The sequence below is a fragment of the Canis lupus genome, chromosome 14, assembly GCF_011100685.1.
Source record: "Canis lupus familiaris isolate Mischka breed German Shepherd chromosome 14, alternate assembly UU_Cfam_GSD_1.0, whole genome shotgun sequence".
Classification (NCBI taxonomy): Eukaryota; Metazoa; Chordata; class Mammalia; order Carnivora; family Canidae; genus Canis; species Canis lupus.
The window spans coordinates 47,394,463-47,682,820 of NC_049235.1; the positions used below are offsets into that span (position 1 = coordinate 47,394,463).

Below are 288,358 nucleotides of genomic sequence, written 5' to 3' on the forward strand. Positions count from 1 at the left end.
CTAGCAATCTTGGGGTGGAGACTTTTGGGTTTTCTATGTAGAGTATCATGTCATCGGCGAAGAGGGAGAGTTTGACTTCTTTGCCAATTTGAATGCCTTTTATTTCTTTTTGTTGTCTGATTGCTGAGGCTAGGACTTCCAGTACTATGTTGAATAGCAGTGGTGAGAGTGGACATCCCTGTCTTGTTCCTGATCTTAGGGGAAAGGCTCCCAGTGCTTCCCCATTGAGAATGATATTTGCTGTGAGCTTTTCGTAGATGGCTTTTAAGATGTTGAGGAATGTTCCCTCTATCCAGAGTGCAGGATTTTTATCTCCCTGAAGGAATTTATGTTTCACAACTTTGATGTTGCCCAGTGCAAAATGCTCAGTTGTGGTGCAAGAGTTTGTAACTAAAATCATTTATGACAATAAAGCAACTTAACATTAGCAGAGTGCCTATTATGAATGTGGAGTGTGGTAGGGGCTTCTGTTTAGTGATCTCTTTGAATCACCTCAGGATAAACCCTGAGACCCCATTTTCAGACTTGCCCCATTCTCAGATGCTTTCTCTGTGCTTCATGTGACATCTACTATCACATTTACCATGTGATGGTTATCTCTTGATAAGTGTGTCTCTTTCCCTAGACTATGAGCTCCCTGAAGCTAGATAGATACTATGCTATAACCATTTTTTATCACTGTTGCTCAGCACAGTCCCTATTGTGTAATAACAATAAATATTATCAACTAAAATGATAACACTCATTTTACAGAGAAGGGAGAAGCACTGTAGAGAAGCTGAGTAATTTGCCCAAAGTCACCCAGTTAGTAATTGATAGAGCCGTTGCTACAAAAGTCCATTAATTTTATGGCATTTACTATTTGTTCCTATTTATTTTTTTTAAGATTTTATTTATTTATTAGAGACACACAAAGAGAGAGGCAGAGACACAGGCAGAGGGAGAAGCAGGCCCCATGCTGGGAGCCCGACGTGGGACCTGGTCCTTGGACTCCAGGATCAGGCCCTGGGCTGAAGGCAGCACTAAACCGCTGAGTGACAGGGTTTGTTCCTATTTAATACCACTTCTAGATTCTGATTCTGTAGGATTTTTGTGTAACTATCCATGTGCTCTTTCATATGTGCAACAATAGACAGTGGAGGGCAGCCCGGGTGGCCCAGCGGTTTGGAGCCGCCTTCAGCCAGGGTGTGATCCTGGAGACCAGGGATCGAGTCCCACGTAGGGCTCCCTGCATGGAGCCTGCTTCTCCCTCTGCCTGTGTCTCGGCCTCTCTCGCACGCTCTCTTTCATGAATAAATAAATAAAATCTTTTAAAAAAATAATAGACAGTGGAGTGTCTGGTAGAAGGATAGATATCTGGGCCAGTAAAGAGATCTACCATGAGATTAGCAAAAAGACTACAGAATTGTCACAAAGCTCCGAAGTGATGGGCAGACATGACTCTTCATACATCTGCTGAGAATCTGAAGTACTAAAAGCAGCATCCCTGATTAACTATAAACTTGCTGTCTACCCAGAGAAAACAACTACAGAAATTTCAGCATTATACCTAATTCTTCTCTCTTACACATTTCCTTCTGTGATTTAATGATTGGCCAAACCACAAGCATTTTTCCGCTAACTCCCCTGCCAAACTCAATATTTTAATCTATTATTTGTCATTTTACATGTAACTGGAATCTCCTATAATTATTATATACTCGTAGGCTTTTTCTTTTGTGTCTACGAAAGTCATTCTTTGGTTAATGCAACCATCTTCAATTCACTCTTACTCCAAAGTACGGCTTATAGAGTAACACTTCAGGAAGGGAAAAGTTTGAAGCACTTTCTATAAATCACCCGCATTTATGAGGAAGCCAAGGAACCAATGAAAATAAATCAGCTTAAAGAAGGAAAAGACCATTCTGCATAATTTGGTACTTTTTCTCAGATTGATGTGAGACATGATCTTTGCTCCCCACCAGTCATGTATTGGTTCTCTAGTTTTTTCAAAATTCCTTTAGAAACTTCCATTTGTATACATGGTTCCATTTTGACTTAACAGAAATCATTTTTAAATTGCTATTTCATAGAAATACAGAAAAAAAACTTCAGCTATGATTTTCTTGTATTTAAAACTTATGTTTTTTTAATTTATAAGAAATTTTAGCCTGATTTTTTATAATCTCACTATGTTAGCAACTATCATTTTTTATGTCTTCCAATTTTCACTATGTATATATACATATTTATAATGAATTTGTGCATATGTATAGTTTTAGAAGGCTGAAATAACAGTATACATACACCATTTTAGAAATGCCTTTTTTCACTTAAAAGTGTTTTTGTAGATTCTTTTTAGCTCTATTTGATTACTTTTTTATTTTACAAAATCGTATTTATTAGTGCTGGAGTTTCAAAATATAATATTTTAACATGCCATAATTTTACTCAGTTGCTTCTTTCAAGTGATAGGTGATTTCATAATAGTTCATTATTAAAAATAATGCTCCTATAAATATCTTGGTATGCTTTGCTCTTATTCTTGAAACATATTCCTAAGAGAACGATTGCTAAGTCAAAGGAACTGAACATTTTGTCACTCTTGATATTCACTGGCCATTATATTTTAAAATCAATTGAAATAAAATTTGAAATGAAAATAAGAATTCATTATTTTATTTTTAACTTGCTTTAGCTCAGCTATATATATAAAATGTGTAGTCATCAACATTTTGAAATTTTCTGAAAATATGCCACTTTGTCTATTTTGTTGCAAGTGATACTAACTAACTATCAAAAAGGCATGTCTGGATTCAATTCTCTCTTCCATTTTTTGCTTACCCAATAATGTATTGGTATCATTCCTTCTTGGGCTTTCTCTCACAGGAGATCTGAAGCCTACATCTTTAAGACTTAATAACTTCCATATATCAAATCTCATTGAAAGATTCTGATTATCCTTGCTTGGCTCTGATACCTACCCTAGATCAATCATTATGAAGATGTAGCACTCTTATTGGCCCAACATAATCACATGTTCATGGGCGGCACACCTCAAAACACTGTAAATGACAGCCCTCCTAGTACCTGTGGATTTGGAGAGGTGATTTTCTTAGAGGGGCTGTTGGTAGACAAAAACAATACATCCATTATATGCATGACCTATATTGTCTTTACACTTCTTTCAATCTATAAATGTAAATGTAGACTTGACTGTGAAGTAAGTTTTACTTTCTCTCATATCTCCCCTTTACTGCATCCTTCTTTCTCCTTTCTGTCAGACCTACCCACCACTGTCCAGTGACCTAATGTCCTTTCTAACCTGTTTCCTATCAAAACCTACTTTCAGTTACCAGGAGTTGAAAACAAAAATCAAATTAAGACCTGGGATTCAAATTCCCATCTTCCTTAAAGTTGGTTTGTTTTCAATTGAGGACAATCAGAAAGGAGTAAGAAAGGCAGAATTTTCAGGACAGTGGGGACATCGGAACACCTTCAAATACTCTCCTTCTACTAGGAATTCATTTTTCCCCCTTTACATTACTAGTCTATCTTTGGTGAAAAGGATGTAAGAGCTACCTGGGACCCAGGATCTCAAACCCTTGAATCCTGTCCATTGAACTAGTCGCCAGAGAAAATACACATGTAGAAGGCAAGGCTAGCCAATATGTGCTCTCTGTTGCTCTGACACTCTGTGCAACAAGGTAGGAGTAGTGAAGAGCTTAAGCTCTACAGTTAGATCAACCTGTGCTCAAATGTGGCTCTATCATTTATTACCTGTATGATCTTGGGCAAGTGAGTTAACCTCTGGGAGTAATAGTACCTTTGAATATAAAATAAGGATAGTAATTTCTACCTCATGAGTGCTGTGAGGGTTAAAAGAGATAAGGCATGCAGACTGCTGCCACATTTTAAGCCCTCAATGAGAATTGCTGCTGCTGCTGCTGATGATGATGATGATGATGAAGGAAGAGGAGGAGGAGGAGGAGAAGGAGGAGAAGAAGAAGAAGAAAGACGAGAAGAGGGAGGCGGAGAAAGACAAGAAAAAGAGGAGAAGGAAAAGAAAGGGGAAGGGAAGGGAAAAGAGGAAGGAAAGAGAAAGAAGGAGAAGGAAGAGGGTATCATTTTCTGACCTGAAAGGCCAAATTATCTAGAAACCTTTTCACTTGGCTACAGGTGAGCTTTAGGACCTTAAAATAGTAATCTTCAAAAATTTCTGTTCTTACCACTCCAAAATCATTTTTTAACTATAAAACCCTTCGTGAATTTTTTAATTGACATCTTAAGTTTTTAACCATGAGTTTAAATAGTTACAGAAAGAGATCATTCCTGGCATTTTATAGTTTTATTTCCAAATAAAACTATTACGTCACTTTTAGCTACTCAGTTGTTAGAGTCATTCACTTACTGTAATTACAGGGTAATCACCAAAGACATCAAGTCTCTATACCAAGACATCAATAATTAATTATACCCATTTTTCTTTCTCTTGAAAATAACTTGTTTAATCCACTAGATTCAGAAAGGGAAATTAAAAATGTGTTAACTTCAATATTTTGTCACTACCATATGTTTAAAATACATTTTCATAAAAAGATTTCACTCATTTATCTCATGGCACTATTTGTTATTATACTTTAATTACCAAAGCCAGCCCAAACAGGTATCAGACTATTCTTTTCTATAGGAAAAGATTAACTTCCTATTTGATTGATATATCCGGGTTGACCAAAGGGAAGTAAATTCTAAGCATATGGGGTATATATGTATGTATACATACACACATAAACCCCATACATCTACATACATTCATATACATATAGTTGGGAGATCCAGGCCCCATACCAATAAAAGTAGGCTGTGCTGTTTTCCTCTAATGAGCCCTTCTCATCTTAAAGCCTCTTCAGCATCCAGCGCTATATTAGTCTGACATCAAGAACTTACCAACCCAAGGGAAAGGACACGTAAAATGAGAAAATATTTTGAACTACAGCCCATGCCTATATCCAAACGATGTTGCACTTGTAGTAGACTCCTACTTAGGTGGGTGGGGCTTCCCTCATAGGTCAGTAAAGGCCCAAGATGTGTGTATGAAATATCACAGTAGAAGAGAGCTGAAATTCAAAACTGAGTTACATTTCCAAATACTGTATAGGTATCAAACATACAGTGTTTTTTTTTTAACCTTTAAAGTCTTCTATTTAGTGCAAATTTAAAATTCCATAATATACAGTAAATACAATTTTACTTTAAATTACAAATGCAAACCATTTTTCTTTTGACATGCTGGTAGTATTAATTTTTACAATGCAAAAAGGACTTTACAATTTCTGAGTCACAGAATATTTTACAACTCTAGGCAAACATATTTCAAAAAGCAAATACTACATGTTTTGACACACCCTACAAAAATAAAAATAAGTAATTTTGACTATAACATTTTTATAAACATTAGCTACATTAAGAGTTCACAGCTAATTGTTACGGAAACCTAAAACTCATTTAAGATCACATAATCTCCCTATTAGACAACCTGTATTTTAAAACACAAGTCAGTTTGATTTTTGCTGAACATAACAAAGCACTGAAAATTATCACCATCTACTGGAGAGATCCCTAGGAGCTGCCAGGTATTCAGTGTTTAAGCCACTAAGTTTAAGGAATTAGGAATGTACTAGGACAGTAAAGGATGAGAGAAATCTAAAAACAGACATGGAGATATGCTTTACTTCATGTATTTCTTCCTGAGAATGTAGAATTTGCTATTATGTTTAAGTTAAGACGCTTTAAAATGAACAGGAAAATGTCATGGCCAATGTGACATGTGATGTCATTCCCATCTGAGTTTTTACTATTGGGTTCATAGACCAACAAATTGCAGTTACTTCATGATTGTTCTCTCAGGTGGACACCTGATGTCCTGCTAGCAGGAGCGTAAATGAATTCCATATTTCTGGGGGTGCAATTTAATAATGGATATCAAAATTTTAAAAGAGGGCTGTAATCAGGAAAGGGTAGGGCCAGTAATGTTCTATTTCTTTACTTGGGTGGTAGATACACAGTTGTTTATTTTATAACTGTTAAAGTGTTTAAGTTGAATGCATTTTTATCTCTGTTATGTTCTATTTCACAATTTAAAAGCTGTTGCAGGGCAGCCCAGGTGGCTCAGTGGTTTAGCACCGCCTTCAGCCCAGGGCATGATCCTGGAGTCCTGGAATCGAGTCCTGAATCGGGCTCCCTGCATGGAGCCTGCTTTTCCTTCTGCCTGTGTCTCTGCCTCTCTCTCTCTGTGTCTCTCATGAATAAGTAAATAAAATATTTTTAAAAATAAAAATAAAAACTGTTGTAAAATATACCTACTTGGTTATTCACTTTAAATAATTCTTTCTTAGTTTAAAAAGGATGTAGGAATGATTCTAGATCATACTAAGGGTTTGGTTAAAGCATAGCATAACCATAAGCTGGAATACTATACAGCTTTTCTTTTTTCCTAGACAGCTTTCTAAATTTCATACAGGTAAATATATACTGAGATAGAAGTGGTCTGTGGCATAAGGTGAAAAACAAACTGCAAAAACAGTAAAATCTCTTTTCACTTAAAAATTATATAATCCAGGGACACCTGGGTGGCTTAGTGGTTGAGCTTCTACCTTTGGCTTAGGTCATGGTCCCAGGGTCCTCGGATTGAGTCCCACATGAGGCTCCCTGAGGAGCCTGCTTCTCTCTTTGCCTAAGTCTCTGCCTCTCTCTGAGTGTCCCTCTTGAATAAATTTTAAAAATTATATAATCCATATATGAAGACCAATTTCTGGAAATGCAGTAACCAAAATATTAACAGTGAAATTGTGGTGAAGATATTACTTCTTTATGCCTATTCATGTTTTCTAATTTTTCTAAATAAACTTGTTTTACTATTTTGATAAGAAAAAAAGTTATTTTTTAACGTAACTTTTGAAAGCTCACTTATCTTTTAGATTCAGCAGCAAGACTTGTTGGCATTATTCTCAATTTTGGCCTTTCCTATTTTTAAATAAAATTATACACTTTATAAGGACAAACAGTTCTTTTCAATAAGCCATTATATTTTAAAATATTAATGTATTTCGTTTATTGACAATTTGGGTGGTGTCAGACATTCTCAGGCTTTAAGTTAATTTCATGTTTTAACTTTTAATTTTGAATATTCTCGAAAATCAAAAGAGGTACTAAAAAAGGAACCTACTTTAGTGGTTTAAAAAACTACTTCTTTTAAGAAACGAGGTAACTTTTATTTTAAAAAGTTGCTTCCTTACGAATTCTTCAGTCTTTTATATGAAGACCTAATTTGAGGGTGATATTCAAGTTATGGATTTCATATTTACTATCACGTTATTAAATTTCTTCTTCGAGTCACTTAGTGTTATATTTTCATGAGGAAAATATATTCATTTGTAGAACAGGAAACAGAATGAACCATGAATGCACTATTGCTGCGGTTAACCACATTAGCCACTGGGTGGCTCTACTGTTTCACTGCATTCACTATCTCCAATGGTGGAAGTTTCCAAGAAAACCGAAGATGAAGAGTAAGGCTTTATTTACAGAATGCTTAATTAGGAACTGATGCAGCATTTACACTCTCGACATTTTATTTAGAAACAGTTTTGCTCGTGTATGCAGTATTTTCTTGTGTTCTTTGATAAATGGGCATTTGATTTGCCAAGGAAGGGAGGGGGGGAAGCTTTATTTTACTTTTTCATGTTTCATCATTTCCTATTCCAATTTTTTAAATCAGGACCAAAAATTCTTCATTTGTGACAACTTAGCTTTCATAGCTATTATTTTCAGAGTCCTATAATAAAATAATTCCAGTAAAAACAGGAAAAGTTACCACTAGACAGGAACTCGGTCTTCTTTTGGAAAGGGAGAAAACAACCTCTTTTGGAAAGGTAGCTTCTCCTGCTAAGAGATGTCACTGTGTTCTGGTAAAGACTCACGAATAGAAGACAGAAATAAACCACAGAGATGCAACATTAGCCTCTGAATAAGGAATCCTTAAAGATTCTTTGGAATCTCCCTGGAATCACAGATCTACATCTTGGATCTAATCAGAATTTAGAAACCTGACCTCGATTTTTATTTCTAGATGCCATTACATTTGCATTCCATGCATTTATGATAAGCTTCTTCTAAAAAAAAAAAAAAAAAAAAAAAAAAAAAAAATAAGCTTCTTCTCCTTCCTGCTTTCTTTTAGTCTATGTTTTTCAACCCCAAATCTATCACTTTCTTCTGTGTTCCTGGTTCCTTTTCAATCTCCTATCCCCATCTTTCTTTTTTTTTTGCTGTCCCTTTTCATTTGCTAGGTTGAACATATAACTTTTGAATGACAGTCATTGTTTTAAAAATTCTACTTTAGCCCTGAATCATTCCTTCAGAGGAAAGGAATTCTAGAAATCTAACATAAATTGTTCAGAGTTTCAGATGCCCCTAAATGTGAACATAATTACATGAATACTTGAGTTAATAATCAGTCATTTAATAAATTAGCTGTATAACAGATTTACTAATCTGCTTGGGGAAACTAATGAATGATGGAATCAGATTTAAAATAAAAGCATTTGAATTCCAACAGCAGTGAAATTAGAAAGAGAACATATTTTTTATTCTGCACGCTATAAATAGAGTAACTAAAAACAGAACTTGGTGTAGATGAGAAAACTCCAAGGGAGAAAGGAGAAATTAAACAGTAAGCTCACCTTAGCAGGAAAAAAATACAGTCATGACTTAGACAATACACGATTTTAAACATATGCAAATAGACAAGGAAGAAGTAATGCAGGATCTTGGACCCCAAGTTTGGGAATGATTTAATCTCACATAATTCAGAGTTCTCTGCAGAAGGGGAAAGGAGTAAGGAATCTGATTGCTGATCAGGGAAAGAGAGTGAATCACAGCTATCATCCTAGCCAAAGAAGATAAATGCACAAAAAACCCTAGAAGCCCATTCATGCCATTTATCCCAAGGGTGGGTCAAAATCCCGGTACTACCTCCTCAGTCAAAAACAAGCATATTTCCATAGTGTGGGAGCCAAATGGCAGCAACCACATCTACCCCAGACGCTTCAGTATTTCCCAAGTCTTCTGGGATTAGACTTCTATATTTTGTGAATAAAACTCTACAGTGGCTGGATCTCATGGGACACCAGTTTAGATCTGAATTACAACTCTTGAATGGGGCTAAATCTATAACATTCTTTATCTGTAAATAGACTTGTATCAACAAACTTTTAGATCGAAAATGTATGTTAATATTCCTAGATGTCTCACGTATTTGTGCAAATACTTAGTTTCCTCTTGCTGCAACTTGAGTCCATTGTTACTTCTTTCTTTTTATTTTAATACTGAGATGTTTCCAGGATACAGAAAATTATAAAGAATCATAGACTGAACTTCCAGGTGCCCATTATACAGCCAAGACAAATTTTTAACATTTTCCTTATTTGCCTGAGCATTTTCCTAAGAATTTTTTAAAACAACTAAAATATTTTATTTTTTTTTAAGATTTTATTTATTTATTCATGAGAGAGACAGAGAGAGAGGCAGAGACACAGGCAGATGGAGAAGCAGGCTCCATGCGGGTAGCCTGGTATGGAACTCGATCCCGGGACTCCAGGATCATGCCCTGGGCCAAAGGCAGGCACTAAACTGCTGAGCCACCCAGGGGTGCCCTAAAATATTTTAAATACAGAAGAAATCCCTGGTTACTGTCTCTCCCAGCCCCACTGCCCATCGTCTTTCCCTTCAAGTAAGCACTACCATGAATTTTGTGTTTATCATCCCATGCATGTTTTTATAGTTTGACAACATATGTATGTGTTCCTAAATAAATATAAATGAACATTTTAACCTTTTGGTAAAAATATCACCATATTGTATATAGCCTTCTGCAATTTGCTTTTTTTACTTCACATTGTATTTTTAAGATTTATCCATTTTGAAAATATTACTCAGCCATAAAAAATGAAATCTTGCCATTTGCAGCAGCCTGGATGGATTGAGATGTGGATAATGCTAAGTGAAATAGAGAAAGACAGATGCCATATGATTTCATTCATATGTGAAATTTAAGAAACCAAACAAGCAAATAAAAAAAAAAGACACAAACAAAAAGAACAAACTCTTAACTACAAAAAATAAACTGATGGTTACCATTGGGGAGGTTGGTGGGGAGATGGGTAAAATAGATGAAGAGAATTAAGGAACACTTACCGTGATGAGCACTGAGAAATGTGGAGAAGCGTCAAATCACTATATTGTATACTTGAAACTAATATAACACTCACTGTATGTTAATTATGCTAGAATTAAAAATAGATAAATGATATATCCATTTTTACTACATTTACCATAAATCTTCATTTGTTTTAATTTAGACCTGCACCTCAGTTCTCTCTGACTTTGCTTATTCATTAAATAGTTCGGCCTTACAGAAGTTTACCATTTAGTGGAGAGAATGAAGAATTGCAAACAATTTTGAAACAGCCATGATTTTAATCTTATCTGTTTACCATAAAGAAGTAGATGAAGAAAAACGGTCTGTTCTCAGACTTTTTCAAATAGTTTCTAAAGATGACCTGAGCTGTTCAAGTAATTAATACCCCAAAAAGTTTTTCTATGTGTTTTGAACACCAATAAATGCATCACTGAGCTGCTGGGCTGCAAGATAAAGTGGAGTCCGAGTCCTGCTCCTAGGAGTTAGTGGTCTTATAGTCTTGTCCTGACACTACTGTCTTCAGAGCTTTGTCTAACTCCCCTGGGGCCTCATTTTTCTGGCCTATAAAGTGAATCATTTGGACCAGATCCTGTTGGTGCTAATATCAGTGATCTATGAAATAATTAAATAAAAATCATAAAGGCTTAAATTGTAAGTCCTATACTTTAGAATTTCATCTTCTGTCTGAAATAAAATTTTATTATAGTACTTTGATAAGGAAACTGCATAATGTATGAATACCCATTTTTTAGGACAGAGTATATTTAACTATTTAAATTAGTATGTAGGTGTATAGTTACAATTTGGACTTCATGACACATGTTGTTTACATCTGTAATCTATTTAGTACTTCCGAGTCCTTGTTACTAGGCTCCCGCCACAATTATGCCCCTGTTCTTGGGGAAATAAGATCCACTTCCATGATCTGATCATGCAGGTTCAGGAGCACATGATAGGGACTCCTCATATATGTGTAGGCAAGGACTACAGATTATTTGGCGGTTTCAGTTACCCTTCCTGGACCGTTCAAATACAAGAGTAACGTCTTTTATTAAAGCCGAAACCTGCAGAATCCTCCTTCAATCTTTTATCAGAAAAAGAATAAGTCATTTAAGAGGATTTTTGCATTTCTAATAGCAGACATAAATATCAGTCTGGAAAATAGCTGAGTGTAATAAAAAATATAGTCTCTTATAACACTGAAAACTTTATAGTAACACAAAAATACCATTCCTCTACCTCATCCTCCCACTCTTAGCAACTCCTGTCCACAATTTCAAAAGTGACATTAGAAAATCCTTTTAGGGACACGTGGGTGGCTCAGCGGTTGGGCACCTGCCTTCAGCTCAGGGCATGATCCCAGGATCCAGGATCCAGTCCACTGTCAGGCTCCCTGCGAGGAGCCTGCTTCCCCCTCTGCCTGTGTCTCCGCCTCTCCCTCTCAGTCTGTGTTTCTCATGAATAAATAAATAAATCTTTAAAAAAAAAAAAATGAGGGGGGCAGCCCGGGTGGCTCAGCAGTTTAGCGCCTGCCTTCAGCCCAGGGCCTGATCATGGAGCCCCAGGATTGAGTCCCACATCTGGCTCCCTGCATGGAGCCTGCTTCTCCCTCTGCCTGTGTTTTTGCCTCTCTCTCTCTCTCTTTCTCTCTCTCCCCTTCTCTCTGTGTGTCTTTCACATGAATAAATAAATAAAATATTTTTTTAAAAAGAAAGAAAGAAAGAAAGTCCTTTTAAATCACCTTTTACCTTGAAGTCAATTTAAAAAGTGTGATCAGGAATAAAAACAACATAGGTGCTAAAAGTCTGAAAATAAATCTTGATGATTGCCAAGTATCTAATAACCTGTCCACCAATACTCTGTTTAAAAAATATAGATTTTCATGGTGACTGGGTGGCTCAGTTGGTTAAGCGTCTCCTTCAGCACAGGTCATGATCCCAGAATCCTGGGATAGAGGCCCCTGTTGGGCTCCATGCTCAGTGGGGAGTCGGCTTCCCCCTCTGCCCCTCCCCCTGCTCATGCTTTCGAGCACATGCTCAATCTTTCTCAAAATCTTTTTTAAAAACAAAAATAATAAAAAATATTCATATTTATGAATAATGGATTATAATGACTCACCTTTGTTTTATTTTAATTTTTTTAAAGATTTTATTTTTTATTTATTTAGAGAGAGAGAGAGAAAGAGAGAGAGAGAGATTGAGAGGCAGAATCACAGGCAGAGGGAGGAGCAGGCTCCATGCAGGGAGCCCGATGTGGGACTCGATCCCGGGTCTCTAGGATCACACCCCGGGCTGCAGGCGGCGCTAAACCACTGCGCCACCGGGGCTGCCCAATGACTCACCTTCGAACAGCCTGTTTCACACTCCTTTTTAGCTTTTAGAAGCACCCCAAACTTATTGCTACGGGGAATTGCCCTATTTGGCCTTGTTTCAGAAAGAAACCACCTACTTTTGTGGAAAACCATCCTCATCATGTAATGTTTCAGTCCATTTTTCCCCAAGATTTTTGCCCTCAAACAGCAATTATATCATCTCTTGGGAATATGATAAATTTATGTTAAAAACTCTTGTTAAGATTTCCTTTCCTGGGGGATTCCTGGGTGGCTCAGCGGTTTAGCATCTGCCTTTGGCCCAGGGCATGGTCCTGGAGTCCCAGGATCGAGTCCCACATTGGGCTCCCTGCATGGAGCCTGCTTCTCCCTCTGCCTGTGTCTCTGCCTCTCTCTCTGTCTCTCATGAATAAATAAACAAAATCTTAAAAATATATATATATTTCCTTTCCTGCTCTACATAACATCCTTACTGCCATAGAATTCACAAATTACATTTAAGGAATAAGGGACTTTCATTTCTTAATTTTACTCTCATTAAATCTTCTAGAACATTTATTAATTAAAGAGGATTGGTTTACTGAAGTGTGTCCATTAAGTGTGTAGGGCATGCTACTAGTCAATTGCCAGGGCTCTGAATCAGTAGGGTTTCATGGTCAAGTATAGGTCTCTTCAGACTCACAGTCTCCTTCTCATCTCCCCTCACTCCCACAGTGTTTCATCTCACTGCTATTCGTTCTTACTCCTACTAATAACTCCACTTAGATTCTCGCATCCCATCTCCTTCCCCATAACTCCTTCCGCACAGTAAGTTTCACTCTTCCCACCTACTTTAGTCGCATCTGCCTTGATCTGTAGGCATATTTTGCCTTAAACCCAAGGCAGGTGGACAGAGGCAACACTATCAGCCCGTCCAAGAAGCGCTGCCATCGTGGAGGGTGGATAAGCAGGTGGTAGCAAGAGCATCCAGGTGAATCTGGGCCAGGCCTGGGGACATGCTGGCCTGGCCCACTCACAGAAGGCAACATGAAGTGGGAGGCGTTACCATTACTGTAGCCAAGATTAGATCCAGTGCCCGTGCCATGTCCAGCAGTTGGGGGAAGGACCAAAGTCGGCGTGGTACAGCCAAAAGTCTACTTTGTGTGCGTTGGCTTTAACAGTACATGGGTGCATGTAAGTGCCAGCAGCTGAGCCGAGAGCTGCCAACACCAGCAGAAATCAAGAGCGTCAGAGAAAATGTGATGGCAGAGGAGCCCAGCCCAGGAGTTGCTGAGGCACAGGTTTAGAAAGCAGACAGCAAAACTGGCAGAGGCTGCTGGACTGATCAGGCCCCAGGAATGAGAGAGAGGCTGGCACAGGTGAATGGCAGCTGCGGGGCAGGACAAACCAGCTGGGCCAGTACCACAACTGAGGCTCTGATCAGGGAGGTTGAGGCAAGTCTGAGAAAGTAGAAGAGACCTAATAGAGTGGCCAGGAATGAACAGACACAGGGCAGGCCGGATGGCTGTTCTGATGTGTCCAATTTTCCAGCTGTGATCAAATAACCAAATTAAAATCTAAGTCAGTTTAGGCCAAGGTCAATTTGAATTCTGTGCTTTGCTGGAGATACAGGATCATTAACTGTATCGATAATGCCCTTGCTAAACCCATTCTGAAATGGGGGCAGTTGTATCCCTTATTATTGGTCTGGATGTGTTCAACAAAAAGGAAATGATGGAGGCAAAACCATGCAACTATTTTTTTTTTATCTTTAGAGAGAGAGCACACACATTCGCAAGCAGTGGGGGAGGGGCAGAGGGAGAGGCAGAGAGAAAATTTTAAGCAGGCTCCACGCCCCGCACAGAGCCAGAGGTCCAGCTCGATCTCACGACCCTGAGATCCTGACCCGAGCCAAAATCAAGAGTCAAGACACTCAACAGACTGAGCCACCCAGGCACGCCACCATGCAACTATTTTTAAAACTGATGCTCATTAATGAGGTCAAGGGAATCTTGAAGAGATTTAATTTGACAATGTTGAGATTCATATAAATTTATGTTGAGAATTCATGTTTCAGAAATTATTTATTTCAATGAGTCCCATTTTTATCTTACAATAAAGTATAATTTAGTGTAACTACCTACCATTTGAATACTAGCGTCATCTTTTTCTCTACACAAAAAATAGAAGAATGTTTATGCACGTGTACATGTATGCATCAAGACCAAAAATTAAATGTAGGTTAAAGTCTTTGGCTAAGAACAAAGGATTGGCAAATTCACAAACTAAAACTTATAATTGTGAAGTTAGCTAACTTGTTAGTATAATTAAGATCGTCAGCATATAAGAAAAGGTAATCCTGTCTCAGCTGTAGCTACAGATTGCAAATCTTGGGTCAGTTCAAATTTTTACCAACAGATGCCAATGACTTTGCTGAAGGCAGAAAATATTTAGAATAGAAATGGAAGCATAAACACAATCCTGGTTGATTAACATGTTCCTTGTATGTCCTTATTATGATACTAACAAATACCCAGCTTTTGAGTTGATCGGTGATGTATTCGGCATATCACAGGAGCATCATTTTTTATTTTTTTATTTTTTGGCAGAGGGAGCATAATTTTTAAACGATTTGTCCAAAGTTTCTATCAATCCATCCTAGCAACGGAGCCAAGTGTTAGAGTTACTGCCGCCTGAGTTACAACAGCTGCCCTGGGAATCTTGCCCAAACAGCAAGTTAACTGCTATTCACGGTACTATCTGGTCTTTCCCACCCCCAAACATACACAAAAGATTTTTGTCATTCTTGGCATTGGGCAATAGAAGTAGCGAGACATGCCAGCAGAACTCTAAAGGCAGAATGTCCTTCCACCTGTTTTATGCTGTAAGACAGACTTGCAAGTGCGAGGCGGTGTGGAGGGCTGTTTCCTTGAATGGCAGCTGAATGCACCAGCAGGATCCTTGGCAGCAATGCCCAGGCACCGAAGCTGGGCATTCAGGGGAGCTAAATGGAGAAGAGAAACTTGAGCAAACTGCTTCCTGGAACACTGAGAACCTAAATGGGAAATTAAGAAGCACCAGATTCTCTCTATCCTAACACCAGCCAAGGTCAGATTTCCAAGCCCCTATTTATTCCAATCTCCCCCCTCCACCCAAAAAAAAGTACTATGACAATTTATGAAGGTAATAAAAACTTTTTTTTTTCTTTGAGCAAATTGTGTTGCTCACTGCTTTATTATGCTCGCTCTTGAGAATTTTTCCCCCATCCTAAAGTAACAACTTTAGACCACAGAAGAGGTTCGTCTAGGAAGACAAGTCACTTATGCTACATCTCAAAGGGACAGCTCCTTAGGCAAAAGGATTTGGCTATTCTGGTTTACTGGTTGAACATTCTAGATGTATCACATTCACAGAAAGCCTGGGCGAAAGTCTGGCCTCTGCCTGCTTGGCAGACAAAAATCTCACCCACCCACCCACCCCCAGCAGGACACCTAGACAGAACTTGGGGCAGGAATAACTGCCTTGGTGGAGACCTCATTCCCAGTCTCGAGGACAAGCTGATAGCCAAAGGCCTACAAGTCACAGGCTTGTGTTAATTCTGTGCTCTCCCCCTGGTGCCATCCGGAAGGCTAGTGTCAAACCTAGAAGCTTAGCAGTTTCAGAAAGTAATAACCGCAGTCGGAGGGGCCTGGGTAAAATTCCTCCAGCTACTTTCAGTTTTTCAGGAAGCTTGAAAGTAATTGTTTACTCAAAGCCTCAAGGATGACTTTTAGTTAGGAAGAAAAAAAAAAAACTTGATTCCTTGATTTCCATTTGGAAAGATAAATTCATTGTTATTTAACAAATGTGTTTGTTTGCTTCTATTCAAGGCAGGGGTTCTGTGGGGGAAATCACATTAAAAGAGGTTTTCAGTGGGAAAGAGATTAGAATACATTGTCCTACAGAAAACTGTCTTAGAGATGTAAATGCTCAAATTGTTTTCAAAAATATTTCACAAACAGTGGCTTACTTCCCATTGTGCTGTGCATCTGATTCAATCAAAGTACTGAAGATTTACAAAGCTTGTTGGAGGAGTGGCTGTGGGAAATTCCAGAGCTGCTGCCGCCTGTGGAGACTTCCTTTACTGAGCGCCTCAGATCCCAGACACTCAGATCCAGATCCCACGGTCTTATTTGCCAGAACTGCAAGGAAATGATAGAAATTCAGTAGAAGTAGACCTTGCTGCAGCCAGGCGGCCTTCTCATAAAGTTAGGGATGCTTCAAAGAGGTTTTAACCAAAGCAGAGGCAGAGCATGCTTTTGGACTTTCACAGATTCAAGAAATGTTTCTTTCTTGTTTGCCCTGCTCTCATTTCATCAGCAAGAACAAAATTAGTTGTTTTCAACTGGCACAAAAGTGTATTTATTCATTAACCCATCAGGCGTTGCTCATGTAGCCATCATTTGCCAGGCTCTGAGTTAAGTGCTGGGGAAATAAAGATGGATAAGACTTTCGGTGCCACAAGCAGGATTGTCAAAAGCTGTCCTCATTCTGGGTTGCTTGGACAAGCCTGTTGGGACCTGGGCTCCTCACTTCCCACAGAAGGGATTGATTGCATCCAACCTTCCAACAGAACCAGTTTCTCCCTTCCATAGAACCAAGGTCCTCAGGTGCTGGGCAACTGGTTTTCCCAGACAACTGAGTATCTAACCTCAGACTTGGTGGTACCCAAGAAGTTAGATTATCCCCTCATCATCTAGGTCATTCTCACTCTTGCCCTATAAAGTGAGAAGCAAGGGAACAAGTTCCCTTCCTGGAAGGTCCACCCAGGGTGCGTCCAGCAGAGAATTGTGGCCCATCTCTTCTGTTTTCTTGTTCATTCTTGCTTTATAAATTTCCCCAGTAAAGCCTGTGAGATTTTGTGAAATTCATCAGAACCTTGTTCCATGACAGGTGATGAGCATGAAAGCATCCCTCTTACAGAACAATGCTTCTCACCTTCTGTAAAACTATGCAGCACAGTGCTGTAATCACCTGTTCCAGAATGAACCCTGTCCTTTGATACAAAGGATTTAATTTTCAGCTCTGGTGGGATCTGGCCAAAGGAGGGAGTTGGGATATACTGCAGGGGGTCAGCGCTAGCTTCTCAGTAGAGGAGTGAAGAGTTGGTGCCATGGAAGCCCAGGGTTCCTTCTCTAGCAGCTCAGCTCCTGTGGAGCCTGCCTGCATTAAGACTCCCACAAACATTGATCACATCCATGTTTGTTTCATGTGTTCATTGGTTTATTTTTTTAAATATTTATTTATTTATGAGAGAGAGAGAGAGAGAGGCAGAGACACAGGCAGAGGGAGAAGCAGGCCCCATGCCTGGAGCCCGATGCCGGACTCGATCCCGGGACTCCAGGATCGTGCCCTGGGCCAAAGGCAGGCGCCAAACCACTGAGCCACCCAGGGATCCCCTGTTCATTGGTTTAGTCACTTAATCAGAGCTGTTTTATTTTTTTTTTTTTAATTTTTTTTTTTTTAAAGATTTTATTTATTTATTCATGATAGTCACAGAGAGAGAGAGAGAGAGAGGCAGAGACACAGGCAGAGGGAGAAGCAGGCTCCATGCACCGGGAGCCCGATGTGGGATTCGATCCCGGGTCTCCAGGATCGCGCCCTGGGCCAAAGGCAGGCGCCAAACCGCTGCGCCACCCAGGGATCCCAATCAGAGCTGTTTTAATACTTAAGGACGATAACTGGAAAGGGCCTTGAAAAAGTGTAATGCTCTAAGTAAGATTATTTGGATATCAAAGGTATATTTACTATAGATTACCAGTGCCATTTTTTGTTGTTGTTTGTTTTTGAGCTAAGAACTTATTCGCCAGATGAAGGCTTATAATGAAGCTCAGAATATAAAATACATGTTCGTGGACTTGCTCCAACTAAAGTGAAGTAGAGGGGGTAGGACTTCAAGGCCTCCAACAAACACTGTTTGAAAAGCACTGTGAGAAACGCCAAAAGTGTTAAAGAGTTTAGAAGTTGCTTTAAAAAGTAAACCCCAGCTGTTCTACAGCTTGACTATGATGGCGAATACACAAGCCTACGCACGGGGTAAAATTGCATAGAACAAAATAGGCTCACCCATGAGCAAGTACATGCAAAACTGGTGAAATCTGAGTTAGGTCAGTGGATTGTATCAATGTCAATTTTCTGGTCGTGATATTGTATTATAGCTTTGTAAGATGTTGCAACTGGGGAAAACTGGCTGAAGGGTACACCAGGCCTCTCTGTATTAGTTTTTCCAACTGCATGTGGCTCTACCATTTATCTCAAAAAAATTTTATCTTAAATAAATAAATAAGTCCATGGCATGAATTCCTTATCCTGTCCTTTTCCTTCTTCTGAAATCAAAGAATGGTCAAACAAAAACTTACCTATGACCACCAGCTGAGATTCTTTGGTGTTCATACTAATGGACCTAAGCAAGTGAATCAGGAAGACTTCAGGTATAGGTAACAGATAATGCTGACCCAACTGACTTAAGCAATAAGGAAAATCTGGTATGCTATGTAATGAAAAGTCTCGAGTAGGGTGGTGCCATGATCACTTGGATTCAATAGCTCCAATCATCAATCAAGGACCCACGTTCTTTCCATCTTTCTACCCTACCACCTACAACATGCTAATTCTGTCCTTACCTAAGCTTCATTAGCAACTGGCTGCTATCACACCATACTATAGAATTATCTTAAGTTTCATTGTAAGTAAGAGTAAGGAAACATTTGTGGATCTTTCTACCACTTGCTTCACCCACTTATTTTTATTGACCAGGATCAAGTCACAAGCACTTCCCTACATGAATCACTGGGATTGTTTTACCATTATCCTTAGAAAGAGTCCCTGTGGTGGGAGATGATTACATCTGCAAAAAATCAGCACTCCACCAGTAAGAGCCAGGGGTCAATGGGCAATGGATAGGCAACCCATCCTAGCAGATCCCAGGCACTTTTCAATAGTACAGCTATTGAATCTCCTAGAAAATTTTGAGGCAGGTTCAAGTGATGAAGATGGAGCAGGCACCTTCCAGCACCCAGAAATACTGGAATTTTACAGCCAATTCCTGATCCCACACCAAGGAGAATGATGAGTCCTGCTTCCCATGTAAACCTGGGGAACTCAGAACTAGGAGGAGAGCAAGGTAAAGAGGCTGCCATAGCAGAAACCCGGAGAATGAACGTCGTCCCAGGAGTTGGCAGCGCTGTCCTTGTTGCTAACGAGCCTGTCCTGGTTTAAAAGTGAGCAATCTTTTTTTGCTTTCTTTTGTTTTGCTTGAGTGAGAGTTGAGTTAAAGTAAAATAATGTATAAAGGTTATTTTTTAAATAAAACTATTTTAAAAGTAAGGACATGCATCAGCTGCCTTTCAGATGATTGATTTCCTGGCCGTCAGAGATTTCCTTTTTATTTACCCCAAATTTCTGACCTATAAGCATGGCACCCAATGCAGTATTTGTCATTAACTCCTTGCTTAATTGTTGTGTAAGATAAAACTCCTTGGAACTGGGGTTAGGGTTTGAGGGATATGAAGACCAACCAGGGACAAGGAAAGCCTCTTCAGCTGGTGCCAGGAGAGTCCGGGAGGGAACAAGGAGTCAGAGTGTGTATTTGAAGATATGACCATATTTGGTGAGGTTGGAGGGGCACAAAATAGGGGCAAATGACACCATTTTACTGACTCCCCCACTGCAATGTCAACCTCAAGGAGGCAGAGCCTCAGACATCTTCCCCAGTACCTATCTGTATGCCCAATGCCTCTCACATAATACATGTAAATATTGACTTAATCAATCAGAATTTTCCTTCTGTACTTTCAAACTATAAAAGGCCTAGAAGGGTATATTCTTTGTGGGCCATAGTCTCAAGAAGAAGGGAAGAGAGCTGAAGATAGCTGTTCCAGTCATGCTCTCCAGTCATCTGTGGTCCTCTATCAGGACATACACTGCAGAAGCCCAGTCCTAGAGCAGGAAATGGTGGGCAAAATGGAATCGCCCAGTTGAGGAAGACCTTCTCCAACCATGCACTTGAGTAAGGAGTGGGGGTGGGGATTTATTACTTACAAGTCTAAATCTTAGCGCTGGAGTTAGACCTCCTGCTATGTCTGCAGACCTGGGGGGCCTATCAAAGGCTGTTCTGCCCAAGTTCTGGGCAATGGAAACTGTGTGAGCTGAATGGTAAGCTCATCTAAACGTTGAAAGGATGGGGAAGTCTTGTTCCTCCCCCTCTGAGGGAACTTTACAAATGACCTTGACAGCCCCTCAAAACCTACAGAACCAAATTTTTCACAACCCTCTTTATTTCTCCTTTTGTTTTCTTTCTTTTTCCTCCTTTTTCTTCCTTCTTCATGTCTTTTCTCCCTTTTGCTTCCTGTATTTATTCTTGTCATTCCCTCCTTCTCTCCTGTTTCCCCAACTCTTCTTCCTCTTCCCCAGGAAAGGTGATACTTTGGTTTAGTCACTTAATCAGAGCTGTTTTAAAACTTAAGAAAGATAATGAGGGGATCCCTGGGTAGCTCAGCAGTTAAGCGCCTGCCTTTGGCCCAGGGCGTGATTCTGGAGTCCCAGGATCGAGTCCCATGTCGGGCTCCCAGTATGGAGCCTGCTTCTCCCTCTGCCTGTGTCTTCACCTCTCTTTCTCTCTATGTATATCATGAATAAATAAATAAAATCTTTAAAAAGAAAAAAAAAGGAAAGATAATGAACTGGAAAGGGCCTTGAAAAAGTATACTTTAAACTTACACAATGCTATATGTCAATTATGACACTTTGCTCCATTTTTCCCCCCCACCCCTCTCATGTCCCATCCCTGGCAACCACCAATCTGTTCTAAGAGTTTTTCTAGACCCCACATGTAAGTGAGCTTGTACAGAATCTTTCTCTAGCTGACTTATTTCACTTAGTATAATGCCCTCAAACACTAAGTCTTTTAAAATTGTAAGTTTCTGTAGAGTATATTTTATACCTTAAAAAATGTTTCCAAAAAATCCCCAACAGGGGCACCTGGGTGGCTCAGTGGTTGAGCGTCTGCCTTCAGCTTGGGTCGTGCTCCCTGGGTCCTGGAATCGAGTCCCACATCGGGCTCCCCGCAGGGAACCTGCTTCTCCTTCTGCCTACGTCTCTGCCTCTCTCTGTGTCTCTCATGAATAAATAAATCTTAACAACAACAACAAAAAAATCCCCAACAGGAAGAGACATAGTGAGTGTTAAAAGGTGAGAACGATAAATGTCTTGAGAGGTCAATGTCCCACCCTGACCCATTCTCAGGAGTATTTGTTTCACCAGGAAACAGGGGAAGCTCTGGCTTGAAGTGAAACAGGGCCCCACATAGGCAAGAGCATTGCTAGACCACAGGTCTTGCTCTTAAACCACAACTCCACACCCCAGCCACACATGAGATTGGGGCGGAGCTCTTGCTTCATTCCTGTAATAAACAGGTTCTCACCTTTGCAGTTCTTATGAGCCTTTTTACATAAATATGCACATGTGTTCAGTCTTTCTTAGCGATGGCATTATGATATGAGTATCTCTCTCTTCAGAATCTATTTAAAACTAGGTATTTCAGCTGTTGGAGTGAATTAAAATTATTAAGTACTACATAAAATATATTTTGGTCAGCTGAGCCTAATTTTAGACCATGACCATAGACACTCATCAGCACAACCACTGCCCTCACAGCACTGCAGCATCTGCCTGCCTCTACTGATGTGATTGGCAACTTTTGTGACTTGGAGAGTAGATTCAAGTGTAGCTGCTTGGATAACCAGAACCCAAAAATCTATGAGGGATGATATGGATTCGCTTTCCACCTGGCGTTTTGGACTTGGTTTTAAGCATCAGTGGTTGGAAGTGAGGGCCAGGAAGTGGGGAAAATATTCAGAAGAAACCTTTACTTTTCTCATTCTCAAAGATTATTGCATCAGATCCCAGGTGTTAAGGTGTATAGCACAGACCTGAGAGGCAAGAAGCCTTATTCTCTGCTTGTTTGTGGAATGTCGCTCTGCTCAGACAACCCAAGGGCTGATGGCCTTGGCAGCACCGGGAAAGACTATGGACTTGGCACCAGCTCTCACCAGCATCGCTCTCATGATGGGCGGTTACAGCACTGGCTCTTTCCAAGTGACCCTGCGGGAAGCAGACCAGGAGGAGCCAGAGCAGGAGGGAAAGGACCAGGTGGGTCTGCGTGGTTGTGGCGGCTGGTGTGTAAGCACGAATGACACATCCTGTTGGGGACGCCCTGAAATAGCTGGAGGACACGGAGGTCAAGCTAAGATCCTGTTGTTACTTTTGTAATTTGGACATCAAAAGGAAACACGGCCTGATTTTACATCGTCTGGGAGAACTGGACGTGCTGTAACTAAACTATAATTGTAGTTAATGGGCTACTTTATAAGTAACCTAATTTCACAGAATAATTGGTGGCTTACAATAAAATGAGATTGGTGACTTACAATAAAATAAGGAGGTTATAGCCATTGCCAAAAATGTCTATGGATTGGAAAGATTAATACACAAGCAAAAAAATGTGAATTAAGTTCTGCAAAAAGAGAAAAATACAGAGCTTGGAAAGAATGAGACTTGCTTCATGGATAGCTTATTACCACGAGTTCTAGCATTTCTTTTTTCTTTTTTTTTTTTTCTAGCATTTCTTTTTAAGAAGACCCTTGGAGTGGAAATGTGGATGGAAGATGGATGGAGGACTGTCTTGGCATTGACATGTCACTCTACATTTTTTTTTTAGATACATTTTTCTTTTTTAAAATTTTTAAAACTAAATTCAATTTAGTTAACATATAGTATATTATTAGTTTCAGGGGTAGAATTTAATGATTTATCAGTTGTGTTTAATGCCCAGTACTCATTACATCAAGTGCCCTCCTTAATGCCCATCACCCAGTTACCCCATCCCCCCATCCACCTCCCCTCCAGCAACTCTCAGTTTGTTTCCTGTAGTTCAGAGTCTCTTATGGTTTGCTTCCCTCTCTGTTTTTATCTTATTTTATTTTTCCTTCCCTATGTTCATCTGTTTTATTTCTCAAATTCCACAGATGAGTGAAAATACATGGTATTTGTCTTTCTCTGACTGACTTATTTCACTTAGCAAAATATCCTCTAGCTCCACTCACATCATTGCAAATCGCCATATTTCATTCTTTTTGTTGGCTACGTAATATTCCATTATATATATATATATATATATATATATATATATATATATATATATATTATATTGTCATATCTTCTTTATCCATTTATCTGTCAATGGATGACTGGGCTTTTTCCATATTTTGGCTATTGTGGACATTGCATGCCACTCTACTTAAGACTGAGAAAACATCAGTGTTTTCATCAGAGGATGGGTGTCGATGGAGATGAGTGCCTTTGGTATCACTGCTGACCCCAGAGTATCCTTAGCTTTTGAGCCACTTCCAAACCAGCCTTGTCAACTACCACAGGACACGTGGCATTAGCTTCCTTTCCTCCCAATGAAAGCCACCTGGGGTGTAAGACAGTGGGTCCATACCCATTTGGGAGGCTTAGCCACGGCAGTAGGAGACACTCCTACATAATCTTTGTCCACTTCCAGTTGGCTGACATCCCACTGTGAATTCTAGTGAGAAACACCTTCTAGCAAACTCTATTGTTAGAGCAGTTTCCGTAAGAACAGGAAGCAGGGAAGCCCTCAGTGGTAGCCCAGCTTGCCACCCCATTCTGTCTGTTCATTTCCCTCCAGCAACGAAGCTTTCTCTACTCATCCTTCAGCTTTCAGTGGGTAAGTCACTTTCTCAAGGAAACCTCTCTTGGCGAGGTTAGTCCTTACATCACCCTGTTCACTTCTTCATAATTAACTAATACTGGCATGATTGTGTATTGAATTACAACAGACAATGTGGGCAAGGATCAGGCCCATATTGTTCACCGATGAACCCTCAGTGCCTGACACGTAGTAAATAAAATATATCTGTTGCATGAGTGAATGCTGGTGTCATCTGCAGAGCCCTCCCTACATGGCGTAAGGCTTCAGCTAAAGCACTGGGTGTTTTGCCTCCTGCTATGAATATTTTAAAATTATTTTTTAATATTATATAAGCAATACTTGGATACATGCTCATTGTAAAAAGATTCAAAGAACACATATACATATGAAAATCATGACCTGGGGGATCCCTGGGTGGCTCAGTGGTTTGGCGCCTGCCTTTGGCCCAGGGCGAGATGCTGGAGTCCCAGGATCAAGTCCCACATCAGGCTCCAGGCATGGAGCCTGCTTCTCCCTCTGCCTGAGTCTCTGTCTCTCTCAAATAACTAACTAACTAACTAACTAACTAACTAAATAAATAAATAAATCTTTAAAAAAAAAAAAAGAAAATCATGACCTTATATATATGAATTATGCCACCATAAAACTATTTTTAAAAAGCTACAGTTCTTCACAATTCCACACCATTCCAGTCCCATTCCTTTCCCCCATTGTAGAACCACTATTAACATGCAAATTTCCAGATCTTCTTCGGTATGTTTTCATACATATATGTATCTTCATACGCATATATAAATATTCACATGTTCGTGCATATATGTGGTATATACGTATGTTTGGAGTCCAGTCAAAAGGCAGAAGCTAGCTAGAAACTACAGAGTTGTTTATTTTTTATTTTTTACAAAGTTGTTTAACACAGGTGAGAGAAGAGTTAAGGGACCAAAGAACAGCAGGGAGCCACCTTCAAGCCTGGGGCTAGAGGGACAAGGGAGGAGGCAGTGTTATCTCAGTGCTGGAGCCACCTGGAATGATCTGGAGCCACTGTAGCACTTCCAGGCTAAGGCCAGAACCATGGAGAAAGGGTTGTACAGCAGGGCCTGGAGAATCAACAGGATGTTGCCAGACAGCATCTGAAGCAGAGAGAAGGGGACAAATAACCTGGCTTCTCCCTTCCTCTCATTCTCCAGAGTTCCACCGCCGGCTCTCTGTGGCTGGGTCTGTAAGGGAGCCTGGGGAAAACAGTTCCCAGGGATGTTAAGCCCAAGATAGAGGATGGTAGAGAATAGATCTGAGAGCAAGCAGACAAAAGACCAGCATATGTGGTTTAAAACAAAGTACATAAATAGCATCATGGTATATGCAGTGTTCTAAATTTGTCCTATCATTTTTGCAGGGATAAAATCTGCTTAAAATGGCCACTGAAAGCAGGCTTGATCCACAGAATCAAGGTTACAGCAGTAGAGCTCAAAGGAGAGCCGCAGAAGGCAGGGGTGTTACAGGAGAAAGGAACTCCCAGCAAAAAGGAAGACCCGTCACAAAGTGGCAGGTCAGAGGACTGGTAGGGGTCCAGGTCTGTTCTGAGGTAGCCGGGCCCACCTGCCCTGCAGAGAGGTGGGAAGAGAGCAGGGTTATGTGCTGATTATCACCCATGAGTAGGCTCAAAGCCTCAGAGGTTTTAGAACCAGAAGGGCACAGAAGTCTGTTTTTTAACTTATGGCTCTTAGAGAAGAAGGAACTGAAACCCAGAGAAGTGAAGGGATGGGCTCCCCAGCCAAAGGACCTCAAGCCTATTTTTTGGTCATTTTTTGTTTGGGGGAGGGCATGATGGGATGGGGAGATGTCAGGGGACAGCTTAGCACCAATGCCTCATCTTCCCACTGGCATTGTGACTCCTGCTGAGTCACTACTGAGCAGCCAAGGAGAGAGGTCTAAGGAGAAATGGGGGGCTCCACAGCACTGGTTCCAATATGACCTGTTTCGTAAACAATGCGAGGCACCTGGCATGTCTTGTGAAGGAATTCACCGGAGAAGATCTTTGCCTTAGAAACTCCTCTAGCCTCCAGAGTCTGGTTTTAATTGCTTTTGGCAAAATTTCAGAACCTTCAGCAAGCTCCAGGAGCTGAGCTGGATGCAAAGATGCACAAGATACAGTAGCCCTGTACCTCCAGGCGTCCTAACTCTCCCAGGGGCCAGAAGTGAAGCAAATTATTATGATACAACCAGGTAAATAGAATAACGTCCGTGGCACAGAGAGGGAGGGACTAATGGCAGGTGTGGGGGGCGGTGGTTGGTGGCAGGTGCTGGGGAGGTGGACTGAGAAAGCCTCCCGGGGCTGACATGACGGAGAGTGAAGAAGGAAGGATAGGAGCTCTTCAGACCTCCCAGTTCAGTTCCAAAATAACAGCATTAAGCCAAATTTCCCTGAAACACCACTGTTCTTCCTGGAGGATGTACCAAGCAACCGTTCTCGCTCCCTTCGCTTCTCCTTATGTAATGAAAAGCATGGTACATGGAACGTTCTTGAAAGTAAGTGATAGATAAAATGAGTCCACTGGCCCCATCGCAGGGATCAACAGGCCCAGGCTGACCTTCAGAGACCATGCACTGAAAGGTTAATGATGCTCTTCATGTATCATTTACTTTTTTTTTTTAAAGATTTTATTTATTCATGAGAAACACAGGAAAAGAGGCAGAGACACAGGCAGAAGGAGAAGCAGGCTCCATGCAGGGAGCCCTATGCGGGACTCAATCCCAGGACCCCAGGGTCAGGCTCTGAGCTGAAGGCAGGTGCTTAACCGCTGAGCCACCCAGGCATCCCCATGTGTCATTTACTATCGCAATGTTGCCATCCATCATATGCTTCTTTTTTTTTTTAAGATTTTATTTTTTTATTCATGAGAGACAAAGAGAGGCAGAGACACAGGCAGAGGGAGAAGCAGGCTCCATGTAGGCAGCCCCATGTGGGACTTGATCCTGGGACCCCGGGATCACACCCTGGGCCAAAGGCGGGTGCTTCACCGCTGAGCCACCCAGGGATCCCCATCACGTGCCTCTACGCAAGTCCTGCAACAGTCTGTCTTTTCCGACCATAACACCCTTTGAAGATTCTTGAAAATATCAGAGAGCCACTGTTACCCATATGATGCTCTTGTCATTATCGTTGTGCCCCTGCTTTGCTGGTGCCCCAAGCCCCTGTCCGGAGGAGGCGGCCCCTGTCCACCACCACCACCACCCCACTCAGTCAACCTCAACAAGGCCACGTTCCTATTCTTAACCAAATGGAGGCAAAGCTGTTCTTTCAGTTCCCACAGAGCCCCGAATGAGGATTTTATTCTTTACCCCTTTGTTCAATACCTCAGGACTCAGGAAAGCCACCTGAAAACCCTGTGGTCTGGTTAAGCCTAAAGAAAGGCTGATATGAGAAGCTATGTCCTCACACCGAGCTCAGCAGCTTGTAGGAAGGGGATGAAGACTGTGTCGCAGTGAAGCGTTTATGAGCACAGGCTTTGTTGTTTTTTGTTTTTAAATTTTATTTATTTAAAGAGAGACAGAGGGACAGAGAGAGAGGCAGAGACACAGGCAGAGGGAGGAGCAGGCTCCACAAGGAGAGCCCATGCAGGACTCGATCCCAGGACCCCGGGATCATGACCTGGGCCAAAGGCAGACCTCAGCCACTGAGCCACCCAGGCGCCAGGGCAAAGGCTTTTGAAGCAGACATGTCTGAGTTTAACACTTGCTCCTTCACTTCACCGTGTGATCTGGGCAAGTTGCTTTTCCCTGGTGAGCCCAAGTCTTACCTTCTACAAATGCACTTAATCAGAGCACCTGCCTCGGGAGGCCACTCTTTCAGCACACACCTCGAATGTTCCCACTGTGTGCCAGGCACCGTTCTTAAAGAAGGAGATACAACAGTGAACAAACAAAAATGCCTGCCCTCGAGCTTACATTCTTGTGGAAGAAGATAGACAGCAAAAATAAGTCGAATCCATGTCATGTTAGAAAGGGAAGGGCCTAGGAAGCCTTGGGAGAGATGCTGTTTTAGCTGGAAGGACCAGAAGGGCCAAGAGCAAGAGGACGTCGGAGGCCAGCCTTCCAGGCCGAGGGAACAGCCCGAGCAGAGGCCTGGAGGCAGAGGCAGGTCTAGTGTGTCTGGAGAAGAGTGAGTGAGTCTGGCTGAAACCTACGGAGGGTGCAAGCAGTGTGGAGGGAAATGAGGTCAGAACTTTCCAGAGCAGAGGTGTGGCAGGCTCCGACTTGCATTTGAATAGGATCAGTCCCTGAACCGGTTAGGAAGCCACCAGAGTGATCCAGGTGAGAGAGGAAGCACAGGGCGCCCTTCCCTTGGTACCTGGCCTGAGCCAGCCCTGGTAAGAGTGCCCACTGGCCTGACGCCACACACGTCATATCTGGAGAGAGAAGACCTCAGCCTTGTTCTCTTCTCTGCCTCTCCCTCAGCCATCCATCTACTGCCTGCATCATCCCTAATCACCCTGCTTGTCACCTTCTTCCCCTCGTCTTCTCCTTCTGCTTCCTGCTCACTCTGCTGTCTGCCTGCCTTTCTCTTACAGGTGGTCTGGTCTCCAGGGCACAGTTTCGGGCAGTGGTTTTGCGTCTTGGGGGGAGATCAGTGCACCTCTTGCCTGGCAGTTCCACAGGGCACATCAGGGACAGAAGGGTTCGGGGGGTGACAGGCACAGATGATGCTCAGAGAGAGAGCTGTACCATGCATCTGAGGCCACAGGCAGAACTTTGTGGCCTGGTCAGAGGTCAGCCATGAAAAGAGAAGTCCCTCTCTGTGTTTCAGGCAATTCCTAAAAGGCTGCCCATGCAGGGAGTTGGAAGCGGACACCACCACAGCTGGACCAGGAGAGCAAAGAGCAAAAAAGGCCATTCTCAGGAAATCAAGAAGTAAAGGGACTTTTGGGAAACCACCACGAATAACCCCAACGCCTTCAGCACCAAAAGGGGTGATTCACGGAAGGAACCTCACTGATACCAGCCAGCACTTTAGGGCCACAATAGCAGGTAGATTCAAACAGTAAGTGATAGGGGTATTCCCAGAAGTCACTCTAACGGTGGGACCACTGGCCGTGACACAACTAGACATATCTCCCTTTTGCTGATTTTACAAAGCATCTAGCCCTGTGCATATGCATGTTGCTAGGACCCCTACAAGAGCCCTCGAGAATGTGCTATGAGTGAAGGCTCTTGAAGCTTTGGCTCCTCGAGGAAAATCTGCCTCTACCTGGTGCAGAGGCAATTTACCCTCACTGGTCAGAGAGCTGATTTTCCACCATAGGAAGGGGCTTTGGGCCAGTGTGAAGTTTCCTTGGGAATTGTTTGCAGCAGTAATGTTTTACTCCGCTTGGAGATTGCTAATAACACTACTAGATGATTTATTAACTTAATACAAACTTGAATTAGTAGAAAAGGAGCCACTGTGTTTCTCAGACTTCTGAATCACTCCCATTTAAGTCAAGAGGACACAAACTTGTCTATTCAACAAAAATGTGTTGAGGACCTACTCCATGCAGGTACTGTGCTAAGCTCACAATGGGGAAGAAAGTAACCACGAACTCTGATCATAAGGGGCCTTCAGGGGACAGAGACAAATAGTCAAATCAAGGACTAGAGGGGTTCCACTGAGAGTGTGGACGAGTGATCCTCACCTACTGCTCTAAAAGGAAAGAGCAGAAGATGCATTCTTTCAATAATTCTGAGGGCCACCTACTCTTTGCCCACACAGTGCTAAGGGCCAGGATTAGGGTGAGCAAAAAGCTGCATCATCCCTGCCTTTCTAGAATCATCTCCTGGAGAAAACATTCTCACAGGACCGGACTGCATCCATCCATACTGACAACTGATGGCTTCCATGAAGGAGCGAGGCAGGTGTACCGGTGAGCATGTTTGAAGAAGGTTGGTGCAGCAGGACAGACTTCCAGGAGGGGCCACGGTGTGCTGAGAACCGCAGGCCGAATTAACAGATGAGTGAGTGGGTGGCAGGGCTTGTGGGAATATCCTAGGCAAGAGGAGCTACAGGAACAAAGGGCCCTGGGAGGGTGGAGGGGAGATGCAGGGGGGAGAAAAGGACAAAAAGAAGCCAGCATGCCTGGGGCAGCCCAGGTGGGGTGGGGGGCTCAGGAGAGAGTATGGATACATGAAGCTGGAAAAACAGGGATGGGCTGGCGTGCCTAAAACCAACAGGAGCCCCAGAAGTTTCTGAGGAGTGGAGAGACATTGGCATTAAACGGATTAAACGGGTGGCCCTGGCTGCAGCGAGAGTATTGGATTACGAGGGTTGCTTTGGCAGTAGCTGCATCCTAATTGCTTCCCCCTTTCTCACTTTCCTTTCCGGTAGCCACAGAAATTTAAATAAATGCACGCCAGACACTGTTCAAAGCACCCGACAATGAAGGGCTGTGTGGCTTGCAGAAGAGCACAGTGCCTTCAAGTCAGGCAGGCCCAGATTAGATCTCCCCTCCGCCTCCAGTCAACTGGTGGCTCCGGCCAGTCACTTGTCCTCTCTACAACCCACTTTCCACCCACTCCGTAACCTGGGGAGGACAATGCCTCCAGCACGGGGTTCATGAGCCATGGGCCCGGTGTGTGCAGATCCCCTGGCATTTGCCAGAACTGCGGACACGCCAGCTGCTACTGGAAGTGATTGCCACGGAGGCAAGCTAGTCACAGGAAGATTTCCAACCGAAAGGAATACTAGCAAAAGCACTGGGAACAGAGTGCAATCTCTCCAATTAAAAATATATATAAGTGTAGGCAATATTCTATATTTATGTAAATAGAACATTTTTATAGATAGCTAATGAAATCTTCCTAAACAGCAGTGTTGGGAAGCAAGTCTATTGTATCTATGCAATTAAGGTACATACACATATACAATAAAGTCTAAAAGTTTTCTCAATAATTTATATTTTGCAAGACTTACTTGCCTTATATCTGGCCTTTTCCTGTTTGCGGTTGACCTGTGGCAACGAATGAAAAGCCGAACTCATTTGTTAGCCAGCACATCCCCCAGACTGAACAACATGAGCTTCTCGAGAACGATGTTATTTATTTCTGGTTCTGCAGAGCCTGCTGGAGATCCTGGCACTCAGTAGTAGATGTGCAGTAAATACTTCTAGAACAGAAAAATAGGTAAAAAAAAAAAAAAAAGAAAAGAAAAGAAAAGAAAAAATTTAACTTAAGAGTCTGGCAACTGTATTTTAGGAACCAAAATCAAGACACATCGTCTCTTCCACAGAATATGAATGTCTTGGAGAGAACTGAGCAAGGAATTTTTTGACACCACATGGCCCTGGAAAATTCAGGATATACGATCTGCATATACTTCAAAAAGCTGAATCAGTTTGAAAAGAGCTATAGCACGTCCCACTGTGAGCTTGTGTTATACTTATTTTGCAGCATAAAAATTGCTCCAAGTCCTTTGTTCATAGTAGAGGGAACAGTCTAGAAGATGTAAAGGATTTCTGTTTGACTGTTGACAGAAGGACTCAGGATCGGCTTTTCTCTTATCTCACTCACTGTGTAATTAATTAGCTGCCCCGATGAGACCTCTACTGGCACAAAAAGAGCAAGTGAAACAGCCATACATTTTGTTTGTGAAGCACAGCTGAGCCTAGCTCAACAGAGTGTCGATTCAAAGGAGGGAAATAAAATATGCAGCGAAGTTGGGGACAGGGAACAAAGAATCCAGTATGACAATTGAAAGGAGGGCTAAACCAGCATTCAGAGTACCATCAGGAAGGTAAAAAGCCTCAAGAGTCTAGAAAAAAAAAAAAAAAAGATAAACTGGAGGGACAAGGCTGAGAAGAGCTGGAAGGACCAATTTAAAATCGATGAAGAAATTTAAGACTTTGTTTTAAAGCAATATTTTTATGAGTCGTGTTTATTGAAGTATAATTTACATACTGTAAGATTTACCTTCTTAGTATAAAGTTCTGGGAGTTTTAAACATCACATAGGCCATGTAGTTACCACCACAATCAAGATCTAGAATAGTTTCATCATCCCCAAATTCCCACTTGCCCCTTTGTAGTCAATCCCTCCCTCACCCCTAGTGCCTGGCAGCCACTGTTTTATTCTTCTGTCCCTCTAGTTCTGCCTGCTTTATAAGAATTTAGTAACAGGACTTAAAATGGGGGAGTAAAGGAACTGAGTTTTTTCCCCCTACCACCCACTCACTTCCTATACCCTTCAATAGCATCAGTTAGCAAACTTAGATTTATTGAGGCTCTATTATTTGCTGAAGATTTTAAGTACATCATCTTTCCGTTTTATAGCTTGTCCAGGAAGGAAGTTTGTTATCCCCATTTCCCAGATGGAAGATGACACTCAAAGAAGTGTCAAGCTGGGATCCCTGGGTGGCGCAGCGGTTTGGCGCCTGCCTTTGGCCCAGGGCGTGATCCTGGAGACCTGGGATCGAATCCCACATCGGGCTGCTGGTGCATGGAGCCTGCTTCTCCCTCTGCCTGTGTCTCTGCCTCTCTCTCTATCATAAATAAATAAATAAAAAAAAAAAAAAAAAAAAGAAGTGTCAAGCTGGTAAGAGAGTTCAAATCAGAGTTGACCAAAAATGTCACCATGATTGGGATGCCTGGGTGGCTCAGCGGTTGAGCGCATGACCCTGAGTCCTGGGATCAAGTCCCACATCAAGCTCCCATCGAGGAGCCTGCTTCTTCCCCTGCCTATTTCTCTGCCTCTTTCTTTGTGTCTCTCATGAATAAATTAAAAAAAAATCTTAAAAAAAAAGTCACCATGGTTTATCTCTAGGTGTTAGGTTAGAGCTGATTTGTCCTTTCTTATACATTGTTTGCATCATCAAAGTTTTTGACAATGAGCTTATGCTACTTTTATAACCAGAAAAAAATACTTTTTAAATAAATATATAAATATATACTATATACAAGGCCTGATTCCAAAGCGTATCCTCTTTGCTGAGCAAAGGAGGGAAGACAGGGAAAATGATTTAGAAGGAAAGAAAGGAAAGGTACCTTTAGGCCACAGGCACCTGTTCAGAACTGAGGAACCAGAATCAACTTTACCAAAAAGACCAGAGCACAGGTTTGCTCTGTCTCTACATTTCGCCACATTCGAACATCTTGACCTTCAAAAAGTTCCCTAGCACAAATGCCCTTCCAAAGTGGTGAATGTGAGCGCCAGAGGCCAATAAAAACCCATTGAGATCACTTCAGACCCAGCAGACAATCCTGTGCATCTCCAAAGACCAGGGAGAAACAAGCTAACCACCATGGGCAAGTGAGAGTACTGCAGCCCTTTTACCACTTTGAGAGAGACAGGAAAGTGAATAACAAGGCCAGAACTAGAGGGAGCACAGGCCATCTTTTATTGGAAGGATAGAGGATCATATTTAAGTATGACTATATTGGGAGAACATTACCCATCACAGTGCTGCAAGGGACTCATGAGGGCCTTCTCTGATCTTTAGGCAGAATCTATTTATTGCTTTTTCCAAAAAATATTTGATGGTCTTACAAAGATGTATATAATACAAAAATATATGTTAACTATACTGAAATTAAATTAAGTAAAAAAAAATGAAAAACAGGAAAAATAGTTTAGATACTGGAAATGGTAACCCAAACAGAAAGACAATGAACTTTGACTCCCATCTTACACTATACACAGTTAATTCAAGAGAGTTCACAGATCTAAATGTAAAAGTGAAAACTAAAACTTCTGGAAGAAAAAAGAGGAGAATATCTTCACCAGTAGGGATAAGCAAAGATTTCATAACAAGAAGCAAAAAGCAAGAACCATTTAAAAATTGATAAATCAGACTATACCAAAATTTTTTTCATATCAATTTTATATCAATTTTTATTTTTATTTATTTATTTTTTTAATTTTTATTTATTTATGATAGTCACAGAGAGAGAAAGAGAGGCAGAGACACAGGCAGAGAGAAGCAGGCTCCATGCACCGGGAGCCCGACGTGGGAATCGATCCTGGGTCTCCAGGATCGCGCCCTACGCCAAAGGCAGGCGCCAAACCGCTGCACAACCCAGGGATCCCTATATCAATTTTTAAATGGTAAATCAGACTATACCAAAATTTAAAACTTCTGCTCCTAAGCAGATAGTTCTAATTAACTATCAAAGCAATCCACAGACTGATATAAAATATTTGTAAAAACATATATCTGACAAAGAATTAGCACTGGAATATGTAAAGATCTCCTATACCTCAAAATAATAATAATAAAAAAAAAAAACCCCAAACAACTCATTTTGGGTTGACTTGAATAGACACTTCGCAAGGGAAGATATGTTAATGGCTCAAAAGCAGTTTAAAAGATTCTCAATATCATTATTCAGGGAAAATATAAAATAAAGACAGTAAAGAACTACTACTCACATGAATGGCTAAAATAAAAATGATTGGCAACACTAGACGTTGGGAGAACATAGAACAACCTGATCTCTCAAACGCTACTGGTGACACAACCACTTTGGGAAAAGATCTGACAGGTTTTTATGAAGCTAACCATGCATCTACCCAATGACCCAGCAATTGCACTCTTAGGTATATAGCCAAGAGTTATGAAAGCATTTCCACAAAAAGATTTCTACAAAAACATTCCTAGCAGCTGTCATTGCTAACCAAACTGAGATATATTCACACAATGGAATACTAACCAGTGATATAAAGAAACAAATTCTGATAGCATAATAGTGCGGATGAATCTTTAAAACCTTGTGCTGAGTGAAAGAAGGCTTATATAAGAGTACTTGCAGTGTGATTCCATTTATATGAATTTGTGAAACAGGGAAAAATCTCACAAGAGTAGTTGCCGCTGAGATTGTGGAGATGAAACAAGGGACTAAAGTGACCTTGCTGGCCTGATGGGAATAATCTATATCTATAGACTGTTACTCAAGTGGTTCATTTGTCAAAAATCATCGGATGGTATACTTGAGGTGAGTGCATTTTGTTGTATGCAAATTTTAATTTAATAGAAAACAAAGAAAACCCATAACTAAATATCGAGCTTTAGTTAATGATATGCATACTAAAATGTTTAGGGGTAAAGTGTATAGTTATTTGCAATTTACTTTGAAAAAAATAATTGAAAGAGGGATGGGTATACAGCAAACATGTGATAAAAAAAAGAACAACAAAAAGTTAATTATGGAATCCAGATGGTGGGAAAATGGATGTTAATTGTAAAATTCTGTCATCTTTTTCAGATATTTAAAATTTTTCATAATACAATTTTGGAAAAAATAAGTTAGGATTTAGGAGAAAGGAAAAATACAGGTCAGACAAAAAAGGATGAAACTGAAATTAGAACATCATAAAGACCTACAGACCTGTCTTTGAGCTTCCTAAGAGCCAAAGCAAAAGAAAGTGAAGGGAGAAGAGAAAGAAGAAGAGGGAGAAAAAGGGAGAGAAGAGAAAGAGAGAGCACAGGCTCAGTTACATGATTAGCAATTCCCATAAGATTGTGGTTTTTTTGAGTAGTGTCCATGCCCAGTGTGGAGCCCAACTTGGGACTTGAAATCATGACCCTGAGATCAAGACCTGAGCTGAGATCAAGAGTTGAAATCTTAACCAACTGAACCACCCAGGTGCTCTACTAGAATAATTTTTTAAAACTGTAGAGCACCACTTTTCCTGATACAAGTTTTCATCAGGAGGGCACTGGTAGGTTCTAGTAGGTAGTATAAGGATGTGGCTCAGAGACTTTATTTCTTAAACAAGCTAGAAATTCATTTCTCTCTCATATATAATAATCTATAGGTAGTGTTCTGGGACTAGTTGGGTGGCTCTGTTCAAGGGAAAACAGGTGCCTGGGGCCCCAACATTCTGTAGCTTAGGAAATAGCTGTGATGATTTTATCCAGGAAAAAAAAAATTGTATCCAAAAATGTAAAAATCCTTGAAAATATCTAGGAAATATTCTAACACTTGTCTCATTGATTTACTCCAATGCATCTTGCTGAATCCATTTCTCTCTGAACATGTACCATATGCTACATACCATAGGAATGATAATAATAGCTTCTTTGTGCCATATTTCAACAATTCTAAGATGCGTGATTTTCCCCCCACATTTCGGCACCTTTGAAACCAGGAAGGGTCTTACCATCAATGGCATGTTCACATATTTAATGGTGAGATTTTTTCTTTCTTAATGATACACAAATAATAGTGTTTCTTCATTCAGTGATGTATGTTAGATTTAACAAACACAACATCTACTGCTTCATGGTTCAAAATATTTTCATCTTATTTGAGTCTCACAGCATCATATTTTGGTGAGATGGTAGTTATTTCTATTCCAAATATGGAAATTGAGATTCAGAAAGTTTAAATGACCTTTCTTTCCAAGGTCTTCAGCTAGACTATGATGAAGCCATAACTCTAATGGGAACTCTCTAAGTTTGAAATACCCTGTTTTCTCCCAATATCACACAAAATGTTTAGGGAACAAAAGTCCATGGAAACAGGGAATTTGTTTTTTTCACTACTACTATACCATCAGAGTACAAAACATTGCTTGGCACATAGTAGGTATTTAATAAATTTTTATTGAATAAATTAATAATACAGAAGAGAATGAGTGGTCTACATGAGAGAATGTAGTGGACTGGGAAGTTTGTACGGAGAGTCACTATTCTGCTATCTTCCCTCCACTTTGGTGTAACTTCTCATTAATCACTCAAATAGTACCTATTTCATGATGCCTAAATCAGGTTAAGCTAAATACTTTGCTCCTGAATAACCTGAGAAGCATCTAGTATTGGGCAAAGTGTACTGATTTTTGCATGAGAAATTCTGGGTTTAAATAAATCCCTTCTGATTTTTAACCACCAATTAGCATAAAAGTTTGGGAGAAATTACTTAACTTTCCTGAGCTTCAGTTTTCTTATCTGCAAAATTGGGGATAATAGAACTTTCCAGATTGCCCTGCTGCGAGGCTTCAGTGAGACCAGATATGTGAATACAACTTACACATAACAGGGGCTCGATAATATTAATTCTCTTTCCTAAAATATGCTCCATTTGAACTGGGTAAGCACTTCCATTTTTGCACTTCACATGCCCTCCCCCAAGATTGAAGGTTTCTAAAAGAACTCTATTTGGTTTCATGCCCCCATTTTCAGAGCCCTGGAGGGTGACAGACACATACTAAATGCCCTTAGATAGATTCAGAGTTCCTTTGTTCACATATTTAATCTACAAATATTGATCGTGTGCCTGTTAGGTGCCTATTCTAGTTGCTGACGACACAACAATGAACAAAACTAACAAAAATCCCTGCCCCTGTGGCGGCAGATGGACAATACATGAATAAATAATGTGTGGTGGTAAGTGCTATTGAGAAAAATAAAGCAGGGAATGGGAATTGGAAGTTGGGGTGGGGGTAGGGGGGTGACTCGAAATATTAATCTGAGTCTAAAAGAAAAGCCTTCCTCACCATGACATTGGAACAGAGACTTCAAGGAAATGAGGGGGGAAATCATGCAGACCTCTGGTTTAAATTTGAAGAGCAATATAAATATCAGTAGGAAAAATAAATGAAAAGAAGTAGACAAAACATTCCAGATTGTGGGAAAATTTGACCAAAAACCTGATAGAATCAAATAGAAGGCTTCCTTGGGCAATATTAAGTGGATTGATCTAAATCAGGACCTAGACCATCAGGAAAAGAATTTATATTTTATGTTAGGGACAATGGTGAACCACCAAAGGCTTTTTTTTAGAAAAAAAAAAAAAGAAAGAAACATTTTATTTATTTATTCATGAGAGACACAGAGAGAGAGAGAGAGAGAGAGAGGCAGAGACACAGGCAGAGGGAGAAGCAGGCTCCATGCCGGGAGCCCGATGTGGGACTGGATCCCAGGACTCCAGGATCACGCCCTGAGCTGAAGGCAGAGAGAGGCTAAACCGCTGAGCCACCCAGGGATCCCCCCACCAAAGGCTTTTGAGCAAGTGGGTGTGAAAGGATCAAAATAGCACTGCAGGAAGCTTAATTGGGTAGAGGAACCCATGCAGGGAGGGTTAAAGGGAAGATAGTAGTTCCATCTCAGAGATCTTGAGTGTGACTTTACGGTGGGTTTTCAAAAAGATCATGCTTAGCGAGTGGTTGGAAATGTAGGCATGGAGTTGAAAGTGAGGTGAGGGCTAGAGATTTGAGGCGCAGAGCCGTCTAAATCCCGACAGCTGATTGTCATCATCTCCCAAGCGTCCCAGGCTCCATCTGGGAGCAACAAACAGATCTTGTTAGAATTTTACTTCTGGCCTGAAAATGAGTAGAACATTCCTCTTTGGCATTTTCCAAGCTTAGGCCAAGACTAGACAATCAGAGTCAGCAGTAATGAGAATGATATGCAGGACCTGACGGGGAGACATGCCAGCAAATTAAGTATTAAAAAAAAAAAAAAACAAAACTCCCAAAGGTGGGGCCCAACATGCCTTGGGAAGCTCAGACTCTCGAGAAATCTGGAAGAACATATATCATGCCAGATGCTTCGGCCGCATGGGAGGGCTTTTGTTTAAAGGCATGCTATACGAGGTGATTTAGACACCCTTCAAAAAAGCAACATGCCAATGATTCATCCTGTCTGAAAAAACATACAGCCCCTCATGTTGGACTTTTCAATTTAACACTGATTAGAAATAACAAAAGTGATCTCTTTGCTGCTTGGAATGACTTCTCATTCACCCACCACCGAGCAGGAAGGGACTCTGTAGAACCCAAGGAGTGGGGTTTGTAAACCACAGGGAGAAAAGTTGCAGGAAGCAGTTGCAGCTTTATATAAGATTCTGGAGTCCTACTGATGCGCTCATGGCTGTGTGACAGTGGAAATCTACCACTGAGAAAAAAAGGAAAGAAAACATTATCAAAATATGCTTGGTTCTCACTGAGAAAAGCTGAGGACTGCCATCTTGCCTGGAATCCTGCTTGGGTGAACCTTGTACCTATAATTAGCCACTGGCTTCTGGGAAGAAAAGAGACCAAAGAGATGCAAAAGAGAGGGCCGCCTTTCCTTGAAATGTATTATCTTAGCCCAGGAATCTGTAAACACATTGGTTACATAAGCCCAAAAAGAATTGTTTAAAACTGTGTGACTCCCTGCATATTTTCAGTTGTCATCTAAAATTTTTCATCCTAGGATGATGGTAGGTTGCAACTGAGAGAAATGTTTCATGACACTATTTGGCAAAATGGGTTTTAACTCCCCAATGAATGAAACACCCCAAATCTTTAAAAAATCGTATAAAAAAATAAAAAATCATATAAAGATTTTATAAACCAGTTTCATCCAATGTTTCTGGAAATCTGCTTGTCTTATAAGGGCATTTTACTTTAACTTCAGGAGAATCAGCATTGCTAATGTACACTGTTCAGCTGCTCCAAATCCAGAGCTGCCCCACAAAGGCCAATTATTCCGTTTCCAATGCCAAACTTCACTCCTAACAGAAATATGTATAAGATAGACAAAGAAGAGGAGCCCTGGGCATATAAGAAAACTTGATAAATAATAAATAAAGATGTCTTCGCCAAATCAAATCTTGTTTTTTTATTTCTATACACATCTACAAAACAGAAAACAAAACAAAAACATCTTCCTGCACCATTACCCCTAATGAAAGTGTTTGATCCACACTAAAATTTCTCACATGCCCCCCAAATGCCCTTTATGGCCGATTTATCCAACCCAAGATTCAATCCTGGGCCATGTATTCCATCTGGTTGTTATATCCCTTGTCTCTTCTAATAGAACATGCATTTGACCAGGGGTGATATTGTCCTTGTGGGAGTGAAAATTAATTCTTGGGGGATGAAGAAAATCTTACTCTTTTGTAAGGTATACATATAATATACAAGCATACACATATACACAGTATACCTGTGATTATAACATTTTCAAGGTGGAGGGGACAATTGGGGAAAAAAACGTCTAAAAAGTTGGGGAGGAGGGAGAGGAGATGAGCAATAGTAGAAAAAAAGGTTAAGAAATACTCATCTAGAGCATTCCCTATTTCATGGCTGGATGGATGAGGCCCCTAAACCAGTATTTCATTCCCTTGTTTGGTTCACAGGGGAGGTTTTCATAGCCGTGGGCAAGGCCCTAATGTAAGATTTGGGATGTATGATGTGGCAGACATGGAAATGTCCTTCTTGGATACCCTCTTCAAGAAAGGACCCCTGTCCAAATGGGAGGAATGTGGCTAGCTGAGACTCCCCAGAACCTCCCTCAGCGGAGGTCACACTCTTCTCCAGACAAGCCCCAGCCAATGAGTAAACAAAGCTGTTGAACAAAGACTTGGTCATTTTCATCCAAAACAAGAACTTCTAAGAGGCAATCTTGGCTCTGCAGCTCCTCCATTGATCTGACGGAGACCCTGTGCTTTGTGGGATCTGTATTACCTGGCACCTCCAGCAGCCCAATCCTGATTTCTCCTGTTTTGTTTCACAAATGTCACTCCCCAGTAAAACATTTGCATTCCCAACTCTCAGCATCTTCTTCCTGGAGAACTAGACTGGTTTAATACCTACTTTGCAGAGTCTGTGAGGATTATATGACAACAGCACACACAAAGCCCAAGTGTATAGTACCAGCATTCGGTGTTTAATACATGGCAGCTGTGATTTCTAGGATGGATGTCCTATAGCTTCCAGATTAATAATAGCATGTTGAGATTTTAGATCTGTTGAATCTTCAGAGGATCACACAAGCCAAATCTGCTTGAGTCAGGGTTAGAATTCACAGAACCATCAGTTATTTCCCCTAAAACCAGAGTTCTCCATGTCCTTGAGTTGCAAGAGTAAGAGGGGAAAACCAGATCATCCGTTAGCTTCCTATTGAAGAATGCCATCAATAGCTGCAGGCAAAGGCAGGAGTCAATAGGAAACCGTGTTCCATGCTGCAGCTGCAATTCAATATTTCCAGAAGGCAGATGCCTCCTTCATGCCTCAGAGAGTTGGAATCAACCTGGGAATCATGGAGGCAAGTAAAGTTGTGAAGGATGGAAAAAGGTCACTCTGTTCAGTCATAATTTTTTTTTAAGATTTTATTTGTTTATTCATGAGAGACAGAGAGAGAGAGAGAGGCAGAGGGAGAAGCAGGCTCCACGCAGGAAGCCCGATGCGGGACTCGATCCTGGGACCTCAGGATCATGCCCTGAGCTGAAGGCAGGTGCTAAACCGCTGAGCCACCCAGGGATCCCTGTGTCCAGTCATAATTTGATTCTCTCCACCCACTGCTCTCTTTCACCAATATATGAATGAAGGATCACAAACACGCTTCCTGGTCAAAATGCACTTGGTACTGAATTAATCAAGACTCTGTAGTTGCAAGAAACTGAAACCCAGATCAAACTAGCTACAAACAAACAGTAAATGAAGATGAAAGAAAAAAGAAGGAAAGGTGGAGGAAGGGGTGCACTTATTATTTATTGGTTTATTATTTATTTGCTTCTTGCAATGGGAAGTTTAGGAGGAGCAGACCTCACGTGATTACAGGCATTTAGCAAGGCAGACAGATCTCTCTCTCTCTCTCTCCTTTTCATCTCTCTGCTCTGTTCACTTTCTCTCTCCTGCAGATGGGCTTGCTCTACCTTGCTGCAGAGAGGAAACGGAGCATGGTTTAGGTGGTTCTTGGTTATATCATCTCAGTCTAGTGACACCAGCTTCCTGCTCCAAAGCTGGATATAAAGTCCCAGAGAAAGACTAGTTGGCTCAACCCAATGTCTAAACACATTTCTAGCCAATCACTGTGGCCAGTTAGATAAACTCTATGGTTGGCCATGTCTGGGTCTCAAACCACTGAACTGGTTTGGCAGCCCACTAAAACTACAAGGAGAAGGTGTGGATCATCTTACCCCAAATGAGATGAGGCATTATTGTGCCAAAAGAAGATGGGGGAGGGGATGCTAACAGGCACAGCTGACAGGTGTCCTTTATAAATCCTTTGTGTCTCAAGGTCTTGTTTTGTTTTCAAACGAATGTCTCTGAAAATAGAGACTTATAATTGCAAAGAAAAAGTTTTGTTGACAGAAAGAGGAGAAAATGCACAGAAGACAGGAGATGGGTAAATAAGGCTGTCATTAAAACTCTTTGGAAGAGGGGCTCTTGGGTGGCTCCGTCGATTAAACGTCCCGCTCTTGATTTCGGCTCAGATCATATCTCAGGGCCATGAGATGGAACCTGCTTAAGATTCTCTCCATCTGGGATCCCTGGGTGGCGCAGCGGTTTGGCGCCTGCCTTCGGCCCAGGGCGTGATCCTGGAGACCAGGGATCGAATCCCATGTCGGGATCCCAATGCATGGAGCCTGCTTCTCCCTTGCCTATGTCTCTGCCTCTCTCTCTCTCTCTGTGTGACTATCATAAATAAATAAAACTTAAAAAAAAAAAAAGTTTCTCTCCATCTGCCTCTGCCCCCCCCCTCACCCAGCACACGTGCACGCGCGCACTCTCTCTCTCAAAACAAGCAAACAAACCGAAAAAACTCATTGGAAGAGTGTGTCATCTCTTTATGACTTCAGGTATTTGATCTCTGGGAGTATGACTCACCTATCTGCTTTTACCAGCCCCTAATTCCAGTCCCTAATCCTTAGGGGGTAAAAGTATCACCTACCTTACAGGGGTTCTGTGAGAATTATATGAATTAATGCAAGCAAAACATGTAGTACAAAGCCCGATGCACAGAAATTTATTTTATGAATAAAAATACAATTTGTGTATATTCATATAGCACCCGTATTTTTTTTAAATAAATTTATTTTTTATTGGTGTTCAATTTACCAACATACAGAATAACATCCAGGGCTCATCCCATCAAGTAGCACCCGTATTCTTACTACATACTGAGGACTTCTTACTTCAAATACCTGCATTTCTCTGCTTAGGCCCAGACAGACCCATTCAGAGAATTAATGCCCCCAATTTAATTCTCACCCAACAGGAGTTAGTGGACAGATGCACGAGCTCCCTTATCCCTCAGGGGGGCAGCTCCGAGTCCCCCAGCCTGACTGCATTCCAACGGACTCATTTAAGAACATGTCCTTTTCTTGGGCTTCCTTTCCTCTGTGTCTTATTACTTCTGCTCCCCTGTCAGTGTTTCCTGGAATCACCTCCTAAATAAACTACTTCCACTTGAATCTTTATCTCAGGACCTGCCTCTAGAGAACCTAAAACTAGGACAAAACATTTGCAAAGAAAGAAAGAAAGAAAGAAAGAAAGAAAGAAAGAAAGAAAGAAAGAAAGAAAGAAAGAAAGAAGAAAGAAAATGCAAAAAAAAAAAAAAAAAAGAAAGAAAGAAAAAATGCACTGGGAGTTTCACCATCATTTCAAGACTGGTGGAACTGTAAATGATTTTCCTATTTATTATCTATATATTTTTAAGATTTTATTTATTCATGAGAGACACACACAGAGAGAGAAGCAGGCTCCCTGCAGGGGCACCAATGTGGGACTCAGTCCTAGGACTCCAGGATCATGACCTGGGCCAAAGGCAGATGCCCAACCAACAGAGCCACCCAGGTGCCCCTATTATCTATATTTAAAACAATTTCCACACATATGAACATGGATAGCACCTAATTATTACAGAAACAGTCTAACAACCTGGTGGTTAGTCTCTGCAGGACTTCACCACCTTTGTCTTCTATCTGCTTCAAACTCTACATACTTGATAAACAAGTTTTACTTTTGCACCCTCTGAGTCCATCTCTAGTTCCATGCTTTCACTCACTTTACTCAGCACTTATAATTGATCCTACCACTTCCACAAGGCCTCCCTGATTCCTTCCAGCCCATGAGGCCATCTTTAAAAAAGATTAAAAAAAAAATCTATTAGAGAGAGAGAGAGAGCAAAGAGTGAGAGAGAGAGAGCACCAGACGTGGAGAGGGGTGGAAGGAGAAGGAGAAGGAGAAGAAGACTCCCCTCTGAGGAGGGACCCCGACCTGGGGCTGGATCCCAGACCCCGGAATCATGACCTGAGCTGAAGGCAGATGCTTAAACCCATTGAGCCCCCCAAGTGCCCGTCCCCCATGATGCCATTTTATGTCCATTTTTTCCATGAATCATTTCATTGGCATTATCTGCATGCCCTACATTATTTGAAAGATACACCTAAAGTACTTCTTTGGTATGGGTCTCTCCACTTTCTGGGATATTTGCATCACAGTAGAACTATTTCCAACGTGAAACCAGCGTTGGGCCAATTCAAGATGAAATACTCCCTCTCCCCAAAATTATTTAAGATAATATCTGAGCTGCATCTGCTGTTTCAGTCTTTAACAAAGTGTCTTTTTCACTGGACGGCAGCAATGGGGGAAGAAAAGGAAAGAAACAGAAGCTGGCTCTCATGCACTCATTCCACCACCCATAAATGATCTTTTCATGAGGACACAGCCGATAAGGAGAGAAGGAAAGACAAAAAGCATTCTTGACTTGGGAATGGAATAGCAGCTCCCCCTCTGTGTCTGATTCAGTTACTCAGAATGGCTTTCTTATGGTTGCGCCTCTGTTGAATTATGAGTCTCTCTCTCTCTTTCTCTTCCCCCCAGGCTTCATATTAAAGACAAGACGCAGCTGCCAGGGACTCCAGAGATTTCCCAGCAGTCTACTATGGTGAAATAAAATACCATGTTATGCTGGAAAACTCACCAGTCTTTTCTTCACATGGGCTGTGCTATCTCATGGCCAGGATAAAAGATTCCAGGCCTGGACACTGACTGCTCCTTCTGAGATTTGTCATGTCGTCTTCTAGACAGTACTTAGATCTTTTTTGCACTCCAGCTTCCCAGCACGCTACTGATAATTATCTTCTAAAGGGCTCATATATGTTTGTACAATACAAGTATGCTCTACCTTCTTGAAATACTGTCCCGAAGTGGGGCATTTAGTTACCCTTAGAACAACTGTTTTACTTCCAAGGAGAGAGAGTCTCTGTGGCCCTGTTGCCACAGATGATTCGGGACATTAGCAGCCTTGTGATCTTCCCTATTTGTATCTCTCGTGTCATTACTACCAGAAGGGTTGCATTATACAAATGGGCTGAGGTTTATACATAATGATTGGTTGAACTGCTTGTGATGTTGCAATCTCAGCTTTATCTGCCCCAGAGGAGAATGGAGCCAGCTAAACTAGGTCTGTAACTCTGCATGGAGACTTGGAGTACACTACTGCAATGTTGGGAAAGTATCATGTTGGAGACTATCTCTAGTTAAACAGTTTAAACCTTATTAGAGACTGAAGATAAAAGTAAACATGATGCCCCATCCTCATATCGGCTTTCAATCTTTAAATAATAGGATAGGCAGGGGAGCCTGGGTGGCTCAGCGGCTTAAACATCTGCCTTTGGCTCAGTCATGATATCAGGGTCCTGGGATCCAGCCCCTCATTGGGCTTCCTGCACAGCGGGGAGTCTACTAGTCCCTTGCCCTCCTTCTCCCCGCCCCCAACTCACTTGTGCTCTCTCTCAAATAAATAACATCTTTAAAAATAAAAAATAAATAATAGGACAGGCTTGAAATCCCAGCAAAAGCTTGGGTGAGCCTATAGCAAAAGAGAAGGAATAATGTGAGATATTACTGAGTTCTTGCTAATAGCTCCCCAAGAGTCAACAGACCATCCTCTCTACACGCTCCTTTCTCCCTCTCCCATTTTACTCCACTTACTGGCTCACAGAGGATAAAGGAAGATCCCCCTTTCTGTCAGAATGACCTGGTATTCAGAAGTCTTTACCAGAATAAAATCAGATACTGAGAATTGAATTTCTTTCCGACCTCTCTGTGAGGTGTACACGGAAGAAGAGGTGAAGATCCAATTCATGATACAAACGTTCCTTTGTATATTCCATCAGACAAACAGGTCCCTTTGGGAGTACACAAGTACAGTCTGAACGTAGCTCAGTTTACCAACCGAGGGGCAAAGGTGAAGTCTTCGTTGTCTATCTTTTTTGTCATAAGTGATCAATAAATATAGTTGAGTTGAATCATTAAATCAAAAACAACTGTGCCCATTTTGAAGAACGTAATTTGAAAGCAAATTACCAAATGTGATGCAGATATGAATTATACTTTGAGCCCCTTCTCTGCTTTTCAATTGTGAGATTAACATGCTTACCAAGTTTAACTTGTTAATTTTTATCAGTCCTAAGAATCCCTGAAGGAAAGGTGTAACAATCAGTATCATTCTGTTTCACAGACCTGAAGAATAAGGTGTGAGTCAGGGAGTCGCGCTCAACCCGACGCTAGTGAACTCAGGTCGAATGAAAGAATGAATGGATGATAATTTGTGACTCCCATTTTGGCGTTCGAACAATTAATTCAAATTTCTTAAAATAGTACAGTCGGCCCCATTTAGAAGAGAAAAAAGCCCCACCCCCCATCACTTATCTGCAATTGTTCTTTCAAAAACCTCAGTGAGACTCTCACCAGGTTGATAAGTGACCATATGCATTTGGTGCCAGTGATGATCTTTTCTAATTAAACAAATACCTAAGCACATACACAATAAACACAAACGCCATATATGAGGAAGGGTCTTCATTATGTCACAAAGTGAGAACGCTGTAAGACAGTACTTCCACTGGACTACCTGTTTTTCAACTCATTACCTTGTTCAATCTTCACAGAAACTCTTTGAGATGAGTGATCTTTTTTCGTTCCTTTTTATAGATAAGGAGAGAAGTGAGGTAACTTGCCCAGAATCATACAGCTTTTGCAAATGAGGATTTACAGCCTATTCTGCTTGAATCCACAGCCTGATATCTCACTGCCAATCTCTGGTTCTTCCATCCACTTTAGCTTCTTGACTCCTCTCCTCCTTCTCTTTCTTCTCTTTTTTTTCCCTCTCTCTCCCCGTGTCCCCCTCCTTCTCTCTGCCCGTGTCTCTCTCTCCCCTTTCTACCACGTATGTTTATCTATGCATAGCTTTCCTCACATTCTCCAAGAGGCCCATAATTTAGAGAAGTGTCATTGCCAGAGTGCCTTGCCAGTACTGGATTTAAAGGCCAAGCAGGACGTCTGATATTCCATCCACCAGGCCACTGCCTGAGGTCACTGCCCAGCTGCTAAGCACATCCCAGCCTCACAGACTCTGCCTCGGCTGGGGCTGTCCACGCATTTTGTACTTGGATTTGGAAACGGCAATTATTAATTTTAGAAGCAGTGTTTAGAAGTGGCTGTCACTTAAATGTTGTCGACTAATTGGTATAAACATCTGCTATCAATATAAATAATTTGCATCAGAGATTTGCTTGGGTTCTTCTGGAGAAACCCTCTTCGTGCTCCAGAAATTCTGAAGGTCAAAAGACTATCCAAGCAGCAGTTAAACTTCTTCCTTGGATTCAACACATAGATATGTACTTCTAATAGCTCACATTTTGAGTAATGACTCTTTACAAACAACAACAACAACCAAATACACGCTAAGAGGTCTACATACATTATCATATTTGACCAAGGCTTATAGGGGTTAAACCATCGCCCAACTGTCACTTCGCAGTATGTGGCAGAGCCAGCTTCCCAACAGAAGTGGGCCTCAAGTCAGGGCCTGAGCTCTCAACCCTTCTGCTCCCACTGACAAGCCCTGGGCCGTCTCTGCAGAAGACTAAGATGAAAACAGCCTAGCAAGGAACTTGGAATCCAGGAGCAAAGATTTTTAAAGCTTCACGAATGTAATAATAAAGAGCAGAACACAGTCTACTATCATCTTCTTGGTCCAACAGGTAAGGAGCAGTAAGGATTTCTTAAAAAGAACAACCCTTTAATTTGTGTGTGATGCTTTTTTAAAGAGCTTGGAGAAAAGAGGAAACCACAGATCATGCTCTGAGACGGGCTGCCTTCCAAACATCACAATTACTTCTGTGGAAAAGCAGAGCTAAGACTGAGGAGGTAAAAGTCCAGAAAGCCAGTGGCCCGGAGTGGGTTTAAAACTTATGTGCATCTGGAGATAAAGAAGTCAGAAGGGCCAGGAGAGATTAGAGTTAATGACCCACATGGCAGTCACCCCCTGATACTGGCGTGGTGGCTGTTACCATCAGAAGAGCACAGACACCGAGAACGTAAGAATTAGCCGCTAATACTGGAAGGTCTTTGGAGGCCAAGACTTTTTCTTGGTTTATTTTACTTTGCTATGAATCATTTACTAAATATACTGTAGTTCTTAGGGTAGTACACACTGTATTAATTTGGGACCATTATCGAGTTGAGAGAAAACACAGAGTTTGTATACAAAAGAAAAAAGAGGGAAAAAAATTCCCCAAATTGTTTTCTTTAGATGCATGGCTGTGTGTGTGTTGGGGGGGGGAGGGGGGATTAATGCCAAGACTCATTTTTGAAGGGTTGTCTAAACTCCAAAAGTTTTAAACTTATTCCAAACCCCAGTCAAATTGGCAATGGAGTGGTCTCCCCCGCTGAAATTCTACTTTTTATAATGTCTATCCATTTTGACTTTAAAACATATTTATTTAAAGGTTTTGAAAGTTTGCAGAGGTAAATAATTCAGTAGTTTGGTGGTGGAATCACAATAACATCACCCGCTTCAATATCTGTTCATCAAGGACTCTGTTTTTTCAACATGAGGACATTTTTTTCTACTAACTCATTTTCTGCCTGCAATCATATCTCTTAGTTGGGGTGCTGCCTGGAATAGTAAAAAAAAAAAAAAAAAAAAGCCGTAATGCAACCATTTCTCAGAAAAAATTAAGTTTGTTTCTGCTACATTCACTCTTTAAGGGTTATCTGATTGCAATTATCTTTCCCTAAAAAAAAGTCTTGCTGGAACTTGCAAAGTTCTAACAGAAATTGGAATGAAGCAGTCAGGCAATGGCAAGTCCAGGAGGGAAAAAAAACAGTGAGCCCAGACTTTGAAAAGTATTTACATACATTCCAGCACATTCCAAGCACATAAAGACTAAACTGAACAGGGAAAGGCATTCCATGCCCCAAATCGAATCTTTGTTAAAGAACTTTATGTTACTGCTCCACATAGAGAAACAGAGTAGAAATTGTAGGCCCAAAGGAAGTGTTTGTGCAAGATTTGTGAGGGAGAAGGACAAACATACACCAAGGAGATGCTTCTCATAAGGACATGCTTTGCAATTTGAGCATTTTTGAGCTTGCAATGGAATTTTAAAGCCATCCAGAAACAACAGATGTTTGAACCCAAATGATCCAACTTCTTGATGCCAAAATTAGGGCTCTGAAGAGCAACTTAGAATTGTAACATATGAAGAACAACGTCACTAACTCTTTTCCAGGCAACAGTTGAAAGAGATTTATTCTGTGGCTTGCTGACCCTACCCTTTTATCTGTGCCCATTTATATTCTCAGCGATAAAAATTTCTGTCAAGTGGAAATATTACTAACTGAAATGTAAGCCTCTTTTCTAGGTCTCACTTGGATCTCCTCTCTCCTTTGAGCACTCAGTCTCTAAATGGAATTATGAAACCAGGAGGAGGACCCTTCTGAATATTACTTGTCCCTAAATTTGCACATGGGAAAACCAATAACACGTTGTGGTTGAAGCTACACAGTGCAGAATCATCTAGCAAATGTTGCCCTTGTAAGCAGCCAGATATTACAAGCAAGGAAACAAAACCCAACCAATATCAACTCCCACCGACAATAAATAAGCAAAGCTACTATTTTTCCCCCAGAGTAAATAGATAACAGATAAATGCCAAATCCCTCTTTACTTGGTTTAAAGGATATACGAAGGTTGTTCATTTCCAAAACAAGGTTGTTTCTTCATTAGTTTGAAGGATTAACTCCCACCACCACCCCCATCTTGAGGTTAAATAAATAAATGAATGCGACTTAGACATCAAATCACTTTATTCAGCTTTCAAAGAAACTTCTTGTACCTCTTCGTTCACCAAATAAACTTCCCAGCAAGGTGGCAAGGGTTATTGGTTTCCAGAAGGATGTTAGCATAAAGATGTTTCTTCTTTCGGCCACGTACATACTGTAAAATAGCACCGATGAGAAGAAAGTGGCAGTATGGTCCTGGTTCTAAAAGGAAGCCAGGAACTCTAACTGTAACTGCATTTTAAAAATAGCACAGCAGCGATGATTATAATTTAGCTCCACAGCACATAAGCGTGGTATGAACAGGAAATGGGAGTACATCTTCTGAGTCTGATAAGATTCTCTAATGTAAGACATATGCTCTGTTTCTTAGCTAGAGAGCTAGGCCGAGGCCGAAAGAAGAAAAGCATATATGTTTGGCGTTCATTTATGAACCCAAAAATCAAACTTACGAATCTTGGAAGATTTTTTTTAATTTTTATTGAATTAAGGGATGAAGTCAAGAAATGTGCAGCCTGGGTTCAAAGGAGAAAAAATTGGTTTATTAGAAAAATAAAAATTTGAAGTAACTTCCAGAGGAAAATGAATTGAGTGAGCTATACTGTCTCAGGGCAGCCTCTGCAGGGCAGAGCCACTCCTCAGGGAAGTCAGTGCTAGTGAAGGGGACATTCCTGAGAAAAGAATCTCTGTGGTCAAAAAAAGGTCAAAGTTGAATTCACTCAAGACTGTACGTCTTAAGAACACTCTACAATGATAATTATTCATAATTCTACTTACGACAAATAGTAATGTGACAAAATGCCCTTGGGATTACTTTTATATTCTAGGAAGAAACTGATGGTTTGTGTGTTTCCAGATTAGCGTTTTAGAGAGAGGATCAGATAGGGCAACACAGCTCAGCATTGGCTACGTGACAGTACATAAAAGTCCAGAAGGACTAATCACATCTCCCAATTTTATAGTCCACGTTAGGGCCAACGAAAAGGAGATGATATCAGCGCCTATCATTAAAATACAAATTGGATTTATTATCCCTTGACACAGATGATTGTAAGGAAAACTTGTAACATCTGGAAAAGAAATCAAAAAAGTAGTTTAGTTTCTAGGCTCTCTTCCTTTACAAACAGAAAGCAAGGGAGATTTTTCTTGTTATTCAGAAGAAGAATAAGTTCACTCATTCAACAAGTATTTCTTAAGTGTCTCTCATGCATGAGGCACTGTTGTAATTGCCAGGGATACAGCAGTGGGAGAGACAGACAAGGAGCTTACATTCTAGTAGGAAATGTAAGTCAATAAATACATAAACAAGAGAACTTCAAGGATAATTAATGCTATTAAGGGAATGAAAGGGTGACATGTAGAGAAAAACCAAAAAAATGGAAACCACTTTAAATAAGATGGTCAAGGAAAAGTGCTTGAGCTGAGGCCAGAATAATTAGAAGAAGCCAATGGATGGATATACAGGACAACGTGCTAAGGGTAGAAATGAAAGCTGGTACAAAGGTCTTGAGGTTGGAACAAGTTTGACTTCTTCAAGAACAGAAAAAAAACCAATGTGGTCAGAACATGATGACTGATGGAGAAATAGGAAGAGATGAAATTAGAGAGGTAGCGAGGCTCAGGTTATATAGGACCTGTTGTATCTTGGTAAGAGGTTTGGATTTGTTTTAAAGAACAATGAAAAAAGAAAAAGAACAATGAAAAGTCATTGGAGAATTTTCTGTGACTTTGATCTCATTTTTATGTTTTTTAAATTATAAAATATTTCAGGCATCCAAGAATGTATAGATAACATTAAAATGAATACCTGGAGAAACTGTGTTCTTGAAATCTCCATGTTACCCTTCTCTACCTTATTCCCTTCCCCCTTTAAAAATAACTCCTATTTTGGGGTACGTGGGTGGCTCAGTTGGTTAAGCCACTGACTCTTGATTTGGCTCAGGTCATGATTCAGGGTCAGGAGAGGGAGCCCTGCATTGGGCTCTGTGCTGGGTGGGGACCCTGCTTGGGATTCTCTCTCTCTCCCTCTCTGTCTGACCCCCTACTTCCCCTCTACAGTGTGCACACACACGGACATGTACTGTCTCTCTTTCTCACAAAAAAAGATAGCCCCTATTCTGAATTTTATGTTTATAATTCCCATGCATGTTTTTGTGCTTTTTAAAAAAGATTTGTTTATTTATTCATGAGAGACACAAGAGAAAGGCAGAGACACAGGCAGAGGGAGAAGCAGGCTCCCTGCAGGGAGCCCGATGTGGGACTCGATCCCAGGACTCCAGGATCACGCCCTGAGCCAAAGGCAGATGCTCAACCACTGAGCCAACCAGGTGTCCCATGTTTTTGTGTTTTTAACACACACACTCATACATATCCGTGAATAATATATGTAACACTGCTTTACATTTTTTATTGAGATATAAGTGACACTGCACATTTTAAAATTTGATATGAATGGTACCAACCTGTACACATTCTTCCAAAATTTGCTCTTTTCCCACTCTAATATATTTTTTGAGATTTATCCAGGCTGCTATGGAGAGTTTTTAGTCATTAATTTTTAACAAATGTTTAGTATTTTCTTATATTAAAATACCACAATTTATCTATTCTTTGGTTAATGGGTATTTCTGTGGTTTTCAATGTTTTTGTTCACATCTCCCTGACAGGTAATGAGATATGGAGAGATGAGAATGGAAATACAAAAACCATTTGGAAGGCTCATTGGTAGCACAGCAGAAAGCCAGTGGTGGCTAACTATAGGATGAGATGAGGAGAAATAGAGAAATTTGAAGATGTGACTGATTTAGACTTGAGGATGGCTTTGACAAAGAGGAGGGGTTGCTGAGAAAAGGTGAGAAATTGAGGATGACTCCTGTCTTTAGGTCCTCAGCAAATTTTGAGGCATCTTATGGCCCAAGTCTTAGAATTTTAAAAGGTACCAAGTGATGTGAAATTTTAATTTCTTAAGGTTACTAAAAATCTTATTTATAGTGCCTTACAAAATATAATATTAGGTACATCATAAAATTTTAATAAATAAATAGACAATTGAATAAATAACAGACTTTACAATTGGTTCTCTAGGGTACACTGGGATTACACTTAGATTCAGTTACATGACAATCTCGAGTATTTTCAGATGAAATGAAATGATGCTGGGTTTTGTTAAAAGAATAGGAAGGGGAATGTGTGTGTTTGGGGATTATTAACGAAATGAGATTGGCTCTATGTTGAACATTTTCAAAGCTGAGCGATAGATATATAAGGGTTATACTCTGCGAATGTTTAAAAAATAATAAGAAAAAATTTTTAGTCCTCTTCCCATCAGAATAAGAACTGCCCCACTGATGCCTGGGTGGCTGAGTCTGTCTTTGGCTTAGGGCATGACCCTGGGGTCCTGAGATCGAGTCCCATATCGGGATCCCCTCAGGGATCCTGCTTTTCCCTCTGCCTGTGTCTCTGCCTCTCTCTCTCTGTGTCTCTCATGAATAAACAAAAATTTTTAAAATGTGAATAAATGGATAGAATCTTAAAAAAGAAAGAACTGCCCCAATTAGGCTCTTCAAATGAACAGCCAAATAATAACCACTTCAAGTAAATAGGTTGTCAGAGAATTTAAAAAGTCCAGTCAGAGTTCTTAACCTCTTTGGGTTTACAAACTTCATGAGTAGCTGATGTATATACAATTTTGCATAAATATATCAGGATTTTTTAAAAAATCTTTATTTATTTATTTTTTATTTATGATAGTCACACACAGAGAGAGAGAGGCAGAGACACAGGCAGAGGGAGAAGCAGGCTCCATGCACTGGGAGCCTGACGTGGGATTCGATCCTGGGTCTCCAGGATCGTGCCCTAGGCCAAAGGCAGGCGTCAAACCGCTGCGCCACCCAGGGATCCCTAAAAATCTTTTTTGAAGCTGGTGTCACAGACCTGGTTAAGAAATCCAGATAGATTCAGTTTAAGATCTCATTGAAGGTCTGCCTCAGTACTGCGAGTTCTCAGGTAATTTATTAATATGGAATTTTGTCACATTAGTTTTTAATATTCTGCTTCCCACAGTCAGTACTTATATTCCAACTTAGAGTTTGCAGCTGGATGATTGGGGTTTGAGTTTTGTTTTTGTCACTTTTAAGCTACATGATCTTGGAAAGTCACCTAGCTATTCTAAGCCTCAGCTTTTTAATCTGTAAGTTTGGAATAGTAAAACACCAGTCTATTGGTGATAAAAATAAGCTAATACAGTTGGAAAACCTTTATAATATTTAAAGAATACTATAAATTGATAGTAAATTTTTTCATTTATTACATGCCAATTACTCTTCTAAATGCTTCTAGTACTACTGTTAACTTCATTTGGACTCATGTGAAGAAACTGGAACCCAGAGAAGTTAAGTAACTTGCCTAATGCCTACATGGTGGAGCTAGAATTTGATCCCTGACTCTAGACGGTCAGAATGCTGTGGATTATATTGTTATTCACCCTAAATATAACACCCCTTTACTACTCTATGATATAACATTGTGATTACCTGATGAATACTGTCAACTTAGCACTGAGAGGAAAATTGTAATTCAAGTAGCAGCCAAGTCCTAAGGAGAAAAAAGAATCATGCCACCTTTATCTATGTTCAACCTTGTCTCCTATTTTTTAATTATTAAAATTAAAGTTCTATTTTTTTAAATTTATTTTTTATTTATTTTTAATTTTTTAAAATTTTATTTATGATAGGCACACAGTGAGAGAGAAAGAGAGAGGCAGAGACACAGGCAGAGGGAGAAGCAGGCTCCATGCACTGGGAGCCCGACGTGGGATTCGATCCCGGGTCTCCAGGATCATGACCTGAGCCAAAGGCAGGCGCCAAACCACTGCGCCACCCAGGGATCCCTAAAGTTGTATTTTTAAATGAAAATTTTAAACCTAAAATTTTAATTTATGTTTAAATTTTTTTTTTCCACGTTTAACATTCATACTGTAAGATTGTTTTATTTTATTTTAGAATTTTTTTGAGAAGTGGTTAGATCCAGGGCTGGGGCAGGAAAAAATACAAGGTGAATCTGGAGCATCTTGTGATACCAAAAAAGTAAGGAAGTGCTCAAAAAACAATGGCAGCTTGTCAAAAGGACCTAGGGGCCAATCAGAAGAAGCTCCCAGTGACCAAAGCTGGAACAATCTGAACGAAAAATAAATAACAATTGCATTGGGTTATAATCCATAGAATAAAATAAATATCCATAAATCATATTGATATGAACAAATAATTAAATTTAAAAATACATGGGAGAGAAGAGACAGTCTATCTTACATAAAAATTCCAATTAATAAATATGGAAGAAATGAGAAAAATAAAAAACTGAAAACAGAACACCACAGTAATATTTGTCACAGGCAAGATTCATCAATGGATGCTAAAATCAGTGGAAGAGAGGGGCACCTGGGCGGCTCAGCGGTTGAGTATCTGCTTTTGACTCAGGTCATGATCCCAGCATCCTGGGATCGAGACCCACATCAGGCTCCTCCCAGGGAGCCTGCTTCTCCCTCTATCTATGTCTCTGCCTCTCTCTATATGTGTCTCATGAATAAATAAATTAAATCTTTAAAAAAAATAAAATCAATGGACTAGAAAAACAGAATATTTTCATAATATCAAAATGTCTCCCCCAAATATTTACTAATTACAAAGTAAAAACAGTAACTTTATAGTGGAGAAACCTGGCAAATAGCCCTCTGACCAAGCGATGGGAATGAACACCACTAGTAATAAGACGTCAGCATTGTGAACTCCTGGATTATGATGTCCTGTGAAAGCCACATCACTTTTGTATATTCTGATTTTTTAAAAATATGCATAAACTCAGCTTAGTCATGAGAAAACAGCAGACATAGCAAAACTGAAGCACATTCTGCAAAAACTTAGCTAGTACTCTTCAAAAGTACCGAAGTTGCAGAAGACAAGAAAAGACTGAGGAATAGTCCACAGTGTCAAGAATAAGGAGCTCTGACAGTTAAATGCAATGGGAGACCCTAGATGGGACTATAGAAAAGGATGTTAGGGAAAACAGGGAATCCCAATAGTCTGTAGATTAGTTAATAATGGCATTATGAGGATCCCTGGGTGGCGTAGCAGTTTAGTGCCTGCCTTTGGCCCAGGGCACGATCCTGGAGACCCGGGATCGAATCCCACATCGGGCTCACGGTGCATGGAGCCTGCTTCTCCCTCTGCCTGTGTCTCTGCCTCTCTCTCTCTCTCTCTCTCTCTGTGTGTGTGACTATCATAAATAAAAAAAATTAAAAATTAAAAAAAAATAATGGCATTATGCCAACGTTCATTTTTTAGTTTTGATCATTGCACGATGGTCATAGAACATAATGTTGGGGCACCTGGGAGGCTCAGTCAGTTAAGCATCTGTCTCTTGATTTTGGCTCAGGTCATGATCTCTGGGTCATGAGACCCACATGGGACTCTGCTGGGCATGGAGCCTGCTTAAGATTCTCCCTCTCCCAACCCACCCCTCCCCCACTCCTGCACAAGTGCTCTCTCATTCTCTCTCTTTCTCTCTCTCTCTCTCTCTCATACTTCCTTCCCCATGCACTTAATACCACTATCCCCTGGATCATTATTTACTTACTGCTTGTTGAAAATGGACTCCATTTATTTTAAACTTAAAAAAAAACAATAATTAAACAAAACAATAAGCTATTTTTTAAAGATTTATATTTATTTATTCATGAGAGACACACAGAGAGAGAGGCAGAGACACAGGCAGAGGGAGAAGCAGGCTCCATGCAGGGAGCCCGACGTGGGACTCCATACCGGGACCCCAGGATCAGGCCCTGGTCTGAACGCGGCGCTAAAGCGCTGAGCCACCCAGGGATCCCCAACAATAAGCTATTCTATAAGGTTCTCAGGGCAGGGATTTTTGTCTTATCCACTGATGTACTGCAAGTTCATTGAAGAGTGCCTGGCACACAGAAAGGACTCATAAGCATTTATTGAATGAATAAATTAAAACCTTTACGTCACAACTGGAAATGGAAAGCCAGCATTATTTGCCAGGAATAGAAAGTAATCTTCAAAATAAATACAATGTAAATAACACATTAAGTGCTATTGCTTCCTGGATGCTTTGAACCTGAGGCCCAAGATCTCTACATTTTAAAAGTAATGCAAGCATTTGAAGATATGAAAGAGGATACCAGTTACAAACAGACCTTTTCCTTAATTTAATCAGAAGGATTCAAAGAGAATAATTTCTTGAGTAAAGCAATTTAAAGGCGTATCAGTATGCCACCTACAATCATCCCACAAATGACCAAGGTAAGATGCCATTCTCTGGGGAAGATGTCCTATTCTAAAGAATCAATTGAGTCACAGCTCATGTAGGATTAGATAGCTCAGTCTCTCAATCTTCTCAACTCTTAAATGTCATCTCTTCTCTTCTGTAATCTCCTACCTCCTCTTACTAACCTCTCATTCCCATCTCCAGTTCCCTATAGAATGATTTGTAGTCCCTGTAACAGTCTGTTGTGCATACCTCTTTTAGCACTTAATACACAAATTCATAACTATTTTTCTCCAAATCTTTCTCTCATTTAAATTATAGGCGTAGAGGACATCGGGGACTGTGTCACACCATTTTTATCTCCCTAGAGCTCTTACCAGGATCTAAAAAGATGATAAGCCCATAATAAATGGAATTGTTAAATTAAGAAAATTACAGAAGTTAGAGGAAAAGAAAGAACTGCATGACTTGAGCCTATCCTTAAAGCTGTGATTTTGTGATCACCTGTGCTTGAAAAGCTTATTCTTGAGATCATTTATGAGCTTGCCCCAAACACACATGAGGGTTCTCTATGGAGATGAAAAAGTAGATAGCAATCCTTTTTTTCAAAATCTTTCAGAATTAATTTGCTTCCTAGAGCAATTAATCATTCTTCGTTTGCAGAATAAATGCAAAAACCTGGAGGATGCCTCCATTGTAGACATTACAGCTCCATTTTTGTGGCTGGCTGATAAAGACAGGAGTAGTACTGAGGTCAGTTTTCTACGACCTAGGTGATGATCTCTGCTCTCCACAGAAAGGCCAATACAGTTCCTAGCTGACAATAAGTTTAAAAGGTACAGGATGGCAGAGGCACATGGGTGGCTCAGTCATTTGGGCATCGGACTCTTGATTTAGGCTCAGGTCTTGATCTTGGGATCTTGAGTTCAAGCCCCACATTGGGCTCCACGCTAGCTACCTGTGGAGCCTACATTTAAGAAAAAAAGTACAGGATGTAAAGGAAACACTACAGAACAACATTCTTACAAGAAGTCAGAAATGAACCTTCTTTGGACAACCCTTGAGATGGACAGTAATAGGAGTATGTAACTATATCTAAATAGGAACCAGCCTGCTGATGACTATTGCATTTGAGAACAGGATTCAAACCCTTAGACCAGGAATAGGATTCCTGTTCCTGGTCTAAGAGTTACATGCATAGATCTAACATGGAAGTGCATGGCAAGCATCTCTGAGATACTGAGCTGAAATTATCTCTACATTATCAAATTATTATGCAGAAATCAATAGCTTTCATATACATGACAAAAGTGCTTAGGAAATACAGTGAAAGCAAAGAATCTATTTTTAACAAGCAATAGCATATGTAAAATTCTTCTTTCTCATTCATAATAAATGTTATTAAAAGTTTTAAACCATCCTGGTACCAATTTCTCCTATCAGGTAAAAATACAAAAGTTTTACAACACACTATGTTGGCAAAGTGGTCCAGAAACACTACTCTCATATATACAGTATAAAGTGACACCGTCCTTGTGGAAGGCAATTTGCCAATAGTGTCAAAATTATAAATACACTTACTCTTTAACTTGCCAATGTCACGTCTAGGAATTTACTCTCTATACCAGCAGCATGTGAAGTAGCTGATATGCACTGTTACTCATCGCAGCATAGTTTATAGTGGCAAACATTTGGGAGTCGGGGTGGGGAAAGAAGCATTCATCAAAAGATTTTTTTGTACAAACATAAGTTATACGAATCTCAGTGGAGACATTTTGCAGAATACCTAACCAGTGCTCCTCAACACTGTCAAGGTCAACAAAACCAAGGAAAGTCTAAGAAACTGTCATAGTCAAAAGAAGCCTAAGGAGACATGATGATAAATGTAATATGATCTGAAACAGAAACAGGAAAACTAAAGAAATCTGAATGAAGTGTAGACTTTAGTTAATAATAATGCATCCGTATTGGTTCAAAAATTGTAACAATATACTAGCGAAAGTAGAATGTGAGTAATAGAAGGGCATATAGAAATTCTCCATACCATCTACACAATTTAAAAAAAATATATGACTGTTGTTAAGGCATGAAGGTTATTAATAAAAACAAATTATAGGACAGTCGTACAATGTTTGGTTTTCTATGTAATGTTCAAGAAGGAATAAAGAAGCTTTATCTGAACTGATAAGGAAAGATCTCCAAGGCTGTTAGTAAGTGATAAAGCAGTCATATAAGAATTTGAATTTGCCTAGAAGAACTTTGCATGCACATACAAGTGCCTAATAACAGCAGTCATCTGTCAGGGATACAGTAGGAAAAACAGAGAGGATACAGAATACGGTGGAAAGAAAAAATATAGACACACACACACACACACACACACACACATTAATGATGTGAGCTAGAACACCCGATTTAACTAATTTTGTCAGCTGCTGACTATAGTACCTTCTATGAATAAACAATGTTGAGTAAACTGTGATTATTGTTGAGAAGCCACCTCCCCTCCTGAATGATGAATCTTTCTACACCTTGCATTTCTGTGGATTCATTTAAAAAAAAAAAAAAAAAACAAGTACAAAATGAAAACCCAACTGATTTGAGCCTGACAAACTTCTATGAACCAAAACTCCTTAAAGGCTTTGCTTAAAAGATTGCATTATCCTCCTGTGGTATCCTCACTTTCTTTTTCTGTAAAGTGAGGGTAAGCTTAAGTCAAAGTTTCTGTTTTTAAAAATTTGTGTGATTGAAAGAGATAACTTATGGATGGGGGGAAAGAAGGGAGTGAGTGTAGAATGGCAGATCTATAAAAAATGACTTAAAGTGAAGAGCAAGCTATAAAAGTTTATTTTCTAAAGAGATTAACAAAGTGAAGTTCTACCTCTAGTAAGATATTCCTTCACTGAATATTCCAACAACAGATATATGAGAGACAGAATAATTTGAAATTGGAAGTTATTCATTTAAAAAAATAGTGACTTGAAGGGTAAGATTCATTTTGCATTTATTTCAAAGAGCTGTTAGAAAGCACAGTCCAAATGGAAAGGGATTTCATCATATGAGGTCCATAATCACATCATCCTCAAATCGGGTCTGCCTTTCAACATATCAGGGAGTCCAGGGCAAAAGTATATATTAAAGTCAATATTTATATATTTGAATATTTTTTAAGTTATAAATCAAGGGAGCAAATTGTTAAATAAATATTTAAATCCTCCTACCTTGACACCTGCATAACAACCTAAGCGATTAGATCTGAATTTAGATTTCTTAGACTGATGTTCAGAGTTCCATGCCAGGAGATAGTAAGAAGAAGGAGGAGGAGAGCCAATATGTAGTCCCAACCCTTGGTCTACCCAGCCTTGTGAGCACAGAGGTTGGGAAGAAGCCATGGATGTTGTTTGGACCATGTGAGCTTGGAATTCCTCTGTCCAGGCCACCCCAAATATGGTCTGGTTGAGGGTATACAGGCTCTGAGCATGTATGTCCCCTTGACAACACAGACCCCTCACCACATGGGGAGGAGCATGGCCAAAGGAGAGCAAGAGTAGGACCTTCAAAAGCTTGAGGTTCAGAGTCAGGGACTTTTCTCATCCTGGTCTAAGGGTGAAACTATTTCAGGTATTTCTTAGTGGTTAATCATCAGATGAGGGAATAAAGAGTAAAGCTTCCATTCTTCTGGACCCTTCGAAATGTCACCTTGAAACAGAGATTTTTGTTATGATGATATTAATGGAGAAAAATTGAAAGATGTAATGATTCATCTTCAGGCATCATGCAACACTGGGATTTTCTGAAATTCAAGGTCATGTGTAAAATAAAGTGAAGCTGGTTGATTTGTATTATTTAGCACAGGTTTTAGGTAGTATGTGATTCAAAAGACTATCTCTAGAGACGAGGAATGGGGAATAGGGAGAATGGAGTAGACTTTTACTCTTCAGTTGATACTATTCTTAACTGTTGAATTTTTTATTTTTATCATGTAGATATAATACATTTACATTTGAAAAGCAACAAAAAAATAAAGATCTTCCAATGGTCTCTTAAGCAAATATAGAAGTTTGAATGTTGAATTTAATTATCAGGCATAAGTCTTTTGGTCCCCAGATGAAGCATTGCCAACACAACATATTAGGTAATGTGATAAATACAGAAACTCTATTTTTTCTTAATGGCAACATTCACATTTGAATCAAGCTGTCAGTAGCAAACAGCTTTGCCTGAGTTGCCTGGTTTAGCAGATGTCTTTGTTAGGAATGTGACAATTATCACCATTATTTATTTCACTGAATATCAAGTGGTACAGAGGGAAGCCAAGTCTTCATCAATAGTGCACATGGTTAATTACATCATGCTATCTCCTCACATGCCTTATTCTTTGCTACTTGCTTTTGAAATTATCCTAAAAACACATATCTGACTGACTTAAAACTGAATGCGGTTCAAAGTTACTATCAGCTGTCACGCCAAACTGTGGACTACGTGGGATAAAGGACATTATTTTTTCCAGCTACTTTATTTGATGTATAATAATATTAGATAACATTTGCCAAGTGCTTACTCTGTACCAGATAAAGAGTAAGCACTTTACATATATTCTTTCAACTACAATCAGAAACTCCCCTGACACTTGCATATATTCTTTCACTTGCACTGTGTCTTCAACACTTACTTTTATATGATGAATATCATGATTTTTTTTGTCCATTGAATAATTCCTACTATAGAAGTTCTATATAAATGGAAGAAATTTATATTATAATAAAGACCAAATCATCGAGGTAAACAAAATAAATGCTTTCCCAAATAAGCGAATTTTATTCCTTTAAAAAAAATATTTTATTTGGGGGACCTGGGTGGCTCAGGGGTTGAGCATCTGCCTTTGGCTTACTTAGGTCGTGATCCCAGGGTCCTGGGATCGAGTTCTGCATCAGGCTCCCCAAAGGGAGCCTCTTCTCCCTCTACCTATGTTTCTGCCTCTCTCTCTCTCTCTCTGTGTGTGTCTCTCATGAATAAATAAATAAAATATATATTTTTTAAAGAGTGACTCCTTCAAAGAGGTCTTTAAAAACATTTTATTTATTTATTTGACAAAGAGGGAGAGTGCAAGCAAGGGTAATGGGAGGTAGAGGCAAAGTGAGACAGAGAGAGAGGGAGAAGCAAGCTCCCTGCTGGGCAGGGAGCTTGATGTGGGGCTTGATCCCAGGATGCTGGGATCATGACCTGAGTGGAAGGCAGACACTTAAATGACTGAGCCACCCAGGCACCCCTGAATTTTATTCTTAATTTTACAAATTAAATTAAGGCAACTCTTGCTATAGAATTCAATAAATGAGAAATCACCTACTATGGGAGTGCTCCTTAATCATTGGGTTGGATACAAAAACGAATTAGACTGTCCCTCTCTTCTAAGTGTATTGTCTAACAGAGAGGAACAAGAAACAATTGGATGCCAAGAAAGATAGTGGTAAATTCTGTTACAGACATCAACCAAGTATTTAATAATGTGGAGAGGCTCTTGTTCTGACTTTGGTGATAGGGAGATACCATTTTGGAGGAGAATGATTTGGAGTTGGCTTTGAGAACAGATAACTTACAAAAGCTGATCTGAAAGGAAGGACACCTGAGAGAGGTAATACATAATTTAGGAAAAAGCGACTGAGCATAGGAGGACTTGTCACAGACCAGGCTGCAAGAGTTGAGTGTGAGATAAGGCAAGAATAATGGATTTGGACCAAATCATAGAGGGCTTTGACTATAGAAGGCAGTGTTAGAAAAGGAAGGTCTTTGAACTCAAAGGCACATGCCCAGATCTAAACCTATGGAGGAAGACTCTAGCAATGTGCAAAAAAGCAAACACTAAAGATATTGATGGGGAAAGATAATTAAATGAGTCAAAGAATGGGACAGAGTCTTTTAAAAACTTTAACATGTGAAGTAACAAATTTGATTTGCTATTTTCCTACTAAACAAAGGAAAAACAAATTGAAAGCAGGGAGACCATTTAGGAAAAATATGTAGTGGTTCCAGCAAGAGTTAATGAGTTCTGAAGAAGGGTGGGGAACAAAAGATTGATTAGAAAGATAATGGTGGAAGGAGACCATTGGATTGATTGGCTAAGATCAAAGACATAGGAGTGAAAAGCGATGAATTTAATTTAGATCAGAGTTTAAGGTGTCTACAACACATCAGTGTGGGATGCTCAGAGTATAGTGAGGGACAGGGTCTGGTTAGGGGAAGACAGATGAGGGTAAACAGGCAGGGCTGGGAGTCATTCTCATAACAGGGAGAGCTAGATAGAGCTGTAAAATAGGATGAAATTACCAAGGGACTGTCAAGAGTTAAAACAGAGGGCCTGAGAGTGGACCTTCTAAAAGCTTGCATTTAAAGAGTTTGTTTCAAGAGAAAGGAGAAGGGATAAAAAATCCTGGAAGGAAACTGAACAGAGGCAGTCTGGGAGGGAGGAAAGCCAGAAGAATGTCCCATGGGCTCTGGCAGGAATGAAAGTTCTACTAAGGAAAAGCTTGTAATTCTGCTGAAAACAGAATTTGAGCAGAAGATCTATAAAGAGGTTTTGGCTTTAGGAGTTTCCATAGGCTGATGGTGCTAAGGATCAAGAAGGAGAAGAAACTAAGGTGGATAAAGTCTGTAGTTGAAGAAGCATGAGAGAGGCAGAAATACCATATACGGAAATTAGAAAATTAGAATCAAGAGAGCGTAAAGGCCAGGAGAGAAAAGGTGTGTTATATATCTAGGGGAATTGGGGGGGGGTGCGGGGAATGAGAAGGAAGGGAGATCCAGCAAAAGAAAGAGGAAGGCAAGTAAAGTCAAGAAGGATATGGGGGAGAGAGAAAAGAAAAGGACAGGGGGACACACTGGCTTTAGAAGGAAACCATGATCATTCTTCAGAGACTAAAAAAAGATAAAGGGATTGGGTAATAACTTGGACAAAATGGAATTTATATAGGATTCATAATAGATGACCTCCAGCTTCTCATAAGCAGGTAGGTGTAGAAGCCCAACAGGAGCGCAGAAGTCTGGAACAACAGCTCTGTGTATTTTAAGAGTAGATTGGTGAGAGATGAGAAAAAGAATCCCCAGTGTTGTTGACTTCCCCGATTGGAAGGAATATAGTTTAGAGCATCCAGTCAATCTGCTCATAATACTTTCTCCAGAAATGCTTTCTACAGTCCGTGAACCCAGACCTCCAGCCTCTCTCACAGCATCTCCCTCTGGATTGTCACTAGACTAGCTTGGCGGTGGTGCAATTGGAGCTATCGAATGCAAGAACCACAGCAAACTGGGCTCACTGGTCCTTTGTACTCCAGATGGGGACACAACCACAATTTTCTAAGGTTCTAAAAATAAATAAGTTGTTTTTTTTTAGAGACAAGTACAGTGACTCTATTATATACACTCACCAGGAGATTGTGCGGAGTTTGGGATGTTGTAATCCTCTAACTCAAAGAGGAATTGTTAGCCAGATGTCGAAAAATATATGTAAATGGGCTCTGGGAGTACACGCTATCTCTAAATCTTTTCAAAGAATGTTGACCTAGTCCTAAAGCATTTATTTACACATTCTTTTCAAACAATCTTTTAAGTAAACTCGGAAGCACTATTTTGTATCACATAGGTTAGTCCAATATAGACAAAATGTTGATCATTGTTGCAGCTGTGTGACAGAGATGAGAATTTATTATACACTTCTCTCTACTTGGTATATGTTTAAAATTTTTCATAATAAAAAAGGAAAAGGAAAACAAGAAAAAAAAAAGGAGGGTTTTTATTGTGCCTATATTGCTAGAAGCAATGAGACGCCTTTCTTGGTTTTCTCCTTCCAGCTGACATACACTACATCCTTTGAGAAGTGGCTTACCCTCGTTTCTTTTTCTCCAGAACAAATTAGAATGTACTGGCCCTGAGATTTGGATGATATACCATCATTATTATTCCACATATTCCTTCACACTTCATAAAACTCTTTCATGTGCTGTCATTTCATTTACTTCCGTGGAATTTCTGTACTCACAGACATTCTTCCAAATAGCTGCCCTCCCAAAATCCATCCCAAAAGAAAACAGGCTTTAATCACTGGGGAGCCAATCTTTATCAAACTACTAGTATGGGCTATTACTTTAAAGTTATTTTAAAACTCCATGGCTAAAATATCTTTGTAAGGAAAAAAGTAACACTTAATAGAAAGTCTTCATTTGCTCAATACACATTTATTAAGCAACCACTATCTGCAGAGCTGTTGCCAAGGTCTTGGTAACACAGCATTCCGCGAACTTCTGCATGCAGGCAAGAATGGGTGAAGACTTGTGAATGGCCCTTGCAGTGAGGGAAGGGGAGCTTTTTAAAAAATGCAGATCCCCAGACTGCAACCAAGGTGTTCAGGTCTGGGGTGGCCTCAGGAAGGATGGAAAAGCACTGGTCTAAATCCTCACCAGGTCTATGGGGGACCAGAGCAGACTGAAGCTGGCACTGCCATCCGTGGAGTGTAGTTGATGAATATAAGGAAAGCAGGATCCCTGCTAGAAGTTGCATCTCAATGCCAGAAATGATGGGGAAACAGGGTGTAAGCCTAGAGAAAGGATTCAGCAGGATTTGGCAAAGCAAGAAGTACTTGGCTCACTAGGTTTAGGTTCAAGCCTGGGCTTCGGTCCTGGTGGAGTTCTCCACAGGGACCTAGAAAGGACTGATTGCATAGTGGATCCCTTTTGTGTAGCCAGCACTGTGCCAAGCTCTTTACTTATGTAATCTCATTTCATCCTCATGACAGCCCCACGAGCTGGGTTGATTTGCCCAAGGTCTGATGACAAGTAAGTCAATAAGTTGTATTTGAACCTAACTCTATTCTTTTTTTTTTTTTTAAGATTTTATTTATTTGACCATGCATAAGCAGGGGGAGCAGCAGAGGAAGAGGGGGAAGCAGGCTCCCTACTGAGCAGGGAGCCCAACAATCCCAGGATCCCAGGATTATGACCTGAGTCGAAGGCAGATGTCCAACAGACGGAGCCACCTGTGTGCTTGAAACCTAACCATTCTGATCAAAAGCCTATATTCTTTCTGTCCCTCCATGGTACCTCCAGGGACAGGGGCAAAGGCTTGTCAGGCTCACTGATAGCTCAGAAGACAGCACGAATATAAGAGGCTCTGCTCACACAAGGCATCAGGCAGCTATTTCTACACTCCACTCACTGGTGGGTAAAATAAATTCCCGGGGACTCTTGACTGACAGGGTTCTGGTTCTTCCCAGCATTACGTCTCAGGCAACAAACGAAAATCAGCAGGTTTGTCTTTGTGCCCCCAACACTGTCCCCTCCCCAATTTTACCTGTTTCTTCCCCAATCCCTGACGCAGGGCCTATTGTCCTCATGTTCTTCATCTCCATTCACACCAATAATACATGACTGAGATATGAAAGTGTGGTGCTTTGGGGACCTACTGTTTGAAACAAAGAGCAGGACTTTACAGGAATGAATTTAGTATCAGAGGCAGGAGCTAGCAAGGATTTGGCTTCTCTGAAGTCACCATCATAGATAGGCCGTATGTAGCACATTCAAAGGGATCCCATTGCTATCCGAAGAGAAATGATAGGAATGTCAGGAGATGAGGTCATCAAGAGTCCTGCTGCTTCAGAGATTCCCTCGAAGCACTTTTCATACCGCTCTACCAGCGTATCTGTACAAAGTCCTCATTTTCATGGGGAACAATACGTATGTGTGTGCTTCTCACAGAGACAGTAATCAGTGGGCATAATCCATCAGAGCCTCTTTCTTTTGATAACTAAAGTTATAGACCTAGACATTGCTTTATTAGCATTTCAAACACCAGCACTGCCCTACCCTGCAACAACCAGAATAAACAAGAGTGGCTCTCCTGGCACACCCCCATCCACATCCCCTGATCATCATACAATGAGGGCTCAAGTCATGGGATTTTCCTCTACTTTTCAAAAATCACTTGTGAGTTCAAAATTGTTCTGGCAAATACTTGAGATTAGTGGTTATAAAATGTCAATGGGTGGATAGATAGATATTGATTTAGACTTAGACTAGAGGTGGTAATTTATTTGCTGAGAGAATACAGTGATGACCTGTAAATGTGATACTAAGATAACATCAAGCTGGATTGTAATTGTCTGTATCCTGTGTAACAACAGAAGAAAGTAATTTTACAAGGCAGCATGAGAAAGTAGACCAAAGACCTGGCTTTGTGACTTACTAACTGCGCAGTTTTTATAAATTACTTGTTTGAACCTTGTTTTCTGGACTGATAAGATCAAAATAGTAAGACTTTTTGTGAGAATTAGGTGTAATATATGCAAATTGCCTAACAATGTCTGGGATGTAGGGGCTCAGGAATATTTGTTGAATGCATAAATAATAGATGTTCAATAAAGGTAGGTAGTGTTTATTATTTATTACAATGTTCATCAAACTTTATAGGTTTTATACCTGCCTACTTCATGTTCCTCAGGAATAATAAAAAAATTAATGGTTTCATTTTTAATTATAAGAGCAAACACATCTGTTGCAAAAATTGATATTACATAAGCGTATTTTTAAAAAGTGAGAGGCTCTACTCCAAAGCCCATACCTTAGAGGAAACCACTGTTTACAGCTCAATATATGTCCTTTCAGATCTTTTTCCGGGCCTGTGCAAATATATAATTTCTAAACATGAAGTTATTCAATTATTGCACTATACACGGTGTTCTATTACTTGAGTTTTTGATGTAACATCTTGAACATCTTTCCAGACCTAGTATTCTATTCGTATAGTCAGACTTTAATTTATGATACAAATATCCTACTAATGGAAAATTAGGTTATTTACTATTTTTTGCTGTTTTAACTGTGCTGTAAGGAGCATCCTTATGTAAATATCATTTTGGCATACATACTAGCTATTTTTCTAGGCTAAACTTCAGAGGAACGGCCAAGTTAAAGGGTCCATATATTAACTAGACTCTGCCATGTTGAAGGGAGAGAGTATTATGGGCTGAATTGTGCCCCCACAAAATTCATACATTGAAGCCCTAACCCTCAGAATGTGACTGTATTTGGAGAAAGGGCCATTAACAGGAGTACTGAAGTTTATGAGGCCATTAGGGTGGCCTCTAATCCAATCTGATTGGTGTCCTTATAAGAAGAGGGAGATTGGATGCACAAAAAGACACCAGGGATGTGCACGCAAAGAGGAAAGACCATGTGAAGACATAGAGAGAAGGCAGTCAGCTCGAGGAGAGAGATCTCATGAGAATCCAAACCTGCTAATACCTGTTAATACCTTCATTTGGACTTTTAGCCATAGAACCAAGAAAAAACAAATTTCTGTTGTGTAAGCTACATAGGCTGTAGTATTTTGTTATGGCAGCCCTAGCAAACTAATACAGAGGTGTTATTCTCAAAGTGTTGGTGGCCCTTCTGCTTTGAGCTGAGATCCAGGTGGTGTGAGCAAGCTCTTCTAGTCACTATTCCCTACTTTCTTGATCTCATGCTCTCACGGTCTCTTCCTTCATTGTCCTTACCCTCCTTATCGCAGTTTATTTAGTAAGGGAGCATTTATTATGAACCTGGGGGTATCTCAAGAGTTTGAGATGTTTGTAAATAATTTGCTTTTTTTTTTTTTTTAATAATTTGCTTTTTAAAAAAGATTTTATTTATGGAGGAAGTGAGCCAGCACAAGTGGGGGAGGGGAAGTAGGAGAGGGAGAAGTAGACTCCAGGCTGCATGGGGGAACCCAATGAGGGGTTCCATCCCAGGACCCTGTGATCATGACCTGAGCCAAAGGCAGATGCTTAAATGACTAAGCCACCCAGACAGCCCAATAATTTGTTTTTTGATATGTCTCATTCTGGCATGGCATTAAGATAAGAGGAAGTACTTATGAGGTATTTTCCCACCGAATTAATCCTCTTTTTTATTATATGAACTATGAAACAAAGAGAAGAAAATTTTTCTTATATAATTTCCTCCACATTTCTTCCTCTGATTGATGAGAGTAAATAGCTCCCACTTTATAGATTACTTTAAATTCATTAGTCAAATCTTTAGATTTAGATAATGAAATCACCCTATATCAACTTGGTGGCCAGGTAGGGTTAACATACCCCTTGAAACACATTCCCTCTCCCTGACCAACCTTCCTTCCTCAATCTTCATTACATCTGGGGTGTGTGCTGCTGCAAGAAAGAGACAGGAAGGCAACTTGAAATTACTGGAAGATCCACATTCTGCTCTATAACCATCCTCAGTAACCTCCCCATATTTGACGTTCCTTTGATTTCCTGAAGAGTGACTCACCCCGCATTGTGGCCGCAGTAGAGGGAAAAATTGGTCTCAGGGTCTCCTAATATTTATTTCTTCCTTCAGCAACTCTCTTTACTTGTAAAGTGAAAGATCATTTTGCTGGAGACTATTGCATGTTGGTGACAAGAGGAAAGGAAGAGGGAAAGTATCTGCCCATGATTGATCTCACAGCTTTCCTTTGTGAACTCTTCCTTCCCTGATCTTTCTTTTCTCTTTTTTCTTTCTTTCTTTCTTTCTTCTTTCTTTCTTTCTTTCTTTCTTTCTTTCTTTCTTTCTTTCTTCTTTCTTTCCCCTTTCTTTTTTTCTTTCTTTCTTTCTTTCTTTCTTTCTTTCTTCCTTTCTTTTCTTTCTTTCTTCTTTCTTTTTTTCTTTCTTTCTCTTTCTTTTTCTCTTTTCTTTTCTTTCTACTTTATTTATTCATTTGACAGAGAGTGAGAGAGAACAAGCAGGGGGAGCGCCGGGCAGAGGGAGAGGGAGAAGCAGGCTTCTCGCCAAGCAGGGAGCCCGATGTCGGGCTAATTCCCAGGACCCTGGGATGATGATCTGAGCCAAAGGCAGACACTTAACCCCCTAAGCCACCCAGTCACCCCTCCCTGGTTTCTTTTCAGTGTTCATGTTGGTTGCCTAAGCATCATAGGGCTGGGAAGCTTGTGCTTAATTTTCCCTAACAATTTAGTATATCTTGGGAAGTTAAGAGTCAGGCCTGCCTCTTTTCTAGCACTGATCTAGAGAAAAAGAGAAGGGCAAGAAGGAGCAGGGCTGGGAGAAGTAAAGGTGGGCCGGTCCTCTTGGCCCAATCTTGCCAATGGCAGTGTCAATTGTGCCTCTCATTTGACTGAGGAGGAGATGTCAAAAAACCCAAACCAAACCAAAACAAAAGCCTCATGGTGATGCTAAAAACAAAACACACACACAAAATCCCAAAACCAACCACCCAATTAAACACAGAAATTTCTGCCGTTTGAAATCTGGGGGGGAAATTGTGTAAAAAGCCCCCCCCCCCCATGTGTTTGTATGTGTATGCAGCGGAAGTTGGGATAAATTAAAGAGCAAATATGAAGATAATATAATAATCTCTTCCTTTTTTTTTAAGGATTTTATTTATTTATTCATGAGAGACAGAGAAAGAGAGGCAGAGACATAGGCAGGGGGAGAAGCAGGCTCTCTGCAGGAGCCCAATGTGGGACTCAATCCCAAGACCCCGGGATCACGCCCTGAGTCAAAGGCAGATAGATACTCAACCGCTGAGCCACCCAGGTGTCCCTAATAATCTCTTCCTAATTGCAACACTCAAGTTCTATTTTATTTTTGCCCCTTTTGGGTGTTGCTTTTTCTTTTTTTTTTAAAGATTTTATTTATTTATTCATGAGAGACACAGAGAGAGAGAGAGAGAGAGAGAGGGGCCAGAGACACAGGCAGAGGGAGAAGCAGGCTCCATGCAGGGAGCCCAACGTGGGACTTGATCCTGAGTCTCCAGGATCAGGCCCTGGGCCAAAGGTGGCACTAAGCCACCGAGCCACCCAGGCTGCCCAGGTGTTGCTTTTTCGATTCTATTCTATTCAGTTTCCTAAACCATATATGATCCCTAAAGGTACATGGAATTATTTCCAAAAAATATTTGGGTGCCTACTATAGGCAAGGCTAGATGTGTACAAAATGAAAATAGAGCTAATATTTAGTCTATCCTCAGGCTCTGCGGTTTCATAGCAAAAGTAATTCATAATCATGTTTGCTTACAGATTTGCAAAAACAGTAACTTTTACAAGAGAAACCATTTTAATTGCCTTGCATTCCTTGATAACATTTAAATGTCATTGACATTTAGCTCAAACCAAAAACGTAATTTGAAATAATAAGCAATTAAATGAACACTTTGATCACAAACATGGATTTTAGAAGAATTGGCTTACTTATGTGTTATAAATTGTAAAAGGGAAAGAAAGAGTTACACCCATGCCACATGTGAACTGAACTATGGGGCTATAAAATAATATATCATCTGTAAGGCATCTGCTTCATTTAATTCAAACTCGAACATTTATAGTTTCAATAGTTGGTACTGTGGTCTTACACATGACATGAAAAAAATAATATTTGAACAAGTTCTTGAATTTGGTAGGTGGCTGTTTAGAGTTACAATGTGTCTTCCAACTCTTAAGATATTAGATTCTATTATGACACAAATGTAGCCTTTAGAATAGAACTCTAAACTCTAATAATATTCTAATAAACTCTAAATATTTCTAGGGAAATATCTATAGTTCAATACTAGTGTTTAACACTGTATTACTACCATTTTGGATGCTAAAGATGGCCATTATTTTGGTTTCATAAAATCTGTTTATCTGTTTACAGCAATTGACTGGCAAAATGTTATCACTTACTGCCAAATTTCTGGAAGCAAATCAGGGAAAAAAAGAGTATTAACTAAAAACCATGAATAGATTTCAATCATGATTCCTTCCATGAAATGGATCAAATCATGGGCAACAATCACAAACAGATGCTATTTTTTATCAAATGTTTAACTATCTCCCTAAAATAGGATCCAAACAACGTCAAATGATTAGAGGTATAGTATAGAAAGAGTGCAAGTTGTCGGGAGTCTCACAAAGGAAGGAAGAAATGACATACTATTTTAACTATTACTAAGCATCTGTCCTCCGCCCGTCAGTCTCCATGGTAATCCAGTACAATTGCTCCACATAAAATAACCACATTAGTCTGGCACAGGCATTTGCTTCCTCCCTGAATTTCCTGTTTTCCTAGATATGAGGTCTGTGAGGTGTGCCTTCAGGAAATAGTCACTCACTCAGAGGTCTGCTAGGAAGAGTGATTTGGAGAGGGTAGGTTCCTACTGCTTGCTAAAATGATAGCTTTATTCTAACCTAACATGTTCCATCTACACAAACTTAAGTTCAATTGAATTCACTTTCACTAACCTCTTATATAGCAGGAGACTTCAATCATTGCCAAAGTCAGTATATTAAGTCTAGCTGTTGAAGGCAGCTGCTTTCTCATAGAACCATGTTTCCCTACCTCCCCTATATCAGTTAGCTGATGATTCAGTGGTAGGAAATGCCAAAAGGAGCTGGCAACTGTGGCCTTTTCCACTTACAATAGATTTCTTTTATGCACTTTGGATTTTTCTCCAGTACTGTGCTCGATGGTATTTCTACTGTGTAATCAGATCGGATGGCTCCACAAGGTGCTGATTGGCAAGAAAACATGGAGGTAAATGGCTTCCTCTCTTCCTGCAGACCCAGGGGCAACTGTGATGCCAGTCTATTGCCAGGGACTTCCTCAGAGGGAAGTGGGGCTCTCATCTGCAATTGGAATGAAGCTTCCAGGAGAGCTTTGGAATTTGAAAATTCCTTGAGCCTCCACTGATAAGTTGAGATAAATTAGGCCTCCTGGGGCAGCCTGGGTTCAGACATCCTATTTCTGTGCTTTCTCCTCCTCTCCTCCTTGGCTGGTGGGAAAAAGGAAAACTCCTCTTTCTAAGATAAAGAATTTAAGAATGGGAGCTATTTGCTGTTTAGACAGCTATTTTGCTGTTTGTTTAAATCTCTGGTCTTCAAGTTGCGTGGTTCTTTCATTTTCTTCTGTTTTGTTATTACTACTGTGTCTTTTGGCTTCTCTTCCTCTGTGGGGTAAAGTTTGATCTTCACAAAGGAAGAGGAAGTACGAGGCTTGATGTTTTCTAATTTTTGTTCATTAGTTGTATAACCTTGCAAGTGTCATCTGACTTCCTGTACAATATGGATTCTTAAGTCTATAAAAGGGCTTGTCAATATCTCTTCCCTTTCATTTGCAGAACATTAACATTGTCAATTTTTAGTTGGATTGATCTCAACAGAACTTTTCTCTAATATCTATGCTATTTAATCAAGAATTTAACACTAGGATGAATACACTAGGATATTAGTTTTCAAATATTTAAAAGTTAAGTACAAAATTTTAAACCATATTTACCTTTATTCCCTGTGTTTGTATTTCACGATACTTAAATGAGGTTTTGTGGATGGCAGAGTATTTCTCTTGAGGGATATCTTGAATTATGAGGTTTCATATTCTAAGTTTAATTTGAACAAATTATATTCCCATAATCATTCATATGAAACTAAATTAGTTTCAACTTCTGCAAATAAGTTATATGTCTTTAATTTTCACAAGAAATAAAGTTTTATTTAATCAAAGGCTTCCCCCCCCCCACCCGCCCAAATCATTTCTTAATCCTCTTCTACTGTCCTTCAAAGGAGGAATAAAAAGCACTCAAGGGTTTTTGGATATTGGATACTACTGTTAATGGGGAATATTGCAAATTGCCTAACCTACTTCACAAAACACACAACTGAAATCTCAAGCTCCACCCCTACCACCTAACCTGACTGTTTGCTAAGTTTTGGCAATACTGAGAAGTGTTATCTCACTGACACTGTCATGTTCTGAGTTGGCTTCAAGAAAAACCTTCATATATAGACCTAATACCATTGGCTTCTTTTTGTTTTTAAAATCTTGTTTATTTACTCATGGGAGACGCAGAGGAGAGGCAGAGACATAGGCAGAGGGAGAAACAGGCTCCCCATGGGGTGCCCAATGTGGGACTCAATCCCGGCACTCCAGGATCATGACCTGAGCCAAAGGCAGCTGCTTAACCACTGAGCCACCCAGGTACTCCCACTTAACTTCTCTAAACATTGGTTTCCTCATTTAAGAAATGGGGGTAGTACCTATTTCACCAAGCCATTATGTAGATTAAATTAGATTGATGTGAAATGACAGACTATAAAAATTCTCATTTTCAAGTCAACCATCAGAATATTATAAGTAGCCCTGATTACAAAATTGGCCCATATTCATCATAGGTAGCTACCAAAACAATGATATTTCCCTAGTTTACAAAGCACAGTCAAGTTAAGAAAATTTTCATTTATAGATACTTGATATTAATCCGGGTTTGTGTGTGTGTGCACGTGCATGTGCGCCTATTTAGACATTAATTCTGGGCATTTGGGGGAAGCTTTGATTAAGAAACATTAAGCAGCTGTGTGCTAGAATTTTGGCAAACTGACTTTTATTAATTATTTAGCACATCTACATCGAACACATATAATATGTGCTAGTGCAGCATTTCCAAACTTTTAAGAAGGATCTCATTACATTCTTACAAATGTTGAGGACCCCAGAAACTTTTTCTTTATGTGGAATATATCTATGGATATTTACTCTCCTAGAAATTAAAACTGGGAAAGTTTAAAAATATTACTCATTCATTAAAAAATGACAATAAACCGATTACATGTTAACATAAATGTTTTTATGAAAAATAACCATATCCTTCAAAAAATTAATTTGAAGACTCATTGTTTTATATTTCTGCAAATGTCTTTCATGTCTGGCTTAATATTAGACAGTACTGGGGATCCCTTGGTGGCACAGCGGTTTGGCGCCTGCCTTTGGCCCAGGGCGTGATCCTGGAGACCCGGGATCGAATCCCACATCGGGCTCCCGGTGCATGGAGCCTGCTTCTCCCTCTGCCTGTGTCTCTGCCTCTCTCTCTCTCTGTGTGTGACTATCATTAAAAAAAAAAAAATTAGACAGTACTGGATTACTTAAGTGTTTTTGCATTCGATCAGTGGCAATTATCACACTTCACATAGTCCCTGGAAAACTCCACTATGCTTGTGTTAGAATGAAAATGAAAAAAAAATATAAAAAATACTTAGTATTATAACTAAAATAATTTTGACCTCATGGATACTCTTGCATTTCAGGGACCTCCTGAATGATTCCATACATCAATCACTGTGCTAGTGCCTTGTACCCAGTTTTGACTCACGAAATATTTGTTGAATGAAGTGATGAATATCATACCCTGTACCATGTTCTGGGGTTACACTAATGAACAAGACAAGAGCCACTGCCCTTAAGCTTAGACTCCAATAGAAGAGACACATGTTTACAATACTTTGCTATTAGGACCACTCTAGGTGTGGTCACTCAAGATACTGTGGAGGATAAGAGGGCACCTTGCCCAATCTTGGGAGATCAGGAAAGGCTTTTAGAGAAAATGATGGCTATGCTGAAACCTTGAGAAGCCAGTTGAGGAAAGCAAGCATAAAATGAGAATGAAAAAAAAAACAGAGAAAACAGCAAGGCTTGCTAGAGTTTAGAGGGCAAGGCATGGTAGGTTGGCCAGAAATGAGGAACTGTATGACTTGTTTCCTGAGGGAAAGTTTGAAGACTTTAAACAGGGTAGTGACATAGTTAAAGTTTAGAAAGGTTACTTTGCGTACAATATGAAAAATGAGATGGAGTTGAACAAGGCACCAGGTAGAAAGGCTACTGCAGAGAGTTGAGGTAGGAGATGATGTTGGCCTAGGCAGATCAGTAGTAGTGGAGATGGAGAGAAATGGAGAGATTGGAGGTTTATGAGAAGTAAAAACAGACAGGACTTTCTGATGGCTCTAGGAGATGACAGGGAAAGAGGGTGGGGCTGAGTATAACACTCATATTTCTGGGTTAGGCATTGAGTTGATGATGATACCATTTAGAAATAGGGAACATAAAAGTAAGTATAATGAAAATGAGGAGTTTAATTTGGGATACATTGTTTTTGAGATATCTTGGAATATCAGGACATGTATTTTTTTAAAAAATACAAATTGCATTTATTAAGAAATTTCAAGGATGGGCAGCCCGGGTGGCTCAGCGGTTTAGCACTGCCTTTGGCCCAGGGCGTGGTCCTGGAGACCCGGGATGGAGTCCCATGTTGGGCTCCCTGCATGGAGCCTGCTTCTCCCTCTGCTTGTGTCTCTGCCTCTCTCTGTGTGTCTCTCATGAATAAATAAATAAAATCTTTAAAAAAAATTTCAAGGATATACATTTTTAAAAAGATTTTATTAATTTATTCATGAGAGACAGAGAGTGAGGCAGAGACACAGGCAGAGGGAGAAGCAGGCTCCCTATGGGGAACCTGATGAGGGACTCAATACCAGGATCCTGGGATTATGACCTGAGCCAAAGGCAGACAATCAACCATTGAGCCACCCAGGTGCCCCTAAGATACACATTTTAAGGCCACATATATTTTCCCTTCTCTTAGTGGGCACATAAGACAAGTGTGTAGACTTCCTGAATTTAGGACATTTGTTACATGCCAAATACAATACAATGTCTATCAGGACATGTATTTTGAAGGCAGTCATGTATGCAGATTTGTAGTAAGGAGAGAAAACTGGACTAGGAATTTGTACTTTGGAGTTATTAGCATATGTATGGTCACTGAAGCCATGGAAGTGAATGAGATCACCGTAGTATAAAAAATGAGATAGGAATAAACTGACCAAGACACAATGCTGAGGTATCTGGACATTTGAGTGACAGGCAGAAGATGGAGGTCCTAGAGGTAAAATAAAGAAGCCAGAGATCCAGAAGGAAAACTAAGTGGATTTCATATCAAAGGATGTAAATGCAGCAGGCCATGATCACTAGTATCCAATGCTATAGAGATGTCAAGTAAAATAAGGAAAAGGATCCACTACAAAAAAGGAACCCTCATGCACTGTTGGTGGGAATGCAAACTCGTACAGCCACTGTAAGTAGATAGTATAGGGGTTCCTCAAAATATTAAAAATAGAACTACCATATGCTCCAAATACCCAAATACTGGGTATTTGCCCAAAGAATAGGAAAACACTAACTTGAAAATAATTATGCACCCCTATGTTTATTGCATCATTATTTACAATACTCAGATTATGGAAGCAGCCCAAGTATCCATTAACAGATGAATAAAGAGATGTAGTACATATACAAAATAGAATATTACTCAGATATTAAAAAGAAAGATCTTGCCAATTGCAACAATATGGATGGAACTACAGAGTATAATGCAAAGTGAAACAAGTTAAAGACAAAGTACCATATGATTTCACTCATATGTGGAATTAAAGAAAAAAAGAAAGAAGAAAAAAGAGACAAACCAAAAATGAGACTGAATAAACTGATGGTTACCAGAGGAGTGGTGAGTGGGGAGATGGTGAAATAGGTGAAGGGGATTAAGAGTTCACTTACCATGATCAGCACTGAATAATGTATAGAATTGTTGGATTACTATATTGTGCACATGAAACTAATATAACTGTATGTTAACTACACTGGAACTAAAATATTTAAAAGTTATGTGAAAAAAAAAAGAAGAAAATGGATCTACTGAATTGAACAAAGATATTGTTAGTGACCCTGTTGAGAATTTCAGTGGAGTGGTAGGGACAGAACCCTGAGGCTTACTGAATAAATAATCAATTGAGTGAAGTTGCTGGGAAGGCAGGAGACAGAATCCAGAGGATAGGCACCAAAGAGGGGATACACGTAGAAACGTGTGCCTTAGATTTGGGTGACACCTTTTCATTGTGACATTTGAAAGTATAAACGGGTACCATAGTGTAGTGGTTAGCACATCTGCTTCATGCGCAGAAGGTCCTGGGTTTGAGCCGCAGTGGAACCACCAAGAGGCAATTATGCCTTGAGGATCCCTGGATGGCTCAGTGGTTTAGTGCCTGGTTTAGTGCCTGCCTTCGGCCCATGGCGTGGTCCTGGAGTCCTAGGATCTAGTCCCATATCGGGCTCCCTGCATGGAAACTGCTTCTCTCTCTGCCTCACTCTCTCTGTGTCTCTCATGAATAAATAAACAAAACCTTAAGAAAAAAAAAAAAGTATAAACGTGGATGCAGGTAGGCTTATGAATGTGGAAGTAGGAAGTGGTTGGGATTTCCTCTCTGATAGGTTTTATTTTTTGCTGAGAATAAATGAGGGAGATGCATTGAAAACAACGGAGAAAATCTGAAGTGGCTGCTGTGAAAATGAGAGCTAAGTAGGGAAGCAAGTTGTGTGGCACAGTTGAAGGCTCATTTGAGGTCGGACACTGTAAATATGTGACGAAAAACAATCTATAGTGTCCATGCAGGATTTCAGATCAGTTTTTAAAAAATCTGTTTTTGAATCAGAAGGTTAAGGTCTAGACTATTTTTAGTAGCAAGTAGAATACTGCAGACATTAGAGATCCTAAAACCAATACAATTCTCTCTCCACCCCCAACATAAAATTTATAATACATGAGTGCATGTGCATACACACAATTATATAACACTATTAGAACTCCTTCTGGAGAAAACTCTATAGGTTGTCGTCATCTCGTTGCTTATAACCTTCCACATAATTTTCAGTGGAAAGTAGTGCAGTTATTACTTTGTAGGAGAGCATGAAGAAACCTCAGGCAAACACCTTCTTATTTATATAAAGAATTTATCCATTTTCATTGAGCAAAATAACAAAATTCATTTCTTTCATATCCATTAAAAGATCCACCTCAAAGAAATATATCAGTAGAGATGGGAGGCAAGGGTTTTCTTCATTATAGAGTATTAAGCAATAATAGTATTCTGAATAATTTTATATTTTAAAATGTGCTATATGTAGGTAATATTTATTAAATATTTATTATGGACTGGGCACATTTAACTTGCACAAAAACTCCATCAGGGGCAGCCGGGTGGCTCAGGGGTTTAGTGACTGCCTTTGGCCCAGGGCTTCATCCTGGGGTTCTGGGATCGAGTTCCACGTCGGGCTCCCTGCATGGAGCCTGCTTCTCCCTCTTCCTGTGTCTCTGCCTCTCTCTCTGTCTCTCATGAATGAATGAATAAAATCTTAAAAAAACAAAACAAAACTCCATCAGGTAAGTATTATCCCCATTTATAGCTGAGGGAACTGGGTTGCAGAAAGGTTATGTAACTTGTCCTTGGGTATATCCATTGTAAATGGTGGAGCTGGGATTAGAAGCCAGGCAGTCGGACTTCAGAGGTCACATGTTTAAACTCCTGCTTATACTGCCTTTTCAAGGTAGAAATTTAATGAAATTTCCTAAAGTAAAATGCCCTTTGAAGTTTGAGAAAATTAACACAATGACTGGACAAATGAGCTGTGAACAGAACTCATGAGCAATTCAGTACAAGTAGAGACTAAGGAAACCATAGATAACAAGACTCAAAATAAGCTGTTTCCTTAGATAAAATTTCCTTCCTTAAAAAAAAAAAATACTTCGAAACATTTTAAGTATTCAAAGGAGTAGAGAAAACAATGACAATTTAATACCCAAGTATCCTCCACCTAGACCTAGGCTTTAAGGTTTGTCACATTTTCAACAGATTACTTTTGGCGTAAAATTAAATATTATAGATAGGAGTGAACCTTCCCTACTACACCCCCTTCTCTCCTCAGGAAGGAATCACTATTCTGAATTTATCTATCATTTCCTTACAACGATTTCCCCAATTTGATCTCAGTTTTGCCTTTTTAAGCCTTTATGATATACCATATACATATTTCTGCAACTCGCTTTTTTTTTTTTTTTTTTGCTCAACATCACGTTAATGAACTTTCTCTAAATCAATACGAACAGCTTTGGTTCATGAATTTCCATTGTTTAGTATCCCGTGTATGTCGATTTGTCCAACCAAGAGCGTGACTTACTCGTCCCTTCTCCTGTAAGTGGACATTTACATTGTTTCGCTATGAACAGTCTTGCACGGGCTCGTGATGATTATTTATATATCATATACATGTGATCCATTATGTAACAATATATTAGATACATTTAATTCCTTAACATGCGGTTTAGCAGGAGAGACACTAACGTGCATGAGCCATGAGCGATACATGCAAAGACAGGCATTAGGTTTCCAGAAAGGTACAAAAGACCGTGGGCTGTCCCGAGCAGGATGAGGCCACACTCCAGCAAAGCGAGCGACATTTAGGGCTACAGTAGGACACCACCCAGTTTCAGTCCTTGATTGCTTTCTCTCGTCCGAGGGTTCCACACGTGCCCGTTCATTTTTTTTTTTGCAACCAGAGCGCATGCAGCTCCACCGGGAGGGAACCCGGGACGGACGGGGTGAGCTAGCACGAGGGTGGCCGTGCAGAGTCCGCAGCAACAGCTGCAGCCGGAGACCTCGGGGCAGCGCCAGGGCACCGCAGTGACAGCTCCGGGCGGACGCCGGGGCAAGCGCCCCCGGGAGTCCCGGAAAGCTGAGCAGACGGGGATGCACGGAGGGCTCAGACACCTGCCTCCAGGTGTCTCTGCACCCGCACCCACCCTGCCGCCAGGTCGGCAGCTGCAACGCGAGGCTCGGACTCGCCCCCCCACCCCGCGCCCAGAGCAGCGGCTTCACAGCCCGGCCTCTTCCCGCGGCGCCTCCTCGCTTTACGCCAACTCCGTAAGCGCGCGCTCAGGCCGACCCCGCCGCTTCCGCAGCTCCCGAGCCGGCGCGCAGTCGCGCGGGGCGGCACTCGCGGGGGCCATCTTTAATTCGGGCAAAACCCCACCCTCGTCGCCCACCGGCCACTCCCTCTCCTCGTCCCCGGGCTTTTCGCCCACACACCGAACGCGCTTTAACCTCAGAAGCAGTGTCGAAGAAACACGCGTAAAGGCCTGACTACCCACGCCCCCCCGCCCCTCCCTCCCGCGGAGGGGGCCGAACCCCGCCGGTTTAAACATGGCGGCTAAACCTGGGCAGCGAAAGAGCGCCGATGCCAGTGAAGTCATGTTCGAAATGGAGAGAGTCGGCGGGGCCGGGCGGGAGTAATCTCGCGAGAGCGGCGCTGGCGTCGGCTGGGCCCGGAAGCCTCGTCGGAGGGGGAGGGGGAGGGGCGGGGCGGGGGCGGGGGCGGAGGAGGGAGCGGGAGTCGGGCGCGAGCCAGTGGCGGAGTCCGCCCGCTGTCGCCTGCGTAAGCGGGGCCGCGACGCGGGGCGGCTGCGCCGCGGAACCGGCGTAGGCGGCTTTGGAGAATCGGCGGGCTGCGCTGCGCCCGGGCTGGTCGCGGCGGGGGGAGGGGATGTCGGTCAGTGCGAGGTCCGCTGCTGCTGAGGAGAGGAGCGTCAACAGCGGCACCATGGGTGAGTCTCAGCTTTGGGCCGCCGCGGCTCCGGGTCGGCGGCGCCGGGCTCGGGGCCGGGCGGGGGGGTCGCGCCGCCGGGCCCGGCTGGGGGAACGCCCTGCGGCGACGCGGGGAGCTGGCGGAGGCGGGTGGGCCCCGGCGGGCCCGGGGCGCGGCGGCGGCGGCGGCGGGCCCGGGGGGAGGGGAGGGGAGGGGAGGGGACGGGGCGGCGGTGACAGTTTGAACTGAATGCGGGGAGAGCCGAGGCGGCGGCGTTTCCTGCGCGGGAGCGGGGGGCCGTGAGCCGCGGCCTCGCCCGCCCGCCCCCCGGGGCGCCCCCTGCCGCCCCCTGCCGCCCCCGCCCCCGCCCGGCCCGCCGCCGCCCGCGGCCCTGTCTCCTCCGGCCGGCGGCTGCCCCCGCGGCGCGGCGCGGCTGGGCTCGTGGGGAGCGGGCCTGGCGAGGAGGGTGGGGACGTGTGTGCGCGCCCGGGCGGCGGCGGGGAGGGAGGAAGGAGGATGCACCAGGCTGGAGCGGCGGCGGCGGCGGCTGCAGAGGCTCCAGCAGCCGCGTCGCCTCCTCGCTGCTGCTGCTGCTGCTGCTGCTGCTCCTGCTCCTCCTCGCCTCTCGGGGTTCCCTTTCCCCAGGCGCGGCCCCGCAGGCCGGTGGATGGCGGGCGAGGCTGGAGCGCGGAGACCCAAGGCGCTGCTTTGGGCTTGATTTTTAGGAAAAAGGGGCGAGAGAACGCCTGGGGAGGGCTTCCCCCGGACCCCCGGACCCCGGGCCCCGCGCCCCCAGGCCTGGAAAGGGTGGGGAGGGTCGCTGGAAAAGGGAGGGAGTTGGAAATACCGGTGATGTTTAAGGACGTTGATTCTTGAACGTATTTCAGTGTTCTCAGTTCTTCTCTCCAGAAGCCCTTTCATTTCCTCTCCTCCCCCACGTATTGGAAAAAGAACAAGGCCGTTTCATTCACATTTTCCACTCCTGAGTTCCATTGCCTACGGTGCGTATAGTAGGAAATAAAGCAACCGAGAGGTTTCGGACACGTTTCCATTTGCCAAGTTAGGTTTTGGGAGTGCACGGTTTCAAGTCTGGTTGGTGTGTGTGTGTTGGTTTTTTCTTTTTCTTTTTTTCTTTTTCTTTCTTTCTTTCTTTTTTTTTAATTAGAGCGTAGGGAAAGGATTTGTGGCGTCCAGGTGTTTGCTTGATTACTGAAGTAACTGATTGTAGCGAGTTTATGGTTATAGTTGAACTTTAGGATTTGTTTGGCTGTGCTATTTTGATGGAATGGAAGAGTACTTTCCCGACTGCCCTCGAGAATCTGAGTGAACAGATAATCTAGATTGGAAAGCATTTTACCTTTTTTTTTTTTTTTTTTTTTTTTGACACATATTTACGTGATGCGTATAGTCCGTTGTCGGCGTCTCCTCCTCCCCAAGTATTGAAGCAAGTTGAAGAGGAAACGTTATAGGTATTAAGTGTACAGGTGTGGATGAAATTTATGGAATCCCAGTAGACCAAAGGGTGGTGCCTTAGCAGGATAAAAACAATTTCTAATCTGGTTATTCCTCCAAATAGCAAGTGAAGGGGCAGGGGGAGGGCAGGAAACCATCTTTCATCCCACCCAGCTGTTCAGTGGGTGGGGCCAGAGGAGATAGGGTTGAGTCAGCTATGAAATAAATGTGGAAGCCACTTAGATGGTCTGTATAGTAGTAGTGTGTCTTTCTGTGATGGGACAACGTGGTGGAGCCAAGTCTTCTTAATAGTTATTAAAAAATATCACACACCCTCTTAAGCTTACAGATTTGAAGATCATAACTGATGATAGAAGTTTATTTTGTGTTTGTCAAGTGGATTTTAATTTACAGAGAGGGTATTATATTTTTGTGATTTAGTTAAGAATTTCTGGTTTTGATCTGGAGATAAGATTTTTAGTATGTTAACTACATGGAAGGTAGTGTTATCAGTAGATCATGTTTCAAAAGCTTGTTGTAAAATTGGTTGGTTGCATTTGTGCATTTTTTTTCGTAGAAATGATCTTAATATGTTTACACCAGAACTTCCAGTCTAGTCTAACCCAAAGTAGGACTCCTGACAGACCTTAGAACAACTGTAGAGAGATAATGACAAAAACACAGACCCACATACAAGCGTGGGTAGTAGGAAGAATTAGATCTGTGGTTTCCAAGGTCTCAAGAATGGGGGAGTGGCCAGATGCCATCGACCAGTCAGAGTGAAGATAGTGGTAGAGCAGGTTGGTTTCAGTCTTCTCATAGTTGATGAGACTTCTCATAATTTGATGAAACACATATTCACTATAGATTCTATTCTGGGAACTGCCAGTAGAGTACTGCTCTATGACTAAATTACCAACTGAGAATCATGTCTCACATTTTGAGCCAATACACTCTCGTCAATTTTTGATTAGAGGTGTAAAGCTTTTAACATTTATGTATTTTGCTGGAATTTTGAGACAAAATGGACTTTTAAAAATGTGTATAGGTTCCCCCCCACCCCCAACTAAATTTGGGCAGCAAATGACATTAGGTTTATTGCACCGTGAAACTGATGTAGGAAAAAAAAATGTTTTTGAGAAGTAGAATTTTAAGGTAGCATGATTATGGGTTAGGCTTGCTAGATGAGAGCATACTGTTCAATGTAGAGTGTTGGTCTCTACAGCAGTGTTTTCACAACCTGCCGATTAAGCCCTATTAGTGGGTCTTGAAATCAATTTTGTCGACTTCTAATAATTTTTAAAAAGTAGGAAAGAAAGAGAAAATAGCAACATACTGCACTTAGTATGAATTTTGGGGGTTGGGTTATGACATTTTTATTAAGAATTGTGGTCAAAGGGACACCTGGGTGGCTCAGCAGTTGAGCATCTGCCTTTGACACAGGTCGTCATCCCGGGGTCCTGGGATCGAGTCTCACATTGGGCTCCCTGCGAAGAGCCCGCTTCTCCCTCTGCCAATGTCTCTGCTTCTCTCTCTGTCCTGTCTCATGAGTAAACGAAATCTTAAAAAAAAAAAAAAAAAAAGAATTGTGTTCAAAAATAGGAAAACAGGTGGGGGAGTGCAGTATGGATGGGTCAAGTCCAAGGTCTTTAAACATTTTGAGAGGGTGTGGAGATACTGGTCTGAGAAGGGAAGACTTTATTAAATGCTTTTAAGTCCATGTGGCTTTTTCTTATCTTGGATTCATTTATTCTGTACTCTATACATGGAGTGTGGTTGGAGAGGACTGGGACCTACTCCTCCTTGAGAGGAGGTCATCATAGAAACCAGGATAGTCCCTAAAGAAGATAGTATTGTTTAGTGACTCTGCTCTAGGCCTGGAGGAGAAATATATATATTTTTGTCTTTTCTATTTGCATCATCAAAAATTAAGAGAGCCAAGTTTTGGGCATGAGCCTGGGGAAAGAGGGCCAAGGAGGCAGCTTGGTTTGCTTTCCATGTTGAATGCTTTAGGCCACACATACAGAAAGTCCTTTTGATTTGTGCCTGGTGCAGTCCAGCTCTCCAGAGCTAGGGATTACGTACAGGGATTTGAGTTCAAAGTAATAAGAGACAAATATAGTATAATGGTTAAGAATATGGGCTTTGGTGTCAGGCAGATGTGGGTTTAAATCCTGGCATTGCCAATTACTAGAGGTATCAGGATACAGTTAGGTTACTGCTTTTCAGACTGATGAAGGACTTTTCTTTCTTTCCTTTTTCTTTTTTTTTTTTTAATTTTTTTAAAATTTATTTATTTATGATAGTCACAGAGAGAGAGAGAGAGAGAGGCAGAGACACAGGCAGAGGGAGAAGCAGGCTCCATGCACCGGGAGCTCGACGTGGGATTCGATCCCGGGTCTCCAGGATCTCGCCCTGGGCCAAAGGCAGGCGCCAAACTGCTGCGCCACCCAGGGATCCCTCTTTCCTTTTTCTTTTAAAATCCAATCCACTGTTGGGATCCCTGGGTGGCTCAGTGGTTTAGCGCCTGGCTTTGGCCCAGGACGCGATCCTGGAGTCCCGGGATCAAGTCCCTCATCGGGCTCCTGGCATGGAGCCTGCTTCTCCCTCCTCCTGTGTCTCTGCTTCTCTCTCTCTCTATGTCTATCATAAATAAATAAATAAATCTTAAAAATAAAATAAAATCCATTCCACTGTTGACTGATATTGTTGTGAAAAGTTCTGCAAGATTTTAAAAAATGAAGATGAAATTTCAAAAGGGGGAATAAAGTCCTCGTTTTTTATTCAATCCAAGAGATAAAGTTATTTTGCTATAAAAGTTTTCATTTCTGTGCTTTCAGTTTCTATACTTTGCTGATATAAACCAATAAACAGTTCAGACTGGCTTACTGGTCCACAGACCACACTTTAAATAACACTGGGTTAGGCTATGCTGCAGTAAGAAATAGCCCTACAAATCTAAATGAAGCTAAAGATGAGTTTTTGCCTGTCATTCTAAAGTTTATGTACTTTATTTAGGCAAGTATTTCTTAACTTCAAAGGTACTTGTAGGCTTAGGAAAGTAAATAAGTATCCCCTGAGGTTGGGGAGTAAAGCCTGAAGTTGCTCCTGTTCACATTATTTTGAATTAAAAAAAAAAAATCTTAGTTATTCACGTGACATGTTTTTTATTTGTTTGTCTTATATGCAGTATAAAGAGGATTTCTCCTTCTTCCTACCCCACCAATCTGGAAGTAAAAATTGATTCTCCTGACAAGAGGTGACACATTAATTCTGTTCTGTTTACTTTGGGGACCACAACTCCATACTTTTCGGTAGCTTCATTTGAGAGGCAAGGCTCCAGATCAGAATTTCTCAAAACTTGGCACTATTGTAATTTGGATTTTTATTTCTTTGAGGGGTTCTCCTTCGCATTGTACTATGTTTACCAGCATCCCTGGCCTCTAGCTACTTACTAGATGCCAATAACACTTCTCCAGTAGTGACAAAAAAATGCAAACCTTGTCAGATGTCACGGGGTAGGAGTGGAGGGGAGAGAATCACCCAAATTGAGAACTACTGTGCCAAGTGTTGGAGAAGCCTTTGAAAGATTATAGGAGTTGGAGAAGAAGGAAGTCTTCCTTAACTATCTAGTCCATAATTCTTCCTTCTGGAGCTCTTACCATATTTCCCTAACTTGGGGATCAGAATCACCTGGGTAGCTTGTGTGTGTGTGTGTAAGTTATCATTTAATTCATTGATTTTTGTAAAATGTGGTCAGTAATTACTGGGTACATAACAATATGCTAGGTCAGTATTTTCCTAAGTATAATTGATAAACCTCGTGAATGAGGGTCAACACAGTCTCTTGTTAAAAATGCAGATTAAGGGCAGCCCGGGTGGCTCAGCAATTTAGCACCGCCTTCAGCCCAGGGCCTGATCCTGGAGACCCAGGATTGAGTCCCATGTCGGGCTCCTTGTGTGGAGCTGGCTTCTCCCTTTGCCTGTGTCTCTGCCACTCTCTCTCTCTGTGTCTCTCATTAATAAATAAATAAAATCTTTTTTAAAAAATTTAATTTATTTATTTATGATAGTCACACACACAGAGAGAGAGAGAGAGAGGCGGAGACACAGGCAGAAGGAGGAGCAGGCTCCATGCACTGGGAGCCCGACGTGGGATTCGATCCCGGGTCTCCAGGATTGCGCCCTGGGCGGAAGGCAGGCGCCAAACCGCTGCGCCACCCAGGGATCCCAAATAAATAAAATCTTAAAAAAAATGCAGATTAATTAGTTCCTACCACACATGCCATGATTCACAGTTTCTGAAAGGGGCCCAAGAATCTGCACTTTTAAATGCTTTCCAAATTAAGTAACTTTATTGAGGTACAGTTTTCATTCATATACAGTTTTCATACAGTTTTTTAACATGAAAAAACATGTTTTATTAATTAAAATATATTAAGTTCACACATAGACTAAGTTATGCATTTCAAATTACTCCGTTATCATTCTTAAAATACAGAAGACAAGTGTTGAAAAGCTTCATGTATTGATATCATGATGTGCAAACAGTGATGATCATCCATTTCAGGCCTGAGTTCAGTCTTAAGAAATGTGTGTGTTCAAGTGAAATGCATTGTAGGGAAGAGTTAGCAATCTTCTTTCTGATATCTTCAGGATTTCTTCATTTTAACCACTTCAACTCATACTGTCTACTCACTCTACTGGTTGCTCTAATGAAGATTTATCAGTAGCTTACAGGACTGCCAGCTCTTTTTCCTTAAAGAGCAAATAATAAAGCCTTGTATTTCTTATACTTAGGAAGTTCTTTAGTTTTCATGTATGGAGAAGAATGATGTTCTGACCACCTCTTTCATGGTAAATGACATCAGTATTATAACCATAAACAGCATCTCAATTTAGATGTGCTTTTCATACTCTCCTTCATGTTCTATGGAAATTAGGTATGCATGAATCCCATCAAATCCAGAAAGCATCTCATATCTTTGATGCAGAAACAATCAGCCACATGGCTTCACATACCTACTAGGAATAAATGAATTTTCTGAAGTGATAGGAGAGTAAAATACATTACTATTTTTTAGTCACAATCTAACAAAGGGTCAATGTAAAAAAAAAATCACACGTTGAAATTGATTATATCCAACAAAATCCACCCACAAAGATGCAGAGTTTCAGTTCACAAAATGTTGAGCTCAATGAATTTTGACAGATATATACACTTGGTAGATTTTATTCCAGTCAAGATAAAAAACATTACTGGGGCATCTGGGTGGACTCTTGAGTTTTGGCTCATGTCAAGATCTCGGGGGTTGTGAGATCAAGCCCTGCATAGGGCTCTGTACTCAGCAGGGAGTCTGCTTGAGATTCTCTGCCTCTAACTCCCTGCCTTCCCTTACTAATATTTTTTTAAAGATTTTATTTATTTATTAGAGACAGAGAGAGAGAGAGGCAGAGACACAGGCAGAGGGAGAAGCAGGCTTCATGCAGGGAGCCCGATGTGGGACTCTATCCTGGGTCTCTAGGATCACACCCTAGGTTGAAGACGGCGCTAAACCATTGAGCCACTGGGGCTGCCCCCTGCCTCCCCTTATACACATGCTCTCACATGCTTGCAAGCATGCCAGAGCTCTCCCCCTATCGCCTGCCCCAAATAAATAAATATTTTTAAAAAAAGATAACATTTCCGTCACCCCAGAGTTTCTTGTGCCCCTATGCAGTTATCCCCCTCCTGCTCCCAGGTAACCGTTGATCAGATTTCTAATATCCATAGATGAGCTTAAAAATTTCATTTATTATTTATTTATTTATTAATTTAATTTAATTTTATTTTATTTTAGATTTTATTTATTTATTCATGAGAGACACACAGAGAGAGGCAGAGATACAGGCAGAGAGAAGTAGACTCCATGCAGGAAGCCTGATGCGGGGACTCAATTTTGGGACTTTGGGATCACACCCAGAGCCAAAGGCAGATGCTTAACCGCTGAGCCACCTGGGCATCCCTAAAAAAAAATTTTTTTTAAGAGAGAACCTCTTCATTGAGGTATAATTTACATATAGTCAACTCATTTAAAGTGTTTTTTTCTGGATAGGTTTTTATTTTTTAGATTTTATTTATTTATTCATGAGACACAGAGAAAGAGAGAGAGGCAGAGACACAGGCAGAGGGAGAAGCAGGCTCCATGCCGGGAGCCTGACGTGGGGCTCGATCCCAGGTCTCCAGGATTAGGCCCTGGGCAGAAGGCGGTGCTAAACCATTGAGCCACCCAGGCTGCCCTGGAAGTTTTTAAAGACTTTTCCTCCTAATTCTTTAATTGTGAAGGATTTGAAATGTGAAGGAAACATGAAACGATAGTAAAATGATCATCTTGGTACTTTTAAAAGCATACAGATTGTAGTAGTCTTCCAGAATTTCATAAACTGTAGACTTGGGATAAGGCCCTGTTTGTTTTTCGGAAAAATTAAAACTATTTTTTTTTCCAGTTTTACTTTGTAAAATATATTTGAAATATTCCTGTAGTGGCAATTTGAAATTTTTGTTAATGTAATAAATACTTAACTGCCAACAAAGTGTCAGACACTGCAAAATAGTAGCAATCAAGAAAGCTATGGCCTGCAGCCTATGGATGTTACATAGTATTTGTGATTTAATTTCTGAAAATGCCTTTTATTCTATGGAGGAGTTTATATTTGTCAAATAGGCAATAAAATCACTTGACTCAAAATTCAAAATGTTAAGAAGAGATATGCAGTGAAATCTTTCTTCTCCTATTCCCAAGTAACCCAGTTTCCTACTTTTCAGGCAACCTATTTAACAGTTTCTTTTATGTTTCTTTTAAAGGTGGTTTTTACATACACAAGCAAAAAAGATATTCCTCCCGTCCCCACGCATAGTAGCATCAGATATACATTCTTCCTCACTTTTTAATTTTTCCCAGTGTATCTTGGATTATTCCATATCAGTACACGAAGAACATTCTTATATACAGCTGTATAATTCCATTACAAGTGGGCCATTGATTTAACTAACATGTCTTTTCTGGTAAGACATTCATTTTCAGTATTTTGCTGTTATAATAACCATAACATGGTGAGTAACTTGGGACATTGATTATTTCACATGTGTTAGTATCTCAGAGCTGTTGAACCCTTTTGACACAAGACATTATCAGCTAAAGTGGTAGTTTGGAAGTTAAGTCATTACTAGCTTAGGACTTCAGCGCTCAAGTTCATTCATTTAACAAATATGTGTCTTGTGTCTTGTGCTGTGTGGTGGACACGGGGGATACTGAGTTAAATGGTGTGACAGTCAAAATAAAAGTCATGGTGCTTAAGAGCTTATGTTCTGGAGTCAGAACTGGATTCACATTTCTAAATCTTAATTGAATCTTGGGCAAATAATAGAATTTTGTTTCATTCTCTGTAAGTGGGAGTCATAAAGTTACTGGATAATTAAGTGAGAATTAAATAAGATGATAACGTGGCAAGTTCTTAGCCTGGCATACTGAGCAGATGTTAGCTTTAAAAAAAAAAAAAAGTTCTGGGACTCGTGGGTGGAGTAGTCAGTTGAGTGTCCAATTCTTGGTTTCTGTTCGGTTCATGGTCTCAGGGTAGTGCGATTGGACCCTGAGTTGGGCTTTGTGCTGAGCCCTGAGTTGACTTGAGATTCTCTCTGCCTCTCCCTGCCCCTCCCTCTGATGCTCTCTCTCTCTAGAAGAAATGAATAAATCTTAAAAAAAAGTTATCAGACTGTATGGCAATTGACTACTTTCCTGCCTTCATTTTTAAATTTCTTAAAGTCAAGGACTATATTTTGTTCACTTTTCTCCACCTGGCATTTACTTTGTAAATAATTTGTGATATGCTTTAAAGGTATATAGAGTATACAGTGAAAGTACAGAGCAGGATACCATTTCTAAGTTAGAAAAGGTAAATCGTTAAAGGTAGATAGGAGTGATTAGGCAGAGGAGGAGGAAGGATACTTATTCTAGGCTGAGAACTCATGGTAGTTTATGAGGCTAGACAGGTAAGCAAAGATCTGGTGTCGTGTGCTCAGAATTAAAAAAAAAAAATCTCTATTGAAGAATTTTAAAAGAAGAAGAATGGTAACCATGAACATCATGATGATAAATCCATTAGGTATAGATAGAACAGCAAGGTGGGGCCAACTGATTGAGGGAGGTTAACATAGCAGTCCTAGGACTAAAAGATGAGGGACAGAACTAGGGTCGTGGCAAAGGGTATGAAGTATAGGGGATGATTGTAAGGTATGTGGTATGTGAGGGGATGTCGGTGGGGAGTAATGAATCCAGAGTGTCTGAACCTGAGTAAATGGGTGATTAGTCAGTATCATATATCGAAATAGATTATTTAAAACATGAAATTGAGAGGCCTGGAGACCATTTAAGTATGCATGTCTGGTAGTCTTAATACTAGGAGAGATCTTTAGGATGGAAAATAAAAAAATTAAAATTATTGTGAATTTATTCATTTGTGCTTTGAATTTTTACATTTACTAACTCAAGCTATCATATTGAACAAAACCTGTACTGTAGTTTGGTTAGTAAATTTGTTGGTACTTTTTTTTTTTTTTTTTTAAGAGTAAAGGGGAGGGGCACAGGGAGAGGGAGAGGGAGAATCTTAAGCAGGCTCCTTGGCCGGCACAGAACCCTGACAGGGCTCTGCTTCACAATCCAGAGATCATGACCTGAGCTGAAATCAAAAGTTGGATGTTAAATTGACTGAATCACTCAGGTGCTCCTGTAGGTATTATTTTTTAAGACTTGGCATTTGTGCCTTGGGGAACAGAGTTGAAACAATTTGGAATAAAATGGTTTGTGTGAAACTTCAGTGTCCTTCAAAGTTAAACAGACTGAGGTCACCAATATCTTAAGTAATACTAAGATGTTTACTTATTTAAAATGTCTACTGATACATTTCATAGCTGTAGCTCTTTCACACTACAGATAATGCTAATGTTTCTTTATATGAATAACATTTTGTATCCTTATATGTTCAGATTGTCCATACAGAATGTAATTGGAGTTCTTTTCTTTTTGAGGAAGATTTTGGTATGTGTTGTTAATTTTAGAGAATACTGTAAATGCCTTGAGTATCATTTGTGTAAGAGGAGGTGGAATCTTCATGGTAATTTTATCTTAGTGCTTTTGTTTATGCTATTACTAAAGTAACCAGGGTAATACCTGATTTGTTACATGTAGCATTCTGGGATGTGACATGGTCTAAACAAGAAAATCTTTTTTCAGTGATAAATATACCTTAAAATGTCGACATTTCAAACCATTTTTAATTTTAAGAAGTTTTAATAGATCTACTTAGTTGCTTTTATGATGAATTTAAACAAATTAACCAAGAGGGGGGAAAAAGCCATTAAATTATTTCAATCACTGAAGGTTAATTTGTGTTCTTTCTTAATTACATATTTTTTTTCATGGTTGTAATTAGTGGTATATTAGTGGTTAGTGGTTCTTAACCCTGGTCAGACATTGGTGAAAACCCTTCCGGTGCTTAACATACTTGGAAGCTTATTAGTTCACTAGGTGTGAGGTGGGGCTCAGAAATTTGCATTTTAAGTATTTTAGGTAATTTTGATGAACAGTCAGAGTTTATAACCTCTTGCATGGATTATGTATTCTGAGGTAATATAACTAAAAGTACTCTGTAAACTCTTAAGTTTTATGCAAAACCAGGGTATTACTCATCTAATGTTTAATACAATTTTTGATATATTAATCTACGTGCAGGTTATTTTAATAAGTATATGGTATTCCAATGTTGATATTCTAACTGGTGTAGCCATTTTATTTTATTTATTTACTTATTTATTTTTAGATTTTATTTATTTATTCATGAGAGACACAGAGAGAAAGAGGCAGAGACACAGGCAGAGGGAGAAGCAGGCTCCATGCAGGGAGCCTGACATGGGACTTGATCCTGGGACTCCAGGATCATGCCCTGGGCCAAAGGCAGCGCCTAAACCGCTGAGCCACCCAGGCTGCCCACCATTTTATTATTTTGAGACAGTTTGTTTAGTTTCATAGTTTAGTGTTGTAAATATTTGAAACAATATTTTTAAACAAACCTCTTCTGCCTTCCCCTGTTATTTTCCTGGGGGATTTGTTAGTACCTTAAGCTTGTTTTAATTTATATTTCTTATATTACTGTAGGGAGATATTTGTTATGTATAAACTAATTAGCTTCCCTACTTTCAGTGGGGTATAGTGAACTTGTTTTTTTTTTTTTTTAATTTTTATTTATTTATGATAGTCACAGAGAGAGAGAGAGAGGCAGAGACACAGGCAGAGGGAGAAGCAGGCTCCATGCACCGGGAGCCCGACGTGGGATTCGATCCCGGGTCTCCAGGATCGCGCCCTGGGCCAAAGGCAGGCGCCAAACCGCTGCGCCACCCAGGGATCCCTGAACTTGTTAAAATAACCATCAGGAACATTTGGTTTTATGTTATGAGTCATGGAGCCATTAGGAAAATGCAATAGAGTGGTTTTTATTTTTTAACAATATATGTAGCTTTTCAAATATTTCTGATCGTATGGATGTACCTACCTTCTTTTGTCCTTGAAATTTGTTGCTATCTAGTTTTCTGTTACAAATCTGTGTTTTAGTTGCTCAGTTTTTATTTCTTGGCTCATTTCTTTATTGAAGGCCTGCTATCTGTTAATTAAGCATTGAGTTAGATTTCCATTTCTGGTTCCCAGCTATGTTCTGTAGAATGGATATGCTGAGTGAAAAAGAAAGAAGTTTAAGTGGAAATGATTCCTGTTCAATGGATGTATAAAATAGTGTGCAAGTAGAAAAGAGCTACAAAAATTCTTTATATAGACACTGTATAATTTGCAAAGACCATAGTTGCTCAGAGGAGGGCTTGTAGTCTGTTTTAGTTTTCTCATTGCTGAGAAGGGTGAATTGGGTAAACATTTCTCTAGTGTAAGTTTGGAGACATGAGAACTTGGCATGAAGGGATGAAATTAGTGATCCCAGCTAGAACTGTAGTCAGTCCTATCTTGGGATTCGTGTTAGAATATTAAAGTCAGCCTAATACAGTACAACTAAGAGTTACTTTATGAGATGGATAATTCAGCTGTGAGCCAGAAAGATAACTGAAATGACTGACTTAGCTGGCAAGCCAACCCACCAAAAATACTTAAGTTTCTGTTTTACCATGGTGCTGTGCTGTTAAAATGATAATTACACAGATGTAATATTTTTCTTTTTTTTTTTTTTTTAAATTCAGGGATAATTTTAGACTTGCTGAAAAGTTGCAGCCCCTAACTTCTTGAAAGTTAAATATTTGGCCAGTGTGGAGGAAGTGCAGAAATAGTACCACAAACATGCAAATGCAGAATGTTATATGAGGTAAATGCATCATCAATATTAGTGCTGGTCAGGGAGTAAGAGAGGAGTTCTGTGCTTGATGGAAACATTCTTGATTGGAATCTTTGTTGAAAGTTTTTGGGTAGGACTGGGAGATTCCATTGTTTTTTAATTGAAGTGTTAATTGGGTATTCTAAGTATAGTCATTAGTGGATTCCATTTAACAAATTATCAGCAAGATTCTTATTCACTACTTCTAAGCTGAGGCCTAGGTATCTGTTTTTATCAAGCTCCCCAGGTGTTTCAGATTACAGCCAAGATTGGGAATCACCTGTCTGCATGATAAGAGTCCAGAGAAAATGATAGCTGTCATCTATTGCACAACCACTGCAATGACCATCATATATTATACTTACTATATGTGAAGTGCCAAATAGTTCATGTATACCTTACAATAACCTTATAAAGATGTTATCCTGGTCTAAGGCTTAGAAAGATTATGTAATTTACCCACCAGAGTGTAGTTCTAAGTTATGGCAGGTATTGGAATTCAGATTTCTAGTTATATTTATATTGCCTTATTATTCTTTTTTTTTAAGATTTATTTTTATTTATTTATGATAGAGAGAGAGAGAGACAGAGGCAGAGGGAGAAGCAGGCTTCATGCTGGGAGCCTGATGTGGGACTCGATCCCGACTCCAGGATCACACCCTGGGCCAAAGGCAGGTGCAAAACCGCTGAGCCACCCAGGGATCCCTGCCTTATTATTCTTTTATGTGTTCTGTCGTTAAAAACTTAGGCAGTCATTTTAGGGATTTTTTGGTTGGACTTTTTTCTTTTACTCAGATTGAGTCATATTCTTTGTATTTTTGCCTCTGCTTATGATGTTCTTACCTAACTTGAAGTCCTATCCATGCTTTAAGAAAGGCCCAGCTCAAAACTACTCATCCAGGGAAATTTTTCCCAGTTATCTGAGTCTTTGATGATCCTTCCTTTTCCTTGAACTCCTAGAAGACTTCTCTTTTAGTAGGTAACAGCACATCTTTTCATGCATTATCAGTTATGTATGTTATGTATATCTGTTATAGTTAATGTTGATGTTACATATATTGATGGTGGAGTAGTAGTTGCAATATTGCAATGTGTGGTGTGCTTTTTTTGAGCCCCCTACTGCTCTGTAGCTTCATTGTGTATATAGTACTAATCTTGAGTAGAATTTTTTTAAATAATGAAATGTAAGTTGAAGACCTTGATTATGGGTTAAAATTAGTAATTTTGAGATCAAATTATTTTGGTTACTTCAGTAGCTCAATAAGGAAGGCTTTTAAAATCTTTGGTTGTAAGTTTATAAACATACAGATATACTTCTGATTTATCAGTAATCTCAACAGTAATATAATTTGGTTTGCAATACAAATTTTTATTTTTATTTTTTATTTTATTTTTTTATTTTTTTTTGTTTTTTTGCAATACAAATTTTTAAAAGATTTACTTAGAGTGCGTGTGTGTGATGGGGGAAGGGCAGAGGGAGAGGGACAGAATCTCAAGCAGGTTCCCATTGAGCATGGAGGTGGCAGATGCAGGGCTCCATCCCACAACCCTGAGATCATGCCTGAGATCATGTCCTGAGTCGAAATCAAGAGTCCGATGTTCAACCAACTGAGCCACCTAGGCACCTCTGCAATACAATTTTTTAAAAGTACTTTCTTGGAATTGTGCTACTCTGCTAGGGCTACCATACTACAGATTGGATGAATACTACAGATTGGGTGGTTTAAACACCAGACTTTTATCTTCTCACAGTTCTGGAGGCTGGATGTCCAAGGTCACACAGTGTGATCAGGGTTGGTTTCTTGTGATGGTTCTTCTGGGCTTGCAGACAGCTGCCTTCTCAGTGTGTCCTCACATGGCCTTTCTTTCCTCTGTGTGGAGAGAGTGAGATATCTTGCATGTTTCTTCCTTTTTTTATAAGGACATCAGTCTTACATAATTGGGGCTCTACTCTTAGGATCTCCTTTAACCTCGATTACCTATTAATTTATGTATGTATGTATGTTAAAGATTTTATTTATTCATGAGAGACACACACAGAGAGGCAGAGACAGATATAGACAGAGGGAGAAGAAGGCTCCCTTTGGGGAGCCTGATACAGGACTTGATCCCAGGACTCTGGGATCACGACCTGAGCTGAAGGCAGATGCTCAACCACTGAGCCACCCAGGTAGGTGTTCCTCGATTACCTCTTTAAATGCCCTGTCTTCAAATATAGTTATATTGTAGTTAGAGCTTCAACATATAAACACAATTCAGTCTGTAACAGGAATTGAATTTCTATTTTTCTATGTAGTGTTGTAGGTAAACTATAGAAAAATTTTTAAGAAAACATAACAATATTTTTATTGATTTCTTTTTATTAGGTAAGCAATGCTAGGATGAGTACCAAACATTTTATAAGCCATGGGATTCGATATTCTGACAAGAAATGGCTTTGATGTCTTTTAAGAAGCTAGTTTGGGAGGATGCATACTAGAAATAATTTTAATTCTTTGATGAAATTGCTATGTTGTGTTCAGAATGAATTCTACAGTGAAATACAGAGTTTGTGTGTGTATATATATATGTCTGTGTCTGTCATGAGTCTACAAAGCAGAATAGTGACTTATTAAAATAGAATAAAGTCAATCCTTTGAAAATTTTGAGTATGTTCGTGATACTTCTTTTGTTAACTATTTTGATATTTTTACAAGATCTCAGGATTGGGTGATGTATCAAGTCATTTAATCTAATTATGCAGAAAGTGCTCTAGTTTCCCCTGCACTGTACTTGTCAAGTGGCTGTGTAGCCTAGCCCTCCTCTGTCCAATACTGTAACCATGAAAATTCATGGCTGTTGTGCACTTGAAATGTGTCTAGTCTGAAATGAGATTTGGTATAAGTGTAAAATACACAGAGGATTTTGAAAAGACTTACTTTGAAAAAAAAAAAGAATATTAGATGTTTTTATATTGATTAAATGTTAAAATAGTGTTTTGAGTATATTGAGTTAAATTATATTATTATAATTAATTTTACTGGCTTCTTTTTGCTTTTTTAAATGTGGCTACTGGAAAACCTAAAATTGCATATGTGACTTGTGTTGTATTTCTAATGGATAGAGATGGTCTAGCCTGTGTTAGAAACTCACTACTTTTTGAGGAAGCACATTTCATCTGTGAATAGCTATCATCATTAAATTTTTTCTTCCTGTTTTTGTGTATATCTGAAGTCTGTCTTTGACATTTGTATTCAGATGTTCTCATTTACTCTTTGAGACTAAAAAAAGTAGGTCTTATTTCTCTTAGTATTATTGTTTTATAACCTGAATACAACTTTCTCGAATCTTTCATAGAGACTTTTAGTCTTTAAATTTTCTTTAACTACGTTTCTATGACAGGGGGTTATATCCCTCCAACCATTATTGTTATTCCCCTCTGAACTTTGTTCATTTGGTACATAGCCCCGCTGACACCAGGAACTGAATATCTTTTGATCTTAAAGTTACAGATCAGAGTAAATATCTTTTATCTTGTTGTACATGCTGTATTAGTCTGTTAGTGAGGCAAAAGTGAAACTTTTTAGGGTGACTTTTAATTTCTTATTGACCTATGGAGCAAGTCAGCTAAGGTTTTTCTACCTTTTCCTCTTGTACTGCTGTTTTCTCTTGCTGCTTCACTTTTTTTTTTATTTTTATTTTTTAGGAGGAGCCTGTTGATTGATAGGTGAAATGTATTCCACCACCTATTCCTTATTTTTGCAGTCTCATTTTATAGTTCTGAACTAATCTGAGACTTTTCTTCAGATTCCATTCAAGGGTGGTGAAAAGGACATGGTTTGTATCTACATATTTCCATATTAAATTTCATTATGATTTATTTTGAATATTAACTTCTCAGTTTTTATCTTACACAGGTTTAACAAGTGTTAGCGTTCTGTTTTTATCAAGGGATAGAATAATGTTATCTGGGCTCAATTAAGGATGGATCTGTGTGGTATATAATTATGCTGAAGTTGACATACATCTAGTCAGCTATTAATACACCTTATTTTATTAGTATTCCAGCCTTTGTTTTCTGCCTTGCTCATGTTCACATCGTGATTGAAACCTTGTGAGAATTATCTCCTATAATTTCATTCTTTGCAGTCTAATGAACTTGTCAGAAATGGAGAATAAAAAACATCTGAGTTACTTAATAAAAAAGAAAAATCTGTACTGATTTGTGGTTAACATTACTTCATTTTCTTTCTATGTGATCCTTTTGTTTTTTGTTTTAGTGGAAATGCTTCAAGTTCTCTAGTAATAACATGGAAAATAGAAGATAGTATAAAGTCAAATTACCTCCAAGTCCAATGAACAAAATACAACCTATGTTAAAATTTGGATATATAACATTTTTCTTGGGTAGATACTTAGGCTTTGTAATTGGTATATCTGTGTTTACCCCCCCCCCCCCTTTTTTTGGTGCTTAACTTTTAAAGAAATTCCCAAACTGTTTCACAGCTAGTTGTAACATTTTACATTTCCCATCAACAGTGTATAAGAATAGTTGCTTCACATAACTCAGCACCACTTGGGGTGGTTACTCTTATTAATCCTAGCTATTCTAGTAGAATTGTAGAAATACCTCATTGTGATTTTAATTTGCATTTTTCTAATAACACATGATTTTGAGAGTCTTATGTGCTTATTTTCCATTCATAAGTCTTTGGAGGTCTGTTGAAATCTTTGGTCCTTTTTTTTTTTTTTTTTTTTTAAAGATTTTTATTTGTTTATGAAAAACACAGAGAGAGGCAGAGACACAGGCAGAAAGGGAGAAACAGGCTCCATGCAGGGAGCCTGACGTGGGACTCGATCCTGGGACTCCAGGATCACACCCTGGGCCAAAGGCAGGTGCTAAACTGCTGAGCCACCCAGAGATCCCCCTTTGGTCCATTTTTAAGTTGGGTTATTTATCTTACTGAGTTGTGTATTTTAGATACTAGTCCTTTGTTGAACTATGCAAATGAACATCTCATACTTTTTATCCACTGTCAATAATTTTTGCCTGTTAGTTATTACTGTGCTGTTAGTCTTCATATGATTTTCTGTTTCCAGTATGCTACCTTTTTTAACTGGAATTCTTTTGTAAGAAAGAGCTATTGTGTCTCATGTTCATTTATTCAGTTATTTATATTTGTATAGACATATGAAATTAATTATATCCGTTTTGCTGTTCAAATTGTCCTGAATTTGACCATTGGGAGCTCTTTCAGGTTGTCTCCTATTCATCCTTTCAACATGCCGTATCAGTTTTTGGGAGCACTTCCTTACTTTCTGGTTCATCTTATATTTTTCCTGCCTAAGTCCTGGAATTGATCTCCTAAGAGTCCCAAGTTCCTTTTACTTGAGAACAGTATTGAGAAACCAAGATCTGAGCACTGGGAGTGTTCATTTCTAATAGGGTGTCATTGTCTTCTAGGTGTTTAGAGCAGATCTAGGAAATTGTATTATTTATATACATTCACACATCTATATGTATACATATCTGTGTGTAAATGTATATGTATATATTTCAAAGCCATGAATTCATACTGATAAACCAGTTCTTTTATAGTTCTAAACTAGTCTGAGCCTTTGGAAACCTTGCACTAACACAAGGTTCAGTTTAGCCTTTTTTCCCTCTGTATTTGTGACTCCTTTCTCAAACAGTGGACAACCTGGCTCTCATCCACAATTTATTACATATTTGTTTAGTTCTGATATATACATAACTGTAGTTTCAGAATTGCTGTTACAGATATATTTATTCAGTAGGCCATAGTATTTGTGTATAATTCTTTCTGTCTTTAGTCTTTTTTTTAAAAAACATTTTATTTATTTATTCATGAGAGACACAGGGGTGGGGGTGGGGGTGGGGGTGGGCGGCAAAGACACAGGCAGAGGGAGAAGCAGACTCCATGCAGGGAGCCGGATGCGGGACTCAATCCCGGGACTCCAGGATCATGCCCTGGGCGGAAGGCAGGCACTAAACTGCTGAGCCACTTAGGGATCCCCTTTTATCTTTAGTCTTAACCTATGCAGTCAAAATACTGTTTTCCAAAGTTATTTGTGTTCTTTTTTTCCTTACCATGTTCAGTGGAATTATGTTATTCATTTGAAATATGGTTTGTTTCATTTGTTACCTTCTAGTCCATTTTGAGCTCTTCTCACATCTTGGCTCATTTGGGTTATTTTTTACTGGGATAATTGAAACATTAGTACGGTGTTAACAATCAGCTTATAGGGGTAGCCTGGGTGGCTCAGTGGTTTAGCGCCGCCTTCAGCCCAGGGCCTGCTCCTGGAGACCCGGGATGGAGTCCCACATTGGGCTCCCTGCATGGAGCCTGCTTCTCCCTCTGCCTGTGTCTCGGCCTCTCTCGCTCTCTCTCTGTGTCTCTCGTGAATAAATAAAATCTAAAAAAAAGAAAAAAACAATTAGCTTATAAAATCATATGTCCAGAAGTATTTGTCCCACCTCTCATCTCGTTTACCTTATTCTCATTTCCCCTTTCTATCACTTTTCCACCCATTAATATGGGTAACCAGTGTCAATAGTTTCTGGTTTAGTTTCTTCCTATCTTTTTGCACAAATGAGATACATTTAAGAAAGAAGATATACAAGTTATATGTAAAAAGTAGTGTCTTGTAGACATACCTGGTTCTATAACAGCTTTATTGAGATGTAATTCACATGTGCCATAAAATTCACCCCTTTAAGTTTACAGTTGTTGTTTCTGGTGTATTCATAGAGTGTGCAGCCATCCCACTGTTTATTTATAGGACATTTTCATCAGGCCAGAAAGAAACCCTGTACCTGTTAGTAATTAATACTGCTACATTCCCTCTGCTTTCCAGGTTTTGGCAACCACTAATCTGTTTTCCATTTCTGTAGATTTGCCTGTTGTGAGCATTTCATATAAATGAAATCATACAGCATTTGGTGTTTTGTGACTAGCATCTTTCACTTAGCATGATCTTCTCCTCTTCTCTTCTCTTTTCTCTTCTCTCTTCTCTTCTCTTCATTCATCCAGGACCCTAGGGTCACGCCCCAGGCCAAAGGCAGGCGCTAAACTGCTGAGCCACCCAGGCGTCCCTAGCCTGGGTTTTCAAGATATATCCATGTTGTAGCATGTATTGGTCCTTTGTTCTTTTTAATTATTGAATGATCTTTCTTTATATAGATAATACAACATTTTGTTTATCCATTCTCCTATTTGTGGATATTTATGTTGTTTCTACTTTTTGGCTGTTGTGAATAATGCTGCCATGCACACTTAAGGACAAATTTTTGTGTAGACTTCAATTTTTGGTGCTCTTGGATATATATATCTAGGAATGGAATTGCTGGATCAAAGGGTAACCCCATGTTTAACTTCTGAGGAATTTTCAGACTCTTTACCAAAGCAGTTGTTGTATTTTACATTCCCACCAGCAGTGTATGAGGGTTTCAGTTTCTGCACATCTCTGTCTACACTTGACATAATCTTTGCCTTTTTAATTATCTTAGTAGCTGTGAGGTGCTGTCATTGTGGTTTTATTTTGTATTTCTCTAATGACTAATGATAGGCATCTTTCTGTGTGCTTTTGGCAACTTCTGTGTCTTTGGAAGAATGTCTATTTGAGTGCTTTACTCAATTTTTAATCAGGTTATTTGCCTTTGTATTAAATTGTAAGAATTCTTTACATATTCTGGATATAAGTAGAATAGACTATAGATGATTTGCAAATAATTTTCTGTCATTTCATGGGTTATCTTCACTTTCTTGACGGTATTCTGTGAGGCACAAACATTATCTTCACTTTCTTGACAGTATTCTGTGAGGCACCAACATTTTTAATTTTGATGAAGTCCAGTTTATCTTTTTTTTATTGGTGTATTTTTGGTGTCATATTTAAGAAACCATTCCTAATCCAAGGTCATGAAGATTTATGACGGTATTTTCTTCTAAGAGTTTTATAGCTCTAGGTCTTAAAAATATTTAGGTCTTTGATCCATTTTGAATTAATTTTTGTACATGGTGTGAGGTGGGTATCCATTTTCTTTCTTTTGTATGTGAATATCCAGTAGTCCTAGCATCTTTTGTTGAAAAAAACCTTTTCTTTCCTTAAGTTGTCTTGGCAAACTTGTAGAACAGTTGACCATAAAATGTAAGGGTGTATTTCCACCATTGATTTGTATATTTGTCCTTAAGGTTGTACCACTTTGTTTTGGTGACTATAACTTTGTAAATAACTAGGAAGTGTGACTCTTCTGGTATTTTTTTGTTTCAAGATTGTTTGGCTATTCTGTGTCTCTTGAATTTCCACATGAATAAGATGGTTAGTTTGTCAGTTTCTGCAAAGAAGTCAACTAGGAACTTTGATACACATGGCCTTGAATTCGTAGATCAATTTGGGGAGTATTGCCTTCTGAACAAAATTGTCTTCTAACTAATCTACGAATGCGGAATTGCTTTCATTTACTTACATCTTCAGTTTTTTGAACAGTGTTTCATAATTTTCAATGTGTAATATTTGCTCTTTTGTTAGATTTATTTCTAAGCATTTTATTTTTTGATGGTATAACAAGTGGATTTTTTTTTTTTTTTTTGAGTTTCATTTTGGGTTGTTTTTTGCTAGCGTATAGAAATGTAATTGGTTTTTGTGTGTTTTTGTTTGTTTCCTCAGTGTGTTCGCATGTGTGCATGTGTGTTTTTGTCGATTCTCTGAGTTATTTTATTTATAAGATCATGTCATCTGTGTATAGAGATAGTTTTACTACTACTTTTCCAACTTAGTCATCTTTTATTTCTATTTCTTGCCAAGTACCTTGGCCTCAGCCTCTAGAACAGTGTTGAGTAGAAGTGGCACTAGACACCACTGTCTTGTTCTTGAAGAGTGAAAGCATTTAGTCTGTGATGTTAGCTATGACTTTTCCTTAGATGTGCCTTACGAGGTTGAGGAAGTTCCCTATTACGCCTGCTTTGTTAAAAGTATGTTTAGTTTGAAAGAGTGTTGGATTTTTTGTCAAGTGTTTTTTCTGTGTCTATTGGAGATGATCATGTGTTATTTTGTTACTGTTTTTTTTTTTTTTTTTTTTTTTTTACTTAATATAGTGTATTACATTGGTTAATTTTCATTTGTAGAACGAATCTGGGTAAATTCCACTGGTCGTGATGTATACTCATATTGCTGGATTTGGTTTGCCATTATTTTGTAGATGGTTTTTGCATGTATATAAAGGACATTGGTCTATTGTCTTTCAGCAGTTTGTGTGATATGGTATTAGGGTAAAACAGGGCAGTGTTCTGTCCTCTTCTGTTTCTTGGATTAATTTGTGAAGGATTCGCCGTCATTAAACACTTGGTAGAATTCACTATTGGAACCATTTGGACTTAGGCTTTTCTTTATGGGAAGGTTTTTGATTACCAGTGTAATCTCTTTATTTTTTTATAGGACTTGGGATTTTCTGTTTCTTCTTGAGCCAGTTTAGGGTAGTTTGTAACTTTCTGTAAACTTCATGATTTCTCTAGGTTATCCAGTTTGCTGGTGTGCACTTGTTCATAGGTTTCTTTATAATCTTTTTTGTTTCTGTAAGGTTAGTAGTGATTTGCACTCTTTCATTCCAAATTTAGTGAGTGTTCTTTTTTTTTTTTTTCTTGGTTAGTCTTGCTAAGGTTTGTCCAGTTTTCATCTTTTCAATGAACCAACTTATGGTTTTATTGATTTTCTGTATTATGGTTGTAATATATTTTTATTTCTTCTCTAGTCTTCATTTCTGTTGGCTTTGCATCTAGTTAGCTCTTTTTTTTAGTTTCTTGAGGTGAGTGTTAGGTAATTGATTTGAGATCTTCTCTTAAGCATAGGCATTTGCAGCTATAACTTTTTACTCTAAGCCTTGAATTAGCTGCATTCAATAAGTTTTGGTATGTTGTGTTTTTAAAAATTATTATTAATCTCAAATTTTTTAGTTTCCTTTGTGATTTCTTCTTTAACCCATTGGTCAGAATGTAGTGTTTAACTTTCACAGATGTCAAGTTCTCAGATTTGTCACTTTGCCGAGCTTTTGATGTGTAGACAAATGTTTTTCTTCAAATTTGGTAAGTTTTTTTCTATTATTTCTTCAGACATAATTTTTGCCCCTTCATTCCTTGCTTTTCCTTTTTTTTTCCTTTTTCTCCCTGCCTCTTTTCTTCAGCTTGAGGGTCTCCTTTTATGTATATGTTAGTATGCTTGAGTATGTTTCACAATCTCTGTTTTTTTTCTTTATTCTTTTTTTTGTATCTTTTCTTGAGAGCAGTGTTATTTTTGATGTCTTCAGATTTGCTGATTATTCAGCTAGCTCAGATATGTTGTTGAGCCTCTCTAGTGAAGTTTCTTTTTTTTTTTTTTTTAAATTTTTTTTTAATTTTTATTTATTTATGATAGTCACAGAGAGAGAGAGAGAGAGGCAGAGACACAGGCAGAGGGAGAAGCAGGCTCCATGCACCGGGAGCCTGACGTGGGATTCGATCCCGGGTCTCCAGGATCGCGCCCTGGGCCAAAGGCAGGCGCTAAACCACTGCGCCACCCAGGGATCCCTCTAGTGAAGTTTCATTTTAGTTATTGTACTTTCTAACTTGAGACTTTCGTTTAGTTCTTTTTAATACTTTATGTTTTTTTTTAATTGATATTCTCTATTTGGTGAACATACTTTTTTTTTTTTTTACACATGGTTTCTCTTAGTTCTTTGAACATATTTAAAATAGTAGATTTGAAGTCTTTGCCTAATATCTGAGTTTTCTTAGGAAATAATCTCTATTGATGGTCCCCTTCCCCATATGGGACAGTCTTTGTTTCTTTGTTTTTGTTTTTGTTTTTTTTTTTTGAAAACCGGACATTTAAAATACAACAGGGCAGCCTGGGTGGCTCAGCGGTTTAGCGCCGCCTTCAGCCCAGGGTGTGATCCTGGAGTCCCACATCGGGCTCCCTGCATGGAGCCTGTTTCTTCCTCTGCCTGTGTCTCTGCCTCTCTCTCTCTCTGTGTCTCTCATGAATAAATAAATAAAATCTTAAAAAAAAATAATACAACATGACAACTCTGGTCAGATCCCCTTCCAGGGTTTCTTATTGCTGTTTGTTTAGTGACTTTCTGTAAGTTCTGTTTTCTTTGCCATGTGTAGTCACTGAAATCTCTGGTTTCTTTGTGGTTATTTATGGAGTCTTCTAGGGGAAATACCACACAGGTCAAATAATGACAGTTCCCTGGGAATGGGGCTTTAAAAGAGCCTGTTCTACCTGCTGATTTTTGCCATGATTGTGTTCTGTTGGTTTTCAAGGCTACTGCGGAGCTTGGATGGGAGATGAGAATGGGCAAGTTACTTAGATTCAGCCCCCTTAGTTTGAATAAGCACTCTGTGAATTGCTGCAAGCCTTTTTGTTAATTTCTAGTGTTCTGAAGAACTTGATTTTGACAGTTTTCTCGTTGCTTTTAAAGGAGAGGACTTGCAGAGATCTTTATCCATTCTATGTTCTTTTAGTTGTTTTTCAGTGGGCACACAGAAGAATGATTAAAGGTACATAATATTGTCTGAACTGTCTTCTATTCAATATAATGTTAATGTATCATGCTTATTTTTTTAAAACTTAAAAATCCATGGTATTTTTACATATGGGAGTAAATACTCTGTATTTGGGAGTTGGTATGGTATTGGTATGTTGTGTTTTTCACTTGTTTTTGGATCTTGGTTTTTATAATCTTTCACTATTAGCTTTTCTGTTGGATGCTCTTTTAGCTAAATCTTAAACATATTCTCAAAATTACAGACGTGTGGAAGTGGATTGTGTTGAGTCTGAGAGCATGAAAACTTAAGCTTCTGGTCTGCAAGGCCTGATTGCTCTTGAGGGAAATGGTTTAAATTTATATTCCACCTGTCATGTGGGAGAGTGCTTATTTGCCAGCATCCTCACCCAGTACTGGGTACTACTATACATTTCATTTTGTGCTCCAGGAGATCTTTTGGTATGTTGAAAATGTTTTATATCCATGAGACGTTCTATATCTTTATCTAGTATGGTAGCCACTAACCACTTGAAATGTGACTAGTCCTAAATGAAGCATGCTGTACTTCAAAGGTTATTACAAAAGAAAAGAATGCAGAGCAATGAATATGTGAAATCGTAATAATTTTACTGTTGGTTGCATGTTGAAATAGTGTTGTATATACATTGATTAAACAGAAATATTTTTAGACTTAAGTTCATTTTTTACTCTTGGTTCCTTACTGTGTTTAGTAAAATAGTTCAAACTGCATTTGTGATTTACTTTATGTTTTTATTAGGCAGTGCTGATCTAGACCATTCTTCTTTTTTAAAAAAAGCCCTGCTTCTTTAAAGCTTATGCTATTTAACAGCAGCAGCATGTTCTCACCCTTTTTAAATTTGCCATTTTCTATTTATTCATTCAAGATGTCACCAAACACTCAGTTTTCTTTCCTCCCCAAGCTCTGTCATCATTCTGGGGCATTTTTAGTGCCCGTGTGTACAAGTAGTTCAGTAATTTAGCCTTGCGATTTCTGGGTTGTGTTTGGGCCATCATTTTAATGGCCCCATGTGGTTATCATCTGGAACTTTGTTCCACCTCTAAAATCTTAATGTATGGCCCATTCTAACCACAAGTTCACATTCTTTTAGCTATTTCATTTCGTTGTTTCTTACCTTCCATTCTTGATCCTCTTCATTTTTGTTCACTGAATCACTTCAGCTACACTTGTCCGCTCCCTTGATCCCTTGTACTTTTGTGCACACTTTCTGCAACCTAATAGTTGCAGATGACTCCTGTAGCCTATTGGTTTATACTTGGGTTGCAGATCACTACTGGACAAAAAGATCCTACATTCATGCAGATTTGTGGTCTTCAGCTTTAACATATGTGTAGGATTGCTTGACTGTCTCTGTGGACTCTTGGTCTTTATTGCTGTTCTTGTGGTTTTTCATTCAAATGTTTTACTTCATAATATTGCTGGCCTTCCTCTCCTCAGTTAGAATTAATGCATGATTTTATCTCTGGCCCTTAGAGAAAATCTCACCCCTCCCTCCAGAACATTCTTTGTATCCTAATTTGCCTTTTTTCAGCCACTTGTCTGCTTGATCTTTTTTCTTTCTTTTCTTTTCTCTTTTCTTTTCTTTTTTCTTTCTTTCTAGGCTTTATTTGACAGAGAGAGAGAGAGAGAGAGAGAGAGTGTGTGTGTGCATGCACACAGGCAGAGTGGCAGGCAGAGGGAGAGGGAGACTCAGGATCTGAGTAGAGAGCCTGAAATGGGGCTCCATCCCTCTGACCCTAGCTGGAGGCAGATGCTTAACCTACTGAGCCACCAGGTGCCCCTGTTTGATCTTTTCTATTAGCATTTAAATAGGTGCAATTATATCTCTTTTTTTTTCTTAAAGCCCTCACTTGACTCTATTATTCTTTAGGTTCTTATTGCTCTTCAAAGATAGCATTCAGAAAGAATTGCTTAGTTAAAAAAAAAAAGTTTATACTCATTCTCTGCACTTACTTTATTTACTTCTAATATGTATTTTTCTCCTATCTTTCCTGTGATTTGACAAAAGTCCCTGATAAGGATAAGTAGATTGTTCTATATCTTTATATTGACCACTTCAGAGCATTTGGTACGGTTAACCACTTCTTGAAGAAGACCACTACAGTTGACCTCCTTGAACTACTTCTAGAATCCACTTTTTTCTTCATTCTTCTTTTCTCTCATCTTGTTTTAGGTTTGTATAGGTGGTGGGATGTTAGTGTTGGTTCTGGCCACCTTTCTACTTTGTGTAGTGCATTTGGATTCATACCCATGGTCTTCATACCTTTTAAATGTTGGTTGCTTAAAATGTTAGTATCTGTCTCTTAGACATTTCTAGAACTTCTAGCTTTTATATATGCAAGCTGTGTTAGACATTTGTCTTCCTAAAGTTCAGTTAACACCTTAAACTCAGATGATTCCTGCTTTTAATGATTGGTACCACCATTAATCTAGTTGTTCAAACCTAAATTCAGAAATCCGAATTTTACCCCTGCCCAGGTTAGTTATATAGAGACCTATAAATTCATCTCATTAATGTCTAATCAGCACTGTCCAGTAGAAGTTAATGTAAACCAAATATGTAATTTAAGCTTTTCTAGTATCCACATTTAAAAAGTAAAACGAAACAGATGCAGTTAACTATAGTTCATATTTTAGGTCACCCCGTATGTCTAAAATTTTATTTCAGCATGTAGTCACTATAAAAATTAAGATATTTTTCATAATTTTTTTCATACTAAGTCTTCAAAATCTTGGTGTGCATTTTGCACTTACAGCATGTCTCAATTAAGACTAGCTAAATTTCAAGTTTTTGATAGCCATGTGTAGCTAATGGTTACCTTAATAGACAGAATTTTAGCTTCTATTTCCTCTTCATCTTCACTGCTTCTTTCTTGGCCCAAATCCTGATGTTTTTTTCCCCTAGGTTACTGCACCAGCATTTGGGATTGCTAGCATTCAGAGAACTCTTCCAGGTTCATCTTCAATATTCTTGTTAGTGGTAATTTTCTAAAATAAGAATGTGATTCTGCATGTGAATTAATGTGATTGTGCATTCTTATGCTTCAAGTCCTTTAATACTTTCCATAAGCTTTCAAGATGAAGTCTAATCTGAGTTCTTTAGCATGGCTAACAAAATCCTTCATGATCTGGCTTTTGCTCAAGTTTCCTATGCTATAGCTCCCAGACCCTGAAAATGAGATGTATTAAATTGTTTGTAGTTCCCATAGAGAATTGTGCTATCCTTGAGACCCATGTTTCCCAGCACCCGTCTACATCTTATTGGACTAAGGCCTACTAGTCCTTCAGGATCTGAAGGATCTGACTTTAGGACCAGGCATCCTCCTCCTTTTTTGTTGTCATAGCCATGCTTCATGTTTGCCTAGATAGTATTTAATCACTTTGTTATTATAATTGCCTTCTAACTTACCTGATCTTAGGTTCTGAGTTTCATAAACAGGGGCCTTGTTTTAAGTAACTTTTTTGTACCTAATTGCTAGTACATATATTGTGAAATCCTTGTAAATATGTTAATTGAATGAGAGTGTGGTCAGTAGTTCTCTAAGTAGAGATCTAAATTCCAAGTTCAGAGTAAGAAAAAGAATGGTTTTAAATTTTATATTATCTTATTCTTATGTATATTTATAGAATTAAATATTAAAATATTGCAAGCAAGTTAACTAGGAATCCAGAATACAGAAGATAAAAGTTGGTTTCATCAGTTACATAATTGCTCATCTTAGTGAAAAGGGAGGAACTGGGAGCAGGTGAACTAAGACATGAACTTTTCAAAAAAGTTGGGGGAAGGGAACATTAAAGTCAACATTTAGGGCATGCCCATGCAATCTTGTAACATTTTAGTGTTGGTGTTATATTAAATCTGAAATCTAGGTATTTTTATACCAGTTATATTCAAAACATTTAAATGGTAACATTAATTTTTCCATTGGATTATGAAAGACTAAGTGCTGGACAGTTACATGTATGTATATAGTATACGATATAGGGCTTTGGTTAAGAATCCCAAGGAGTTAGACAAGTAAAATTTTTTTTTTTTTTTACAAGTAAAATTTTGAATCAATATCTTTTCCTTTTGTAGTGCATAGTTTTTTGTATTTATAATTAACTTTTTATTTTTTTAAAGATTTTTTATTTATTTGAGAGAGAGAGAAAGAGAGAGAAACAGAGGGAGAAGCAGGCTCCATGCTGGGAGCCTGATGTGGGACTCATCGGGATCTCTTCAGGATCACACCCTGGGCTGAAGGTGGCGCTAAAGCGCTGAGCCACTGGGGCTGCCCAGAATTGCTTAACTTTTTAGAAGAAAAATATGTTTGTCCCTGTGTAAAATAATGTACAATATACTTAGGTTTTAAATTCCAAAGGGCACAAATTGAACTTGAAGTTCATTAGGGAAAGACCAAGTGTTTATCTTTGAAATTTAAAGTTCTGGATTAAAAACCTTGAATTTTTGTAGCCTATATATATATTTTTTTTAATTGCAGCTTTTAAAGGGAGAAATAGAATTCTGGTGATATTAAGGTAATTTGGGACTGAATATCTCGTTTTGTAAAGATGAAGGAAGTTGAAGGTTTGTAGTGTATTTTAGCATGGGTATGTTTTAATTTTTCTCAAATTCTGGTTTTTGTCAGGCTTTCTTTCTGTTATAGTTCTCTGCTCAATTTTGTTATTGTAGAAATGTATATTTGGCAGTTTTCAAAATAAATTGTTTCTTTTCTCTTTTGGAAAATTTATTAAAACATATTAATATTCAGACCTTTAAAAACGATAATGGAAAAAAAAAACGATAATGGATTTCAGATGCCAAGATTTTCATGACTTTATTTTGTGGAATCAGAACAAATGGCAAGAGAATGTGAAGCATTCTTGAAGGTTGCAATAATCTATCAGTTGGAGCCTGTTTGAAGTTTCTTGTTCTTTAAATATAATTGATTTCTAGAAATAAGGTTAAATAAGTTAAACACTGAGATTACTGGATATCGTGTTTAGGTTGATTTTTCCACAGGCAGTGTATTGTTCAGTTTGATTTTCTTTTTTTTTTTTTAATTTTTATTTATTTATGATAATCACAGAGAGAGAGAGAGAGAGAGAGAGGCAGAAACATAGGCAGAGGGAGAAGCAGGCTCCATGCACCGGAAGCCTGATGTGGGATTCGATCCCGGGTCTCCAGGATGTCGCCCTGGGCCAAAGGCAGGCGCCAAACCGCTGCACCACCCAGGGATCCCCAGTTTGATTTTCTTAAATAAGAATTTTGACATAGAGATTTGGCATAGTAACTAAAAGATCTTTGTAAATATATGCGTCTAGAAAAGATGATTTGATAACTGTTTCTTCTTATGTAACTGATGTTTCAAATCAAGGAATACTTTTCAGACCTTAAGGTATTTTGGTAGAAGCCTGCGTGAGAATATACTTTTATCTATATTCACATGCTTATAAGTGTCACAGTTATATCACTTACATCTATAAATAATGTTTCTTATCCAGAGATTATATTTCACACTGGTACTGTGAACATTTTATTTGCCCAGGAAAAGAATCAGTGGGTGTTTTAAGTCTTCTGAATTACAGACTGTGGTTGATTTTAGAATTTGGGGTAAGGAATGATTCTTATGAAATCTGAAAAGTCAGTTTTAGTCAACCAATGTTATATTATTAGTATATTCCCAAAGTCTTTTTTTTTTCTTTTTTTTTTTGGTCTTTGGACAGTTTTTTTCCTCAGAAGGAATTTTCCTAAAAGTATATATTTTAGCCATTTAGCTTTTAAAAATATCTCCCATATGTCAGTACTTCGCTAGGAATATAGAGGAGTCTGACATGGTTTTCTCCTGCTGTGAAGTAATTCTAGGGGACTGATAAGTAATGTGTTTAATTGTAAGATAATTTAAAGATTTTATTTATTTATTTATTTATTTATTTATTTATTTATTTATTTATTTATTTATGCATTCATTTATTTATGAGAGAGTGAGAGAGAACAGAGTGGGGGGGGGTGGGTGGAGAAAGCAGAGGGAGAAGCAGACTCCCTGCTTAGCAGAGAATGTGGGGCTCAGTCCTGGGACTCCAGGATCCTGACCTGAGCAGAAAGCCGACGCCCAACTAACTGAGCCACCTAGGCTCCCCGATTTTGAAATAATTTAAAGTGTAAAACTACTTAAGATGTTATAATACTGTTGTGGAAAGAATTGTTTACCTTCAGCCTACTCAATCTTCTTCCTCATTTTTTTTTTTTTCTTCCTCATTATGTTACTGCTCTTGTCCACTGTTACCAGTAACCTTCCTATTTTTATGCTTATGTCTTTGGTATTTCATTTGATATTTCAGTGGCATTTAATAAAGTTAAGTGACCTTAAGTCATTCCTGGTGTTCCTTTTCACTAATTGATCTTTCTCACTCTTTCTCTGCCTAACATCTCAAATGCTCCAGGACTCTAGCTAGACCCCCTAAATGTATAGTTTCCCTTGAGAATCCATCCCTCTCTGCTAAACTGCCTGTATACTTATGATTCCTAAACCTATGTTCTCAGCACCACCCAACCCTGCAGTTTCTGGACTTATGTTTTCACCTGCCTATTGGACATTTCTTCTTGAATGTATAATAGACACATCAGACTTAACATGTTCAAAACTGTTTTTGATAAAGACGATTTTGGCCCTCACCTGGCCTGCCCAGTCTTTTCTTCCCCTTATTATTCCTATTCTTAGAGATATCGCTCCATTGAGTTGTTTAAGCCAAAAGTGTGGGAGTTATCTTGGTCGATTTTTCCTTCACCAGTCACATCTAGTGCATCAGAACATCCTGGCAGTTTTAGCGTCAAAATGTATTCTGAATCCTTCTTATCTCTTTTTGCATCCACACCATCTAAATTCGGTATACCCTTTCTTTCTTGGACTATTTATTACAGTAGGCTCCTTATTAGTTTTCTTGTTTCTACTTCTTCTCTTACCTGTGAGAGCTATCTTTAAAATACAAATCAGGTCAGGTCACTTGCGTGTGTACAACCCTCCAGTGGCTTCCCATCATGCCTAAAATAACATCTAGATTTCTTACTTTGGCTGGGTCCCCTATGATCTGGCCTCTGCCTGCCTCCCTGACCTCATTTTACCTGCCTGATCCACCACCTCACATCATTGTAGTTCATGTAATTTTTTTTTTTTTTTGGACTGAAAGTACTAAGTTCATCTCTACTTTAGGGCCCACCCCTTTGCCTAGAAATCTTTTCTCCTGTTTCTTAATTCACTCCCAATATTGTACTAAATGCCATAGACTGTTCTAGGATTTGAGGATAAAGTAGTGAGTAAGACACAGGGACAGACTTTCCGACATTTTTCTTATGCTTTTTGTCTGGAGGATTCCTTGGATAAGCAACCTAAAATGCTCTCTGAAACTTTTTCAGCTTTCCCAGATGGCTTCTTCTTTTTTGATGCCATAATTTTTAAGTGATTTATGTAATCTCTACCTTGATGGAACTTAAATTGTAATTGGAGGTGGAGATTGCAATAAACAAGATGAGTAAAACATTGTTAGGTGGTAAAAAAATGCTAAGGAGAAAAACATTAAGCTGCAGCAAAGTGATGAGAATGGAGCTGTAATTTTGGATAGGGTGGTTAGGGCAGGCCTATCTGTGAAGTTGACTTTTTTTTTTTTTTTTTAAGATTTTATTTGTTTATTCATTAAAGAGAGAGGCAGAGACATAGGCAGAGGGAGAAGCAGGCTCCATGCAGGGAGCCTGACATGGGACTCGATCCCGGGTCTCCAGGATCACACCCTGGGCCAAAGGAAGGCGCTAAACCGCTGAGGCACCCAGGCATCCCAGAAGTTGACATTTGAATATCATCATCATCTATTCCAGATTGTGATATAACTAATAGATTTGTGTCAATATACAATATAATGTACACTTTTCACAGACATTTTGTCCATAGTTAACTTTTTTCTCTATGCTTCATTAGTTGCCTTTCAGTTTTCACAGCTCACATTAACTTCATCTTCCTATTTGTTGCTTGCTGTCTTTAACTTCTTTGCCTTTTCTGTGTCCACAAGTCTTTTTTCTTCCAATTCTGAACTTTAATCAATAGAACTGAAGATATAGCACTGTATAAAGATTTTTAGCTGAAAACATTTGCATTTATCTGATATGAGCAAAATTGTATGAAAAATTTTTTTTTTTTTTCTTGGAATTTAAACTCGGTCCCTATATACCTTGCTGAAACTTCATACTTGACAGCTTTTCTACCATTTCTTTGAAAACTTCAGGTGCAGGACATAGTAATTGGCTTTTATAAAAAGATAAGAGGTCTTTTGTTCCATATTTCATCAGGAATGCTGCTGAACATGGGTTAAAACTACTGGGCCTTATATCCCATTAAAAAAGTATTATTTTAAATACTTAAGTCTGTCCTCACTTTGTTCATAATTTACTTCTAATTTGTTGCGTTACATGTAAGTAACTTTATTTTTTCCTCTATTTTTTGCTATGTTCCAATGGATTTGCCTTTCCTGTTTGGACCGAATATGTCATATACAATTCTTGGAATGCCTCATTTACTGTTCCTCTGTGGATCTGTTCTGTTGGAATCTGGAACACTGGAATGATGGAAATGTGTTCTTTACAAAGTAGCTGTGAGTATCTGAGAAATTTATACAGAGATGTTTTCAGTCTAAATTAACTTACAGTTGAATGAAATATGAGCCAAGGAAGCCTTAAATTTGATACATATTTTTAGCTTTACACTTAGTAGGCTTTCAAATATTTGATTTTAAAATACTATACTCTGATTAATATTCCTAGTTAGTATATTTAAAATTAGCATCTCCATTTAATTGGCTTGGTTATTCTCTCAACATTTGACTTAAAGATTAGTTTATATGAATGCAATAAAAAGGCTAAGAGGTGATAGAGGGAATATTTTGTTACATGTGATACTAGTGAGAATGCAGATTGCTATTTGTTAAATCCAGGTGTGTTGAATTAATGCTTTGATCTCATGAGTTTTTTTTTTTTTTTCATTTTTAATGAGAAATTAAGTGTGTCAAAAACTTTTAAGAGAAATAGGTACCTCTTAGGAATACTTTACTATTGTATTTTAATGATGACTAAGACCTACCTCTAAGTAAAATTAACTGGTAAGACCACTCACTCAGATGGTCTGAACTATGGGCAGTTTTTCTCACCGTTGGGTAAGTTATAAGTCAGACTTACTTACTACTTCAATTTAAAAATAGGTTTCTTTGACTTACGAAGCTATTGTTGAGGTCATCAAAGAATCAAAAACCATGCAGAAAACTGAATTCTAATTTTCTTTAAAATCTGGATAAATCTGATGTCCCTGATGAGGGAGACAGCAGGATCATTTAAATGCTGATGTGGCATAATTGGGCTTGATATTAATAGCTTGAAAGATATTGCTTACTGATGGAGATTGTGAGAGCTTGTAAGAATTTATGAGAAAATTGTTTTAAACTCAAGATTTGATTTCATTTCATGAATAAGAAGACAAATATCAAGAAACTCATACCTGTGGTAAAATCATATGAGCAAAAGGGATAATTGAAAGAGTTCTTGATATTAAGGGGATTTGAATTTTTTTATTGTGAAAATCTATGTTGTTTTTTAAATGAAATCTTTGCTCTGAGGTAGTGTCTTTGGTTATTTTATGCTCTTGGATTTTTAAAATTGACCATTATTTTGTCAAATCAACTCATACTCCCAATTTATTTTGTCTCTTGCTGCAATTAATACCTTTACTGATAATACTATAAAATTAGTCTGATTTGCCATGAATAATAGTTGATATAGTTTACTGAAATAGGTTATTGACAGAAATTTGAAACGTGTGACAAAAGAGTTTTGTTGATACATAATAACTTGGCCCTTTTTGGTTTTCTCAGCAACAGAAGAACCTTGAAGGCTATGTGGGATTTGCAAATCTCCCAAATCAAGTATACAGAAAATCAGTGAAGAGAGGGTTTGAATTCACACTTATGGTTGTGGGTAAGATATATTTTCTTATAAAATTGGATTTTAACCTGAGCTTTAAGTTATTAATCAACTGAATGAATTTAAAAGACAGCATAAATGACTATACGAATTGTGTTATGATGTGGATACATTTTTTAAAAGATTTTATTTATTTATTTGAGAGAGAGAGAGAGAGTGTGCATGTGTGCACGATCAGGGGGAGGGGGGAGGGATAAGCAGACTCTCCACAGAGTGGGGAGCCCTATGCAGAGCTTGATGCTGAGATCATTATCTGAGCTGAAGTCAGATGCTTAATTGACTAAGCCACCCAGGTGCCCCTTATGTGAATACATTGTAAAATTTAACTTGGTGGCATGATAGGATTTATGTATTTTCTTGCCTCTTTTTTAAAGGTGGCATAATTTTAGAAACTAAGTAAAAGGTGAAAAACGGTGGGGATAGTGCAGGAATAGAACACTATAAAGAATTTCTCTTCAATTGGTAATGCTAGAAAAGAAAATAATATCTGGTGGTTACTTAATACTCCAGGATAATTTTATTCTCTGGCTCATATACTGTAGTGGAGTTACATCACATGAAGATTTAACTTAAACATGTATGTTCTGAATTTGAAAAAGAAGGGTGAAATAGAGGTTCATAATCATGCAAGTGATTACCCTGGAAGTTCATTTAATGAATATAAGCTCTGTAGTGAGTGAAATATGGTTCTCATTTTTCTCTAATTCAGTCTCATTTTTCTTAGTGTTTGATGCTATGAATACTATACCCTGTCTGAAGTCTGTTTTAAGAGATTGTCAAGGGTTATTTTGACTGTATATTGGTACCATCATTGTTATGTTTGAAGACAGAGTGTATATATGATTAGTAATATTAATTGTATAATATTTTCACCTCATAGGCTGCCTTTAGAACGTAAATCCTAAGGATGGTGAAACTTGTATTTCTCTATATGTTTTAAGAGGTTGAAAGGTGGATTAATGGATTCACTATCCTTGACAAAGAAAATTGAGTTGCTGCTAGGTCTTTTGTAGTGTTCATTAATTTTTACTAATTATATTCAACTCCTGGTGTTTTTATTTGGGTGTTGAATTTGATAAATTGAATTAGCTCTGAAATACTCCATCATTTAAAGGAAGAACAGTTTATTGGCCAGAATATTTTACCTGATGGTCACTTTGTGGCTGTTTGGAAATAACTGTGTTGTAATAATTTGAATACTTAAAACATGATACAAAGTGTGCAAACTTGATGTTTGGTAGAGTTGGTTAACTTGCCTTTTTCTGGTTGAGTAGGAGCATATTACTGCTATGAAGCAGGAGTGAGTCTAGATAGATGGATAGATGGCAGCAGATACTTTTTTTTTGTAGGGTAGTTAACATGATCATTGTGTGTGAAGAAATATTAAATGTTATCTTTACCTATATAACATTTGTCATCTTAAATGACAAAGTATAAACAAATATAAAATCATTTTGTAATTTGTAAGGAAAGTTTTTAGGTCTATTAGGAGAACTGTAACTACTTTATTTTATTTTTTAGAAGATTTTATTTATTTATTCATGAGAGAGACAGAGAGAGAGGCAAAGACTCTCCCCTGCAGGGAGGCCCGATGTGGGACTTGATCCCAGGACCTGGAGATCACGCCCTGAGCCGAAGGCAGATCCTCAAGCGCTAAGCCACTTGGGTATCCCGAGAAGTGTAACAATTAAAAAATTTGATATTAAAATTTTAGTTTGAAGAATAACTTTTTTAAAAAGATTATTTATTAATTTATTCATTAGAGACACAGACAGAGGCAAAGACACAGGCAGAGGGGTAAGCAGGCTCCATGTGGGGACCTGATGTGGGAATCGATCCCAGGACTCCAGAATCACGCCCTGGGCTGAAGGCAGGTGCTAAACCACTGAGCCACCCAGGGATCCCCAAAGAATAACTTTTTAAACATATATTTAGTAGAATAATATCTGGGGATAAAGGCCAGATACTTGGTTTAAAATCTCTGATGGTTTTCCAGGTGAAAAAAAAATTTAAGTAATCTGAAATAATTTTTAGAGGAAATATGCAATTCTGGAAGTATCTCATCTATTAGTTTTTCCTGTCAGTCCTTTTGTGAACTAAGCTTTTGGGTTTTTTTCTTCATTGATACAACTTCAGCTGATGTTAAAGAAGAATGGGTGTTTTTTAAAAGTTTTATTTATTCATGAGAGACACAGAGAGAGAGGTAGAGACATAGAGGGAGAAGCAGACTCCTCTCTCCCCACATTGTGGGGAGCCCGATGTGGAACTCCATCCCTGGATCCAGGATCAGGCCCTGAGCTGAAGTCAGATGCTCAACCACTGAGCCACCCAAGAGCCACCCTTTTTTCCTCACTTCACCTTGAATGTTCTTGTTTAATTACCTGTTTCTGTATAGACTTGTTGAGTGCAAGGACTAAATCTTTTCATATACATAGTTGCAGTGTCTTATACGTAGTCACCTTTTAAGTGTCTAATACATGGTTGGTTTTTCTGACTTTAGGCCAAATCTAACTGCGTAGTTTGCAAATCACAGAAAGCTAAACCTAACCTTGCTTTAATATTCTTAATTTAGAGACTGCAAGCTCTTCCTTACAAGCTAAGTCCTCTTTTTTTTTTAATTTAAATTTTACTTAGTTAATATGTAGTGCAATCATGGTTTCTAGAGAATTCAGTGACTCATCACTAACATACAACACCCATTGCTCATCACAAGTGCCCTTCTTCATACCAGTCACCCATCTAGCCCATTTTCCATCAATCTTCAGTTTGTTCTTTGTCATTAAGAGTCTTTCATGGCTTCTCTCTCCTTTTTTCTCTCCCCCTCCTTCCCATATGTTCATCTGTTTTCTTAAATTCCACATATGGGTGAGATCATACGGTATTTGTTTCTTTTACTGACTTATTTTACTTAGCATAATATATTCTAGCTCTATTCATGTCATTGCAAATGGCAAGATTTCATTCCTTTTGATGGCTGAGGAATATTCCATTGTATGTATATACCATATATTCTTTTTATCCATTCATCAGTCAATGGATATTTGAGTTCTCCATAGTTTGGCTATTGTTGATGATGCTGCCATAAACATTAAGGTAGATGTAGCCCTTTGAATCTGTATTTTTGTATCTTTTAGGTAAATACCTAATAGTGCAATTGCTGGATCATAGGATAGTTCTATTTTTAACTTTTTGAGGAACCTCCAAACTGTTCTACAGAGTGGCTGTACCAGTTTGCATTCCCACCAACAGTGCAAGGGGGCCCCCCTTTCTTTGCATCCTGGTCGGCACCTGTTGTTTCTTGTATTGTTGATTTTAGCCATTCTGTAAATCCTCATTTTTGAGATTTATTTATTTATTATTATTATTATTTTATTTTTTAAAAAAGATTTTTATTTATTTATTCATGAGAGAGAGAGAGAGAGAGGCAGAGACATAGGCAGAGGGAGAAGCAGGCTCTCTGCAGGAGCCCAAAGTGGGACTTGATCCTGGACCCTGGTATCAGGTCCTGAGTCAAAGGCAGACGCTCGACTGCTGAGCTACCCAGGTGTCCCTATTTATTTATTTTAAAGATTGTATTTCTTTACTTATGAGAGACAGAGAGAGGGAGAGAGAGGCAGAGACACAGGCAGAGGGAGAAGCAGGCTCCATGCAGAGAGCCCAATGTGGGACTCGATCCTGGATCCTGGGATCACACTCTGAGCCAAAGGCAGATGCTCAACCGCTGAGTTACCCTGGTGTCCCTGAATATTAATTTTTTAAAAAGATTTATTTATTTATTCATGATAGACATAGAGTGAGAGAGAGGCAGAGACACAGGAGGAGGGAGAAGCAGGCTCCATGCCGGGAGCCCGACATGGGACTCGATCCCAGGACTCCAGGATTGCATCTTGGGCCAAAGGCAGGCGCCAGACCGCTGAGCCACCCAGGGATCCCCTGAATATTAAATTTTAAAAAGACCAAGTACTATATGCATCGAAAGGTGCTTAGGACTTTAAAGACAAGGTAATGAAGGAAGCACTTGTCAGTGCAACTTATTTACAGAATTCTCTTGGCAAGGCAGACTACTATTTCTTGATCCTTAAGGGGCAATTCTGAAATCATCCATAATCTGGGGCATGGAGGTCAAGTACTATTCATTGTCAGATGGATCCATCCTTTTCTTAGGTAATTGTATTTATGTCTCTGAAATCATTTTAAATATGAAATAGTATTAATGTCTCTTCTTTCTAGCTATGACCACAGATAGCTCAGGAGGTCAGAATTGCCCCTTTTTACTCTTAGTACATTTTTCTCTTCAGAGCATTTATAGATTAAATGATTTTTGTATTAGGAACCAAGTTTACTCTGTCCCAAAGTAGGAAGTTCTCTGTCATTTTATGTTTTGGTACACAGCAGGTAGATTTTGTTGGGAAGATAGTTTTATGCCAGTAAATCATACGTGTTTCACCATTGAACTTCAGAACCTCAGAATTATTTTAAAGGTTTGGAAGGTATATATAACCTGTCTACCAGGAAAGACCTTCCAAAGATGGTTAAAGTTGGTAAAATTAACATTGTTAATTTTATTTCCATTTTCTTTTTGAATGAACAGAAACATATTTAAGTATATAATTTTCATGCATTTACATTTGAATCTTTGTAGCATTTATGAAAGATTCTGGACCACAGTTTTTTTAGGGAAAAGAGGGCACAAAATGAGTTCCCTGAAACATAACACATTTTTATCATGTATTTTTTTTCTGGGGATAGTTTGCATATTTAGGTTCTCCAGAGGGGTTGTTATTCATCTAAAAAAGTAAGAACGATAGGTGCAAAGTATTTTCTGTAATTAGAAGCACGTGGCATTGATTTATAGTGATTCTTGTGCTAAAATAATGTTTTTATTAATTTTGAAATAGTTGTAAGCACAGAAGTTACAAGTATAGTATACAGCTTTCTTCTCCTTCCCCTTAATGCATGATACTTGTGTATTTTCCAACCTCGGCATATTCTTTTACATAACCATCATACACTATCAAAACCAGAAAATAACAAATATATGTTTGTATACATACATGCTTACATGCAGGTACATATACATTTATATTAATCTGTATTTCTCATTCTCTATATGTATTGAAAACTGTTAAGTTCATACTGATATTTCCAATTTCAGTTTTTTACCACAGAGGTTCTTCTACTTTTCATCTTTTCTTTAGTTGTGCTTCTGAGGTAAGAAACCACTATCCTAATATGTTTACTTACTTGATCAGTTCCCCCTGTATTTAACTTATCAGCTATATTCCCCAGGTTCCTCCTCTCTTTGCTCTGATTCAGTGGTCCTCCTCACCCTTCTCAAGTGCTATGACACCCCATGCCACACTGGTCTTCTCATAGAGATGACCTCCTCATTCTGTTTAGGTTTAGGCCTTTCCCCAGGACCCCTTTGGAAGCTATTTTCATTTTGCTGTCTCTGACACACTGCTCTTGGGCCACCATAGCTCTCCATCCAACATGGTCACCTTCCTTTCTTTGACCTAGATAATAATTTTTGGACTGAATTTTCAGGGAGGAAAGTAGAAGAGAAATAGGTGAAATAACTTTGAAGGGTTTAAAAACTAATTACAGATTTTTTAAAAAAAATTTATTTTATTTTAAATAATTTATTTATTCATGAGAGACAGAGAGAGAGAGAGAGAGAGAGACAGAGAGAGACACAGTCAGAGGGAGAAGCAGGCTCCACACAGGGAGCCCGACATGGGACTCAATCCGGGGTCTCCAGGATCAGGCCCTGGGGGGCCGAAGGTGGCGCTAAACCACTGAGCCAACCCGGCTGCCCCTAATTACAGAATTAACTGGCATATGAGTAGAAGAAATAATTTGATTTTTTTTTGATGCTTAAAAAAGTAGTAAAATGGGGCAGTCCCAGTGGCGCAGCGGTTTGGCGCCGCCTGCAGCCTGGGGTGTGACCTGGAGGCCCGGGATGGAGTCCCATGTCGGGCTCCCTGCATGGAGCCTGCTTCTCCCTCTGCCTGTGTCTCTGCCTCTCTCTCTGTGTCTATGAATAAATAAATAAAATCTTAAAAAAAAAAGTAGTAAAAGTATAATTTGTGGCTGCTAGAGAAAAAAATGACTAACGAGGATAAAACTCTGGAAAATTTAGCTTGGAAATAAATGAAAATTATTTGCAGGTGTGTGTAGTGTTGTAGAGGTACCATTGGCTATATTTACATACATTTTGGCAAACTGAGCTTGTAGAACTTTTGGATGACCTGCAGATTTATTAACAATCGTGACAAATAGATTAATATTTAGAAGGAAGAAAACTTTAGATCTTGGGAGTTCTGTTCTTGCACTTAGGACCCTCAAGCAGATGATAGATAGTACATGTCAAGGAATCAAATGTGGATCATGATTTGTGGTTCATTCTTAACTAAAGTGCTTATAATAGACTGTGAATTGCTTATTATGTTGCAAGTGGCAATAATTACAGGAAAGCATAATGGTGAGATTTTCATAGTATGTTGTCATGGTCCTTAGAATAGATTTTAACTGAATGATCAGTAATTTACCGGACATAGCTGATCAGCAATAAAGTACTAGGAATTACGGATTAAGTTTATAATATAAAAAGGAAAATGACCACTTCAATCCTCAAAGGAATTCTCAGGGAAATGCATGCTACTAATAACAATTTAATTTAATAAATGCTTTGGTGTAGTATACATTTAGAGTGCCATGTAAAGAGTCGGGGGATTTATTTGGGCTTAATGGGGATAATATTTTATTTACCTGATGGGATAGAGTTCTGAAACCAGTAACTCCCTGTTGTGCTTAAATTTCAAATATATAATTTATTTTGGCAACCTTTTAGAAGCAAGTTACAGTTACGCTTTTTATGTTTTTAGCATACAGTGAAAATCAGGTTTTATATTTAATGGAAATCTACCTTATAATACTTAGTACAGCAGCTATTACACTAAAACAGTATATACTGTTTATATACTCTAATTTCTGCCACACATGAGCTTAATGACCTTGAGTAGATCCTTTGAATCTTAGTTTCTTATCACAGCAAACAATTTACCTAGTTTTTCTAAGTCAGGCATAGGGCTAAGATTAAAAAAGAGAGAGACATATCCCCTAAGAATCTGAGTATTTGGGATGGTGGTAGAATGGAAACAGTTGGAGAGGAATGCTGTGTGCTATGTGTAACTAACTGCTCCTGTCTCACAGACAGCTTGAGATAATTGTGTATATGAATATATACATATTTTTGTATATATAATGTATCTAATAAACCTGTAAATATTAAAATCAAATTTTTACTTAAAATATTTTTACTTAAAATATTAATTTTAAGCATATACTTATCAGTGCATTCTTTAAGACTTTAGTTTTAAGATCAAATATCTGTGATGAAGAGAAAAGAAAGATCAGGGGTGGTTCCGAACATATAGCACCTAAGAGGTTAAATACTTGATTAATTTTTACTTTGGACTTTTGCATTGGTTGAATTCCTTTGATTATAAACATTCATGGCACATATGTTATCCTTTTACTTTGCAATTCAGTATAGCAGCAAAGCTCTTTTCTAGTGAAAGTCAGACTTCGCTAATTTGAAAGATAGTTGAGAATTTGTTATTTCCCGTTTTGAGGTAGCTTGCATTCTTGTTAACAAAATATGATTTTTGCACATGCCTGTTCTGTGCATTTCAGTAAAGATACGAAGTTTAGTGTTTTGCTCAAGTTACTTATGTGACACTACTAATTAAGGGTACACTTTATAGTTGCTGCAGCATTAATTCTGTCCTTTGCAAACCTTTTGAGTATCTTATTTTCCTTTGAGTGTGTCAGGTACTTAATGTCGGTGATATAAAGAATTTTAGGGATTGTTTTTAGGTTGACATTGAGATTTTAATTTTGAGGGGCACTTGGGTGGCTCAGTTGCTTGAGTGTCTGACTCTTGATTTTGGCTTATGTCATGATCTCAGGGTCCTGAGATCGAGCCTTGTATTGGACTCCATTGCTGGGCATGGAGTCTGCTTAAGATTCTCTTTCTCCCTCTGCCCTGACCCCCCCCCCCGCTTTCAAAAAAGATATTAATTTTGAGTCTTAAAATTAAATTTTCTCATATAGGTTGGTGTTTGCTTTTGTTACTGAATCATGTTTTAATCAGATTTAGTGTCATTCAGTAGTTAACAGTATTTTTGGCTCATGCCATCATTATAGATAATTTTGATTAAGGAAGAAACATAAAATTTTAGTCATCTAAAAGGGCAAATAAATGAAGAAATTAAATGAACTACATTTTGATTGTTTTCAGTCTATTACCCTGACTTCTTTAATCAAAATCATCTAGGCTTCCTGGGGCACCTGGGTGGCTCAGTCAGTTGAGCATCCAGCTCTTGATTTTGGCTCAGGTCCTGATCTCAGAGTGCTGGGATTGGGTCCCGAGTTGAGCTCCATAGCCTGGGGAGTCTGCTTGAGATTCTTTCTCTCTCTGGTTCTCTCCCTGCTCTTGTGTGTGCTTTCTCTCTCTCAAATGAATAAATAAAATCTTTAAAAAAAAATCATGTGGAAGTCTGCATTTTGACAAGAATGGCCCTTACTCCCAGTTCTGAAGTTTAAAGAGCCCTGCTTTAATGACTTTAATTAAGTCTACTTTAATGTCCAGAGAAAGGAAATAAATTATATATTTCTTTGAAATGTAGTTGTATTTTTTGATAACTCATATTTTTTGATATAACATATTAAGATGCGGTTTTAAAATATTTTTCCTATAGAAAATTATTGTTAAAAAATAGTTTTCCATTAGGAATGTAATACAGAGGAGCAGATGGAATGTTTTAAGAAGAAAGAAGAGGGATCCCTGGGTGGCGCAGCGGTTTAGCGCCTGCCTTTGGCCCAGGGCGCGATCCTGGAGACCCGGGATCGAATCCCACGTCGGGCTCCCAGTGCTTGGAGCCTGCTTCTCCCTCTGCCTATGTCTCTGCCTCTCTTTCTCTCTGTGTGACTATCATAAATAAATAAAAAAAAAAAATAAAAAAAAATAAAAAGAAGAAGAAAGAAGAAATCATTATTACTAATTTTAGTGTATTTTTTGTGTTTCTTATGCATAGCTGTAGTGCTATATTCATTATATATTCTTCCTTCATCTAATACTAAGGCAAGCATTTTTCCATGTCAAACAGGTTTTTAAAAACTAATTCTCATCACAAGCACCCTCTTTAATACTTAAAACAGTTGTGATGAGCACTGAATATTATATGTAAGTAACAAATCAGTAAATTATACTCTGTACTATATGTTACCTAGGATTTAAATAAAACTTGAGAGATAAAAAAGATTTTGGTAAGATAAAATAAAAAATAAAAACTAATTCTCAATGGCTGATTAACTTTATTTTTATGAGTGTATCATAGTATACTTAGCCTGTGTCCATTGTAGTACCTAAAAGATCCCCCGTCTTCCCCCAACTATTATTGCAGTGTATTTCCCTTGTGTGTTTGATTTCTGAAAGTAGATGACATGGTAAAGAATGCAAACTAAAAATGTTGTACCAACTTAGAGTTATCACAGATGTGCTAATGCTTATTTCATCTTATTCTTGGCAGAATTGAGTAGAAATCTTTTTAAAATGCCAAATAGGGGGATCCCTGGGTGGCTCTGTGGTTTGGCGCCTGTCTTCGGCCCAGGGCGTCATCCTGGGGTCCCGGGATCGAGTCCCACATCGGGCTCTCCGCATGGAGCCTGCTTCTCCCTCTGCCTGTCCCTCTCTCTCTCTGTCTCTCATGAATAAATAAATTAAAAAAAAATGCCAAATAAAGGAAAATGATGTTGCTAAATTAGTATTATACAGAGATTCTGTGCTTTAACTTGTAGGCCCTTAATTATTGATGTGAAATTTTTTGTCTAGCTTTTTATTAAACATATTTACACCACTAATGACAATTTCTTTGTATGTATAGTCATGATTTTTGTTTTGGTTTGTTTTAAGAAATACTGGTGAGACAGATTAACACAATCACCAATATAATTCTTACAACCCACCACTGGTCCTTAGTGTATAAATTTTGGTATATAAGATTTATAGAACTTGAAAGAGTAAGTCAGGCATGTAGTTCAAATGACTAAAGATTACCCACTTTGGCTATGAAGGCCACTTCTTCAGAACCACTTTATAGAATCCACTCCCAGCTCAAGAATAAATCAGTTCATTGCTTCACCTCTTCTGTCCACTAGATCTCCAAGTAAAATCCTTCTTTAGTATGTTTCTATTTCCTTTGCTGATATTTTCCTTTTACTTACTGTCTAGTGTGGCCATTGGCTTTAAGCTGCCCTCTAGTTTCATAAAGCCCTCCACTCTGATATTCCCACAAAATCCTTACCTTCTCTGATGAACACATTTCAAACTGTCCCAGTTTTCCTCCAAATTAAAGCACTTATTTCCTCAGTGAACGCTGGTCATGACTAGAAATTAGAGGAGAAGCCTGATTTTTTCCCCCCACCAAGATACAAAGGACTACTAGTATTCACAAGAGTACTTGATTTTTTAAGATGGAATGTTTACTGATCATTAGAACTTAGGCAATAAATAATTTGAAGAATTTGGAGGAGTATGTGAGGAGAGCTTGTAAAGAGTATCTGTCAATTTCAGCTCTTTTTCAGTTTAGCAGAAGAACTTAACAGAAGCTTGATGTACAATCTAGGAAAAATTGCAGACCCTAGCCTAAGTAAAGGCAGTACATTTTAACTAAAATGTGGTAATCCATTTTTGAAATGATCAAGAAAAAATTTCCAAGTAGACATTTAGATTTTTTGTAACAGGAGGATAAGGAAAAAAAAAAAAAAGGTAGTTAGCTGCTTAAACTGAGCTGTATAAAGAGTACTTTTATCTAAGTATAGCAAGAAATTTCATAAACATCCTCCTTAAGACCTCCCAGCTTTAGACAAATGGCAAGTGAGTTTTTTGACTCAGTGGATGAGGTAATTATTGAGTGGCTGGTTGGAATGTTTGCTACTGGCTACACAGCAGAATTATTATTTAGCTCTTAGTGCTTGTGGTCAGTTACTGCAATTAAAATAAGTAAACCTTGTTTAGATAATTGCAGAACCAGGTCATAGGGGACCTGTTCAGCTTGCATTTTAGTATTAGTCTGTACATCAGTCCTAATACATTTTGAAGAGGTGAAATAGTCTTATAGCAAATCCCAAATCACATGTTAATGGAATACCTTGCAAGAAATAATCAGTATTTAGTGTAGTCTAGACTGTTCTTGATAGATTAAATCTTCATAGATAAGCATAGTAAAAGGTAAAACAAATTTATAACATATTTTATAACATTTTAATTTTTCTTATGAGTGGCATCTTCTCTTTGTTTCTCAGCCAGATGTAAAGAAAGAATAAATCTGTACTTTTTAATTTCCCATCCATTTTGTAATTCCTCACCATTTGGTTTCTCTTAACACAGAACTGCTTTTACTAAAGGTCAGTAAAGGACTTCTCAAAAAAAAAAAAAAAGAGGACTTCTCATTGTCCCTGGGCCACTTTAACCTCTTTGAATTGTTGATTATTTTTTCCTTGCAATTCTTTCTCTCTTTTTTTGTGATGCTGCCTCCTGGTTTATCTGTTTTTTTTTTTTTTTTTTTTTTTTAACATCCCTTTCACTGGCCATCTTTAAATGTTAGTGACTCTGGCATTTTCTCTGTTAATCATATACTTACTAGAGTTTTAAAATTTCATCTACCTTTCAAATTTTGGGAAGCATCTCCCTATGGAAATACTTGCCTGGATATTCTGGGCTTTAGTTCTGGGGTGGAGTATAGTCTTCTATTTTGAAATAGCTGCTTAAATGACATTGGTGCATTTTGGTTAAGAACTGAATGTAGTTTGACACTGTCTCATCTCTACCTCAGCTGAAATGAATACCTGTATCTTAATAATATGTAACATTTGAGATCTTTTTAAATGTTACTTCCTGTGCTAATAAATAAATTTTATTAAAATAAGTTTGTTTCCTTATTTTGATTAAGGTCACATACTGTATTGTGGTCAGTTTAGTATTTGAAGTTGTATAAAACAGATTTTAAACCCCAGGATAAACAAGAGTAGGCAAGCAATGAACAAGATAGAAAAATTCTACAAGGTGGTCTACAGCATCTCTCAAGCACCAGGCTTTCCTCTTGTTTAAATTCCAACATGGTTAGACCTCCTGAAAGGAGTAAAAGATCCTGTTTGTAATAAATCCTTTGCTTACTTTCCCACACTGTTGCTGCAGGATGGTTAAAAGTGGTCTCTTATACCTACACATATTCCAGATAGTTGAAATGCTCCTCCAACCCTCAAAGCCTCATTGAAATATGACGTCTTTTCTAGGCTGTTGAAATTCTCAGTTCTCTGAAATTCTGTTACTGTTGGATATCTCATTCACGGTCTTGATCAAATTCTACCTCATAGGGCAACGTTTTCTCTTTGCATTCTCCATTCATTTTTTTTTTTTTTTTTAGTACAATTTAATGACCACCTACAAAGTGCCAGATGCTATTCTAGTACCTGAAAATCTAGAGACGGATAAAACCCGTTCCATGTCATTAAGCTCCTGGTGACAGATAAGAAATTAGGATCCAGGTTTGTTTATTACAGCATAATGCAGGATATGCTTATCTGACAGCAAGCGTACTTGTTCAGTTAATGAAACCTATCAGAGCAGGGAATCAAAAATAATACCATAACCGTTTTATTTTAACAAAGCATTAGCCAGTCCTTTAATGTAAGGCCTTTTCTTTGATTGTGTTTGCTCAGTGGCATTCCATGTCCTTATTACTCTTTAATAAAGCTTTACCTATAATTTATTGCCTGTGACTTCCAGTTGCAGTTTTTAAAGAAAAGCAAAAACTCTTGATACTTGTGAAACTTTGTGTATGCCCCTTGATTTTTATTTTATTAGTTTTGTCTCTAATTAAAATTGTATTCAGTTGCCTTTTTACTCTTAATAGATGCCTTTTATTTCTCTAAAAGTAATTTTTATCCTCCTTACTCCTAAACTTATTTGTCTTCCTATGCTTTCTTTTCTCTTCCAAATGCTAAACCAGCGGATGGAGATTCCACCTTTCTAAAAAGCCATTCCACACTAAGCATTTTTTAGATGTTCACTGGTTTGCTTTGTTAGTTCCTATGCATGTCTTAGTGAAGCGTTGCTTGCTTTGTGAAGTATTCCTTGATTCTTCAAGCTGTACTGAAGTGTTCCTTAGGTATAACTCCTGTACTTTTTGTTTAACTATTACTTGTTTCTCAACATTAAATTTTTGAGGGCAAAAATATTCCCAATTCTGACATTTAGCAGCTGTTAATAATAATCATACAATGACATTATTTATATTCTTTGTTTTCTGTTGATTGTAATAGTTCATCAGAGAATAGCTGCTGGGATGGAGAAGTTGTAGGATGTTGGGAGTGAGATGATTTATTTGAATGGACCTTTGGATCCTCCTTGGTAGGTGTTTTCAAACTGGATCATTATATCAGCTTAGTGAGTCATTTAAAAAAATGAAAAATAGAAATGATTTGAAAATAGAATGTATTTTGCTTAACATGAATATTATTTCATGGAACTTTAAAATTTGTATGCACGTACATTTATATAATACAGATAAATATACTTGTATGTGTAAATTGGGTTTTGATGCAGAATACGTGTAGGAGAGGCTTCTCTATTTTCTGTCAACTGTGGTAAAATAAGTTTGAAAACAGCTATCCATTGGGAGAGTCCATGGAGAATCTCAAGAGACTTCCTTTAGAAGATTAACATGAATCCCAGCACTTGGAGATTGGAACAGGGATGTTTTGGTTCTCGCACCTAGCTGTGCTCTTGGCATTAGTTAACTTCTATTTGGCTTAATTTTCTAATGTTTAAATGGTTTGATTTGTATCTCTAAGGACTATTCCAGTTCTAATGTTCTAAGACTCTACGTAATTAGCAAATTGATGTTGATAATAAAACCACATTATGTGTGTTCATTACATAGCTTGTGTAATGAAGTGAGTTTTTCTAAGCCACTAATTGATAAAACTGAGGAGCATCGGTGCTTCAGTGTTTTTGTGCTATAATCAAATGAAAAATCCTCAAGGTTTAAGCTGTCTATGTATGCTTTACTTAACTACAACTAAGACAATACTATTATTTTATTAGGTCCTATAACTATATATGATTAAGGAAAAATAATTTATAAGAACACAGTATAATATCTCAACATACGTTTCATATGTTAGATGTTATTAGATATTTTAAGGTGTTGGGGGAAGCATTCTAGGGCTGCAAAGTTGAGCTGCTGGGTATAACAAAGATAAACAGTTTCTTTAATTATAAGACTTCTGAGAGCCTTTATAATCCCAAGGACCTAACAGAACCTGACCCTAACTGTTGTAATTATTGATGTGACTTTTTTCAAAACCTTGTGAACAAACATTTCATGAATGTTTGGCTTAAAATTTAATGTTCTTGAATGATGGAATATGCATGACTTTCATGGGCTGGGTTTCAAAGAGGACCTGAATTATTTTAACTTGCTTTTAAGGTTTAAGTATTGGTGAAATATTATAAACTCAGTTACTCTTGCTTTAGAATTTTCTTAAAGTGTTCAACATATTTAATTATAAATATTACAATATTTTGTTTTAACAGGAACAAAAAGTTTTCTATTTATTTATTTTTTAAAGATTTATTTATTTATTCATGAGAGACACAGAGAGGCAGAGACATAGGCAGAGGGAGAAGCAGGCTCCATGTAGGGAGTTCCAGGATAGAGTCCTGAGCTGATGGCAGATGTACAACTGATGAGCCGCCCAGGTGTCCCAAGAACAGAAAAAATTTTAAATTGAATTATTTCTTAAAGTCCAGTAAAATGAGGGAAAGATAATGACTTTGTTCCCGAACATATATAATGCATTTCAAAGTCAAATGTAAAATAGTTGTTAATTTGGATCATTTAATAAATCTTAAAATATTAGTTATAAGAAATAGAAAATATTACATCTTTCATACATATAAAGAAATAATATAAAATGTCACAGGCATTCTCTTTGTGTTTTATTGAATAATTTTGTTTTCTTAAGCTAGGATGTAGAATTCTGAATTGTGCTCTTCTAAAATGTTTCCTAAATACTTGATTGAGGTTGTTTACACAAATTCTGTGTTAGAGTTTGAGTTGATGGGACTAATTTTATATCTCTTTTATTTTGCATTCATGGCACTACTACTTTCCCTTTAGTAAAGCACAATGAACAAAAATTGATTTTAGTTTTTTTAAGATTTTATTTTTAAGTAATTTCTATACCTAACTTGGCTTAAACCCACAACTTTGGAGATCAAGAGTCACATCCTCCACTGACTGACTCAACCAGGTGCCCTAAGAATTGATTGTAGTTTTAAGTCACCTTGAGAGTATTAGGACAAGGCTGTTACATTTTGTCTTATGATTGTAGGATATTTGATATCTTGGTATGGAAGTAAATTTTACTCTACTAAATATAAGTAAGAATTAATAATTTAATGTCCAGAATCAGATACTGCTTCACTACATTCAGCATTCCTTTTTATTTATTTTGAGGCTAGAACCTTTTAGAGTCATCGTGTTGCCAACCTTCTACATTCTGCTATGTCTCACGTATTTATTCCTCCTCAAAAAAGAAAAGTTTATAAAAATAAACATTTTAGTTTTCTAAAAAATGTAAAGTCTAAAGACATTTAGCAAAAAAATGAAGTTCCTTTTTTTTTTTTCTTTCAGTATCATTCCCTTGTGGCATCATTAAGTTGTTACAAATTTTCTGGCATTTTCCTGTGATTTTATGTTTGTCAGTCATTCCCTTGTAGATTTCTTTTTTATATATATAAATGGTACCATACCATAAATACTGTTCTGCAAAGGTACCCCCCCATCACTTAATATATTGTGCATACATCTGTATCCGCACATATGGAGCTGCCTCATTCTTTGGAATTGTGGTGTTCCATAGTATATATTTGTCAGAAACTATACAAGTTTGCAGTTTCACCAACAGCCACTCTAAAACTTAGTCTATTTTCTTTAGTCTTATTTAAGCACAAGTTTTTCTCTGAATACCACTTTAGTCATAGCTCTTAGGTTTTTAAATATAGGGCTCATTTTGTTTGCATAGTTTTTCAGATAAGTTAAAGGGAAATACTGTTTTATGTCTGTATGGGCAGGTAGATTGTGTTACTCTTTGGTTGTTAATTTCTTCTTTTTTTTAAAAAAGATTTTATTTATTTGAGAGAGAGAATGAGCAGAGGGAAGGAGAAGAAAAAGGGAGAGGAAGAAGCACACTCTCCGCTGATTAGGGAGCTCAATATGTGGCTGACATGGGGCTCGGTCCCAGGACTCTGGGATTGTGACCTGAGCTGAAGGCTGGTGCTTAACCGCCTGAGCTACCCAGGTGCCCTTGTTGTTAATTTCTAGTTGAACTGTGTTTTTTTTTTTTTTTTTTTTTGAACTGTGTTGTAGTCAGAGAATATGATGCATAGATTTCCGTATTTTTCAGTATTACATGATTTTCTTTGTAGTCAGATATATGATTACATTCTATCAGTAATCTGTAGGTGATTAGAAAATATGTTCATTCTCTGGGTAGGAATTTTGAATTTACTTTTGACAAGCATGTTAATTATTCAGAGCATTTCCATTTTTTCACCACCTGGTTTATCGGTACCTAAGAGGCCTATCAGTCTTTCACTGTGGATATTGTTAACTCATCGTTTCTAAGTTTATGCCTTGTACATTTTTAAAAATTTTGTTGCTATTTTTATTCTTGCCTTTATCATTTGAAACTTTCAAATCAATATAAAGTTTGTAAATGAGAGAATTAGTAGAATCTAAGGAAACAGCAACAACTTAACACTGAATTTCTGGCTCTTCTTGCATTAATTCATACATAATAGTATGTATTTTGTTGATATGTTGTTTATTGCATTAATATTCTTAAAAATGTATTTTTTAGGGCAGCCCTGCATGGAGCCTGCTTCTCCCTCTGCCTGTGTCTCTCTCTCTCTCTCTCTCTCGAATATATAAATAAAATCTTTAAAAAAATGTATTTTTAAAAAAAATCTTGTGTAGTTTGTGTCTTTAATTTTTTCTCTTTCTGAAATGAGACTTTGAGGGTTTTGTTGTTACATTTGCTTGTCTTATTATTTGGTTTAAATTTGACTATAAATAATGGAACCTTAAAATAAAGTGTATGAAAAAGAAATTTATTTTTCCTCTGTTTCAAAATCCAGAGTTGTATAGTTCTGGATTGAAGTGATAGCTCTGCTTTAAGTTCTTAGTGTAACAGATATTTCCTTGTTTGTTGCTTCATTGGGCATGTTCTTTCCTCCCGAGATATTTCAGAGTGTCCGATGGTTGAGCCCACTCTTAGCATCATGATTAAATTTCAATCAGCAGGAACAAGGAAAGAACAAGAGTCACTACCCTTAGAGAGACATATAAGAAGCTACCACGTGACTCAGACTCTGAAGCCATGTTTAGAATGGTCTTAAATTCAAATCCTCCTCGCTTTAGGGAAAATATTATTCTGGTATCTTTGAGCAACTAGGTTAGCATGAGTAGCAGTTACAACAGGTCTAGATACCAACCTTGCCTATTTGGGTATTCTCCTCAGGACCCTTGTGGCAGCAACCATTCACAACAGACAGTTGATACGGTGTTGTGCCCCTAAGAACCTATGTTGGGTAGTTTTTTTTTGTTTTGTTTTTTTAAAAGATTTTATTTATTTATTCATGATAGTCACAGAGAGAGAGAGAGAGAGGCAGAGACACAGGCAGAGGGAGAAGCGGGCTCCATGCAGGGAGCCCGATGTGGGATTCGATCCCGGGTCTCCAGGATCGCGCCCTGGGCCAAAGGCAGGCGCCAAACCGCTGCGCCACCCAGGGATCCCCCTATGTTGGGTAGTTGAAACAAGGTGCCATATTTAAGAAAGTTGAAGTTGTCTAGGTTTTTAGGTCAAATTTTGTTCCATTTTGGGAATATTGGGAGTACTGCGTAAATCCTACTCACCTTTCAAAATTTAGGTTTTACTTCCCTGGGAAACTTTTCCTTGATCCATATTGGTCTTAGGTTTCTTGCCACTCCTATGTGCTCTAGTGCCTTGTACATATCTTCATTATACCATGTTTGAATGAAATGGTAAATTGTAATTTTCTCCCACCCAGATAGAGAGTATGTGTTTGGATATGTGTATAGATTTGTATGAGGGTGTGTATGGTAGAGAGGGATAAGAATGAATACTTCTTTTTAAATCTTTGTGTCCTAACCCTTTACTACAGTGCATTGTACATAGGAACAAATGGTGTACACTTGTATATAAATTTGCTAATTTTTGCATCTATTTTTGCTAATTCATCCATGCCTGTTTTAAGATTTATACCCATCTTTATTTTTTTAAATATATATATTTTAAAGATTTTATTTATTCATGAGACACAGAGAGAGAGAGAGAAAGGCAGAGACACAGTAGAGGGAGAAGCTGGCTCCATGCAGGGAGCCTGACGTGGGACTTGATCCCAGGTCTCTGGATCACGCCCTGGGCCAAAGGTGGTGCTAAACTGCTGAGCCACCCAGGCTGCCCTATACCCATCTTTTATTTTTTTTTAGTTTTATTTTTTTTATTTTTATTTATTTATGATAGTCACAGAGAGAGAGAGAGAGAGAGGCAGAGACACAGGCAGAGGGAGAAGCAGGCTCCATGCACCGGGAGCCCAATGTGGGATTCGATCCAGGGTCTCCCGGATCGTGCCCTGGGCCAAAGGCAGGCGCCAAACTCTGCTGCGCCACCCAGGGATCCCTATACCCATCTTTTAAAGGTTGGCTTTTAAAATCTACAAGGTCTAGATTGAAGTTGTTAAGTGATTTTTAATTTATCTAAGTCTGTATTGATGTCAAAATCTCTGACTTTTAATTTGAAAGGGGTCTTAAATTAAATGACCTTATCTTTTTTTAAAAAATTTTTTATTTATTTATGATAGTCACACAGAGAGAGAGAGGCAGAGACATAGGCAGAGGGAGAAGCAGGCTCCATGCACCAGGAGCCCAACGTGGGATTCGATCCCAGGTCTCCAGGATCGCGCCCTGGGCCAAAGGCAGGCACCAAACCGCTAGACCACCCAGGGATCCCTAAATGTCCTTATCTTAATTCATCCTGTTTCTTCTCACATTTTCCTGTATTTTTAATCTCATTAAATGATATCACAGACCTCTAATAACTACAGAACACTTCCTTTTTGTTTTTTAAGATTTTATTTACTTATTCATGAGAGACAGAGAGAGAGAGAAAGAGAGAGAGAAAGAGAGAGGTAGAGACACAGACACAGGCAGAGGGAGAAGCAGGCTCCATGCAGGGAGCCCAACTTGATCCCGGGTCGTCAGGATCACGCCCTGGGCAGAAGGGGGCGCTAAACTGCTGAGCCACCGGGGCTGCCCCAGAACAACTTCTAAATGTTGAGGAAACATTCCATGTTCTTGAACAGGAAGAATAAATATTGTGAAAACGCCTATGCTACCCACAGCAATTTACACATTTAACATTTAATCCAATCCTAATCAAAATACCATGGACTTGGGCAGCCCCCATGACGCAGTGATTTAGCGCCGTCTGCAGTCCAGGGTGTGATCTTGGAGACCTGGGATCGAGTCCCACATCGGGCTTCCTGCATGGAGCCTGCTTTTCCTCTGCCTGTGTCTCTGCCTCTCTCTTGCTCTTTCTGAATGAATAAATAAATCTTAAAAAAAAAAAATACCATGGACTTTCTTCACAGAGTTGGAACAAATAATCCTAAGATATGTATGGAACCAGAAAAGATCCCAAATAGCCAGAGGAGTGTTGAAAAGGAAAACCAAAGCTGGGGGCATCACAATGCTTGACGTCAGGCTGTATTACAAAGCTGTGATCATCAATACAGCATGGTACTGGAACAAAAACAGACACATGGGTCAATAGAATAGAGAACCCAGAAATGGGCCCTCAACTCTATGGTCAACTCATTTTTGACAAAGCAGGAAAGACTATCCACTGGAAAAAAAAGACAGTCTCTTCAATAAATGGTGTTGGGAACATCGGACAGCTACGTGCAGAAGAATGAAACTGGACCATTGTCTTACATCATACACAAAGATAAACTCAAAATGGATGAAGATCTAAACAAGAGACAAATCCATCAAAATCCTGGAGGAGAAAACAGGCAGCAACCTTTTTGACCTTGGCCACAACAGTTTCTTCTAAGATACGTCTATAAAGGCACAGGAAACAAAAGCAGTAATAAACTATTGGGACTTAGTCAAGATAAAAAGCTTCTGCACAGCAAAGGAAACAGTCAATAAAACTAAAAGGCAACCTACAGAATGGGAGAAGATATTTGCAAATGATATATCAGATAAATGCTATCCAAGATCTATAAAGAACCAATCAAACTTAACACCCACTTCACTTCTCTAGTGAAGATCTACACCTGGCAAACAAGCACATGAAAAACTGGTCCACATCACTTGTCATCAGAAAAATACAAATCAAAACCACAACGAGATACCACTTTACACCAGTGAGAATGGCTAAAATTAACAAGACAGGAAACAACAAATGTTGGTGAGGATGTGGAGAAAGGGGAACCCTCTTACATTGTTGGTGGGAATGCATGCTGGTGTAGCCACTCTGGAAAATAGTGTTGAGGTTCCTCAGAAAATTAAAAATAGAGCTACCCTATGACCCAGCAATTGCCCTACTGGGTATTTACCCTAAAGATAACAGATGTATTGAAACAACAGGACACCTGCACCCCAATGTTCTTAGCAGCAATGTCCACAATAGCCAAAATGTGGAAGGAGCTGAGATATCCTTTAACAGATGAGTGGATACAGAAGATGTAGTATATATATACATAATGGAATATTACTCAGTCATCAGAAAGGATGAATATCTGCCATTCACATCAATCTGGATGGAGCTCTGAGGGTATTATGATGAGTGAAATAAGTCAGTTGGAGAAAGACCACTATCATTGTTTCACTCGTATGTGGAATATAAGAAATTAGTGAAAGGGACCATAAGGGAAGTGGGGGAAAACTGAGTGGGGAAAAATTAGAGGAAGACAAACCATGAGAGATTCCTATCTCTGGGAAACAAACAAAAGGGCTGTAGAAGGGGAGACACATGGGGGATAAGGTAACTGGGTGACGGGCATTAAGGGGGACATGTAATATCATGAGCACTGGGAGTTCTTGTTGGCAAATTGAATTTAAATTTAAAAGAAGAGACTAATAAAGAGACAAAAACATTACATAAAAAGATATCACAGAAAAAGTGCCTTTTTTTTTTTTTTTTAAGATTTTATTTACTCATTCACACAGAGAGAGGCAGAGATACAGGCAGAGGGAGAAGGAGGCTCCATGCAGGGAGCCGTATGTGGGACTTGATCCCAGGACCCCAGTATCATGACCCAAGCCAACGGTGTAGACATGTTCAACCACTGAACCACCCAGGTGCCCCCCAAAAGTACTTCTTACTGAGTGCTTACTGTGTACTAGGCACATGCTTAGGTTTCATATGTATTATCTAGTTTATTTCTCATAATTCATGTATTATGTTTAATTTGGTATGCAAAGAAACATAAAAATTCAAGTATCTCACTTGCTGTAATCACGCTATAAAGTTAAAATTCTCATCCAGAAAGCCTGAAATTAAATGCTATGCTAATAACCACTATAATATTGCTTCTGCTAGTTGTTTAAAACAAAAATCTTTTAAGTTGTAAGAGTTTTCCCTCCTACTTTTACCCCCTCCCCCCCCCATTTTAGCCCCAGGTATGTTTTAAATTCTTCTTCTTTTTTCTTTTCTTCTTCTAAAGCCTTCCCCTCTCAGTGTGCAGGCCAGTGGTTCACCTACCTTTAGCTGCAAAGCAAAATCACTTTTGGTTCCCAAGCCTTGGCCCTGGAGACTGATTCTGTAGCTATTAAGCTAAAACCCAAACATAGATATTTTACCAAATAAATTGCATTGATTCAGACTTCTGTTTTCTGTCTGTGAGTTCTTCCTTTTCTGTACATTTCTTTATTTTGCAAGTTTTTATTTGTCCTTCAAAGTCCAACTTTGTTGTTACCTCTTTCTGGAAACTTCCTTTAACTCTCATCTGATTTAGAAGTTATTCTTCTGTGATTTCTACCATCTAAACATATCTAAATATAGAGTTCATAGCCTTTACTTATTTGTTTGTCTCTCCTACTAGTTTGTAAGTTCAGTGAGAATTGGAGTTATGTCTTATTTTGCCCTTTTAACTCCTCGTGCCTGCTACGTAGTAGGTGATTAATAGATATTTACAGAATTGTATTTCATTCAAAGCATTATGTAATATTTCACATTGCTTTCTAAGGATATTTTACAATCAGAATTTGACACTATTGGGGCACCTGGGTGGCTCAGTCAGTTAAGCATCCACCTTCAGCTCAGGTCCTGATCTCAGGACCCTGGGATTAAGCCCCATGATATCTAACTCCTTGCTCAGCAGGGAGTTGGCTTCTCCCTTTCCTTCTGTTCCTCCCTCCCCCTGCTCCTGTTCTTTCACTCTCACTCTTTCCCTCTTGCATGCTCTCTCTCTCAAATAAATAAATTAAAAAAAAAGATTGATACTTTTCACTTTTCAGTATGATCTTAGAGTCTTTATCAGGGCAAGTAAAAGAAAAATTATTATGAGAGGATATCATTAGTCAAATGGTCATGGATTTCTTGTCCACCTGGGATTGTATTTGTGAATTATTGATTGTGATCTTATGCATGATGGGGATGCATGATGGAGAGCAAACTAAAAGTTTTAGTTTTTAGATAATTAAAAATTAACTTGTTAGAATTTTAGTTCTCTGTAATGTTACCTATTTTGCAATATGCTTTTTGATTATTCATAATGAGGAAAATACATGTTTGTTTTAGAAAGATTTGAAACTAGAAAATATTATTATAAGGGAAAGAAAGCTTGGGTCCAAAACAGAGCTCTGAGTTTCCATTCTAGGTCATCAATGAGAACATCTCCTCCTTTCTTTAAGAAGGTATTAAAGCCTCCATACCTAACATTTAGTCTTTGTCACTGTGTTGGGTTCTCTCCTATATTCCCCTTTAAGGTTCTCATCCCTTTTTCAGCTATCTCCCCAACCTTTCTAGTCCTTCATCTGGATCTCTCATTGTACATTCAACACCGTACTTTATACTGAATTCTTAACTGCAGCTTAGTACATTCCTTCAGTGTCCTTGTCCTGAATGAAACTTGGATCTTGAAGGACCTTTTCTCCTACAGTTTGTAACTTTCTCTGGGGGAGCTTTGTTCCTTCACCTCATGAGTTAGGACGGGAGGGAGATGGTCTTAGTTACCTTCTTTATGGTTAAAATCTCCTGTTCCATTGTAGTCCCACAAATTAGAAAAAAAAACAGAAATCATTTTAGGACAGAGTAACTCATTCTAAAAATTAAATGTCAAATTCTGAAGTTTAGGAAAAAATAATTAAGGTCTTCTTCCTTAGATTTGGCTCTTCTAATTAAGTTTGAGTTTGAGGGAAGAAGTGTTTTGATCTTATTCCTTGATTCCAAGATATAGTTTATGAAGCATATAATCAGATTTGATTTGGGGGAGATAAGTATAGTAAACCCCAAAAAACTGTTAGAACTGATAAATGAATTCAGTATAGTTGCAGGATACAAAATCAATGTGTGGATATATACTAATTATTACATATAATTAGTATATACTAATAATGAAGCAGCAGAAAGTGAAATTAAGGAAACAATCCCATTTATAATAGCAAAAATAATAAAATATCTGAGAATAAACTTAACCAAAGAGGTAAAAGTCCTGTACTCTAGAAACTATAAAACACTGCTGAAAGAAATTCAAGACAACAGAAAGAAATGGGAAGACATTTCATGCTTGTGGGTTGGAAGAACAAATATGGTTAAAATGTCTTCACTGCCCAAAGCAATCTGTAGATTTAATACAATCCTATCAAAATACCAACAGCATTTTTCATATAACTAGAACAAAAAAATCCTAAAATTTGTATGGAACTTGCAAAAGACCTTGAATAGTGAAAGCAGTCTTGGAAACGAAAAAAACCGGAGGTTAGTGAAAGCTGTCTTTAAAAAGAAAAAACTGGAGGTATCACAATTCTAGATTTCAACTTATATGAAAACGTGGTAATAATTAAAACTGTATTGTATCGACATAAAAATAGACACATAGATAATGGAATAGAATAGAAAACCCAGAAAGAAACCCACAATTATGTGGTCAGTTAATCTTCAACAAAGGAGGAATGAATATATACAATGGGGAAAAATTTGTTCAACAAATGATACTGGGAAAACTGGACAGCTAGATCCAAGAGAATGAAACTGAATCACTTTCTTTCTCCATACACAAAAATAAACTCAAAATGGCTTAAAGACCTATGTGTGAGACCTGAAACCATAAAAATCCTTGCAGATAGCATAGGCAGTAATCTCTGACATTGGTCATAGCAACATTTTTCTAGTTACGTCTCTTGAATCAAGGGAAACAAAAGCAAAAAAAATGTTGGGACCATCAAAACAAAAAGTTTCTGCACAGTTGAAGGAAACTGTCAATAAAACTAAAAGGTGGGACACCTGGATGTCTCAGCAGTTGAGAGTCTGCCTTCAGCTCTGTTCCCAGAGTCCCAGGATCGAGTCCCGCATTGGGCTCCCTGCATGGAGCCTGCTTCTCCCTCTGCCTCTGTCTCTGCCACTCACGTTCTCTCTCTCTCTCTCTCTCTCTCAATTAAATAAATGAAATCTTAAGAAAAAAAAGCCTAAAAGTCAAACTTGCTGAATGGGAGAAGATATTTGCAAATGACATTTTCGATAAAAGGTTATTATCTAAAATATATAAAAAACTGATAGAGCTCAATACCCAAAAAACAATCTAATTCAAAAGTGGGCAGAAGACGTGAACAGACATTACTCCAAAGAAGACATCCAAATGGCCAAAAGGCATGAGAATATGCTCATTACTCATCTTCAGGGAAATACAAGTCAGAACCACAATGAGATACCATCTCCCACTTGTCAGAATGGCTAAAATCAAAAACACAAGAAACAACAATTATTGTGGAAAAAAATGAATCCTCAGTTGTAGGAATGCAACCTGGTGCTGCCACTATGGAAAAACAGTATGGAGGTTCCTCAAAAAGTTAAAAATAGAACTACACTACGATCCAATAATAGCACATCGGGTGTTTACCCCAAAAATACAAAACCACTAATTCAAAGAGATATATGCACTCCTAAGTTTATAACAGCATTACTAACCATGGGCCCAAGTATTCATCAGTAGATGAATGGATAAAGAAGATCAGATAAAGTATATATTATATGTATATTATATATAGATAAAGTATATATTATATATATTATATATATTATATGTATTATAAATATACATACAGTATACATATATACTTTATATTCTAATATTCCATTATATATTATACAATTATAATTTATATATAATGGAATATTATTCAGCCATAAAAAATGAAACTCTGCCATTTGCAAAATGGCAAGAGCTAGAGCTAGAAAGTATAATGCTAAGTGAAATCAGAGAAAGACAAATATCATGTGATCTCACTCGCATGTGGAATTTAAGAAACAACAAATGAGCAAAGGGAAAAAGACAAATCAAGAATTAGACCATTAACTATAGAGAACAAACTCATGATGCCAGAGGGGAGGTAGAGTGGGGGGATGGAGGAAATAAGAGATGAGGATTAAAGAGTACACTTACATCATGAAAAAATAAAATAATTAAAAAAAAACCCAAAAAGGTGGTGAGAAAAATAGCACAACAAATACACATTTTGACTATGAGAGATGCTCATTTTTAGAAACATTGATGGGGGGAATGTATATCTCCAAATTAAAGAAATTGAGCAGTTTGTGAAAAAAATTTTACTTTGCCTAGAACAACTTGGAAATAAGTCTAAATAATTTAGAAGCAACTATAAGCATAATGTGGAGAGGAGAGCTAGAGGAAACCAGTTATATGTGAACAATATTAAATTGGATTCTGAAATTCTTTTCCTTGGCCAAATGATACTCTGTATTACTTGTGTTTATTTTGACAGATCACCTAGTTACCATAATTATGGTTTACATTGTAAATCAGTCTAAAAGAATATAAAATATACAGAATGAGCTGTTCAATAGGAAACTTATTTCCTTTTAAATTGAAGGTTAGCTACCGCTACTTCTGTCTATATGCTCACTAATAATTTACTCTGATATTTTTTAAACCTCCGTAATGGTAAAGTTTCCTGAAATGTTTGTCTTGATTTTAAGCAAGATAGCTATATTTTGTTGTTATAACCAACCTTCAGGGACATCACATAAGATTTGAATCTTAAAGCTTTAATTTCAATGTGAGTGTCTAAGAATGGATGAAAGTTATGTTTAGATATTATTAGATATATTAATATATTAGATATACTTAGGATATTTAGATACCTCCTGCCCAACATGTCAAAAATTGACCAAAGCTAACTTTTAGTTCAGAGTATACAAGCTACTACTTCATATAATAAATAGCAGGAGTTTCAGTGAAGATAGAGAAAAAAATTTACTAGAGGAAAAAAAATCATAAGTGAAAGTATACTTCGATGTTTTCTGATTTTTTTAGTGAGTATAAAAAAGCAGACAGTATTTTGAAGTTTTAGAATATCATAAGATACATGGTATTTAGAGTTAAGGGAGCAGTCTTGATCATTGTTCCCAAAACAAGAACTGCTCAAAAACAAAAAGCAAATAGTCTTGTCCTTTAATAGGAAAATCATGAGCCTAAGTTCTCTAGTCATATATATACTTCTTTATTATGTATTTTCATTACATATTTTATTTACCAACCGTAAAATAACTTTCTGTGAGCGTTTGTTTAAGGGTCGAAGGCAAGTCTATAAACATATGTACGTATAATTACTATATTATTCAATTTTTTTATGATGGAGGAAAAAACATAGGTATTAAATCAGCTATGACAATATAATTCCCAAATATGAAATTTACGCCCACCTCCTTTAAAACTTAGGGGAAGAAATTGATCAGATTTCTTTCCAAAGTAATTATGATCATAAAAATCAAGGTGGGAAGTAAAGACCCTAAAATAGAAATGCTAACAAGTATGGAAACTTAAAAGCTGGCTTTAGTTAGTATTTATAAAACAGTTTGAAATTTGATTTTTTTGGTGAGTGATCATATTTTAAAGATAGCCATTTTTTGAGGAAATTAGTTTTCTTGACAAATCATGTTTGTGAGGAAGAGGGGAAAGTAAAACCTTGATTTGGACTAATTGGACAGGAAGTTTTCTGAATTTAAAACCTGGGTATTACCATATGAAAAAAAAAGTATACTAGATGTTAATTTTATTTCTTTATTGCTCACTTCTCAGTAAGTAGTGTTTTTTTCATTTTGGTGATAAGCATACTGAGCCAAGAGATTGCATATAATGGTAAAGGTTGCACATCCATTAAGTGGAAAAGTTAAGATGTTTTAACTTGTGCATTTCTAAAGATTTTTAACCTTTATCCTAATTTAAACTATAGGGAGCTCTCTGAACCTTAATTGGTAGATAGAAATGTTTGGAATTTAATACCAGTTTTCTGTGAATGTCTGTTTGTAAATTTCTTTCCCAAATACTTAGGCCAGCATTATTACTTGGGAGTCGGAATTTTTGAATTTGGAAGAAAGAAGATTGGGTGGACTTTAGTCTGAGTTATAACACTAAAATGCTACATTATCTTTGGCAAGTCACTTAACATCCCTGAGGTCTTTTTCCTCAATGGTAAATAACTATCTCAAAAGGTTGGCAGTTTCGATGACAAAGAGTACCTAAGGAAAAATAATGTAAACTGAATGGGGGGAAATTGAGATGTAAAGTCATTTACTACACATTTAGAAAAACACACCCCTTTTTTCTCTGAAGGTCAGAGAACTCATTATTCACTTTATTAGGCTTTTGTATCCTTTACACTCCTAGGTACTAGACACAAGGATATTGGCAGCATCCTTGAAGCCTTGCATTTGTGAGTGCTATTCTTCGTTGTTCATCCTACATTCTTTCTCTTTTTCCAAAACATGTCCTACACCACCTCCACATTTAAAAAAAATATTTTTTCAATCCTCTTTATAATTTATTCCCTCTTGTGTTCATAATTTAAATTAAGTGCAACTGGGCACCTGGGTTGCTTAGTCAGTTAAGTGTCTGCCTTCTACTCAGGTCATGATCCAGGGGTTCTGGAATAGAGCCCCTTGTTGGGCTCCTTGCTGTGTGGGTAGCCTGCTTCTCCCTCTCCTCCCTCTGCCACTCCCCAGCTCACGCTCTCTCTCACTCTTCTCTCTCTCAAATAAATAAAAATCTTTAAAAAAAAAAAAAGACAAATTAAGTGCCCCCAAAGGATCTCATATACAGCATCATACAATTATTCATGAATCGCAAATATGAGTTTCTCATACATAGATTTTGCTTGAGTTAATTGCTATGACTTTTTAGATAAAGTATGTTTTTTTTTTGTTTTTTGTTTTTTGTTTTTTTAAAGATTATTTATTTATTTATTCATGATAGACACACAGAGAGAGACAGAGACACAGGCAGTGGGAGAAGCAGCCTCCATGCAGGGAGCCTGACGTGGGTGGGACTCGGTCCTGGGTCTCCAGGATCACACCCTGGGCTGAAGGTGGTGCTAAACCGCTGGGCCACCAGGGCTGCCCTGAGAAAGTATCTGTTTATCAAAATTGAAAGTATACATATTCTTTGAATCCAGAATCTAATTTCTGGGAGTTTATGTGGCAGATAGAAGTACAGTATATAAGATATAATATGCAAGTTAACAGTATATAAAGATATATACATTCTTGGTTTTTTAATGACATTATTTGTAGGAGCAAAAAATAGAAAATGTCTTGCATGTGCATTAAAAGGAGGGGATGAATAAATTATGTCTCTAGTATGGAGTATTTGACACCTATTAAGAGTAAGTTAGCTCAATATGTTTTGATTGAAAAGGATGGCCATGGTATGTTACTTTTTTAAAAAATATTTTATTTTATTTTTTAAAATATTTGTTTATTTATTCATTCATGAGAAACACACACAAAGAGAGAGAGAGCAAGAGAGAGAGAGGCAGAGACACAGGCAGAGGGAGAAGCAGGCTCCATGCAAGGAGCCTGATGTGGGACTCGATCCTGGGTCTCCAGGATCACACCCTGGGCTGCAGGTGGCGCTAAACCGCTGCGCCACTGGGGCTGCCCACATTTTTTAGAAAGGAAGTTAGAGTATAAAATGCATGTAATGAGTCAATTTTTATTTCTGTAGGTATTTAATCCATTCATGTATATATTTATATTTTATTTGTGAAAGAGAAAGCATGGAAATATACACATTGAACTGATAAATTATTTTGAGAACTGAAGGAATTATTTAGAAGATATTTAAGGAAAAATTACTTTTACTTTTTATTGTTGAATTATACAAACAACAGGAGCTTATAAAATTTAATAGTTGAACTATAAAATAGATTAAAAAGAATATATATATACATATGTATTATTTTTGATATTAAAAACTTTAGACATGGAAGTAGAGCTTCAGCAATTATTAACTCATGCCATTTACCCAATTCCTGCTACTGTTAATGGCACTAAGTTATTTCACACTGTTGTGTAGCTGTCACCACTATTGATGTCTAGAACTTTTTCATTAGGCCAAACTGAAAATCTATACCCATTAAATAATAACTCTCCATTCCCCTTAGTCCCTGGTAACCACTATTCTACTTTCTGTCTCTATGAATTTGATTAGTCTAGGTACCTCATTTAAGTGGAGTCATACAATAGTTATCCTTTTGTGTCTCATTAAGTTCACTTGCAGTAATGTGTTCAAGATTCATCATTGCTGTAGTATATATCAGAATTTCATTCTTTTTTAAGGGCAAATAATATTTCAATGTATGTATATAGCATACTTTGTTTATTCGGTTGTCTATTGATGGGCATTTGGGTTGTTTCCACCTTTTGATTATTGTGAATAATCCTGTGCAAATTGGTATACAAATGTCTTTTTAGTTATCTGCTTTCAGTTCTCCTGGATATATACTGGAAGTAGAATTATTATATCATATAGTAATCCTGTGTTTAAATTTTTGAGGTATTTTCATACCATTTTCCATATTGGCTGTGCCATTTAACATTCCCACCAGAATGCTGTTGGGTTTCAACTTGTACATCTTCACCGATATTTTCTTTTGTGTTTTTTTTATTTTATTTTATTTTGTTTTGTTTTTTGCTAATAGCCACACTAATGGATGTGAAGTAATACCATTGTGGTTTTGATTTGTATTTTCCTGGTGACTAGTGATGTTGAACAAATCTTTTAATGTGTCTGTTGGCCATTAGTGTATTGTCTTTGGAGAAATGTGTAGTGAAGTCCTTTGCCCATTTTTAAATTGAGTTTTGTTTTTGAATTGTTGTCTTTTACATATGTGAATATTAATCCACTGTCATATTTATGATATACAGATATCTCCTGTAGTTTATTTGACAGTATCCTTTGATGTACAGAGATTTTAATTTTGATGGTCAGTTTGTTTTATTTTCTTTTGTTAATATCTTGATTCAAGGAAAGGTTCAAGAAATCCTTGCCAAAACCAACATCATTAAGCTTTTCCCTTGTATTTTCTTTTCAGAATTTTATAGTTTTACTTTCGATCTAGTTTGAGTTAATTTTTGTTAGGATGTAAGGGATGGATCCAGTTTCATTCTTCTACATGTGGATATTCAATTTTCCCAGCATCATTTATTGCAAAGACTGTCCTTTCCCCATTGAATGGTTTTGGCACCCTTGTCAAAAATCATTTTAGCATTTATATAGGAGTTTATTTCTGGACTACTCTGCTTTATATGTATGTCTTTATACTACTACCACACTGTTTGGGTTACTGTGTGTGTGTATGTATATATATATATATATATATATATATATATATATATATATATATATTAGGAAGTTTTGAAATCAGCAAATGAGTCCTCCAACTTTCTTTAAGATTATTTTAGCCATTTGGGGGCCTTTAAGATTCTATATGACCTTTAGAATAGCTTTTTCTATTACTGCAAAGAGAAAGTTGTTGGGATTTTAGTAGGGAGTGAGTTGAATCTGTAGATTGCTTTAGGTAGTATTGACATAGCAGTATTAAACTCTCCACCCAATGAAAGCTGAGTGATTTTCCATTTATTTAGGTTGCTTAAAATTTCTTTCAGTGGTGTTTTGTAGTTTTCAATGTACAAGTCATTAACCTCCTTGCTTAGGTTTATTACTAAGTACTTTATTCTTTTTCATAGTGTTGTTAATAGAATTGTTTCCTTAATTTCCTTTTGGGAATATTCATTGTTAATATATAGAAATGCAAATGATTTTTGTGTGTTGATTTTTGTATCCTGCAACTTTGCTGAATTTGTTCATTAGCTCTAACAATATTTTTGTAGAATCTTTAGGATTTTCTGCCTATAAGATTGTATCATCTGTGAACAGAAATAATTTTACTTCTTCCTTTCCAATATGGGTGTTTTGTATTTCTTTTCCTTGCCAAATTGCTTTGATTACTGTGTCGAATGGAAGAAGTGAAGGTGGATGTCTTTTGTCCAGTCTTTTGATCTTAGAGGAAAAGCCTTCAGTCTTTTACTATTGACTATGTTAGCTGTGGGCTCTTTATATATGGCCTTTATTATAGTGAGGTAGTTTCCCTTTCTTCTGTAGTTTATAGAATTTTTTTGTTATTATGATAGGGTGCTGAATTTTGTCAGAAGCATTTTCTGCATCACTTGAGATGATCATGTGTCGTCCCCCCCCCCAATTAGGTTAATGTGGTATATTATATTGATTGATTTTTGAATGTTGAACCATCCTTGCATTCCAGGAACAAGTCCCACTTTGTCACAGTGTATAATTATTCTAGTGTTTGCCATTGAATTTATGTTTAATGCTTTGTTGAGGATATCTGCATCTGTATTCATCAGGGATATCAGATTAAAATTCTCATCTGACTTTGGTGTCCGTGTAATGCTGACCTAATAGAAAGAATTTGTAAATATTTTCTCTTCAGTTTCTTGGAAGAATTTAAGGATGATTGGTGTTAATTCTGTATGGTTCATTGATGATGTCATTTGGCCTAAGGGCTTTTCTTTTTTGAGGAGGTATTTATTTATTTATTTATTTATTTAGGTTTTAAATTACTGATTCAGTCTTTACTGATTATAGGTCTGTTCAGATTTTCTATTTCTTTATGATTCAGTCTTAGTAGGCTGTATATTTCTAGGAGTTTGTCCATTTTGTTACCTAATTTATTGGCATGCAGTTATTTATAGTACTCCTATAATCCTTCTCATTTTTGTAACATCAGGAGTAACGGCCACATTTCCTTTTCTGATTTTGGTAACTTGAGTCTTCTTTTATTTTTAATCAGTCTAGCTAAAGCTTTGTTAATTTTTTCTTAATCTAAGAAATAACTTGAGTGTGTTGATTTTTCTCTTTTTTTCTAATTTATTTGATTTCAGATCTTCATATTTATGTGTCTAAGTTATAAATTTCTCTCATAGGACTGATTTTTCTGTATCCTATAAATTTAGTTATTTTTTTAATTGTTATTTCATAGTATTTAAAAAATTTTCCTTGAGATTTCTATTTTGATCCATTAGTTGTTTAAGAGTGTTAGTTTTCATGTAATTGTTAATTTTTCCATTTTCCTTCTGTTTTGGAGTTCAAGTTTCATTCCATTGCAATGGGCAAAGATACTTTTTATGATTGCAGCATTTTTAAATTTATGAAGACTTGTTTGTTTTGTGGTCAGTGTTGGAATGTGCTTCATGTGTACTTGAAAAAAATGTGTTCTGATGTTGAACATAGTGTTTTGTCTGTTTTTCAGGTACATTTGTTTTATAGTGTTATTCAAGTCATCTTGTTACCTTCTGTATAGTTCTTCTATCCATTATGAAAGTGGAGTATTGAAGTCTCCGTAATTGTAAACTGTTTCCCCTCAATTCTGTCAGTATACTTAGCAACATATTTTGGAGCTTTGATGTTTGGTGTGTATGTTTATAATTCTAATGTCCACTTCATGAATTTACCCTTTTATGAATATATAATATCCTTCTTTTTTTTCCTTGTAACAGTTTTTGACTTAAGTCTGTTTTGTCTGATAATAGTATAGCCACCTCACCTTTTTTTGGTTACTACTTGCATGGAATACATTTTCTGTCCTTTTATGTTCAACCTGTGTGTGTATCTTCCAGGTAGCATATAGTTTGGTCATGTTCTTTTTAGTAGTTCTGGCAATCTGCCTTTGGGGAGTTGAACCATCTATGTGTAATTACTGATAATGAAAAGCTTTTGTCATTTTGTTGTTTTCTATATGTTTTAAGCTTTTGTATACTCATTTCTTCCTTTACTATCTTCTTTTGTATTCAGTTGATTTTTTGCAGTGTCACATTTTGATTCCTTTTTTCATTCCCTTTTCTTGTATATTCTTTAGATATTTTCTTTGTGCTTATAGAGATTACATATAACATCCTAAATTATAATAATCTAATTTGAATTCATACCAACCTAACGTTAATGACATACATAAACTACTCACAGGTAGCCCCCCCTCCCTTTTATTATTGATGCCACAAACTGTCTTTAAACATTTTGGAAAAAAAAATAAACATTTTGGACTCATTAAGATAGTTTTATAGTTATTTTTTATAGTTATTTTTTATTCATTGTCTTTAAAATCTTTTTTTTTTTTTTCATTGTCTTTAAAATCTTAACAGAAAACATAAAATGGAGGTACAAACCAAAATACACTAATACTGGTTTATATATTTGTTCATGTATTTACCTTTACTGGAGAGCTTTATATCTTCACATGGTTTTGAGTTAATGTGTAGGGTCATTTCCTTTCTACCTGAAGTGATTCCATCAGCAGCAGTTCTGTTTTTTTTATATTTTATTTTATTATTTTATTTTTTTATTTGAGTAAGAGAGAGTGTGAACATGATGAGCAGGGGGAGAGGCAGAGGGAGAAGCAGAATCTCCACTGATAGGTCCAGTTGCTGATGTCCTACAAATCCCTTAGGCCTTGTTTACTTTTCTTCATTCTTTTTTCTTTCTTTTCCTTAGACTCCATAATTTTAAATGTCCTGCCCTCAAGTTTGCAGAACCTTTCTTCAGCCTGTTCAGTTCTGCTGTTGAACCTCTTTAGCGAATTTCTCAATTCACTTATTGTATTTTTCAGCTTTGGAATTTTTGTTTGGTTCCTTTTTACCATTCTTGATATTTTGATTGTATTGTATTGTTTTCCTGATTCCTAGTACTTCTTTGTCCTTTTATCCTTTAGCTCTTTGAATATATTTAACACCGGTATTTTAAAGTCTTCATCTCAGTAAATCCAATATTTGTGCTGCTTCAGAAATGGTTTCCAGGAATTTGTTTTGTTCCTTTCTGTCGACTTTGTTTTTCTGTTTCTTTGCATGCCTTGTGATTTTTGTTCTTGTTGTTGTTGAAAAATGTGCATTTGGAACAACAGTCACCTTTCCCCATCTTTGCAGACTGCCAAGATATCAGGGCAGTTATCTGATGATTGGCTGAGCATGTTCCTGAGCCTATAGATCAGCCTGCAGTGAAAGTTTGGCCTGGGCCTGTGTATGAATTTCTTAGTTCTCTCTGTGTTCATGGCTACTTTTGAATGTCTTTATTCTCCAAGGGATCTCACTCTAGCTTCTTCTTAGGGCCTTAGGTGTCTATTGTATCTATTCCCCCCTGCTTTTCTGTGCCAGGCATCTATGGGTTTATAGTCCCTCTTAGCTTCCACCATTAGTGTCCAGTGCTGCTTCTACTTAAAATTCCAGTTAGACAAGACAGATCAGTTCCTTCTGGCAGACCCTAGAGAGGTTAGAATGTTTTAAGTCAGCCCTATTCCGTTTGGTTTGAGGGGAAAATGTGGAACTGGGCTGCTATCTCCTTCAGTCCCAGGCCTACCATATGGAGAATAGGGCAAGAACAAATGAAAATGACCTAAACTTTGTTGTTCATGACATTTTCTTGACTAGGCATTTATTTGGTTGTTGTAAATCTTTGACTTTTCCCAAAGCTTCTATAAGGTTAATTCAGCCAGTTTCTAGTTGATTTTGATTTTTCTGTGAAAGCTTGGAACTTCTTAGTCTGTCATTTTGCTGAAGTTGACACTCAAGAGTGCTTTTTTAATTATAAAAATACAGTTAGTGAAGGAAATTTAGAGCATGCAGAAATGTAGAAAGCTAAGAAAAAAATATCTTTTTTTTTTAAGATTTTATTTATTTATTCATGAGAGACACATAGAGAGAGAAAGAGGAGCAGAGACACAGGCAGAGGGAGAAGCAGGCTTCCATGCAGGGAACCTGATGTGGGACTCAATCCTGGGTCTCCAGGATCAGGCCCTACGCTGAAGGCAGCGCTAAACCATTGAGCCACCTGGGTTTGCCTCCCAAAAAATGTATCTTACCTACAATTCTACTTTGTAGTAACTGCTATTAACATTTTGATGTGTTACCTTTCAAACTTTTTTCCCCCGCTACATCATGCCTTTCATTTTGTCGTACTTTTTCTTGTTCTTCTACCCTGTACCACCAAAAAACCAAAGATCTAAACATACTTTTAGTCACTACAGTGTTAATTTTTGAATATAGTGTACTTTTACATTGGACATTCCAAAAATAGTTTTACAAGTACTCAAATTTTTCATTTATGTTTCTTTTTTTTTTTTTAATTTTTATTTATTTATGATAGTCACAGAGAGAGAGAGAGAGAGAGGCAGAGACGAGACACAGGCAGGGGGAGAAGCAGGCTCCATGCACCGGGAGCCCGACGTGGGATTCGATCCCGGGTCTCCAGGATCGCGCCCTGGGCCAAAGGCAGGCGCTAAACCGCTGCGCCACCCAGGGATCCCAAATGAAAATATTGTAGATACTTTTTCTTTTCTCTTCTCTTCTCTTCTCTTCTCTTCTCTTCTCTTCTCTTCTCTTCTCTTCTCTTCTCTTCTCTTCTCTTCTCTTCTCTTCTCTTCTCTTCTCTTTCTTCCCTGTCTTTGTCTGTCTTTGTCTGTCTTTGTCTGTCTTTCTGTCTTTCTTACAAAACACAAGTCAAATTTGCTAGATTTGTCCATAGTTAGCAATGGTGATCTTCTTGCTGGTCTTGCCATTCCTGGAACCAGAGTGCTCCATGGTTTACACAGTATTCATGCCCTCTTTTTCCTTGCCAAAGACCACATGCTTCCCATCCAACCACTCATTGTTGGCAGTGCATTTGAAAAACTGGGAAGCGTTTGTGTTGGGTCCAGTATTTGCCATGGATGAGATGCCAGGACCCATGTGCTTCAGGATGAAATTCTCATCATCAGATTTCTCCCCATAGATGGACTTCCTGCCAGTGCCATATGGCGTGTGAAGTCATCACCCTGGCACATGAATCTTGACATAATCCTATAAAAGCAGGGACCTTTATCCTTTCTCCATACTGCTCAGACCATGAAAGTTCTCTGCCATCTTTGGAACTTTGTCTGCAAACAGCCTGAAGGAGATGCATCCCAAGGGCTCACTGTCACAGCAATGTTGAGAACACAGTGGGATCGACCATGGCTAGTGTGGGTGGTTCTGGGATAGCAGCATCTGCAAGACCTAGATATTTCTAGGTTATTAGACTAGATTATTATTCCCCAGAGACTTGGGTTTTATTCTAGTCTTTACTCCTTTATTCAGTAAGATTTAAGTAAAAAGCAAGTATGATGAATCTATAATTTATTTATTTATCTTAGAAATTTCTGGAGTTTTTACATCTAGAAAAAAGTGACATCCCCTCATTCAGAGGGGTAAAATGTGACAACCTTGTATGGATCTTAACTTTCTTGAGAGCCAATATAAAAAGAAAGAACTCAACCTAGACAGAAATAGTATTATTAATATTTGTGACATCAGTTATTTAGGCTAAAGGTGCCTATTAAACTAACTGAACTGTTAACAATAACTAGATTCTTTAATTCTGCATTGTATTAATTGGTAATTACAGTATGATTTTTAATTTATTTAGCCTTGTATAACGTATATCTTTAAGCTGTTTATATTTTGATAAAACTTGACTGCATATTTGATATGTTGTACTAAACTAGACATGGTAGGTCAAAGAGTATGTGACTCTAAGTGGAAATTGTGTTCTACCTTCTTGCATTCCTACCTCTTACCTCAATCAGAAGCACTATAAAAAGTAATTACCTATGATTTTTTTGGAATTTGGTTTATGGAAAGATACCCTTTATACTTAAGCTGATTGATACATGGATGAGTAAATTGTGGTTCACTTTTATACTGAGATGCATTGTGATTAATTTTTCTTTTTTTATCAGCAGATCGCTACTTTTTATAGTTGCATGATTTCTTTTGGTCATTCATTAATTATTGACTATAATAAATGCTTATACCTAACTTCTTTTGTGCTTTATTTCACTGAGGCAGCAATATGTAATCCAACTTGAGTGTTTCTTTCATAACTAACTTTGGTCTTTAGGAATACATTACTGTTAAAAATGGAGACTATTGTATTAGATACATTACTGTTAAAGAGCACAGATCGTAGAATCACAAAGCTAAAATGATTCCTTGGAAGCATGAGTCTAATTTGATAAGAAAGAGAAAAAAGAACTTATTCTTTTTTTTTTTTCAAAAAGAACTTATTCTAATATAGAATCTTTACAGTATGTTCTAATGTCACTTCTTTGTTCTACCAGGAATTACTTGTATAAGGCAAGTTTGATTGTAGTATTGGTCGAATATTTGAGGTTGATAAAATGGCTGAGTTTAACGCATTTCCCTCCATCCCCTCATTTCTTTTAGGTGAATCTGGACTGGGGAAGTCAACATTAATCAACTCATTATTCCTCACAGATTTGTATTCTCCAGAGTATCCAGGTCCATCGCATAGAATAAAAAAGACTGTACAGGTATGTACGTTAGTATTGTTAATTGATGATAAGCTGGAGTAATGTTAACACAAAAAACACATGCTATACCTTTTATTATGCTTCCCTAGAGATAGCTTTTATATTTAGCCTCAGCCAATGTAAAGTGGCAAACCTGATTGATGATTAAAAAGAGAGCGAGCACAGGTAGTTAGAGGAATTATCTTGATTAAAACCTTCTAAATTTGTCCCTAGGAACCTCCTAGAGATTATACTGTGATGTAGTAACCTAGAGTTATGCTGTTTAACATGGTAGCACTGGCTGTATTTAGCTATTAATTTTGAATAAGATAAAAGTAAATAAAATTTAAAATTTAGTATCTCAGTTACACCAGTCACATTTTAGGTGCTCAGTAGACATATGTGTCTAGATGTATTTCCATTGTTGCAGAATGTTCTGATGGACAAGGTAGAGAAAACATGATTTGTAGAAAATCCATTGTTATTTAAATACAGGGCTCTGTATTTTCAGTGATAATACCTTATGATAGATGAATGGTAATTGTAATTCGTTAAGGCTCCCAAGTTAGGTATAGTCTAGTTTAGAACTTCTCAGTCTTCAGTGTGCGTTCAGATCACCTTTGGGAGCTTGTTAAATTTAGTTCAGTTTTAGTAGGTCTGAGATGGGCTGAGATTTTGCATTTCTGAAAAATCATAGATGCTGCTGCTGCTGCTGACCCATAGACCACACTGCATATGACAGAATGCTCTAGGCTCCAGGTCTGTACTTACTGTTTGGTAGCTAAGTGTGCCTCTTGAGCTCTTAAAATGTGGATAGTCCAAATGGAGATGGGATGCAAGTATAAAATACATCCCAGATTTTGACAATTTAATATATAGAATACAAAGGATCTTATTACTAATTTTTATATTGATTACATTTTGCAATGATAATACTTTGGTCATATTGAATTAAATAAAATACGTTAGTTTCACCTGTTGATTACTTTTTAAAGTGGCTCCTGAAAAGTTCTAAATTACTTATGTGACTTACATTTTTGTTACACAGCACTCCTTTAATTAAAACTAAATTAATCTAAACTGTTAATTGAAGAAATTGTTGGAGGATTAATGCAGTAGTAATACATAGCACATACACAGAGAAGGAGTGAACAGTTTTGGCAGGAGCGGGCTTTATTAAGGCTGGAGGTAGATTTGAAAGATTGGTAGGGATTATCCTGATGCACAAGGTAGAAGGACAGTCCGGAAATACTGGGCAGAAATTCATGCATATCAAGCTGCAACATGTAGTTTAGTAATTATATCCCTAAGAAATAATTCTGCACAGTGAATATTTTGTTTTTTTAAAGTTTTTCTTGGTTTTAGGAATTTTTTTTTGTTTCCTTCATAGAGCTTGAAATTTCAAATTACTTTAAAAAATGTATTCTAAAAATTTGACACTACATTGCTTATTTATTTGGTGATCACTATTGGATATTTTAACCCTAAGCAAGAAGAGGAACTTTAAACTTCTTAATTTAGATATTTAAATTCAAGATAAATAAACTCTGTACGTAGAAATGTTCAAGAAACCCCACAGTGTAGATTCCTAAGTTGAAGAATATTTAGTCTAAAATATATTAGATCTTAATGGTCGTGTACTTGCCAGTAGTGTTCTTGATAATTACTACTGGTGGGGGAATTTTCAGAGTCCTCTTTGTAGTTTTGGCATATAATGTAATACCAGGCTTGCATTAGTATATCATTAGCATCTTCCATGTACTATTCTAAGCAATTTAGATGCATTAACTTATTTAATTCTTACAATAAGTTTATGAGGTAAGGAATGCCTGGGTAGCTCAGCAGTTGAGCGTCTGTCTTTGGCTCAGGGCCTGGTCCCGGATTCCTGGGATCGAGTCCCACATCAGGCTCCCTGCATGGAGCTTGCTTCTCCCTCTGCCTGTGTCTCTGCCTCTCTGGGTCTCTCATGAATAAAGAAATAAAATCTTAAAAAAAAAAAAAAGTTTATGCAGTAAGTAGTAGTATTACTCCCGTTTTACGAATGTGGAAATTGAGGTACGAAGATGGCCATTTCCCTGAGATAATATAGTTAGAGTGACAGAACTAAGCAAATCTAAGCAGTCTGCTTTCGTGCGTATTCGGTCAAGTTAGGCTGTCTCTATACTGTTGCTATTTCATAGGTTAACTAGTTCTTAATAGGTGGATTAGCTTTCCTTTACTACATCTCTTTTTTTAATAAAAGATTTTATTTATTTATTAATGAGAGAGAAAGCGAGAGCGTGGCAGAGACACAGGCAGAGGGAGAAGCAGGGAGCCTGATGTGGGACTCGATCCCAGGTGTCCAGGATCAGGCCCTGGGCTGAAGGTGGCGCTAAGCTGCTGAGCCACCCGGGCTGCCCTACATCTCTCTTTTTAATAATGTTTCATCCAACAACTTTGGTTTTCTTTTAGTTTCTTTTTACATTTTCCTTTAAAAATTTTACATTGGGGAGATATTTTCCCAGTTAGACAATTTAGATGAAATGAAGACAAAGTGATTTGATCCACAAAGTCTTCTCTTCATCATGATTAAAAATATGTGAAAATAGTTAAAATAATGTAGAAAATGCCTCTGTAAGCAATAAGGCTGATTCATCTGATACTAGCTAGTAGGGATACTTACAGGAAAGGATTTTTTTGTTTTACTTTTTAAATCACATATGGTATACACATTATGTTTGCTGTTGCTTGTTAAGTTTGAATTTGAAGTCTTGACTCCAGTGGATAAGGACTTCTCTTTAAGTATTGAATGCCTGGGTGGCTCAGCAGCTGAACGTCTGCCTTCAGCCCAGGGCGTGATCCTGAGGCCCCAGGATCGAGTCCCCCATCAGGCTCCCTGCATGGAGCCTGCTTCTCCCTCTGCCTGTGTCTCTCATGAGTAAATAAATAAAATCTTAAAAAAAAAAAAAAGTCTTGAAATTCCAGTAAACAGCTGAGTGGATGATGGAAGTCATTTTAACTCATGAAAATTTTGTATCCTACCATGTTTTATTTTACTTTGCTTAATAAAGACAAAGGAGCAATATTCTAGCTTTCTTGATTTATCCATTCAGTGATTTTTGCCAGTGTCTGAACACATGAAAGTATCAGCACTTGCAGTCTCATGAATTCAACACATAGAAATCTAAATTGTCATACTCTGTAGCCAAGTATTTGCTCAGATTATTATAGTTACCTCCTAATTCACCTCTCCGACCTGATCCTTGGTCACCACCCCAATATTTTTAGCAAAGCAGTGAGAATCTTCTTTTACAATTTCAGAGCAAGGCCAAAGTCCTTACAATATCTAGGAAACCCAACAAGATTTGCCCTCACCCCCTCTGTAACCTATTTCCTATACTTTTCCACTTTTGGCTTATTCTGCTCTGGCTAAACCAATATTTTTGCTGTTCTCTGATCAGGCCAGTCCTACTTCAGAGCTCTCCCTCTTCTTGTTTTTCTACCTGCAGTGTTCTTCCCGGAGATTTCCTCATGGCTTACTCCATTATTAATCATTTCTCTGCCTAAAATTTGATTTCTCAGTGAGGCCTTGCCTCAGTCCCTACTCTGGCTCTAAATTTGTAAGCTCTGTGAAGGTAGGAACTTTATTCACTCCTGTAAGCTCAATTCTTAGCGGTTAATGTGTTATGTATTAACATCCAGTATTGAATGATTGAACAAACAGTTTTAAAAATATATGACTTAGTGTTTAGTTGGAATATTTTCAAATTTGGTGATCTTTGAAGTTTTGTTAATATTTTTTTCTTCATCTGTGAAATTTTGTAAATTACTAGAATAAGTGAAATAATTTTAATTTGAACATTTTTTTAGATTTTACTTTGATAGGTTTTAAAAAAAGTTTTGATTATTTTCATTTTTTTTTCTTAAACAGAATTTTTAAATTTAATTTTTAAGGGACGCTTGGGTGGCTCAACAGTTGGGCATCTGCCTTTGGCCCAGGGCCTGATCCCGATTTCCAGGATCAAGTCCCACATTAGGCTTCTTGCATGGGACCTGGTTTTCCTCCCTCTGCCTGTACCTCTGCCTCTCTTTCTGTGTCTCTCATGAATAAATAAAGTCTTAAAAACAATTTTTTTTTAATTCTTAAGTTAATATATAGGTTTATACTAAAAGGGCACAAATTTTAGCATAAAGCTTGATGAATTTTTGTATATATATTCATATATCCAGGTAGTTACCCTGCAGATTAAGATACTGTAAGTACATTTTTAGCACCTTGGAAGGCTTCCTTGTGCCTCCTCTCAGTTTCACTCAATTCCAAATATAAATAGCTTTTTGACTTCTATCTCCATTGATTAATTTTACCTATTCTTGAACCTCATTTAGATATATACTCTTTTTTGTCTGATTTCTTTTACTGAAGATTAGGTCTGTGGTATTGTTCACATTGTGTAGCTGTAGTTCTTTTTCATTGTTGTATAATACTTTTTTTATGAATATATCATAAATTGTATTCTATTGTAGATAAGCATTTGGGTTTTCATTTTTTTACCAGTATGAATATTTTTGTATATTCTTTTAGTGGATCTAGACACTCATTTCTGTTGTATGTCAGTGCATATATGTTGTATGTCTGTGTGCATATGTCTATGTGTATTTTTTCAGTTAATTTTCTTTGATTTCTTATGAGGTTGAACATGTCTTTTATCCTCATTAAGTATTCAGATTTCATTGAAGTACTTTGACTATCTTAGTATTTCCTATCTTTTTCTACTGGATCTGGAGGAGTTCCTTATCTAGATAATTATCCTTATATTTCAGACACAATAATTTTTCTTAGGCTAGCATGTATTAAAGACAATGGAAAAGGCCCTCAATTTGTTAGAATTCTTTTTACATTTGCTTGGCTCCAAAATAATCCTGTGTAAACTTACTTTCTTTTAAGGTGGCATTTCAAAAGTGCTCTCTTCTTCTATTGTGAATATCTTCCCAACTCTCTCTTTTTTTGAAAACAAAGGAATAATTAGGGCTTGAGAGTATCTTTAGTAAGATTTTTAGGACAAAGACCTGTGTATAACTGTTACATCTCCTCTTTTTACCAAAAGTTAAGAGCTATAACATCTGAGAACTGGATTCTGACTATAATCCCAGAGAAGTACTCTTTCCTGAGTGCCCCACGGAGATATTCCTTGATATACTGGAAACAAGTCGAAGATCCTGTAAACTCTTTTCTCACTCACCCAGGAGAGAACATAAAATGTTCTGAGTCATTCCATGTATTTAGAGAATGGAAGATAGTTTTCTTTTATAGTTAACTGGCTCTTCACCAAACCCAGTAATCTTGCAGATAATCTCCTCTTGGAAGCTCATAAATTGTTTCAGTGGAGGGTAGTCAGAAGTATTACATCTTTGCCCAGACATATTAGACCAGGAAAAAACATAAAATCCTGAATTTCAAAAGGCAAATGCCTGCAATTTCCCTGACCTGAAGGCTTTCTGGAACACTTTCAACTGTCCCCCCCCCCCCCCCCCCCAAAAAAAATTAAATAAATAAAAAGGCCGACAAGAAGAAAAATTCTGTGATGTAGTGAAGTAGGGAGTGAGATTTTATTTTTTTAAATTTTACTTATTCATTCATGAAAGACCTGGAGAGAGAAAGAGGCAGAGACGCAGGCAGAGGGAGAAAAGGGCTCCATGCAGGGAGCCCGACGTGGGACTCGATCCTGGGTCTCCAGTATTATTACACCCTGGGCTGAAGGCAGCGCTAAACCGCTGAGCCACCTGGGCTGCCCAGGAGTGAGATTTTAATAAAGACTGTGATCTCATAATCTCTTCCCTGAGCATTATTTATTTATAAGAGACTCGTGTCATAAGAAATTCCTTCACATTTGCAGTCTTGGAATGAAGGAGAAGCTGTCTACATTGAATAGAGAGATGATTCTGAGTTTCCTATATTTCAGTGGTTCTGATTTGAATGAATTTTTAGTATTAAATAGAAGTCCTTTGAGATTAATTCCCAGTATCCCATCTTGGGCCTCAGGACTCTGGGCCCTGCAGCTCCAAATGTGAGCCAATACTCTAGCCCTGGAGTTCTTTATACCAGTGGTTCTCAAACTTGAGTCTATATCACAGTCACATGGAAGGCTTGCCAAAAGAGATTGCTGAGTCTCCCTCCCCTCGGAGTTTGTTATTTAGTAGGTTTGAGGCAGGGCCCAAAGAATTCACATTTCTAAGTTCCCAGGCAATGCATTTGCCAGTCAGGATACTACACTTTGAGAACCACTGCTCTGTAGTGTTTCTAGCCAGATACAAATTGGTTTCATCCTGTCTTTCTGGGAAGAAGTTAGAGAGGGTCCTTCATTCTTTCAGAATACTTCATATTGAGTGAAATAGTACCTGTAAATTTTTTTTGTATTTTTTGTTGTTAATAGACTAAAATGAAGTGATAGAAAAAAATTGAACACTGGTTCCACTTCATGTTCCATTCTCAAATGTAGATCCTTAGATTAACAAAGTTTAAGGAAAATATTATATACAGTGTGTATGTATAGTAGCAAATTTTTATAATTTTGTTAGACTTGAAAATTTTTGAATCCTATTTCAAGTCAGTGAAAGGTTGCCATCTGTCTCCAAGGAAAGATTGTCCTTTATTCTGAGACCAAATCATTTCAATTTCTTTGTGAAATAAGAATGTTAGATTTTTTTTTTTTTTTTTTTTACAGATTTATGTATTCATTTGAGAGTAAGAGTTGGGGAATAGGCAGGGGAAGAGGGAAAGAGAAAATCTCCAGCAGACTCCATGCTGAGTGTGGAGTCTGATGTCGAGCTCCATCTCATGATCCCAAGAATATGACTTGAGCCAAAATCAAGAGTCAGATGCTCAACTGACTGAAGCATCCCAAGAGTGTTTTTTTAAGTTCTTAGTTGGCAACCTTATATTGGTCCCTTCAAAAACTTTTTCTCTTGATTTATGAAGTCCTACAACTCACTATTGCAGATTAAGTAGGTACAGACATTTTGGAAGTGAGACATGGTGAAAGCAACGAATCCTATCCCTAGGATAATATTTTATAGACTCCTTGAGACCTTTTTATAAAGCCCAGTTAGGAAACTCTCCTTTGGGGCACCTGGGTAGTTAGTTGAATGGTTGAGCGTCTGCCTTTAGCTCAGGTCGACACCCCTGGGTCCTGGAATCGAGTCTCGCATAAGGCTCCCTGCAGGGAGCCTGCTTCTCCCTCTGCCTATATCTCTGCCTTTCTGTGTCTCTCATGAATAAATAAATATTTTTTTGAAAAAAGGGAAACTTTCTTGTTGATGTTGGTCCAATATTGATAGTTTTTTGAACCATTTATAGAACAGACATTTGAATTCTTATCTTATGCCAGGTTTTGGGGCTACAGTGATGATAGACACAATCAAAGTTCTTAAACCAATCATGTGAAGGATATAGCAAATAGGATGTAATGAGAGAATATACTGCTCTAAGCTGCTATAGATTAGCTTAGCAGAGTAGATTCTGGTGAAGTAGTAGGAATGGAGAGCAAGATGAGAAGTAGTAGTGTGAGAATTGAATAGTAAATGAGGCACTGATGGTAAGCATGACTATGGAGGAAAGGACAAGTGTGAATACCTAGACGTTTAGTGTAGGGTACTCAGAGAGTCCTTTGGGTTTTATTTCTAAAAAAGACCTGAGAACGTTTATATCCTATGCGGATTCAATCCCTAAAAGATGAGAGGTTGAAAATAAAGAGGAAGTAGTCTAAGCAGTTGTCAAGACAATTCTAAAATGGAATAATCAGATTCCTGGTGTAGACGGAGAAATTAGCCTTAGAAGGAACGGGATCTGAACAGAAGGAAAGACTGTTGCTTCAAAAACATTGAGGATGTTCTTGTCTTCAAGTAAAGATGAGATTTTTTGCTGAGCATGGTGACAGAGATAATAGAGTAGAACTAGAGAAGAGCCATACTGGGAAATGAGAGAGGCATGAGACTATTGAGCACATAAGAGGGATTATTGGATAGCAGGGAAATTCCTTTCAAATTGAAGTTTGTGCATGTTGTGGAACAGAAATATCTGAGCTGGAAAAAAAAGATAAAGGGTTTAGGAGGAGGGTTGCTAATAAAAAAAATGAAAGGGACAAGGAACTTAGGATCTTAGTATGAGGAGGCAAAGGAAATGAATGTGATTTTTTTGCTCCTCCCTCCCCTCTTTTAAAGATTTCTTTGTTTGAGAGCAGGAGCAGGGGGCAGGGGAGGAGGGAGAGAATCTCAAGTGGACTCCAAATTGAGCATGGAGCCCAATGCGGGGCTCAGTCTCAGGACCTTGAGATTATGACTTGAGCTTGAAATCAAGAGTTGGATGCTTAACTAACTGAACCACCCAGGTGCCCAGAGGTGCAGTGATTCAGAGTAGAAGGCAGAATTCAAATCTTTGGATCAACTTTCTTACTTAACTAGGTTAGAGTCTTGATGAGAAGGAAATAATCTTAAGCTATAACTATTTTACTATTGGTCATTACCTCTTAGTTTCTTGTGGAACATAATGAAGTATATAAGATAATATCTTTTCAGGCATTAAATCAGATAGTTTTTGTGTTTGAGCTAAGTGGAATATCTCAAGTCTGTTGTTCCAAGTCCCTGCAGAGCTTTGGCTGTAATGCCACCTCCTGAACAAGTTTGAGTAGAGAGGTAAGCTCCTAATGGAAAATTTTAACCCTCTCCTGGAAATGTAATACGGCTAATTAAGTAACACTTGCTACTTACCTTAAAAAATAGCTCTTAAACATTAGGTTATAAAACTTCTATTTAACAGTCTTTTGAAAATGAAAGAAATGAAGCTGTGGAAAAACTGAAGGTTTGACTTTTTTCTCAGATTGGAAAATGAAACAGTATTAGAAAAAAGAGTGCCTTAGACTAGGAGTCCAAAAGAGGCTTCAGTAAATTAATTATACATAAACAATATAATGGGCTTTAGTTTTATTTTTCAGAGAGAAACATAATTGAAAATTCCCTTGATTCATTCCTTCAGTATTAAATTATGCATTTAATCTTAGAGAGCTTTGAGTGATGCCATAAAATATGCTGATGTGACCTGCTTAAGTAGAGTGCATGGGAAAGTGGCCATTTGGAATAGATTTCTTAAGAAAAGTTTGAAATTCCTGGACTTGAACTAATTTGTTTTCCATGGATCCCATGAGGATACATGCAAAACCAGATGATAGGATACAGTTGGATACTGTGAATGGCACTAGTTTACAGTTAAGTTTTCTGGATCTCTTCCATATGTTGCCTTCTTCTTTCTATTTGACCATGTATGGATACATAGAATTTCATAGGCCAGAAAAGACCTTTTATAAACAGACTCTTAAAGTATTTAAAATACAGATCTTAATTTTTCTTATGTCAGCAAACAGTTAAGTTGTTAAACTGATTATAAACACAAAACAAGGATCTTAAAATTTAAGCTGGTATGGTGTGTGATTAGTATACAGCCTGTTATTGAAGATAGACATGGGCTTTGCTTAGTAATAAGGGAACCAGAAATGGTTTGGAATAAAATTGGGAGAGGATTTATGAGGAACAATTATGTTTTGCATCGGTTTCTAATATAGAGTACTATGTCATTTAAAAGAATTATTAGTAACTGCTAATTAGTAACTGCTCATTATTAGTAACTGCTTCAGTGACAGTTATCATAAATGAATAACCTGTCTTTATGAAGGAGATGGAAGCAAATTAAAGATCTGTTGAGATGTTGGAGATTGTCCATTAAAAAAAAAGATATATAATGGGAAATAACTAGATTGTCCTTTGACTAGAGGACAACCAGATATATAAAATATGAACTTTGTAAGACACATGACATAATACCGTTTTTTTTTTTTTAGGTTTTGAAAATCTAACACTGATAAGTCTGATTATGTCTTCATTTTGCCTTCCTCATATTATGAGAGAAACATGGTATCATAGCTAGCTATGTGGTGTGAAACAGTCGTCTTCTAAGCAATGCACATCATGTTGATACTGAAAATGGCCAGAAAATATTAAGAACCCTATTTATTGATACTTACTTTTTAAATCTATATAGAATTAATAGTATTAATACTTTTAACAAATTTCCAATTGTATATATTTGGTAGATACAAATAAATATATTTGGGACATTCAAAATTTCCACTGATAGTTTACACCAGGATTAAAGCCGTGAAAACCATTGGTCTAAGAGATAAGACCTTTGCCTCTTATTTGTCTGAAAGTTTAGAAGTCCCTCCATGGACATACATGTCCAAATCTTAGGTAGTGTTTTCAATTTTAGCAAGATTTTTTAATATCATTTTTTAAACAAAATAACTTTTGATTGCCATAGATCTGCATTGTCCAGTGTCACCAAACCACCTGTAGCTATTTAAATATAAGTTAATTCAAAGTAAATAAATATTCAGTTCTTCAGTTGCTTTAGTCACGTTTCAAGGGCTAAGTAGCCACGTGGGCAAGCATCTACCATATTGGACAGTGCAGATACAGAGCATTTGCATCATCTCAAAAGGTTCTTTTGAACTACGCTGCTATAGACTTTCTTGCTCAACAGTCTTAGTCTCAGTGCATTAGTGTCTTCATGTGAGCTAGCTATTGTTTAAAAAAAAATGCCATAGGAAAGTGGAAAGACATAATTTCTATAACACCCAACTTTTTCTACCTAGAAACTAGTCACTTTTCCTTTCCAAAACATAAATAGTTGGAAGTTGCTTTTCACATGTTGATGATTACATTTTCCCCTTAAGTCTTGTATTACTTAATTCATAACATCTTACAGCAATTAACACTCAAAATTTGAGTCTAATTCTTCTCTCTTAAGTTAGCCTGTCCATGTACCTAGAGCTTCTAGTTCTAGTCTTAGGAAGCCCTTGATATAAATCTACATTGAGTGAAAGCCTGTGTTTTTCTGGGGGACAATTATTTCCCTTTTATGTTTGAATCTGTTTATTTAGCAGCAGCATATGCCCAAGATGAATGAGTTATCTGTTCTGATACAGAACTTGGGGTTACAAAAAATCTTAGATTGTAGGAGGACCTGTTGGCATTGTTTATGTCCAAATACCCTTTCTCAAAAAGAATATTTTTACAAATTGTAGAGAGATTTTAATCAGAGTTCTAGGATTTTTTTTTGTTTCGTTTTTTCTTTTTTTTTTCAGTGCCAGTACCTTTGCTGATTGCTTTGTTCTAAATGTGCAGCATAATATTTGAGAAGAGAATTGGATCTTAGTCATATACAAATACAAGTGTAAATAATTATGGCCATGCTGAAAAAGGTTTGGGAATGATAATAAGTTAACTTGAGTAATTGATTTGGACCATACTCGTTGGAGATAGTCCAGGAAGACATTTACTGTAAATGGTACATTAGATATACTCATCTGGTTAATTGAATTTGATTTCTATGAATTACCAAATCATTCAAGCACATTGTTTATTTGTATTATTAGATACGCATTTAGATCATATGGGTATTATATGGCTTTAGTCACTGTTATTATTTTATTAGTTCCTGTTTTCCTTCTTTATGTCAACTATAAGCCATAAACTCACTATTTATATATGTGCCTTTCTTTCAAGTGACCAGGACTGCTGATATCCACAATAATTGATTCTAAAGAAAATGTAGGGGTGGGTATTTTGTTTGCAAAAACTTTCCCAGTTGGATTCAATGCTCATCTCCCTGTCTCTTACCTTGTAGGAAACCACAGATGTAATGTATGGTATTAATATCTGTACCAATGACTCTTATAGGTGGAACAATCCAAGGTTTTAATCAAAGAAGGTGGTGTTCAGTTGCTGCTCACAATAGTTGATACCCCGGGATTTGGAGATGCAGTGGATAATAGTAATTGGTAAGAAGGGTTGTCATCACTGCTTTACATTGCATTTGGGGTATTGGTCGTTAGACTTTTTCTGCTTAAGATTTTTAAACTTTTCATTTTAGCAAAAGTCACTGAACTTTTAAGTGATATGATTTGAGATTTTATTTTATTTTATTTTATTTTATTAATTTAAAAAATTTTTTTATTTATGATAGGCACACAGTGAGAGAGAGAGGCAGAGACATAGGCAGAGGGAGAAGCAGGCTCCATGCACTGGGAGCCCGACATGGGATTTGATCCCGGGTCCCCAGGATCGTGCCCTGGGCCAAAGGCAGGCGCCAAACCTCTGCACCACCCAGGGATCCCTGATTTGAGTTTTTATACCAGTTTTGCCACTTATTTGACAATGTTGTTGAACTTTTCTGAACTGAGTTCCTTTTCCATAAAATGGAGATATTACTACTATTACAGAATTATTTTGAAGACAAATTCTTTTTTTTTTTTTAAGACAAATTCTAAAACAACACAGATATAAGAATTCTCATAAGGAAGTTAAAACTTTTCATTTTCTACTATAATTTTCTCCACTTATTGTGTATATTATCTTCTACCACATCCTGATTTAAGCCTAATTTTGAATATTCAGTTTTTTTGTAAGTCATAAAATTTAAGAAAACAGCCATGACATCCTATTTGGAAATAATACCTTAGTATCTTATAAAAAATATTTAAGTTTATCTTAGTGTCTTATAAAAAATATTTAAATTTTCTTTTCACATTATTTTTGAAGTACATTTCTGTGTCAGCTTTTAAAAGAGCTAAGTAAGTTCATTGTGAGGTTTTTTGTATTTAATCGTTTTATTTGAAATATAAAACTATACTTATCAATGCAAATAATATGATAATTTGGTTGTACTTTGACTCTATAGGATTTTCTTTCATTTGGAAAATTTAGAAATAATTGAGATTTATTCAGTGTAACTAATGCTTAAATCATTATATATAGAATAATTTGAGTTCTCTTCCACTGGTTTGATTAGTTTTACCTATTTAAAAATACTAATTACTCCACTTTAATAGTCATCAGTTGTACATTCATATGTAGAATTGCAACTTAATTATTTTATTTATCTGCTTTCTATAGCTGGCAGCCTGTTATTGACTACATTGATAGTAAATTTGAGGACTACCTAAATGCAGAATCTCGAGTGAACAGACGTCAGATGCCTGATAACAGGGTGCAGTGTTGTTTATACTTCATTGCTCCTTCAGGACATGGGTCAGTACCTTGATACTTCTGATAACCTGCTGTTGCTTATTATTACTGAACTTTGAGTGCATATTTTAGTAATCCATATATATCTTTGTGGAGTACATTTAACTACACCAGTTATAAAATTCCAAATTCTATATAAAATGGCTTATAACAAACACTGTTTAGGTCCGAGGTAAGCTAACTGTAATTTTACTTTAGTTCACACATAAGGCTTTTTACCTGCTTCATTGTAAGGAACAGTGTTTCCAATCATGGTTTAATGTCTCAAGTGTGTCTAGTTTTAGCTTCCTTTTGACCTCTCTGCCACAAATTGAACTACCAAATAAGGAGAAACAGCTGTAACAATTAGCTTAGACATATTCTAAGAAACTCTAAAGATGTTTTTACTATGGATCTAATGGAAAAGGTTACCAAAAAAGTTAAGTACCTAAGTTCTTAAGTACCTATGTGCAATATCTTTCTTTACTATTTCTTTGGCTCTTTTTTTACCTTAGTTACCACAGTCATTTAAGTTTCATATCATCCATACTAATCTTTACTTATTAGGAGTTCAGATGTAAGTATCTAGACATTCATCTGATTTTGTATGGCTTATTCCCTTTTTTTTTTTTTTTTATTGTTTGTACTTCCTCTGTCATTTGAGTAGGTATGTGTCACTGTCACCTGCAAATGTATTTTCTCTTCTTCAGTCTTTCTTTGGGTAGATGACTCCACATAGCTAAGCCACTTGATGATTAGAGCCACTATCTACTCAAAGGAATTGGAATATTATATAGCATCAGACTTAAATACCATTACACCATCTCACACCCAGATTACAGTAGTCTAAACCAGTTCCTTCATAACAGTACCTTTCTCTTTTATTTTCTGTTTCTTTTTCTACCATTTTCTTAGATAGGCTAATGCCTATCGTTATCGTTACTGTGGTTGAGCAAAAAGTCTTCATTTTAGTTTACCATTTTTGCACTGTCAGATTATAGTGGGGAAGATGTTTCTTTTATTTGTAGTAGTCTTCTATAGTGTTCTTAAAAGTTTATATATTTTTAATGTGCAAAATTGACTCCTCTACTTAAAAGGCTCAAAAAAAGTAATCTCAAATACACAACACACTATATAGCCTATTATGAATACCTGCTGGCTTCTTCCTGAATTTATGTGTTGTTGTTTCTTTGTTTTGTTTTGTTTTGTTTTGTTTTAAATCATTCTGAGTTAACTTATTAAGGCTTTTTCCTGAAAGCCAACAGAATAAAATCTTAATCTGCACTTTAGTCAATAGAAATTTGTCAGTTTATGTCGAGTTTTATTATTTTAGATCTTTTGGACTCTCTCCAAGATTTAGTAATTCTCATGAAATCACATTCTTTCTATCCCTGGGGGAAAGTATATTTCTTAAAATTGCATGGGAAATAAGATTAAAAAACATTAAAAAATTATTCAAATGATGTGTAGTTGCTTTGGGGGCATTTCTTATTTGTCACGAGGAATAGGAGTTCAAAATTTTTATTTTCTAGGTATAAAAATGTGCTTTTGAATAGTTTCTCAGAGAATCTTAACTACTTTTAGGCATGGAACAAAGTTTTGCCCATTGATGTGTTACTGTGGATTAAGTGAAAGAATAAAACACTGAATTTTTTATAGAGTTCCTGATTTCCTTTCCTGCAAACTGAAATTCTAGGCAAATAGATGAATCAGGGCCTTTTTATCTTTTCTGTGTAGTCCCTAGATTCCCTTTTTTTGAGGGGTTCTGTTTTGGAGTAATTATAAATTGGCCCAACATTGTATTTTCAATGTCCCTTACCTCACCCCCAGCTCATGTCATCGCTAAACAAAGGACTGATTTGTGACTTCAAGAATTGTTGCTTCATTTTCTGTTCAGTGATTGGTAATAGCTATTAAAATTAAAAACTCACTTGGAACTTAAATTTTAAAATGGTATTTTTACCCTTTTAAATATTGATTGACATTTAAAAATATCACTGTCATTCAGTGAGTTATATATAGGTTTTTCCTTTTAGAAATACATGTATGTGTATATATTATAAATATTTGTCATTTGCCCTATAGTCATTTTATTTTGCTGTAGGCTTTGAGGTTAAATAGTCTTTTCCCTCTAATGTGGGTTTATCTTCTAGAAATTCTATAAAGAATTTTCCATTGTTTAAAAACAACATTTAAAAACTAAATTTCTTGAAAAAGATGACCTGAAATAAAACTAAATGGACAAAGGAAAAATTTCAACCAGAATGTAATCTACATGTGAACTAAATGTTTTCTGCTGTTGACATTTTGTAAGCTTCTGAAATTTATATTCTAATTTAAAAGGGCAGAAGGGTTTTATCAGGGCTTTTACAAAGGTTTTACCTGTTTTTTCTAAAGTTTAATTTTAAACTGATTTAAATGTTCTTTGGCCTTGTGTTATATTTAAGAAGTTGACTTTACCAATTTCCTTGTCATGGTTGTTTTTAGTGTCTTTCCCTTGAAAAGTTGAGATAATAAATATTCAGCAAGTGCTGTTTTACTTTTAAGTGTAAAACTTTGTCTAACTTGGGTTTTTATTTTAATATATTAAATGCTTTTAAAATGTATTAAAATTGTAGATCAACTGAATTCTGTTACTGGTTTAATGACATGGTATTCGTGATAAATTTGTCATGAGGATAATCTGGAAAGTGAACCATAAAAATGTACAAATCTGAGATTGGGCCATGGCTGTTATATTTAGTGTTGTATGTAATGACTGATGAAAAAAGCAAAACTTAAATTTTTTTCAAAGTTGAGTATGTTTTTTCAGTTAGCACTTGTGAAGTAAGGATGCTATTTACAGATAATAGTGTTATTCTAGCAACAATCTCTTTTCTGTAGTGTTCCCTATTTTCTGAATGTCAATATTACATTTCAATGGATTCAGGATAAGGAGAATTAGAATAGGATGTAGATGTCTTTTCCACACCTGCCTTCCTACTCCATATCCCTGATTTTCTGTCAGTCAGTGTCACTATAACTAAGAGGTATAGTATTATTTATTATTTGTTAGTCGAAAGTATTACCCCTTTAGTCTCTGGGCCCTTGACCTCCCAACCACTTACATACACACACACGTGTGTGTGTATATATATATGTTTAACTATAGTACTCTAAGAGAGCTCTAACAAGGGCTTTCTCTTTATTTTATAATACTAGTAAAATTCATAATGAGACTAGATCTTTATTCCATTTTTCTCATGATTTGTAAGTTAAGGAATATCAATTGAGAATGTTATTTCTATGTAAAATATTCCCATCATCTTCATTTACTTTTGTGGAATATTAATTTTTAGCAGTTCGGTGCCTGCCTTTGGCCCAGGGCATGATCCTAGGGTCCTGGGATCGAGTCCCACATCAGGCTTCCTGCATGGAGCCTGCTTCTCCCTCTGCCTGTGTCTCTTCCTCTCCCTCTCTATCTGTGTCTCTCATTAATAAATAAATAGAAGAAATCTTTAAAAAAAAAAAGTATGGTGCTTTCAAGGCATCATGAGAAGTTCAAAAAGACTGATCCATTACAATCGAGATGGCAGAAGAAGCTAAGGGATGCTATAGACGACAGCCAGAAAGGCTATGTCTTCACAGGCCTTATCGGCCATACTAGCCAAGAATCAGTAAGGTTTTCAGTTAGAGAAATGACTCATTCAAACTTGAATTTTAGAGAGACGTTTCTGACTATTGTGTGCATAGTTTGGAGGTAAACGAATTCTAGTAATTGTCCATACCAAAGGTCCTAGTGGCCTGAACCAAAGTAATATATTTATTTGTTCAGCAGATCTTGGGAAATCTTGGGGAGTGAGAATTAGAGGAAAGAGGAACCTTGGATTTCAGCCTTAAGTAATTGAATGGATTGTAGTACCATCCTCAAAAATACCACAGAAGAGAAGGGAAGACTTGGGGGTTCAGATGAGCTTTTGATTTTTGAGAAGCTAAAATGGAATATCCAAGTAGTATTTCCACCGGGTGAACACAGTCTGGAATGTAAGAATGAGATCTGGGCTGGATGCGACGATTTGAACCTTTAGAGGATGATAGAAGTCACTATGGTTGAAGATAAACATACCGAATGTAAAGAGAGAAGAGGGCCTAGTAGAGGACTCAGGAATGTAACTTTTAAGGGACTAGCTTACAGAGATCTTAAGAAGTACCCTAAGGGAACAGCTTATGAGAGTAATGTCAAATGCTGCTTAATGGGTAAATTTAAAAAGTAATGATAAACAACACACTATTTTTATATATTGTATTAGCAGCACGGCAGTATTTGATGACCTTCTTAAAAGTGTAACAGCAGAATGAAGGCAGCAGCAGCAGTCAGATTGTAATGGGTAAAAGGGATGGTGAGGAAGATTCTCTTTTGAGCCTTTTATCTGAGACATAAAGTTGGCAGCAAGAATGGAATGTGGGGTTCAAAGAGGACTATCATTTTATTTAAAAACAGATTTCCAAATTTTGAGTAGTAGGTATAGAGGCTATTCTAGGAAAGCCTATTAGGAGCTTTTCTGGTTTTTCTAATTCTTCTTTAGGGCCAAAACCCTATGACCAGGGTGTTCAAGGGCAAGAGTCAAAGCCTTCTTAGCCACTCCACTGCTTATTGAGGTCCTGTTCTACCTAACTGTTGCTGGCCCAATAAATCTTCAGAGAGTATTCCTAATAAGTAAGTAAAGTAGTTCCAGTATCTTTAATTTAGCACTGGGGATATAAGTGATATATTCTCCCAAATTGATCAATTCAGTCATATTAAATGTTGTGTATTTCAGACTTAAACCATTGGATATTGAGTTTATGAAGCGTTTGCATGAAAAAGTGAATATCATTCCACTTATTGCCAAAGCAGACACACTCACTCCAGAGGAGTGCCAACAGTTTAAAAAACAGGTGAGCAAAAGGAGCTTGAACTCAGGTTTCTTATACCACTTGTGTATTTTGCAGTTTTTTCAGTTTACTGTGTTACAATGTATTTCTCTTGCTACTTTACTGTGTGGTCATTTATACTGTATTAAAAATAACTCTTGGAAAAAAAAACCCTTGAAAATCATCTGCTTTAGTTTTCTCAGAGCTCTTATCCATTACCATTATCATAGTACCCTTATCCTTTGTCAGTTTAAAATAAGACTCTTTTAGAAGTTTCTGTTAACAGCGTCCACCACTACTCCTCTCCACAATGTTTAGAATTGTTTTTTTAGACTGAATTCCCAGGAAGAGGATTACTTTTTAAAAGTGTAGGATTATTTTATAGTTTTTTTTCCCCCACTTTGTCATGGTACTTTTCCAATAAAACAGATTTTTTGGTAATGGGTATATTTTTTCAATGCCTTGCCAACATTGTCATTTTATTTTTAAAACTTCTTTTTTTGGAATTAAGTGACGCTTAATTATTTCCTTAACTTTTTCATTTTCCAGAAAGACTGAATACTTTTTTAAAACGGGTTTACTTTTTCCTTATTGTGTTTGGTTTGTTATGTATAATATTTTATGAAATGTATGTAGCATGAATTTCTGGAACTATACTTCTATACCAATAGCCTATTTTTAATTTTAAGCCAATGTTATATTTTTTAAACAGCAGCTATTTAAGTAGACTCCATACCCAGCATGGAGCCCAATGCGGGGCTTGAATTCATGATCCTGACATTAAGAGACCAATGAGCAACTGAGCCACCCAGGTGCTCTGTACTGTAGATTCTTTGTATAATACTTAAAAATAAATCTTAGAGTTAGTCATTATCTCTTACTGTCTTTGTAGTCCCCTTTGTAACAAGATACTTTGTTTTTTCATTCTTTTCATCATGAATTTTAGAATACCTTGAAACCTACTACAAAAACAGAAATATGGGGGGTGAGGGCTGGGGGAGGTTTAGTTGGTTAAGTGGCCAATTCTTGATTTTGGCTCAGGTCATGATCTTATGGTCCTGGGATTGAGCCTCACATCGGGCTCTGTGCTTGGCAAGGAGTCTGCTTGAAGATTCCCTCACCCTTGCCCTCTGCTCAGTTGTGTGTGTGCACTCTCTCTTAAATAAATAAATCTAAAACAAAAAACAAAAAACAAAAAAACAAACCCAAAATCTGTTGAGATTTGCTTTCAAATTGTGCTAAATCTGTATATTTTGGAAATATTTTAGCACATTTTTTACTGTATTATTTCTACTAGGAGAATATGTTTATTCACTCTCATTTTTATTTTGTAATGTGCTTTTTTCTAAGTTCAAATACCAATTGTTCTCCGAATCAATTACTTCAGGTAATGAGATGGGAGAGCGTTTGTTCTAAGTACTGCTATGTATAATCTTTAAGACCCAGACAAAAATGTGTTTTCTTTATCTTTTTATAAAAAATAGCCAAAACCTATACCAACATAACTCCCCTTCTGTCTTGGTTTGTGTGTACCTTGATATGGAATTGTACTAAGAACTTAGAGATCAAAAAGATGAGTAATTAGTATTTCTACTTTCAAATTGGTCATATTGTAGTGATTGTACAATATTTTTTTATATGCTTAAAAAGTTGTTCTTAATTATGTGGGATGCCTATCAAAATCATCTGGAGAACTTTTAGAATGAGTTGCTGGGGGCACATGGGTTGGCTCAGTTGGTTGAGCACCCAACTCTTGATTTCGGCTCAGGCCATGATCACAGGGTTATGAGATGGAGTTCTGCATTGGGCTCTCCCTGGGCTTGGAGCATCCTTAAGGTACTCCCCCACCCCCACCCCTATTTACTTGTTAGCTCACTCTGTGAAAAAAAATTAAAAAAAGAAGAGAGAAAGTGACTTTGGTCTGTATCCTTACCAATTGGTTTTATAGGTTATGGTGGGGCTTTTGAACCACTGCTCTTAGAGCAGCCACTAGTGTTCCTTTTTTTTCCTTCTAGTCATGTATTTGACACTTCATCATTTATTCTCATGTTTTTCTCTATATAGATACATATCCCAATTGTAAAAAATGTGTGGTCCTGTTTTTCTCTGTGGAAGTGTTAGCCCTACCTACTATAGTAACAATGTAGCACATTTTGCTTAGCGACCCCTTTATGCTGCTGAACCCCTACAGTGATGGTTGTGTTAAAGTGCCAGTATAGGCAAGGACTTAGTCTAGCTGTATTGGCCATTGGTTTCTTGTGAGTTTGAATAGGGTAGGTAGTTGAACATTATACACAAATGTATATGCAAGGACATTTTCTAATCAAAGTACAAATTTTTCTCCTGGAACCAGTGTGCTGTACTTAGTCAAATTTTATTAAAATTTAGGTGAGTTGAAGTTATGTTGATTCAGCTGAATAAAACAGTTGGTGAGAGTTATAGGTAGAGAAAGAACCTCAGTCATTGTAAATAAATGATGTAAAACCATTATAGTAGAAATCAACTAGAGAAAGCCCTTTCTGTAATGTTGCATTCAATTTTACATCTCTTTTGGTATAATAACCATGTAAGTTTATTACTTCTGAAGTAATTGGATTTTTGGGAATGGTATTTATATATCAACTTTATACTTAAAAAAAAATCAGTGTAGTACTTTGCTTTTAGATTACAGTTTTGCATTACTCAAAAATAGTGAAGGAATTGGAGCTGAGGAATCAGGAATTTAAGAATATAACAAATAAATGTACTAATTATATATGGTGCTCTATTGCTAACATCCTCTTTCATTTTAGATAATGAAAGAAATCCAAGAACATAAAATTAAAATATATGAATTTCCAGAGACAGATGATGAAGAAGAAAATAAGCTTGTTAAAAAGATAAAGGTAAATTTATTCCCATACATATACTAAAATGTTCTAGGGCCTTAAAACCACTCAACTATCCACTGAAAAGGTAAAAAATATCAGTGTCCTTAAGTAGTTGGCTTACAAAATAGGGAGATATGGATTCAGCGTTGAATTCAACTTTGCTAACTATGTTGATTGGCTGTTAATATGTAACAAGACATTGTGTGGAATAGATGAATAGCATAATCTCAGTTGTGTATAATCTTTGTCTTCAATTTTCGTTTAACTGATTTTATGTCATTTTTTTTCCTCCTTAAAAAATAGGTAATGAGAAGGGAGAGGATTTGTTCCTAAGTACTGCTATGCATAGTCTGTGTTTAAGAGCCAGACAAAAATATATTTTCTTTTGTCTTTCTACAAAAAACAACCAAAACCTATGCCAGCGTAATTTTCTATATTTTTAATTTATGGTCATTTCCTAAGTACCCTGAACCTAAAGATGATGTATTCATTAATGGCCTTATCTAAGCAAATAATTATCTTGGAATAATGAAATGCATGTACCTGACCAATGAAGAATTTCTGCAGTTTTATAAAATGGTCATATATATATTTTATGTATATGACCATTTAATATATAAGATTTAATATACAAGATTTTTAATAATATAAGATATATTTAATATATAAGATTTTATATATTCTTAAATATTTCTGGAAGCTACAAGAATTTTGAAAGATTGTACTCTGAGTTAGTTGGATAAATACAAATCCAGTCCCCCAGATCTGGAGCCACAGATAGAGTTTAGCATGTATAATATTCCCTGCCTCCAGGGCTATTAGGATTGGTTTATGATCAGATAGGCAGGCTAGTCACAAGCCTCATTTTTTTCCTCTAACCGCTTTGTGTATTTTTTACCCTTTCTAATTTTTTCAATATGGGACAGCTTCTTTTGGGGATGATTTTTTAACAGATAATTTGATGAGTGGTGTATAAATACCTTAATTTTGTTAAGTTTTCAGAGAAACTATAATTTTATTTATTATTTACATTGGTGAGAATACCATGTAATGACAATGTTAATAATAAATAGTAGTCGAATGGCCTATAAAAGTAAATAAAGAAACTGTCATGGTAGTTTTTTTTTTTCTTAATGTGTTGAATAATGTGTTGAATTATTCTTGAATTTGTGAGGACTACAGAAATATATTTGAACAAGAATACTTTGTTTTGTAGGACCGTTTACCTCTTGCTGTGGTAGGTAGTAATACGATCATTGAAGTTAATGGCAAAAGGGTCAGAGGAAGGCAGTATCCTTGGGGTGTTGCTGAAGGTAAGGTTTTCCTCATTGAATGCCTTTCTATAAGATCTCACAAATGTGATAAAAATTTTGTATTTCGCATTGATATATTCTACATTTTCAGATAGTTCTGAATTCAATTTCATTTAGGTTCATTTGCTCATAAGTTCATTCTGATTTTTCAGACCTTGTGTTCTACCAAATCTGGAAAGTATGTGTTAAATCCTAATTGTAATACTTTCCACGTCACTTGTCAATACCCCACTCTCCCATCTCCGTTCTATCATTAAATCTACTCCTGTTTTCTTTGAAAACACACTTAGTGCAAGAGTTTTTTACCTGGGGCCCAAAGGTTTCTTCCAAGGGATGTGATAAATCTTCTGAAATTGAAAATAATTTCAGAGAAAAGGACTCTCATTTTTATCTGAGTCTCAGATGGGTTGAGGACCCTCAAAAATGAGAACAACTTCCGTTTTAAGCCAAATGAAAACATTCATAATATCCTTAAATTGGCATAGAAGTCATCTTTTTTTGGCATTGCATCTTTTGAGTAAACAAACAAACAAATTTTAAGTATTAAGAGATATTCTACTAATTTTGTAAGGAGTTTTAAATACCAGTAAAATTTAGTTTATAGCATTAAACCTCAGAAGTCTTCTTGGCAATAGACTTGTTTCCCCAAATTTGTATTTATGATATTGGTTTGACCTATTGTTTAATCTTCTGTTATGGCAACTTGGAATCAAGATTGAGTCATGATTGTGTTTTATCTACTTGTTGGTATTAGTTTGAAAAATTCTGTAATTTTTAGGATATTGTTCCAAGTTATTGTCCTTATCAACAGTTTTCCCTATTATTGAGAGACTGTACTTGTTCCTAGCTCTCGGTTATCCCGGTAACCTTCAGTTGCTGAGCTGAGGCTTTAGAACTTACACCTTCCTTGGAAATCTGTGCTGATGAAATTGCTGTTTCTGTAGTTTTAGTCCACCCTCACCAGAATGTTCTTACTAGCGGTACATTTTTTTTAAAAATAAAGAACTTTAAAGTTTTTGGCTCCTGTTTTTATTTTGGCTACCTTTAGGTGGTTTTTCTAAAGTGCTTCCCCTGCACACCAACACTAAACTTTTTAAAAAAATTTATTTTATTTTTTTAACACTAAACTTTTTTTTTTTTTTAAGATTTTATTTATTTATTCATAGACACAGAGAGAGAGGCAGAGACACAGGCAGAGGGAGAAGCAGGCTCCACGCAGTGAACCCGATGTGGGGCTCTATCCCAGGTCTCCAGGATCGCACCCCAGGCTGCAGGCGGTGCCAAACCGCTGTACCACCGGGGCTGCCCAACACTAAACTTTTAAGATACATTTTATTATGAAATAAATAGATGATCTTGCAAATGAATACATGATCTCCTCTTTCAAAATTTCAGAATTGTTTGTTTTTGTAGAGCTCACTTACTGGGTTTATATATTTTATCATTGAAGATTAAACTACAGCAAATAATATTACAGTACACTTGTCTGGCATGCCCTTAAATTAACTACTGTGTTACAGTGTTTAAACTGCAATGAAAAGTTGATCTAATGAAAAGTTAATGAAATTTTGCATATTCTCTCATTGTTACCCTCCAATATTCTGTGAAATTTTCTTTGAAAAGACTTGGCTTAGTAGAAATAATGTATGTTTGTGTTTTTTTTAATAGTTGAAAATGGTGAACATTGTGATTTTACAATTCTAAGAAATATGTTGATAAGGTAAGTTTGAGCAATGATGAAAATAAGTTTTTTTCTTTCTCAAAATATTTTTATTTTTTGCCTTCTATAAATATATCTAATTTAAATTGGTATTTTCATTCTAGCACTCAAGTACTGCTTGGAGACAACTTGGATTATTTTGCCAAGGTTTTAAAGTTGTTAGCAAAAATACAAAATAAGCTGTGTTGCTAGAGATGTATGGGAGAATGAATCTCTTTATTGTTAATACTAAAAGAGGAAATGAAGAGGCTTTTGCTCTTTCTTGTCAAAAACTTGGAAAAACTGGAAGGGAAGGGTAGGTTTTGAGTCAAAAGCTAGACTTTGAATGTTAAAAGGTGCACAGCTTTACCAAGCTGGTGACTAGGGTGTTTTTGGTACTGGAACATGATCTTCCTCCTATGCAAGAAAACGTTACTCCTAAATTGTTCCTTGTGCAGCTGATGAAAGAGAAGGTAAGCCTATGAGAGTGTAGGACATTGTGCTAATCCTAATTAGAGGACCAGTACTTGAATTGGAATAGAAACATCAAAGAGGAAACCAGAGACAATAGTGGGCAAGAAACAAAGGGCAAGGAAATGAACCTCAGTGTTTTCATGTTTAGATAAACTCCTTTCTCTATCCACCTCACACCCCTTCCCCACTTTGCTCCATCCCCATCTTGCTTGCTTCTCCAGGCCCTTACCACATATTCTCTTCAACTTCCAGTTTCCCAATACACAGGAATATCTTTATCTATGTGGAAGTATTAACATACATATTGATGATAATTGGAAGTTATTGAATAATAAGGTTATAAGTTATTGAACAATCAATAACTTGAACAATAAGGTTATTCTTATGAGTAAGGGGGAAATATAAGTGAGTCAAGCTGCTACCTCAAGAAGAACACTAAATATCAGAGTAAAATTTGAAATCAAAGAGATTGCTATTTAATAAAGGAGCTTTTAACCAGGGAATTTTGGTAGAAAGTAAGTGATAGGGTTGATTTCAGCAGTTAGGGTTGCCAGGCCTCACAGAGAAGAACAAATACATATGAGAGGGAGGTCATCTGTCTCCTTTAGAATATATAACATTTCTGGGATCCCTGGGTGGTGCGCGGTTTGGGCGCCTGCCTTTGGCCCAGGGCGCGATCCTGGAGACCCGGGATCGAATCCCACGTCGGGCTCCCGGTGCATGGAGCCTGCTTCTCCCTCTCCCTCTGCCTGTGTCTCTGCCTCTCTTTCTCTCTCTCTCTCTCTCTCTATGTGACTATCAAAAAAAAAAAAAGAATATATAACATTTCGTTTTCTATTATGAACTGTTCTCTTTCTCTTCCATTTTTAAGATGTGACTTCAAAAGAGCTAATAATAAATATAATTGTGTATGACAGTGTATATGTAGGGAATGTTTCATAAATATTGTCAGTGCATTCTCTGATTTTATTCTTTTCCTTAATTTTAAATATCCTACGTAGTTTGCCCAATTCTTGACACAGTAATATTCTATAACTTTGTCGTGTGTATTTTTAAAATATGCTGTCAGTAATTGCCTGCATAGCTAAAATACTGAACGGTAAACTAGACTTTGAACATTTGGAGGTGCATAGCCTGGCAGCTGGTGAGTGGGACTCAGTAGTATAAAAGGATTACAAAGCAAATGGACCATTCCTGCAGGAAGATTGAACATAGGAAATCTATAAGAGAGTCATATATATATGAAAATATAAAAATTCTGAAGTTATACAATATAAAGCAGATGTGCCATAAAATGAATACCTAGATGTATTAAAGGAATTCATAGTAAGTGGTATATTTCATGGAGTTGGCCAGATAAGAAAGGATTTGTAGAAGTACATATTTTAATGTAGATTAGGATAAATATAGTTATTCACTGATGTTTGTGAGATTAGGAGTGGTCCTGTTTAATATTTTCATCAGTGAGTATGATAAAGACCTTGGTTTCAGCTCCTTGAGGTAGATGGTTATGTGATTTTACTTAAGGAAAAATTTAGTTGTTCAGTTTGCTGCAACGCATTTGTTTTTTGTTTTTCTTTCCTAAAGCATGAATGTTCACTTATGCTAGATGGTTTTACTTTGCTTCTTAACTCAGTTTTTCATTTACAATTTTTACATTTAAGTGTGTAAAACATCTTTAAAGAGTATTATAGCTTAAAAATGAAAAGCTTGGGGCGCCTGGCTGGCTCAGTTGGTTGGCTTCAGGTCATGATCCCTAGATCAAGCCCCATGTTGGGCCTCTGCTTAGTGGGGCACCTGCTTCTCCCTCTCCCCCCCCCATAAGCCATCCCCCCTCAGATAAATAAGTAAAATCTTAAAAAAAAAAAAAAAAGAAAAAGAAAAAGAAAAGGTTAAGAATATTTTATTACTTTTCCTTGTGAGTTTGGAGTAGAAGTAAGGAAGATATATATTTAATCTAGCTCATATCTTTAAAGGCACTTAGTAGATATTTAATAAATACTTACAGGAAGAAAATAGCAACACCAGTATTATAGACATCTATACATTCCAAGTAATTGAAATCTTGCAGACTAATGTTAGGAATATTGGTTACTTCTATGAAAGACCCAAGTTCAAAGAAGTGTCATTTTGTTCATTAAAAGAACTGGCTGTTGGAGACAAACCAAGGGAGACAATGGAAATGAAGAAAACTTGATATATAGCATTTTAAAGGTGTGATGATGGACAGTGCAGAAATCAAATAGAGAAAGAAAACAAAAGAATAGAAGAGAGGGCTCTAATATCAGCAGGGAGAAATGGAAAAGATGAATAATTTCCTGAGACTGGAGAAAACTCTACCACTAATTATTGATTTTAAGAGTGGAGGACTGAGTTGAATCTTAAAAAAAAAAAAAAAAAAAGTGAATATGTTTAAATAAGTGGAAATAGAGACTTTTATATCCTGGGGTGGGGTGGGGATCAGAAGTAGGTAATTGTAAAGGTTATTTTAGTGAAAGGGAAACATATTCCTTGTCAAAAATGTTAGATGGCATTAACAAAAATTGCTTAAACAATGAGAAAGTCTGTCTTATTTTTTATTTCATGCATCTTGTATTTCAACTATTAAGTACTATACCTCAGGTTCTGTAGTGATTTTTCAGCAGTTCAGTGATGAAATAATCTATATGTAAAATTATAAAACATTTTATATTGGCACAGTTATTTCTTTTTATTCTGTACTTAGAGAAACTGGTAATCTGGCAACAGTAATTTATTCCAGAAAATCAAGTGTATACCTTATCTCAGCTTTAATACTTCTGATTTTTTTAAAGGGGCCTATTATGTGCTATCTGTATCAAGAGTACAAGAAGTGATGGCAAAAATGTTTCTTATAAAGGAGAGCTTATAGTAAAATTGAAGAGGTTATATGTTACCCATAATATAACACATACTGATACCAATAAATGAATGACAACCCAGGAGAAAATTGTCATGGGATAGGGTGACTTGATTTCAAGGCTGGAAAGAAAGCTTTCAAAACAGACTCTTAAGTTTGAAGAGTCAGTGACAAATTAGCATGAGCTATTCGATCTTAACCAGGGGATATGCTAGGAATAAAGACCTGCCTGACTTGACTGAAGTAGAAAGTAGTGGCTATGAAGAGGATTGGTTCATCAAGGATGACTGTAAAGGAACATGAGACTTGTAGAAAACCCAGATTTAGAAGTACTCCTTAGGATGAGTAAACAGACTGTCAGAGAACTATATAGAAATGTTGTTAGTAGGAGATAAATCCGAGTAATTGAAAATCACAGTCTGTTCACAAAGGGAAAGTAATAGTAAACATTTTCTGGATATCAGGAAGAGTAAAAACACAATACACCTTGGGTTGCCTGGGTGGCTCCGTTAAGTGTCCAGCTCGATCTCAGGTCAGGTCTTGATCTCAGGGTTGTGGGTTCAAGCTCTGAGTTGGGCTCCACACTGAGAAACAAAAAACAGTACAGTTTTATGTTTGTTTCCCTGTAAGAGAGGTGGAGGATGGCAGAGGCAGGTATGGATGATATGAGAAAAGGAAGAATCAGATGATATGAAGTACTTCCACACCAGGTGTGTCCTTTCCCTGATTTGGTAAAAGACGTCATAGAACAGCTCATAATGTCTTTTGCTTCTGGAATCATTAAGTAATGATGAAATTGTCTCATGTATAGTTTATTTCATATATGTATTGACATATATATATATGTATATAAATGCTATGAACAAAATTCATTTAACCAAAAATACCACATTCACTGAACAGTTTGATAAAACAGAGATTGACTCTAAATTATTTTCCTGTTTGAATCCAACTTGATATGTGATCTAAAGTATTCGTATGTATTACCTTAGTAAAAACTCAAATACTAATATTACTAAAACAAAATCAGTTTCTTTTAGCTTTTTTTTTTTTTTTTTTTAAGATTTTATTTACTTGGGAGAGAGAGAGCATGAGCCTGTTGAAGGGCAAAGGGAGAAGCAGATTCCTCACTGAGTGGGGAGCCCAGTGTGGGGCTCGACCCCACCAGGATCACAATTGGAACAGAAGGCAGATGATTAACTGAATGAGCTACCCAGGTGCCCCAGGTTTTTTTAGTTTTATGAGTTTCATCAAGAGCTAATCTCCTTTCTGTAGTAAAATAAAATATATACTAGAGGTAAATATTCTTCTGAGGAAATGTCATCCTTTAGTAACTGCTTTGAGGAAATTTAGAGCTCTTAAACTCTCATTTGGAACCTAAATATCCGTTGGTTTCAAGTTTAACATGTAACAACATGTTTCTCATTGTTCTGCCTTGAGTGTAAATGAAGACAGAGGAATTCTCTTCCTTAAGAATAGTCTTTTGCCTGTTTTAAGTCTAGAAATTTTGTTTTGGTAAAATTTTGAATTTCCATCAAACTTTTCTTCATGGAAACAAACTATTGTTATGTTATTTATTTATGACAGAACACACATGCAGGACTTGAAAGATGTCACTAATAATGTACACTATGAGAACTACCGAAGCAGAAAACTGGCAGCTGTGACTTATAATGGAGTTGATAATAACAAGAACAAAGGGCAGCTTACCAAGTAAGTATACATTGTTTTCTCCAGAAAAGGTATCATTTATGTAGTAAATAGTCATACTGTTTCATCTTCATCAAATTCTTCTTGGCTACTCAATAGAAAATTGAGATAATATTCTTTATGTACAATAGCAGAAATTTATTATTGTTAAGCTTTGTTTTGGCAGTTTTATATTTTACTGTTTGTCACAGGAAGTGTTTTATTACCTTGTTCCTTAAGTGAAAGAGCCATGCATTCATTCTCTTCTGGTCATTTGCCATCATATTTATAGTCCATATACCACACATTTAATAGATCCCCAGTTAGACATGACTCCTACAAATACATTTTTTAAGAGTTTTATTTTATTTCTAATTAGTTAACATACAGTGTTATATTTTTGTCAGGTGTACGATATAGTGGTTCAGCAATAACATACATCACCCGGTGCTTATCATGACAAGTGCGCTCTTTAATCCCCATCACTTATTTCACCCGTCCCCCCACTCACTTCCCCTCTGGTAACCCATCAATTTATTCTCTATAATTAAGAGTTTCTTAGTTTGTCTCTCTCTCAATCTCTTTCTCTTTTTCCCTTTGCTCACTTGTTTCTTGAATTCCACATATAACTGACATCATATAGTACTTGTTTTTCTCTAACTTATTTCACTTAGCGTTATACTCTCTAGCTCCATGTGTATTGTTGCAAATGGCAAAATTTCATTCTTTTTATGGGTGAATAGTATTCCATTGTACACACACATGCGCATGCATATCTTGTTTATCCATTCATCTATGGATGGACACTTCGGCTGCTTCCATATCTTGGCTATTGTAAATAATTCTGGTATAAACTAATAGGGGTACATGTAACTGCAATTATGTATTTTAAAGAGGTCTTCTCTTTAAAAAACAGTTACTACCAAGATCTCTTAACCCATTTTACTTTTAAGAAAACATCATACAGTGTCTTTAAGGAGACTAAATACAAAGCTTCTACCTTTTATTATGTCTGTTTTAAATAAACCATTTTGGTAGCAGAGTTTTCCCTAACATTGTATAAAAACAAGGTACAGGACCAAGCAAAATGAATATTTAGGGAAATGTAGTCTTGGTTACCTTCTTTTTAAAAAAAAAAAAAATTAATTAATTTAGTTACCACCTTCATTCCTATTTTGTATTTCCAGGGAGTAAATTAGATTGAGTTTGAATTTTTTTTCTCTCGGTTTTTTAGAGTAGTGTGAATGACAAGTGTGTAGCTTCGCACTACTAAGCTACTTCGTATCTCAACCTGTGGTTGTTTATGATGGAGTAGGAAGATGTGTGAAGAGGCCTGTGAGTTAGCTGGTATAATTCTTGGTAACAGTTTATGTGCCCCATTTTCCCTTATTTGGGACTGTTGAAGATCATAAGTATTATGAAAACCATGTTAACAACGTGAGTATATTTGTAGCCAGATGTTATCTACTATTAGAGAATAATCCTGAAGGATCATCTGTACAAATAATGAAAAAGGCAAGTTTGCAAAGTAGCAGTACAGTACTGTATTTTACAGTGGTCAACATTCCTTATAATGGAAGAGTGTTCCTTTTTTCCTTTTTAGTTATGTCTCCACAGTGGCCCTAAATTCCAGAAGAAAGCAAAGAGGATTAACAGTCACTGGCAGTCACAAGCAGTTCTCTCTTAAAACTGATCTTAGGTCTAACTCTGTGTTTATCTTCTATATTTTTCTAATGATGTTGGGGTCATAACCCTTTGAATTAGATTTCTTATGTTACTTTGAATTTCTTCTTATGCTACTAACATGCTTATTACATTTGAGGAACTTTGCTGATCAGTTCCTAAGTTTTCTGGTTTCAAGGATCTCGACAGTGATTGTTAAAAAGGTAAATTTCTAGGTTTAATCATTGACAAGATATTCTTAGTTGATGTGGGATATAGACCTCAGAGTTTGTAATTTTTTTTTTCAGAGTTTGTAATTTTAATAAGTGCCCTGTGTGGTTCTGGTACAAGTCATTAGTCAAGTGTATGCTTTGCAAAACCCTGACTTCTAGGAATTGATTACTGCTTTTTAAAAAATTGATTTGGTTAGTACTTAACAATGTTTATATTTAAAGTACAAGATTCTATTTGAGGTAAGCTTTAGTGAGGAAAAAGCTTTATTTTTAGCAAACATTTTTTATCAGAGAACTTTATTTAGCACAAAAACATAAGGATCCATCATAGTAAATACTGTTCATAAAGTCCTAATCCATTTTAAATGCCTTTCACTAGCTTATGGACTTTTTTAACTGTTTAAAAGAAAAACATGAGTAATTAAAGCCATAATTTTATATGTGAAAAGGAAATGTACTGCCTTACCTATTATTCATTAAATGTATACAGTTAACGTTTGAATTTTTCCTTCTACACATTTGTTCATGTCCTAGAAGTAAAGATTTGTTCCCATATTTCAAATATAAGGCTTTTAAAATAGTGCTATTGCAATATTTCTGTTGTTGGATTCTGGTAAGGCAATCCAGAGAAAAATAGTAAATCTTACAATGTTAAAAATTCTTTTGTATAAATAGAATTTTAGTGTGGATTACTTGAGTTGAACTCTAAACCCAGGTAAAAACATAAAAAGTAGAATACTACTGAAAATATGTTTCATAATGAGATGACTCATGTCCAGACTTTGTCTATGAAAATGATAAAAACGTTTGTACTGCTAAAAAGCAAATTTTCCCCTGGAGGTAGTATATTATTTTATGTTAAGAGTAAGTAGAAAAATAGCTTTAAAGATTGAACCAAACGGAGAATGGCATGATTCGAATATTGATGGGATTTATTACATTAGACTTTTACTACTTTATTGAATAATATGCTGAATCAAAAAAGTCACTTGGAAGTTTAATCCATTGGTTGTATCTTATATTATCTTGAAAATGTTAGCAATTTCAGAAAGCATTCCAGCAGAATTTTTTGTTGTTTAAATCAGTATCAACAACTTCTGGTGTTCTAGCTGATGTTAAAGTGCTATAAGCTAAGGACTCATCCATGAGTAACTGAAAAGAATGGCGATTATGTGATGTAATAAGCAAATGTGAATTTAGGCTTCTTAGTGATATTCTGGTTGTATTGCTTTCAAGGGACCCTCCCTCCATGGCATTTGTATCCTTTGATAATATTGTCAGGGAGAGGTTGAGGCTTTGGAATGGAAGAGGCAAAGTCATTAAACAAAAATTGCCACTTCTCTAGCCACCTCCTTCTACTGTGTATCTGAACTCAGAGCATCCCAGCATAGATCCAAATACTGCAATTCTAACACTGAACATCACAGTTAGTTCTTAATAGAAGCATGTTTTAATACTGGGAGATACAGATACCCTGTGGCATTATGTTATAGCACTTTGATTAATCATTGAAAGAGATTACTCTCTTGTTACCTGCATGTTTCATAGTGTACCTCGCATAAGGGCTGGTTAAGAGGGAGTAGGTCTTCTGTATAGTAAGAGATGAGCTATCTGTAACTTGGAAATTTTCAGGCAGATCATTTTAGGCTAGACTTCGTATGGAAGTTGAAGATCTAGGAATTGATTCTCTTAATACTGCATAGGCTTAAGTAACTCTTGGAAGACTTCATATAGAGAGCCCAGTTTGAAGATCATGGAACTGGATAATCTCTTTGGTTCTTAAGAAAAGTGGTCATTTTATCACTTTATCACTTTGGATTGTCTCTAAATAGCATTTTAGTAGCATCAGTAGTAGGCAATATGAGGAAGAAATAAAATTGATAGTAAGGTCATTTATCTGCTGATTGCTACTGGACCTATGTTTTTTTCATTGCCTTCATACAATATTTATACATATATAAATCTGTTAAAATTTACAGTTATATTAACCTTTATATGGCAGTGTATACTCCACAAAGTGCTAATTACAATTTAGTTTTAGAATATAAGCTATTTCATTAAGCATTAGGTAGTAAAGTGGGTTAATTAATCTTATATTTAATTTTCTGAGGCAGTTTTTTTTTTTTAAGATTTTATTTATTTATTCATGAGAGAAGAGAGAGAGAGGCAGAGATACATAGACAGGGAGAAGCAGATTCCTTGCAGGAAGCCTGATGTGGGATTCGATTCCGGGACCAGCATCACACCCGGAGCCAAAGGCAGATGCTTAACCACTGAGCCACCCAGCCATCCCTCTGAGGCAGTTTTGGATGGACTGTAGAATGTACTGACCAGTGGTTAAAAATATTTAGGTTGTATATCTGAAAACGTGCCTTTCTGTTAGATTAGTCACCCTAGAATGATTATGTTTTGGAATGACCTAAAACCAGATTTAGACATCACATTGTACATCTTAAATTTATACAATATTACATGTCAGTTTTATCTCCGTAAAGCTGGGACAAAACCAAGATTTAGATTATGTGGCTAAAATCTGAAAAGTAGCGGAGCTTATCTCATGAAATAGTAATTTGCTTCAAGGCCAAAGTCAGGAAAAATTGGCATTATCCCTAGCAACTATTCAGGTATTGCCTGTATCTGGCAAAGAAAATATCAAGTCATCTATTTTAAGTACTTTTTAAATCCTCAGGGAGAGTGTATCTTGTTCACCCCTGACTGGAGAGTGGAAGGTTGTAGGCAATTGGAAGTAACAGAAAGGGAGGTCAAGTTCCAGATGAAAGAAAATTCATCAAGGAGTAGTAAAGGAAAAGGAAGAATTAGCCACATCCAGATGGCAGATCTCTTTAAGAAAGGTGATCCCCCAATAAGGGGAAGGTTAACTTCTTTCTTTCATTATTTTATGATTATTATTATTTTTGATAAATCTGCTTTTTCAAGTTCCTCCTTCCTTGGTCTTCTTTTGTATGTTTTACTTAAAATAACTGATGACTCTTGATAAGTGACTCTTTTATGAACCGTTGTCTATCATAGGCACCAGTTATGACTGTTGATATCTTGTTCCAAGTTGGGCATACCCTGTTACCCATTTCCCATAGTTATTTTTCTGTTTTCTGTAGCCATCTCCATCTGTAAGCTTGGGAAAACTTTATGGACAACCAAACTCCTAGAAATTATTAAAAATACAAGTTTCCAAAGGCTGAATCTTAGAACTCTTTTTGTACACGACAGTTTTCATTGGAAGAGAAATAAAGACAATTTTCTGAAGTTTTCTAAAGTTTTTTTTAAAAAAATTACATTTATTCAAGTTGTATCTTTTACTGTTTATTCAACTGTCCTTTCACTAAAATATAATGATAGTATTGTTTTATGTTTGAGTATAATGCTCCCACTTGGCAAAATGATGTGTTCGTAATTGTTTCCCAAAATTTTTGGAAATTTTTATTGCTCTTTGAAATCAATTTAAATGAAATTCCTTTGAAAATTTTAGTATGAAAATTGCTACATGTCTGTGTACATAATGGCCTACTAACCATTGGAACAAAAGTATATGAATGTATTTATTTAATATATTTTTCAGGAAAGACCACAAATAATATAAATGAAATGTGGTGGTCTTCTGTTATACTCAAAATGTGGGTTGTGTAACACAACCACACTAGACCTTACTGGTCAGGCTTGTGTGGTCCTTGCTGTGATTTTGCTGTTTGTCACATGAAAGGGTGAGTCAACTGGTGACTTTCAGGAGGTATAACCCTTTAAAGAGATCCCTAGAAGGAGTTACATTAAATCTTTGTGTATGTAGCAAGACATGCAGGTTATGTTACACCATTTTTTTTCTTTTTAATCTTTTACCAGGCCTTTTCATTTCTTTGGCCAAGTTACTTTAAATTTCTCTGACAAGTTTAAGGGTATAAGCTTTAGCATATCTATGTATGTAAAGAAGAGTTTCCATTAAAAAGCAGCTAGGCTATAATATAATTTAAATCGCTTTTCCAGCCATCTAAAAAAGGTTTTATTTGGAAAAAAAATTCTTAATGTGATGAAAAAGTGATCCTCCTTCTTGTGTTTTCTACATTGTAAGCACAATTTTGTATTACAGTTTTCTAAATATCACGTTAATAAAGATGACTAGAAATGAGGTGCTAATTTAAAAATTAAAGAGATTTGAAAGATCATTTTTACTGATGAGGTGCTTCAAAAATCCATGTTAGATATATATATGAACTTTTTAAATAACACTAAATATCATTTCATTTGGTCAGAAGTCAAGTATTTTTACAAGGCTGGAAAACTTTAAAGTATCTCAATAGAAGTATTGCAAAAATTTTTTGAAAGTACACATATTTAAATAGGTCTAGAAATTCAAGCAGACTGTCAGAACATAATTGCACAGCATGTTTATTTTCATAATGATTTGGTATAGTAATTACTAACAGAATTTTGGGAAAGAAATTAGCTTTAACAGATTTTGTCATGAACTTAAGTTTCAGGGTACTTACTTATGGTGAAACCTCTGAATTTGCCTTTGTTGCTTTTAGTGTGGTTTACTGTAAGTGTTCTAAGTTTCTATCTTTTGTTCTTTTAGACATTACACAGTTGAAAGCATGTAAGTGGTATTTGTTTTTCCAAAGACATAAGCAGCTTTAGGATGTAGAGATTTTTAATATTTAAATTTTGAATTTAAAAGCAAATTTCAAAGCATGGCATGTTTGTCTGGAATCTTCTATTTTCCTCCTCGAGTTATTTAAATAAAAGTCAGAGATGACAGGCAGCCCGGGTGGCTCAGTGATTTAGCGCCGCCTTCGACCCAGGGTGTGATCCTGGGGACCTGGGATCAAGTCCTGCGTTGGGCTCCCTGCATGGAGCCTACTTCTCCCTCTGCCTGTCTCTCTCTCTCTGTCTCTCTCTCTGTCTCTCTCTCTCTCTCTCTGTCTCTCATGAATAAATAAATAAAATCTTTAAAAAAAAATCAGAGATGACGCTGTTTGCTTTTGGTTAGTTGGTAGCCTTTTCATGTACAGATTATATGATAAATTCTTTAAATTTACGTGAATTGCCCTCTTCCTTCTAAGGATAAAATTGAGCATTTTATAGTTGGGTTATTATAAGTAAGAATATATATGTCACTTTAAAATCACTCAGTTTCTAATTTATTTAATATATTTATAGTTTCAAGGTATGTTTTCAAATTGCAGCAATACTGTAGGCTAATCTCTCTTGCTTAAACATACATATTCAGTTAAGACTGTCAACTAAAAAATATTGTTTCTTTTCTAGAATCTAAAATGTTTTGGGTGGGAGAAGTGAGGTTTACAGACTCTGAAAATCTAACAAAAGCTTTGGAGCCTCTCACCAAAAATGTTTGCATGGACACACGCATTTGGTTTGCCATTTCACTGGATTCATTGGCACCCTGCCCAAAGAGATCAGAGGCCCCTATGTTAAAAACACCTGCCATAGAGATGAGAACTATATTATCAGGAAGGGCCCTAACTTTTAATGAAATAATGATATTTACACTTAAAATTTTATTTCAATTGACTTCACTTTTTGAATGCAGGTTTTTGTTCTAAGTGAATATTTGGTTTAGTATCAGAACTTCTGATGGTTAAAATATACTGCAGGTTTGTAAGTTTACTTTTGGTGAAGAAATATCCTTTAGTTAACATTTTATTTGAATTTATACTTATTGCAAAAACATCTTGATCACAGCAGTACTTTATGTCTTCCTCCTCCCTTTTTCCTAAGAAAAATCAGTAGCCAATGTTCTATCCTATTGCTCTTTTGAATATATTCCATCTGACTCTTTTGTCCTCCTTGAGAGGGAAGAAGATTGCTGTAAAAGTACTCAGCCTCCTTCAGAAAGAAGACGACTGCTATAGTCAAAGTGTGTCATATCATGATTAAACTGACTAACCCTAACGTTATAGGTGAAATCCAAGGCCTGATCTTGAACTTGTTTTTGTAAGCCATGATTTAATTTCTTGAAGTGCTTTACTGAGATAAAATTCACCAATTTAAAAAGTGAAATTCAGTGGTTAAAAGCCTGGTTATGTGGAGGCAAGTAAACATGTTTTATCAAGTAAGAAGAGAGCCTGTCTCTCTTAAGTTGTCCTGTGTGTTAAATAGTTTTCAGAGAGTCTCAAAGTCACACAGTACATGTTTCTTTCCTCTCTGGGACTGTAGTGAGTTATTGATATTTTGCATTCACTTGTATCTATAAAAATACTAGCCTTAAGATAAAACTCATTTACAGTATTTTCCAACATGAAAATTTTCATCAGAATTGTGCAGAGATTTGAGCCTGTGGGCTTTAATGTCAGTAGAATGAAATACTTCCATTTAACTATGGTTGCGTCTGTTTCCTGGCATTTCAAAAATAATTACCAAGGTATTTTGCTTCTAATTCTCTCTCATATGTATCATCTTTGTATATGTTTTATCACCAAACTTCTTTTTAAAATAAGACAAAAAATTAAGACAGTGAAATATTTTAATTAAATGGAATGAATTTTCATGATCAGTGAATTTACCATAAGTGCCCTAGAAATACTCTACATACCTAAGTGAAAAATGTTCTAGGGATCCCTGGGTGGTGCAGTGGTTTGGCGCTTGCCTTTGGCCCAGGGCGCGATCCTGGAGACCCAGGATCGAATCCCACGTCGGGCTCCCGGTGCATGGAGCCTGCTTCTCCCTCTGCCTGTGTCTCTGCCTCTCTCTTTCTCTCTGTGTGACTATCATAAATAAATAAAAATTAAAATTAAAAAAAAAACAAACAAAAAAAGAGAAAAGTGTTCTAGAAATTGACTGGCAGTCATTTCCAATATGGTAATTCAGTTACTAAAATAAGTTTGAATTAGTGTTAATTAACTTATAATTGTGATGTCAGTAGTTGTCATAGAAGAGATTATAACACTTAGAAATTTATAGAACTGAAAATATTCTACATATATTAACATCATTAGCTCAGTTCCTTTTTTGACATTAAAATTTTAAACTATAAAATTAAATAATTTTCTTCTCATTTTCCATTTTGTGACTATAATTTGGGGATGTTTCCTTTTTCATTTTCCTTCTAGTTTATGTGTCATCTTTAGATTTGATAGGCACGGGATCCCTGGGTGGCGCAGCGGTTTAGCTCCTGCCTTTGGCCAGGGCGCCATCCTGGAGACCCGGGATCGAGTCCCACGTCGGGCTCCCGGTGCATGGAGCCTGCTTCTCCCTCTGCCTGTGTCTCTGCCTCTCTCTCTCTGTGTGTGACTATCATAAATAAATTAAAATTAAAAAAAAATGATTTGATAGGCACTAGGATAAGAGAAACATCCTGCTGTTTTTTAATCTAGTTTCATAATAATTATTCATTAGAGATTCAAGTTTATTTTATTTATTTATTTATTTTGAGATTCAAGTTTAAATACAAAACTTCATGGAAGGAAATTCTAGATTATAAATATTTTGTAAATGTGAAGCTTCTAAAGAATTTTTAATGCATTACATAAAACTTCAACTCTGTGCTCTGTCATTTAAGATGGTGTAAGAATTTAGTAATGACATATAGATCTTTGTTTTTATAACTTTTTCAGAGTTTTGTAGTATATGTTCATTTTTAGATTGATGATTATTTATTAATGTTCACAACAGGAGTCCTCTTGCACAAATGGAAGAAGAAAGAAGGGAGCATGTAGCTAAGATGAAGAAGATGGAGATGGAGATGGAACAGGTGTTTGAGATGAAGGTCAAAGAAAAAGTTCAGAAACTGAAGGATTCAGAAGCTGAGGTAATTAGCCTACCATTTTCACATCTTACAGACACGTTATTTCATTTTAAAATAATATCTTTAATAGTATAGATAAAAAACCTTTTTACACATATTTTTTTTCAAGTTTAATATAATACCCTAATGTAGTAAAATGGAGAAATAAAAGGAAGTGCTTTGTTTTATAATCATATATACTTCAATATGTAAATGTTTAGACATATATCTACTTGGAAGGAAGACCAAATACTTATAATGAATTATCAGTTTTAATGTGCAAACTGTGAGAAATGAAATTCTAAGCTACTCCATATATTCAATGTGAGAAAAGTAAAGATCAGAGTTTTGAGTGAATAGAAGAATAACAACTAGTACTAGTATAATAATAATAACCCAGAGTTACTTGCGTATGAATGAGAGAATGAAAGAAAGAACTTTAACTGAACTAATGGCTTGTCAGGATAATTATACACAGCCAAAGGGGAGAAAATGAAGAAATGTGATATTCTTCTAAATGAGTTGGGCTTATTTGTAATAAAGTGTCAGAGTAATTGCCAGTGTTAGAAAATGGGTAGAATAGTGACAAAACATCCCAGCAAGCTTATCTACTACCTTGGAATCCCTGTAGATGTTGAGGTATATATTTAGTTTCTATTAATCAAAAAGACCTTGAAGGGGATCCCTGGGTGGCTTAGCAGTTTGGCACCTGCCTTTGGCCCAGGGTGCGATCCTGGAGTCCCAGGATCGAGTCCCGTGTCGGGCTCCCAGCGTGGAGCCTGCTTCTCCCTCCTCCTGTGTCTCTGCCTGCCTCTCTCTCTCTCTCTCTCTCTCTCTCTCTGTCTATAATGAATAGATAAATTAAAAAAAAAAAAAAAAAAAAACGGAAAAAAAAGACCTTGAAGACATTTCCTTACACCTCCTTCAAGAAGTGAAAGGTAGAGGAAAACCCTAACATGAGAATCTATCAAGTAATAGTTGGTTTGATAGATACTAATATGAAATATTTTTAAAATGACAACCTTAAAATTCAGTGAGACCCTTCTGTATATGAGGCTCCACTAATACGTGTATCTAAATATATTAAAAAGGGATTCAGATTTATTTTCTTTACACCCTATGGTTAATCTCATTGCTTTTATAATTACTGCATAAAAGACTGAAACCCTCTTTGACTAAATCCGCTAAATGGCATGCATGAAGAGAGTAAAATATTGAGTAATTTTGAAGAAATGTTTATATTCCACATTAGATTACTCTTAAATTATTAGACATTACATGTGATCTCTTACTAAAAAAGAAATAAAACAACCACTTTGTTATTACATTTGTCATAAGCTTAATTCAGCAGAGATATGGAATAGTTCCTTCTAGTTTGAGACTGCAAAGCACTGCCAGGAATAGCATCTTTAGCATCTGTTATAAGATGACATTTTGGAGATTAAGCTTAGTCTTTTTATTTACCAACCTTTTATTATTAACTCTATTTGAGTTTCTGTTCTTTCAAGAACTAGTAAATAATCCGAAAAATCCGTAACAGAAGGGGAATAAAAAACAGAAACGAGCCCGTATTATTACCTCCACACTTAGATTTTGTTGAAAATCTAAAAGTAGTTGAATTTGCATTTGCTTTAGATGTATTTTATAACCTGTTCTTAAGAGTAAATATTATAAACAAATAATTATGAAACAGTAGCTGAAAAACCTTTCCAGGGTTTTTATGATTTCTCTGAATGTGGTGAAAACAGAGTTTTGAGGAACTTTATTCTTTGAAGGATGAAATCTTAGCATTGAAAGAACCTTTAAAGAGATCTGGCCAAGTTTCTCCTAATACTGTCGCCATATAAGTATATAAATATATAGGGGAAAAAACCTATTTAACCTTGCTTAATACAGTTTTTTCTCAAGTTCATTAGTTCTAGAAATGGTTGTTTAGGTAGGGCACAGCTGCTAAATAACCAGCAGCACAGTATTGTACTAATAAGCATCTTTAATGTATTGTGTCATTAAATCTACACTATAACCTCATGAGGTAGATATTACTGTCTATCTCCCTTTTTTTTTTACATGGGAGGAAGGATAAATTAATTTGGTCAGTGCTGCATATAGTTGTAAGTTGCATCCACTTAACTCTTTTAAAGTTCACTGTTAATCACTGGACAAGTGCAAAATCATGTATCCACAGTTTCAAATCCTAAATCCTAACAAGCTCGAAAACAGCAAAACCGGACATTGAGCTAATAGTTTTATTCCACTTAATATGACTATTTATAAAATTTGCCGTAAAAAGTAGTGATGTGTTTGATGCTAAGGTCAATGCTACTCTAGACAGCCCAGGAGGTGTTTTGTAAATGTAGTATATACACCTTTCTAAGTAATGCTGCCTTTCTAAAATCTGAAAAAGTCTGAATTTTGGGAGACGTCTAACCCCAAGGGTTCCTTGAGAAAGCTTGTGACTTGTACCTTTACCTACATGCAGTTAGCACAAAAGATAATTATAAATATACAGATGAAGAATGATGAACACCTGTGAACTTACTACTCAGCTTAAAAAATAAGACCTCATTAGTTTATGTAAGCCCCTGTGTGCCTCTTTCCTATGGTACTTCTCTTTTTCTTTCTCCGAGGTAGCTATTATGAATTGTATGTTTATGATTCCCTTGCATTTTTTTTAAATAACGAGGCACATTTTTCTGTGTTCCTATTTTCTGATTTTTTTTGTAACTTAATTGCTATAGTCAGGAAGATGATATCTCAGATTTGACTCATATTTGCTTAAATTTATCTTAGATGGTTTAGTTTTGTAGGAATTGCATGTAATATTTGCAGTAGGAATAAATATGAAGTCACTCTTTGGTTTACAAAATAATTGAGAAAACAAATTATGTGCAAAATTTTATTATAATCCAAATTCAAGATGTTAACTCACTGAATCAGTATTATTATTATTATTATTTTTTTAATTTTTATTTATTTATGATAGTCACACAGAGAGAGAGAGAGAGAGAGAGGCAAAGACGTAGGCAGAGGGAGAAGCAGGCTCCATGCACCGGGAGCCCGACGGTGGGATTCGATCCTGGGTCTCCAGGATCACGCCCTGGGCCAAAGGCAAGCGCCAAACCGCTGCGCCACGCAGGGATCCCACTGAATCAGTATTATGATCATTACACTATTCCTGGGAATCTGAAGGTTTTGAATAGTTTTTAGATATTAAGTGTATTTAGATTCAATCTGGTTTTTTTTTTACTCGTGTGATTATTTTCTTTAGAAACAGATTGACTAGTGCCTAAATGAAACTATTTAATGAACCATTAGATAAGCTCTTTGTTTCTGCAGTTACTTTGCATGAGTGTTTCTACTTCTCAACCAGCATTCTTTACAGCATTAATTCTCAATGTAGGAAAAACACCTGCATTGGAATCACTGGGGCTTGTTGAAAATGCAGATTTCTAGTCTTAACAGTCAAAGGTTCTAATTCAGTATGTCTGGATGAGGTCCAGGGTTCTGTATATTTTGAACAAACACTCCTGGTGATTTATATGAAGACTTAGCATTTGAGAAACCACTGCTTCATACAAATCAGGGAAGCTTACTGTGGTCTTGGAGCTCTTTAAGTCTTTATCTACCTGCTTTCTTTTCTACTTGTCTTAGCTTTCTAAACTTGAAATTAGGAGACTGGTTCAAATCCTGGTTCTTCAATTTTCTGGCTGATGATCTTGAGCAAGTGATGTAATAAACTGTGTATCTATACAGTGAGGACAGTGATGCCTTCCTTGCCTTGTTTCTGCATGCTTATGAGTAATGAAAAATGAAATGATAAATAAGATAGGATATGTCCATTGTAAAGTGCAATACAACTATAAACTTATTGCATGTTTTCCTCCCATTTCCCAAGATTATTCTCTTGGTCACTGGCCTTTTGGGTGGCAAGTCCTAGAGGAGGAGAAATCCTAGACAGTGCATTCTAGGTGGTACAAGAACTCAGTGCTTATACTTTTAACATTAGGATGTGTGGGTGAAACAAACTTCTGCTCCTGGTTTCTCAAACGGTTTTATTTTATATATTGTGCTGTGATTTAGCTCCAAAGGCGCCATGAGCAAATGAAAAAGAATTTGGAAGCACAGCACAAAGAATTAGAGGAAAAACGTCGTCAGTTTGAAGATGAGAAAGCAAACTGGGAAGCCCAACAACGTATTTTAGAACAACAGAACTCTTCCAGGTAATTAATATCAGATTCCTATGAAATGTATGTATTAAATGTTTTAAGGAATTATTGTCTTATTTATTTTAAAAACATTAACATTTTAGAAAACTTTACTCATTATCACACAAGCACAATTAATTTCATGGATGAATATTTTTATATAGATGGATGCAGTCTATCTACTTTAACAGTATTTCTTTTCATTACTAACATTTTCCATGAGTTAACAGTCTTCACAATTATAATTTCATAGCTTCATGGCATTCTCCCCAGTTGACTCACTATAATCAATTGCTTATCTCCTTCCCTCAGTTGTTGGACTTAACAATTGTGTTTGATCATTGGCAAGCATAGAAAACACTGCTACAAAGATCTTTTATACATTTTAGGGGTATTATTAGATGTTGAATTCATTCTTTAGGATAAAACCCTTAAGATAAAATTTTGGATATCTGATTCCAAATACAACTGATCAGTTACTTGTTAATTTACACAAAGTCAATAATATTTGTACCTTGCCTTTGTTCTTTTCCTTGTTAGTCCCATGGAAAACCGAAAAGTTGTATCTTTGTAAGAATGCTACAGTTTACCCTCACTGTTAAATATTTCCAGGGTTAGATATTTGTTTGTTTGTTTTTTAATATATTTTTAAAAGATTTTATCTATGTATTCATGACAGACACAGAGAGGGGGCACAGACACAGGCAGAGGGAGAAGCAGGCTCCCTGTAGGGAGCCTGACATGGAACTCGATCCTGGATTTCCAGGATCACGCCCTGGGCCGAAGGCGGCACCAAACCGCTGAGCCACCTGGGGCTGCCCAGATATTTGTTCTATAAGACTCGTCCTATTAAACTTTTCCCCAGCAAAGAGGAAAATGCATTGATTAAAGCAAACATAATTCAGAATGCAAATGGTAGTAAAAGAAAAGGATACTGATGTCAGTTGATCTTTTTTTAATTTGTACTGTTTCATTTGGGAAGAATTGTTCTCATATGTTAAAAATGGGTTTTTGTCATTTTTACAGTTTATCCTGAAATTTGGTCAAGTATTTGATTGTCTTAATACAGATTTGCATTGTCCTCATTATTCATCTAAATCATACAATTTTTTTATTTCTTTAAATTTTATGTATGTATGTATTTATTTATTTTTGAGAAAGAGAGTCGGGTGGAGGGGGAGGGGGGCAGAAGGAGAAAGAGAATCTTAACCATGCTCCACACCCTGCCCGGAGCCAGATGCGGGGACTTGATCTCAAGACCCTGAGATCATGCATGACCTGAGCCGAAATCAAGAGTCTGACGCTTTAACCAGCTGAGCCACTCAGGTGCCCCTTTTAATATTTTAAATAAAAATAGTAGTGTTTGAAGAACTAAAACATAGTTGTAGTTGGATTAGCCATTGCTATCATATGTTGTCTGTAATGTTTATATTTATAACATGGCTACTCATTTTGATTATTTTCCTTTAACTATTTAGAACCTTGGAAAAGAACAAGAAGAAAGGGAAGATCTTTTAAATCCTCTATTGACCACCAGTTACGTATTAGTTGCCAATATGCCAGCTTGGACATCAGTGTTTGTTGGATCCGTTTGACCAATTTGCACCAGTTTTATCCTTAATGATGGATTTAACAGCATGACAAAAATTATTATTATTTTTTTGTTCTTGATGGAGATTAAGATGCCTTGAATTGTCTAGGGTGTTATGTACTTAGAAACTAACAGCTCTAAGTACCTTTCCTACATTTTCTTTCTTTCTTTTTTTTTTTTTTTTATTAAACAGATGTCTTCAATTTAATGCAAGAAAACATTTTACTGTTGTACAATCATGTTCTGGTGGTTGGATTGTTTACAGGATATTCCAAAAATAAAAGGACTCTGGAAGGTTTTCATTGAGGATAAATTGCCATAATATGATGCAAACTATGCTTCTCTATGATAATTATAATACAAAGGTTCCATTCAGTGCAGCGTATACAATAATGTAATTTAGTCTAACACAGTTGACCCTATTTTTTGACACTTCCATTGTTTAAAAATACACATGGAAAAAAAATCCTATATGCTTACAATGCACCTAGAGCTTTTTTATAACAACCTTTTTTTGTTTATTTGTTTGTTTTGGATTCTTTAAATATATGTTATTCTCATTTAGTGCCCTCTTTAGCCAGAATCTCATTACTGCTTCATTTTTGTAATAACATTTTATTTAGGTATTTTCCATATATTGGCCCTGCTAAAATAGAATATAGCATCTTTCATATGGTAGGAACCAAAAAGGAAACTTTCCTTTAATTCCCTTTTTACACTTTATGGTAAGTAGCAGGGGGAAAAATGCATTTATAGATCATTTCTAGGCAAAATTGTGAAGCTAACGACCAACCTATTTCTACCTATGTGCCGTCTCTTTATTTTACTAGAAATGGGAATCATGGCCTCTTGAAAAGAAAAAAAAGTCACCATTCTGCATTTAGCTGTATTCATATATTGCATTTCTGTATTTTTTTTGTTTGTATTGTAAAAAATTCACATAATAAACAATGTTGTGATGTAATAGAGTGTGGGCTCTTAAATATTCTACGGCTAATATACAAGGCTAGAATATGGGAAGAAACTTTTTATCATGAATTTGCATCCTCCACAATTGTAACTCATCTTTTGCATGTTTATTTCATTTGAAATGGTTATGTATTGGTTTCTAATTTATGAGATATACAGTATCTCTACGCGTACTATCTCGTTAATTTGTTATTCCTCTGAGAAAAATCCCAACTCATTCATATTAGGTAAACTCTCAAGTCCCTGGAAACTGAATCATCTTACAGAAGTATAATTTCACTAGGTCAAATGATGTACATTTTAACATAATGCTTTATGGCATTTTAAGTGTAATTAATGCAACCCAATTCATTACCTTAGCTTCACCATGTTTGTTACTTTTTAAAATTAATGATCCCAAGCAGAAGGAAGTAACTGCTAATTCTTATTTTTGTTGGCTTCATAGGCTGAAGGATTTAAATAAGTTCGTATGCTTGAAAGATCCTTATTGCTTTTCAAAGATATACAGATCTAAAATGTAAAACCTAGATTATTCATGTTCAGTATCTTGACTTTATATGTAAGTTCACTCCAGGTTGCTATATTTAAAGTAGATCTCATAAGGCATTAAAAACATGATTTGGTAATACCATAGTAAACATTTACTCTTATTTGATGGCCATCACTAAAAATTGTCTTGGAAAAGTTTTGTTAATCCTAAAATGCCTTCTAATAGTATGGAGAACATAACATGATAGGAATGGCTTTTTAAAAATAAATTGCCTGTTAGTCCAAGACTAGAAGCAGGTGTTCCAGAATAACTAGGTAAAATATGCAGGGTGTTTTTGTTGTTGTTGTTGTTGTTGTTGTTGTTGTTGTTGTTGTTTTGCTTTGGTTCTTATGTTAAGAGAGAGGTTGGGTTAACACACCTGTAACCAGAAAGTTTTGGTTTTAGGGAGTTAACCAATTGAATATGGAGAATGCAAAATGGAAAACTTTATAGAGATTACCTAATTAGTGAAGTATTACTCCTAGAAATAGATCCTCATAGTTAACCATTTAAAAATCCTGTATATTGTGGTAAGTTTGTAAATCACCTTTATTCTACTACCCTAATAAAAACTTGCACAGATTCTCATCCATGTCATACCTAAGGTTTTACTTGAATCTGACGGGGACCTATGCAAACTTCCTGGGTCTCATGACTGTTGACTCCAGGCTTTTTTCTTCTCTTTTCTCTTTTCTCTTCTCTTTTCTCCTTCTCCTTCTCCTTCTTCTTTCTTCTTTCTTCTTTTCTTTCTTCTTTCTTCTTCTTTCTTTTCTTCTTCTTCTTTCTTCCTCCTCCCTCCTCCCTCCTCCCTCCTCCTCCTCCTCCTGGCTTTTCAAGCATATTGAGGGCTACTTTTGCTATATGGCCTATGGATTTCTGAGAACTGCTATATGATCATTCATAATACATGTAACATTCAGGAAAGCATAAGGAAAGGCCAGTTTGTAAATGGCAAAACAAGCAATGCCCAGTCTCCATTGTCCAGAAGCATAAAGTGATTGAAGTAACTTGGTAACCACTATCTAAGTGTGCAGGATTGTCAGGACGAATCCCAGTAACTGGTTTGGGCACCGCAGCAATAGGGCTTTACTGCCACCTAGTGGAATGAGATCTGCTGGTCTCGTTATCAAGTTCACAACTAATCAGGGAAGTTGATAGATGAATTGATGGAACATATGGCTTATTTCTATGTAGCTTAGGTCATACTCTTGAAAGCTTGAAGATACATAGAGGTTCCTGCATCTCAGACTCATTAGTTTGCTGTCACGCCACCATCTGCACATTGTGAGCACCACCATCCCCTTTCCCCACCTCTCGTGCCTTTTATCCTCTTGGAGAAGCTGACCTAGGAATGTGGAGGTCAGTGCATAGTAGGTGAGAAAAAAGAAAGAGCAAAGAGTATAAGATGGCTTGATACTGTAGCAAGAGCAGAATGTTGACTTAGCAAGTCATCTAGATCACTATCCAAACTTTATTCTGTTTCCTTATTAAATATTTTTCAGCATGTATCCATATTAACAATTGTATAATAAATTGTATGCATGTACTACTACTATGTTACTGTGAATATTATGAAACAATTTTTAAGTGGAAGGAAAAAAGTGTAGCACTCTTCTCAAGCCCCAGTGAATTAAATTATCTAGCTCATTCCACTTTGGAAGACATTGATCTAGGTAGTATATATAGATCATTAGTAATTTTTGTTGACTCCCCAAAGATGTCTTAGTGAAGACTGCTGTGGTATCCTATTTGATGCAAAAGGAACAATTATTGTCTGCCACTCCAGTAAATTGAAGTCCTTTCTAATAAAAAGCTTGCAAATGTAAAAAAGTCCCTGTGTTTCATTCAGGACATTTTCCCTACTCCTTTATAATAATAATTATCCATGTATTGAACACTTAACTATGTTCCAGATGGTAAGTTAACTAGTTGTGCATTATCTTCATTTAACCCTTAATAGACACCAGAATCATCCTTTTACAGACCTGGAAACGGGTTTGAAGGTGTTCAGTGACTTACCTAAATAACTGGCAGAGCTAGAGTTTGAACCAGTCTTGGTGATGACACCAGGGTTTGTGTGCTTCAGTCTTATGCCATGTGACCACCTGGTGTGTCCTGGAAAACTCTGAACAAGCTAATCCCCTATGTTCAAATCCCATCTCTGTGTGAATTGGGCACATTACTTTTCCTTTCTGAGCATTTGCTTCCTGAGCTATAAATTAGGGCCCATGTCTTCCTTGTTGGTTCAGAGTGAAGATTACAGTCTGACTGCACGTGTGAAGGTATCTGGACCTTGAGAGCTTATCCTTGGCGCCAGTGATGCTAGGCCCACGACGAAGTATTGGTTTTCCCCAACTTTAAGTGATGGTGCATATTTAGTAAGTTTGCATGGTGCTTTGGTAAGTCTCTAGAGCTGCTTATTTGTAGACACGGAAAGCTTTTTGAGGTTACAAAGTGAAGTATGTTTTAACAATAGGCCATACCATGGAAATCAATTTTGGTGAAAAGCAGGGTGTTTTTTTGTTTTTTTTTTTTTGTTGTTTTTTGTTTTGTTTTTTTGTTTTGTTTTTTACAGTGTCAGTAATGGGAGTTATAAAATATGTCATTCTTTGCAAGTAATGCTGAGATGGTTTATCAGAGTATCTCATCTCTGACATGGCTGAAAAAATTGCTTCTTTTCGAGCAAATTGGTTCCCATGATTTGGAATAATCCATAGAATGTTCAAAGTTTAGTGTCAGCCGTTTTCAGCAGAAAATAAGGGTTGACAATTTCCTGTGTTCTTTAGAAGTCTTTCAAAGCTTCACAGGAAGAATGAAGACTATTCTTGGCCTGAACATTTGCCCCATGGGGTGCTGGGCCCAGCCAAACAGCCTTGTGTTAGCAAAGGAGGGTCAAGTGAAAGGGGACCTTGTTCTGTGCCAGGCTCTCAAAGGATAGCCTGAAACCCCCTTGGCCACACAGAACCACTGTATAAGGTGCAGTATTTGCGGACCTGCCTAAGTCTAAAGCCATTTGCGGACTTGCCTAAATCTGAAATCCTTTGGGATGGGGAAAGGCAGTAGTTGACACTTCAGATCTGTGAAGAAGTGGTATGAGATGAGAAATTGATGTGGGGAATAAATAATAAGACTGCCAACAAATGTCTTTTTTTTTGTTGTTTTGTTCCCGGTCTCTTCAATGTTGGCCCTGCTTATTAGCTTCTTAGCTTTCAGGTGTGTTTCAATGCCAACAGTTCACCCTGGATATTAGCTCGGAAACAGACCCCAGAATCCGGGGGGCGGGGTGGGGGGCAAGGGGCTGGTTCTCACCAGAATGTGGGGTACTGAACTGACTTGGTCTAGCTGGGGCTTACAACTTTTCTTTCCTCATTTAATTCCAGTGTCTTTGAATTTCACTGGTTTCTTTGATATTTAAATATATGCTCCACTAGACTTGCAGGCACAGAAAAGTTCCCTGTATTTTGGATAAGCCAGTAATTTAAGCAACTTGGCAAGTGGTGGGTGAAGTGATGGCTGCCCTGGCAGCAGTCCTTGGTGTTAATGTGAACTTTTCCCCCCTGCTTTTCGGAAGTCAAGGAGTATATACTTTGTCCGGTAGGAGTGGAGGAGCTGGTCAATTTTATCCCTAGGGATAATGCTCATGATTATATAAATCTATGGATTAGCATGGTCACTTGAAAAAAAAAAAAAAAAGTTCTTTCACCCAGACACCAAAATAAAATCTTGCTGAGACCCTAGGGTTGCTGGGTAGAGGTGCCAGGAACTCTGGTTGGCATTTTCTTTGTAAGTTCTACTTCATTAGTGCCTTAGTAGACCCCATCACTCCGAGTTGGGTCCTTGGAAGGTGGAGTAGAGGTCACTAAGGCAAGCTCACCTCCTGTGACCCCTGCATGCAGATAGGTTTGGGCCAGTCCTGGAGAGGAGATGGGCTTTTTTTCCCCAGCTTATACTGTGAGAACAGATGGACTTGTCTTACCAGATGAGAATATGTGACAATATTCAAACTAGGAAAAAATACCTGTTTATCAAATGAGGGAAATCTGACCGGAAATCCAAGGGAAGGAAACGAAATCTAAGACAGCAGTAAGCATATTGAGTGCCTGCGTTGTACCCAATACATAAAGCTCACATAGATTCTCAGAGCTCAGTAGCATTCTGTGATGTGGTTATTTAACTCCTTTTTGAAGAGAAGCGGACTAGGGGTGCCGGGCTGGCTCAGTCACAACTCCGTGTACAGCTCTGGATCTCAGTGTTGTGTGTTTGAGCTCCATATCGGGTGTAGAGCTTGTTTATAAAAAATAAAATGTTTAAAGTCAAAAATGGGCATCTACAGGGCACAGTTAGTTGGGTGTCTGACTCTTGGTTTTGGCTCAGGTCGTGGGATCAAGCCCCACTTCAGGCTCTGTGCTCAGCGGGGAGGCTGCTCGAGATTCTCTCCTCCCTCTGCCCCTCCCCACCATGCTCACTCTTTCTCTCTTTAATAAATAAAAAATAGATTAAAATTTCACTGTATGATTATATAACATTTGTATTTGTTAACAAATGCCCCTCTTCTGGCTGGAGAATAGCATTAAAGATGTTGGCGTGGGGCTGTAGTATCTGAGGGCTTGACTGGGGCTGGAGGGCCTGCTTCCAAGATGACTCAAATCACTGGCATGGTGACGTCAGGAGACCTCAGCCCCTTGCCACATGGATGTCTCGGGGGGACTGCTGGAGTGTCCTTGTGACATGGCGGCTGGCTTTCTCTCAGAACAAGTGATTCAAGAGAGAGCAAGGTGCAAGTCACAATGCCTTTTATCACTTAGCTTTGGAAGTCACACGATGTCATTTCCACAATGTATTTTTGCAGCCTAGCCCTGTTCAGTGTGAGAGGCAGCAGTACAAGAGCTAGAGTACGAGGAGGCTGCTACCACATTTTATCCATTTTCTGGTTAACGGACGATTTCTTATTTTTTATTTTTTATTAAAAAAAATTTTATTGGAGTTCAATTTGCCAACATATAGCATAACACCAGTGCTCATCCCATCAAGTGCCCCCCTCAGTGCCCATCACCCAGTCACCCCTACCCCCTGCCCACTCCCTTTCTATCTACGATTTTTTATTTTTACAAATAATGCTGCAGTGAACATTTCCAGATACATTTTCTTGCCTAAATATGCAAGACTCTCTACAGGTTTGTGTATCAACATGAATAAAACCAGCAAATTTGTGGCTTTTAGGTTCCCAACCTCTGTCAAGTTTTCTGGAAGGTATCATGTAGAATGGTTTATCCTCTGCCCCCTTCTCATTCAGACCAGGTATCCCCACACGCCCAACCCACAGCCTTCAGTAAGTCCAGGCTTACATCTTTAGTCTCTTCTTGACCAGAGAGGAGAGCAGGATCTCTCCCCTTGCCTTGGAGTTTGAAAAACATCAGAAAAGAACTGGAACAGGCCCAGTATGGTGACTGGCACAGATGTGGTCATTGAGAGAACCGCTGAGCCAGATGGCACCTCTGCTCTCTCGAAACCTTATTTCCTCCTAGGGATTGTGGGTAAATGAGGTGCCAATTCTGCAGCCAACCTGAGCCTTTGAGTCCGTTCAATTCACCCCCATCCCACACTCCAGCTCTGGGCCATTTGGGGCTTTGCCTAGCCTACGACCTTCTTTCCCACAGGCAGACAGCCCCTAAGCCTTGGCCCTCATGAGACTGCACCTCTCTCCCATCCCTCTGGCAGCCTGTCCTGGATGTAGGTTTCCACTGGCCTCCAGGGTCATAGATGCACCCGAAGCCCACATCCAGCACCAACCCCATCCCTCCCACCACCAGGACTAGATTCCTACTGGAACCCCCAACAGACTGTCAAATAGTCCTTCCTTCTGTATCATGTCCTGATACAGAACAACAACAACAAAAAATCTGTGTACTGATTTTTTTCCATGAACTTTTTTCTTCTATTATATAATTCTTGCAAAAACTACTTTTTTCTGAACTATTTGAGTCATCTGCAGCTCCATGCCACTTTTATTAAACACTTAGGTGTGTACTTTCTAGAAACAAGGAAATTCCTTTGTAGTAACAGTATAATAACCAGAATTTGATGAAATTTAATAAGCTTTTAATAAAACTTAAAAGCTATATTCTTTGCTACCTTATCTTCCAATATATCTTTATTTATGTAAGTATTCATATTTACATACATCACATTTTGCATTATGGCCCAAAGCCCCCAATTCTGGCCGTTTGTTCTGCTGGCATTTTCCTTAAAATAAATTTAAAAGGGACCAACCACTGGAGCGTCCCTGGGCCTGGACTCCTTGGGAACTAATGAAGCCTGTGGGTTGACTGCATGGATCCGTGGCAGTGTTGATAGCAGAGTCTTGGGGCTAGGCTCCCAGTTCATTTCTCTCCACACCATGTGGGAGCAAATGCATTTCCTTCCTTCCTTCCTTCCTTCCTTCCTTCCTTCCTTCCTTCCTTCCTTCCTTCCTAACTTCCTTCCTTCCTTCCTTCCTTCCTTCCTTCCTTCCTTCCTTCCTTCCTTCCTTCCTTCCTTCCTTCCTTCCTTCCTTCCTCCCTCCCTCCCTCCCTTCCATCCTCCCTCCCTCCCTCCCTCCCTCCCTTCCTTCCTTCCTTCCATCCACCTTTTCTGAGCGCCCAGCCCTCGGTGTGGGGCATCTGGGGGACACGGAGCGTGTGCGCCCTCTCTGCGTGGGGCACAGGTGCCTGATGCTCCCGTTGTCCACGAGCCCGTGGCCCCTGAGAGAAACAGGCACGAAGTTTGAGGAGGGGACACTCCGCGTAGGGCCACAGTGACAACTGGGTGTGGTCCACATTCCAGTCTGCGGGTCGGGGGTGGCCGAGCCCCTCAGGCTCCCTTCCCCACGCCCCAGGTGTCCCCAGCCCCGCGCCGAGACCCCTGCTTGCGGACCCCCTCGGGCGGGCGCGCAGGACCGGGGAGGAGCGGCGGGCAGGTGGCGCGCAGGTGGCCGCGCAGGTGGCGGCGCTCCCCTGCGCCCCCTGGCGGCCGTGGGCGCCTGCGCAGGCCCGGGCTCCCCGCGCGGAGCCTCCAGCCTCCAGCCTCCAGCCTCCAGCCTGGGCGCGCACCCGGCCGGGTCCCGCGCGGCCCCTGTCGCGGGGGGGCAGGCGGGGCGGGGACCCGTGGGGCAGCCCCTGCTCTCCCCCCGGGGGCGCCTTCCCGGCGGCGGCGGCGGCCTCGGGACGGAAGGTGGCAGCACGTGCACGCGGGCCGGGCCTTTCCTGGGCCTCCCGCCGACCCACGCCGCTCCACTGTCTGAGTTTATTTGGTTTCCGGAATACTTCAGGCCCTCCGGTTCCTCGGGCTCGTTTAGGGAAGAGCTCTAAGAGCGGGGCCCCCGGTGGCCCAGCGGGTTAGCGCCGCCTGCGGCCCGGGGTGACCCTGGAGACCCGGGATCGGGTCCCGCGTCCGGCTCCCTGCGTGGAGCCTGCTTCTCTCCCTTCCTCTCTCTCCGTCATGAATAAATAATTTTAAAAATCTTAAAAAAAAAAAAAAAAAAGAAGAAGAAGAAGAAGAAGAAGAAGAACGTTGCCCAAGGAACTTAGCCTCTTGAAGCAGAAGGTTACCAGCAAGCAGAGAGGCGGCTAATGGGGCAGCCGTTCCTCAGCTGACCTCAGCTGAACGTGGGACCCCGCGCATCTGGGTCGTCCACTTCGGGGCCTATACTCGAGAGGAGGGAAAGCGAGTCCCCCGCAGACACTTGCACACCCGTGTTCCCGGCAGCGTCATCCACGGGGACCCAAAGGTGGAGCACCCCCAAGCACCCCAGGTGTGCACCGACACCTGCTCGGCTGAGCCAAGCCCGGTCTCTACTACAGTGGAATATTAGCCAGCCTGGAAGAAGAGCAGAGCTTCTGACACATGCTGCAACTTTGAATGGATCAACTTTGCAGGACATTATGCCACGTGAAAAAAAGCCAGACACCAGGCACAGAAGGACAGACGCCGTATGACCCCGCTTGCACGAGCTGTCTAGGATAGGCTAACGCAGGGCGCAGGCTGGCTCAGTCCTTAAGCATCGGCCTCCCGCTCGGGTCATGATCTGGGGGTCCAGGGATGGAGCCCCTCAGCGCGACCTCCACCCGGCGGGAGGCCTGCTTCTCCCTCTCCCTCTGCCGCTTCCCCAGCTTATGCTTTCTCTCCCTCTCTCAAATAAATAAAAATCTTAAAAAAAAAAAAAGAGACTAGGCAACCTCAAGGGGACAGAAAGTAGAGTGGAGGCTACTAGGTTCTGGGTAGGGGCACTGGGGAGTTATTGCTTAATGGGTACAGAGTTTCTATTTCGGGTGTTGAAATGTTTTGAAAATAGTGGTGACAGCTGCACAACATTCATGAGTGTAATTAATACCACTGAATGGCACGACTTTGGGTTTATGTCCCTTCCTCCCCGAGGCCGGGGGCAATGCAGTCACCTAACTAGGTCCTGGAGGCCCGGCAGCGGCCGCGGGGAAGTGCCTCTCCTAGCCTCACATGTCCCCGGGACTGCCACTTGCCTCTTGGTGAGTCGTCTTTTTTTTTTTTTTTCTCCTACTTTCCTGTGGGGATCTGCCCTTGGCCTGGGCCTGCTTGGGGCTTTAGTATGCTGGTCCCAAGCTTCCCCGAGACTGAGTGACAGTGACTTTTGTGGAACCCAGCGTGGCTGGCTCAAAGCCCAGGTCAGCACAGCGGGGAGGAGGCTCTGGTGGCCTTGCGGAGGCCCCCATCCCACTGAGGTATGGCCGGGGCCACCACGGCCACCTCATCTGCGTGGACCCCCCCGGCCAGCCGCAGCCCCCCAGGCCCGGCCCCTCTGCGAGCTCGGGATCCCTCTCCCCTCCCACGGCTGTCTCCGCCCAGTCCTTTCTTCCCCCGCAGGCTCCAGACCCCTGGGCCCACACTCGGCCTCACCTGCCTCCCTCCCCAAGCCTGTGTGCATTGCCCGGCGGGCACATCAAACGTCTGCTCATGTCTCCAACAACTGGGAGGGGAAAAGTTTGAAATTTGAAAAAATTTTTTAAAGATTTATTTATTCATGATAGACGGGGTGGGGGGGGGGTGAGGGCAGAGACTCAGGAGGAGGGAGAAGCAGGCTCCATGCCAGGAACCTGAAGTGGGACTCGATCCCGGGGCCCTGGGCCAAAGGCAGGCGTTAAACCGCTGAGCCACCCAGGGATCCCCTGAAATTTGAAATTAAAAAAAAAAGGCATTAAATGGCCTGTTATGGGAAAACAGGGTTTGCTGGAACCCTGGATTGTGTTGTACGTGTTTGCAGTTTTCAGTTATTTTTATTTTGAACTGTCGGCATGGGTGGTAGGAGGTGCTAGGCTTTAAGGGCTTCCCTCCTGGCAGCGTCCCGAACTGGCCCCGCCCGGCCCACCCAGAGGTGGCCACCTCCCTCCAGCTTCTCACCCAGTGTCCTGGGCCTGCCCGCCAGCCGCGGGGGACCAGCCCAGGAGGAGCGGAGACCTGGCGGTGGAGGGAGCCCTCCGCCTGCCCCCGGGAGCCTGCGGTCTGCGTGTGGTGCGGGGCGTCGGGCTGCCCAGGTTAGCCGCTTAGGGGAGAGGAGACCGGGTGAGGGCGAAGCTGGGGCTGAGGCCAGCACACGGAGGAGGCCAGGCACCCTAGGGGTGCCCAGTCGGGGCTCTGATCGAGGACAGGAGGGCATCTGCCTCCTGATGGCTGCGGAGGGGCAGACACCAGCCGGGGTCTCCTGGCACGATCAGCTTGGCCGGGGGGATTAGGAGTCCCCAGAGACCTCACCATGTCCCCCACGGATGAGGGGACCTCTTGCAAAAAAAAAAAAAAAGGGTCTGATGGACATTCAGGTGCTCCTTCTGGAATTGTGACAGCACCCAGTGGGCTTGTCACCGGGTTATTTTGTTTTGGACACTTGAAAACCCTGTTGACGTGGTCCAGCAGGTGGCCTGGTTGTGGGAATGGGCGTGTAGTCCCCTGCCTGGGCCCTGCCCACTTCTCTGAAGGAGCTCAGAGGAGAGGGGCACGTCCACGCCAGGATCCCCCCTCGGGAGAGCGGGGCCCACAGTCCCTGCCCCCGCACCGGGCCCCCTCTGCAGTTACCTGGCCTGGCCTCCGCGGCTGCTGCAGCACCAAGCTCCTGCGACTGTATTAACATTTCCCAAAAAACAAAAAAACAAAACAGAAAAAACAAAAAACATTTTCTGATTTTAAGAAGTCAAAGAGCCTCAGTTTTTTCGTGGGTCACGCTGGAACAATTGCTTCCTGACCTACAGCGTAAGGAACTCTTGTGCTAAGAGGGGCAGTTGATGCAAACGCTTTCCCTGCGGTCGAGGCCGTTGGTCCCCAGTCAGTGGCCTTCCCGAGGTGAGGACAGGCGCCACTGTTGCCTCTGCAAGCCGACCCCCGAGTCCGCCCTTCGGAACGGATTCGCTGTGGATGGAAACACGCGGGTGAGTGATGCTCCCGGCTTCTGCAGGTTAACCCCGCCACGGGGCCACGGGGGCCAGAGCTGCAAACTAGTTTGGCCTCAAAAGAAAGACTGAGAACCCAGAGTCAAAGTCGAACCTGGCCAGTGGAAGACCTCACGGCATCTGGGAGTCTGTCGTGGGGGTGTGCGTGAGCATAAGGGGGCAGTTTGTGATACCCACTGCTGGGCCTTCCCTTCAGGAGGGGTTCTACCATCTGGGCAGCCCGGGCGGCTCAGCGGTTTAGCGCCGCCTTCAGCCCAGGGTCTGATCCTGGAGACCCGGGATCGAGTCCCACATCGGGCTCCCTGCATGGAGCCTGCTTCTCCCTCTGCCTGTGTCTCTGCCTCTCTCTCTCTCTCTGAATAAATAAATAAAATATTAAAAAAAAAAGGAGTGGTTCTATCATCAGAGAGAAAGGACTCCCAGGAAGTGAGAGGAGGAGAAGCAGGAGATGGCTTTTCTCGGGGCTGAACTTTCTGTAAGCCTTTTATGCAAAAGGACAGGGCTGTGCTCATCCCCAGGAAGGCAGGGAGGCCAGCACGGCACAAGACATGACAGGATGAATTTCTGGAGCTTTGGCGGAGCCAGGTTTGGAACACATCCCCTGGGAGGGGCAGGCCGTATGTGCTAGAATAGCTCAGCAAGGCCTAGCTTGCATACTGAGTCGTGCTTTGCAGACGGGATGCAGTCTTCTAGAAGGCACCGGGTCATAAAAGTCCATTCAGCCCAGAGGACTGACAGCAGTCTCAGACTCGGAGCAAATTCCCTTCTTCTGAAGTCTCACATCCCTCACGTGGAGGACGGAGAGACTCTTACCGTCCCTCGCAGCGTCCTTGTGAAGATAAAATGAGATTGTTTCAATCAGGTGCCTGGCAAAGCACCTAGGACGCGGTAAGCGCTCAGTTAACTCTCAGTGTCGTGGGATGCCGGCTGAAAGATGGAAGATTTTGGTTTTGTGGGTGTTTTATTTAAGTAATTCTGTTCACCCTTGAGGGGTAGGGGCAGAGTGGGCTCATGGCTGGTGAGGAGACGGTGAGAGGTATTTTTCTCCTTCTGGGAGCAGAACCAGACGTTACTGTTCTTAAGAGCTTGACCTCTTTTACATCTGGAAAACCTCTGTAGTTTTAAGGCTGATGACCTGTCCTGGCACAAGGAGCGTGTCGCATTTTGGAGGCTTGGAAAGGGCACAGCGGCCTGACCTGCCATTTAGCCCCGAGGGCCAGGGAAGAATGAGCCAGGGGCTCACCTGCAGGAGGGAGGAGGGCCGCCGGGACCCATGGGGCCTGCGTGGGGAGCCCTGGGTGGCCCGGTGGGGAGGGTGACGGCCCCGGCCTCGGCAGGGCCCTGCCAGACAGAGGGAGGAGGCCGGTGAACGTGTGCTGTGGGGTGAGACGGCAGGAGCCTGTGTGGCCTGGACACCTGGATCTTTCCAGGATCTTTGGATGGACTTTCCAGGGCTGTGTGACCCGCCCCCCCGTCCAGAGACGTTGTGGGGTCCAAAGAGGAGTCCTAAAATGTCTGGGTTTAAATACCTCCCGGCCTTAATGCGGGGTTCATAATAAACCAGAGCGGGGACATCTAACATCGTCTGTGTCTCAAGGCAAATAACTCCTTGTGAATGAAACAACGATAACGTGGGTAACGTTTGCTCGGACTCTCGACAGGCCAGCGCCAGGCAAACCTGCCCAGGTGTCTGCTTCGTCTGGTGGTTTTGGTTGTCTCGGCTCCCACCCGACAGAGGCCTGAGGATCGACGCGCCATACCCGCCCGGGAACAACACGGGCTGCGTGGTGGCAAGGAAGAAGAGAACCCAATGCCACTCATATTAACTAAAATACGTGTGAACACACGCTGCCCATGTACAGGGACACTCACACTTTCACGGGGATACGGTCTCATACCAGTGAAGGGGATGGGCGGGGAGGAGGGCATCTGTAGGTGTAGGGCGCGTCAGGAGAGGGCCACCTGCCCTGGCAGTGATGCGGGGGTCCTGAGCCTGGGAGGATGAGTAGAGCGGCTCCCTGCAGAGGCCGCCCAGAGAGCTGAGAGACAGGGAAAAAATGGGCAGTAACCGTGAAGTTTCTGCCATCGAACCTTCAGCCCGCGCATGAGGCTCCAGGGAGTCTTCTGGCCGCACAGAGAACCTTCCAGGCTGACTCTGCTCTTCCGTTCATTCTGAGCATCCAGTGTTGACTCGTCCAGACCCTGGCACCTGGGTGGATTCGTGTGATCTCACCTGGCAATTTCTCAGTTTCCAAATAAGCACAAACAGCTTGTGTCTGAGGGGGATTTCCTCTTTGGCTTCTTTCAGGAATGACATTGCAAGTAAGTTGTTCTACTTGAAGTGTTGAATCCTAACACATCCCACTGGAAAAACCCTTTTTCTGTGGCTCCAGAACTCTCCTTTTCTATTAGGCTTTGTGGATTTTACAGAAGAACCAGAACTGAGGGCCAGGCCGCACCCCGGGTCATCCTGGCCGTGTCCTGGCCGTGACCCTTCGGTGATGGGAGCTGTCTGTGGACTGTCGTCGTTTGGGCAGATCCGGTGTGAGTATAGTGCTGGTCACTGATGCTGGGGACACAGATCTTCACCCAAAGAGATACATTAGAAGCTTAATGCTGGGTCCTCTGAAGGGATCCCAGTCTTTCTGGAGGAAATGGTTAAGTCAATTATGATAGAAGCAGGCAATGTGATATTTTACACCCATGATAAACCCTCCTTTTGAAGCATTCTTATGGACAGTGGTAAGGTTAATGTCATATCCATTCCAATGATCCTTACCAGTGCCTCTGCAGCACGCACCAGCTGATGAGAGAGGAGCAGAAGCACAATCAGGCCACACCCGAATCTACTGGAAATTACTCTTTGGCTGGTTTCCACCCCATAGCTAATTGGTCTGCTTTTCAGACCTTGGGAGCCAGAAGCGATGGCCCTGGGATCACACATTTTGCAATTACCGGAGCACAGCGAATCCTGGTAGGGCAGGAAAGGCTTGGCTCCACAGGCCCTGGCTCACTCCTACTGAGGGGGCGGGGAGTTTGCAGTCAGGGCTCAGAGTCAGGGCCTCAGGGCTGGGGACCCGGTGGGTCCCGGACATGCTGTGTGCAAGGGCCGTGCCTTCCCACCTCCTCACACCAGGTCCTAAAGTCATGCCCGAAGCACGGTGTCAGGACCTTGCCTAAGGCTTAATGAGTTCCAGGAAACTAGACATTTGGGGATATTCGGACATTTGAAAAAGCCCAAGAAATCCAGGTGACCCCTACGACCCCCATTGCTAACCTGGGAAGAAGCACATGGGGAAGCGTGGGGCCCCAGGACATTGCAGGCTTCCCCAGGCAGAGGGGTCCCCTGCACTTCTCTCCACCGAAGGCTTGAGGCTGGTTGGTTTGACGCCAAAGCATGAGCAACAAAAAAATAACAACAAAAAACAGATGAGTCGGAAAGAGGTGTTGCTGGTGCCATTATGGACCAAGTGCAAGAAAGCAGCTTTCTAAACGCCTTGAGGTTCAGCCAGGGGGATTCTCCGGCATGACTAAGTGTCCTGTGTAAATAATAAAGGAACGCGGTGTCAAAAGGAGAGAGAGAAGTGGCGGTGTGCGTGTGGGCAGTGTGGTACCAGCATGCGGGTGGCCTTATAGATCAATGAGGTAGAGCTGAGAATCCAGAAATAAACCTTCACTTTTACAGTCCACTGAATTTCAAGAGTGATTAAACAATTCAGAGGGGAAGGACTGAATAAATTAGACTTGGTCAAAATTTAAAACTTTTCTGCTTCAAAGGACACTATATGGAAAGGAAAAAGACAACCCATAGAATGGGAGAAACTATTTGCAAATCATGTATCTGGTAACGGACTTGTACTTAGATTATGGAAAGAACTCTTACAACTAATTAATAAAAAGACAACCCAATTTTTAAAAATGGGCAAAGTATCTTAATAGACACGTGTCCAAAGAAGATATACAAGGGCACAGGAAGAGATGCTCAACATCACAGGCCATCAGGGGAACGCAAATCAAAACCACAACCAGATACCAATTCACACCCACTAGGATGACTGTTATTAAAAATCAGATAACAAGTGTTGGTGGGGAGATGGAAAAAGTAAAAACCCTACACACTGCTAAGGGGAATGTAAAATGGTGCATTTGCTAAAGAACAGTCTGACAGTCCCTCCGAAAGCTCAACATAGAATTACCATTTGACCCAGCAAATCCCCTCCTAGGTATATCCCCAAAGAGAACTGAAAACATGTGTCCCCACAAAACCTTGACCGTGAATGTGCAAAGCAGCATTATTCATAATAGCCAAAGGTGGAAAGAACCCAAATGTCCACCAACTGATGGATAACAAAATGTGCTGTGTCCATACAATGAATTATTATTTGTTATAAAAAAGGAGCGGAGTACCGATAACAACGTGCTACCTCATGGATGAACCTTGAAAACATTTTGCTAAATGAAGCCAGTCACAAAAGACCACGTGCTGTATGGTTCTGTTGATACAAAATGCCCAGAAGAGGCAAATCTATAGAGATAGAAAGTGATGGGTTAGTGGTTGCCTAGGACTGGGAGGTGAATGGGGGGCAGGCGGTGACACATGGGGGCGGGTGATAATTCGAGTGTACAGGTGAAGTGATGGAAATGTTCCACGATTAATGGTAGTGATGGTAGCCCAACTCTGAAGATAACAGAAACCATTTTAAATGGGTGAATGGTAAGGAATATGAATTATAGCTCGTTAAGGTAGTTACCAAAAAATCTTAGGACTCTTTTTTAAAGAGTCTTTAAAAAAATAGTTCACCACGGAATTTCTAATCGGTGCATTTTAAAATATGGTTTAATTCCCACAAATTTAAGGCCTTCATTGCTCTAAGAAGCAAGGGATACATGTGTCAAGTCACTCATCTGTATGCACAGCACCTGTGAAAAGGTATCTATTCTTGAAAATAGTCAACTCCCCTGTATGGAAACAAAATAAGGCCAAAAAAGGCACAGTCATATATTCTTTCATAAATGCCATCTCCGAGGAGAGTGCCACGCCCTCTAGGAAAAGGATTTCAGGGGTTAGTACACGTGTAAAGAAACCTATTTCTAGTGACCTCTTGAGTGTGGCTCCTCCAGGGGACTCCATACCCTGGGAGCACACCTCCTCTCTGCCAACCCCGAGGAGCCACCGGGGCTAAGCCCAGGGCCACTGAGAGTGCACTGGGACCCCAGTCCTGGGGACAGGTGACATCAGACAAAGGACCGGGCCTGAGGGTTTCCTGAACATTTGTTCTACTCACTGGCCACCTGATGCCTCCCCTGGGACATTAACTGGAAGTTGCCAAGTCTAAGTAAACAATGAACCGAATATATTTGTACAGAAATGTAGGGAAGAGGTGAAGCACAGGGCCAGGCCTGCCTTGGGAGTCCAACGCAACAAATTCATGACCCCAGAGTGTTTTGTAAGGAAGTGAGGATCAGATACTTTGTATGATGGTCCCGAGCGGCAGGGTGGGGGGAAAAGCCATTCAAACCCCTTCCCTGGTTTATCAGCATATCCGCTCTGGAACACAGGGCTCCTCCTCGATGTCGCTTTGCTTCCAAATAACAAGGGTCAAAGGGCATATCATTACCATGGGGAGACTTCTAGGTACCCCCATAGGACCTGAGTGGGTTTTGCTTGTTGGTTTGTATTTTAGGAAAAGGAGCACAAATTGTTCCTATCTCCTTCAATTTTTTAAAAAGATTTTTATTTATTTATTCATTCATGATAGACACAGAGAGAGAGAGAGAGAGAGGGGCAGAGACACAGGCAGAGGGAGAAGCAGGCTCCATGCAGGGAGCCCGACGTGGGACTCGATCCCAGGTCTCCAGGATCATGCCCTGGGCCAAAGGCAGGCGCTAATGCACTGAGCCACCCGGGGATCCCTATCTCCTTCAATTTAACTTGAAATCTTGTCTTGAATCCTGGCTCATTGGCTGATGCTTTTTCACCAAACTGTTTTATGTATTCACACGTAGCACAGGTAACTGATATTCCCTCCGCAGGGTGACTTTTCCATCAGTGCCTCTCCTGGGTACTGATGAATTCAGAACTGTACTCTAGAGAATAAAAGAACTTCTGAATTCCAGATGGATCTGAATTCAGATTAAGGCTCCTGTGGTCAGCCCCAGGGGTCATTGGCTCCCTGGCCATGGTGCCAGCTGGGCTCTCTCTCCTATTTGTTTACTCAGTGTCCCCGCCTCTTGTGGACGGCTGGTGCTGCTCTGGGCAGCCTCACACGTGGCCTGACGCCTTGACTGTGTATTTATTTTTGAAACAGTTTTTTTCTTTTTAATTGATGATGATTGTGGAATATTTCTCAAATTACAAAGAAGAAAATAAAAACTAATTCCATTTTCTAGACCCAATCACTGTCTTATACATCTATATAGGTTTTTTTTCTATTTTTAAAAGACTTTTATTTTATTATTTTTTACAAATATTTATTTATTTATTTTAGGGAGAGATAGAGCATGTGGAGGGGGGCAGCCGGGCAGAGGGAGAGGGAGAGGGAGAGAGAGAATCCCAAGCAGACTCTTTGCTGAGTGCAGAGCCTACAATGGGGGCTTGATCCCACACCCCAAGATCATGACCTGAGCTGAAATCAAGAGTCGGCTGCTCAACTGACTGTTCCACTCAGGTGCCCCTAAAGATTTTTATTTTTTATTTTATTTTTAAAATTTAAATTCAAGTTGCCAACATACAGTATAATACCCAGTGCTCATCCTATCATGTGCCCTCCTTAATGCCCGTCACTCAGTTACCCTATCCCCCCACCAGGTTTCTTCTATTTTTTTTTCATGGTGAGAAATGATTTTATTCATTATTATTATTAAGACTACATTTTTAGAACAGTTGGAGGTTCACAGCAAAATTGAGGGGAAGGTACAGATTTCCCCTATGCCCCCTGGCCTCACACATGCCAAGCCTCCCCAGAGCCGGACATTCGTTCCAGCTGACACATCATTATCAAGTCCATAGCTCACATTACAGTTCCCTGTTGGTGTCATTCCTTCTGTGAGTTTGGACAAATGTATCGTGACATGTAGCCATCATTATGAGATCATTTAGAGTATTTTCACTGCCCTAAAAATCCTCTGGGCTCTGCCTATTTCTGCCTCCCCGTGACCCTGCTCTTTTTACTGTTTTCATAGTCTTGCCTTTTCCAGAAGGTCATAGAGTTGGATTCACACAGTATGAAGTCTTTTCAGACAGGCTTCTTTCACTTAGTAATATGCGATTAATTTCTTCCTTGTCTTTTCATTACTTGATAGCTCATGACTTTTTGACACTGAATATAGTCCATTATCTGGCTGTATCTGTTTATGTATCCGTTCATCCTACTGAATCTTGGTTGCTTCCAAGTTTGAGCAACTATGAATAAAGCTACTATAAATATGGAGCTTTTAAACATAATTTTGTAATATGTTCTTTCATTCAACAATAGATCATGAATGTTTTCTCAAGTCATAAATATTCCTGTGCAATCTTGTTTTAAGGATCACACTGTAATCCATCACATGGATTACACAAGTTAATACAAATAAAGCCCTTAAAATGATGAATGACACATGGTAAGAACCCAATATACCTTAGCAATTATTACAATATGAATATGTGTATAAACTATATGTATAATTTAATCAGCCCTTTATTATTAGATATGAAGCTAGTTTTTACTTTATCGCTAATGTCAGTAATTCCCCAGCGCACAGCCTTGTGGACAAATAACCAACATTTACAGCAGGTTCATTCTTTTCTTTTTTTCTTTAGGCTTTCTACATGTGTCTTTAGAGTCTCACTTTCTAACCCCAAACAGGGTCGGTTTTTCTGTGGGGAAGCACCAAGCTCAAGGGAGCTGAATTGTTTGGGTTCGAATCCCTTTATTTTATTTATTTATTTTTTCGAATCCCTTTAAACCACCTTGCCTTACACACATGGTTCTGGGCAAGTCACTTTAGTTCTCTGTGCCTCAATTTCCTGTTCTGTAAAAAACAAAAAAGTCCTTATAGAGCATAAAGCATAGACTTAGGAAATCACTCTGTTGTACGCCCAAAACTAATGTAACATTGTGCCAACTACACTTCAATTAAAAAACAACAGGTAAAAAAGTCCTCAAAGGATTGTAAAGAAGAGTAAATGACTTAATAATGTATGTGCCATCAGTGGACGAATGGATAAGCAAATGTGGTACATCCATATGCTGGAATATTATTCGGGCATAAAAAAGGAACATAGGCATGGTAACTGTAGATAATAACACTTGATACATACATATATATATATATATCGTATGTTTGGAAGTTGCTAAGGAAGTAGATCTTAAAAAGTTCTAATCACAAGAAAAGGACTTGGTAACTATGTGTGATGATGGATGTTACCCAGACATCGTGGGGATCGTTTTGCAATATATGCATACATATGTTGGATGAGTATGTGCACATCTGAAACTATTATAATGTTATGTATCAGTCACATCTCAAAAAAAGGATACCTGCTACAATTTGAATAACCTCGAAAACATTACACTAAGTGAAAAAAGCCAGATCCCAAAGGCCACAAATTATGTGATACCTTTGATAAGACATATGGAGACTAGACAAAGAGACATAGAGACAAGACAGATCAATGGTTACCAGGGGACAGAGAGATGGGCAATGGGCAGTAACTGCTTAATGGAAGAAGCTGTTCTTCTGGGGTGATTGAAAAGTTTTGAAACTAGAGAGAAAAGTGGTGGTTGTACAACATTGTGGATGCACTAAATGCCACTGAACTGTATTTCTATTTTATTTTATTTTTAAAGATTTTATGTATTTATTCATGAGAGACACAGAGAGAGAGAGGCAGAGACAGGGGCAGAGGGAGAAGCAGGCTCCCCACGGGGAGCCTCATGTGGGACCTGATCCCAGGGCTCCGGGATCACAACCTGAGTCAAAGTCAGACGCTCAACCGCCAAGCCACCCAGGTGCCCGAACTGTACATTTGTAAATGCTTAATTGTCTGCTATGTGAATTTCTCCTTAAAAAAAAAAAAAAAGCATTTTATAGCTCCTAACATGTAGTAAACAATTAAAATATTATTAGTACTTGTCACCCCCTCCAGCCAACATAGACTATTAATCTCAGCTGTTTTTCAAACAAGGAAAGAAGGCATGAAATAGCAGGCAGCGTGAGGGAGTCCCAGGCCCCACAGAGAGGTTTTTCCTGAGGCCTGTCCATTATACAACTGCGAAGATAATAACATTTTCATTTTGCTTCAAGGAAAACAAAGGGGAGACTGGGTTATGAAATAGAATTGGTAGCTCCTGGAGAGTCCTAGTTTCATTAATATGGCTCTGGGAATTGAAAGTTGGAAAACAATTCCATTATTTAAATGTCTCTGGCAGCTACACCCTTCTTTCCATCCTCATCATTATTCTCTTAGTGTAGCCTCTCTCATTGTCTTTTTTTCCCTCAGATATAATTCACATGCCATAGATTGACCTTTTTAAAGTGTCCAATTCAGGTATTTCATATACTCACAAAGTCATTGTCTTCTGCTTGGATGGTTGCAGTAGTCTCATGGCTAACCTTTCTGGTGTACTGTGTACTTCCTAGTATGTTCTTTTGGGTTTTCTTCCAACTTCACCTGGTCTGATCTTTCTGAAACGCAAATCTGATCATGTTCTCTTCCTCCTTTACCTACCTCACTTACAATACCTCACAAGCACCTCACCCCACAGTAGAATGTCTGAATTCCCAACGTGCTCACTATCAGCCTCCTTTCCAGCCTGTGCTCTTCCACTGCCTCACTCTCACTATTATAAACCACTTCAATAAATGATCCTTGCACACATATCTCAATGAACTTGTCTGAAAAAGCAAGACTTCTAGATCCAAGAATAGGCGTATTTTAGGATATTGCCAAGTTGCCTAACAGTGGTACATGAGTGGACCTGTTTGCCCCCACCTTGAACAGCATCAGGTATTGATCATTTAAAAAATATTTACAATTCTTACAGATGCAACTAATGTCTTTGCTTTAATTGGGACTTCTTAGCGGAGTGTTCACAATGTAGACTGTATTTCCTGACCCATGAGATGCTTGTACACGTCCTTTCCACTCTCAGGTTGTTCATTTTCTTTCTCATTGATTTGTAAGAACTTTCTGCTTATTTAGGATATTAGGACTTGTAATAGGTGATGTTAAGTTTTCTCAGGTTGTGGTTCGTTCCTTGCCTTTGTTTTGGGTGTTCTATTGTTGACCGAGAAATTTCCAACCTCTGTGTAGCCCAATGTATCAGTCTTTTCTTTTGGGTTTCTAGCTTTCGTGGCATACTTGCGAGGCCTTTCCCACTCAAAGATTATAAAAATATTCACCTGTGTTTCCCTCTGGAATGTAAATGGTTTGACTTCCTCCACTAAGCCTTCCTCTGCTATGAGTATTTATGCTGTTGTGAGGAGGGAGGATGGGGGGAGATAAGATCCCAGCCATACTGTGCAGCAGCTACTAAGAGCCTTGCTTTGGGAACCTAAGGACAATTGTGGACACGATCCCACGATTTCCGGCAGGTCACACTCTCAGTGACCCTGTTCCCTCTTCCGTGACATGGGAGAAACCGCAGAATGTAAGCGTGTGGTGAGAAGTCGGCAAGATGATGTGTGTGGAGCAAAGAACGCACTGTGTGTGTGTGTGTGGGGTGGGGGGGGACATAACCCCTCGGTGGGGTTGGCTATTTTTCTTGTCTTTCTTCAGAGCTAGCCTTCCTTCTAGCATCACTGCTGGAGGGAGCCACCCTCTTCCCACAGCTGTGAGGTGCCACCATGCGCTCCGGCCCCTGGGGCCACCCATAGGTGTCCTGGGGGCAGTGCCTCCTCGGGGCCCCTCAGGCGGGCCCGTCCTGGCCAGGGCGTCTTCCCGCCCCACGGGGCACCCCGGCCACCCTCTGTCCCTACTCCAGAAAGGCCGGACCTTCTGTTTCACCCGCTTTGCAGAGGCAGGAAGTCGAGGCTGGGAGAGTGGTGGTCAGGCCTGGAGAGCTGCGTTCTGCTCCCCGCTCTGGCCCACAGCGGGCGCCTTAGCCTGTGACACAGGGCCAGGCCTCCCTGGCTTTCGGGGGTCCTTACAAGGATCCAGCTCTGAATCCACGCTGCCCACCCCCCCCCAGGGATGGTTAAGGGCTGCCGAGGCCCCGCGGAGGCCTTGAGTCAGCACAAGCTCACCCAGGCCTTCCCCGGGCGGGCGGGGGCCTCTCCTTGGGCCGCAGCCCCCCACTTGCCCGGGCTAACCAAGCAAGGTGCTCCGTGCGGGGGGCACGGCTCAGCCCCGTGGTCATCAGGCAGCTTCAGCCTCTGAACACGTTCCCTTGCCGCCCGTGTCACCAGGCCGGAGGGGGCCCGGCCGGCTGTGACTCTCAGGATTGGGCGGCCAGGGCTCCCTGCCTCTGGACCGCGGGCCCGCCGTCCTCTGGAGACTTGTCCCCTGGACACCCACAAGCGCACCTTTCCGTGACCTCAGCCGGCTCAGGGACAGAGAGCTCCCCAGAGAAGGAGAGGCTCCAGGTGACAGCTGCAGGGCCCGCGCTGGGTCAGAGCACGCAGGCTTCCGGGGGGGATCCGGGACGGGGTGGCTTGCTGGTGGCAGGACAGATCCCGGGGGCACCCACAGGAACCCTCTTTCGGAAGGTTGTCTTCAGGGTGGAGCTAAACGTAGGTGCCTCTGGAGAACCTCTTGCTTCTGCTTTTTTAAAGATTTTATTTATTCATGAGAGACACACAGAGAGAGGCAGAGACACAGGCCGAGGGAGAAGCAGGCCCCATGCAGGGAGCCCCACTTGGGACTCGATCTGGGGACCCCAGGGTCACGCTCTGGGCCGAAGGCAGACGCTCAACCGCTGAGCCACCTGGGCGTCCTGAGCCTCTTGCTTTTTTTTTTTTTTTTTTTTTTTTTTTAAGATTTTGTTTATTTATTCATGAGAGACAGAGAGAGAGGCAGAGACACGGCAGAGGGAGAAGCAGGCTCCATGCAGGGAGCCCGACGTGGGACTCGATCCTTGGACTCCAGGATCACACCCTGGGCCAAAGGGGCAGGCGCTAAACCCCTGAGCCACCCAGGGATCCCCGAGCCTCTTGCTTCTAAGGAAACTGGGAGACAAGCGATTCCTCCTCAAGGCTCTCGGGCTCCTCGGGGCGATTGAATGAGAATCTTGAGGGCGGCGGCCTGGGTGGGAGTCCTTGCCAGGTGACAGTCAAGAGGCCTGATGCAACCTCCAGGTGGGGCTCTGAGGATTATCACGTGCGTGAGGGGACGCTCCCAGAATTGGGAGTCTTCTCGAAAGGCCAGCGAGGAGGCTCTGACCGCAAGCCTGGCAGGACTGTGCTCCTGGCGTTGAGAAGGCCTGTGGGCCGCAGTCCCTGCAAGTGAGAGGGGAGGGGACTTAGGACTTGGGGGTGGGTGAGGCTCCCGGAAGAACAGGGGGGACGGGGCTCGGGCAGCCTCAGCCCTGGCTCTGGGCTCTGTGCTTTAGGGGGCCCTGCTCTGGCCCTCTGCAGGCCACCCCCCACCCCAGGAGTCCTCCGGAGCAGGGAGGACCCACTTGCCCAGAGTCTGTGCACTCCTTGAAGCCACGCCCTGGCCGCCTGGGATTCTGGAACGCCCACCCCAAGTGCCCTGAGCTCCCGAGGGGCAGCCGAAGTGCGGCTGCCAGCAAGCTGGTGCGGAGACCCTGGGCGCAGCCGTCCACACACCCACGACTCTTGAGGCCATTTGTGGTAAGTGGGTGGTTGAGATGGGCCAGGGCCGGGGCCAGGGCAGGGCTGGGGTGTGCCCTTGATTTGGGGTCAACTCAGCTTCTCCCTTGAACACAGTAGCTGTTCTCCAGATCACCCCTGTGTCCACCCCGCGAAGAGCCTGCCTCTGCCAGTGGTGCTCCCGCTTTGCCTCCAGCCCTCCTGCCCAGCCTCCTAGGCCCAGCCCAGGGATGGCCTCCTCAGCCACATGTCTCCCCAGGTGGCACCCCCACCCCAGCCCAGTGCTCCCAGTGCTCCCAGTGCTCCCAGTGCTGTTGCTTGTCTGCTGCCCCTGAACAGTCGCTCTAACCTGCTCATAGGGGCAGAGAGCTTCAGCTCTCTGATACGTTGCACCTTCTTTTCCTTTGGGTCCCAGCCCCTGGCCACCGCACCTGGCGTGGGAACACTATTTAAGGACGGGGCTCATGAACTGGATTCAGTCATTTGGGTAATTGTGGGAGGAAGGCTCCGGAGGCCTCCTCCGATTTTTACCTCAAACTCTGTTTTTTTTTTTGGAAATGACAGCCCCTGAAGGCTCGGGGGCCTCTGTCGAAGGGCCGGGTGGTGTGGTGCCCATCTGCGCCGGCGTTTCCAACCTCTGAGCTGCCCCCTGCGTGCGGAGCCTCCCCCACTCCTCCACCGGCCACCAACTCCGTGGAGGAAGCTGGACGAGCAGGTGCGTCCCTGCTGCCAATCCGGGTTGCTCAGCTGCCTGTGGAGGAGCTGACCACGTGTCCCCGTTTGCCCAGGACAAGCTGTGTGTCTATCTGCTGTTCTGGAATGATTATTAATAGGGCTCCTTTCACTCTCAGAAGTGTCCCATCACTTGATAAGATAAATTAAGGGACCTCTAAGCAGCAGAATCTGTGTCACTCTGCCAAGCTCATCAGCCTGAACATTTGCACTGCTTTACTTGAGTTCTGGGAATTCTTAGATTTACTGTATTCTCAGAACGGTTGGCAGGAAGTAGGGGAGATTTTCATGGCCTCATTAGGAATCCTCTTAAAATCCAAGAAAATGGTTATAAATACTCTGGCCAATCCAGTGGCTCTCAGGCTGTGTTTCCAGAGGACACTGATGAAGGAGTCCTGAAAGTCTGTCAAATAATGATGGCTGTGTCCCATGTCACAAGGAAATAATGAGTCAGTAGATAGAATGGGCTCAAATTCAGTTCCTTCTCCAAGTTTTTGTAGGCCTTCGGGAACTGCTCCTCCTTGCCAACTGGTGGATAAATACACAAATACGAAGTGAAGATGAATTTTTAAAAATTTAAAAAAGTGTGTGATAACTTCCATATTTTTAATGAGGTGAGAATTGCTGCCTACCTGGGATATGGTCCTATTTTCATTTGATAAAATTAGTTGTAGCTTATACGATGGGATTTAACATAACATGTCCTAGTGCTTCAGTATGAAATTTATGTCCAACATCTGTTGAGTCCCAGTAAGTGGCAGGCACATGCTGAATGAGTCCTGTTCATAACCTCTTTCATCCTCAACCCCATGCTGTCGGCGCCATGGCCACCCCGTTCCACGGAAGAGAAAACTGGGGCTTTGGGAAGAAAGAAAGCTTACTTCAGGTCTTATAACTTCCAGGTGCTCTGACACCTAAACTCCTTTTGAAATCCTCCTTGAAATGTCCTAGTCAGTGTGGTAAAAAAAAAAAAAAAAAAAAAAAAAAATTTCTGTTGTTTGACCTTTGCCCTTAGGCCATGTTCCATAGCAATTAGAAAAGACTCCTAAAGCTTTAGTGATAGCATCTGAATTTTCCTCTTGACTCTGAAACAACCTCTTGTTTTGCTATAGTTTTTTTCTTTTAAGGGATGAGGTTAATCAATCCGGAAAAACTGAGGCCATCTCATATTAAGGAAGCTGCTCATCAGCCTGGGGACCTCTCCAAGCAGAGGGCTTGGTGCACTTGGTCCCGTTCTGCCCTACAGAGTTTTGTTTCCTCCAGACCCTCACTTCAGTCTGCTTCCTCCCTTTTTTAGCTTGTCTGAGAGGGTGCTTTGGGATACTTGTAATCAGGTACATAAAAGGTGCTCAGCAAACACTGGTTTTAAAGCATGAATGTGTTAAGTGACGGAAGCAATGACTCAACATCACTTTCCCCAAGACTGAAATGTTGTGTTTCGCCAAATCCCCTTGCTGGGAGTTTCTGGGTGACTGCCAGGAAATTGAATGTCTGTGTTCTCTGGCTGATGACAGGTAGGAGATCCCCTGGTCATATAGAGCTTCGCCTTGGTCCTATGACCTCATCAAGACCATTGGACAGTGGAAGAGGGAAACTTACCAGCTGCATCTTGCCTACTGAGTTTGCCTTTCACATCCGGGTTGCTTTTAACTCCCCGCTGAGCCTTTCACTGCTTCTTACACTTGCTGCTGTGCCCCCCATGCTAAGCTTCATTCCGGGACCTGGCCTGTGCTCGTCCCCAGTAGGCAGGGTGCCGGCTTGCCCCACTCACTGCCCACCTTCCCATTTGTCCTGCTCACACTGAGCATGCTCTGCTGTTCTTGTTTCCCTGATTGGCAATAGGCCACCTGAGCCTGGAAGACTTGTCCTGCCTCCTGGCTGTCTGCAGGGAGGACACAGAGAGGTGGCTGACCCAGCTGAGATGCTTTTCTTGCTCACACAGGGAGTGCACTTACTGCCAAAGGTTCTGAAGGCCTTTGTATCCCCCTGTGGCGTTGGAGCCTGAGCCGGAACGCACTTTGCATTCCAATGCTGCACTTTTCCTGGAAAGCTCCAGGCTTTCTCTCCAGCTCTGGTCTCATTTCCTTTCAGCTCCAGGCAGGATTACAAAGGTATCTTCTGGCCTCTAGGCTTTCCCCCATCTAAAACCAGAGCCTAGGTCACTCCCCCACTCAACCCAACCCCGTATGATTTTGAGTAAGCCCTATGCCCACTTGAACTCAATACTTATCAAAAGTGCCAAGGTCATGAAATACAAGGAAAGACTGAGACATTTACACAGATCTCATGACCCTGAGATCAAGAGTCACATGTTCTACCGACTAAGCCAGTCAGGGACCCTCTCCCATATGATTTTTAAAATAATGTTTACTTTTTAAAACAATTAGTACAACAACAACAATACACACACACACACACACACACACACACATAGATTCATGGAAGGAATTTTAGAAATACCGGAAACAAAAAACCTACCACCACCTTATACTAATAACCATTGGCACTTTGCTATAGATGTATCTACTCTTTTTTTTTTCTCAAACTGACTGCTTTATTGATTATTAGGAAAAAATACTCCCAATAACATTATAATAATCTATTAACTGTTGATTCATTTTTTTTGCATTCCCACCATCAAAAAGTTTTTAATTTTGTAGTAATTTTAGATTTCTAGAAAAATTGCAAAAATATTACAGAGTTCCCACCTACACACTTCACCCAACTTCCCATATGTTAATGTCTTACCTAACCATGGTACATTGATCAAAACTAAGAAATTCACATTAGTTGCCATACTATTGACTAAACCACAGATCTTATTTGGATTTTACCCATTAATGTTCTTTTTTTTTTTTTTTTTTTTAAGATTTTTATCTATTTATGTTAGAGTATACAAGGTGGGACGGGAGAGGAGGGGGAGGGACAAGCAGACTCAACTTTGAGCTCAGACCCTGAGATTAGAGCCGGAGCTGAAATCAAGAGTCAGAGTCTCAACCAACTGCACCACCCAGACCCCGCACTCCCCCACACCCCCCACCACCATTAATGTTCTTTTTCTGTTCCAGGATCGCATCAGAACACCATGTTTCATTCAGCCTTTGTGCTTCTTTAATCTCAAATCTGTGTAAATGTCTCAGTCATTCCTTGTTTTTCATGACCTTGGCACTTTTGATAAGTACTGATCAGGTATTTTGTAGGATGTCCCTCAATTCAGGTTTGTCTCACGATCTTCTCATGATTAGATTTGGGCTATGGATTTGGGAGAAGAATACCACAGGAGTGAAGTCCCCTTCTTCCTGCATCACGTCAAAGGGTATTTATGTCCTTGTTAATGTGTACATTCATATAATTTTGATAAAAATAGAACCTTTTCCCGTATCATTATGGGTCCTACCACAGGGACAGAAAGTGACCCATCAATTATGATGGTGCTCCAACCCAGATAAGACCTCAGATTGCCTCCCAACACAGCCCTCCAGGCAGCCTACTTCAGGAAGCCTATGCATTGAAACATTTTGCCAGTTCTGTTCTACATCATTTTTAAAGGCTATAAAAAAAGTTTATAGGATGGTTGTTCTCTGATGTGTGTTACTTATCCCATATTGGGTCACCATCGGGTTTTTTTTTCTCTTCCCTTTCTCCAATTTTTAAAGGAAAGAATCCTAGTACTATTTATTATTGGACCAAAATGAATAGATATTTTTAAAGGCTTTTGATGTGTATTTTAAAAATTGGCTCCAAGATATTTTCATGGATTTATATCCCCCATAGCCATGAAAATGTTTTCCTAAAACTTTGTCAAAATTCACCATTATAATGAAAAACTATCATTTGGTAGTTAATACGTTTTTATTGTTTGTATGCGTACTTCCTCAATTATTGTAGAGATTGAGCTTTTCCTTTACAGGTTTATTGGCTATTTATATGTAATATTTTTTAGACTACTTATCTATATCTTTGTCCATTGGGAGATGTTAGCATTTCCTCATTGATTTTTAAAGAGCCCATTAAAAATCAAAACTATCTATTATGTATCATATTTGTTGCAAAAATCTCCCAATCTGAAGGTTGCCTTTAAATGTTGTCATGTTCTTAATGTACAGAAGTTTTACAGTTTTTTATTTAGTGAGGACCTAAGTCCAATTTCCCCCCCAAAATGAACCAATCATCCCAGCCTAACTTATTAAACAAACTTCTCATTAAACAAACTTCTCATTCAATTGACCACTAATTTGAATGCCATGTTTGTCAAATATTTAATTCTCCTATAACTCTAGTTTTCTTTCACCGGTATCTATTTTGTTCCATGGAGTTATGCACCAAATTCTGCACCTCTACTTTCTAACATCTTTAGCATTGCTTTGTAATACTGTTTAATGTCACATGGAACAAGATCCTCTCATTATTATTCTAATTAAAAAAATTCTAGTTATTTCAATAATGCCCTTTTTTTCCCCAGATAAATTTTAGGATGACGTAGACACCTTTTTGAACTTCCACAGGAATATTTATTATAATTACATTAAGTGTATGCTATGGATTAACTGGGGGGAAATTGTTAGCCTTACCATATTCCATCTTTTTATTCAGTTACCTGGTCTTTTACTTTACTCACATCTTTTATACCCTTTGGAGAATAATTTTGCTTTTTTTTCCCCTGAGTTTTCTATGTCTTAGATTCATTAGTCAAGTTCTAACTACTCAAATGAAGCAATAACATGGAAAAGTAAATTTTCCAGCAGAATGGTCTTTTAACTATGTCAGTATGGGCTGGAGATAAGGAGGAAAATGACTAAAAGTTCTGGTCAAAGGAGAAGTAGCTTGCAATAATTTGCAATTTGACAAGAGTGTGGCAGATGGAACCAGACAGGCTTGGTTGGGGTCAGCTCCCAGATTTACATTCACCAGCCTAGGATTTACGCCTATGGGCCTGGCACCTTCATTGTGAGATGGAGATAGTGACCCCACAGGGATGTTGGGACTGGAGCTCCTGTGGGCAAAGCATCCAATAGAGTACGTGTCACATTTAAGTGCTCAATAAATGATTCGTTTAAAAAGTCATTCCGCATTCCCCCTCTCCTCAACCCCCAGCTCTATGCAACCACAAATCTATTCTCTGTCTCTGAATATGCCTATTCTGGACATTTCATTTAAATGGAACCATGCAATGTATGGTGTTTTGCGTCTGGCTTCTTTAACTCAACATTTTCTTTCCAAGTGCATCCATGTGGCACCATGTAGTTGTACTTTGTTCCTTTTTATGGACAAGTTTTTCTGTATAGATACACAACATTCCTATTTATTCATCCATTGATGGACTTCTACATTGTTTCTACTTTTTGGTTATTAGGAATAATGCTGCTGTGAACATTTGTGGACATGTTTTTATAGGGATGTAGGTTTCAGTTGGTTCAAATGATAACTTTATGTTTAACCCACTGCCAAACCGTTTTCCAAAGTAGTTGCAACATTTTATATTCCTATCATCAGTGTATGAGGTCCCATTTCTCCACATCCTTGCCAACAATTGTTGTCTTTTTATTTTAGCCACTCTAGTGGGTGTGAAGTGTTATTTCATTGTAGTTTTTGTTTTCATTTCCTTGGTGGCTAATGATGTGGAACATCTTTTCGTGTGCTTGTTGGCTATTTGTATATTTTCTTTGGAGAGCTATCTATTCAGAGCCTTTGCTCATTTTTAAAATTGAGTCACTTAGTTTTTTTAAATTTTATTTATTTATTTTTAAAGATTTTATTTATTTATTCATGAGAGACAGAGAGAGAGAGAGAGAGAGAGAGAGGCAGAGACACAGGCAGAAGGAGAAGCAGGCTCCATGCAGGAAGCGCAACGTGGGACTCGAATCCGGGGCTCCAGGATCACACCCTGGGCCGAAGGTGGTGCTAAACCTCTGAGCCACTGGTTTTATTGGTTTGTTTGTTAATTTTTTTGTTTGTTTTTTAATTATTGAGTTGTAAGTGTTCTTTATGTATTCTAGATCCAAGTCCCTTATCAGATACATAGTTTGCAAATATTTTCTTCTATTCTGTAGATTGTCTTTTTACTTTTTCATGGTGTCAAACTAGCTTCAGCTAAAGTTGACTTTTATTGGAAAGCAATTTTAGAGAGCCATGGGCACACAGATCTTTTTAGTGGTCCCTCTTTCATTTCTCCATTCTTTCCTTCTCTCCCTCCAAACAGATTTCACTGCTTTGCCAGAGCTAACCAGTCCAGGCTGAGACCAATGCATTTAGTCCCAAACCCAAGTTCCAAAAACAGAGAATCTGATCGTTTTCATTTAGATGAGTTGTAGCCAGGAAAGTCACTGTCATGTAAGGGGAGGACAGCTCCAGGGGATTATTATTATTGAGGGCTGCAAATATACCTCTAAAATTATCTGTTATCAAATTGAGCATGTTCCTCCAAATTTTTGCACTTCTCTGTGATGAGGGATGGCATCTCCTCCCCACCTTCTCCCACCACCTGTGTTCAGGCAGTCATTCCAACCACTGAAATCCCTAGTATGGATGAGATATCGTACTCGGTGCTGAAGATACGAATGTAGCCCCAAAACATTTTTGGGGCTACATATGGCTCAGTTTATATATTGAGACATATTTTAAAACATATAGTTTAGAATTAAACTTAATTAAAACCAAATTATAATTTTTTCCTTGCAAAAAAGATTTAAGGAATATTAATGGGGAACAAATCCATAACTCCTCAAACCCTTTCAAAATCTCTTTTCCTTTTTTTTTTCTAGCAGGCAATAGATGCCCCAGAATATCTCACTTGTCAAATTCTGTTTGAACTTTTCATGATGCCCACTTTCTTCCTATAGCTCGGGGTCTATTTCTCTCTACCCATGTTCCCAATGTTGTCACAAACATCTATAACTTGGCCGATAAAGACTAAACTCTTTTGAGGGGGATAGGGAAAAGGGAAAATATGAGTAGGCAAAGAGAAATTATCTTCAGCTGGTGAGGGGTGGGAAGAGAGAGAGAAGATCTCTCTATCATACATAGGTGAGTGGGACCAGCTACTTACCCTGTTTGGTAAAGTAGCCTGACAGGAACACAGATGAAAGGCCAGCAGACCTCTTCTTGGGACTGGGGAATATATCAGGGAAAGCCACACAGAGGTTTGAGGGGTATGTCAGGAAGAGTAGCAGTTTCAAGAGGGGTAGGATCCATCACTTGGCCAAAGCAGGACTTAGAGAGAAAGTTGTATTGCTTCTGATTTAGAAATGGAAAAAATTAGGTCACAGATAAACTGCAGCTTGCATACCCATTACCACCCAATTGATAAATGGCAGAAGTAGAACTAGAATCCTCTGACTTTAAAGACCATGTTTTTTCACTTGTTTTAAAGATTTTATTTATTTATTCCTGAGAGATGAGAGAGAGAGAGAGAGAGAGAGAGAGAGAGAAACAGGCAGAGGGAGAAGCAGGCTCCATGCAGGGAGCCTGACACGGGATTCGATCCCAGGACCCCAGGATCACAACCTGAGCTGAAAGCAGATGCTCAACCACTGAGCCACTCAGGCATTCCCCAAAGACCACGTTTTTTAGCCACTGGACCATGCTACTGCTCTCAACTGAAATATCACTTTCTTCAAATCTTACCAGCTACGTGCAGACCATGGGTGTCGGCCCACAGAACGCGTTGGGCCTCACAATGATTGTGGTAAAGGACTGGACTCTAATTTCAACACATAGTCATTTTCCATCTTCCATCTGGAAGACTATAGCACAGTAGTCTGGCTTTCTTTTGCAAGGAATGAAACTGGAATTTGAAAGAGATTTACGGCGGCTTGACAGGGAAGCCTGGCTCTGTCCTCTGGGACACTGTCTGTCTTAGTGCACAGGAGCAGCTCTGCCTGGAGGCCGTTTGCAGCCCGCCCACCCTCTGTGACTGCCCGGAGAGAGCCCTTCTTGGACTTGAGCTGCTGAGCCTTTGAGGCCGCTCCTGGGGAAAGTGTGCTCTGATGAGTGGAGAAAGAGCAGCACAAACCGCATTTGAAGTGTAGCTGTCAGAAGGCCATCCATCCCTCTATATGTTTACTCATGATCTTTTCGGATTTTCCCATCAACCAAACTTGGAAGCATGCCTGTCAATGCCACAGTGGAGACTCTCTACTCGGTCTCCGACCTAGAAATCAAAGCAGTGCTCCGTTCCCTGCCAATGCACTGTCTGGGACACCAGCCAGGTGCCCCGGGAGTGGGAATGTTATTAGATGCTTGCTAAATATTTGTTGAATCTTGCATAAATTCACTTCCTGAAACCTGCTCAGGGATGGTGAATGGGCAGAGGGGAGTGAGAAAAAGTGCTCTTCTCTTCTAGGAGATTGATTTAGTTATTTTATTAGAAATAGACGTGCAAATTAGCATGTGCTCAGAGCTGGATAGAAATCCATCCATTAACCCAGATAAAATCTAATATATTCCATAACTCTTCTTGCCATCATTGGGTTGTGTTTTTAGGGATTTAAAAGTAACATATCTATAAAACCGAAAGCTGGAGAAACTCTAAAGTGATCTAAGATCTATCTGAACAAGGAGAAGATATGGTCCTGACCCTCAAGGGGGTGCACGTGAGAGATGCCGAATCATCTCCCCTATATATACTGTCATGAAGAACACCCGTCCTATGAAAGTTTGGAGGAATTAAGTTGGGAGGAGGGATGCCTGGGTGGCTCAGTGGTTGACTGTCTGCCTTTGGCTCAGGGCGTGATCCTGGGGTCCTGGGATCTAGTCCCACATCAGGCTCCTTGCAGGGAACCTGCTTCTCCCTCTGCCTATGCCTCTGCCTCTCTCTGTGTGCCTCTCAGCAATAAATAAATAAAATCTTAAAAATAAAGTTGGGAGGAATGAGATCATTTGGGTCAGAGATGGAAGTTATTTATGCAGGGGATGGACATTCCTTCCTCCCTTTCTTTCTTTTTAAAGAACTATAACTGGGCACCACTCCTACTAAGCACTGATATCTGAATGAGCAAGATATGGTTCTTGGCTCTGCGGTGCTCACAATATTGGAAGAACAGCCAAGTCAACCAGCACTTGTGGTAGTAATTGATGCCATTCTGTGAGCCATGCTGGGGGAACATAGCAGGGGAGAGGGACCCAACTGAGCTAGCGAGGCTCTAGGGGAGGCTCTCTGGAGGAAGTGTCTCTGGAACTAAATCTTGAAGAATGGGACAAAGACCATGAAGGATAATTCCAGGCAGAAGAAACAGCAGGAAAGGGCTTTGGGAAGGGAAAGAGGTTTGGTTTTGCTGTAGTGAGAGATCTCGGAGATGAGGCCTTAAGAGCTCGAAGGGCAGATCACAAGGTTTTGTAGACTTTGCTGCAGGAACCTGCCACGCAGAGGCTGGAGGCAGGGAGTCCCATTAAGACAATTGATGTGACTAAATAGCAATGCAGTGCTATCTGGCTTTGACGGTAGAAAAGAGACAAATGGAGAGACCTGTGGATTCTTTGGGTGTCAGAGTCTGATGTAGAAATTTCCTGTGTTTCTCGGTGTAGTAAGTGGGCTTGGTAGCCAGATGTGGGAGTGACTAATGCCAGATGCCAAGGGCTGTGAAAGGGCTGAGACTTTCCCTACTTGCAAGGTTAGGAAATAGCCTGTCACCATTGCGTAGATGCTGACAGAAGACCGAAGACTCCTGAGTCAGGGGCCAAAGACTTAATTACTCATGGAAACAGCAGGATCCAGAGCGTCAGCAGTCGTGTCAGTTCCCTGAGGCCTGAGGCCCACGTGGGCTGTGCAGCTGGGTCTGTTAGATGTCCCCACACACAGTGGGTTGCCCACAGGAAAGGAATGGTGGGCCTGGGGACCCCAGCACCTGATGGCAGGCCCATCTTTGTCCACGAGGAAGACGTGACCTCCTCCCTCAAGGGTGCTTGCTGCAAATACCATGTTGGGAAACAGCCCGGGACCAGCTACAGAAAGAGCAAGGCCCGGCGAGATGTGTAGAGGTACCAGCTGAGAGTAACAAGGATCCCAGCTCTGGCTCTGGTGAACTGGGGTGACAGACTTAACCTCTCTGAGCCTTAGTTTCCTCATATACAAACTGGACACTTTATAGACTTTGGGGGAGGGTCAAATGAGGTCATACGTGTACAATATGGCACAAGAGCCGGCACACAGTGAGAGCTCAGGAAAAGTTAGCTGCTAGAGTCATTATTCTCTCTCAAGCTCTCTCTCACACAATGTCTCAGCATCTCTCTTCTGCAATTCTGCAACCTTCTGGATTCGGTTTCCATGTGGCTGCCTCCATCAAGTCCTGCCTTTGCCTACCCTCCTCAGGCTGAAACCTCTAACTGGACAGTGCAGAGGCCAGCCTCCTCCAGCAGTGGTGCCTATGAGCTGCTCCCTTCCCTCCAGAATTGTCCTTAGCCCAGAAGGAACCACCTCAGCCAAGGGGCACCCACCCCTTCTTCAAAACCCAGCTAATGACTGATGGGCACCGAGTACCAAAGTCCGGCCTCCTTGTCTCACTGTGGCGTCAACTCCGTGTAGCAGTTCTTGCTCCAGAGCTCCCTGTGGGAAGGCTGAAGCTAGACACGAGCGGAGACCACAACCCTGCCTTCCTCCCTCCCTCGCCTTGTCTTGAGAGTGCTCCCTCAATAAATCAAGTGCACCGAATCCCTGCCTCAGGCTCCTGGCAGCTCCTTGGGGATAGGGCTCAGGACTGATAGTCTGCTTAGTTCTTTTTCTTAAAAAAGATGTTTATTTATTTATTTATTTATTCAGAGAGAGAGAGAGAGAGAGGCAGAGGGAGAAGCAGGCTCCATGATTGAGCCCAACGTGGGACTCGATCCCGGGTCTCCAGGATCACACCCCGGCCTACAGGTGGCGCTAAACCGCTGAGCCACCGGGGCTGCCCTCTGCTTAGTTCTTGATGCAGGCTTTGCTTCAAGCACCTTCTTTCAGGACTTGGCTCCATGCTGTGGAGCCCACCAGGGCAACTCTTGCTCCCAACCCCAGCCCCCGGGTCTCTGTCATGGGAAGAAGCACCAGGGTCCTGCTGGAACAAGAGGGGAGTTTAGATAATACTCAAATCATGAAGCGTCCGACCCCTCTTCTAACTTCTCCGGGCCATGTTTGTATCCATTCTGCCCGTGAAGTTGCTGCTCTGTGGCTTCTTTTTCTGCCTTCTCCTTTGGCCATGAGCACCCAGGGGGCAGGAGGTAGCTGAGTGGTGGCTGCATCCTCAGCATTCAATGAGGGCCTGCACACAGTAGGTGTTCAGCCAACGTTTGAGGAACTGCATTTACACGGGGTGAAAATCAGTGACAGCCAGGACCACCAAAGAAAGCAGATGGCAAATGGCCAAGAGACCCACCTCCCCAACCTGGGTAAGATGGAAGATCTCAAAGAGAAGCAGCTGCCAGTTCCTGGGTGTAACGTGCCAGACGCGCTGCAGTTTTAAAATCTTCCTTCGTATGTGCTGTTATCCCCATTTTACTAACGAGGTCATCCAAGCTCAGAAAAAATAAGTCCGTTGACCAGTATAAAGCGTGAGAAAGTGGCAGCGTTTGATTGTGAGCCCTGGTCTGGCGGTTCTCTTTCCGCCACGGCAGGGTCTCAGCATCCTGGAGAGTTTGGGTCGCTCTTCCAGGAATCTGAGTCCCTACGGATGCTTGTGTTAGGAGGGCTGGTGGGGGGGGAGTCGCAGGCGGGCTGCGTGGGCCACTGGCTGGAGGTGGATGGGGGGGGCGGATTGGAGAATAAGTCTCTCCTGTTACTGGGACCAACGGTCCGGAGCATCACAGCTGCGGTGAGGATCCAGCGGCAGAGCCGGAGCTGATGCAGCAGGTTGTGCACACCCAGGCCGGGCTCAGACCCTCTGGCTCTGGGCAGGCAGGGGCCCCGGGCGCTGAGCTGTGGGACTCTCCCGGGGCTCCGTTTCTCATCATCTGAAGGGACAGAGTGGCTGTGAAGCTTTCTTCCAGCTCTGAGTCCCTGGTTCTCAATCAGTGAAAGGTCTGATGCTTCCCATCCCTCTTTGCTCCTCTCTGTGTAAATCCTGGGCCCATGACCAGCGATCCCAGCCCCTCAGTCCCGCCAAGGCGACAGAAAGCCTGACTTTCTCAGCCTTGAAAAGAGCTGACAGGCTGTTCTCTGGGCTCCCCTCTGCAGGCAGCATTGACAAGGGCTGGAAGAGGGGGGCTTTGGCACGGGAGCCTTCTCGAGTTGTTCCACAGAGGACCTCTTCTCTTTCCCAGGCACAGTGACAAATACTGCTGCTCCCTCTGGCTGTAAGGGCCAAGGGGGTGCGGCCAAGGTTCCCATGCCTGGGCTCTTAGGAAAATTGCAAGCGAAGGAAAAAAATGCGCATGGGCTTTTGGCTCTGCTTCTTGACCTGATGCCAGATGGCCACTAGGTTCAAAATTACATCACTATTGACTATCTGAGTAATTTCTCTGTTTGACCATCTTGAAAGAATAGCTACCTTGGCAACAGATTGTTATCAGTTCCTTAATGATTTGGGCTGAGGAACAAGTTTCCTTTATGCTGGAAACCAGTGGCCTGAGAGCTGGGTCTGGCCGGCCTCCCCTCCCAGGTCACTGATGGATGCTGCGATACTAACAGGCGGAGCTGGGTCTGACAGCCACGTTTGCCTGTTGGGCAGCAAGGACCAGGTCGGCGGAGCTGGGATTCCCAGTGTCACCTGCCCACCCAGCCGTGGGCTGCTCACTGAAGCCCGCTCAGCGCTGCGGGGGGATCTGATGTGACACAGCCGGCACTGGCCCAAGCGCAATCGCCCGTGGGTCCTGCCAAGGCCACTGGGGCTTCTGTTCCTGATGCTTCTGCTCTCCTTAGCTTCTTGCTGCATCTATCTCTCACTCCCTGGATGCCATGCATTGTCCTCTGTGCTTCAGATGAATTTAAAAAGTAGGATGGATTATCCAGGCAGTATCTAAAAGAAATCAAAACCAAAAACAAACGTCCTAGGAGATTCACAGCAAAACAGTTGGTAGAGAAAGGTGCAGCGGGGTTTTTAAGGGCCATGTGGAGTTGTAGGGGGTGGGAGGGGAGTTGAAGGTGAGGAAACGATGCTTAGAAAGTTGAGGGGGTTTGGTCAAAGCAACACAGCTGCCAAGTGGTGAGACTGGGATTTGAACCCAAGTGTAGGAGCTGAAATACTGGGCTATATCAGGGAGCTCTAGAAGAGTCCTGAATGTGTCTTTTAAAAAACCAACTCTGTATGATAGCAACTATCTCCATGCCTTTGACCATGCAGGGGATCACAGAGGCTGGTGAATGAACGAACAATTGGCCAGTACGTGCCTCTGAGGTTCTCTCGCTGCACATAGGCTCGGGAGGATAGAGCTGCCCTGCCTTCTCCTGACTTTTGATCTTGGGCTTTAGAGAGGGCAAAGCTCCTGAGCTCCAGGAAACCTCCCGAAAGCCTCCCAAAGACTTCCTGTAGGTAGCAGAAAGGCTGCCCGGGACAGCTTTTCCAGCTCTGGCTGACAAAGAGGTGACATCAAATCCTCTAGATCCAGGGAAGAAAAGGCAAAGGGGACCAGAATTTTTAGAGGTCAAGTATTCTGAGAGCTTATGCTTTACCTATGTAATCTAATTTCTAATTTACCATGAACCTGTAGTTATTGTGTCCATTTTACAGATCGGAACACTGAGGTCCAGAGAGGACAAAGAATGTATATTAATAGATTAAGCATGTATTGTATGTAGAAGACACTGCAATACGGACATGGTCTTTGTCTTATAAACACCTCTTTGGGTTGGAAGTAAGAGCACTCACCAGGGGAAGCAGTGGTCGTATCTGCAAAACAGAAGATGGAGAAGGAAAATTCTGTTGCCTACAATGAAGTAACTGAGAGCTGGAAAAGGAGTTTCCTCTACACTGTCTTTAGGAGAAGGCCAGTACCCTGGACACCCCCTCCAGAGTCACTGCAGGGCTGTGGCCAAAGGCACGGGCTGGAGCCGGACCACTGGGATGGGAATTCTAACCCTAAAAGTGTCCTAACCAAGCAACCTTGAAGCAAGTCACCTACTGTCCCCAAATCTCAGTTTCCTTAACTGTAAAGTGGGGATAATAACAATCCTACCTCATAGGGTAACCTGAAGCAATTCATGTGAATATTGAAATCATTCAATACATACTAACGATCGTTATAATTAGTCCTTTGTGGGATAGATGGAAAAATTCTTTTAGCAACAAATCCATTGGTCCTGTATTTTGTTAAAATACAGGGGCACGTGGGTGACACAGTTGGTTAAGTGTCCAACTCTTGGTTTCAGCTCAGGTCGTGATCTCAGGGTTGTGAGATTGAGCCCCACTGTCGGGCTCTGTGCTCAGATCGGAGTCTGCTTGAGATTTTCTCTCCCTCTTCCTCTGTCCCTCCCCCCCCTCATATAAAATACATAAATCTTTTTTTTTTTTTAAAATGACTCGATGTTCTGCTCAAATCCTGCGTCAAAGGCATTTTCCACATTACATGGAATCTCTGAATCCTTGAAATAGTTTGAGTGTTGGAAGTGACCTTTGTTTTTGTTGTGGTAGAAAATTTATGTTTGCTTTTAATTGGTCTGAAAGGGAAAGATGACGGAGGGTGGGCAGGAGAAGGGGTGAGGAGGTCCTGGATGCCTGGTTGGCTCTCCGTGTCCCCACCCGTGCTGGGAGCTCAGAAATGACAGACTGCTTCCTGTGTGTGGCCCCAGGCCCACCACCGACAAGTAGCACTTTGAAACTTTGGATTGAAAAAGAGAACACTAGACAGCAGTCTGGAAGGACTCCTGACACAAGAGCTAATTCCTCGGAAGGACCTAGACTGTCAGATGAACACAAAACAGGGAGAAACAGTGAGAAAAATGACTTCTGTGTCCAAATGAGAGAATAATCTGGCATCCCTGGATTTCATGTTTAGAAATAAGGCCTTTACTGGAGACTGTGGTGTAACAGTGAACAAATGGTGTCTGATGAAGTGTGTGGTTTTCAGAAACATGTCACAGTTACAAGCTCCTGGTCAGCGGTTCGAAGCAATGGCCCAAACTGCTGTGCTCGGTGCAGGCGAGTCTCTGAGCCTCTTTGTGGATACATTTTTTTCTCCCTCAGTTTTTATATGAAACCAATCAAATCTCAGGGCTGCGAAAAACCTTTCCCTCATTAAATCCCCCAGCCGTGACTACGTCATGAGATGGAGAGACTTTATCCCTCAGGCTTTGTCATGGAGAGAACACCAGATTGTTTGGGAAGAATTTTCTTGACACGCCTCTTGGGAAGGAGAACAAGGACCCAGAGACATAGTCAAGCGCTGAAGCAAAAAGGGCAAGAGAGGTTTGTGTTGCCCCTGAGAGGGAGGGCGGAGGACAGTGAGCGAAAGAGTGTGTGGAGTTGGTTCCTACCTTTTTTTTTTTTTAATTCCAGTATAGTTAACATACAGTGTTACATTAGCTTCAAGTGTACAATATAGTGATTCCACAATTCTCTACATCACTCAGTGCTCATCATAGTAAGTATCCGCTTGAGCCCCTTCACTTATTTCACCCTTCCCCCCACCCGCCTCCCCTCTGGTGACCATCTCTAGAGTTAGAAGTCTGAATTTATACCCTTCAGATCTATCTGTGTCGTTGCAAATGGCAAGACTTCATTCTTTTTTGTGGCTGAGTAATATTCCAGTGTGTGTGTGTGTGTGTGTATCCACTCATCTACTATGGACAGTTGGGTTCATACTACTATGGGTTGCTTCCATAAGTTACCACCATGCTTTTATACTCACTGCAGTGACTGATTTCAGGCTGTCCCAGTGCAGGTGAATTTCTAATTTTGTAGGGTAGAAACTGGCAAAGGGCCTGAGCTTTGCACTGGAGTGATGTGTGCAAACCTGAGAAGGCAGGCCCTGGGCTGGAGGGGCAGCTGGGGTCTGGGTTACAGTTATTATCCACCTGCCACTTCTGCCACCCCTTTAGCAACTCTGAAAGCCAAGTGAGGCCCTGCTCAAGAGTCTGAGCTGCGGATGGGCATTTAGACAGGCCTGGCTGCCTGGAGCCAGTTATAGAGACTACAAGATTATCATCCACTACTACCAAGCAGGGCTGTTCTTTTCCCAAGGCTTTTGGGTGGTTAGAGCCTCGTCCACTTGAGCGAATGCTCCCTCTTTCAGATACATTTAAAGTGAACTTCCAGTTCACTCTAGAGCCATATTGCACATACTATTTGGGTTTGAACTGGGGCTGCAGTGATCAGTTCAGTGAGATACACATACCAACTTTCTTCCGAAAGCATCAGAGATCCTACCAACCTTTCACTGGCTGCGCGTTCCTCCGGCACCAACTCAAGACTAATTCTAGAATTGCGCCTCCGGGTAACTACAACCTAGTCCCAGTTACTGATGCCAGCCAATAAGAATTTAGAATCCCAGCTTGGCCACTTTCTGGGAAAGTGTGGCCTTTGGCAAGTGACTTGACCATTTGGGACTTATATTAATTTTCTTTTTTTTTTTTTAAGATTTTATTTATTTATTCATGAGAGACACAGAGAAAGAGAGGCAGAGACACAGGCAGAGGGAGCAGGAGGCTCCATGCAGGGAACCAGATGTGGGACTCGATCCTGGGATTCCGGGGGTCACAGCCTGAGCCGAAGGCGGGCATTCAACCACTGAGCCACCCAGGCGTCCCCAATATCAATTTTCTTAACTGAAAATGAGACTGAGAAGTCTTCAGCACATGTTTGGTACATAGTGTATCCTTAAGGAATGGTACGTTTTTGGGAAAGTTTGAAGAATCTCAAACCACGAATAACTCATAATTAAACTACCTGACATCTACCTACTATCCATAGAACAAATCGATGAAGTATGAATTTATTGATAAACTACTTAAAATTTTCTTTAAGTATTTTTTGCACAAAGAATTCCTCTATAACTTTCCAAAATCGTTCATATCTAATTGCATTCAAATCTTCCCAAAACATGGCTCATGTTGTATTATTGTCACACTCAGATGTTTTCATTTTCCTTTGCGCTGGCCGAACACTGGGGCCTGGCACTCTTGGTCCACCGCAGGTACAACCCTGACCATTTATGAAGCGCTTCTCGTCGCACCCCTGCTGCGGGCACATTTGTCAACCTACTCATCTTAAAATCATGCTCTGTAATCCAGAGAGGAGGGCCATCCTGCTTCTTAGGCCGCCGGACTTGGACGAAGTTGGTCACAAGAAGGGGAGTGAGAGGAGGGAGGGCTGAGTGGAGACGGGCCCCTGCACAAGGGGGGCTGGGGCTGGGGTGCGGGTAAGGTGGGGGAGGTGGGTGGTCACGAGTTGGGGGAATTGCCAGCAATGACTGTTGGTTGGTAATGAAGAAATGAATGCAGAAACTAGGAAATACAGCTACAAGAGCAAGAGTTGGGTGGTGGGGGGGGGGGGGGCAGAATCCTATGTATTTATTTTCATGGCCCATAATCTCTTAGTGACACTGAGTTGAGTGTCCAGTTTTTATGTTCTTCTCCTGGTCTGCACTGGAATCTTCTTATGTCACCCTAACATGTCAGGAAAGACAGTAAATACACTGTCTTATGTCAACTGTACTTGAGAGAATAAAGGAAGGGACCTGTGAGGGGCCTTCAGGCCTGAAGTTCCCACACCTCATTGCACCCCACAATACATGGAGGAGCTATATATATATATATACACACACCCCTGGACCTAGGAGAGGGCCCCAGAACAGAAAAGACTGGATCGCCAACAGAAAAGCCTGCGCATGGGATCCCTGGATGGCGCAGCGGTTTGGCGCCTGCCTTTGGCCCAGGGCGCGATCCTGGAGACCCGGGATCGAATCCCACATCGGGCTCCCGGTGCATGGAGCCTGCTTCTCCCTCTGCCTGTGTCTCTGCCTCTCTCTCTCTCTCTCTCTGTGACTATCATAAATAAATTTTATAAAAAAAAAAAGAAAAGAAAAGCCTGCGCAGGATGGGAGCAGTGGTCCGGGGAGAAGAGGGACAAGCAGACCACAACCCCAGACATTCCCATGTTCCCTTTCGGCTTTTCCCTCCCTCTCCCCATCCCTTGCAACCTCCCTGTCACCTTTGTAATTTGTGCTCTGTTTTGTTCCCTCCCGTGAGAATGAAGGTGCTGGACGACAGACCTGAGAGTCATTTTGACAATATCTAGAAGCGAACTCGGGGATCCCATGCCCCTGCCTCCAGGTCACTCACTGTGCTATCTGGTCTTGATGTTGCCTTCCCGTTGGAACAGTCCAGAAGTCTCTGCTGATTTTGCAACAATAGGTAGTTGTGGCTCAAAATCTCTTGCTCAATTTTTCAGATCTGGAGATTTTTGCCACAGAACTGTCCCAACGCCAAGAATTCATACCCCAGAGGCTTTCCTCTCATCATTTAAGATTTTCAAGAAGATAATTTAGCCTCAGTACTGGTTGCCAGATTGACAGCCTTAAAAACAAGAGGTGAAATCCAATCTGGATGGAGCCTGTGCCTGTTGTCTATTTTTAGGGAAAAGATTATTCACCCATATGGCTAGCTGGGAATAGAGTGTGCCTGCGGGGGGCGGGGGCAGGCTAGAGATTTAAACGGGCCTTGACCCTAAATCTCTTGGTCTCAATGGAGGGGAGGGGGGAAGCGAGGGGAGGAGTGGGAGGTGGAAGGGACAGGAATTGTTCTGAGTTTAGGGGCATGCAACCCAGAGTTTCCCAAAAACAAAAATAATCCCTCTTTCTAAAAATAGCCCCCCCCCCCCCCCCACCAACCAGAGGCCTGGATTTAATTACAGTCGCTATGTATTGAGCATGTACCAAGGTACTGAGGCCTGAGCTGGTTCTTTGCAGATGTTTTCTCATGTATCCCTGCTCCGACCCCATGAAGCAGGTATTTCTATCCCCACTGACAAATGACATTGAGGGTCTGAACAGAAAATCAGAGCCAGCTCACCATTTAACCTCGATGGTTTCCATTTTCCCCAAATCTCCTCGGCCAGAAGTTCCCACACCTCATTGCACAGCAGAATAGATGGAGGAGCTTTAAAATATATATATATAAAGTCCTGAGATCTGCCAGGGTTGGGCAGGGGCAGAAATATTCTTTTTAGATTCCTGAGATGATTCGGATGGACAGGCCACTTTGCTAACAGCTGTCTGAGATGCAGACGGGGACAGGGGGACTTCAGGAGTGCTCCAGGAATGCCACCTCCCTGTTCCTCAGCCTTGGACCCTAAGGGTCCTCCCGTTACTCTCTCAGCCCCTCCACGGAGCCAGATTCCCTCTGACCTCAGGGCTGTCCCATCCATCCTCACGACTCTGCTCGAATGCCACCTGTTCATGGAAGCCAACCCTGTCCACCCGAATGGTGTGACAGGTCTCTCCTCCTGTCTCTCAGAACACATCACAATCTGTAATTATACATCTCCGGAATCTAAAAACAACAACAACAACAACAAAAACCAAAAACAACTGGTGTGGGCCTCATGGGTTAGTAAGCACCAAAAAGGTGGAAGCCAAGCCCGTTCCACCCAAAATTGAACCTCCTGGGCCTTAAATGCTGAGGGAGAGAGGGACCTGGGAGAAGCGGGAGGCCGGGGTAGGGGACGCAGTTCCAGTACTGGCTTTGTGCTAATTTCCTGCACGACAGTTTGGCGAGCCCTCCTCCTCGCTGAGGTGCTCTTTTCTCACCTGATAGAAGACAGGCTGGGTTAGACCCAAGGATGTCAAACCTCAGGACGTGTGCGAGTCACTTAGGGAGCTTGTGTCAGGTTGAGTCCAGCGCTACTGCAAGCTCCACATCCTAAAATGAGCCGCAGAGATGCTGACGCAGGTTGCTCGGTGGGCAGCGAGGAGGCATTTTTTTTTTAAAGGATTTTATTTATTCATGAGAGACACAGAGACAGAGAGAGGCAGAGACACAGGCAGAGGGAGAAGCAGGCTCCATGCAGGGAGCCCGACGCGGGACTCGATCCCGGGTCTCCAGGATCAGGCCCTGAGCTGAAGGCAGACGCTCAATCACGGAGCCACCCAGGTGCCCCTCGAGGAGGTATTTTAAAAACCACAGCGCTGGGTGAATTCCGAGGGCCTCTCTAGCTGTGGCATGGTGTAACTTAGCAAACCTGAGCCATGAGGGCACGAGGAAGAACTTGCCCTCCTCTGCCTGAAGTGCCATCTCTCCATAGCAGATGGAGTAGAGACTCGGTGCCGCGCTCCTTGTAAACTCACCGTGCTTGGGATCACCACTCCCTAACACGCAGGGATGCAGTATGACGCACTCCATGTTAGAGACGTCCTGGGAATACTGAAATGCCGTTGGGTGGCCCTGGCTACCATTGAGGACCCCGATGGCCGAGACCAGCGCTGTGGCGAATGCAAGTTCCAGGGGGAGAGAAAAGGCTAGATAATTCTCTCTCTCGCCTCCTTCCCCCTTTTTAAAAAAAGTTATAAAAGACATAGCAGACCATGTAAAATTGATGTGTAGCTTCAGGAGCTGTGAGAGGACCATCCCTTAATCGCTGCTCAGGTCAGGAAATAGAGCTTCGCTCGTTACCCCAGAGGCCCCAGAGGCCCCTCTACATCCTCTCCACCCCTCCTTCCCTTCCCCTAAAAGTACTTTCCTGACTCGTCGAGCGTCCACCTCCTGGCGTTTCTTTATGGTTCTAGCACCTGGTCGTGCACTCCTAGTCTCTACAGTGTCGTCTTGCCACATCAACACATGTGTTATGTCTTGGGGTCTCATGAGGTTTACAGGTCCCCTCCCGGCCCTCTCAGGTAGAGGGGCATTTGACCTGCAGGGTTTCTCACAGTCTGGACTTGGCTGGTTGCCTACTCGTGGTGCAAATCAGGTGTTCCCCTGTGCTGTGTATTTCCTGAGGGCTGGCAGCTGAAATCAGAGGTTCCGTTCGTCTCCCTTCTAGTCCCTTTGGCGAGACTACAGGTGGTGGGTTATTCCTGCATCAGGTGGCGTATAATGCCTGGTTTTCTCTCCTTTCCCTTCTTTTTCCTTCCTCCTCCTCCTCGTCATCGTCTCCCTCCTCTTCTGCTTTCCCCACCCTCCTCCTCCTCTCTCTCTGCCACCAGCACCCCGTCTGTGGTCCTCTGTGAGGGCAGCCCCAGGCCCCAGGCGTGGAAGCGGGCAGGAGCGGAGCTGGCCGTGGAGCATGCCCACGGGGACACAGTCACCACCTCGGCCCAAACAGCTGACCCGAGCCCAGATTCCTCGGCCACAGCAGAATTAACATTTTTAAGGTTTTTTTTTTTTTCTTAAAGATTTTATTTATTTATTCATGAGACACACACACACACACACACACACACACACACACACACAGAGGCAGAGACACAGGCAGAGGGAGAAGCAGGCTCCATGCAGGGAGCCTGATGTGGGACTCGATCCCAGGATCCCAGGATCATGCCCTGAGCTGAAGGCAGATGCTGAACCACTGAGCCACCCAGGTGTCCCTTTAAGGGGTTTTATTTTATTTTTTAAAATATTTTATTTATTTATTTATTTATTTTTGAGGGAGAGAGAGAGGCAGAGACACAGGCAGAAGCAGGCCCCATGCAGGGAGCCCGACGTGGGACTCGATCCCCGGTCCCTGGTCAGGCCCTGGGCCAAAGGCAGGCCCTAAACTGCTGAGCCACCCGGGCTGCCCGCTTTAAGGGGCTTTAAGATGAAGTCTTGCTGTGGCCTCGGGTCAGCTGAGCCTGGCTGCGAAGGGTGGCCCCACTCGGCGCCGCCCAAGGGCCCTGGGCGCAAGGCCCCCGCGGCTGGCGTGGAGTTGGGTGGTCCTCAGCCCCCGCTTTGGGTCTTCACTCAGGGCAGCCGACCGTTCTCGGCCCCTTCGCAGAAACGGTTTCTGCCTTTTGGGCTTTACTCTTTGGAAGCCACAGACACACGACGTCCACGAGGATTCATGGGAACCAAGCGGCCTTTTTTGGGTTTTCCTTTTTTGGCAGATGCTGACGTTCTCTTGCTGTTTGTGCCACAGACGTGCTGTCATCGTGTCTCTGGGTGAACTTCTGCGTGTGCCTGTGAAATTTCACGATCTTCCAAGTGAACAACCTGGCAGCACAAACACTGATACCGAAGAAAAGAACTGCTGGAAGTTTCTCCCACAAGGTGAGAGTGAGGGTGTGCAAACACGCCCGCCGCTGTGAGGCCACACGTCAGAAACACTAACACCAAGGAAGACTTCTCTGACTCAAGCGGTAAAATCGTTTCTTTCTTTCTTCTTTGTAATTGCTGCTGGCCTCCTGCTAACAAGCACTCACGGAATGAGTAGTTGATCCAGGGCAACCGTGTCTTCTCGGGCGAGCACGGTGGTGTGTATTCGTGTGGGGTCGGCCTTCCCCCTTGGCGTCGTATTTTCCAATCCCCGTGAAGATGCAATTACTCTTCTAATCAGCTGGCCCTCGTCCTAAGCACTGGAGGTTTGTCCTGGGACTCCTGTGGGGCCTGGAACTTCACCGGCAGAGATAGAAGAGGTTCCATGTGGACCCTTGTCAATCTGAGCCCATGCACTGTGGACGCTGAGAGAAGAGTAGAAAGAGGAAGCGAGTTGGGCATATCAATGTCCTTTGGTTTTGTGGATCTGTCGAAACTCGCTGCTGTGACCAGCTCGGTTGGTGGTGTTGACTTGATGAGCTTGGATTCGAGGGCTCTGCATTTCCTACCAAAGCAGTGTGGTTGTGCCTTAGCACTAATGGCCTGCGTTCCCGTGGCGGGGGCCAGCCCTCTTCGCTGCTGACAGGTGCTCCCCGCACCTTCTGGAGGCGTGCTCGCCGCAGCACGCAGTGCACACAGGGGACAGCTATCTCGAGCATGTTTGGCAAAGGCTATCTTTGTGCTTCCTCGTTTTTCTTGATAGTGTTCTTGTGCCACGGTAACTAGGGCCCAACGATTGTGCAAGGGGAACTATTTGCCTTTATTTGCAAAACACAGAATTGCGATGGGTGATGGGAGTGCATCGTTCACATGCAACGGTCTTGCAGGAGGGCAGAGTAGCCGGCAGCTGTGACTCACTGTGGCATGGCCAAGAGACGGTCCTTGTGGTCTCTTGGTCTATGAAGAAATAATGCTTCAGAGACCCATCTGCATCACAGTAACAAAATTCAGTATAACACTATGCTGCATGGTAGTAATAAAAGTCAGTTCTTTGATAATCTAAATAATCTTTTTTTAATTTATTTTTTATTGGTGTTCAATTTACTAACATACGGAATAACCCCCAGTGCCCGTCACCCATTCACTCCCACCCCCCGCCCTCCTCCCCTTCCACCACCCCTAGTTCGTTTCCCAGAGTTAGCAGTCTTTACGTTCTGTCTATCTGTCTATCCCTTTCTGATATTTCCCACACATTTCTTCCCCCTTCCCTTATATTCCCTTTCACTATTATTTATATTCCCCAAGTGAATGAGAACATATAATGTTTGTCCTTCTCCGACTGGCTTACTTCACTCAGCATAATACCCTCCAGTTCCATCCACGTTGAAGCAAATGGTGGGTATTTGTCATTTCTAATAGCTGAGTAATATTCCATTGTATACATAAACCACATCTTCTTTATCCATTCATCTTTCGTTGGACACCGAGGCTCCTTCCACAGTTTGGCTATCGTGGCCATTGCTGCTATAAACATCGGGGTGCAGGTGTCCCGGCGTTTCATTGCATTTGTCTCTTTGGGGTAAATCCCCAACAGTGCAATTGCTGGGTCGTAGGGCAGGTCTATTTTTAACTCTTTGAGGAACCTCCACACAGTTTTCCAGAGTGGCTGCACGAGTTCACATTCCCACCAACAGTGTAAGAGGGTTCCCTTTTCTCCGCATCCTCTCCAACATTTGTTGTTTCCTGTCTTGTTAATTTGCCCCATTCTCACTGGTGTGAGGTGGTATCTCATTGTGGTTTCGATTTGTATTTCCCTGATGGCAAGTGATGCAGAGCATTTTCTCATGTGCATGTTGGCCATGTCTATGTCTTCCTCTGTGAGATTTCTGTTCATGTCTTTTGCCCATTTCATGATTGGATTGTTTGTTTCTTTGCTGTTGAGTTTAATAAGTTCTTTATAGATCTTGGAAACTAGCCCTTTATCTGATATGTCATTTGCAAATATCTTCTCCCATTCTGTAGGTTGTCTTTGAGTTTTGTTGACTGTATCCTTTGCTGTGCAAAAGCTTCTTATCTTGATGAAGTCCCAATAGTTCATTTTTGCTTTTGTCTCTTTTGCCTTCGTGGATGTATCTTGCAAGAAGTTACTATGGCCGAGTTCAAAAAGGGTGTTGCCTGTGTTCTTCTCTAGGATTTTGATGGAATCTTGTCTCACATTTAGATCTTTCATCCATTTTGAGTTTATCTTTGTGTATGGTGAAAGAGAGTGGTCTAGTTTCATTCTTCTGCATGTGGATGTCCAATTTTCCCAGCACCATTTATTGAAGAGACTGTCTTTCTTCCAATGGATAGTCTTTCCTCCTATATCGAATATTAATTGATAAATAATCTTTTTTTAAAAAAGATTTTATTTATTTATTCATGAGAGACACAGAGAGAGAGGCAGAGACACAAGCAGAGGGAGAAGCAGGCTTCCCGCAAGGAGTCCGATGTGGGACTTGATCCCAGATTCCGGGATCACACCCTGAGCTGAAGGCAGATTCTCAATCGCTGAGACCCAGGCGTCCCCTAAAATAATAAATAAATAATAATAATCTACTTGTATACTTGTTTTCTTCATTTTCACAATGAATAACTTTGCCATGTTCATCTCACCACAATTCCAGCAAATGGGCCCAAGCCCATTTGAAGGATCAACTTGCCTTACATACCCCAGGGAATCCAGCTGATGACATCAGTTGAACTAATCCAGAAGTAAAATGCTAACATTCTAGAGCTCTGCTTCCATCTCTCTGTCACGTGCTGTACCGTATCATGAAAAGATGTCCAAGACACCATTAAAATTAGTGATAGTATTTTTTATGGTCACATGCTAAAATGAGCTGCCTCTAAGAGGTATAACCTATGTTTTTGAGTTTTATGGAGCACGAAAGACCAACATCATAGAAAAACAGTTTAATTTAAGCATGTTCATGCAAATCTGAGGAGGCTTAAAAAGACATTAATCCTTGAGACAAAATGTCTGGTTCACTTATGCTCCACATGCTGTACTATCCTTGCAGAAACTTTCACAGCACTGGATGGCTGGTGTCATAAATCTGTGACAACTTGGGATCCCTGGGTGGCGCAGCGGTTTGGCACCTGCCTTTGGCCCAGGGCGCGATTCTGGAGACCCAGGATCGAATCCCACATCGGGCTCCCGGTGCATGGAGCCTGCTTCTCCCTCTGCCTGTGTCTCTGCCTCTCTCTCTCTCTCTCTCTGTGACTATCATAAATAAATAAATAATTAAAAAAATTAAAAAAAATAAATAAACCTGTGACAACCCAATGATGAGTCTTATCTATTACACAGTTAAAAGTATTCTATTGCTGTAAATTTGGTTTGGTAAGGCTTTGCTTAATTTAGAGGTTAAGAAGAAACGTTCTCTTTTCAATGAAGTAATTTCCATGGTGAAATGGTTTAAATTGAAGTGACATAAAATAATTATTTTCATCCTAAAAATCTATTATATCACAGCTGAAATTCAAGTAGAGAATGCTGCACTCTTGTCTAATTAGCAGCTAGTTTAGAGATTTGGTGATTTCCCTGAGAAAGTTGTTCTACTAGGATAGAAGGTCACACATCTCGTGTGCACAAACACATGCCTTCAGCCTCGTACACCTTTGCTTCCGGTCCCTTATCCTTTGAGGCTGATTTCCAGGCCTTTCCACCCGGGTAGAATTACCTCCTCTTCCCTGAACAGCAGCCCCTTCCCCCTACCCCCATCAAGTCCATGTCTTCGGAAAATGAAACCGAAGTCTTTACTGTGCAAATCCTCACCATTGCCAATCTCACATGACAGTTCACCTCCGGGGAGACCAACCTAAGAGGCTCAAGTTAATTTGTTTGAAATTGTTTGAAGTCAAATACAAGCAAAACCCCCCAAATAAGAAGGAAAGGAGCAGGTTACACGATAGAGGTACAGAGTATCAAAGACCAGCCACTCGTTTCTCAGGACGGCAGCACTATTGAGCAAGCCCTGGATCTGTCCGCCTAGGAAGCCCAGCTACCAAGGGTAGGCCCTCATGTGACCCTCAGGGGCCGGGCTGACCTGTCCGGCTACTCCATGTCTTTTATGTTTGATGCCTGTGACCTAAACACATCTGAAACGCCTAATTAATGCATTGCCACAGAAGCCAGCGCACAGGGCCAGATTATCTGAGGGTCGTTTTTCATGATCTCTAGTGTTGGGCTGTCCTCATGTCTGAAATTCCGTAACGACAGGTTTAACCTTCATTTCTTGGTATAAAGTTATCCCTGCTGAGAGAAAAATGATATGTTGGATCATTCCTTTATCCCAGCGCCTCACCGCTGTGCTGAGAAACGATATTCATTGTTTCACATGCCTCTTTGACTTGTGGTCTATCCATCTGTCCTCAGCCTGGATCTACAAAGTCCCTGATTCTTTTGAGTGATCTGGATCCCAGGATTTGGAAGACGGCTCGGCTAAGAGAAAAATTCTCAACCATAAAAAATTAAAAAAAAAGCGGGGGGGGGGGGGACCCAAAGCAATTAAAGCTTTAATTTTTTATGAGCCATGTTTCCATAAATGTGAATGACTGATAGACATCGTGAAATATTAACCAAGTCAGTAATCCAGGATTATGTATGATGCCAAAGTGCTCCCTATTGTCAGTGAAAAAGCTGTCAGGCAGCAGTTTCTGAAAACAAACACAAGCTTCCAGACGTCCCAGCAGGGGAGTGAGAGCACACTCAAGGGCTCATTTTTCATAGGGGCCCATCTTGAACAGATCAGAAGGCTACTCTAGACTCCAGGGCAGGGCAGAAGAGGCAGCGGGCAGGAGAATGGGGGCCTACAGAAAATCTGTGGGGGGGCTGTGATCTGATGTAGCAGGTGCCTTTGTGTGTGGGCGGGGGGGCACCTCCAAACAGGATTAAATTCTAAAGCCATAAGTGTTCATGTACCAGTGGGTTGTATCAGAGGGGAGGCCCTGCTAGAGGTTCAACTTGTTTTATCATTTTCTTTTCTTCAGCAACATAGGTTATAAGCCCTGTCACACTGTGGTGAGTGCTGAGAGCAGTCTTGGAGGTCTGAGGGAGGCCTCTGGAAAGAGTGTTTGGGGCCCTGGCAGTCACATGTATGGCCTCCTAAAGCAGGCAGGCTGCCCTGGGAGACGGGAGAGTTCGTTTAGAGGAAGGCAATGTGTGGCCCTGCATCCCAGCCACTTGGAACTCGCTTCAGCCCTGGGAAGGGGTCAAGCATGTGGAGCTGACATTTGAGGAGCAGAGACTAGAGCACCCTTGGTCGGCTTAGCACTGAGGGTGTGTGATTGTCTTCCCTGAGAGAACCAGTGCATCCTGGACAGGCTTCCCAGCCGGCAAAAGGGGCTTCTCAGGAGGGGTGGACAGAGCTGGAAATAGTTTTCAACAGTGACGCCACTGTTGGCTCTACTTCTCTCTTCTCCTGGCATTTGCAAGCTGGGCCAACCTACTTGGAGGACAGTTAGGGATGGAGCAAGACAAGAAATCTCAATAGGGAAATACATTCTGATAATGGAATATAAGGTATGAGCAATTATTTTGTGGCAGAAACCGTTATCTGCTGACCCAGTAACCCTTCTCCGAAAGAGACCTTTCTGGAAGAACCCACCTCCCATGTCAGAGACTTCAAATGCCAAGTGCTCACTCTCCCAGTCTTGGTATGTGGTCCAGTTTTGGGCAGTAAGACCATGGAATAATTTACTAGGCACTTGAGGGGATTTTTTTTTTCTCCTGATAAAAAGAGAGGAATAGGCTAAGAAAATTTGTGTCTTTCTTACACGTCTTACACAGTTTGAGTGTGGACGTGACATTTGGGGCTGTGGCAGCAGTATTGTGACCATGAGGGAAAGGCCAAGAGAATCACATGTTAAGTCAACCCAGAACTCTGACACTGCACAGCCACCATACCAGCTACCTACCTCATGGCTGCCTGTTACGTACGAAAATGCCTTCTCCCTTTAGAAGTTTTTTATTTTCTGAGTTGGGTATTCTACTAGTTTTAGTTGAAAATATTTCCATCAATCAGTAATGTCTTTGGTTGTAAATGACAGAAAATCCAGTTAACCTGACTTAAGTCATGGGGACATAGACCATTTACTTAACAAGAAGGACCATCTACTAAAGGTAGATGATCCTAAAGTGGGTTCACTAGCTCAGCCACATCATCAAGAACCTTGATTCTTTCCATATGTGTTCAATAGGTGTTGACTTCTGGTTGTTGTCTCATGGTTGCAAAATGGTTGCTGCAGCTCCAAACATTCCATCTTGGCATAGGATGGGATGAGAGGAGAAGAGCAGAAGGGGTCCTTCTCCCTAGCCACCTGGTTATCAGGTCAGAATATCTCTTCCAGGATCATATGACATCCATAGACCAATGACATAGCCATTATTGACTTCCATCAGGTACTATTGGGCATCTGCTCTTCTCTTTTTCCTCTGCTCTTCTCCTTTATTGGCATGTTCACTGCCTTTGCTTGCAGCCGTCAAAGTGGTCTCTTGGTAATAGTCTGTTTTTTGGATTTCTGTTAAAAATTAGAGAATAGTTGCTACCCTTTGCGCTTCATTCTATCAGTTGTGCCCATCACGGATTGTATGCCCCCCAATTCTAACTATTGGTTAGAGCAAACCAAAATAATTATAACTATATGTTTTAGGGCAAACAAAACCAAAGCCCTAAACACAACTTCAGGGGGCTGCTTCCACTGGCTTTTCCCCAGCCAGACCCTAGAACCATGGTCCTTAACAAGGGCTGATTTTGCACGTACACCTCAGTGGACATCTGGTAATATCTGGAGAAATTTTTTTATTTTCTACACCTGGAAAGGTCGTAGTGTTACTGGCATCTACTGGGGATAAGGCAGGGATGCTCTTCAACATCCTTCCACGCACAGGAGAGCCCCCTAGAATAAGGAATTATCTAATAAAAAAAGGCCAGCAGTGCCAACGTTGAGAAGCTTGGCCCCAGAGGGTGGGCCAGGCCAGAAAGCCAACTCTCCTCCTTAATGCCCTCTTGTTTGTGCCTCAGGCCCTTATAAAATAAGAAGAGTGTCCCTATTCTATGCCTTAGGATGCCAACATGCCCCTGGGCAGTAGCAGTGACCAACGAAGCACAACCAACCGAGTAATTGTGTCGATTCACTAATTAAATAAACTCATGTCTTCTGAGTCTATTTTCACTTTTGGACCAATTGCGGCAATCGCTGCATGACTTTTATACAAAATTACAGAGTGTTGCAGTATTGGCAACAGGGTCTCCAAAAGCCATTGCATCAGAGACAGGCTCGGTGGAGGAAGGTGACAGATTCATTCCACTGCTGTTGATAAGCTTTGGAAGTGAGCGAAAGGGCAGCTTAGAAGCATTCTGGAATTGGAACTTGTGAACAACGGTTTTCTGGGGCTGGGTCTACCCACCCCCGCCCACTCTCATTTTATTTCCACCGGCTTGAGTGAGCACATAAAGTTACCTCCTCTTTAGAATTGTCATTCCTTAATTTTCTCTCTTATAAGATACCTTCCTATTCTTTTTTTTTTTTTTTTTGATACCTTCCTATTCTTATCCCATTTTCATGCAGAGAGAGAGAGAGAGAGACCAAGTGAGGGAAGGGAAAGAAATCCTGCACATAGGCAGGAGTCTCTTCTTTCCAGGGCTGGAGTGGACGGTTTCAGGAGACATTTCTGAATTTTCTCCTAATCATTCTACCGAGAGACTGTAAGGCACAAGTTTGGCCGCTGTTACGAAGAGGTCCCCACGCCAATACAATGTCGTAAACCAGTTAGAAATCTCTCTCTTGTGTAACCGTCTGAGTAGGCGGTCTCAGGCCGGCAGGGTGGCTCAGGGGTGTCCTATGCCCTGTGTGCTGCTCCGACCTCATTGTCAGGGCTGGCTGTGCCGTTTCCCACCGTCACGTCCACGTTCTAGCCAGCAGGGGTGGAGCATTGCCCTTACCTTCAAGGGGCATTACCTGCAAGCTGCACTCAGCACTTCTGCTCCAATCCCATCGGCCTGAACTTACTTAGCTACATCAAGCTACACAGGGTGGGGAGTAGAAAATACAGCCTTTATTTTGGGGGCCCGGGTTGCTGGCTACAGCATGAGAGTTCAGTTACCATAGTGCTTGCTAAGTGTCATGCTCTGTGTTGGGTTTTTCAAGGATTAATTTAATCGTCACAATAAAAATACTCATCTAGTCTCCATTTTACAAACGAGGAAGCTGAGGCACAGAAAGGCCCCATCCCAGCGGCAGATCCTTATTTGCCAAGGGAGTGCTGGTGGGCGAGATGGGAAAGTGGAGATGGACAAGATGGGGAAAAGAGAGGAAGCTGGCAAGCGCTCGGTTTTTAGGCAAAGTCCCAGCCCCAACCTGCTTTTGCTCCTGCTCCTGCAGGAAGTTCTAGAACATGAGTTGAATCTTGGCATCTTCCCTTGAGGCAAGGGAGCTGAACATTCACACCCACACTAGTCAGGTGCTGGCGGTCACCCTGGAGGGGATACCCAGGTGCTCCCAGTGCTCTGCATCCGCTGCCCAACCAACTCCAGGAGCCCAGGGGCAGTTCTCCGAAAAGGATCACAGGGATGAGCCCTGAGAGCAAAGTTCAGGAGTGAGGTGGACCCCCAGAACCAGCAGGAGGGGCCAAGGGGATCTTGGCAGGGCACCACAGTATCTACTACACTATCTGCTCAATGGCACCTCCCTGCAAGCTCTCCTGGCACCTGGTTAAAGACGTCCCAGGAGCAAGGCCACTCGGCCGACTTTTGCACTGAGCAGCCGGTCCTGCTTCCCCAACCCCCACGCATACCATTTTAACTGGTCACACTTAGAAGCTGTGTGCTCTGAAAGATGCTTCATTAAGTCACTCAACAAATATTTATAGAGCACCTTCTATATATGCTGGGTCTTGATTACATGGTGGGCATATGAAGAACGACCAATGAGACAGAGTGATCCATTCGCCCCAGGAGTTCACAGGCTACAGGACGACAAAGGCAGAAGAATGAACTGATTTTCAGATTCCGAATAATCGCCATAATAGAGACCTGCTATGTTCAGGGCTTTCAGAGGTGAGAGAGAGAAGCAGAAACCATATGACAGAAAAGGGGACATTTGATTCTGGGTTTTAAAGGATGAACGAGGGCAGGCCGGGTGGCTCAGTGGTTTAGCGCCGCCTTCAGCCCAGGGTGTGATCCTGGAGACCAGGGATCGAGTCCCACGTCGGGCTCCCTGCATGGAGCCTGCTTCTCCTTCTGCCTGTGTCTCTGCCTCTCTCTCTCTCTGTCTCTCTGTGTTTCTATGAATAAATAAATAAAATCTTTAAAAAAAATAGAAGATGAACGAGAGCCCTTTTGAGCAATGTGTGCAAAGCCATGAAGCTAAAAGGAGATACGTCTGTGCTATGGGCCACAGAGAAGTTGCTGAATGGGTGAGGGTATGAAGGAATTAATGAATGAATTGTCCCAATGCTTGGTGAGTCTCAGGGGGAGAGAAGAACATCTCAAAGTCCTTGTTGTAAGTAGATTTCTGCCCAAACTACACAATCCTCTCCCTCTCATCCTCTTGCACCCCCCAAAGATTCTAACACACTCTTACAGGGCAGGAGACTAAGAATGTGAACACCTGTTACTCTCAGGTGTGAGGGGCAGAAGGAAAAGTAGAAAATTAGCCCTGTTGGCCTGTAAGAGTGTTCTTTTTCCTTCCATCATTGTCTAAACCTGACTGACCTATAATTTGGCTACAGCATTATCTCCTGAAGATAGATAAATACCTGGAAGCTTCACCTTCCCCCTATGAAACCAGAGGAAGAAGAATAGTTTGTCCTGGTCCTGAAATTACCTCACGATGTGTGGGCAGCAGATATCCTTTAGGATAAAGCATACGTTAATCTTCCCTCTCCCAAACCAAACGTCTTCAAGGTCAGGTTCACAATCCTATATGAAGTGTGAAGCACGGTGGGTCATCGGGCAGGGGCAGGGGCCTGAGGTGGGGGGGCTCTAATCACCTGTGCCTCCTGCCAGCCCTTGCACAATCAAAGACTCCAAATAATTTTTATTGATTAACTTAAGGAGGCCATTGGTTTAATGACAATAATATAAATCAAGGAAAAGACCCTACATCTTCTAATAAAAACAGGCTGAATAAAACAGATCGTGTGTTCTAGATCTTTTGCTCCCTCCAGCATCATATCCTAGACCCTCTTTCTGTGTCAGGAGAGAGGTTCTCGTGAAATCTTACCCTGCAAATCCCCAGGGTCTTTTCACACTCCCTGCCCAGTGTCCTGTAGAAATCACTTCCTCCAGAGTCCCCTGGGGACTCCAACGTGGTGACATTTAAAGGACATTTAAAACAGATACCTCTTTTAATAGTCAAACAGATTAGTCAGGTGCAAGTCTTGGGGTGGCCTTTGCTGCCCTTGATCTTGCCCCCAGATGTGCTAGGGTGAGCCCTGGAGGCTGGTAGAGGCCTTCAAGTCCTTGGGTAATTTATTGTGAAACCCTTGGCAAATGGAAAGTCTGATTAGGACACTCAGACTAATCTGTTGGTTCCAAGTGTCAAATATCTGTGGCTAAAAAATTGGAAAGCATATTATTTTCTTTCTGAGAATTTGCAGTTTGGCCAGCTTTGCAGGAATTTCACTAAGCAGGGCGGGGAGGGGGGCCGTATGTGTGTGTCTGTTTATGGAGTTACTGTGCTTTCCCTTGCACATGCTCCTTTAATACTCCCACCCACACAGCCCTGCATAGTGGGTGCAATTCTTCCCATTTTACAGATGTTTTACAAATGTTACTCTTTAGGTGCAATAGAGGCATGAACTTTTAAACTTCAGTTTGCACCCAGCTCTCCCTGACTTGAAAAAAATCCCACTTTTTTCCCCTAATGCTGCCTTAAATTCAAATTAAACCTTTTTTCAAGAATTAAACATCTCCACACTCACCCTCTCCGTTGGAAGTAAGAGACCGGGTTTGTTCTCTGTCCCTCACGCATCTAGTCCTTCTTAGGCAGAGGGTTGGCTTGGAGAAAATAGAACAGGACCCCAATCACTACCCTGCAATTCCTGGGGCACATAGATACGTTCCAAAATCAGAAACTAAAATTCAGAATTTCCAGATTTTATAAAGCAACTGGAGTGATGTCCTGGATTACATAATATCCGGCAGCATCTGGGGAAAGCACCCTGAAATGAATCACACTAATATTTCTGCAGTGAAATCTTCACACCAAGGAGGACAGATATAGATTATAAAGAGTTGCATGGGAATTTAGGTCAGGCTTTTGCTCCCAAATTAGAAATGCCAAACTTTGGGTTTTCAGAGCTTTGGGGATTTGAGAATCGCTGTAAGGGACGGTGGACTTGTAGATTATATTTATGGGCTCTTCTGCTCATGTAAATCATCTCCGGATGAACCTGGCAGGGAAGGGCAGGAGTGACATCTCGGTCTGAAGTCCTTTAAGCTGTGCCAGGGGAGGAAACCCCATTCCCTGAGCATTTCCAAGACACAAGGAGTGAGGAGCCAGATGAGCTGGGCTCTCCCACTGCCCGCCAGGTAGAGGTGTGCTCCTCAGAGAGAGAAGTGCAGCCCCCTGGTCTGCTAAGCGGGGAGGGTCCGAGGAGAAGCCTCAGCCGCTGCGGGTGGTCCTGTGTGGCTCTGAGGCTCACCGCGAGGAGGTGCAAACCTTCGGGCCAGGGCTGAGGCTCCGTGCCCTCTGTGCCCTGAGCACGCGCAGCCAGGACCACCGCCAGCCCCCAGCCCCCGACTCATCACTGTCTGGGGGCCTGGGGTGTGGGGCTTGACTGGGTCAGAGTTTGACCCACTAGGACACCAGATCAGTTGGGACCTGATGACTTATCAAAGCGTCTGTTTCTTTCCAGATGATGGACATAAAAAGACTTACACCCTCCTTGGAGGGTGAGTGAGAGGCTCAGTGGAGCTAGTGCCTGTTCAGCTCGATGCCTGGAACATTCAGGATGCACATCGTGCAAGAAATGGCTCCTACTACCCTCACTACGGAGATCGGGCCCGTGTCAAAATCCTGGGGCTGCCGTTACAAGTGACTGCAGCCAGTGCGGCCTAGCATAATGGAAATGGATTCTCCCGCAGTGCCAGAGGCTACAAGTCTAACCCCAAGGTAAGCAGGGTTGATTCCTTGAGGCTCTGAGGGACGATCTCTGCCCTGCCTTTCTTTCCCTTCTGGTAGCTCCTGGCAATGCTTGGCATCCCCTGGCTTGTAGCCATGTCACTCCCGTCTCCGACACCATCTCTTCATGTGGCCTGCTTCTTGGGTCTCTGTGTGTCAGAGCTCCCTTTCCTCTCTCTTTTTTTTTTTTTTTCCTTTCCTCTCATCAGGACACACCAGTCATTGGATTTAGGGCTCACCCTAAATCCAGAATGATCTCATGTCAAGATCCTTAACTTCATTACCCCTGCAAAGACCTTATTGCCAAAAAAGGTCACATTCACAGGTACCAGGTGTTGGGACTTGGACAGATCAATTCATCACCCCCCTCCGGGGTGAGGCATAGGGTTTGTGGAGTTAGGCAAGGGTCTATCGCAGCACCCACCTACATGCGATGGTGGATTGTTGGCCACCCCCTGGGAGGGGGGTCCCATGATGGGGAACCCTCGTGTACGGGAGCCCTTGTGATATAGTGTAAAGGGTTGGGGTTTTGGAGTCTGGCAGATGTGGCTGCAAGCCCTGGGAATACTGGGCCAGTTTACTTAATAAGAGCAAAGCTCAGTTTCATCATCTCTGAAATGGACACGATAAGCGCGATCTCAAGCTGTTTTTGCAAAGAATAAAAACAACAGATTTACAGCATCCAGCCCGTAAAGCAGTCTGTAAATGGGATCCCCCTTCCTCCTCTTCCCCCTTCCCTATCTCATGATATGGGTGCTGTTGGTGCCTAGACTCTTCTTTGAGATCTGGAGCTGCAATTAGGCCCACCCATCCTGGGGGCACTTGGGTGCCGGCTGTGGCGTCATCCGGGGGGTCTTCTCCAATGCCAAGCAGCCTGCTAGGCCCGGGTCTGTGTTTCCAGCAATGCATGTCTGATTACTGGGAGCCCACCCCCCAGTCAACTACCAAGTGCTGGGGATTCTCCGGTCAGAAATCCTGTTAACAACTCACCCCACAAATCCTGTTAACAACTCACCCCACAGCCCCCCACTTTTCCAGCGCCCAGGGAGGACGTCAAAGAATGTGTGAGAACCATACAAAACAAAACAGTGTCTGGGAACAGAGGCCTTAAGCCCCTGTGCAGGGTCACAGACCCAGCTCGCACGCTAACGGTCATTGCCACTTGGCAAGGCATGTCTTGTCCTTCTGGGACAAGTGTCCCTCAGTGCGGCAGGGCCCCCAGTACGGGTGGGTGGGGAGGCCTGGGCCCTGTCGCACTGGTGACGGGGCTCATCGGTCGCTCACCATGCTCCTGGCATCTGCTTCGTCTCCTTTCCGTTCCCGACTGACTCTTAGGACACAGGTGAGGTTTCAATACCTGCAGAAGGTGGAAGAAAACCTACTCTGCACACCAGGCACTGCATTTTAACTCCTGAGCTGGTGATTTAATTCTTCACAAATCCTTAAGTGCTAAGCAGTAAGTTTTTGTCTGTTGAGGTCTGCTTTCATTTTTGTCATGAGACCTCAAGGAATACAGAGGGACGCTCCCTTTTCCCATCTGAGGTGGGGCATCGAGAGGCCAGATGGAGGTCCTTGGCACCCCAGCCCCTGGGGGACCCTGCTTCTGCTGCCCCATGGAAGGGAGTCTGGCTGTTGGGCGTTCGCCTCGGCTCTTGCATCCTGCCTCCCTTGTTCTGGGGCCTGCTTTCTTGGGGGATCCTCCCCAAATTAAACAGTTTTTTTCCCCAAGGGCAAAGGGCACCTTGACCCAGGAAGGTCCAGATGTCATTTCCCTCCGCCCACTCACCCTGGCTGGTGCACTGGAGTCAGGCAGGTTCCTGCCACCTTTCCTGTCCTTGCTGTCCTTGCTGGTGGCCGACGCCCAGCAGGTGGGATATGCATAATCGCACCACAAGAATCCCAGGCTTGGCTTATTTAATGTTCTGAGGCACTAAGCAAAATGCCTTCAACATATTCTTCCCGTTAAAATTTATCCCTTTTACAGATGAGAATGAGACACAGAGAGTTCAAGAATAGGTTCTTTGGGCTCCCACCGAGTGGACATCTAATGGGGTCCCTAAGAGGGAAAGGGGCACTGGAGACAGAACACTGATGTTGCTCATGGACTTGGATGATTGAGAAGAGGTGCAACAGGAAGGAGGGAAAGGAATGGGACAGACAAGTTGGCCCTGCGGGGCCCGCGGGGCCAGGGGGCAGCCCCCAGTGGTCCAGGCTGGGCAGGGGGTGTTCAGGACTATGGGTGAATCGGGCCAGGGCACAGCTAACCACAGCCCCCCAGGCATGGCTCACCACGCACACAGCCTCCTCCCCTCGTCTCACCAGAGCTCAACCGCAGGACGTCATCTGACTTTCTTGATTAGAGAAGCTCATCTTTTCAGTGGTGCGATAGGACTGGGGCTTACCGAGAAACCTGGCCATCCATCATTCTGCAAAATTACCACGTCCGTCTCCAAGTTTCCAGTGATTTCCTCCCTTTCCTCTGGCTCCCCCTCTGTCCATATAGCAGAAGGAGTGTGTGGATGGGCCGGTGGTCAGTGCCACCCCACCCAGGGCCCTCTCTTTGCTTGTGCCACCATCTATTTTCTTAGACACAGGTGTCTGCAGTGTCCATTCATTGAACTGACTGCTTGACCAGTGGGAATCCAAGATGAAAAAAAAAAAAAAACAACAACCAGTCCCTGCATTCAAGGGGATAAAGACACACAAAAGGGCACTAAAGGGAAAGGGCAGATCCCTCCGTTTACTAGGGGTTGGGGGGGGGGGCAAGTTAATGACTACAGACATTTTTAATAAGTGTTAGTACTTATTATTAATATTGATTATGATTGGGTCATGGGGACATCAGAATGACTTAGAGGTATTTTCCCCATGGCAGTAGAAATGCCTTTGATGGAAATACATTTTAGTTCACACTCAATTCCTCAGGGTTTAAATCCTAACCAGGGAAAAGAAATGCAGACAGCATCCATCTGGGCAAACTGATGGGTAAAAATACCCACAGTACCACAACCGAGAATGACAGCCTAGGCCTGAGGTCACTTGGGGGTTAAGACTGAGTTCTTAATAATAGGGGAGTTGTCAGTGATTGTGGAAACTCAGAGAAAATACACCCATCACTTGACATAAACTCGTATCTAGACGTCTTGGTTGAACTGAGCTCCCCAGAACAGAAAACCCTCAATTCTGTAGTAGTTAATGCTACTTTGGGATTTTTCTTTATTTTTTAATTTAATTTTTAATTTTTTAATTTAATTTTTAATTTTTTAATTTTTTTTTTGCCAAAATGAGGACAGTAACAGTGGCCATGGGGTTTTCTTTATTCAGTGATGAGTGACGTCCCAGGCATCTGCAGGGCGTGGATGGCCTGTCACTGTGTGGGCTCCCACATGCGCTTCCATCCTGCCTGCTGGCGTCACCTGCACGGTTCACACCTGCCACTGGAGTAAACAGGAGGAGGCTGGGCCCAGGAAGTGGCTGGACGGACCAGCAGGAGGACAGAGATCCCTGCAGATGTGAGTGAGTCAGTGCTCGGGTGGAGGAGTCAGAGGTGCAGAAGGGGTGTGAAGCCGTGGGCAGCCTTGTAGCTCCAGGTCTGGAGCGAGCGATCCGTCCGCGGGGCACCGAGTGGCCTACACCTGTTGGCCACAGACAGACGGACATCGCCGGGCTGGATCTCCCGGAGATGGCCCCACAGGCCATTCCCGAGGAACTTAGAGTCCTGAGGTGGAGAGAAGTCCACGTGGGGGAGAAGACCCCATTGGCACCGTGTTGGTCCCACCAGGCCCCCTCCCCTCTCACGAGAGCCCCAGGACAGGCCTCCAGCTGGTCTTGCTAACTGCCCCCCGCCCCGGGCCTATCTCAGTCCCCGCGTCTAGCAGCCACTGGAGAGAAGGACCTGCACCGGCACTCTCCGGACCTCAGGGTGCACATGACGTCCCCGGGGATCGGGTCGAGGTGCAGGTTTCCTGAGGCTCTGCACGTCTACCACGTTCCCAGGTGAGGCCAAGACTGCTGGTCAGTTGAAAAGCAAGGACTTGGGCAGCCCGGGTGGCTCGGCGGTTTAGTGCTGCCTTCAGCCGGGGCGTGATCCTGGAGACCCGGGATCGAGTCCCACGTCGGGCTCCCGGTGCATGGAGCCTGCTTCTCCCTCTGCCTGTGTCTCTGCCTCTCTCTCTCTCTGTCTCTCATGAATTAATTTTAAAAATCTAAAAAAATTAAAAAAAAAAAAAAAAAAAAAGCAAAGCAAAGCAAGGACTTGAAGCCCAGCGAAGAGTTAAAAGCATGTGCTCTGGAGCAGCAGCGCTGTGACCTTCGGAGAGGCCCTCGGTCTCACTGTGCTGGCTCCTTGTGTGTACAGCGTGGCTGTGGCGGAGATTACGTGGCTCCGGAGACGAAGCCTGCCCAGGCCACGGCCTGCCCCGGCGCTGGCTCTCTCTGTTGCAACCTGCGCACACTCCTGCTTCCAGCCCTGCCTCCTCCGCGCCTTCGCCTCCCTGGGTCGTGCGTGCCCTCTTGCCCTCTTCCCCATCCACCGGGCAAGGGCTTCATCCTTCCAGGCTCTGACCTCCCAGAGCCCACCTGCTGGGAGACTTCTTAGATGTCTAAGTAGCACCTCCACCTCCCCGTGAGCTCTAGGAGGGCAGGAAGTTTTTACCCCTCGGTGTCCCATCTCGGATGACACCTGACACACACCGGGTTTCAACTGGCGAGTGAACAGATGACAAATACTTCAGGTTCTTCTTTAACTGCTATGCCTGGAAGTGCTGGGCCCCACTCCAGATCTGTTGAGGCAGCATTTCAGTGGGTGAATCTCTGGCATGAGAGAAATGCTATATTATATTATGTTCTATTCTATTCCATTCTATTCTATTATATATAGTATATATATGAGCATTCTCTTATTTACTTGTTCAGCTAATTATATGAGTATGCACTGGGGTGCTTGGGTGGCTCAGTGGTTGAGTGTCTACCTTTGGCTCAGATCATGGTCCCAGGGTCCTGGGATTGAGTCATGCATTGGGCTCCTTGCAGAGAGCCTGCTTCTCCCTCTGTCTGTGTCTCTGCCTCTCCGTCTGTGTCTCTCATGAATAAAGAAAGAAAATCTTTTAAAAAATATGAGTATGCACTAGTGACTTCCTTTTTTTATTATTCAATGGCTTATACGCCATTACTATCACTGTTTATTGCAATGCTCAAATTGTCCCACATTTAGCCTTTGATCTGGTGCCCATGTCATTTTGACACGTTCTCACCACTCTTTGAGTAATTCCTTGCTTTCTTGTGCACCAAAGCTGTCCCAGAGTCATTTTCTGGTATAATTCTTGCAAAGCACAACAGGCGATCGTGCCTATCAGTAGCCTCAAATCACCATCAAGGTTAGCTCTGTTCCAGAGCCAGAACCTGTAGCAAATGACAGGGGAAGATTCTTAGGCAGGAGCCAGTGAAGGGAGCTCAGTGTCCCTAAGACTCCCAGGAAGCATCCCTGAGGACGGCTGGCTCACCACACAGGCACAGATGACTTAGGAGAATTACCTGGAGAAGGTTCTCGGGTGCCACCCATCCAGCCAGTTATAGGTGGCAAACGCCTAGAAGCACCTAAGGCAATGACTGAGGGAAACAGGAAGGAGGTGACACAGAGAGGGACTTTCTGAGTGGAATGTGTTTCCCAACAGGTAGAGAGAAGTTGTCTTAACTTTACCTGACTGCATGCGCCAATAATGGCCATGAAGTCTGGGTCCTGTCCTCCGAGGAATCAGCCCCAGCAAGTTCCCAGGGGTGGAAGATGCTGGCAAGAACCATCAAGGAACACTGTGTGGTTTCCTCTGAAGGCAGCCAGGATGTCACAAACGTCTTGCACTAAACAGCAAAGTTCTTTTCTCAAAGAACACAAAGCACTTTCACAGACAGCTCATTTGTTTCAACTATTTTTCTTTTTTTTTTAAGATTTTATTTATTTATTCATGAGAGATAGAGAGAGAGAGAGAGAGAGAAAGAGAGAGGCAGAGACACAGGCAGAGGGAGAAGCAGGCTCCATGCAGGGAGCCTGATGCGGGACTCAATCCTGGGTCTCCAGGATCAGGCCCTGGGCTGAAGGCAGCGCTAAACTGCTGAGCCATCCGGGCTGCCCTGTTTTCAACTATTTTTCAACACGAAAACATTTATACAACCTAAGCAGAGATGGAAAAAAATGTTTTTAAGAGACTTATTAACCTGTATTACCTTCACAACGTTTCTGTAGATCTAAAATTATTACAAAATAAGTTCTTTTTTAAAGACTTGTCATTTGCAACACCGTGGTAGAGAGAATAAAGCTCTCACCACCACCACCCCCCATGATTGCTCACATCCTAATTCCCTGAACACAGGGTTATGTTACCTTACTTGGCAAGAGAGACTTTGAAGATGAAAGTAAGGTAAGCATCTTGAAGTGGAGAGATTATTTGGGATTATCTGGGTGAGCCATTGTAATTGTAAGAGTCATTGTAAGAGTTAGGCCAAGGTGTAGTGATGGAAGCAGAGGTGTGTATGTGTGTGTGAGTGTGTGTGTGTGGAAAGAGAGAGAGAGAGAGAGAGAGAGAGAGAGAGAATGAGATTGATTGAGACTTGAAGATGCCGCCCTAATGGCTTTGAAAATGGAGGAAGGGGCCACAAACCCATCTCTAGAAACTGGAGATGATAAGGAAACAAATTCTTCCCTGGACCCTCTAGAAGGGATGCAGTCCTGCTGACCCCTTGATTTTAACAACTGGCTCAGAATTCTGACTTCCAAAATAAGATAAGAAATTTGTGTTGGTTTGAGCCACTGCACTTGTGGTAATTTGTTACAGCAGCAGTGGGACACTAACGCCAACGCTAATTTGAAAATTCTTTTGCAAAATTCCCCACATTGTTCTTCTATCAACCACTTTGCTTTTCAGTCATATCCTATTCACGGGTCCATGTCACATTTCATGAACTGTTTGCATGAAAATGCAGCTGTAACCAAAATACTCTCTTTCTCTTCCCACCATCGGAGACCTCACCACCCACATGTTTATGGTTGCTACTGCTGTCGTTCTGCACTGATAAAGCTCATTAGCCTGAGGTTACCTACTCCACATAAGCCTCAGGCTCTAACACCACTAGAAGTTAATTGAGCATCTATTATGATCCTTTTCTTGAAAGCAAATACAAATGGGCAGACACTAGTGCAGGTGCCATAAACATTCCCAAATGCAGGCTGTCAGCTGTCTGCAGGATTTTCCTCTCCAGATGGGGCACAGATCCCGTCCCCCATGGCAAGCCACCCTCCTCTGCTGTAGGCAGATGGCATCCCAAAGTTGACCTGGAAAATGAGTTATCTGCAGTTCCAAACCCACTTCTCCCTTTTGCTCGTGGCCACACAGAAGCCACAGTGATAGTGGTCTGTCTGGAGTGCCCGGCAGCATATTGGCTCCAGAGCAATACCCTGGTGAAGCCAACAGGTAGGCACTCGATGCTCGTGTCATCTGCATTCTCGTGTTACCCGCAGATGACCCAATTTCCCATTTACCCGGCACAGGCCCAGAGACTTCTCTGCCCAGGGGAGGAATGGGCTTTCAAAATAGGCAAATGTGTATATAAAATAGCCTGATTGAGTTACGCTCTGGGAGCCAATCACATGCTACAGAATAAACGAATCATTAACTTCAGTGAGAATACATCAAGGACAAATAAAGATAGAGTGTAGCTCCCGGATTCACTTCCAGGCCCATCACACTAATGGCTGGTGAAACCGTAGCCAGATGGAGCTGTGGGAAATATTTCAGCCCCTTCCGGTCGACAGTGTCTTCTTTCCTTCTCTATTGATCTTCTGCATCCACACACTTCTTGTCGCCCTGCAGTCTGCCCAGGATGGCTCACCCCTTCTGCGGGGGCTTCAACTGTAATCGGAAAGGGGGGTCTTTCTCTCCGGCTACAACGGCTCAAAGTTTGGGTTTCTAGGCCTGTGTTCAGGAGCCCAGCTCTCCTGGCGGCTACATACTACTATGCAGGTCTGTGCAGGTGTAGATGCTCAGATGTGGGCTCAGCAAGGTGGGCTGCCCAAGCCCGAGGCGGCCTCAGACTCTGTGCTGCTCACCCACCCGGACTGCCCTGTCTGTCTCAGTTAGGCTATGTCTGGTCGGCGGAATTTTCTTGTCTTTACACTTGTGCTAAAGACTCCGTGCCTCAGAACAACCCGAAAAAGCCCCTTTGGAGAGGAAATGATTGATTTTGTGGTGCTTCTTGTATTTTGACCTCCACCTGCCCTGGTTGCAGCAATGTGCCGTATCACTACTGGATTGTTCTATGCCTCGACCTAAGTGGACCACACAAAGAGACTGTGCAGAGTCTCAATTAAATGAGCCACACCGATCTGCTTCTTTTTGCCCTTGTATAGGAAATCTGCCCTAGGTTGAAGATTAACCTGAGAGCTCTTTGTTATCAAGAGAAGTCTTTTAGTATAGGCAGTACTGAAGGAAGGGAAAACAAGTTCTCCCAAAATAGAAGAAATATGAGGGATTTTCAAGCAGGTAAGTTCTACTTGGGCGAGCCTTTCTTTCCATTTTGATTTATTGTAAAGGAATTAGTACGTCTTGGGCTGGAGGGGGAAGGGAGAAGGATTAGAGAGAATGGGGGCTCGCCTGGCTTGTGGTTGCAGTGCCTCCAGATGGATCAGATGGCTTGGGGTCACCACCAGGGGCTGTCGGCCACGAGCTCTCAGAGCAAGCTCACAGGGGACCAACTCCTGTGCTTTCACGGAAGACCGGTGTCTGTGGCCAACTTTTCAGGGAACACAGAATTCCTGGGCCTTCTTCCATCCAGCCAGTGCCCCTACTTGATGTCAGACACAGTCCTGAGGTGGGGGGAATCTTGGGTTCATCAGAGGCGGATAGAAATTTCTGAGTGCACAACCCTAGCCGTTCTCCTTCCTCCATGAGAAGGGAGCCTGACTGGTCTGGCTGAGTGGACCTGGCCCAGCCCTGCACCCCCAGCCCTCAGCCAGCTCCCCGGGGGGCTCTGAGGTGGTGAGAAGGACAGTGGAGGCCTTGAGCCAGGTGTGGTGTGCAGGTTGGACCTCGGTGTCTGGAAATTCAGGTGGGGGTGGGACACACAGAACAGGCCGACAGTTCCTGTCACGGTTCTAGCTCTGGTTTTGAGTGATAGTTTTTTGGTCCTTATGACATTGTTGGTGCGGACCAACAGCAACAGGATGTCGTGAACGAGGATGGTGATTCCTCCATAACCCAGTTCTGTGTCCCTGAGAGTCGGGAAGCCCCGCGCAGGAAGGCACGATGGAGGGCCATGCCTCAGGTGGCGGCAACAGGGCCTTTGCCAAGTTGGGGAAGGTGGAGGGGTGCTGTCTGGAAGCCTTGCTGCCCCTCGCCCCCACCCTGGCACCCAGAGGGGAAAGGACAGGTGTTTGAGCAAAGTGGGGCTGGCAGAGGCTAGTGGGATGCTCCCAGGTCACCCACCTGAGTCCAGAGTTTCCTCTCCTGACACCCCCAGAAAAGCAGGGGTCGGTCTCTGCCCAGGAGAAGCCGGACTTCGGGCCCTTTGGAAGTTTGCCCAAGTTCACGGGCCCATCAATGGGGGAGGGGTGCCTGTAAGACCTGTTTCCAACCTCCCGGCCCCCTGGCCACAAGGCTTCCCTCCGGTCCTGGAGCCGTCCTGGACAACCTCGACAGGACATCTCACATTCTCACAGCACCAACCAGAAGTCAGGCTAGTGGGGCCCGAACTGTCCCCAATCTGGGGAGCTGTTTTAGAAAATGAACACAGACTTGCCAACACGAAAATGAGGTACAAAAGCAGATATTTATTTAGAAGTGAGGGCTAGCAACCTGTTCAGCTTCATTAGCTTCACAGTAGATTCGGCTCTGGGTACAGCGATCATCACTCCCATTTTAAAGGTCACGGAATTGAGAGTCAGATGGGTGAAGTGACTTGCCCAAGGTCGAACCCTGGGCGATGAGTGAACTGGCTTTATAACCCAGATCTGTTCAGTGTGGCCCAAATTGGTAGTAACATCCCATGACCTGTAATAGTGGTGGCCGTGATAGCAGTCAGTGCCACTGTTCTAGAAAGACTGGTTATCTAATTTGCATCATAAAATGATTCACGCCATCAGTCACTTAGGTTGCGTTTTGTGCCAGGAGCGGTGCAGGGCTCCTGGGAAGATGGCAGTGATGGAGATGGACACAGGCCCTGGGCTCCAGGACAGGGAGAGACCACTGGTGCCACCGCCCTCGAGCACTGGCAGAGGAGGGATCGTGGAGCAAAACCGATAGATTGTGTTCTATCAGCTGGTCCCAGAGGCCTTTGGGAAAGAGCCCCATGGCTTTAGGAAAGAGGAGCCTTTGGATGTGGAGAGTGAGAGGCCTGGGGCTGAATCAGGAGAAGGCTGCAGAGAGGTGGTGGGGGCTGTTCAGGGTAGGAAGGGTACACTCGCAGGGCCAGCTGGGGTGCGAGGATGGGGTGGGGGGTGGGGATGGGCACAAATGTCTGAGGACAAAATCCCCCAACAAACCAGGCTGTCTGTGGGCTGTTTTGTGCTCTGTGCTTTTATGATGTATGTCTCCTATCCCCAAGGCATCAGCACTGCGGGGCCACACAGATGGCCGTGAGGGATGGTGAGAGAGAGAGAGGGATGGAGGGAGAGAGAGAAAGAGAGTGTCTGGAGCTGAGTTCCACATCTGGGTTAGATTTAAAAACTGAGGGAAGTATCCTGGAGTGGAAGCAAGAAACTTGATGCCCAGGGTTCCTCTGGGAGCCCCCTGTTGGCATAGGCAGGGTGGGGATTTGGGATTTCGCTCCTAGATCTTGGAGGCAGTTAAGTCCCATCGGACATCTATGCTATAAAAAAAAAAAAAGGCACCAAGTACCCCCCCCCCCCGGTGGCCCCCGGTTGGGCCACCCTCATTGCTACCTCATTTCATCTCCAATCTTGTCCCCCACCCCCGCCCACCTCATAAGAGGTAGGCGCTTGCTTCCCGGCTCCGCAGGCTAAGAACGCGAGGCTCAGACAAGCTGAACAACTTGCCAGTAGCAATAACTACTAAGGACAGATTCACCCGATGTCCCCCACCTTCCCGATTTCCACATCTCCATCAGCCCAGCTGTGATACTCCTTCGGCTTTAGTTTGTGTCTAGACCCATGTGGCCGAGGTTTCCTGGGAGCACGCACAGCACAGAGGCTCCATAAGTGGCCCCAGTGCAGTGGCTCCCACACTCCCCGCTTCCTTCTCCTGCCACCATCCTTGCCGGGTTGCTCAGCCAAGGCAGTGGAATATTACTGCCCCCGTCACTGACCACCCCCCCCAAAGTGGGGACACTCCTCCTCCTCATTGCCCAGACTATCCCCAAACTCTTGCCACATGCGTGGAAGCTGCTTTTAAGTGCGACCTCACAACGTTAAGTAAAAATGCTAGAAGAAGATACATATGATCTTTCTTTTCCTCCTTACATCTGCACAGAAATTGAGAGAAAAACATTTTAATGGAATTGTTTAAACACGATGAGGTCTCTAAAGCTTGACTGTATGTAAAGGACTGGGTCGTGCCAACTAATTTTAATGTGTTGGCCATCTGACTGCCACCAAGACACAGCTGCTTGTTTTTTTTCTTGGTAAAGTGTTAAATAGCTGTCGAGTCAGATCTTAGGTGATAACAAGCATCCAATTATCACTAAAAATGGAGTGTGGTCCCAGACACCTGCCAGTCCTTGCAGATTCAAGGAGAACTCTATGTGCTGGTACAGCAGAGCCCACACATCTAGGAGAGACAAACAAAAATGGTTATTTGCTGAGTGCCCCTTGTGTGCCAGGTCCTGGGCAAAGCATACTGCATCCATAACCTTGTCTGGGTGGCACAGCATACGGGGCACTGTAGTCATCCCCATTTTACAGAAGAGGGAATTGATGCTCTTGGTCACGAGCTGCAAGTTTCTCAGCCTTAGGAGCACCTACCAGGGCAGAGCCTGCCTCAGCCTCCTCTGTGGTGGCCAGAGGGCCCAGTCCAGCAGGAAGAATGCAGCTAGTAGAGGCCACATGAAGGCAATCCTGGCAATTAGTATTGAGCATGGTGCCCTGCTGTTTAAGCAAAACATTTACTGTTTATAGAATTGGATTAAAAAGTATATATTGGAAGAGGCGCCTGGATGGTTCAGTTGGTTGAGCATCTGACACTTGGTTTGGGCTCAAGTTGTGATCTCAGGGTAGTGAGATCCACTCTTGTGGGCTTGGTACTCAGCAAGGAGCCTGCTTGAGATTCTCTCTCTCCCCCTCTCTGCCATGTGCACATGTATGTACATGTGTGCACGCCTGCACTCTCTCTCTCTCTCTCTCTCTCAAATAAATAAATCTTTGGGAAAAATGTATATTGGGGTTCTTATTCTGAGCAAGATGGGATAAGCAAACTCCAATATGCCTCTCTGACTGAATGCAACAATAAACCCTGGACAGACTGCATGGAGAAGCTATCTGAAGACAAATGAAAGGAAACAGGAGCCGGTGGATTGGGAATGGAGATGAGAATTTGATGTGCCACCAAACCTGTGTTAAGTCTCCCATTTTCTCCCCTCTGGGACCATCTGGCCTCTCAACTCATAGGCAGGCCGAGAATTGGAAATGCATGCCAGATGCAAACAGAATGTGCTGTTAAAGGAACCCTTGCTTTCTGGCCCAAGGAGTGGGAAAAGAGACTCCTGAGGGGATAGTCTCTGGTTGGTTCTTTCCATTCTCCCACCCAGACCCCCAGCTAAGCCCATAGCAGCAGTACCAGTGGTGACAACAGCCAAGGAGGTGCCTAAAGCTCTGAGAGAGGAAAATTTTCCTTCTGACCACAGAAGCTCTGTTCCCAATGGGGTAGGACAAAATCCTATTGCTTTTTTTCTCTCCTTGCCTTCCACTGCTGGCCCCACACTCCCAGGGGGAGTGCACAGTGTAGCAGGGAAATGAATGCTCCAGCTCTCTGGCCAGAGGGCCACAGGGAGTGAGAGCATCAGAATGATCTCAGAAAGGGCAGCAGTAAAGAGAGAAGCCCCATATGAACTCCTAGGCTTAGATCTAAACTCTGTGTGCTTTGAGACCTGAACTGTGGATTACAGCATCACCCAGGTCCCCAAGTGGCCCCTGGGTAACAAATAGAGACCAGATTCAGACAACACTGGCTTTGAAAACTGAGCTGACATTGGAACCACAGTCCCCAGAAGGCAGGTCAGGACTTGAGGCTGCAGCTTAGCCAGTTCCAGTTGCCTGCTAAAATAAAACAAAACAAAATCTAGCATTCTCTTTAGGATTTAAACTAGATATAGATCCTTATAATGTAATATTCAAAATGATTAGGATATAACCTGAAGCTACTCAGCATATGAAGAATGAGAGAATATCATCTGATAAGGGAAAGGACCATCAAGAGACACCCACTCTAAGAGGATATACTTGGTGAAATTATTAGATAAAAATGCTAAGGCAGTATAACTATGCTCCAAGGAGTAAGGGCAAATTCTCTTGAAATGAATGGAAAGATTTTTTTAAAAATGTAAGCAAAGAAATAGAAGCTAGTAAGAAGAACTAAAAGGAATTGTTTGTTTGGAACTGAACAATGCAATAATTGAAATAAAACATTTAATGAATAGGATCAATAGGAAAATAGAGAAGAGTCAGTGATCTTGACAGATCAATAGGAATTATCCAATGTGGAAACAAAGAGAAAAATTAGAAAAACAATAAACAGAGGCTTGAGGATATATGAAGCAATACCAGGATATCTAACATTCATCTTTCCAGAGTCCCAGAGAGAGGGAAAGGAGTACAGTGGGAAAAAAAAAAAAAGGTATTTGAAGAAATAATGGGTAAAAACTTCTCAGATTTGGTGAAAGATGTGAACTTACAGATTCAAAAAGCTCAGTGAATCTCAAATAAGATGAATCCAAAGGAAAGGATTCCATGCCCCGAAGCAGCATAATCAAACTGCTGAAAACTAAGACAAAGAAACCTGAAAAGTGGCCCGAGAGAAATGGCACTTTGTGCAGAGGGAAACATCAATTTTGTATTATTGTGGATTTCTCATATAAAATAATGGAGGCCAGAAGGAAATGGAGCAACCATTTTAAAGTGCTGAAAGAGAAAAACTGTCAACCGAGAATTCTCTACCTGGTGAAAACATCCTTTAGGAATAAAGGTGAAATTAATGACTCTCAGTGAAGGAAAACTGATCGTAGCACCAACAGATCTGCTCAAAAATAAATATGAAGGGAATGCTTTCCCCCTGAGATTTGGAACAGGGCAAGGATGTTCTGGAAAAGGAAAAAATATATAGCCCTGGGGAATGAATCAGTGGTTGCCAGGGAGTGGGGGTGGTGAGTGTGTGACTGCAAAGGGAGAGCGCAGGGAGTTTTGGGTGTGGTGGAACTGTTATGTGTTCCGTTGTGATTACCCGAAACTGTGTATACGGGAAAACTTGGAACTGTTAAATCCAAAAAGAAAAAAAATTATGTATATTTTTATTTTTTAAAAAGATTATTCATGAGAGACACAGAATGAGAGGCAGGCTCCCTGTGGGGAGTCCAATGCGGGACTTAATCCCAGGACCCTGGGGTCATGACTGAGCCGAAGGCAGACACTCAGCTACTGAGCCACCCAGGTGCCCAGAAAAAATGTTTTTAAAAGAAAGAAAAATGCTTTTAAAAGAAAGAAAGAAACACTAGTGTTAGTGTGCATATGGTGTGTGTGTGTGTGTAGGTGGGGGTCTTGTATGTGGTGTGTGAGTACGTATGTTTGTGTTTTGTGCCTTAAAACAACACAAAGTTACCATGTTATAGTGCCATAGGTTATAATTCCAACACAGGTCTCTCTGGGCTAGAATCAAGGTGCTGGCAGGGTTGGGCTCCTTTATTTATTTTTTAATTTTAGATCAATTAGCCAACATCTAGTACATCATTCGTTTCAGATGTAGATTTCAACAATTCATCAGTTGCATTCCTTTTTGGAGGTGCCAGGGGAGCGTTTGCTCCCTTGTGTCTCCCCACTTGTGGGGGGCTCCTTGAGTTCCTTGGTCGGCAGCACCTCCCTCCACGTTGCAAGCCTGGAAGAGTGGTCAGGTCCCTCCCATGCTGCTTTACTCCACCATCCTCTTCTGTCTCCCTCTTCCATTTTGTCTTTTTTATCAAAGTGAAATTCACATAACATAAAATTAACCTTTTTAATTAAAAAAAGCTTTTATTCATTTTTTTAAAAAAGCTTTTATTTACTTATTTGAGAGAGTGAGTGCAAGAGAGAGCACGAGCAGGGAAAGGGACAGAGGGAGAAGCACTGAGCAGGGAGCCTGATGTAGGACTCGATCCCAGGACTCTGGGATCGTGACCTGAGCCGAAGGCAGACGCCCAACCAACTGAGCCACCCAGATGCCCCTTCACGTTCATTTTGAAGCGAACAGTTTAGTGGCATTTAGTGCGTTCACAACGTGAGGCAACCACCACCTCTGCTTGGCTTCAGAACATGTTCACCACCCCACTGAGCAGTCACTTTCCATTTCTCCCAACCCCGGTCCCTGGCAACCACCAATCTGCTTTCCGTCTCTGTGGATTCACCTGTTCTGGGTGTTTTGTGTTTCCATTTGGGCAACAATGGAATCATACAATATACAGTCTTTTGTGGCTGGCTCCTCTCACTGAGCATGTGTTGGAGGTTCACCCACATTGTAGCATATACAAGTATTTCATCCCTTTTTATGGCTGAATAATATCCCACTGTACCACATCTTTTTTAATCCATTCATCCTGGGTATTGGCTTTAAAAATACAATTTTAAACCATATACATGAAATGGTGTTTCACCCAAGACCGATCAAATCAGAATCTTGGAAGAGCTGGGGCCCTGGGTCATGGCACTTTTGGATTTCTGCATGGTTGTGATGTGCAGCCAAGACTGAGGCTCTTTGCTTTCAGATCGTGTTTTATCAAGAGATGCATAATAAACTAAAATCAGTGTCATAAAGCAACAACTATTTTATTGTGACTCTACAATCTGGGCTGGGCTCAGCCGTGCGGCTCTTCGGCTTGCTGGCTGGAGGTCCTTTGGGAGACACTGAGCTGGTGGCTTAACTGGAGCCTAACTCCAACACAGGGCACTTGGGCTTTTCTCTCCACATCTCAGGGACTCCCTGTCTATTTGGCTAACTGGACTTCTTAGATGATGCTCTGGGGCTCCCAAACACAAGGTTTAGTCCCAGAACTGGCACAGCCTTGCTCCTCCCACATTCGTTGGGTAAGACACAGATGGAGTCTGTGGCATCTGTGGACCACATGGGGCATGAAGATCAGGGGATCCTCATGGGGGGCATGGGTCAGTGGGGTCACCAAGGTAACAGACCCGCCGCAGGAAATCTCCTGGGCAATGCGAATGTATTTTCAGTAAAATCAAGGGATTCTTCACACACAAAAGCAAATGGATTCCACATACAGATGACGGAGACAAAGTGACACAATGAAGGTGACACCTGGTTATTCTTGGCATGATAATAAGTGAGACATTAACATTTTGAAAATGTGAGTTATAACTCATTGCCTGTGACCCTGAAGGAGTCCTGAGCTCTTCCCTCAATCAGGTGGGCAGCCACATTCTGGAATTTTTTGGAACCCTGAACAGTAAATAATGTTTAAAAAGGATTTTATTTACACACCTTGCTGTCTGTTTAGCAGCTAATCACAGCTGTGGGTGACAGTCCTGGAAACAAGAACATTTTTACTTTCACTTTAAAAACAAACAAATGAGCTCTAGGCCTCTCTCCGCCTCCGCCTGGGCCCCTTTCCTGTCACTTTCACAGCACAGGCCACACGTGGGAAGAGGAGCAAGGACAGCTTCACAGATTTTCTCTAGGAAGGAAAAGGCTGTTGGGACACTGGGGGTTATGCCCTGCTTATGGGGCGGGGGTGTGAGGGGTGTCTCCATCCTGACCAGCACTGCAGGAACCTTGGAAAAGAACTGGGGTGGGATGAGGAGGAGATAAAAGGAGAATAAACTTCCCTTCATCTCCACAAGCTCATCTGGAACTCTCCACTGAGTTCTGGAAACATCTCACCTGCCATGAAAACCTTGCTCACTGATCTGCTAGTTTCCTATGAATTAGGCTCCTCCTTTTCCTGTTAGAAGAGATGATCCCAGGAGCAGCTGGGTGGCTCAGTCAGTTAAGCATCAGCCTTCGGCTCAGATCATGATCCCAGGGTCCTGGGATCGAGTCCTGCGTTGGGCTCCCTGCTCAGTGGGGAGTCTGCTTCTCCTCCCTCTGTCATTCCCCCTGCTTGTGCTTGCCCTCTCTCTCTGTGTGTGTCTCTCATGAATAAATAAATAAAAATCTTTTTAAAAAGGATAGGAAGAAGAGCATATAAAATAAACACATAAAGCAGATGGTGATGGGGTTGAATGGGGACAAAAATGGAGTGATGGGCTGGGCTTCTGGAACCCATCCACTCCCTCCCTTACTAGGCAACTACCGTGTGTGGGCACGGCCTTACCCGCTCTGTGCCTCGCTAACTTACCTGCCAACTGGGGGTAACAGTAGGACCTGCCTCCTGAGGTGGTGAGAATTTTGCAAGATCCTATTTCATGGGATTACTGTAGTGCTCATTGTGTGCGATAGTGTTAGGACCCTAATTATTGATAGTTTCAAAAGAACTGTATTTAGAATGGCTTCAAGCTTCAGAGAAGTCCTCTGAGCAGGTATGAGTTCCTCACCCACCTCCACCCCACTGGTTTCAAGCTGTTTTCCCATGTGTCAAGGAGCTGGAGATGTCATGAATCTTAGACTCATTCACCTCTGCAGGCCCTCCTGAAAGGCAGTCTCTGCGTTAAAGGAGCATAACTCTTTAAAAGCAAATAAACATTACTCTCTTAGTGGGAGTGTAGAAAGTTCTTTGGGTTAGAAAAACCTGAGTTTGGGACGCGTGGATGGCTCAGTGATTGAGCATCTGCCTTCAGCTCAGGGCATGATCCCAGGGTCCTGGAATCGAGTCCCACATCAGGCTCCTGGCAGGAAACCTGCTTTCTCACTGCCTCTCTCTCAGTGTCTCTCATGAATAAATAAATAAAATATTTAAAAAAAGAAAAGAAAAAAGAAAAACCTGAGTGTGAGAGCTGGCTCTGCCAGTATTTGCTGTGTGATCACGGGCAAGTGGCTTAACCTCTCTGAGCTTCCTTTTTCCCACTGCATAAAATACTGGTTACACATGATATTCAGAGTTGATTTGAGGTCAGGAAAGTACCTTTTATTAGAGTAGCTATTTTTGTTATTATTAGGTCATGTAATGCGGGATCTAAGCAAAGGTTTATTCTGGAAACTATATTAAGCAAGCAACTTCACAAGCAGGATGCACAGCCCTGAGGTGGAAATAATTGATGGGAAGACAAACTCCGCCCCCCCATCCTGTTATTGTAGAAGACGGATGGATCCCCAACCATGGGGTTACGAAGGGATCAGAGCGGAACAGACCCTTAAAGATCAGTGGCCTGACACTTCATTTTCAGACAGGAAGGTGGACAGCGGTGACCTGCCCCTGAAAACTCAGCGGGCTCCCCTGAGTTTGGGAGTGTCACTGGGCTGCTGTAAGCACCTGTGAATCCCCTCCTCCCTGAACAGTTACTGTGACTGAGGACAGGGACAATGGCCCCTGCAGTGATGGATGGACAGGATGCGGCAGGTGGGACGAGACAAAAGTCCAAGCATGCCATGAGGATGGTCCCTCCCCAGCAACAGGCTTCTTGTGTTGTTTGTCATTTGATCATCGCTTGGTGGACCTGGCGTACGTTCTAGATATGAGTCCTTTGCCAGATCGTCTGTGTGTGTTCATGTGTGTGTGCATATGCATGCAGAGATGCACAGATATGCATATTTTGTGTATATATAATATTTTCCTCTAGCCTAAGGCTTGTTTTTCATTTTCCTAAGAGTGCTCCTTGATAAGAAGTCTTTAAAAAAAAAACTTAAAAAATATTTTATTTATTTATTCATGAGAGACACAGAGAGAGGCAGAAACACAGGCAGAGGGAGAAGCAGGCTCCCTGCCCCCCTGCAGTCCCCCTGATGTGGGACTCGATCTCGGGACCCAGGGATCATGACCTGAGCCAAAGGCAGACGCTCAATGGCTGAGCCACCCAGGAGTCCCAATAACTTTGATGGAAGACAATTTACTGATTGTTTCTTTTGTAACCAGTGCTTTTCGGCCCCGTCTTAAGAAACTTTATTCTGCTGTTTTCTTCCAGGAGCCTTCTAGTGTTAGCTCTTCTATTAAGATCCATCCCACATCTTGAAGTGCTTGTGTGTGTGTGTGTGTGTGGTTTGAAGTGGGGGGTCAAGGTTCTTTGTTTCTATGGGTATGTCCAGTTGCTCCAGAACGATCTGTGGAGAAGATGCTCTTCTCATGTGGGTTCACAGACGGCACCTGGGGATTGGCCCTCCCTGTCCCCTTCCGCTCGTGCGCCCCATTCCACGCCAGCGCCACCCTGTCCTAGTGATCGTAGCTTTACAGTCAGTCTGGGACTCAGGCAGTGTGAAGTCCTTCAACTTCAATCTTCTTTGCCAGTGTCTTGGCAGATCTAGGCTCTTTGTAATTTCCACTAAATTTTAGGATCAGCACATCAATTTCTGCAGAGTCAGCTGGGATTTTTCTTTCATACCAGGTTTATTTTTTAGAGAAGTTTTAGGTTGACATAGAAATGGAACAGAAAATACTTCTGGGTTTCCATGTACTTCTTCCTCCCTCGACCCCCTGCACCCCCACCCACCTCGCCCTGGCCACAGCCCCCCTCCGTGTTCCCTTGCTGTGAACATGTGGCCTGAGTGGGGTATACCCGTAAAAATGGATGAACTCAGATCGATATATTATAATTAACTGAAGTCCAAGGTTTATATAGACAGGGCTCACTCTTTGTGTTCTTTTTTTAAAGATTGTATTTATTTATTCATGAGAGACACAGAGAGATAGAGAGAAGCAGAGACACAGGCAGAGGGAGAAGCAGGCTCCAGGCAGGGAGCCCGACGTGGGACTTGATCCCGGGACCCCAGGAGCACGCCCTGGGCCAAAGGCAGATACTCAACCGCTGAGCCACCGGGCGTCCCTACTCTCTGTGTTCTTATAGTTCCACAGGTCTTGACAAAGGCATAAGGTCATGTATCCACCATCATAGTATCAGGCAGAACGGTTTATACTGCCCTGAACCCCCTCTGTGCCCCACCTATTCATCCCTCCCCACCTCCAATCCCTGGCAATCACTGATGTCTCTATAGTTTCGCCTTTTCCAGAATGCCCCATAACTGCGATCAAACAATACACAGCTTTTTAAACTGGTTTCTTTCATCAAGCAGTCTGCATTTAGGGTTCTCCCAGGTTTTTTGTGGCTGATAGTTCATTTCTTTTTATTGATGAATAAAAATGCATTGTCTGGGTATACTACAGTTTGCTTATTCCCCTACTGAAGGACATCTCGGTTGTTTCCAAATGCTAGCAATTAAGAATAAAGCTGCACTGAACATTAAAGTACAGTTTTTCCTGTGGATGTAAGTTTTGACCTTATTTGGGTGTCTCTATGTTATGCCACTCCTTGCTTCCTGTAATCCTACCGTGATGAGGATAAAATTGCTTTAAGGAAAGCAAGAAATAGGGCGCCTGGGTGGCTCAGTAGGTGAAGCCTTTGCCTTTGGCTCAGGTCATGATCCTGGGGTCCTGGGATCGAGCCCCGCATGGTGCTCCCTGCTCGGTGCACAGTTTGCTTCTCCCTCTCCTTCTGGTCCTCCCCCCAGCTCATGCTTTCTCTCTCTCTCTGTCAAATAAATCAATAAAATATTTTAAAGAAAGAAAAGAAAGAAAGAAAGAAAGAAAGAAGAAAGAAAGAAAGAAAGAAAGAAAGAAAGAAAGAAAGAAAGAAAGAAAGAAAGAAAGAAAAAAGAAAAAGAAAAGTAAGAAATTTCTTTCTAGAGGACAGAAAAGTCTGTTGAGCAGAATGCCTTGATGAGCCTTTGTGGTTGTGGATGGACAGCCCGGGGGCATGGCCAACAAGGTATGAAGTAGAGAAAGCACAAATTTCTCTATACAAACCAGGAAGCTTTAGAGGGCAAAAGGGACACGATTCATTTCACGGCACAGCAGGCATAACCTGGTTTTGTTCTCTGTACACCTAAGCATATGCTGCCCCCTTGGTAGAAATGAAGCCAAGAGGTAGCAAAACCACTGTGCCTTGAAACAAACAAAGGAACAAACAAACAAAACCACAACAAGTTGACTAAATTTAAAATGACTGACCATACCTAAATGTTGGAGGGGATGAGGAGCCATTGAAACTCCCATGCATGGCTGGTGGGATCTAAGGCAGTACAACCACTTTGGAAGTCAGTTTGGCAGCTTCCTAAAAAGTTAAACATTCCTACCGTAGGACCCAACCACTCCACTCTCAGGTATTTACCAAAAGAAATGAGAGTGTGAAACCTCAAGACTTACATGTGAATGTTCCTGGTAGTTTATTTGTTATAGCCCCAGACCAGTGTAGTATATTCCAATTATTCCTCTATCTAGTTGGAAAACTGTCTAACACAATTTAAAATAAAAAAGAATGCTCTTAAGAGAGAGGTTTGTTTTTGGTTTAAGTTGGTGGGGTTTTTGGAGTAGGTGAGCCAGGGTGAGGAGGATGGGGGTGAAGGGGAACAAAGGAACCCAGGAAGAAGTTGACTCTGGAGCTAATAGAAGACCAAAGAACATTCCCTGTTAGGGATAGCCCAGGAGAGGGGATACCAGAGGTTTTCAGACTAATGATGTCTGACAGTCTGTTTAATCTGCTCTCCTCTGATGTAACCCCCCCACACACACACTTACACCCTTAAAAAGATTATTTTACTTATTTTTTGAGAGCGAGCCAGCATGGGTCAGAGGAAGGAGAGAGAATCTGAAGCAGATCACACTGAGCACAGAGCCCAACATGGGACTCCATCCCACAAGCACAAGATCGTGACCTGAGCCGAAACCAAGAGTCAGAGGTTTAGCCCACTGAGCCCCCCAGGCACCCCCCTACCCCCCACCCCCTGCCGAATCTTTAATAAGAAATGCAATGGCCTTGAATGAGTGCTGTTCAGGGGCAATCAGCTAGAGGAGCTGAGTCTCTCTGGGTGGCTCTGGGATAGGAGAAGGGGGCAGCTGAAATATGCAAGAGGAGAGAAAGATCCGGGATTCACTGGAAGCAAAAGTCACGGTCTGAGAGGTCTGGTGACATGTCTGACTTTCAAGAATCCCCACTGACTGGGAACTTGGCTGTCCTGCTACCTGTACCCAGGGAGTGAAAGTTGGAGCCAGTGTCATTTGACCTCCAAGGACTGGAGGTTAGGGCCTGGCTGGCATGTGTGTTACATGAGAATGTCAAAGGGCAAAGGTCCCACCGTTCCTGCTGAGCGCCATATCCTGTGGCCACTGCTCCTTAGCACAGAGATCCCACCTGGGGCCAATGCCCCAGAGGGACAGAGTGATGGAGGACACTGTCCTGCTTCTTAATTGGCAGTTTCAAAGGTAAATGATGGTTCAGGGAAGGGGGAAGGTGGTGGAAGGGAAGAAAGGAAGGCAATTTTTGATGTTCAACTTCAACATGCATGGCTCTGAAGATACAGTGATGAGCATCATGATCTTTGCCAATGGCCTTGGGAGACCAGCATTCCCTATATATGGCCTCCTCATCAGCAGAGATGGTCAAGAGGCCCTGCGGTGCATGGGACTTACTGCTAACAACACTAACTTACTGCATTAAAAAGAAGAAGAAGGAGGAGGAGGAGGAGGAGGAGAAGAAGAAGAAGAAGAAGAAGAAGAAGAAGAAGAAGAAGAAGAAGAAGAAGAAGAAGAAATTAGAAAAAAGACAGAGAAATGAGAAAAATGAAAAGAACATTAAAAATGAGAAATAAGCCAACAGTGAAAAGGATTAAAGGAATAAAGAAAAAATTAAAAATCAAAGAAAGCAAAAGGTGATAATAAAAGAATAATGCAAACAAAGCACCACTGCAAAAGGACTAATACAAGAGTAAAGAAAGAAGATGTTTTAAAACTAAAATTAAAAAAAAATGAGATAAATACAAATTTAAAAAGAAAAAGAAAACAGACTTGAGACAAAAAATGAGAAAGGGGGAAAAAGTAGAGGAAGAAGAAGAAACAGTGACAAGCAACATACACATCCAGTGACACTGTGATGTAAGAAGTCACATATATTTCGTCTTCTTCCCCCATCCCTGGCAGGAGCTTCTAAACCTCCAGCTATTTCCTGAGTGTTAAGGGTGAAAGGAACATCTTTTGTTATTCATAATAAGCCCCTTCAAACCCAGAGAGGAGTTTATGTTAATTAGATGAGTGGCAGCTTAGAGCCCCTCCATAGCTTTGGGATGGGGGGGTGGGGTGGGCAGGTTGCCAGAGGAACCAGCCACGTGATTGGTTGGAACTTCTTTCAGCCACTCTCACGTGTCACCCCTTCCCCACCACCACCGCCACCGCCACCACCATCACCACCCCGCCACCCCTTCAACCTTCCAAGGAGAGAAAAGGGCCTGGACATTAAGCACTAATGACTGATGATTTCATTCCACATACCCATATGGAATCTCCATGAAAAACCCTAAGGTGAGGGGTGAGAGCTTCGGAGTCAGTGAACACACCCAGGTGCCAAGAGGGTGGCACCCCCCAAAACTCCTGAGCTTGCGACCCCTCCATGTTGCCATGTGCGGCTCCTCATCTGTGAGTCCGTTGGTGTCCTTTCTAATTAACCAGTGATACCAAGTAAAGCGTTTCCCAGAGCTCTGTGAGCCATTCTAGCAAATTACCAGCCCCGAGGAGGGGGTTGTGGGAACCACCAAACTGCAGCCAAGTCAGAGGTAAACCAGAGGCTTAACTACTTGCAGTTGCCATCTGAAGGGGAGTCGGGCTTATGGGACAGATCCCTTTAATCTTTGGGGTCTGTGCTAATCCTGGGTAGTTAGAATTGAATTAAGTTTACAGGACATCCAGTTGGTGTCTGCAGAAAATTGGAGGGTTGCTTGGTGTGAAAACCCCACACATTTGGTGTCAAAAGTGTTGGAGTAGAGAAACAGTTTCCTTTTATAGACAAAAATTGAAGAAGGAAAAAAAAGTTAGCTTTGGTGAAAGTCCCTCAGGTGAGCAAAGCCAGCTTCCTAAAGCTAGAACGACCAAGAACCTAGGCCCAGCCGGGGACTTTTGTAGATGCTTGGAACTAAGTAACCATGGCTCCTTATGAGTCATAGCAAGAAATGCACCTTTCAGAGCCAGGGAGAGCCACACTGGTTTTCTCACTTTTTGAAGTCCAGAAACTTCTAATCTTAAAACCCAAAGAGACTTTTGTTCATGTAGATCAGAGCAGTCAATATTTACCTGATTAGAAACACCTGTGGGATGTTTCCGTGGCCTTTTTCTTTCTGGTTTGAAAAGCTATAATAATTTTTGGCTTTTAAAGAGTTCAGAGGGGGGCCCCTGGGTGGCTCAGTTGGTTAAGCATCTGACTCTTGATTGCGGCTCAGGTCATGATCTTAGGGTTGCGAAGTCGAGTCCTGCACTTGTCTCTGTGCTGGCCTGTGGAGCCTGCTTAAAATTCTCTCTCCTTCCCCCTCCTCCCCACCCCCTGCACCCTTCCCCGCTCCCCCGCTCCTGTGCGTGCACTCTCTCCTTAAATAAATAAATAAATAAATAAATATCTCATAGTATTTACATCTAAACTATTTAATTCCCTTTTCTTTAAATTCCAAACGATTGGTCCTAAGATTCCACAATTTAAATTGAACTGGGATCATAATATACAAAACTCTTCCTTCACATAAGATACAATAAGGTGCATTCTTTTTTTAAAATTTTAATTCTTTTATTTTATTTTATTTATTTATGATAGTCACAGAGAGAGAGAGGCAGAGACACAGGCAGAGGGAGAAGCAGGCTCCATGCACTGGGAGCCCGACGTGGGATTCGATTCCGGGTCTCCAGGATCGCGCCCTGGGCCAAAGGCAGGCGCCAAACCGCTGCGCCACCCAGGGATCCCTCTTTTTTTTTTTTTTTTTTAAGATTTTATTTATTTGACAGAGAGAGAGAGAGAGAGCACAAGCCAGGGGAGCGGCAGAGGGAGAGGGAGAAGCAGGCTTCCTGGTGAGCAGGGAGCCCCATGTGGGCCTGGATCCCGGGACCCTGGGATCATGACCTGAGCTGAAGGCAGACACTTAACCAAAGGAGCCACCCAGGTGTCCCTAATAAGGTGCATTCTTAACACGTATAAAACTGAGGGGAAGATGGTTTTCTTCCTATTTTTATTTATTTACAGTTCCACCCAGTTTCTTCTGAGCAGATTCCTGCCTCTGGAGTCTAGGTAGGAGCTGCATCTGTGGTTTGAGAGAGTAAGAATTCTACTTTGTTTCTTTGAGTATCGATAGACACTTTTTTAAAAAGAATTTTATTTATTTATTCATGAGAGACACCGAGAGAGAGAGAGAGAGAGAGAGAGACAGGCAGAGGGAGAAGCAGGCTCCATGCAGGGAGCCCCACCTGGACTGGATCCCGGGTCTCCAGGATCACACCCTGGGCTGAAGGCGGCGCTAAACCGCTGAGCCACCCGGGCCGCCCCTCTGATACACATTTTTAAGAGCAGTTTCAGTCCACAGCAAAACTGAGTGGCAGATACGGAGATCTCCTGGGTACCCCCTGAGCCCACACATGCGCTGGATAGCATCACTCCCCACCAAAGTGGCACATTTGTTACACTCGATGAACCAACATCGGCACATCTGCAGCACCCGAGTCCATAGTTTGCATTCGGGTTCACTCCTGTACATCCTATGGGATTCCGACAAACACATGATGACACATATTCACCATCACAGTACCATACAGAGTAGCTTCGTGGCCCTTAAAACCGCCTGTGCTCCAACTACTCGTCTCCTCCTCCCCCGGCCCTGGGCAATCATGATTTTGTTCCTTTACTGTCTTCACAGTTGTGCTTTCTCCCCGAATGTCATAGAGTTGGAATCAAGCAGTACGTAGCCTTCGCAGATTGGCATCTTTCACTTAGTAACACGCATTTAATGGTCATCCATGCCTTTCCATAGCTCATTTCTTTCTAGTGCTAAATACCATCCCATCGTCCAAATGTACCCATGCTCAAATGTACCCATTCACCTACTGACGACCTCTTGGTTGCTGTCAAGTTTTCAGCAATCATGAATAAAACTGCAATATTCATCTGCATGCGGATTTTTGTGTGCACATAAGTTTTCAACTCCTTTGGGTAAATACCAAGGAGCATGATTGTTGGATCACGTGGTGAGAGCGTTTTTAACTAAACAGTTTTGCAAGACTGCCAACTACCCTCTAAAGTGGCTGTGCCATTTTGCATTCCCACTGGTGTTTGATGGTGTTCCACATGCTCACCAGCATTTGAGGTTTTGGATTTTAGCCATTTTCATAGGTATGTAGTGGTATCTCGTGGTCATTTTAATTTGAATATTATGTTCGGCATCCTTTTGTATGCTTATTTACCTTGTGTATAATATATATATTTTTTTGGTGTCTTCTTTCTGCCCGTTTTTAGATTGGGTTGTTTGCCTTTGTACTATTGGATTTTAGGAGTTCTTTGCCTATCTTAGGTAATAGCGTTTTATCAGATATGTCTTTTCCAAATAGTTTCTCCCAGTCGGTGGTTTGCTTGAGTGTCATCGGTGTCTTTTCCCTACATTCTGCTGGGATCTGGTTTGGGGTTGGATTGGACCTGTAGATCAACTTGTGTTGATAATAGATCAGTGAGGAGAAGCCTCTAGGCATCAGTGAAGAACACACTAACGGACAGCCTGGCGTCAGAAGGGAGTGGTGAAGGCTGGCATCTTGCTGGCCCAGGAGACAGGGCTGGTTTTCCTATTAATGGGTGCCGTCTCCTCTCCCAGCCACCCTTGGGCCTGAGTCATAGCGTCCGTGGTCATACATTTCCCTGCGCACCCCTGGGACAGCTGTGAACACACCTCTCTGCACAGACACACTCACACACTGGAGCATATTACTCCAGACTCCCAGCGAGGCTTCCTGGGACACCACCTCTTACAGCCTGAACACTGCCAGCCCAAGGAAAACGCAGTCAGGGTTCCTCCCAGATCAACCGGACTAATTAGTCCTTTCTGCTCTGAAGGCAGAGACCTCATTTTATGGCTACAAACCCAGGCCGGACAAAAATAAGATACACATTCCAGAGACTTGTGTCACCCTCCCCAGAGCTGGGTAAATACAGTTGCTGGGTGGTGGCATAAAATACTGTCACTCAGACAACATGGGGGCCTTTTGTGGGTTTGCCCACACGAAATCCTCCCCATTTTACCTTGTGTGCTCCCAGGGGCCTGGAGTTCCTGGCTTCCACCAGCCTCCTTCTCCCAAGCGAGGCTTCTGTACATTTCCTTCTAAATTCAAATTTCTCCAGGATAAAATTAGATCAGAGATCTGGGGCTGCTGGGAAGCTGACTAGGGTGTGGGTGGCTGTGGACCATTGATGGTAAGAGTAAGTTAAGCCAACACTAATAACAATGATGCTGATGTGGGGAGCAGAGCCCTTGAGAACCGGTTATGTCTTTCTCTGGCCCCCGCTGATGGTCTATCTGTTTTGCTAGTCGATTCTGACCTCAAAATTGTGTCTGCGAGCTGGTGCTTTAAACAGAAGCTAAGGCTAATATACACGTGCTGTCCTATAAACATCCTGCCACTGGCAAGGAAGTTCAGCGAACATTCCCGTCAACTGAGCTTGATGGTGTGTGTGTGTGTGTGTGTGTGTACGTGCGTTCATGGAGGAGGGGGCTCTGAAACCTCCTGCAATGAAGCTCTAACCACCAAGCAAGACCCAGGGCCCCAGCCCTCCTTTGGCCCCCTAAGAAAGCCTCACCAAGAACCAAGGTTTGAGGTGGCATTTGGCCTAGATGACAGTTTTCACTGGGGTCACCAGCCTCAGACCAGGAGAACCAGATGTCGGTGGTCACCCGCTCCCTACCCCTACCTCTTGGAAAATTTGACCTGAAACCTGATTAATGCCCTGGCTCTGTGGGACTGGGCATGCCCTGTGATTTCTCTGCGGTTTTCTCTTTAGTCTCCATCCCCCATGACCGGCCTCAGTTCTGGCCATCCGTCACCATTTTCCATTAGGAAATCTCCACACACACTCAAGTATTTCATGAGTTGAAGAGACATTGAAGTTTCTGGGGTCTCAGGAGGGGTCACGTTGCAGCCCGCGTGTGGCCTTCTGTCTGCCCTCTGGCTCCACCCTCCTGCCCCCCAAACAAGTTATTCACCACTAAGTGGTTCACCTTGCACTTGAGCTGCCTTGAGCTCCAACCTGCTAGCCCAAGCTCCATTTTTTTAAAAGTCCAAGTTTGCCTACTAAGGAAAGTTCCAGGGGAAAAATTCTTCCTTTGAATTAAAAGTGATGGCGTAGGATGGGTAAAGCAAGGTTTTGGAAGCAGGGGAGTTTTACATTCTCCTGCCACCAAGAATAATTTGGGGAAGTTATTGTGAACCTCAGTTTTCTCATCTGTAAAATGGGGCCAAGGATAATCATCCTTTCAAGGTCATTCAAGATTCATGGCACGTACCGGTTCCTCAGTAATGTTTATACCTTTCCCCTCTTCTGGTTAATAAAAACACCACCGCATGAGCAAGAAAACTGAGGCTTAGTCCCTGTGCTGTGTGACCTTGGGGTAACCACATTATGGACCTGAGTGTCGGGTTTCTCTCTTGTAAACTGGGTACAGATTGACTGATCTCTGGACTGGACTTTATTTTGCTATTAAATTCTCGAAAAGAATTGTTTCCTTGCTGAGCATTTCAGCTTTAGGATGGAAAAGGAGTCCAGAGAGAGGAAAGGGCATCAGCTTTTCAGGGATGGATTTGGGGCTGAGGGTGAGGCTGAGGTCTCTGTCCCTGTCCTGCTGGGATCTGCAGGAGTCACTGAGCATTTTCAGAGTCAACCCCTCCCTGGTGGGAGAGCGAAGAGGTGAGGCTGGTGCAGCGCTGGCGGTTCTGATGCTGGAGGGGGAATGGACCAAGAGGGTCAGGAGAGAAAGTTAGGCAGGTGTTCTCCAACGGCCAAGTTACTCTAGAATTTCCAAATGGTGCAGGTAGACGTGATCTTCGGAGACCTGGTCTAGTGCTCCCTCCCCACAGATGTGGAACTGGCAGTTCCAAAGGTCTGAAGGATTCACCTAGGCCTCCTTCCTGGGAGCTTGGTGATTCCCCCTCACTGTGTCCTCCCCACGGAAGCCACTTCTTTCAGTTGGCTGTGACTCCAAGAAGGGAAGCTTTGGTGCATGTTTCGGCCCCAGTAAATGGCAGGACCAGTTTTCTTTAAAGAGCTTTCTGGAGGGGCGCTGTTGGTCTCATGCGGTTTTCATAGAGGATTGTGTTTCTATTTCTCAGCACTGTCAGTTGCCATGAGTACAAACTTTCATTTTTAATGTAGCATGATTCACAGCAATGCTGGGTGTAAAAATGGGAGAACTTCTCTTCTGGCGAAAATCGTAAGGCGAAACTAAACGGGGGTAGGAAACAATCATTTCTTAAAATGAGATAAAAAGAAATATTGATTAGGCTTTCATTTAGTTAAAAAGTGGAACCCATCAGCCCAATCGTTGCAATTCAATTTCTCCACATTGTTCTGAATATTTTAAGCATTTCCCCCTCTTTCTGTTCTCTAAATAACCACTAGCTGTTCCAAAGCAGTTAACTATGTATATAGGGAAGGAGCTAGAAAAATTGTGAAAAGAGAAGCCCAAAAGGCAGCTGTTGGTACAAGCCATGGAATCTCCTTCGGCCCTTTCTGCTTTGGGAGACACTTTGATAAGAGACACCCATGTCCTTTGTAACCCCCCTCCCTCTCACGTCCCACTCCCCTGCCCCACCCCCTGCTTCCCATTCTTTTCCACTCCTCAGGTGTGGGAATCCTCCTCTCCAGGCATCGAGCACAGACACAGTGCCACACAGGGACCTTGGCTATGGGCAATGACAGAGGCTGAGGGGTAGCGGCTTTCCAGGGGCTCCCTAAAGACCACATGAAGGCCTCGTGGTGTCTACTCGGAATAACCGTGAGAGCCAACCTTAGTGGGGTGGTAAACGTGCGACAAGCGCGGTGATAAATGTACGACAGCTGA

The 288,358-nt window shown here is 40.6% G+C and overlaps 1 protein-coding gene and 1 non-coding gene across 6 annotated transcripts; both read left to right on the forward strand.

The window, feature by feature from the left end:
- Nucleotides 1-78,167: 78,167 nt before the first annotated feature.
- Nucleotides 78,168-78,240, forward strand: TRNAM-CAU. The gene has a single exon. It is a non-coding gene; the product is annotated as a tRNA-Met (tRNA).
- Nucleotides 78,241-81,494: 3,254 nt separating this feature from the next.
- Nucleotides 81,495-199,469, forward strand: SEPTIN7 (septin 7). 5 transcript variants are annotated; one of them, XM_038557330.1, is made up of 14 exons: nucleotides 81,495-81,684; nucleotides 83,292-83,293; nucleotides 115,973-116,075; nucleotides 154,068-154,174; nucleotides 165,920-166,020; nucleotides 167,135-167,269; nucleotides 172,045-172,162; nucleotides 174,931-175,023; nucleotides 176,225-176,321; nucleotides 177,990-178,041; nucleotides 182,960-183,085; nucleotides 192,598-192,733; nucleotides 196,790-196,929; nucleotides 198,393-198,432. In XM_038557330.1, exons 1-14 carry the CDS (start codon nucleotides 81,624-81,626, stop codon nucleotides 198,430-198,432), a joined length of 1,311 nt encoding a protein of 436 aa, XP_038413258.1. In that variant the 5' UTR covers nucleotides 81,495-81,623. The 5 variants fall into 5 exon arrangements, with proteins under 5 accessions (XP_038413258.1, XP_038413257.1, XP_038413256.1 ...); XM_038557329.1 differs by lacking the exon at nucleotides 83,292-83,293 and adding an exon at nucleotides 102,031-102,035; XM_038557328.1 differs by lacking the exon at nucleotides 83,292-83,293 and adding an exon at nucleotides 82,553-82,668 and having other exon boundaries at nucleotides 81,496-81,684; nucleotides 198,393-199,469.
- Nucleotides 199,470-288,358: the final 88,889 nt, after the last annotated feature.

What these genes read in the sequence shown, in the direction of transcription:
- SEPTIN7 (XM_038557328.1), top strand. Translation starts at nt 81,624, where the DNA reads ATGTCGGTCAGTGCGAGGTCCGCTGCTGCTGAGGAGAGGAGCGTCAAC. An exon ending in GCAGTGGATAATAGTAATTG is followed by an intron (nt 166,021 to 167,134) that starts GTAAGAAGGGTT and finishes TGCTTTCTATAG; the next exon opens with CTGGCAGCCTGTTATTGACT. An exon ending in GAACAACAGAACTCTTCCAG is followed by an intron (nt 196,930 to 198,392) that starts GTAATTAATATC and finishes TTAACTATTTAG; the next exon opens with AACCTTGGAAAAGAACAAGA.